The 288358-nt window shown below is 37.2% G+C and overlaps 13 protein-coding genes, 2 long non-coding RNA genes and 6 other non-coding genes across 32 annotated transcripts in view; 7 read left to right on the top strand and 14 right to left on the bottom strand.

Moving 5' to 3' along the window:
• Window positions 1-2035, bottom strand: part of LOC122043310 — a 5277-nt gene extending 3242 nt beyond the window's left edge. Inside the window, exon 1 of one of the 2 annotated variants that reach the window (XR_006129483.1) lies at window positions 1945-2035. This is a non-coding gene — a long non-coding RNA (uncharacterized LOC122043310). Of the gene's footprint in view, window positions 1-1940 lie in introns of both variants that reach the window. The other variant, XR_006129482.1, reaches the window with a different exon arrangement.
• A 30040-nt stretch (window positions 2036-32075) lies between these two features.
• LOC122043308 (transcription factor CSA-like) lies at window positions 32076-33663 on the bottom strand. The gene is made up of 3 exons (XM_042603879.1): window positions 33144-33663; window positions 32603-33043; window positions 32076-32531 (listed from the first exon to the last, which is right to left on the bottom strand). The coding sequence occupies exons 1-3, from the start codon at window positions 33403-33405 to the stop codon at window positions 32281-32283; spliced, it is 954 nt and encodes a 317-aa protein (XP_042459813.1). The 5' UTR covers window positions 33406-33663; the 3' UTR covers window positions 32076-32280.
• Window positions 33664-37157: 3494 nt separating this feature from the next.
• On the bottom strand, window positions 37158-47956 carry LOC122043307 (nardilysin-like). The gene is made up of 19 exons (XM_042603878.1): window positions 47508-47956; window positions 46799-46874; window positions 45479-45525; window positions 43968-44080; window positions 43800-43873; window positions 43580-43675; window positions 43381-43500; window positions 43013-43246; window positions 42366-42514; window positions 41281-41437; window positions 40909-41064; window positions 40088-40467; window positions 39530-39679; window positions 38900-39082; window positions 38568-38771; window positions 38282-38388; window positions 37979-38132; window positions 37748-37869; window positions 37158-37516 (listed from the first exon to the last, which is right to left on the bottom strand). Exons 1-19 carry the CDS (start codon window positions 47844-47846, stop codon window positions 37270-37272), a joined length of 3108 nt encoding a protein of 1035 aa, XP_042459812.1. The 5' UTR covers window positions 47847-47956; the 3' UTR covers window positions 37158-37269.
• Window positions 47957-54125: 6169 nt separating this feature from the next.
• TRNAI-AAU lies at window positions 54126-54199 on the top strand. The gene has a single exon. It is a non-coding gene; the product is annotated as a tRNA-Ile (tRNA).
• A 13798-nt stretch (window positions 54200-67997) lies between these two features.
• On the top strand, window positions 67998-68071 carry TRNAI-AAU. Its single transcript has one exon. It is a non-coding gene; the product is annotated as a tRNA-Ile (tRNA).
• Window positions 68072-75216: 7145 nt separating this feature from the next.
• TRNAI-AAU lies at window positions 75217-75290 on the top strand. The gene has a single exon. It is a non-coding gene; the product is annotated as a tRNA-Ile (tRNA).
• A 6622-nt stretch (window positions 75291-81912) lies between these two features.
• TRNAI-AAU lies at window positions 81913-81986 on the top strand. The gene has a single exon. It is a non-coding gene; the product is annotated as a tRNA-Ile (tRNA).
• An 11622-nt stretch (window positions 81987-93608) lies between these two features.
• TRNAI-AAU lies at window positions 93609-93682 on the top strand. Its single transcript has one exon. It is a non-coding gene; the product is annotated as a tRNA-Ile (tRNA).
• A 97-nt stretch (window positions 93683-93779) lies between these two features.
• On the top strand, window positions 93780-93853 carry TRNAI-AAU. The gene has a single exon. It is a non-coding gene; the product is annotated as a tRNA-Ile (tRNA).
• Window positions 93854-135742: 41889 nt separating this feature from the next.
• LOC122043306 lies at window positions 135743-139205 on the top strand. Of its 2 annotated transcripts, none has more exons than XM_042603876.1 (3): window positions 135743-135876; window positions 136727-136960; window positions 137054-139205. In XM_042603876.1, exons 2-3 carry the CDS (start codon window positions 136837-136839, stop codon window positions 139081-139083), a joined length of 2154 nt encoding a protein of 717 aa, XP_042459810.1. In that variant the 5' UTR covers window positions 135743-135876; window positions 136727-136836; the 3' UTR covers window positions 139084-139205. The 2 variants fall into 2 exon arrangements, with proteins under 2 accessions (XP_042459810.1, XP_042459811.1); XM_042603877.1 differs by lacking the exon at window positions 135743-135876 and having other exon boundaries at window positions 137054-138508; window positions 138642-139205.
• Window positions 139206-139938: 733 nt separating this feature from the next.
• On the bottom strand, window positions 139939-162793 carry LOC122043305 (transmembrane protein 87B-like). Its single transcript, XM_042603875.1, has 6 exons — window positions 162519-162793; window positions 160757-161690; window positions 159468-159563; window positions 154776-154912; window positions 153726-153950; window positions 139939-140176 (listed from the first exon to the last, which is right to left on the bottom strand). Exons 1-5 carry the CDS (start codon window positions 162731-162733, stop codon window positions 153779-153781), a joined length of 1554 nt encoding a protein of 517 aa, XP_042459809.1. The 5' UTR covers window positions 162734-162793; the 3' UTR covers window positions 139939-140176; window positions 153726-153778.
• A 7860-nt stretch (window positions 162794-170653) lies between these two features.
• On the bottom strand, window positions 170654-171187 carry LOC122040286. Its single transcript, XR_006128576.1, has 3 exons — window positions 171101-171187; window positions 170783-170846; window positions 170654-170705 (listed from the first exon to the last, which is right to left on the bottom strand). It is a non-coding gene; the product is annotated as an uncharacterized LOC122040286 (long non-coding RNA).
• A 2133-nt stretch (window positions 171188-173320) lies between these two features.
• Window positions 173321-177134, bottom strand: LOC122044279. Its single transcript, XM_042604793.1, has 6 exons — window positions 177068-177134; window positions 175803-176968; window positions 174766-175580; window positions 174572-174655; window positions 173933-174507; window positions 173321-173694 (listed from the first exon to the last, which is right to left on the bottom strand). The coding sequence occupies exons 1-6, from the start codon at window positions 177132-177134 to the stop codon at window positions 173321-173323; spliced, it is 3081 nt and encodes a 1026-aa protein (XP_042460727.1).
• Window positions 177135-183559: 6425 nt separating this feature from the next.
• LOC122040285 lies at window positions 183560-185442 on the bottom strand. Its single transcript, XM_042599612.1, has 3 exons — window positions 184914-185442; window positions 184713-184838; window positions 183560-184624 (listed from the first exon to the last, which is right to left on the bottom strand). Exons 1-3 carry the CDS (start codon window positions 185174-185176, stop codon window positions 183655-183657), a joined length of 1359 nt encoding a protein of 452 aa, XP_042455546.1. The 5' UTR covers window positions 185177-185442; the 3' UTR covers window positions 183560-183654.
• Window positions 185443-197686: 12244 nt separating this feature from the next.
• On the bottom strand, window positions 197687-242449 carry LOC122044277. The gene is made up of 26 exons (XM_042604792.1): window positions 242369-242449; window positions 240639-241702; window positions 237735-237945; window positions 237291-237366; window positions 237149-237218; window positions 236341-236917; window positions 234949-235444; window positions 234434-234759; window positions 233872-234202; window positions 233258-233360; window positions 231413-231520; window positions 229094-229275; window positions 222321-222531; window positions 216359-216616; window positions 215968-216114; window positions 214702-214780; window positions 212837-212950; window positions 212586-212755; window positions 201887-202005; window positions 201548-201668; window positions 201370-201441; window positions 199178-199304; window positions 198960-199074; window positions 198698-198888; window positions 198500-198612; window positions 197687-198040 (listed from the first exon to the last, which is right to left on the bottom strand). Exons 2-26 carry the CDS (start codon window positions 241668-241670, stop codon window positions 197774-197776), a joined length of 5616 nt encoding a protein of 1871 aa, XP_042460726.1. The 5' UTR covers window positions 241671-241702; window positions 242369-242449; the 3' UTR covers window positions 197687-197773.
• Window positions 236148-238183, bottom strand: LOC122043303 (myb-related protein 2-like). The gene is made up of 7 exons (XM_042603872.1): window positions 238041-238183; window positions 237735-237945; window positions 237589-237665; window positions 237440-237497; window positions 237291-237366; window positions 237149-237218; window positions 236148-236917 (listed from the first exon to the last, which is right to left on the bottom strand). The coding sequence occupies exons 2-7, from the start codon at window positions 237943-237945 to the stop codon at window positions 236288-236290; spliced, it is 1122 nt and encodes a 373-aa protein (XP_042459806.1). The 5' UTR covers window positions 238041-238183; the 3' UTR covers window positions 236148-236287.
• A 4477-nt stretch (window positions 242450-246926) lies between the features above and the next one.
• LOC122043302 (protein ETHYLENE-INSENSITIVE 3-like 1a) lies at window positions 246927-250428 on the bottom strand. 5 transcript variants are annotated; one of them, XR_006129480.1, is made up of 3 exons: window positions 250256-250422; window positions 247578-249388; window positions 246927-247287 (listed from the first exon to the last, which is right to left on the bottom strand). XR_006129480.1 is itself a non-coding variant. In XM_042603871.1 (2 exons), the coding sequence occupies exon 2, from the start codon at window positions 249380-249382 to the stop codon at window positions 247667-247669; it is 1716 nt and encodes a 571-aa protein (XP_042459805.1). In that variant the 5' UTR covers window positions 249383-249416; window positions 250256-250428; the 3' UTR covers window positions 247520-247666. The 5 variants fall into 5 exon arrangements, 2 of the variants coding, with proteins under 2 accessions (XP_042459805.1, XP_042459804.1); XR_006129481.1 differs by having other exon boundaries at window positions 247599-249388; XR_006129479.1 differs by having other exon boundaries at window positions 246927-247322; window positions 247599-249388; window positions 250256-250421.
• A 1607-nt stretch (window positions 250429-252035) lies between these two features.
• Window positions 252036-268441, bottom strand: LOC122043304 (peroxisome biogenesis protein 5-like). 2 transcript variants are annotated; one of them, XM_042603873.1, is made up of 8 exons: window positions 267935-268441; window positions 267434-267759; window positions 266875-267298; window positions 266263-266365; window positions 264415-264522; window positions 262077-262258; window positions 255395-255605; window positions 252036-252083 (listed from the first exon to the last, which is right to left on the bottom strand). In XM_042603873.1, exons 3-8 carry the CDS (start codon window positions 267207-267209, stop codon window positions 252051-252053), a joined length of 972 nt encoding a protein of 323 aa, XP_042459807.1. In that variant the 5' UTR covers window positions 267210-267298; window positions 267434-267759; window positions 267935-268441; the 3' UTR covers window positions 252036-252050. The 2 variants fall into 2 exon arrangements, with proteins under 2 accessions (XP_042459807.1, XP_042459808.1); XM_042603874.1 differs by lacking the exon at window positions 252036-252083 and adding an exon at window positions 259311-259427 and having other exon boundaries at window positions 255466-255605; window positions 262083-262258.
• A 647-nt stretch (window positions 268442-269088) lies between these two features.
• LOC122043300 (myb-related protein 2-like) lies at window positions 269089-271211 on the bottom strand. Its single transcript, XM_042603868.1, has 7 exons — window positions 271053-271211; window positions 270747-270957; window positions 270602-270678; window positions 270453-270510; window positions 270304-270379; window positions 270162-270231; window positions 269089-269930 (listed from the first exon to the last, which is right to left on the bottom strand). The coding sequence occupies exons 2-7, from the start codon at window positions 270955-270957 to the stop codon at window positions 269301-269303; spliced, it is 1122 nt and encodes a 373-aa protein (XP_042459802.1). The 5' UTR covers window positions 271053-271211; the 3' UTR covers window positions 269089-269300.
• A 217-nt stretch (window positions 271212-271428) lies between these two features.
• LOC122043301 (E3 ubiquitin-protein ligase SIRP1-like) lies at window positions 271429-275259 on the bottom strand. The gene is made up of 3 exons (XM_042603869.1): window positions 275174-275259; window positions 273675-274715; window positions 271429-271560 (listed from the first exon to the last, which is right to left on the bottom strand). The coding sequence occupies exons 2-3, from the start codon at window positions 274681-274683 to the stop codon at window positions 271529-271531; spliced, it is 1041 nt and encodes a 346-aa protein (XP_042459803.1). The 5' UTR covers window positions 274684-274715; window positions 275174-275259; the 3' UTR covers window positions 271429-271528.
• A 3730-nt stretch (window positions 275260-278989) lies between these two features.
• LOC122043299 (protein ETHYLENE-INSENSITIVE 3-like 1a) lies at window positions 278990-283174 on the bottom strand. Of its 5 annotated transcripts, XR_006129478.1 has the most exons (4): window positions 282998-283171; window positions 280340-282129; window positions 279330-279418; window positions 278990-279229 (listed from the first exon to the last, which is right to left on the bottom strand). XR_006129478.1 is itself a non-coding variant. In XM_042603867.1 (2 exons), the coding sequence occupies exon 2, from the start codon at window positions 282121-282123 to the stop codon at window positions 280393-280395; it is 1731 nt and encodes a 576-aa protein (XP_042459801.1). In that variant the 5' UTR covers window positions 282124-282157; window positions 282998-283174; the 3' UTR covers window positions 280199-280392. The 5 variants fall into 5 exon arrangements, 2 of the variants coding, with proteins under 2 accessions (XP_042459801.1, XP_042459800.1); XR_006129476.1 differs by lacking the exons at window positions 278990-279229; window positions 279330-279418 and adding an exon at window positions 279704-280054; XR_006129477.1 differs by lacking the exons at window positions 278990-279229; window positions 279330-279418 and adding an exon at window positions 279704-280019.
• Between the last annotated feature and the right edge of the window lie 5184 nt (window positions 283175-288358).

Raw genomic sequence — 288358 nt, 5'->3', positions numbered from 1 at the left:
AAACAATACAAACTGTAGAAGGTAATGACCACAAAGAAAATATTGAAACATCTAGAGAATATAAAAAATTCTACATTCTGGAATTCTATATAATTACACGTTTCCCTTTGTAGATCCAAGAGGCTAAGGCAATATCAGGTTTCGACCTTCTTAGTTCTCCTTTTATTCTCAGATTTCTTATCTTCTTTATCATTTCTAAATTGGCAGCTTGGACCATCTAGGTGGTTACCTACTCAGTCTGGACAAGGGGACCACTTTCCCTACCCATTGTGTAGTACCCTTTAGACAAGTCTTCTAAACAGAAACCTAGACGGTCCAACTAAGAAGGTTAGTAGGTGTGGTAGAGTAGCTAGACAGTTTACATGAGTTCCCTTGAAAAAAAAAATCATTTGTTGAACTGCTTTACTCTAGTAATTGAAAAAAATAAAGTGAGGAAGGCGATGACTGATGATGCAAATCTAATGAAGAGTTGAAGATTTCTTTTTAAAATATTTTTTTATCTAAGAGGACAAAACTAACTATTGTGTTTGCTGATTGCAAACTTAAACTAAGTTTTTGAATTTTGATATTGTACCGTGACACTAATTAAGAGTTACTTGATTGTTATGTAATATTGCTGCATTTTCTTACAGTGTGTTTTCTTTCAATTTACAATTTTAATGTTGTTGCTTGTTTACTTATCAATTACCACTTATTTGATTGTAAACTTGTTTTCATTGATTAATGTTCTTTATTAGGTATACATATGTTAGTCATTCTTAATGCTAATATCAATCTATTTTAGTTTAATATTATTTAATAACTACAGCTTAGCCTCCTGCTTACCGCAAATTCACTATGCAGTGGGCCAAATACCTACCACCTGAAATCTGCCTTCTAAATACTTGATCTTTAATCCATCCTTGATCTTTGGCAGGCTAAAAAAATAATTCCAGTTCCAACAGAGGATCTTGCAAAAATTTATATTTATCTCATCCAATCAAGTTACTGTAACAAACTCTCGTACAATTACAATTGGAAAGAATCATTTGCCTATATATATATATATCTTAGAGATCCATCTAATATTGGTTGCGCCAATCAAGATTAATGGTTTAAGAAGTAGAGGAAGTTTCTAAAGTTCGAGATGAAAAAAAATTCAATAGGATCTACTTCAATTAGTCAGATTGTTTTGAAAGGAAATCAAGGAGAAGCAATGCTCACACTAAATATCTTAATAGACGTGATCAACAGGGTGTAAATCCAAGCATTTAACACATCTGTTCCTAACTTGCTAATGATCAAGTTAAACAAAGACCTAAGAATTAGAGAAATCACAAACCCTTTAGACTTCTAGATAGAAACCAGGGAACCAGACTTACATAGGACCTCACTAACTGTGCAAATCTTCGTCAGTGAGTCACTTAAAACTAGACCAATGGGTGAACTGGAAGACAGTGTCTTCACCAGTTGAACTGGCCCAAAATTTAGTTCAACAGAATTCTTTTACCGAGTCATTGGACTGTTTGCCTACAATTCCAGGTTAACCAGTTCAACCAGCAGTCCGGTCCTATACAGTTTTAGAAACACTGCTCTTTGACACCGTAATCCAATGGACTGCTACATACTGAAGAACACTTGGATTCTTTTAGACTGAAGTCTAACACCATTCCAATTCTTACTTCATATGCGTTGCTAGGCACCAGAACACAATCTCATCTAAATTCTTAACAAAAGATGCTCTTTGAAAGGGAAAAAAAAAACAGACTCCACTTACAGAAACAGAAATGGAATAATAGAACAATGAATATGAGGAATGAGATTACAATCGTAGTAACTCAGAAATGCATCGTTCCCCTAATACGCTGCTACTCTCATTGAAAGTTGACATTTTTATCATCGAATCAAATAGAAACGGAAAAGAATAAGAATTGAATACTATTCCAAGTGCCAGAAGGTACCCACGAGGCGAGAAGACGAATGTAAATTCCGCAACCAAATTCTGAAACCCTAACAGCCGATCAAAGAGAGGAGCCCGGAGCAACCATCGAACTGCGAGTTTACCTGCTCGCTGAATCCTCAACTCCACCAGTTGGGCCGGGTAACCATCTGGCCCGGTCCGGTTCAGGCCCAACTTATTCAAAACCGACAATTTTCAAATGCTAAAAAAATAAAATAAAAAATAAATTGATAAGTTAACATAGTAGTACGTCAGTTATTAATAATAATTTAATAGAAAATAAATTTGTTAAGAATTCAACGTAATCATACAATTATAAATTTTTTACAATAAAACATAGTTGAGGGGGGTATTCGAAATTTGCATGTTTCGGATCCAAAAATTCGAAAATCGGTACCCGGAATTTCCTGCCCTATAAAAGGCAGTGCCGATACACACGCGACGACGCGGCGGCCCCAATCGGCGGGGCTTCCTTGTGCCGGCGCCCCCGGCGTCGAAGTGCGGCGCATACGCTCAACCTCGAGCTTCGATAAGTCTTATTTTGATCTTCGGAGAGCTGCTTCCGCCCTACTCGCGCCCTCGCGTTGGCGAATCTAGCTAGGTACTCGTCGTCATCTGTTTTTTTCTGTTCTGTGTCCTTCTGCCTAAGTAGGGTTTTCAGATTTTCGAAGAAAGATGTAATTGTGTGAATCCTTGATTTTGTCCATTTTGTGGAATTTTAGACACATGGAGCTTTTCAATGCTGCGGTAATTATTTCGTTCCAATTTCTGTTTGGTGCCACCGCCAATCTGGTGTTGAGTGTTCGAAATCAATGGTGCTTTAATACTCTATTGAGCTATAATTTACAAGGTTATTCAATATTAGATGTATTAATGAGAGCTATGCTAGATTTAGTTTGTCATGACACTTCTGTTGCTAAAACTAGGAGAGAGTAGCATGCATATAACTGGGCTTAGAGGAATTTATGTTAACTACGCCAACGAGGCATTTCATGTCAGTTGCGGTTTAGGCATCATAATGCCAAAGAGCATTGGCCGATATCTTTGTTTCTGTTGTATTATTTAAATCAAGTCATAATTAAGATAGAATATATCCGTATTTAATGGATATGCTTTGAATAAATGAAAGGCTAAGGCTAGATCTAGATGCATAATTTTAGGATCGGATTGTTTTTTCTTACTGCTATATAAAGACATATGTATAGCCTATGCTTTGTATGAACTTTTAATGAGAAACCAATAGTACATTAATTCTCTGCTATCTTTCTCTTATTCATCTAAGTGCTATCAGGTGTTTTCTTTGACTCTTCTTCATTTGAGTGTTATCAAAGTGGTATCAGAGCCGGTAACCTTCTAGCTCGTTTTTTTTTTGTAGTAAAATATGACAAACAATTTTAATGTTGTTTGGTCTGGTCCCAAATTAGATGGGAAGCTCGATTATAATTATTGGCAGATAATGATGTCTACACATTTAAAAGCTCAAAATCTTTGGAGCTCTATTGATTCAGGTCTTTCAGAAGGAGCCGATGCAAACTCTCAACGTCGAGATCAACTTGCGTTGGGACAAATTCATCAAGGAGTTGATTATTCAATTTTTGGTTTGATTGCAAATGCCAAGACGGCAAAGGAGGCGTGGGACACCTTAAAATTGTCATACAAAGGAGTTGATCGAGCACAAAAATCCAAGTTGCAGTCGCTACGAAGGTTATACGATCGATGCGAGATGTCATCTACAGAAACAGTTGAGCATTATTTTTCACGTCTTACTGATCTTGTCAATAAAATGAGATTATATGGTGATAAAATTGGAGATGATGCTGTTGTTGAGAAGATTCTTCGAACCATACCATTGAAGTATGATCATGTGGTGTCCTCAATTCAAGAATCACATGACATTGAACTGCTGACAATTGCAGAATTAAAAGGTATGATAGAAAGCCATATTGACAGGATCGAAGCAAAGACGGAAACACCAGCAAATGAAGAAGCTTTAAAGAGTCAGGTTACTCTTAACACGACTGACTCTAGTCAAAGAGGAGGAGGATTCAATAGAGGTCGAGGAAGAGCAAGAAGAGGATATAGAGGAAGAGGTCGAGGTAACTACTCAAATCAAGGAAGAAGTGGAGATAATGCCATGCAAGAGAGGTTTTCGGCTCACTGCTATAATTGTGGAAAATATGGGCACAAAATTGCAGATTGTAGATACAAGAAATTCAACAATCATGGCAACCAAGCAAACATTGCTGGAAATTATGGTGAGGACTCTAATGAATCTGAGACTTTACTTTTGGCTAGTAATAGTTTACCTGCAAATGAGAACGTATGGTTTTTGGATACTGGATGTAGTAACCATATGTGTGGAAGAAGAGAGTTATTCTCGGAATTAGATGAATCAATTCAATCAGAGGTTACTTTTGGAAATAAGACAAAAGTACCAATATTGGGAAAAGGTAAATTTTATATCCAGTTGAAGGATGGTTCTCAAAATTTTATATCTGATGTCTTTTATGTTCCAGAACTTCACCAAAACTTATTAAGTATGGGACAATTATCAGAAAAGGGTTATAAAATATACATTATTCAAGGGTATTGCATCATAACAGATGGAAATGGGAAGTTGATAGCAAAGGTAAAAATGTCTCAGAATGGATTATTTCCTTTGAAAATTCAGCATAAATTTCTTTCTTGCTTTAATTCTGAGATTTTGGATGATAATTGGTTGTGGCATATGCGCTTTGGGCATTTTCATTTTTCTGGATTAAATTATTTAGCAAGAAAGAAGCTTGTTTTTGAGTTGCCTGATATTGTGAAGTCTAATCATGTTTGTGAGACTTGTTTAATTGGCAAGAAGCATAGAGAACCTTTTCCTGTAGGCAAGTCATGGAGAGCCACAAAACAGTTAGAACTTATACATTCAGATTTGTGCACAGTGGAAGTACCATCACTTGGAGGTAATAAGTATTTTATTACTTTTATCGATGATTTGAGTCGAAAAACTTGGGTTTATCCTCTACATCACAAGTCAGAAGCATGTGATATTTTCAAGCAATTTAAATTATTTGTTGAAAAACAAAGTGGACTTGAAATTAAAATCTTAAGAACTGATAGAGGTACAGAATATATTGTGTGTGATGATTTTTTAAAGAAGCATGGTATTCAACATCAAATGACAGCTAGATATACTCCACAACAAAATGGAGTGGCTGAGAGAAAAAATAGAACTATTATGGATATGGTAAGATGTATGTTGAAATCAAAAAATTTGCCTAAGCATTTCTGGGCAGAAGCTGTATCTTGTGCTATTTATGTGTTGAACAGGTGTCCAACAAGAAGTGTTCATGATAAGACACCTGAGGAAGCTTGGAGTGGAAGAAAGCCGACTGTCAAACATCTCAAGATCTTTGGTTGTTTGGCATATGCACATGTACCAGATAAGTTGAGGAAGAAACTTGATGATAAAGGCGAGAAGTGTATTTTTATTGGTTACAGTGATACATCAAAGGCTTATAAGCTATATAACCCTGAAACTAAGAAAGTTATTATTAGTCGTGATGTGGTCTTTGATGAACATGGTAGTTGGAATTGGTGTATAGAAAAAGAAAAGTCTATTATTGTTCCTGATATTCCTGACGACTTTCTGGATGAACAGCCTACTCAAGATAATGTTCAAGTTTCTGTACAATCTGAAGCACCAACTAGAAGATCACAACGCGAGTGCCGATTACCAGCTCGCTTGCAAGATTATGTGTTAAGTAATGATAATGATCTGTCTGATGAAGAAATTGTTCAGTTTGCTCTTTTTTCAGATTGTGATCCTATATTTTTTGAAGATGCTGCTAAAAAGACTCATTGGTTGAAGGCAATGGACGAGGAAATTCAAGCCATTGAAACTAATGGTACTTGGGAATTGACTGAATTACCTCCAAGAAAAGAACCAGTTGGAGTAAAGTGGGTATACAAGACAAAGTATAAGCCAAATGGTGAAATTGATCGTTTTAAAGCGAGGTTGGTTGCAAAAGGTTACAAGCAAAAAGCAGGTATTGATTATTTTGAGGTCTTTGCTCCTGTAAGTAGACTTGATACAGTACGCATGCTTATTTCACTTTCTGCTCAAAATAATTGGAAACTGTATCAAATGGATGTAAAATCTGCTTTTCTGAATGGCTTCTTGGAAGAAGAAATATATGTCGAACAACCTGCAGGATATGTGAAGAAAGGGGAAGAGAATAAGGTGTATAGGTTGAAGAAAGCTCTATATGGTTTAAAACAAGCACCAAGGGCATGGTATAGTTGTATTGATTCTTATTTTATTGAAAATGGTTTTTTGAGATGTCCTTATGAGCATACTTTGTATGTTAAGCATATTGAATCTGGTGATACACTCATAGTCTGTCTTTATGTTGATGACTTGATTTTTACCGGAAATAACTTAAAGTTAATCATAGAATTCAGGGAAGCCTTGGTTAGTAAATTTGAAATGACAGATATGGGTCTAATGAGTTATTTCCTAGGGCTTGAAGTTATTCAGATGGATGATGGGTTTTTTGTCTCACAAAAGAAATATGCTTCTGATATTTTGAAAAGGTTTAGGATGGAATGCTCCAAACCAGTTCCTACTCCAGTGATTGAAAAGATAAAGTTGTCTAAAGATGAAACTGGTAAGAGTATGGATATTACTGCTTATAAAAGTTTGATTGGGAGTCTAAGATATTTGGTTGCTACAAGGCCAGATATTTCTTTTGGAGTTGGAGTACTTAGCAGGTTTATGGAGAAACCAAAGGATTCGCATTGGGCCGCAGCAAAGCGAATTCTTAGATATGTCAAAGGTACAATTAATGATGGAATTTTGTATTCTACTAATAAAACTGTGGGACTTATTGGATATACAGATAGTGATTGGGCTGGAGATGTTGAGACTAGAAAGAGTACATCGGGATATGCTTTTCATCTTGGTTCAGCTATATTTTCTTGGTCTTCTAAAAAGCAACCGGTGGTAGCACTTTCAACAACAGAAGCAGAATATATAGCGGCAACAAATTGTGCTATGCAAGCAATTTGGCTAAGAAAGATTTTAGATTTTCTACAACACAAACAAGATGGTCCTACGACAATTTTTTGTGATAACAAGTCAACAATTGCATTATCTAAGAATCCAGTATTTCATGGCCGCTGCAAGCATATAGATATCAAGTATCATAAAATCAGAGAATGGGTTGCGGAAAAACAAATCAACATCGAGTATTGTCCTAGTGAATGTCAAGTTGCAGATATCTTTACAAAACCAATGAAGACAGAGATTTTTCTCAAGTTGAAGAAGGCAATTGGGATGGCTAACATTTGTGACTTGGTTTAAGGGAGGCTATGTTGTATTATTTAAATCAAGTCATAATTAAGATAGAATATATCCGTATTTAATGGATATGCTTTGAATAAATGAAAGGCTAAGGCTAGATCTAGATGCATAATTTTAGGATCGGATTGTTTTTTCTTACTGCTATATAAAGACATATGTATAGCCTATGCTTTGTATGAACTTTTAATGAGAAACCAATAGTACATTAATTCTCTGCTATCTTTCTCTTATTCATCTAAGTGCTATCAGGTGTTTTCTTTGACTCTTCTTCATTTGAGTGTTATCAGTTTCCATGCATAAAAAGGGTCTTTCGCTTCACCTGATTGTATATGAAACTTGGAATTCCATCCATTCAGAAGAATTTTTCATTTAAGAGGTTGAATCCTCCAGTTATTGAGACAGAGGAATTGTTATCACTCCAATGACCACCCCCTGGATATTTTCACTAACAGTTATTGAGACAGAAGAATTTTCTCTTATGAGCCCATATTCTTTAGTATTACCAAACAGAAAATCCACCAACTTACATCCTGGATGTACCTACGCTAGTTTGCATCAATATACCTATTGCATATAACCTTTGCCCTTTAATTTTAGTTTACTTATTCAAACAAGGTAGACAACCTCTCCTTTTCCTCAAAAACATAAAAAAGGGTGTGCTAACATAAGTTTTTTTTGGTCAATAGGCTTCTCTTCATTGAGAGATAAAGATTACACTCCAATGCAGTGGAACACAGTGCCAGAAGATTTTTCGAATGGAGCCTAAAGCACATGTGGAGAAGATTTATACTTGACTCCCAATGAAGATGTTTGAGGTAATTGTTTCCTTAGTGTTTGTTAATTTTTTTTATTGTACTTATTCTATTTTCCTTCCTTATGGGTGCAAAGTAGCCAAATAGTATGTTCTGCCAACAAGCAATATACAAACCAACACATGGTTTGCTTTAAAGCAGTTCATGTTAGATGGATTGAAGCAGGCTGCTTCAGTGGCCAAGTTCTGCATATGTCATGAAAATAACAGTTTGGAAACACATTGGATGGTAATCCTATATATCAAAAGATCATGGATGTTGCATCTCAACAAAAGATGTTATATTTTGACAGCTAAAACGTAAATATCAAAATGTGAAAAACGTGACTTAACAACAACAACAATAACAATAATCAAGCTTTATCCCACTAGGTGGGGTCGACTATAAGGATCCTTTTGTCATTGAGCTCTCTCTCCTACTATATCATTATCTATACTTAAATAAATTTTATTTTATTTTATTGTTGCTAAACAAGTTTTTTTTGGATTTTCCTCTTCCTCATTTGATATGTGTGTTTGTCATAGTTTCATATCGCCTAACTGAAACATTTACATACTCGTACCATCTTAAACGTGTTTCTTGAATTTTTCCCTCAATAGATACAACTCCAACTTTCTCTCTAATGCTCTTATTTCTTATTCTATCCATCCTCGTATGTCCACACATCCACCTTAATATCCTCATCTCTGCAACTCTCATCTTTTGCTCATGTGCTCGAGTCATAGCATAACATTCAGTTCCATATAACATAGTAGGTCTAACTGCGATTTTGTAGAACTTTCCTTTAAGTTTTAGAAGTATCTTATGGTCACATAAATTTCCTGACACTCTCCTCTATTTTAACCATCCTACTTGTATTCTATATAAAACTTCTCTCTCAATCCCTCCATTATTTTGAAAAAATGATCCTAAATATTTAAATCTCTCGGTCCCGAACAACTCATCATCTCCTATCTTAACAATTGTCTCATTACGTCTAATATTGCTAAACTTAAATTTCATATATTCTGTCTTTATTCTATTAAGTCTAAAACCTTTCCCTTTTAGTGTTTCCCGCCAAGATTCTAGTTTAGTATTTACTCCTTCACATGTTTCATCTACTAAAACAATATCATCTGCAAACAACATGCAGCATGGTATTGTGTCTTGAATGTGTGTAGTGAGTTCGTCTATAATTAGTGTAAAAAGATAGAGACTTAGAGTTGATTCTTGATATAACTCTATCTTTATTGAAATGCTTCAGTTATTCCACCTAAAGTATTTACTCTGGTTGTTATATCTTCGTACATATCCTTAATTAGTTCAATATATGTTACGCTAACACCTCTCTTTTCTATAATTCTACATATAATTTCTCTTGGGACTTTATCATAAGTTTTTTTCTAAGTCAATGAATATCATATGTAAATCTTATTTTTGCTCCCGATATTTTTCAATTAGTTGTCTAAGAAGATGTATAGCTTATTGTCAACCTTACAGGCATGAACCCAAATTGATTTTCGATCACCATCTCCTTCCTTAATCTTTTTTCTATTACTTTTTCCCAAAGTTTCATGGTATGACTCGTTAGTTTAATACCCTTATAATTTGCATAATTTTGTACGTCTCCCTTATTCTTATATAAAGGAGCTAGAGTACTTATCCTCTATTAATCAAGCATTTTTTTTATTTTCAATATCATGTTAAATAATTTTATAAGTTATTTAATACCTTATTTCCTTAGACACTTCCATACCTCTATTGGAATATCATCTAGGGGGTGCTTGGTTCACATAAGGGAATGTGAATGAGAATGGGATTGATAGAAGTGGGGAATGGGAATGGGGGGGTTTCCCATTCCCCTCCTTTTGCTAGGGAATGGTTCATTCCCATGTTTGGGGTAATGAATCCGTGGGACCCACCACTAATCCTCCCAACCAAACATCCACTTTCAATCCCTTTCCCATTCCCCACTCTCATTCCCTTCAACCAAGCACCCCCCTAGTCTTTTTCCATTGTGCATCCCATTTAAAATTTGTTCTATTTTTAAAGTTTTAATTCTACGATAAAAAATTTAAATTTCTATACTCATTTGACCTACTTAAATTACCTAAGTTAAGTTGGTCACCTAAACATTCATTAAAAAGTTGATGAAAATACCTCCTCCATTGCTCTTTTATTTTTCTATCGTTTACTAGTACCCTATTACATTCATCTTTAATACATTTTATTTGGATAAGATCTCTTGTTTTCCTTTCTCTCACTTTAACTATTCTATAAATATCTCTTTTCCCTTCTTTTGTATCCAATTTTTGATATAATCGTTCAAAAGTTTTATTTTTTTACTTCATTCATTACTTTCTTAGCCTCTTTCTTGGCTATTGTATGTTTTTTAAAAATTTTCTCGTTCTTACAAATATATAATTCCTTATAAGCTGTTCATTTTTCCTTCACTTTCTTTTATATTTTTTCATCCCACTGCCAAGATTTCTTATTTAGTGGTATATGTCACTTTGACTCACCGAGTACACTCTTAGCTACTATTTTCAACTATGATATCATCTTATCCCATATCTATTAGAGTCGCTATATATTTCACCTAATACTTGTACCCCTATCTTTTTCTTAAATATATTTCGCTTTCCATCTTTTAACTTCCACCACTTAATTGTAAGAGTTGTATATATTTTCTTTCTATTGATATTATGCTTGAGGCATATATCCAACACTATTAATCTATAAGGGATGACCTTGCAATCTTTACAAATCTTTCTATCCTTCTTCCTAACCATAAGAAAGTCAATTTGTGATTATTCTCACTTTTGAACGTGACTAAGTGTTCTTTTTTTTTTCTTAAAAATGTATTAGCTATTATAAGGTCATATGCTATCACAAAATCTAATATAGTTTTTTCTTCTTCATTTCACGTTCCAAACCCATAACCCCCATAACCCTCTCATATTCCTCATTTTTCACATGCTCATTTATATCACCTCCTATTATAATCATTTCATTTAGTAGAATGTTTTGTAATACTTCATCTAAATCGTCACAAAACCTTGATTTGGTAGCTTTATCCAATCCTACTTGCGGTGCATATACGTTAATTATGTTCATAGTTTCTTTCACCACTATTATTTTAAGGGCTATAATTCTATCCCTTTTTCTAACTACTCCTACAACTTTATCCTTTAATGAACTATCTACCAACAATACCCACTCTATTTCTTTATTTACTCTTTCTTATGTACCATAACTTAAAACCTGAGTTCTCTATCATTTTTACCTTCTCACCTACCCATTTTGTCTTTTATACACACAAAATGTTAATTCTTCTCCTAATTATTGTATTTACTACCTTCATTTTAACGATTTCTATGTTCCATGTTTCAAATATTAAACTGTTAGTTTTCTTATCATATTTGTTCTTATTCAATCTATGGTGTGTAAGGGTGTAAATTCGGATGGGTCAGGTCGGGTTTAGGTCAGGTTAAATTTTTTTTTTTTACCCAACCCGAACCTAAACCCAACCTGAACTCGAATTCAACTCAAAACCCTTAAACCCGAACCCAAACTCGACCAACCCGAACCCAACCCGACCAACCCAAACCCAACCCGAATAACTCGAAAACCCGATTGAAAATGACTTTAATTTTTTTTTTGGCTATTTTCCATATAATTTTCACTTTTACCTCAATACTCCATCATTATCATACTGTTGTGCCCAAAGGATGTCCACATATCTCCACAATGGCATGATATTGTTCACTTTGGGTCTCGGCCCTCATGACTTTGCTCTTGGGCTCTCTCCAAAAGGCCTCATGCCAATGAAGATATCATGCATCCTTTTAACCCCATGATCTTTACCAAATCATTTCAATGCGGGACTTTGATTGAACCCCAACAATCCTCCCCTCAAACGAAGGACTACAATTACTCTCATGGTTCGGATCTCCCCGCGAGCATCTGGTCACGCTAACCTGCTTTGGGCCTCCCCGCAAGCATCCGCACTCGGTCACCTTGACCTACTCCAGGCCTCCCCGCGAGTATCCGGTCACCCTGACCTGCTTCGGGACCTTTCCCACAAGCATTCGATCATCCTGACCTGTTCCGGACCTCCTCATAAGCAGCTTGATCCTGTCAATCTTGACCTGCTTCGGGCCTATCAGTGAACATCTGGCCACCTTGACCTGCTTCGGGCTCACCCTCAACTTCGTTCAAGGCCACCCCACATGGCATCTGGCCCGGACCATGGCTCTGATACCATTTGTTGTGCCCAAAGGATGTCCACATATCTCCACAATGACATGATATTGTCCACTTTGGGCCTGGGCCCTCATGGCTTTGCTCTTGGGCTCTCCCCAAAAGGCCTCATGCCAATGAAGATATCATGCATCCTTTTAACCCCATGATCTTTATCAAATCTTTCCAATGTGAGACTTTGATTAAATCCCAACACATACTAACATTGATATTAATATATGTTGTAACGCCCCGGCCCGGGCGGGCCCCACCCGGACCGAATCAGGAACAACACCATAATTACCTATTGGTTTGATGACTAGCTCCACAGACCACCGGAGGTCCTTTCAGCGTGCTTTGTCCTCACTCGCATGCACCCTGGAAAACTTCCCAGGAGGTCACCCATCCTCAGATTTCTCCAAGCCAAGCACGCTTAACTTTGGAGTTCTTAAGTTTGGGCTTCCGAAAAGGAAGGTGCATCTTGGTGATATGGATAGTATCATCTAACCTTTTAAGTCATATTTAACCAGAATCTCAGAACCGGGGTATTACATATGTAAAAACATCGTAATTTTCAAAATAAAATTCGATTTTACCCCAAAAAAAACCCACTGAACCCTAAATTCGAGTCAACCCAAACCAGACCCGAACCCAACTCGAACCCGACCCGAAAATTTTCAAACTGAAACCCTCCAACCCGAACTCGACCCGAACCCGAAAATGCTCAACCCGAACCTGATTTTTTTCTGGTCGACTCGGGTTGGGTCGTCGGGTCAGGTTCATTTTTGACACCTTTAATGGTGTGAAAACTCTTGCCTATTTAACACCACACCCAAGTTCTCATGATCCTTTTCGATGCGTTACAGTGAGACTGTTGCGAACTCTTGCGTATTTAGCACTACACCCGAATTCTGAAGATGTAGCAGTCCTTGTCGAGACATTACAGTCGAACCCTACAACGCGTTCTTTTCGGGGAACAACATAACATTAGCATAATAGTTTAATGGATCTATTCATTAAACATTTGTCATAGTTTTAATGCTAACTAGCAACCTAACGCAATCCTTCTCCTTTATCCGAGCTTAAAGTCGACCATGACTGGTTCGTTATGGGCGGAGTTGAAAAAAAAGTGACTTAAAGACAACAAAAATTTGAAAACGTGTATAAAGGGAACAACCTCGAAAATCTTCTAAGCTTGTATTAAGTATAAAATATTATTCAATAAAAGATATGCTTATATTATCAAATTACTGGTAAGAGAAACTAATGAATATTTGAACTATGAATAAATTTTTTAATCTATGTTGTCAAACTTGAGTGATCAAGTTATTAGAGGAAAAGTCTCCTTGCCAAGTGATTATATGACATTATCTTGTTATTGCATTATTTGGGTTGGATGGCATGACCTTGTTTAATTTAGAGGGAATATCCCTATCATAACTTGAGTGTTATTTCATAAATGATTGCCATGGAAAGATGGTGTAAAAAGAGCATTGTATCTTAAAATTTCTTACTTGTTTGAGGATCGAACTGATTTAAGAGATCTTTATTCTCTAATTATATATTTTTACAAAAAATATATGATTTGAAATTAAAGAGGAAGATAGGTTGGGGAGCCATGCAACATATGGCTGGTTTGCATGTCATAACTGACCTATCCTGAGACGTGACATGCGGACTCAACCCAATTTGAGTTACCTATCCTGAGACATGATATGCGGACTTAACCCAATTTGAGTTTGGTTTTTGGCTATGCCTAGTGCACTTTTACATTTATAAAACCCAAAATGATTCTTCTTCTAATAAAATAAATAAAATCATGGGGATATTTTGGTCATTTTGTATTTTGATAATTATAACAATAACCAAGCCTCTATCTCCTACTATATCATCATTTATATTTAAATAAATTTTATCTTGTTTTATTGTTGCTAACCAAGTCTTTTTTGGTCTTCCTCTTTCTCATTTGATATGCATGTTTATCATAGTTTCACATTGCCTAATTGGAGCATTTATTGGTCGTCTAAGTACATATTCGTACCATCTTAAATGTGTCTCTCAGAGTTTTTCCTCAATAGATGCAATTCCGACTTTCTCTCTAATGCTCTCATTTCTTATTTTGTCCATCCTCGTATGCCCACACATCCACCTTAACATCCTCATCTCTGCAACTCTTATTTTCTGCTCATGTGCTCGAATCATAGCCCAACATTCAGCTCCATATAACATAGCAAGTCTAACTGCAGTTTTATAGAACTTACCTTTAAGTTTAAGAGGTACTTTACTGTCACATAAAACACTCGACACTCCCCTCCATTTCACCCACCCTTCTTGTATTCTATGTAAAACATCTCTCTCAATCCCTCCACCATTTTGCAAAAATGATCCTAAATATTTAAATCTCTCAGTTCCGGACAACTTGTCCTCTCCTATCTTAACAATTGTCTCATTACTTCTAATATTGCTAAACTTAAATTCCATATATTCTGTTTTTAATCTACTAAACTTGAAACCTTTCCCTTCTAGTGTTTCCCGCCAAGATTCTAGTTTAGCATTTACTCCTTCACGTGTTTCATCTACCAAAATAATATTATCTGCAAACAACATGCATCACGGTACTGTCTTAAATGTGCATAGTGAGTTCGTCCATAATTAGTGTGAAAAGATAGGGACTTAGAGTTGATCCTTGATGTAACTCTATCTTTATTAGAAATACTTTAGTTACTCCGCCTGAAGTCTTTACTCTATCGTTACATCCTCGTACATATCCTTAATTAGTTCAATATATGTTACGCTAACACCTCTCTTTTCTAGAATTCTCCATATAATTTCTCTTGGGATTCTATCATAAGCTTTTTCTAAGTCAATGAATACCATGTGTAGATATTGTTTTTGCTCCCGATATTTTTCAATTAATTGTCTAAAAAGATGTATAGCTTTTATTGTCGACCTTCCGAGCATGAACCCAAATTGATTTTCGGTCGGGTCTCCTTAATCTTTTTTCTATTACTTTTTCCCAAAGTTTTATTGTATGACTAATTAGTTTAATACCTCTATAGTTTGCACAATTTTGTACGTCTCCCTTATTCTTATATAAGAGAACTAGAGTACTTATCCTCCATTGATCAGACATTTTTTTTCGTTTTCAATATCATGTTAAATAATTTTGTAAGTTATTCAATACCTTATTTCCCTAGACACTTCCATATCTCTATCGGAATGTCATCTGATCCAACGGCTTTTCTATTGTACATCTCATTTAAAGTTTATTTTACTTCCGAAGTTTGAATTCTACGATAAAAATTAAAATTTCTATGCTCATTTGACCTACTTAAATTACCTAAGTTAAGTTCGTCATCTAAACCTTTATTAAAAAGTTAATGAAAATACCTCTTCCATCGCTCTTTTATTTCTCCATCGTTTACTAATACCTTATTATATTCATCTTTAATACATTTTATTTGGCTAAGATCTCTTGTTTTCCTTTCTCTCACTTTAGCTATTCTATAAATGTCTCTTTCCCCTTCTTTTGTATCCAATTTTTGATATAATCGTTCAAAAGTTTCATTTTTGTTTCACTCACTACTTTCTTAACTTCTTTCTTGGCTATTGTATATTTTTTTAAGTTTTCCTCGTTCTTACATATATATAATTCCTTATAAGCTATTCGATTTTGTTAGTGCGGGAAGCATTAGACGATCGAACCTGAGTTTTGATAATGGCAAAGGGTTCAAAGTTAAGGTTATTTGTGGTCTAACGAGTTTGAATGAGATTGCAGGAAAGTCCTAAGTGTACTTAGGCAAAAGTCCTAACTGCGGTTAGGCAGGTGGAAAACCTTAGGGGACGGTAACCCTAGATCCTAGGAGGTGGTAACTGTTGGTGCAGCGGGGACTGGCAAGAAGGGGGTGAATTGCCTGCGATAAATATTATACCCTCCTCAAAGATTTTCAACTCTTAAAATAAAGCAACAATAATAAAACTAATAGCAGAAATAAAATGAGACAGAAATTAACCTGGTTACAACCAAGAGGGTTGTTAATCCAGGGCAGTAAGAAAGGCGCAGTAAGAAAACTCCTTCTTTGAAGGCGGAGAAGCCTTTTACACTTTGACAGTACAGTAGTTGCTAAGAGAATGAGAGTACAAGAGTTGTTTTTTCGTTCGTATTCGTTGTGTCTTGAATAGCTACCCGAGACCTCCTTTATATAGGGGTTCTAGAGCTTATCACATAACCTGAACCTTCGGGATCAGGTTTGACTCGAGAGGGATTGGTCGACTGATCCCCAGGTTCGGTCGACCGAACCTGCTGTACCTGCCCAGTCTTCCGTCCAGGTGCAGTCTCTGAGGATCGAGCTTTGGTTCGTCCAACCGATCCTTCTGTTCGGTCGACCGATCGGCCAATGGTCTCCAGCTGAGTTGGCCCGATCAATTTGCTCGACTAAGTCTCTGGATTAACTTCGGTTTGGTCGACCGATCAAGAGGTTCGGTCGACTGATCAGCTTTACCAACGGTCAGCTTCTGACGTGGCATTGGCAGTTGGCTGCTGATTGAGAGGGGTTTGGTCGACCGATCAGGAAGTTCGGTCGACCGAACCATTGACAAGTCAACTTCAAGTTGACTTGCTCTGGTTCAGCTTTTTTGGGTGATTTCGACTATCCGGAATAGGGCTCACCCGAACCCAGTTCCCGGCCTTCTCCTCGAGCAGTCTTCCGTCCCGGCTCTCTCGTCCTTCGAACGCACTGAGCCCGTCGGCTCCCTTCCCGTGCCGTCCTTCTCGCTAGCTGTGTCTTCCGCTCGACTTCCTGCGCTCCTAAGTTACTGCACACTTAGACACAAGGATCAGACAAACAGGACTTAACCTAAACTTGGTTGATCACATCAAAACTACCACGGGGTTCAATAGTAACCCTAGGTGGAAAATCTTGGCGGGTCGAGCGTTTCGGGCAAAATCCTAGAGTCGGGGACTCTAGGTTGAAATTCTTATTGAACCCTTGGTAGTTTTGATGTGATCAACCAAGTTGGTTAGGTCCTGCGTTTTGTCTGATTCCTGTGTCTAAGTGTGCAGGAACTTAGGAGCACAGGAAGTCGAGCGGAAGACGCAGAGCTATGGAAGAGTACGTCGGTGGGCGAGAAGAACGGCATTCGAGGGAGAGAAGCCGGGAGGAAGCCCGCTCGAGGAGAAGGCCGGAGGGTTGGGTGAGCCCTATTCCGCACGTCAGCATCACATCAGCCAGCGGTGAAATGATTGGTTGATCGAACCTCCTGATTGGTCGACCGAACCCTTGATAACCCGACACCAGTTGAGCAAGATCGTCGGGCCAAGTCAGGGAAGCTGATCGGTCAACCGAACCTCCGATCGGTCGACCTAACCAAGTCTATCCAGAGACCAAGTCGAGCAACTGATCGGGCCAACTCAGCGAGAGACGTTGGAGGATCGGTCGACCGAACAAAGAGATCGGTCGACCGAACCCAAGCTCGATCCACAAAGATCGCACTTGGACAGAAGACTGGGCAGGTACAGCAGGTTCGGTCGACCGAACCTGGGGATTAGTCGACCGATCCTCTCGAGTCAAACTTGATCCCGAAGGATCAGGTGAACTGATAAGCTCGAGAACCCATATATAAAGGGGTCTCGGGTAGCTCTTGAAGACATCGAATTAGAACGAATACGAACTTTCAAATACAACTCCTGTACTCTCATTTCCTAAGCAACAGTTCTGTGCTCTTCAAGTGTAAAAGGCTACTCCGCCTTCAGAGAAGGAGACTTCTTTTAGTGCACTCTCTTACTGTCTTGGATTAACAACCTTCTTGGTTGTAACCAAGTAAATAGCTGAGTCTTATATTTCTGTTTATTTTAGTTCTGTTGAATTTCATAACTGTTGCTTTATTATTTAAGTTGAAAGCCTTGAGGAGGGTTTAGTTTTATTGCAGGCAATTCACCCCCCTCTTGCCGGTCTCCGCTGCACCAACAAGTGGTATCAGAGCCCAACAGCCTCAGAGAGACTAACCGCCATCTGAAGCACAAAGAATGGTCGGAGCAAACATCCATCCCCCGAAGTTCGACGGAGATTTCGCTACATGGAAGCGAAAAATGGAGGTATTCTTTAAAACAGATTTTGATATTTTAATTACTATGAAATATAGTTTTGCAGCTCCTAAAGACAAAGAAGAAAACACGTGGAGCAAGAAGGAGCAAGCCGACTTCGTTGCCAACGGAAAAGCGGAATTCCACCTCCTCAGTGTTCTACCACCTCAGGAGGTAAGCCGGATCGGAAGTTACGACTCCGCGAAAGATCTCTGGGAGAAATTCCTGGAACTTCACGAGGGTACATCCGAAGCGAAGCTAGCTAGGCGCGACATCCTTTGGAACCAGTTGACGAAACTCCGGATGAACCAAGGCGAGAAGGTAGCGCAGCTCCAAGCAAGGATCAAAGAACTGATCACGCAACTAACCAACCTTGGAGAAGAAGTAACGAATCGGGATTCCATCCGATACACGCTCAACGCCTTCCCGAGGACTCCAGAATGGGCATCCTTAGTAGATGCGTACTACATCTCTAAGGATCTTGAGGTAAGTAGTTTAGAAAATTTGTTTTCAACTTTCGAACTTCACGGATCTCAAATTACAGAAAATCAAGTAGAAAAGCCGAACCTCAACATTGCCCTACGAGCTGAAAAGGACGATCCCGACTCCGAAGCGACGATTGACGAAAACGAAGTTGCATTAATGGTAAAACGGTTTAATAAGTTTTTTAAATCTAACTAATTTAGATCGCAGTTAAGTAAACATCGTCAAAAGAGAAGGACAGTCCGTTGCTACAATTGCAACGAAGAAGGGCACATCAAGGAGGACTGCCCAAAATTGAAGTGCAAACAAAAGGAGAAGACAAAGACCAATTACAAAAAACCAAATTCCTCCAAGCACAAAAATTTGAAGGCGACATGGGACGACTCTTCATCCTCCGAGTCAGAAGTCGAAGAATTCTCAGGACTAGCATTGGTGGCCAACCACCTCTTTGAAGATAACTCAGACTCAGAGATGAGCATTGATCAAGGGGGAGAGACAGAAGAGGAAAGCTGCGATGAAGGGGGAGCTACCGACAAACAGGTAAGTAAGGTACGTGCCCTAAACCCTAAACAGTCTTTTGAGTTTATTAAAGCTTTGTCTAAAGATCTATTCAAATCAGAAAAAGAAATTGCCAATTTAAAAATAGGTTTAGAAAATTTAAATTTGGAAAATGAGATTTTGCAATTAGAAAATACAAAATTAAAAAATGAAATTGAAAAATTGAAAAGTGATGCATGCTTAAAGAAATTTCCAAATTCAAAAATTAGGATTTATGGAAAATTAAATTGGTACATTAGAAACCATCAGGGTCAACTTAGAAAAGTACCAAGAAACTATATACTCCCTAAGTATCTGACTAACCCAGTAGGAAGGAACCTCTATTGGGTTCTAAAATCCGTACTTAATTAATCCTTTAAAATTAAAGGCTTCAAAAGAGAAAATTAAACATTGATTTTCCTAATGCGGCTTTGACTAGAAAGTGGTTGTTGCTCCAATAACCAAGAAGGCCTAGTGCCTCGCCACTACCTGGAAGCCAAATTTAGAAATGAACTGTTTAATTAACGTTTTGATAAAAGCATTGAAAATAAAATTGAATAGTGCTTAGAAAAAGTGTTTGGGACTTAGAAATTTGTTTAGAATTTTTTTTTAACTTAGAAAATTTTTAGGTGCATTTTGAAAAACATTTTGACACTTAGAAAATGTTTAACGTTGAAAGTTTTTTTCTTGGATGTTGAACACTTAGGAAATTTTCATTGAAAATCTTTTTGTCCCCGTTTTTGCTGTGATCAAAGGGGGAGAATAAAAGATAAGTTCAGTTGGGGGGAATTTAAAATTTTTTTTGTATATATTTTAATGTTGCAATTTAGTTCAAAATTGCAAATTTATGCCTGAATTGTTAGTTTAGTAATTTTCTTTAAATTACTATTTGTTTGGTTTACCCCTAACTTGAACTTGGTTAATGCACATCAAAAAGGGGAGATTGTTAAATCCCGTGATAGTTTTAATGTGATCAACCAAGTTGGTTAGGTCCTGCGTTTTGTTTGATCCCTGTGTCTGAGTGTGCAGGAACTTAGGAGCACAGGAAGTCGAGCGGAAGATGCAGCTGGCGAGAAGGACGGCACGGGAAGGGAGCTGACGAGCTTGGTGCGTCCGAAGGACGGGAGAGCTGCGGAAGAGTACACCCGGTGGGCGAGAAGAACATGCGCGGCGTTCGAGGGACGTAAAGCCGGGGAGGAAGCCTGCTCGAGAAGGCCGGGAATTGGGTTCGGGTGAGCCCTATTCCGGTAGGCCGCAATCACCCAAGGAGCCGAATCGGAACAAGTCAACTGGAAGTTGACTTGTCAATGGTTCGGTCGACCAAACCCCTTGATCGATCGACCGAACCCTTCTGTATCCGAAGCCAGCTGTTGGTGACACGTCAGAAGCCACGTCAAGCAGCCAACCGTTGGGGAGCTGATCGGTCGACCGAACCTTCTGATCGGTCGACCGGACCGAACCTTCTGATCGGTCGACCGAACCGAAGTCTATCCAGAGACCAAGTCGAGCAATCTGATCGGGCCAACTCAGCAGAAGACCATTGGCAGATCGGTCGATCGAACAAAAGGATCGGTCAACCGAACCCAAGCTCGATCCACAGAGACTGCACCTGGACTTGAAGCTAGGCAGGTACAGCAGGTTCGGTCGACCGAACCTGGGGATCGGTCGACCGATCCCTCTCGAGTCAAACTTGATCCCGAAGGATCAGGTGAACTGATAAGCTCGAGAACCCCTATATAAAGAGGGTCTCGGGTAGCTCTTAGACATCGAAAACAGTGAACGAATACGAACGATTTCGAAATACAACTCCTGTACTCTCATTTCCTAAGCAACAGTTCTGTGCTCTTCAAGTGTAAAAGGCTACTCCGCCTTCAGAGAAGGAGACTTCTTTTAGTGCACTCTCTTACTGTCTTGGATTAACAACCTTCTTGGTTGTAACCAAGTAAATAGCTGAGTCTTATATTTCTGTTTATTTTAGTTCTGTTGAATTTCATAACTGTTGCTTTATTATTTAAGTTGAAAGCCTTGAGGAGGGTTTGGTTTTTATTGCAGGCAATTCACCCCCTCTTTCCGGTCTCCGCTGCACCAACAATTCTGGTGTCGCGAACCGGGTGGAAGTCTGGACGGGTCGTGGAGCGAACGTCCAGCATGAAGATCGGATGCTTCGGACGCTGAGAAAAAGTCCAGTTGGTCTAGAGGATTAATCTGGCAACAGGTAACTTCTCCTAAAAGGAATAGGTGAAGACGTGTTCCCCGAAGAGGGAACAGTAGGTGTCAGTTCGACCTAGGGTTTCCGAGAAACTCGAAATCAGAACCGGACAGTCTGGTGACTGTCAAATACTTGTATTTATCTTATATTATTGTGCTAACTTGGTTTTGCAGAGTATACTTTGTTTGTGGACTAATATGCCTTGCAGGTATGAAGTTGTCCAAGGGAAGCCGCGGATGAACAATACCCGAGGCGCCCTCCATGGAGCTTGGAGGAGCCTCGGGTGCCTTAGATGAAAGCCTCGCGCATCAAGGAGCGAAGGCGCCTTCTAAGGAGATAGAAGGTGCCTTGAACGGTGGATGGAGGGCGCCCTCCATGGAACTTGGAGGCGCCTTCGAGTAGATAAGCAACGCAGGCATCAGAGATTATCGACACCGCGGAAACAAGGATAAGCATCCTTGCTGAAGGCGCCTCCTATGGAGGTTGGAGGCGCCCTCAATGGCTTATTTAAGCCTGCTTCGAGCAAAGGCAAAAATACAAAGTAACTTGCAATACTTCTTCCGTGTGCGGCTAACAAATCGATCCGGCAAACTCCTAACACTACTCCGATGACCAGAAGTTCTCAATTTCAGATTTCTTTATTGTCGGTATAATATTTGGTAGCACTTTAATTGTTGTACTCTTTTTGTAATATTTCCGAAGCTATAGTGATTGTCCATCAAAAGTACTCTTACATGCAGGCCTTGGAGTAGGAGTCGTCACAGGGTCCGAACCAAGTAAATTCTTGGTGTTTGCGTTTGATCTTTATTTTCCGCTGTGATTACTCGATTATCTTAAAAACAAACAAATTAGCCACGAGCGGGGAGGAAGCCTCCTCGAGGAGAAGGCCGGGAATTGGGTTCGGGTGAGCCCTATTCCGGTAGGCCGCAATCACCCAAGGAGCCGAACCGGAACAAGTCAATTGGAAGTTGACTTGTCAATGGTTCGGTCGACCGAACCCCTTGATCGGTCGACCGAACCCTTCTGTATCCGAAGCCAGCTGTTGGTGACACGTCAGAAGCCACTTCAAGCAGCCAACCGTTGGGGAGCTGATCGGTCAACCGAACCTTCTGATCGGTCGACCGAACCGAAGTCTATCCAAAGACCAAGTCGAGCAATCTGATCGGGCCAACTCAGCAGAAGACCGTTGGCAGATCGGTCGACCGAACAAAAGGATCGGTCGACCGAACCCAAGCTCGATCCACAGAGACTGCACCTGGACGCGAAGCTAGGCAGGTACAGCAGGTTCGGTCGACCGAACCTGGGGATCGGTCGACCGATCCCTCTCGAGTCAAACTTGATCCCGAAGGATCAGGTGAACTGATAAGCTCGAGAACCCCTATATAAAGAGGGTCTCGGGTAGCTCTTAGACATCGAAAATAGTGAACGAATACGAACGATTTCGAAATACAACTCCTGTACTCTCATTTCCTAAGCAACAGTTCTGTGCTCTTCAAGTGTAAAAGGCTACTCCGCCTTCAGAGAAGGAGACTTCTTTTAGTGCACTCTCTTACTGTCTTGGATTAACAACCTTCTTGGTTGTAACCAAGTAAATAGCTGAGTCTTATATTTCTGTTTATTTTAGTTCTGTTGAATTTCATAACTATTGCTTTATTATTTAAGTTGAAAGTCTTGAGGAGGGTTTAGTTTTTATTGCAGGCAATTCACCCCCTCTTTCCGGTCTCCGCTGCACCAACAATTCTGGTGTCGCGAACCGGGTGGAAGTCTGGACGGGTCGTGGAGCGAACGTCCAGCATGAAGATCGGATGCTTCGGACGCTGAGAAAAAGTCCACTTGGTCTAGAGGATCAATCTGGCAACAGGTAACTTCTCCTAAAAAGAGTAGGTGAAGACGCGTTCCCCGAAGAGGGAACAGTAGGTGTCAGTTCGACCTAGGGTTTCCGAGAAACTCGAAATCAGAACCGGACAGTCTGGTGACTGTCAAATACTTGTATTTATCTTATATTATTGTGCTAACTTGGTTTTGCAGAGTATACTTTGTTTGTGGACTAATATGCCTTGCAGGAATGAAGTTGTCCAAGGGAAGCCGCGGATGAACAATACCCGAGGCGCCCTCCATGGAGCTTAGAGGCGCCTCGGGTGCCTTAGATGAAAGCCTCGCGCAGCAAGGAGCGAAGGCGCCTTCTAAGGAGATAAAAGGTGCCTTGAACGGTGGATGGAGGGCGCCCTCCATGGAACTTGGAGGTGTCTTCGGGTAGATAAGCAACGCAGGCATCAGAGATTATCGACACTGCGGAAACCGGGATAAGCATCCTTGCTGAAGGCGCCTCCTATGGAGGTTGGAGGCGCCCTCAATGGCTTATTTAAGCCTGCTTCGAGCAAAGGCAAAAATACAAAGTAACTTGCAATACTTCTTCCGTGTGCGGCTAACAAATCGATCCGGCAAACTCCTAACACTACTCCGACGACCAGAAGTTCTTAATTTCAGATTTCTTTATTGTCGGTATAATATTTGGTAGCACTTTAATTGTTGTACTCTTTTTGTAATATTTCCGAAGCTATAGTGATTGTCCATCAAAAGTACTCTTACATGCAGGCCTTGGAGTAGAAGTCGTCACAAGCTCCGAACCAAGTAAATTCTTGGTGTTTGCGTTTGATCTTTATTTTCCGCTGTGATTACTCGATTATCTTAAAAACAAACGAATTAGCCACGAGCGATATTCACTCCCCCCCCCCCCTCCCTCCTCCTCCTCCTCTAGCATTTTCGATCCTACAATTTTTCTTTCACTTTCTCATTCCACCACCAAGATCCCCCCCCCCCCCCTCCCCCCCCCTCCCCGAATGTAGACAAATGATGTCCTACTCAATTATTTAGATGGTCTCGTTGGGATTTTATAGGGGTGGCATATCTTCTCAACAGTCAAAGACATGTGTCTTACAAACTACTAGCTATAATCCAACGTAGGATATCTAGCTTTATATACTGATGTTGAGGTTCCACAACAATGATAGCATTTGGATCAAACTTGGGGCATGCAGATTGCATATCTACACTTTGTAATCTGTATTAGTATATGTCTATGCTCACTAAAGGTAATTATTTAGTATTATATAATTTTTAAACCATGTGATTGTAATGATAAGTGATAACCATGTATTATAATTTAAATTTAATAAAAATTGTTTATACATAATTTTTAGTTTTTTATCATATTTTTATTTTTTCTTTTAATATACTACCCAAGTCAGGCTTAGCCTATGCTATATTCATTGACAAGCATAGTGACAAGCATAGCTATTATGCAGTTTCTGAAATTCTTTTTTTGGAATTGAAATGTTTGTTCCTAGGTCGTTTCTATTGGATCATGAAAGAACGAGAGCGAGTAAATCTCGTAGTCTTAAAATTTCTTTTTTATCTTTTGTATTTATACTAGCAGCAGAATAAAGTAAAAATAAAAATAAAGAACACGTCTGTTTTTTACTTGGTTCGGAGGCCAGTTGACTCCTATTCTAAAGTCTGCAATCGTCGATCGCTTTCGTTAGACAATCCACTAAATGATAAACTGATATTACAAATAAGAGTACAATGTGCAAGTAAAAGTAAAGTATACCGACAACGATGTATATAAGAAGTAGCACGGGTTGTCAGAACCCTCTCAGCATCTTAGTAGTTGTAGTTTGCATGAGCAGAGAATGAGCACATTAGTAAATTGAAAAGCAGGAGGTTTTGTCTAGCTCGGAGCTCGAGGGCTTCTTTTATAGGGCTCATTCCGTCGGCTGACAAAGGGTTCCGTCGACTGAACCTATCCGTAAATTGATCCTTCTATCCGTCGACTGATCCTCTGTTCTTTCCTTATTTGCAATGATTCGATCAGTTTGATCGTCGAAATCTCGCTGTTCCGTGGACGGATCAAGATCTTTTTGTCTATTAATCATCTTTTTTCATTTGTACTCTAATTCGAATATTGTTTAATTCTAGAAATAAACTAATCCGTCGACTGATTAACTTTATCTGTTGACTGAATCGAAAATTCCTTTTGTATTCTAGATCGAATCTCATTGTTTCGATATTCCATGGATACGTTGACTGAACACCTTTAATCCGTCGATGGGAGATCTTTTTCTGTAAAATAGTGTTAGTAAATAAAAATAATATTTACCTTGTAAAACAGAGTTAGAATATAAATCTGCAGATCAAGATTAGTGTAAAAATAGTATGCATGAATAAGACAATAATGATTGTCTTGATCTCAATTTAGAAACCTCCATCGATTTTTTTAGTTGAATCAGTACCTAAGGTTTTTCCCTAATGGGGCATGACCTCACTTCACTACCTCCAGTAGTTTACCTCAACTCACTTGCCAAACATCAGGTCCTCCAAACCTGTTTGGATTTTCGCTGCTCAGTATTTGATCGTCTGCTCCACTAAGACTTTTCCTTTAATACTAAATTAGCACAATAGCAATAATAGTAATGCAAAATAGTGTTAATAAAACTATATTTAGGTTTACCAAAATCTGTTGGTCACACAAGCTTGGAGTTCACTCCTCCAAGGCTTTTCATTACCTAGGGTTATCTCCCCCTAGGATTTTCCATTGTCTGGGTTCACTCACTAGAACTTTCACCATCTATCTTCACTTATTAAGACTTTTACTCGGAGTTCACTCCTCCAAGACCTAGGGTTGCCTCCCCCTAGGTACTTAGGGTTACCTCCCCTAGGGTTTTCCTCTTTTCATAGGGTTACTTTCCCCTAGGATTTTCCTCTTTACCTAGGATTGCTTCCCCCTAGGGTTTTCCTCTTGCCAAGCATCAAGTCACTTTTGTTGGTGCAATTTCCTAGGTCAAGGTTGACCAAGTTGACTAAGCTTGAATTGACTCAAGCTTAAGTCTTACTGTTTAAGTTTTGATGTTTGACAATGTATGGAGATTGCAGGTGCAATCGTCCATTTGGGGAGATTGTTGGAGCAATTCTCCTCTGGTCAATGTTTGACAAGTTTAGTGTGAAGAAGAGTCAAGTAGATCAAGGTTGACCGGATACTTGATTGAGAAGTCTTAACTGGAAGTTAGGCAAGGGCAAGTCCAACGGGGAGGTTAGCAGATGATGAAAATCCAAGTGGGTCAGTGTTGACCGGACACTTGGTGTGGAAAGTCCTAATGAGTGAAGCCAGGTAGATGGAAAGTCTTAGTGAGTGAAGTTAGGCAATTGAAAAGTCTTGCTGAGTGAAGCCAGGCAGATAGAAAATCTTGGTGAGTGAAGAAAAGTGAAAGACCTAATGAATGAAGCTAGATAAATGGGAAATCTTAGTGGGTGAAGCCAGGTCAGTTGATTGAGTGAAGCCAGGTAAATGGGAAATCTGGCCAATCGATTGAACCAGAGCCCAATCGATCAGTTGATTGATTGGGAGAGCTTCGGGCTAGGCCAATCAATCAGGCGATCGATTGGAAGCCGCTCGCGAAGAGCACAGTGTGCTCCCCAATCGATCAGTCGATTGATTGGGATACTCCAATTGATCAGTCGATCGATTGGGGCTTGTTTTCTCGCAAGATCGCGAGGCAGATGGAATCAATCGGTCAATTCCAGATTTATCTGCGAGAGCACAGAAGCACTCTAGATTGATCAGTCGATTGATCAAAGTCTCCCCAATCGATTGGGATATGACCGTTGCGCAGGTTGCGAGCTTTGGATGGTTGGCATCGTTGGGATCTAACGTGACAATCGATTGGGAGCATGCCCAATCGATTGGGAGCCCTAGATTGCGAAGTATAAAGGCGATGATGAGGTTCAAATGCCACAACGAACACACAACACTTCTTCCATTTCTTCCACCAGTTCTTGAAGTTGCTTGGAACAAGGTGCTACTGCATTTTCAAGCATCAAGAGACAATCTTCATCAACAAGATCAAGCAAGAAGGTTTTTTCTGTATTCTTATGTATTTACTTCTTATTTGAGTTGTATCTTATTGTTGAGTCTTGTATGAGGTTTCTCCACCTCCGGTTGTTCCGAGAAAGAGAGTTTACATAGTGGAGAGTGTGCTCGGTGTGTGGATCCTTGGATTAGTCACCTCTTATTGAGGTGGATACCAAGTAAATCCTCGTGTTAGCATTAGGAGCTTGCTTCGAGTTTATTCCGATAAAAATCATCATCATCAAAGCGCGAGAAGCTATTCCCCCCCCCCCCCCCCCCCCCCTCTAGCTACTAAGTGACCCAATAACTTTGATCCATTTGGACTTGCTAGTCACTCGGTAGACTACTCACCACTTACCAGTCATCTAGTCAATATTGACCTGACTAGACTTTACACTTGACTAGATCATCCTTGACCAAGCTTTATGAAATATATTGTCAAATAAATATCAAAACCCCGAAGGTCGATTGCACCAACAGTTTCTGATTGCTAAATTCAATTCACAGTCTTTTGCATCAACTCTGATTCAGTTCCTAGGTTGATGGTGATTGAATTTGTCAGTTTCGATTTCTCTTGAACCTGATGTTAAGATTGATCTGGGTTCATATTGGTTGCTGCCTATGTTAAGGTTGGATGTGTTTGAATCTATGATTCAAGCACATGATGCAGGTGAGAAAATCGGAGTTGGATTAATTCTCTATTGAAGTTTATGGGGTTCCCTATTTACTAATATCTGGAATTTCTGTCTCAGATAAAGATTTGGTGCTGGGATAGCCGAAGATAAGCGAGAAATCGCAAAAAAGAACTGCACCTACTCGTAGCTGAATTAAAGCATTGTGCCAAAATGATATTTCTGGATTTCTGTCTGACACATGGTTTTTTGGTTTTCCGTTGATTAATCTCATGATCCTTGCTGAAGCTGGATTTCCTGTGAAGTTGATGAGAGATGGATTGAATGGGATCTCCAATAATTCATTGCTGCAACCCTGGATTCTTGGTTTAGTTTTCTTGATACATTGATCTTGGTTGCAGATACATGGAAGGCATGACCTAAGAAGAAGACAACGAAAACACTGCTCCTTGAAGGTGAAAACTTGAATGGCATTGCCAGTATTCCTTGCTCATTGAAAATGATGTTCGATTTAAAGATGCTCGTTTGAGGTTGAATGATACAGTTGAGAAATCAACAGCACTTGGTCTCCAGGGTTTTAGATGTAAGTTTTTTATTTTGAAGTAGTCGAGACAACGAATGAAAATTTATATTTTATTTTCATAGGAGAGTTGTTTGTTTCTAAATTTTATAGGATTATGAGATTGAGTCACAGTTGGGTCTTTAAGCACACACCCAGAAATACCACACCTAGAAATACCATCAAGATCCTCGTTTGTTCTCAAGCGTAGGGGAAAACTAATACTGCTTGTAGGACTGCCAATTCTATCGTCATTAGCAACTAATAGAATGAGGTTCTGACAAGGACCGGTAACTAAATGCACCTAGCTAGCATTGTTAGCATCTATGGTCAATTAAACTACTAGGTAATGGTTACACACCACCTAATCATGATTGCATTTTTTATGTTGAGTCGAGACTCTTCAACGAAATGCACTTATAATTCTTTTGACGTTCTTTTTAACCTATAACCTCTCGTTGCTGACCAAAAGTAGCCATGTGGTCGTCTAAATATACTGCAAGGTGAGTTATGATCTTCTTTTTGGCACTGAAAAGGAGGATTGTATGCATTCTAAACAGGAGAGATTCCTTTTCCAAGATTTATTAGTTCTGGCATATGCCTTGTCTTCAAAGTTGATTGTACTCTGCCTAAGATAATGTTTCTTTTTAGTTTAGCTATAGGGTGAGCTAATCAAGTCTTTTAATCTACTTTCTCCCCAGGTCAAAAATTGCTGCGCCTTCATCTAGGCTGTTTTCTTGCAATCTGATAAAGCAAACATCTTTAATAATAACAATTGTACTTTTAATATATTAGTTATGTCTTGCTAGCATATGGCTTACACAGTGGGTACCCTCTTTAGCTTTTTGCTGAGGGGAATAGGACTTAAAAAAATCACCACACTCAATTACTTTTATGCATCTGGGAGTGTCTTACATTTATTTTTAGAGCAAATTTTAAGGAAAAATTCAAAAATAAATACATAAATTCATGGTCCACCATTTCACTTTTGTGAGCTCCATCACTTTATGTGTCTATCCTTGAACTTTTCTTTAAGATTTTTTCCCTCTACATATCATTTTTCTTATTTTTATCACCTGTTTTGCTTCCTTGATAATTTTAATCAATGGTCGGCATTCAGTTCTTCAAAGCTGCTACACTTACTTTTCCTTGAAGTGGTTGGTGCACACAAAAGTTCAGTTTACTTGTTTCTGTGTTTCACTAGGTTTCAGAGACTTTCATGCTTTTATGATTTGAGATACTTTCTTTGTTTCTCTCAGACATTTTCTTGTAGCTTGATTTCTTTTTTCACAAGTTGATCATTCATGCACCCATAGACATGTGCTCATATCAAGGTTCAAAATTCCATTCGAAATGGAGTTTCAATGGCCAACTTGAACGAGATGGTTTCGGTGCTATCTCGGCTGATGCATGGTGCTAGCTAGTAGCAAATTAGAGGTAGTGGAGGAAGGAGCTATTTTATGGCTTCTTGATGTTCGAGGAATGCTACACTTTGTGAAAGAAAAAATGTGTTTTGTCTATCTTAACCTATGGTGTACTAATAGGCTTGCTAAACAAGATGTTTTAAATTTATTAAAATAGTTAATAATTTTTTTAAAAAAATTAAAAATGATACGATTATAGTAAAAAAAAATAATTACGCTCCCTCTAGGTAAAAAAAATGATATGATTAATTCTATGAAGTGGGTTGTGTTTGGCCAATGTATCATACTTGATTGTTAGACTGGATCGTCTAGACATGCTTTAAAATCTTGTCATAGTGTAGTTGATATATGTATAGTATTTGTTTTAATAGATTTTGGGATTAAATATACTGGGTAAAATAGTTTCTGTGATTTATCTATATCTTATTGTGGGAGGTTTGAGATTTTTTTTTTTCACCTACAAAACCTTGTCATAGTTAGCTTGGCCCCCGGTTCACGTACGTGTGGCTTGTATGCATGAAGACAGGTCATTTCAGATGATTCATTTTTTTGTCCACCCACTGGGCACTATCCCCTTGTCGTATATCTCAAGAAATTTAGTCATATTGTGTTATATTATAAGAATTATATATATATATATATATATATAGCTTGAAGGCAAAGCCATCGATTAACTGCAGTACGCTATAGTTTATAGGTCGAGACCGGATTTAGTTCGAACTAATTGACTGTAGCCTGGTGTTTAGAGTTCATCATTGCATAAACTATATTCATCATCAATCATTGACCCATAAATGGAAAAAAAATCTTCTGTGGCATCAGTCGTGGAGAAAATCTAACCAAGTATTCTCACCCTTTTGAGGAAACTAGGGCATGCACATTGGATTATCAAACTCAGTCGAAAGCTTTGTAGCAGACAGAACGCTTCACCAATGGAAATATTGTATTTATTTTTCTTCCTAGTAGTCCTCTCCCTCTCTACTTATCACTTTATTTTATTTAGGATGCCCGCTCAGGGTGGTTTAGTTAGCGCATGAGTTGTTGTCAACTTGAGGTCCGGAGTTTGAAATTCGATAAAGTCAAGATTAATGTCTTATTCATACGCCAATCATTATTTCAAGGATTAATAATCATTCATGATTTAATTTTTCTGTATTGATCTTATGATAAATTGGCGGGAGGTTGACATGAGCATAATCGGTCTTTTGCTGACTTTATTTTATCTAGGAGGGTAGATAATAGAGAGACCTTACCCTCCAATGATTCACCATTAGCACAAAGAGTGTAAGTCCTATTGGTGTGTGACCACTCACTTAATTGCAGGAAAAGATATACTTGCTATCTATATTAAGCTTGAAAGAGAATGTGTGCTCAGCATTGTCCTTGCCAGTACTGTTCTCTAAATGCTGTTTTAATGCTCTTACAGAACCTCAACAGAGCACTTTAAGGGAAGAAAGAGCATGTCCTTATGTCTCTTCAATGCAGAAATAAGTGTCTCATTGTTTCACAGGTTCAAATTTTTTGCTCTTTCAGCTAGGTTGATTGGTGAAGTGCATTAAAGATTTAGGTCCTCCCCTCTCTTCTCTCTCCCATGGACCTCACTGAGGGTAACTGTTCACCAACAATTGTGAGTTGGGAAGCTGGCACTGTCAGCTTTCAGTGCCTCTGAGCACTCAACAACCTTCCAAGTTGGGAGGGTGATAAGTGATAACCAACTACACTGGTTGCCTCTTGCTGAGGACATGGAACCACTATGGCCTGGCTTTGGCTGTTCCACACTGTGGCACCAGAGCTCCTGGTTTTGGTTCGAACAAAAGTAGTGGTTTTTTTTTTTTACTTTTTATTTTGAAAGACTTCTATTTGTTCAATCTTTAGCAGTCCGTTCGAGATGATGAGTTAGATTCATGGCACATGACAAGTAGATGAAAATATCCATTCTCCATCTAAGTTTCAATAAGGAAGAAGAGATACAGTTGCACTAAAACCTTAGTATCATAATCAGGCTCTTAGTTGTAGTCTTTGTCAACTGGTTTGCTCCACCCTTATCCCTGTAAACCTCTTCTTCTTCTTCTACCACCGCCCTCTAGGGTTTTACTTGTGCATTTAATACTCCTACCCTACCTTCTATGTTGCTCCAACACCTAGGAAATCAATGAAGGGCATCATTATTCTCTTCCTCCCATGTTGTGGTTCACCATGAGGCAAAGCATTGCTGACTTGGTGGGCCACTGGTTGATTGGCCGAAGCCTCAGGAGATGGCTGGTCAAAACCAAGGACCAACACCATTGGAGGGCCACTGGGGAGAAAACTATCATCAGATTCACCAAACTTGTTGAAGAACCTCTTCCTTGCAGTGGAGGCCTTTTCATCGAACCCTTCGTAAGAGTGTGAGAGTTGATCAGTTACAACTGCAAAGTAAACATGTGATGGAAGCCAAGAGACATACCGCTGGTCATGGAATAGATAGGGACAGTGCTGCTGGTGAAGGAACTGAGAGAGAGGTCTGTGCTAGTGGAGGCTGACTCATCTCTGGTGCTGGTGATGGCAGAGTCGGCACTGCATGCGTTGGTGTTGTTCCTGGTCCTGACACCTTTGCTGCTGGGGAGAAGGGCGTGAGAGAGGAGGGGAGAGGGAGAAGAAGAAGCCAGAAATGGCTTTCTTCTCCTATAAGCATTGCTCTGCTCCCTCTGCTTCCTGGCCATGATGACATGCCAATGGTTCTTGACAGCATTGTCTGTCCTCCCCGGGAAGAGCCTGGCAATCAATGCCCATTTGTTGCCATACATCCTGTGGGCAGCCAAAAGCCTCTCCTCTTCCTCCTCACTGAATGTCTTCCTGTTGATCCTTGGATCGAGCTGGTTGAACCATCTCAGCCTGCAACTCTTCCCTGCCATAAAAACAAGATGATCACACACACACACAAAAAAAAAACACTTTTTTTTGTTTAAATTTTTTGCTTGTGTTTGAACTGAAAAGCATGCAACTACCTGATCTTCCTTCTAGTTTCTCAGCAATCAAGTTCCAGTTCTGGGGACCATGCTTGGAGACAAGCTCTCTGAGCTTAGCATCCTCAGCTGGCCTCCAGTGCCCCCTAACACATAGCTTCGGCTGCCGATTCTGCTGCTCACTTTGATAGCTATCACTACCATCACCAACTTCTTCTTCATCCTCAGTGCCCTCATGGCCCCTTGTTCTCTCCCAGCCTTCTCTCCCTCCAGAGAAGAGCCCCATGTCATCTCTTGCAGCCATTCTAAGACCTGTTCCACAATGAGCCCCAAAATGACCAGCTGAGGGCTGCAAGGATGCGATCGAGAAGCAACCAAGATCAAGGAGCTTTAAAACTTTGTAAATGTGAATGTAAGAGAGAGAAAAAAAAAAAAGGAGGTCAAGAAGAAATCTTCTCCCTCCCTCTTTCTCTGTCTAGGTGGAGACAAATGGTTATGGCAAGCACAGGGTTCAATGGAGAACCACTCGTGTGGGTATTGGAGTTGGAGTCTCTCCTCTTCCCTACACACACTTTTATAGATGATACCTGCCTCTGTCTCTCTAACACTTAACAGAGCCATCAGAATTTTTTTTTGTCTTCTTCCGTCCCCCACCATTCTTGCTGTTCCTGAGCAAAGAAAAAAAGTTGCCAAACGAGGGGAAATACAAAGTTACAGTCACCATTTACCCTCTTCTTTTTGCTGCCATTTTATGCACAGTAGGTGGTTGGTGTACCATAGTTTTAGTGGAATAGGACTGCTCTTCTTTCGCCCATGTCCGAATCAGACTCCCATGCTTGTGCATTCTCTGCTCCTGTTGTTTCAGAATACATTGATGAACTTCACAGGCAAAGTTTTAATTTTTTTTTTTGAAAAAAAAAATAAATCAAAAGATTCAACTCTGACTCATTAGCTAAATGCCCTTGAACAAACCTGCAAAACTAGGAATTTTTTACATGCATGTGAACTGCCCAACTATTGGCTAAAGGTACTCATATGCCTCTTTTTTCTAACCAATCTGTTTGGTGGTCATATTCAATGTTTATATCTGATTCCTGTTAGTTCAATATTCTGTAGTCTCTCGCCATCAAGGCATCATTCTACCTGCTAAATTGCTTTCGCCAACTAGTTCACAAACAGTCCTGCTTAGATTATTCACTCAAATAAAGTATATTATGTTTTATATATTTCCTGATGTTGTTTAAGCTCAATATTTTTTTAATCACACTATAGCTGACAACCAAAGACTAGTGCCTGCATTTCATTAGTTTTTGTGGAATGGATCGGCCTACTTCTGCTTTTCTTCTCCACTCCAGATGTTTGTAAACTTGTGTGAAAGAATATATTTCATGTGTAGAGTGGACCCAATCAAACTATAAACATTGTTTTTTTTCCTTTTCCTAGTCAATATTGACTGCTTAAATCAATCACCTTTTTTCCTTTGGATACTACGTTCTCTTGTGTCACTTTGCCCTTCCATTTTGCTAAAAGACAAGTTACTTAACACATGCTCAGGCTTAAAGAAAAAGCTAACCTAGTCATTCCCTCATTTTTAATACTGAAATTAAGCATGATCAGTTTTCTTTTTGCCGCACTGTAGTTGAAGGAGAAGAATTATGATGATGCTCAAGGAAGGAATCATTGGACTTGCAAAGAAAAGAAATGACAAGGTTGCCCAATCCTTTTGGAAGCGTTCTTGCTCTCAAAGAATGAACAACAGGAAAGATTGTGATCTTTGGATACTTGGTTTTTTGTGATGCTCTGGGGGGGTCTGTTTTCCTCATGCCTTGTTCTTTTGCTCAACAGGAAGAACAGTAAACAGGGGCTCTCTCAAGGATCCATCACTAGTTGACATGGTGATGGAGGTTTCAGGTTCATGCACTTGCTCCCCTAATTGCAGGTTTGTGCTTGTCCTTTTGCATGTTGCACATTCAATCAATTGTCTTCTTTCTTTTTGCAATGAGGGATAAGGAAAGATTGAGTTTTGTCGTAGCCCCCCGCACGTATCTCTTTTTCTCCAAACGCCCCCCAAACTCCTCCTAGAGCAAAGTTTTCTAGCGATCCCTTTGTCCCCTTATCCCTCCCTCCCACCATTGAGACCTGTGATATGACAAACACATAGCATCATTCGCGTTAGATAGAGTGTCAAAGTGGATGATCTATCAACTCAACATTTTTAGATCAATCGTCTATTAAAAACATTATTCATTAATTCGACAAAATTGAAATTTAATCCTTAGGTACTTGAAAAAATAAGAAAATTTGCTATCACTATACCGTTGGCTCGGAGCAATAACATTCCTATTTGGATTCCTTGATCTTGTTGGACCATATTAATCATAGAATTTACTATATTTTCTTCTAAATCCAAGAAAGAGAAGAAAAAAAATATTATTCGATAGAAAAAGTGACGCAAGGGACAAGAGATATCTATCATGTTATTATTCTGTTAAATAAATTAATTAAATAATTTTAAAATTATATGGAGACTAATTTAATATGATTTGATCAAACTCAATTTAAAGACTAATTTTTGGTGAATTAGTTGACTTGATATTAATTTAGTACACTGTCGAAGTGTTATTGTTTTAAAGTTGTGGGCCTATGTGCAAATAACTATATTTTTTTTATATATAGATATATATATTCAAAACAGGACAAAAATTAAGGGGGGCAAGTTGAGAGATGGAAATGACATGAATGGATTCGGTGAATTTTGTTGATGAAAAGATCAATAAGTCGAACCTATCCGAAGATCCCTTCGGTATTGTTGTTCGTTGTCGTCATCTCTTTTGCGTGGAAAAGCATCAAATTCTTCGTGCGAGGTAAGAAATGTGCTAAAAAGATCATATTCCATTGCGAATGATAATCATTTAAAAAGGCAATCTACTTACCTATTCCTTGAACTTAATAGTCACAATTTATGGTGAATTTTTCTCGCTGCCTATCTATATTTATATTTACATGTGAAACATGTCGAGTGAAGAATGCAAAGTTCCGAGATTCCTAACTCCCGAGACCTCTATGGCCGCGAACAAAGTTAGGAGCTAAAATATTGTTTTTGTACATAACACACCGAACGAAGTCTAGGAATGTTGTCGTCTCATCTTTTATTAGCTTGGCAATAGGCATCTATCCATCTTGTTGAATAACTACTAGATTAACAATCGAAGAAATATCTATGTTAATATTTGGATTTAATAGTAAAGCATGCCCTATCCTTCTTAGGGTTAGGCCGTCCGGTTGCGACCGTGATGGATGCATAAAGTGCACTCATTCGATTGCTATTATTATTAATTATTAGTCTTCTTAATCTTGTTTGTTTGTAACACTTGATTGGACGGAGAGCTAAATGTCGGATTAGTAAAGTAGTTGAAGAATTAAGCACATGTGATTAGGAGTTTGTCCACTAATTGCCGACTTAATTTATTTGTTTATCACATGCTTTAAGTAATTGTTTCGGTTTTGGAATTGTGGTGTGCATGTGAGCGTCGGTGGTGAGGTTGGTGGGTGTCTAATTGACTCGCTTAGCCTTTTTGATGATAACAAATTTTTAGGAAATAGAAAAAGATGTATAAAATTTTCATCAATGTGGAATTCTAATCATGCCACATTGAATCTGATGTACGAAATCTCACTTAAGAAGCTTTTTTTCATAATTCAAATCTCTAACTTCAAGATCATATAGTAATAATTTTTTACTAGTTCGATTAGCTCCCCTTCTTTTATGGAATAGAAAAAGATTGAACCATCTTTTTTTCCAATTTGTATATAAATTAGTGCCATTTTTTTGACAATCCTTATTGTTGAAGAGCAAAGAAGGGGTTGAAATGTAGAGTAGTTATAGAGTAATTATACTTTAATTGTTCAACAAATATACAATTGGCCTATTAGCTCAGTTGGTTCCAAACTTCAATAGTTTTTATAACAAAATAATTAAATAAATATATATAAATGACTATTTTAATTATTTTTTTAGCGAAAGGAACCATTTTTTTTCGATATTCCATACCACTCTAAGGGAAGGGGATCAGTTTACAATAAAGAAAAGAATTGGCAATTTTACAAAATGGTATTAAAAGGAACGTTGAATGCCTTTTTTTTCACACTCTAGCTGTTTGAGGGTTATTCAACAGAGACTCGAATAGAAGTTCGATGTCGATTTGAATAGATCCACGTCTTCGATGACCTTACCCAATTTACCAAGCAAAAGTGCTTCTTCTTTATAGTTTGTTCTGGAGCCCCAGACGTGAACAGCGAGCCATCGGCATTTTGAGGACTCTGGCCTCAAATATTCATTGAACCAATCGATAACTTCGCTCTTTTTGACACTCTTCAGTTCTTCAGCTTCCAATTTCAATATGTCAAACAGATACCTAAAAAGGACAATTTGAATATTGTTAGTGACAAAACAATCTTGCTGAAATATTTCAGAATTATAGGACTCATTATCATCCAGTTATCTTTAACCAAATTAGTTGCATGAATCTTTTCCATCTATCGAGCTCGGTGCAAGATTATATTATCCATGAGCGATGGATATGAAGCCGATAAAATGTTGCTAGGCGACGAAGAAGAGCACAAAATGAAGGAAGTTATCAGAAAACCTTTTGTCCACAATTTGATCCCAATAATTTCCCGTCTCGTATGAAAGTGATGGATCCTTCTCCAACTTTTCTGCTATAAGTCCACTTCTATGGCTCTCAAAAGATTCGTCGTCAAGAGATTCCTATAGCAAAGCAATCAATATATGGTCATACATTGTTAGCATTTATATTAGGCTTAGAATCCAGTCTTATTTAAGAAACTCAGCGAGAGAAAATCAGGTATTGGAATACCAGTAAATCTTGAAGACCGTTGATGAAGTTGTCTATCCTGCCGTGCAAGTGTATCGGACTATATTCTGAGGATTGAACGCGAAAGCAATATCCCAAAACACGGTAGGTCATCCTCGGGCTACATTCAACGACATAACCGAGCTGCTCCTTTGTCCTGTGACCGGCACACAACAACTTTCCATTTTAACTCAAATCTCTACGCGACAAACTTTAAAGCATGGCATGCAAATTCATAGGCATTCAAGTAGTCAAGTGAATACATCAAGTTTTAGCATGGTGAAGTTTCCGTGCAACGGATATTACCTAAGCTGATTGAAGCACGGTTCTTCTATAATGTTGCTGAAAAGATCCGTGATGGCTCTTAATCTAGTGGCTTCGATCCCCACATCTTGTTCAATTTGAAAATAAAGCTGCCAACTCAAATCAAATACATGTAAGCAGAATAATACAGAAGGAGTTCAAGAAAATGAAATGAAATTTAGAAAGGCGACTGCAACTGCACATAGCAGCAAGCCTTAATCGCGGTTTTATGAATCCAACTAATGGAGGATTCGATCTGCAAGTGAAATAAAATGGAAGAACAAAATACCTCGGCCACAGAGTTCACTTCTTGGGCATTCTTTACAAGAACACTTCTGATCAGATTACTAGTAGACGGAAGGCAGAGAACACTCTCTTTATGTCGTAACTCTGCAGGTATAGGTTCTACGGAGAAGGTATCGGTAAAGATATTTGATATTTCAATTGCCTCCTTTTCAGATAAATTTCCATGGCAGAGGCCCTCAATATATAACTGAAAGGATATATTAGTCTTAGTTGTAAGAACTATTAGATAGTAAATTGAAATTTTTTCAATCACTCAGACTGCAGATTAATAAGAGAAAAAATCGACAGTAAGCTTCATACTACCGATCTGGTTACCTGAGATAGAAGTCTTGGAATAAACTCAATTAAGTCGGAAAGCGTAAGATGCAAGAGACAGGAAAGTTTGTCCTCCACACCCCAGAATTTACGACGCAATAACTGTATCCTCAGGTAGGAAGAATGGCTCAAAGGTTTCATATTGTAGTTTCTGAATTTTCTCTCCATGTCCTCCTTAATAACCTAAATAGTTCAAGAAAAAAGGAGGAAAAAAAACTCTTACTATCCAAAAAACAGAAAGTAGAACTAAAAAAGAATCAACATTAGAACCCATCTAAAATTTAATCGAAACTTTGATGAAGTAATCAAAGAAGCATCAAAATATTGGCCCCTTTATCAGCTAAAAGAAATAAAATAAAATAAAAAGTTGAGTGTTGAGACTCATTGCTAGAGTTGGTTCCAATCATAAACCAAAACTTTGATACGGTCGAAATTTTAAATCATGCATTGAAATAAACAGCTCCATACACAAGTTCTGCAAGATTCAACACATATCTCTATTGTTTTTTTTTACTTTTAGCACCACAGACAACAATATGAGGCGCACAACAAAAGAATGTAGTACTCACCGCTAGTTGCTCTTCTATCTACATTTATAATTGCTCAAAAATTTCAGAACAAATGGCATACCTTAAATCGATCATTTTTTGGCATAAATGTTTTGGACAAGTTCAATATCTTTGATAGCAAGATCGGTAGTTTGTCACTGAAACCAGACAACTTCAACTCGAGCTTATCACCAACAAATGACAAAGAAGTTTCCAGTTTAGCCACTCCAGCCTGCACAGTTAAAATTAGGATGATCACCAAAGAACAGTACCCAAAATTCTACACAAAAGGTCAATCTTTCTATAAATTGAAACCAAAAAGCAATTAAGAGAGTAAAACAGGGAATGAGACAGAAAAATAAACAGATAAAGACCTGTATGAGGTAAATATTCACAAAAGAATATTCACAATTTTAAGTGAATCATATGACAAGGTTACTAACCAAAAGGGAAAAAAAACAATTTAATACATTTTATATTGATGAAAACATATTTAAAATTAGAGTTTCCATCTTTGCCCTAGGATATAAATACATGACACAATATTGATTAAATGGTTAATGAAGTAACAAAATCACAAATTAAAGAATAAAACAAATAATTGAACAACTTAAAATCTTTCTTTGACTTTGAAGTATACCTGATATATGATTTCATTTAGCTCATCTTTGAGAAGATTTATGAAAAGCTCTGTCAACACACAATTTTTGATACTGCTATATCCATCCTTTACTGTGATCAAAAAGTACACATTTGCACGGGGGACATTAAACGTCGTGTCCATCTTATACCAGAGTTTCATTAGCGGATTGTCAATAATGCACTGAGGGAAACTAATATTTGATAGGTTTTTTGATATATTAGCATTTCGAAGTGAAAAGTCAGAAGGGATGAAGTCATTCCTCGAAGGCAAATGCAAAGATGATGCAATTTCAGGAGGATTTCCCCAAAGCTTGAGAAGAGATGGTGAAATGTCTTCTTCAATGTATTGGGACCCAAACCATGGCTCGTATTGGATGGCTGAAATAATGAAAGAATGTAGTTTCAATTTATAAATTTCATTGAAAATACATATGAACTCAGAGAAGATTAATGAATTGTATGTCACATCAAAATTTTGTTTAACAAATTGACATGAAAATTATAAGACAATTGTAATTTGCACAAAAATTCAAAGAGTATCACTTTATGGTGAATGACTCTAGATTGTAATTGAAAATTCAATCCAACAGTTAGTAATAATAGTTCAGTCAAGAACTCAGTGGAATAATTTGTTGCTCCATTGCATCAATGAACCATATTTGGGATTAACTTTGCTAGATACAATAGCAAGACAAACTTTGAGACATACAAACTCTCTGTAAAATCGTAAACTAACAAATTGCAATCTTTAGAAACTTAGAAACTGTATTCAGCCAACATCTAAAAGGTAAAGCAAGGGAAAGAAGCAAGCATAACTACCTTGTGACTGTTTATCAAATGATTTTGAGAGTACGACAACTCTCATATTTTCTGGTGAGAAAAGACTCAAAATGTTCTGCACCAACTCAGGATCCCATTGCTCAAAAGCATATTCTCCAGAAATAATATGCTCTTTTGAATAAAAAAAGAAATTTTCTGCAGAAGAAAGATCAAAACATCAAAACCTGTCCAGTAACAAAAGGTCATAGCAAAAATCATGGTATACATTCACGGAAGCACATTAACAAACGAGTAAGATGTAATTTACTGGAATAGCTAATCCATGTTTCTATAGAATAGCAAGTAAAGGTTCTTGTGATGAATAAATATAGTTGAAACTGAAAATATATGAAAAGGTTAATGTCCATTTACCTGCTAGATTTACTGCATAATCATCCTGTGGTTGCTCCTCAGCGAATCTAAAATCCATATTTCCTATATCCTGAAGTTCTTTAAAAACCCATTCTTGAGGGGAAGTTTGGCGCAACAACTTAATATACTGATATACAAACCCAATTACCTCATCAAACTGCAGAAGCATTACAGAGAAAGTTAAGCGATCCACCTTACATGTTAGTTTGTGGAAGGAGTAAATATCAGTAATGTTGTACAAAAAGTACAGAGCAAAGATCGTTCCTAGAAAATGGAAAAACTGAAGCCTTTATATAATGGAAACTATAACATTAACAAATAGAAATTATCTCCTTAATAAGGTTTAATTTTTATTTTGCTCGAAGAAGTACAAAGAGTGAAGGGGAGTTGTCGGTGTGTGACCTAAAGGTCACGGTTTGAGTCTTAGAAATAACCTGTTGTAAAGCAAGGTAAGGCTGCACACAATAAACCCTTCCTTATGACCCCGCATTGACGGGAGCTTTGTGCACCGGCCTACCCTTTTAAGTACAAAGAGTCTTACAAAATAGTGGAACAATTAAAATTTAATGAAATAAAGACTAAAAATTAAAAAAACAAAAAAAACAAAAATCCACCTCATCCACAATTTGATCAATCATAAGGAAAAGAATACTAAATTCAGCGGAAAAAGGTTCGTACTTTAGCAGAACATACAGAAACTAAGTTTATTCTATGAGCGTAATGCAAATACTAAAATGTAAAATATTGTGCTAAATAATAGACAGATATCATCATCTTTTATCATCGTGAATTTTGCATAATATGGAATGACTCACAGACAAAAAAGTTAAGACTGAAGACGGTGCTCAGACATGATAAAAGATAAATTTGAACTGATTGATATATTCAAAATATAGCCTATAGAATTTGAAACGGAAAGCTATTTTAATTTTTGAAGTTGTATCAGCAATGATATCAATAAAGGTCTATGAAATCACAGTGCATATAAGATTTATGATCTTTGTAATCCAACAATCACTTCATTAAATCCATTGGAAACTCAATGACAATACACTATATGCATTGCTTTATATAATTATGCATACCTTCTCTAGACCTGAATCAGTGAGGTAGATGGACATGACAAAAATGTAAGCAATGGAGGACCTGCTCATTCCTTCTTCACCAACACCAGCTGATAATGCACTTGCCAATCCTTTAGATTTCAGCAAATAGAGCAAGCTTCCCCTCCCCTCTGAATAATTTTCTCATTTGTCAGAAGCAAGCTCCAATTATTGAGCACAAAAGTATCGTCAATGGGAAAAAAAAAAAAGTAACAATATTTTAAGAATTTAACAAACCACTAGATACAAAATGATGAATTGATAGACATTTTAAAATTGGACTGAAAGAGAATAATGAAAGAAAGCCATGGGGTATAATACAGTTCAAGGAACTACAGATCCACTAACTCATGATTTGACCAATACTAGATAAAAGTGAATAGGGCCTTATAACTATACAAGTGAAATAATAAAATTAGAAAAAGAAATAAAACTATCTGATCATAACTTGAATGGAACCTGGTATAGTTTGTCATACACTCTGTTTGATGGAAGGAAATAATCTTTATATTTCAATGAACACATATTGTGATAGCATAGGTCGACAACAAGTTCATCTTTGTCAAGTAAAATAACAACTACTGAAATTGAATTTTAGGCATAAATAATTTTAGTATGAGAGTACTAACCATGGCCCAACAAATGTGCTAAATAGTCTTCTGGTTTCTTCAGATATTCATTGTGAAGACAAGGAAGTGTCCAAGCCAACTCCAGAACATGTACATCCTTAACTGCCTCTAATCTATACAGCTTCCCCACTTTCCAAATTGGCACATCTGTGTTATAGTTTGTCTTTAATGAAGGGCCTGCTTTCACATTACTGAAGAGCTCTATTACCCAATTCTCTAACACATCTAAGGGATCTGCAATATGATGGGGTGAACCCATAAATGAAAAGTTGAGAAAGTTTACTTCTCAGTCCAACAGCAGCAACTGTTATTGGTAACTGATGGACAATTTATATTGAATACCATGCATAATTCATCCAGCTCCTCACCTCCTCCTATTACAACTAGTTTCATGATTCCTGCATGATAATTTTCCATATATAGTTTTGAGATTTCTTCTTGCAAATTGACACCATGCTCCATGGCATCCATCAAACTCTTTTTATTTCCTACAATAATAGTGACTTAGAAATAATTGATAGCTAAAAAAATGGTGCAAAGAATTGAGTTAGATTTTGCATAGTGTACCCCAATAGAATCTGTTGAAAAGGTGACCTGGTGTAGATGCATGGCAATGAAGTTGTTGCAAACGTGCATTATCACTTTGTAGTACTTGGTTAAACTCTACAAAACAATAATTTTCTCATAGCACAACATAAAGAGAAGAATTTATAAATCAATAACCTCAGGATATTAAGTAATACTATATAAACTATTAGTAGTGAAATTAAAGCTAATATTAAGAAACCTGAATCAACAGCCAAGATTTCTCGTTCCATTGCCTCAATCTTCATCAATGGAGATATAAAAAACTGGCTAAATCTACAAGAGGCATTAAGAAAATGCACCATACCTATATAAGTTCGAGAGACAAAAAGGTATTGACTCCATGATACACAAAGCTAATCGTTATTACCTTTTCAAGGCGCCCTTCAAGTACTCACGACTAATTTCAAAGTGATAACAAGTGTATTCGGTTTCGGTGTAAGCATTTGTTGAGCCCCCATGCTTGGACACATAACTATCATACTAAGAAATACCACAATAGACAACAGGTCAATGACTTATGAGCCATAATAATGCATCGTAATTTATAGTTAAATAGTGTAAGGGAAAAGTAAATTATCTAAGCTAAAAAAAATTAAACACCATTTACTGATGATAATTGCAGTTGATTCTTATAACGATAAGAACAATAATTCTCAAAACCAAACAAAATAGCCAAAACATTCACTACATAGACAAAATCATCATTCTTCTAATAATATCAGTGTAGAGCAAAAACAAGTTTGGGAAGCAACCACAATAAATCCTATCCTAACTATTATTTGGCTTCCATAGAACCTATATATTAAAAATTGATTGATGCAGACCTACCAAAGGAAATGTCGGAAACCAAAGCAACAGTTTGAAATAATTATTTAGTTATATTTTAAAAAAAAAAATGAATAGACATATTCCCTGAATTCTATTAAAAGTATATGGGAATTCCTAATTGTCAAGGTGTTGCTGACAAAATCAAAAAGTGGGATTCAAGCTCTTGCTTCCCTCTACAGTCTGTTATTTACTTCTGAATTCATAACAAGGGCTTTTAGCAAGACAAAATCAATAACTGGAATTCAAACTCTGGCTGCCGTTTACAATCTCTTTGTTATCTACATCTGAATTCATAACAAGGGATTTTAGCCAGACTGCCTGTAACATTGGAGAATGTTATGTTGGTAATTTAGATTTAGGGTTTTAGATTAGGTCATCTATACCCATATAATTACCTTTCTGATGCAATAGATTAACTTCTTTATCTATGTTTAGGTCACAAGAGCTTTTCTGATTAATGTAAAAAAAAACATGATATCTTATTTATGCTTAACATGAGGGGGGGGAGTGTCATAGATAATTTGCGTTATATATATATATATATAGATGTTTTATGCATTTAATCCTGGTATTTTGGGTTTAGGGAATCATCCAACATTGATTAGTCTTTTCGCTTAATTTTAGGTAAAAGGGTTTTATCGTACTTTCTGTTATGACAAATCACTTATATTGTTGTATTTTAATTGTAAGGTCATGTAATTGACAAGTGATCTATATTTAGTTGGTTTAAAAATCCAACAGACACTACTTTCTCTGTCCCCAAGTTTAATTCGGTAAGTAAATATAAAGATGTTTAGACTATAATTGTTTGGCGCAAAGGTCCCATGGATATTGTTGGTCTTCCAACCTTCAACCTGGGCTTAGGAGAGTATAAAACGGCATCAGATTTTCTCATCTATTTGTCTCTTCTGTGCACCTTACAGCTTTCCCTTCTAATATAAATTCAGCAACTAGAATTTGTTACATATATGCATTTATGCCCCAATTTGGAAACAATCATGTGCACAAGAGAGAAAATTTAAGGTTCATAGTAATGTAAGATGTCCAGACCTCATTTTCATCTGGAAATTCTTTGCTCCCCATGAAAAGCATATGCTCTGCAAATCAAGCATCATCATCATTGTTCCAATAATTTATATTGATAAAAAAACTTAAACATTAGATCTCACATTCAATTTCAGAATAAATAACCATCCTAGTGGATTACAGCCTTAGCATTGAACCAAGAGAGACTAAAAACAGCCACAAAAGCATGAACCTCTAGAAAAGTGTATCATTGATGGGAAACAAGGTAAGATTCACACTAATTAGATCTGTTTTCATCGAAGACATATTTCCTTATATTCCTAGAGGGTTCCTTTCATAAAGGATCTTCCACTTAGTTAAATTGTAATTGTTATGGTTAAGAAACCTAGCATGATTATAAAGTACTATATTAGCTAGGTAGCATAGTATTATTTCACTTTAACAAAATAAGAATAAACAAAATTATGTGCACAATATATCAGATCAACAAATACTCTTAAAAATCAATAGCAATAAACATGTAACTCAGATGACAATTATCAAGAGATCAAGATGAAAAAATAACACAAAAAAAGTGTGAAAAAACAGAAAAAACTGTCAGGCACATCTGGAGCCAAGCCCGAATAGCAGTCTTAGCTACGCACCAGTCCATTATAGTTTCAAACTCCAAACTGTAAAAAAAATGGAGCTTCTGACAGTTAAAGTTAAAAAGGTTCAATGTCTCACTAGAGCATGTTTAGGCATGTCAAATCGCATACAGACATAAACCTAACTAAATACACTACATTTCAATGCGTATATGATATAGGTACTGCCCCCTTAAAAACTAAAACCAAGTAAGCTATTTAACAATTATAATTATTTAACTTAAAATCAAGGTAAATTAAAATTTTGAAAAAAATTACTTTGCAAGAGCATGCTTAGCCATGTCAAATCGCATACAGACATAAACCTAACTAAATACGCTACATTTCAATGCGAATATGATATAGGTACTGCCCCCTTAAAAACTAAAACCAAGGTAAGCTATTTAACAATTATAATTATTTAACTTAAAATCAAGGTAAAATAAAATTTTGAAAACCATTACTTTCCAAGTTGCAAACTATCATTTGTCCTCCTAATCAAAAGAGAATAGAATGAAAAGACAATACTTTTTCATACCATACCCATTTTGACAAGTGTGCCATCTTGACATGGTCATGGGAATATTGATAAGGCATACTTTAGCATTAACTCACGGGGAATTAAAACATAAAAATAAGTACCAAATGACATTTTTAAAAACATGAAATAAGAGAGCATTTCAATTTCTGTAAAATAGAAGAGGAAGAACAGCCAAACCTAAGAAATGGGCGAGTCCCTGAGCATTATATGGGTCAGAGAAGCTACCCATTCCTACACACATTGCTGCAGCAACCTAGAAATAGATAATTCATATAAACACAATTGACGATCAACAAAATTACCAAGAGAATAATACATCCATGCAATTAAATATATTTTAAGATATTTGATGAATGTATTTTATACCTATTTTAGAAGATAGAACTAGGTCTATAGGCTGTTGTATTTAAAAGGGTTATCTATAGTCTAAGGACCAAATTTTAAGGTCATTTTCAATTTCTAAACTTGTGGTTAACTGAGTAGGTATAATAATACAAAAAACATAACAATACAAGTTGAAAATGGTAAAGGGTGATAGTGTAATTTATGATATTAGTAAACATCATTGCTAATGTATTGTAGTATGAGTATCTCCAATTGAAACAAATAATTATCAAATAACCTAAACAAAGTTTTAATTAGATGTCAATTTTGATAATGAACCAAATTTAAAACCTCCAAATTGCACCAATGCAACGAACTGCAAAATCATATCTTTTATGCAGAATCTACTAGGGGGACCTCGTAAATTCGAAAAAAAACAGATTACAATGAGCCAATTTCAGATATTTAAGATAGCCAGACAAAATCACTAATCATAAGAGTTCAATTAACAGATTTCGTGTTGATACTAAATCCTCGTAAAAAAACAGATAAAAGCTCTCACCTTTTTGGTGTGTGAAAGTTTCCCCTTGCTCTTTATCATTGATTGGCCCTCGTCCCCTTCTCCCTCCCCGTCCTCTCCCTCATCCGACTCATCCTCCTCATCCGACTCGTACTCTTCATCATCATCAACCCCGTCGCAATCGTCATCATCATCTTCTTCATATTCATCCATGGAAGCATCCTCCTCCACGGCACCGTCATGGGGCGCATCAAGGCCTTCGGGGTAAATCTCGGGATCATGTACCAGCAGCGCGCAAAGTCCATTAGGAAGGTGAAGGATCCTATACAATCTACGGTCGGTGGGTGACTTAATGACCACATCGTCGAAGCGCTCCGCCATGTCCACCCTTCTCTCTGCCGCCCTTTGATTCTCGAGTGAGCTCTGAGCAAGAGCAATCGGAGGTTCGGTTTCCAGTTTTCTTGATTTAGGGTTTACGGCGGAAGATTGGAAATTTATATTGTCGTCCAGTAGCAGCGGTTATATAGGACGTGGACTAACAGCATTTATACTCGAATTTTTTATTGGTTCCTAAACTTACTTACATCCTTACCCGATCTCTTTATGTCTTTCTCTTGGTTAACTGGACGGGTATATTTTCTTTAAATTTTTTAGGATTTAAGATTTAAAATTTAAAATTTTAAAGATTTTTTAATCGATAATTTATCAAACAACGCACCTAAAAATTTAAATTTACTAAAAAAAATATATGTTATTTTACTATTTATCAAATGGCGCACCTTCTCAAGTACAATTCTCATTTTATCCTCTTGACAATCTGACTTTTCTATCGTTTTTCTTTGCTCTACTATTTCTCTCTCTTCTCTTTCTTCTCTTTTTTACAGGCATGCAGAACATATGAATAATATTTTATAAGATTTAGTCAATTTTATAATAACATTTTAATATATTTGAAGAAGTCAAAATAAATAATGGATAGCATATTTGAACTCCTTGCAATCTCAGAAATTCACTGAAACTTAAATGAGTGTAATCGGCAGTAGCGGACCGACGGGGGGCTGAGGGAGGCTTCAGCCCCCCCCCCCCCCCCTAGCGTGGCTGCCGTCCACTAAAGATCGTCGGACGGTAAGAAAATTTTCGAGTGACTCAAGAGGCTGAGGAGGCTTCAACCTCCCCCCACCTGGACGCCGCCCACGGGCCACGACGAGTCGACGCTTGCTGCCAGTGCCGGTGTAGGCGATGTGCCACTGCTCGCCTGTGCGGTGCCACTCGTCTGTGCGGTGTGTGCAGGTGCGGTGCCAAGACGAAGGAGGCGTTTTTTTTTTTCATAGTATTTTTAATTAAATAAGATATAACTTAGTAAGTGGGCCCAAGTGCGCAACGTTAAATAAATAAAATAATAATAAAAAAAGTAAAAACATTAAACACGTCCTCTACTTTTATTTTCTTTTTCTTTAATTCTTTGTCAATTGCCGATTTGCCCTCTTCACTGCTCCTTCGCAGAACGAGTGAACGACGGCGGAAAGAAACCCTAAATCCCTAACATCTTCCTCTCTCACTCCAACTCTCCTCCAAGGCTCCAATCCTCCAACCAAATCTCTAAGTGCGGTAGTTGGTGCCTCTGAGCCTCGGGCCCTCGGTGGAGTCACGGACCCGCGGTCTCGCTCGCGTACAACCAAGCGGCAAGTGACGGCAGTAGTCTCCCATCTCCAACCGGTAAGTCGGCAATCGAATTTCTAAGGCTCGAAGCTCCAACGTCATTTTTCCATAAGGTTTGAACTTAGATTTGTTGTGTTTTATTTTTTTTTTACAGTTTTTTTTTTTTTTTTGGAAATGTACATAATACCATTTTACTTACCATTGAAGTTTAGTTTTCTATTAGATTGGTAATTTTCCATTATTATTTGATTTTTTTTACAAAATGTACAGAATTGCATTTGTAGTTTAGTTTTCCATTACTATTTTATTATATTAGTACTTGGTAGTGGTAGTTTATTAAAGTTTTAGTTCAACTGTTCAACATATATTTTTTCATTACATAATTTATTTTTAGTTATTTATTTGTGTAGGATATGGAGAGATTTTTTAAACGGACTCGTAGTTCCGGCTCTAGCTCCTCTAATGAGCCGAATGTTATTGAACAAGTGGAAAGTCAATGCCGTGTAGAATTAAATTTGGATGATATTGTTAGTGATCCGGGATTACAAAAACCAATTGAAGAATTTGATATTGCTATTCGAGATCAAGCTCGAAGAGAGTATGTGCTCCGAGGGCCTTGTCAACCAAATGGTCATGTGTATCCGAAAACAACTTTTGGTAATCAAGAAAGAAGTTTTCAAGGAACTTGGTATAAAAAATATACATGGCTAAAGTATATCATATCAAAAGATGTTGCATTTTTTTTTATGTTATCTTTTCAAACCGTTAAATAAAGAAAATGTAGATAATGCTTTTATAAAAGATGGATACAACAATTAGAAAAGGGCATTAGAAAGATTCAATTGTCATATGGAGACTGTGAATAGCTGTCACAATGAAGCTAGAATACAGTTTGAGGCTTTTCAAGATCAAAGGCATAGTGTGGGGAATATTTTACGATTACATAGTCGCGATATGAAAATTGATTATCGCACTCGTTTAACAGCAATGTTGGATGTGACACGCTTTCTATTGAAGCAAGGGTTACCTTTTCGAGGACACGATAAGTCAACTAGTTCTTCAAATAGAGGTAATTTTCTTGAGTTACTTGAATGGTATAGTCAACGAAATGAAGAGGTTTCTAAAGTTATAAAACAAAATGCTCCTGCAAACAATCAATTGACTTCCCCAAAAATTCAAAAGGATTTAACACGTGGTTGTGCTTCAGAGATCACACTTGCTATAATCAATGATATTAGAGATAAATTCTTTTCTTTGATGGTTGATGAGACTCGGGACAGTTCAGTGAAGGAGCATATGGGAGTTGTTTTGAGGTATGTGAATAAAGAAGGATGTGTGATTGAACGATTTCTTGCGGTTGTGCATGTGCCTGACATCTTTGAAAATGGCTATTGATGTTTTATTTGTGCAACATGGTTTATCATTATCTAGATTGAGAGGCCAAGGATATGATGGAGCTTCAAATATGCGTGGCGAGTTTAATGGATTGAAATCCCTGATACTACAAGAAAATCCATTTGCAATGTATGTTCATTGTTTCTCTCATCAACTCCAATTAGTTCTTGTTGCTGTTGCCCATGACAATTTTACTGTGAGTGAATTTTTTGGGTATATAATCATGATTGTGAATATATCTAGAGCATCTTGTAAGAGGAGAGATCAACTTAGAAAGATTCAACATGATAAGATAATTGCTGAATTGGAAAGTGGAGAAATTACTAGTGGAAAAGGAAAAAATCAAGAAAACTAATTTAGCAAGACCTGGAGATACTCGTTGGGGATCACACTACTTAACATTACTTCGTTTATGCTCTATGTGGTCTTCGGTGATAAAAGTATTAGGAAATGTACATGATGATGCCTCTTATTCTGCGAATAAAGGTGTTGCTGCAGGTTTAATTGAGAAGATGGAGAGTTATCAATTTGTTTTTGTGTTACATTTGATGAAGTATATATTGGGAATTACAAATGAGTTATCACTTTCCCTACAACAAGGGGATCAAAATATTGTTCAAGCCATGTCCTTGGTTAGAAGTGTGAAATGTCGACTACAAGACTTCATAGAAGATGGATGGCAGATAATTTTGGAACAAGTAAACACATTTTGTGAATTGAATATGATTCCAATACTTGATATGGAGGACAACATGCTAACTCGTGGTCATGGCAGGCGTAGAGGGTAATCATCACCAATTTTCACCATTATTGTGTGGAGATTTTTTGTCAGGTATCATTTCTAAAAATCTATTTTTTTGTTAAAGAGATTTCATTGATTATTAATGTTATCATGGTTGCAAATTTGAATACTAGGTTGTTGATTTAATTATACAAGAGATGAATAATCATTTTTCAGAAGTTAGTATGGAATTGCTTGGTTGCATATCATGTCTTCATCCAAGAAATTCTTTCTCTCAATTTGATGTTCACAAACTCATCCATCTTGCCGATTTTTATCCCGAGGACTTCTGTGGTACTGATTATTTATTTTTAGAACAACAACTTATGAGTTACTTTTATAATCTGCGGGATGATCCTTACTTTTCTTCAATTGATGACTTGGGAATTCTTGCTCAGAAATTGGTTGAGACTGAAAAACATTAGGTGTTCCCATTAGTTTATCGTATGATAGAGTTGGCATTAGTTTTACCAGTCGCAAATTCGCAATTCCTTGGGTTGAACAAGTTTTTTCTGCAATGAAGACTGTGAAAACTGATTTACGCAATAGAATGGGAGATGAATGGATGAATGACAGTCTAGTTGTATATATTGAAAAGGATATTTTTTTTCTACAATTGAAAATGAGCAAATATTACAACATTTTTAACGAATGCAGTCTCATAGAATCCAATTATCTCCTTTTGTACCGACTCGTCGACCGTCGCAGACTTCTATGCCAACCCAAAAATGAAGCTCACCTATGGAAGAAAGGTAGACTAATCTTTCCTAAACTTCTAGTTTTTTTTCTTAAAAGTTAAATCAAATGTTCTCAATGTTAATTTATCAGGTTATGATCTTATGGAGATTCGGTCGAGTATTAAGTGGGACAAGGGAAAGGCTCTCAGGTTCTAGTCTCTTGGACTCTTGGTAAACTCTAATAATATTATTTCAATCACATATTATAAGTATTAGTATTGCAGTTTGTTATATGGTTTAAATGAGAATCCTAAGTATTCAACGAGATCAATTGGTTGCGATTAACTTAATAGGCTAATAGCTTTTGCATGGAGAGTGTTTCATATTGTTAGTTATCAAGTGGGTTGCAAAATGAGATGTACAACTATTTCTTATTGCTTCTATATTGGCAGAAATATTTGTTATTAAAGTGTCCTTTGTTTATCGTTGATTCCTCAAAATTGAACCTCTTTTTTTGCTATGTTCTACACTATTTGTTATGAGAATTTCATGCATATTATGATTTATGTAAGTGACGTTCATGTTTATTTGGCTGCAGTTTCTGCAGCAACGTATATTATGCAAAAGTTAGAGCCTTGGAGGGATCAACACACTGGAAATGAATAGGCTAGAGCTTAACTTCTTTGTCAGGTAGATTTCAAACTTCATGTGTATAGTTTCTGCAGCATCGTATATTATGGAAGAGTTGATGTAAAACTTTAATTATTAAATATTTTTATTTAGTCGCACAAAAAAATATCTATACAATTCAGCCCCCCTGAATTTTTTTTTCTGGTTCTGCCCCTGGTAATCAGAGCTCTCTAGGTCTATCAGTGAGTTTCGACCGAACCCCACTGATAGACCTAGAGAGCTCCGATTGCACGCATTTCATTTCCTATGGATTTTTGAGATTTCAAAGAGTTCAAATATGATATCCATTATTTATTTCGGCTTTTCATAGATGTTAATATGTAAAATGGAAGAATCATCAAAAAGGCCCACATTGGGCTTGATATGGAATCATATCAGGCTCACGTCCTGATATGAAATCATATCAGGCACGGCGTGGGTCTGATATGAAATGCTATCAGACCTACGTTAGGTCTGATATGATTCCATATCAGGCCCGATGTGAGTCTTTTTGACGATTTTTCCATTTTACATATTTACATCTATGAAAAATCAAAATAAATAATGGATACTATATTTGAACTCCTTCAAACCTCATAAATTCATATGAACTGAAATAGTTACAATCGGAGCTCTCTAGGTCCATCAGTGAGTTTTGACCGAAATCCACTAATGGACCTAGAGAGCTCTGATTGCACCCATTTCAGTTTCTATGAATTTCTGAGATTTCAAAAAGTTCAAATAGGGTATCTATTATTTATTTTAGTTTTTCAAATGTATTAAAATATTATTAAAAGTTAACTAAATTTATGTAATGTTATTCATATGTTATGTATGCTAGTAAAAAAGATAAGAGAGAGAAAAATGGCAGAAAAAAGAAAAACGATAGAAAAAATAAGATTATCAGAAGGGTAAAATAGAAATTGCATTTGAAAATGTACTCTTTTTGGTAAATAGTAAAGTAACGTATGTCCTTTAGTAAATTTAAAATTTTAGATACTCTGATTGGTAAATTGTCATTTTTTTAATTATTTAATTATTATTTTTATTTTAGATTTGAATAAATATGTTTGAATTTATTGATGCAGTAAAAGATGACAGTTATTTTTTACAGTTTATTCTATTTTGTGTAAAAGTATATAAATTATATGGTTAACTAATAATGATTGTCAAATTACTAAGGATAGAAGAATTTTATTTCCGAAAGATAGGTGTTAGTCCGGAAATGTTTGAATTTATTAATGAACCTAAGTAATTACAATTTATATAATCATAAACTCATAAATAACTACAATCTGTAATTGATTTACATCAAATTATAAAGTTAGAAACATATACTTTTAAAGAAAAGACCTATTAAAATGATCTTTGATTCGATGTGATTAAACTTTTTCCACTTCGATTGTGAAAAATAGTGGCAGCTTCCATCACAGCCAGGATTAATGTTTATTAGACTTATATTTTAATTAAAAATCAACTGGCCTATTAGCTCAGTTGGTTAGAGCGTCGTGCTAATAACGCGAAGGTCGCAGGTTCGAAACCTGCATAGGCCATATAAATTTTTTTTACGTTATAATTATTTATTATGGGCCTCTTTAATGGTCCTTTTTATGAAATGGGCTGGACTGAGATTCTTTTCTATTAATTAGTCGTGATGATTAATTTTTATAATTTATTGAAACTTGAATTCATAAGTCATTATCCCTCTCATAATCAAAATTGAAAGTTTTTAGATTAATTAAAATATTAATTAATTTTAGGTTTTCTCTTCAATGCACTATGATTAATTAATTATTAGTTATTAAAAAATTGATAATTAATTAATAAAAATAATTATCAATTGGTAAATATATCATATTAATTAATTATTAGTTATTTAAAAAATTTATAATTAATTAATAATACAAAATATTTAAGAATACGATAACGGGGAAAAAATGCAACTAATTTAATTTAAGAGTTCAATCTCATATTTATAATAGAATAACATCAATATTAATAAATTGATAATTAGTCGTGATGATTAATTTTAATAATTTTTAATTGAAACTTGAATTCATAAGTCATTATCCCTCTCATAATCAAAATTGAATGTTTTTAGATTAATTAAAATATTAATTAATTTTAGGTTTTCTCTTCAATGCACTATGATTAATTAATTATTAGTTATTAAAAAATTGATAATTAATTAATAAAAATAATTATCGATAGGTAAATATATCATATTAATTAATTGTTAGTTATTTAAAAAATTTATAATTAATTAATAATAATAATTATTTATCAATTGATAAATATATCATATTTATTAAAAATTATAGTTAAGACTGTAGGAGAATTATATAATTCTAATTAGATTATAATTTGAGAAATAAATTATTTTGATATGATAGGCATCGATAATTGTAATTAAAAGGAAATTAATTTGTTTTCTTTCAATTCAAATTTTAAAAAATAATTATCTAAAAAGAGACATTTTAGAAATATTTTGAACTAATTGATTCCATTCTAATTAAGTGTCATATATCAATAGAAATTTTAAATAATTTTTATCTGTAATTTGCGTCATTTATTAAAAAAAAATAAAGGAGAGAATTACTCTCCAAAATGTTAAATTTTAGTCTTCTAAAAGTTAAGTTAATTCAGTTGAAAATTGAATTACTTAATATTTTATTAGTTTAATTTATTATTTTTTATTAGTTGAAAATTTGTGACTTTGTAACAAAATTATATTGTTTGGGTTAAAAATGAACAAATCAATTTTTTTTTTTCAAATAGATTGAGCTGATAAATTTGATTTGCTATTGAATAAAAGTGAATACAAAACTATGAAATCCAACGTGCATTAGAGAAAAGGGTATTTTTAGCCGGGATAAATTTGAATTTTAGTAATGAGTAAATTAAAATTACTTTATAACTTGTGAATTTCTAAATATGACAAGAAAAAATCTCTTAATTTTCTTTGAATAACACAATTATTACCTAAATTCATAATAAATTATAATCGTAGTATTTAATTAATAATTTGGACTCTAAATAAGCAACTTTCAATTGATATGGTGAAACACAAAATTAAGTTACGTTAGTATTTAATTTTTTTTATACTGAAAATAATTTAAATTTATTAATAATTTCAACTTTTTATCATTCTCAAATCATATATGCATAACCTAACATATTTTTTTAATATTTACATTGCTTATTCTTGTTGCCTCAATCTTCATCGGTTCCCCTCTCTCTCCCCGTTTCTTCTCGCCGGCTTAATTCTTATTAATTTTTCATTGTTCTTACAGAGAAAAAAGGAATAATAACCTCATTTACGGGTATCAAAAATCAACTTATCTGTCAATCTTATCTGAATTGATTTAAAAAATATCAGATTAAATTTGAGAGGCGAGGTCTTCATCCAGTTAACGAAACCGTCACATTTTCAACTTTCCAACTTCACACTTTCAGACAGAATCAATATTTATTACATTTTGAATGTGATCATATCAACATTAATCCTCTTTTGATCTACCAAAACTTCTTACATGTCTACTAAATATCCAGCATACTTTTACTCATTTGAACTTTGTTGGACTTTCGCTTTGCTCTTGCAATGTATCGAGTAGAATTATTGCTGTGGGACTTAAAAGTCAAGAATTTAAGTATTAAAACCAATCTCTTAGGATCAACCTGTATACAATATGTTTTTTTCTTGAACCCCGTATCGATGAGAACTTTGTAAGAAAATTAATTTAATTCCTTGGTGCCTGCTTATTGCAAAATTTGTTCATGGAGAAAATTTTGAATTTAAATTTTATTTCTATTAACAATTTATGAATTTAAGTTTATTATAATTTTTAATTATATATAATAGTAGAATAGAAATATGAAAGAAATATATATAAAAAAGTGTAGAATGGGAAGGAATTGTTGAAATATTTTTTGATATGAAACATATGTAAGATTTTTAATTTTTGACATGGTATATATATAATTAAAGAGTTTATAGAGAGGTTTCACACCCATAAATATCCTAATGTACTTGAATCTAATTAAATTATAATTAACGGTAATTTTCAAAAAGGCACATTTAAAATTGTCAAAAAATTTAAAAAACGCATTTAAGTTTCTGATTTTCCAAATGAAGTATTTGATTTCCATTATATCCCTCCTATCAACAACAACCGATTTTATTTCTATTTTTAAAGCATACAAGTCAGATGGTATCCAGATCGAGCAGATGATCAAACCTCACGAGGAACACACTATGTTAAAAACAAACTGTTGAGGGGTAAATAAATCGAATATTCATGAATGTCGTACTGTTTAATTTTTTATACTAAGTATTAACATCTTACTTTCCGACTAATTTAGACCAATTCAGGAAACGAGTCGGCTTAGCACTCAGCAAACTAGGATTTCTATAGTTCAGTCTTCTATTGTAGTAAAAGGTATCATGTTCATCTCACCTCAAGTACTTTTCACGATTTGTTCCTAGATTATATGAATGAAAATAAATTACGAAGTTAGTTTATAGCCGACCGTTAATAATTAGGAGCAGAAGGAGTTTTTTCCCAAGAATATGTGTCCATTGAAAATTGATCCCTATCTTATAATAATAAATCGATAGCCACTAGATAACTAGGCACCCTATGAAAACTACAATTCAATCTTCTATGTGATAAAAAGGTAATTTGCTTACCTCCAGTACCCCCAACGTCTCTCAGCGCCCTTGCTAGTCCGTTCCTAGGTTAATACGGAGGAGGTAAATCACGAGTAATTACTAGCCATTAGTACAAGTGGCTAAGGCATGAAGAAAGATATACTCAGACGTGTCGAGTTTCAATCATAAAATCTCATATGATAACATCTCATACCTCAACTATCGCACCATCTCGGGAGACTAGACTTCAATCTTCTAGCACGTTCAAAATGTTGTCACGGGACTGGAGAATCGTTGTTATAATGAGCTATCGCTTAAAAAACAGGCATCACCCAATGTTTCCAATATACAGAGGAAATGTATTTAGTAGCCTTTGTAGAAATTAATAGGTAGAGAAAAGAAATAATATAAAGTTTTTTTGATAATTTTATTACTAAAGTCAATAGGCTTATTTATACAAATTGTCCAAAACAATAATGGAAAGATTAAATAAGGCATACAATCATAAAAATTATAAACATAGTAATATAATAGACTTGAAAATATTATTTTTCCTATTTCATTCATATCAATCTTGATTGTGTGTCAAATATTGTCTAAACGTTGAGTTTGAGTGCCAACTTGGTGAAACGTTGTCTAGATAATGACTTAGTAAATATATCAGCAATTTGATCTTCCGTAGATATATAAGAAATCGAATGTTGTCGAGTCGTCACACGCTCGCGAACAAAATGAAAATCAATCTCTACATGTTTAGTACGAGCATGAAAAATAGGATTTGCCGCAAGATAAGTCACTCCAATATTATCACACCATATTTTAGGCGTAGCAGTTAGGAAAAAGTGTAATTCTGAAAGAAGAGATTGTAGTCAAATAATTTCTGACGTTGCGTTAGCGATATCTTTATATTCAGCTTCAGTACTCGAGCGAGAGACTATAGGTTGCTTCTTTGAAAGCCAGGAAACAAGATTTCTCCCAAGAAATATAGCATATCTACTAATAGAATGTCTATTTTCGTGAGATCCAGCCCAATCTGCATCACTGTAGGCAATCAACTCTCGTGAAGACTGATGATATAAAAGAAGACCATGTAGAAATAGTGTTTTTGAAATATCGAAAAATTCTCTTAACACCTTCCCAATGATGTTCAGTAGGAGCATACATAAATTGACAGGCACGATTCACAGAGAAAACAATATTGGGTCGTGTAATTGTGACATATTGTAAGCACTAGGGCTGTAAATGAACCAAGCGTTCATGAACAAGCTTGGTGTTCGGCTTTGTAAGAGCTTGCTTATGTTCGTTCAATATACATAAGATTAATTAAACAAACAAGCTTGAACACATATGTGTTCAGGTCATTAACGTTCGTGAACAACGTTCGTGAACAATGTTCATGAACAACGTTCATGAATAATGTTCATGAACCATTTTCATTAATAAAACTCTTTTCAATATGCTAAATAAATAATAAAATAAATAAATTTAAATTATCAAGCTCAATAACCAATCAAACAACTAAAAATTTCAAACAATCAAACAAGCTTGAATTGAGAGCTTGATAACATCTAAATGAACCAAGCTCGAACCAAGCTCAAATCAAGCTTGAATTGAGAGCTTGATAACATCTAAACAAACTAAGCTCAAGCCAAGCTTCAAACAAGCTCAAGCTCATAAAAAATAAACCAAGCCAAGCTTGAACACTCATTTCAAAAGCTTAGTTCATTTTAAGCTCAGTTCGGCTCGGCTTGGTTACATTATCAAACAAGTTTGAATACCCCAAAACTCGGTTCGGCTTGGCTTGTTTACAGCCCTAGTAAGCACCAACAATACTACGGTAGATCTGGGGGGTCAAACATCGAAAAGGAGGATGAAGGTGTAGTAAAACCGCCATCAATGATTAGTATGGAGATAGGACGTACACCATCCATTTTAGCTCGTTGTAGGAGCCCAATAATGTATTTGCTCTGAGCGAGAATACAACCTTCAGAATATGAGAGAAACTCTATTCCAAAGAAAAAACAAGCATTGCCAAGATCTCGAATAGGAAACTCTTGACGGAGAAGATGTAGTAAAGTAGTAATGTCGTTTTGATCACTACCAATTATTAATATATCCTCCACATAAATTAGAACAAATATTGAAAATTTCTCATTACATTTGTAGAATAGGGAAGTGTCTGTTTTTGAGCTAGAAAATCCCTGAGTATGAAACCAGGTAGATAGACGATGAAACCATGCACAAGGTGCTTGTCGAAGACCATATATAGATTTCTGAAGTTAACACACATGCGTTGAAAGTTACGGGTGGATGAATCCAGGAGGTTACTCCATATAAACAGTTTCTTCAAGATGTCTATAAAAGAAAGCATTGGAAATATCTAATTGGCGTATTGGCCAATGGAGCTTACAACTATATATAGTAGCAATCTGATAGTTGTAATTTTGACGACTGGACTAAAAGTATTATTGAAGTCAATACTTAGCTGTTGATTAAAGCTTTTAGCAACAAGGCGAGCTTTGTAACGTTCAATATAACCATCTGCACGATACTTAATTCGGTAAACTCATTTAGAGTCCACAATATTCATAAAAGGGGTATGAGGGACTAAGCTCCAGGTTACATTACGAAGAAGAGCATCAAATTCTATAGTCATCGTAGCACGCCAATTTAGATCTTTGTCTACCTGTATAAAACTAGAAGGTTCAACAAAATTTGAAGAAACAATAAGAGCATGTGAAAGAGGATAACGAGTGGAAACTGGTGGACATTGTGCATAAATATCGCTTAGAGGAAGCATCCGCCGAGGAATATCATCATCAGAGCTACTCGGGGATGAGTGGTTAGACGGATGATAATCAAAACTAGAGAGTAGATCACCACTAGTTGCCGAGTCTACTGGAACTTGTGGGGATGGAGCAGGACCCAAGATACCATCCTCCCTTGTACTTTTAATATGTCCTAATGAATCAATATGTGAGCTTCTAGTATATTACTTGGTGATATTAGATAGTTGCCTTGATTATATGAAGGAGAATCTAAGGTAGCAACTGCAAACAGAAATAGAGATTCATCAAAAGTAATATGTCGAAAAATATATATATAACCGGTTGAAATATGGAGGCAATGGTACCCATGATGCAAATTACTATAATCAAGGAAAATACATTGTAAAGAGTGAGGGTTTAACTTGTGCTTATAGTAAGGTCGTAGACAAAGATAACATGCGCAACCAAAGATATGAAAGGAGTAATCTGGAAGATAATTATAAAGTCTTTCCAAGGGACACTTATTTTGAAGTAGTGGAGTGGGTAAACAATTGATAAGGTAAATTGTGGTTTGGACAACATCATCCCAAAATTTAAGTGGAACCGAGGCATGATTGAGCTAAGGCAATTTCAACCACATGACGATGTTTTCTCTCGACGGAACCATTTTGTTCAAAAGTGTGGGGACAAGAGACTTGATGGATGATGACAGAGAAAGTAAGATGACGATGAAGCGCTTGATACTATCCACCCCAATCAGAATGAAGGGAGAGGATTTTACCATCAAAATAGTGCTCAACTTATTTTTGAAAGTGAAAACAATATCAAAGAGATCAGACTTTCTTTTCATAGGAAAAATCTAAGTAAACTTGTTGAAATTGTCAATAAAAATAACATAATAAAGAAAACCTTGATTAGATAGAATAAGAGCAAAACCCCATACATTTGAGTAAATAATTTCTAAAGGAAAACTAGAAGTACGAGAAGAAAACACAAAAGATAATTTATGAGATTTTGCTTTCATGCAAGCTTATATAAATGAGAAAAGGAGACTAAAGAAATTGGTAAACCATACTGGTTAATAATATTTTGAACAACATATAGAGACGGATGATCAAGACGTGCGTGCCAAGAAAATTTATTAGTGCGTTCTCCAACAAACGCATTAGTATAGGCGAGCTGAAGATGATAAAGACCATCTTTAATATTTCCTCGAAATAGAATATTTCATGTTGTGGGATCTTTTACAAGACAATGATGAGGATGAAATTCAAAGAACACATTATTATCAAGAGCAAACTGATGGACAGAAAGTAAATTTTTAGTAATAGAAGGAACATGAAAAGTGTTGCCCATGCGAAAAGTACGACCATATGAATGAAATGATGTGTTTCCAATGTGAGCAATTTGTAAACCTGAGTCATTGCCTATTTGTATCATGTCAGGTCTATGATAAGGCGACGCTTCTGTGAGAATATTATATTCTGGTGTAACATGATGAGTTGCTCCAGAATCCGAATGACATCCTCAGGTTTTAGGAACTGATGACGTTGCATTAGGAGGGCTGAAGAGTGAAAATGCTCCAGAATTAGATGATTAAGTATTGGATTCCCATGATGAGGAAGAGGGTCGACTTGATGATACAAGTCCTCCTCGAAAATTTAAATCATATCTTTTATAACAATTTTGAGCATAATGATCATAATTAAAGCAAATTTGACATCGCCCTTGACCTCGACCTCTGAAACCTCCAAACTGATTTTGGTGACTATATTGGGGAGGAGGCTGATTATGTTGATCAGGTTGTGGAGACTTGCTAATCATGTGTGCCAATAAAAGATAGAGAATCTGACATCCTTTTAGATTGTATTTATAGAAGCCTTCATGAGAGGATAACATACCATGAAGCGTTTCAAGTGACACTTAATCCATGCAAGTCGTCACACTGGGAACAAAGCTATCATATTGAGGACCTAATCCTGTAAGAATATGCATTAATGGTTATGGATCAGAGACTGGATGTCCAATTGCAGCTAGGTTATTGGCAATGATCTTGACTGATTGCATATAATCATTGATGGAGGCATCTCCTTATTGTATTGACTGTAATTGTAGACGAAGTTGGAGAACTTGTGCTTGAGAGTGAGATGCAAAAGAATGATCAGAGCTTCCCAAACCTGGCTCGAAGTGTTGAGCCAAGCGAGTATAGGAAGTATAAACTCAATAATTGATGAAATTAACCAAGTCAAGACTAATTGATCCTTCTTAAACCAAATAGTATAGGATGAATCATCTTTTTGTGGTGGGGATAAACTACCATCAACATGACCAAGTAAATCGTGAACACAAAGTAAAGGAAGAAATTACAATTTTCATAGTAAATAATTATCATAGTCAAGTTTAATGGAGAAAGAATAAATCATAGGAATTAAAAAAGAGGTATTTTGTGATGATGAAGAGATTTCAGTAAACTCGAGAGAAGACATTTTTTTTCTCTCTCTCACTTTTTTTTCTTGATTATTTTCCTCACTTTTTTTTTTCTTGGTTTTTTTCCTCACTTTTTTTTAATCTAACCAAATAGAAATCTTAAGACTTTACATGAAAGTGAACAGATACGCTAATCAAAATCTTTTTTTTTTCTTTCAATGTAGAGAATCTAAAACTGAACTAGTAGAAGAAAAAAATTGTTATTGTAGTTGTCGAAGTTCCCGAGGTTGCCGCACAAAACTGACAAGAAAGGATGTTGGTGATGAGACTGCAAGATGTTACTGAAGCACATTGATCTTTAGGTTGCTCCAAGTTGTTGTTGTGTTCCAAGATGTTCACGTTGATGTTGACTAATGCTGTAGAAATCTAGTGCTCGAATTGAGGTGTTGGAAGAGGAATTAAAGAAGGAAGAAGCTAAATTTTGAGGGAAGATAAGCAAAAGGAAGGATCATGGATCTAATACCATATAGAAATTAATAGATAGAGGAAAGAAATAATATAAAGTTTTTTTTGATAATCTTATTACTAAAGCCAATAGGTTTATTTATACAAATTACCCAAAATAATAATGGAAAGATTAAATAAGGCATACAATCATAATATTATAAACATAGTAATATAATAGACTTGGAAATATTATTTTTCCTATTTGATTTATGTTGATCTTGATTGTGATATAATAAATCTCAATTGATTGAAATCAATTAGAGATTATTTCTATTATTGTCATTAGCATTAATGATGAGCTAAAAGTAACACATTAAATAGAAATTATTGTTCAAACCAAACATGTGAACATAAAATGAAATAAATATTAAATATTGTCCAAACTAAAATATTAATGTCACTTGATCATGTCCGAATGAAGGAATCTGGAAAGTCATGGATGAGGTGACTACCTACAGGATGAAAATCTTAATCCTACAAAATATAACCAAACTAGGAAAGAGATATTTGGTGTTGGCCTTCCGATGCTCAAGTTAGAATCAGGAAGAAAAAATAAGTATTTGAGAAATAGATGAATCTTGTCTTTCCTCATACCCGGCGTACCCTTTTATATCTTTGTGATCGTTCATCTGTCCTTATTTAATGATATTAATTACAGAGGAAGCCTTCTTTATCTTCACTTCTGTGCATTAATGATAAATGGAGTTTTCTTCTTGGTCTTGACTTTTTCATATTTAATGATGATAGACAGAGTGTTCTCTTTTATTTTCTCGTCTTTTCCTGTGTAGTGTCATTCTTGCGCAGGATGGGCGGTTCGAACGACTCGCTTTTCTGCCGGACGGGCGATCCGAGCGGCTTATTTTTCTGCCTACCAGAACAAATAACTGCCGGTTGGCCATTTGTCTGACCGACTCATGATGTCCATTTATCTTACCGGTCGGCTGATCCACTCATCCACTCCTTTACCCCACCGAGATTGGTTGAGGCTCTTTCCGCAAGTCCAGGTGTTGCCATATTGACTTTGATCGACACTGTGTCACCTGACCCAGATAAATTCTTATCATCACATCATAACTCTTTATAGACTCTATTGGTGGTATGATCGATTGGCGGGGCACTGAGTACGAATATTTCATCTTTTACACAATACCAATATCTCCACCATTTTGCATACTCCTATTGCTGCCTCACAATGTAGTTGATTCCGCTTCTAATCTCAAATTTTAATTGACATTTAACAAAACTTATAATTCTTAATTTTGAACTTTTAGTGGTTAAATTTTTGAAAGTTGAAACTTATAGATAATTTATGGTGAAATGTAAGAATGTGATTTAATTTGAGATAATTAATTTAGTTATTTTTGTGATATTCTAAATAATTTTCTGATATTTTATTGAGATAATTTAGTAAATGTACAACCAAATTAATTCTAATATAAAGGAGTTATTTTGATAATTTATCAACCACATGGAATCTCCTTCGATATAAAATCTATGAAACGTAACTACAATTTGATAATTTATTTACATCAAATTCTAGAGTTGGAACCATATATTTTTAAAGAAAAAAGGGAGTCTATTAAAATGATGGCAAAAGGTGAATACGTTCGTCTCCAGCGCCCCCATCTAGTGGCGGATCTAGGGGGGAGCTGGGGTGTGCTTGAGCACCCCTTTGCTCCTGGAAAATTCCACTAGTATGCTGTAGTACGAGGGGCAGCGAGAAGGAAGATGAGCTCGAGTTCCCTTCTTTGAGCACCCCTTACTTTTTTGTTTGGATCCGCTACTGCCCCCATCAATTCGTCTCAGGGTCAACACGGAGGAGGTAAATCACGGGTGACTACTAGCTTTTGGAATAATGACTAGCATATAAAGGAGACATTTACCTCAACTTTACCGAGATTCAAACCCCAGACCTTATGATGACAACACCTTATCCGCTAGCCACTAAACCAGGGGACAGTGGCTATTAAAATGATCTATGCTTCGATGGGATTAAACTTTTTTCCAATTTGATTGTGAACAACAGCGGTAGTATTTCATAATCTAAATATATAAAACTATTATTAATATTATTGCTCATTCAAAATTCAATCAGCCTATTAGCTCAGTTGGTTAGAGCTTCGTGCTAACAACGTGAAGGTCGTAGGTTTGAAATCTGCATGGGCCATTTATCTTTTTTTCAAACTAGCTATTTATTATAGGTCTTTTCATGAAATGGGCTGTACTGATATTAAACAATTATTTATTATGGGCCTTTATTAAGATCCTTTTATGAAATGGGCTGTTATTAAGATTCTTTGCTAAGAAAACAGTTAGTCAAAACAACAATTAGGTCAGTTGATCAATCGAGTTGATAACGATTTGTTGGTCGAATTGATCATGACAAAGTTAATGTTGAATCATATTATTAATATCTCTAAAATATCATTAAATAAAAGATTATGATTGAAAAATTTAAAATAAAAATTAAAAAATATATATAAATAAATTGATAATTAATCAGCCATTAACTAGCAATTGAACCGTCCCTGGTTCATTTGGGGTCAACCCTTGAGTGATCCATCGCTAGATGGGCCAATTGGGCAGGTTTATGCTCATTCTATTAGAGTTGTTGGTCAAATTGATCGTGCAATGGCAAAGCCAATCTTATCTTCTTGATCAAACAATGATTGCCTACAGGTCAAACCAGCCGGTCGATCGAGATAGATTTAGATGGTTGAATTGGGTGGATTAGTATTTAGGCCAATTGGACTAGGAAAATCAAGGAGTCTGGGCAAAAGTAAAGTCATGTACGTAATCAGGGTGGGATGATTGAAACGATGAGCCAAGCCACCCTATTTTATTAGTTAAATTAGACAAATTGATTGGACTAAGTAGGTTAGGTGGAGCCACATATTAAGTTAATCAAGTCAAATAGGGTTGACCAATAGGATTAGTGGGCCCCACCATTTCTATGTAAGAGGTGGGTTTCTATTATTAGAGTATGCGCTTTGGCAAAAGAAGGGGAAAAAACTTCACTTTGATCGATGACACTTACCAAGCCCTGCAACCCTAATCAATTAAGTGAAAGCCATATGAGTGGGCAAGCTCCTTAAAACTCTTTTCAAAAAACTTTTTTTTTTTAATTTTATCATTAGAGCACGTGCCTATATAGGTAAATGAAGCGAAAAAATTTCACTTTTATCGACAACACCGATTAAGCCGAGCAACTATAGTCAATCAAATAATTCAAGTCATATGGGGTGGGCAAGCTTCTCAAACTCTTGTCGGGTAATCTTTTATATCGTTAAGAGTATGTGCCTTGTGAAAACTCTTCATTTTTAGGATAACACCTAATATGGTTGAAAAGAAGGGAAGGAGATAAATGCAAGGTTGGAAGAGACCATGACTCAAATTCTATATAGGGAACACAAGAAACATCCCACTATAAGAAGGGCAGAATAGTTCATACGGATCAAGTTGGGTACAACTCATAAACCACACAACCATTTAGTATGAGACAAACCCTAATAGAATTGTTTAGTAGTACATGATGCTCTTGCAAATAGTGACTTTGTTATAATTTACATTGAAAAAATTCTTAATTAGGTAGGAATGAGCAACTATTCATTAATTGAATCAAAGAACTTATTTTCTCATTCAGGTTGAATTGAGATTACAATGAAAGTGTTGAGGTTTAATTAAAGTTCACATTGGAAAGATTTGGTAAAGATCATGCGACTAAAAGAATGTAAGATATTTCCATTGCTATGAGACATTTTGGGAAGAGCCGAAGAGTAAAACCATGAGGTCATGTGGGGCGGCCTTGAATGAAGTTGAGGATAAGCCCGGAATAGGTCAGGATGACTGTATGTTCGTGGGGAACCCGAAGTAGGTTAAGGTGATCAGATACTTACGAGGAGAGAAAATGAATATTTGACAAATAGATGAATCTTGCCTTTCCTCATACCCGGCGTACCTTTTTATACCTTTATGATCAAATGGAGTGTTCTTCTTGGTCTTGATTTCTTCATATTTAATGATGATAGACGGAGCGTTCTCTTTTATTTTCTCGTCTATTCCTGTGTAGTGTCATTCTTGCGTCGGATGGGCGGTTCGAACGGCTCGCTTTCCTGTCGGATGGCCGATCCGAGCGGCTTGTTTGTCTGCCTATTGGAGCAAATAACTGTTGGTTGGTCATTTGTCCAACCGGCCCATAATTTTCATTTATCTAACCAGTCAGATGATCCACTCGATCACTCTTTTATCGATCAGGATTGGCTAAGGCTCTTTCTGCAAGCCCAAGCGATGTCACATTAACTTTGACTAACATCGTATCAATTAACCCGTGACAGATGAACCTTTATCATCGCATCATAACTCTTTATAAACTCTATTGGCGGGACACTGAGTATGAATATTTCATATTTTACATAGTACCAATACCTCCACCACTTTATTGACTTTTACACAATTTCAATTATTGCCTCACAATGTAGTTGATTCCGCTTCAATGTAATTTAAGTAGAAGATTTTAATTGACACTTAACAAAATTTATAATTCTTAATTTTGAACTTTTAGTGGTTAAATTTTTGAAAGTTGAAACTTATAGATAATTTATGGTAAAATGTAAGAATGTGATTTCATTTGAGATAATTAATTTAGTTACTTTTGTGATATTTTAAATAATTTTATGATTTTTTATTGAGATAATTTAGTAAATGCACAACCAAATTAATTCTAATATAAAGGAGTTATTTTGATAATTTATCAACCACGTGTATGAATAAACAACGTAACTACAATTTGATAATTGATTCACATCAAATTCTAAAATTAGAAACATATATATATTTTTAAAAAGGGTATCTTTTAAAATGATCTATGCTTCGATGGGATTGAACTTTTCCCAATTTGATTGTGAAAAACAGGGGCAGTTTTTTATAATCCTAATTCAGAAATATTCCTCATCTTATATTAAATAATTATTAATATTATATGTGATTAAAAATCCAACCGGCCTATTAGCTCAGTTGGTTAGAGCGTCGTGCTAATAACGCGAAGGTCGCAGGTTCGAAACCTGCATGGGCCATTTGAATTTTTTTCAGATTAAGTATTTATTAAGTTCTTTTTATGAAATGGGCTGTAGACTCTTTTTATATGGAACAATCATTTATATATGGGCCTGTATACCGGTCCTTTTTATGAAATGGGCTGGACTGAGATTCCTTTTGAGTAATTGGTCCATCTGGGTGAAGAAACATAAAATATTTAAGGACACGTGTATTTTAGCACGACGGGGGAAAAAATGCAACTAATTTAATAGACAGACTCAAGATAGTCGTGTTAGGCAAACTAATCGAGCCGTATTAGAGATAATTGAGTGTTATATGTGAGCTTATTAGAGTTGTCTAGTTGGGCGTATAAAAAATAGTTAGAAAAAGAAAATGATGCAATCATAAGCGGAGCCACGTCATAGTCTACTCGGAGTGCTGAGTGCCATACTCTACCCGGACATAGCGCTGCCGTTTCGAATTTGGCCGTTGGTTCAAAATTTTATTTTTGCCTTGGAATAAAAATAGAAAAAGATTTTTTTTATATATTTTTTATATCTTTTTCTTAAAATGGAACAGAATTTGAGAAAATGATAATTTGCATTTAACATAAATAAAATATTATTTAGTTTTGTCAAAATAAATCAAATGGGAAAAGTGATTCGAAGAAATAATAGTTTAATTACTTCCTTGGTAACTGTCGTTTAAAATAGTAATATAAAAAAATACAATCAAGGAAAACGTAGAAGGGATTGATTTACTATTCATTACAGTAGAGTAAGGATGTCAAAAAAATAAATTCGACTTCATGATCTAATTCGAGTCGATTCGAAATAAATATGGTTTGGATTGGATATTTTTGGGTTCAGATTGAGTTCGGGTTGGAGAGTTAAAAATTTTCGGGTTGGGTCGGGTCGGATTCGGATTGATCCGGGTTGACTTAAATATAGGGGCTTGTGGGGTTTTTGGGGTTAAATCAAATTTTATTTTAAAAATTTAGATGTTTTTATGTATATTAATATCATGTTTGTATAATAATGATGGAGTATTGAGATAAAAGTGAAAAATTATAAGGAAAATAGTCCAGAAAAATCGTTTTGAATCGGATTTTCGGATTATATGAGTCGGGTTCGGATTGATCGGGTTGGTCGGATTCGAGTTTGAGTTTAGGTGTTTCGGATTAAACTCGGGTTTAGATTGGATTAAAAAAAAACTTAATCCGATCTAATTCATCCGAATTGACACCCCTATAGTAGAGGTTCGATTAATGTTTTGAAAATTGGATTTGACGCCTTGTTCGGCTGTTAAATCAGGAAGCAGAAGCAAACTCAACAATTAAACTAAGTTTACTCGAAAAGTATATAAGAAAGAAATAACAATGAGAAAAATAATAATTTGATTGCCCAGTTAGATAACGTCAAATTTTGGATGATTAATCTTGTTCTATGAAGTCATAATAAATTAGAAAGTACGATGGATGGTCCAGAAGTCCAATATTCCTTGGTCGTGAGTCTCAATTGACGAAAAAATTCTTATAAATATGTCTTAGTTGAGAATCAAACAATAAATATCTGGATGATAACATGATGTTCTTCGACTATATAAACCCCAAGGAGAGAAATGCTCTTAGTCAAAATGGAGTGTGTATTTTTCACTACAAACTACTTGATGCATAGTTTTCTTCAACTTTATATTAGGAAAAGTTATGGCCAACCTCTAAGATATTTAACAAATAAAGTACAAGTTTCCTTAGCTACTTTGTTAATTAGAGGACCATAGATTTATTATTATAATGAGATAGAGATTAAATTTCGATAGACCCATATTCTCAGGAAAAATCTTTTCTCACCCTTAACCATTTGCCGATCAATTATACATTGACCCTGTGATTATCTTTTTTTATATAATTTAGGGACGGACTATAAAAGAGTGTTTGGGGTGTACATAATTATTTTTTATTTTTACTACAAAAGAAATAAAGTACAAATAGAAATTTTGAAAAATAATAAGTTAATTTGAATGCAAATTACTAGCTAGATTGACCGATGGAGCAAAATTTAATCAAGTGGAAAAGGTTAAATATGGTAGCTAAACTACCACAAATTCATTTTAGAAGCACATTGTAGCATGTAGTAATTAATATATGCTTAGGATCATAGTAACAAAAGATAAATATTTTCATCACAGACACCTTACATATTTGATGTTTTAAGTTATATTAAAAGAGGTAAATTATAGAATTATCTTATAATTGTCTGTCAAATTAATTAGGAGATGAGAGAGATTACCTTTGAAAGTCTTAACTTGGGAAATCTCCTCAGGTATAAAATTTATGAATAAATAACTATAATTTGATAATGGATCATTTACATCAAATTCTAAAGTTAGAAATATATATTTTTAAAGAAAATAGTGTTAGTGTGTGTACTTATGTGCCAAGACACTCCTTATGTATTTTGTGGATAATTATTTAATAAAGGCAAGAATTTATCATTAATTATTTACTTTTCTGTACGTATATGATTAATGATAAAGTCCCACAGATTAATGGGTATATTAATCTGAAAACAGTCCTTGATCGGATAGATATTTAGAGGGGACATGGATATCTAGATCAACGCTGAGTATGACTAGGTCGAGATAGACCGGAGGGATGGATATCCAAGTTGTACTTGGGGGTGCCTTGAGTTTAGAGGTACACTGGACACGACCCGCTCAAAAGGAGACCACATATTAAGCATCATTAGTTATTCCTCTTATGAACGAGTGTAACTAATCTTTTGACTTGAGACCTTCATTTATTCTATGCGTGGAGTTATGTACTTTGACGCCGTTAAAAGCAGTCTTTAATCGGATTGTGATTAATACGGTAGTTGGGTGTATGACAAAACGTAGAGAGAATAGTGTTGAGTCAATAGAGGATTCATCGCTCTCTTGGATTAGGAGTTAACATCCTGACCGCTTGATAGAGATATTAGCGACTCAAAATTCATGACCATGGGAGGAATGATTTATCATTCAAGAGGAGTCTATTATATCTTGGAAATCAAGTAAAACAATTAATTTGATAATGATGCATAATGTATCGAATTAATTGGGATGTAGGCTTTAGATGAAAAGATTGAATTACACAGTAATCGGTTCATAGTGGTTTATAGTTTATGACTGATATTAATTTTATTGCGTTGGGTGGCTAAAAACTATTGCTAGACGGTTACCTTAGTCTGTGTATGGATTTACACTACATTCGTGTATAAAACCTAGAGGGTCGCACGCATAGCACATAGACATGAACAAGAGTATCGGAAGCTAGTCGAGATCAAGATCAAATATGGATTTATTTGATACAAAGAAGAGAGAATTCGAATAGTCATAATCATGATGATTAATGGAGAATTCGAAGAGTCATCATAATGATAATTAATGAAGAATTTGAAGAGTTATCATAATGAAAGTTATAAATGAAGAATTTATGGAGCCTATAACTCTTCATCTTCCTTATTAATGAAGATCATAAATGATGAATTAATTGAAAGCTTAACTCTTCGTATTCCTTGGAAGCTATAAATAGCCATCCTCGGAAAGAATCAAGGTAAGGATTTCATTCTCTCCGTTTCTCCTTCGTCAAATTCGTCTTCCACCGGAAGAGATCGGTAGTGCTTCCAAGACTTTGTCGATCCAAGTGGCTAGCACCTAACGGATCGTGTCAAGTTCGTGATCTAGTGCGCGTGGATACCGCTAGAGGAGTCACACGTGGGGCTCTTATCTGTTTTATTTGTCCGTGATATTATTCACACCTATCGAGGACTCGAGGTATGTTTTATATAATTTTGTGCAAAACTATATGTACCACGAAATATCCATGATTTATTATATGTCTTCCGCTGTGCTCCAAACCCAACAAATAGAACCTATTAAAATGAACTATGATTCGATGGGATTAAACTTGCTTTCCAATTTGATTGTCAAACAATAGTGGTAGCTTTTTATAATCCGAAAGGCTGATGAGAGAAATATGTCTCAGCCTACATTAAGTTAATAACATTACAAACGATTATTATTATTATAGGTCACTTTAATTCGACTGGCCTATTAGTTCAGTTGGTTAGAGTGTCGTGCTAATCAAGATAGTTAGGTTAGGCAAACTAATCGAGCCGTATTAGAGTTAATTGGGTGTCATAGGTGAGCTTATTAGAGTTGCCAGGTTGGGCATACCAATTGAGCTCAGAAAATCAATTGAGTTAGTCAATACAATAATTAGGTCAGTTGATAACTAGTTGTTGGCCGAATAATATTTAATATTATTAAAATATTATAAATATTATTAAATAAAAGATTATGATTAAAAAAATCTAAAATAAAAAATTTAAACTAAATATAAATGAATCGGTGATTAATCATTGATTAAGTATGTCATAGATGAACTTATTAGGTTTGATATTGAGAATGAGGTATTGATTACATTTTTAATTGACGACGATGAACCTCAATCCATTGAGGAAACATTGGGATCTAGAGTTAGAGAAAAATGAAAAACTGCAATGGTTGAAGAGATGAAATATTGGGAATAAGTGGATTCTCAAAATAAAGAGGAAAGCTGATGGATCGATTAATAGATACAAAACTCGTTTAGTTGCAAAAGGATATACCCAAATGGAGGGTATTGATTTTGAAAAGACATTTTCTCCTGTAGTGAAATTTGTGTCAATATGAGTTATTTTGGTCTTTGTGGCACATTATGACTTAGAATTATATCAAATGGATGTAAAAATTATTTTCCTTAACGGTGATCTTGACGAAGAAATCTATATGGTTAAGTCAGAAGGTTTCATTGTTGAATGCCAAGAGCAGAAAGTATATAGACTTAGAAAGTTTATATATGAGCTAAAGCAAGCGTCAAGACAATGAAATATAATATTTAACGAAGTCGTTTTATCTTATGGTTTCGAGATGATCAATGATGATCATTATGTTTTCCTGAAAAGGGAAAAAGGAAAGTATGTCATTTTATCATTATATATTGATGATATGCTGATAACTGGAAATGAAATAGGATATGTGAATGAAGTCAAGAAGTGATTGTCATCACAATTTGATACAACGGATATGGGAGAAACTGAATACATCTTAGGAGTGAAGATCATAAGAGATCGTCCTAAAAGACTTTTGGGTCTGTCACAAGAGTCTTATATAAATAAGATGTTACATCATTTCAGCATGTCAAATTGCAACGTAGAACATACACCTATTGTGAAAGGTACTATTTTGAGTAAGAGTACGTGTCCTAAAATTTTAGAGGAAATAGTTGAGATGAATAAAAAATCATATGACATTGCTATTAGTAGTTTGATGTACACTATGTTGTGTACATGTCCCGATATCAACTATGTTGTGGGCTTGGTCAGTTGCTTCCAGTCAAACCCAGGACCGAGACACTGGAATGCGGTAAAAATGATATTCAGATATCTGAAGGCGACAACAGATTATTGTCTCTATTTTCAAGGATCATATATGAGTCTAAAAGATTATTCAGATGCAGATTGGACTGAGGATCTGGATGATAGAAAATCCACATCAGGCTATGCATCCTTGCTGAATGGTGGCGTCATATCTTGGAACAACAAGACGACCACCACCAAGGAAAAGAAGAGAAGAATACTAGATGATATGTTCTATTTTTTTTTTGAGGTGAGACACCTCTACCCTCTTTTTTATATTCCTTGGTCTTGGCAAATAAGGAAAGTTTTAATAAAAACTTCCTTATTTTCTTTGCCTATGGTTAATAAAGAGGATTTAATTAAAAATTTCCTTTTAGCCCTTTAATGTGGCCGACCCCTACATGTCCTCCATACAAGGAAAGTTTTAAACACAAAATTAAAACTTCCTAATTTGTTTCCAACTCTAGTAGGACCGGATAATTTTTTATCTCAATAACCAGACCAACCCGATCCGCGATCATCCCTACTTGTCGCAACTACTGTCGCCAGTAGCTGCTACAACGTGTAATGAATAATGTCTATTATTATTTTAAAATATTTTATTTTATTTTTTTTTATATTTATATTTTATATTTAATTGGATATAGGGTCAGATATCAAATAACTGACAACCCATTGGATATCTAATACATAATAACCGCCAAATATATGATCGGATGTAGGTCCTGATATTGTATTATCTTATCTAGAAGGGTCGGATAGCTTTTTACCCTAATAACCGAACCAACCCGATTCACGATCACCCCTATTACAAACTACTTGATGCATGATTTTCTTCTACTTTATACCAAGAAAAGTTATGGTCAGCCTCTAAGGTATTTAACAAATAAAGTGCAAGTCTCCCTAGCTTAGTTAGAGGATGATACGTTTACTATAATGAGATAGAGATTAAATTTTGACATGCTCATGCTCTCCGGAAAAATCTTCTCTCACCCTTATCATTTGCCGATCAGCTATAGATTGACTTTGTGATTTATCTTCTTTCATATAATTTGGGAGCGAATTATAAAATAGTATTTGGGGTGAGTATAATTATATTTTTTTACCACAAAAGAAATAAAGTGCAAATAGAAATTCTAAAAAATAATAAGATAATTTGGATGCAAATTGCTAGCAAGATTGATCGATCGAGCAAAACAGTAAAATATTAATCAGGTGGAAGAGGTTAAATATCGTAGCTAAGCTACCACAGATTCATTTTAGAAGCACATCAATGTATGCAGTAACTAATATATACTTAGGATAATAGACAACAATGTTGTTGTAGCAAAGGATAAGTATCCTCATCACATACGCCCTACATATTTGACTTTTTAAATTATAAAAGGAAGGTAAATTATAGAATTATCTTATAATTATCTGTCAAATTAATTAGGAGATGAGAGAGATTACCTTGAAAGCCTTGGGAATCTCCTTATGTATAAAATCTATGAATAAATAACTACAATTTGATAATTGATCATTTACAACAAATTTTAAAGTTAGAAATATATATTTTTAAAGAAAATAGAACCTATTAAAATGAACTATGATTCGATGGGATTAAACTTGCTTTCCAATTTGATTGCCAAAAATAGTGGCAGTTTTTTATAATCCTAAAGGCTGATGAGAGAAATATGCCTCAGCCTACAAGTTAATGAAATTTAAAACCATTATTAATAATCTAGATCACAAAAAGTTTGACTGGCCTATTAGCTCAGTTGGTTAGAGCGTCGTGCTAATAACGCGAAGGTCGCAGGTTCGAAACCTGCATGGGCCACTTTTCCGTTTTTGACAATAATTCATTTATGTATGGGGATATATTACGGCCCTTTTACAAATGGAATGGGCTGTACTGAGATTCTTTATATATGGTAATAATTATTTATAAATTGGCCAGTTATTATGGGCCTCTATAACGGTCCTTTTTATGAAACGGGCTGGACTGGCATTCTTTTATGAAGAAACATAAATTATTTAAGAACACGTGTATTTAGCACAGCGGGAACAAAAATGCAACTAATTGAATAGACAGACTCATCAAGCTAGTTAGGTTAGGCCAACTAATTGAACCGTATTAGAGCTAATTAGGTGTCATAGGTGTCATAGCCGTATTAGAGCTAATTATTCTTTTCCTTTTTTTTGGTAAACAAAGAGAAATAATATAGTAAAATTAAAATAAAATAATACTAACAATTTTATTTTATTTGGTTCACAATCCATCATACTTGTTTAAGGTATGTACTTGTTAAGTACTTTTGTTAAGTAATTCATTAAGAGTTTGATAAATACAAGATATCTTATTACAAATAAGGAAATGAAATTTAATAGAAAAAACAATTATATAAAAGAGTATAGACTTGGAGATTATTGTCGGAGTAGCGTTTTAACGTTGTAGCAGAGTTTTAGAGTAGCACGAGCGTTGTTTGAGCATAGAAGAATGGTGTAAAAGGCTATTGGTTGAAGATGCTTTTATAGGCCATTCCAGGTACCTCCATTGAGGCTTATTCGATTTATCTTCGTCACCAACTTCTCTATTTTCAGGCCCTAGACTACTCCCGGGCACTTGGATTGCTAACGTGACAGCACCTCGTTGGAGCTCTATCATGGTCGAGTCTATGTCGTCCCAGGCCCCTAAATCCCTTCCAAGCGCCTGGATGCTATCGTGCACCGACCAATCAGAGACTGTCACCTCATCTTGCCGTAAGCCGAGGTGATTAGGGTGCCTGAATCCCTTCAGACACTTGTAATAGCTTAGAGAGCTTAGATCCCTTTCAGGTGCCTAGATCAGCTCTTCCAAACTTTTTGACTTCTGCATCACAGAGTTAACACAGAAAATATGATAATATGAAATAAAATGATTTGATAGTCTTTGGACTGTCCAGTTTTGACTTTCGAATTTTCGCTGAAATCTTAGATCAGATCGACACCTACTATTCCTTCAACGGAAAACATGTCTTCACATACTCATCTTCGAAGAGTTTACCTATTGCCAAATATCTGGTATTCCAGACCTGTTTGGACTTTTGCTCAGCGTTTAATCTTAACTTTTAGGAATTCTTGCTAGATATCCAGTCCTCAACTCACCTAGACTTCTGCTTGGTGTCCTTGACCCCCAAGGATTCTTGTCTAGTGTCCTCGACCCCTATGACTTCTGTCCGACGTCCTAGATTTACTAAGATTTCTGTTTAATCCACTTGACCAAGACTTCCTTGCCCAGTTCATGACCAGGATTTTCTTTCTCAATCCATTTGATCACGACTTCTTTATTGATTTAGCATCAACTAGTTAAATCACAAATAATTTTTAACTTTAAATCTTTGTCAACATTAAAAGTAAATTTGATTATATGATATTTCCAGCACCAACGACACTTTCCAATATCCCATCATCTTAAGTGGAGGAAGGGGGTAAGTTTAAGATACAAAAATAATGACAATTTTGTCACATCATATTGAAGCAAAATTAGCAATTTGGCCAAACAGTATCAAGGCAAATCTTGATTATTCTTTTTTTTCACTTTACCCGTATAAGGAGGATTCTTTAACAAAGACCTAGGTAAAGGCCGCAAGATGACAATCCTATTTTACTGAAGTTTTTTATCGGTCATCAGGATAAATTGAGAAGTGCACATGATGACCAATCCAAAAGCCTAACATTCTTTAATTACGCTCTCCTTTAGTTACACTTTAATTATCCATTTTAATTTAAAGTGATTGATTTAAGATCTCGGGAAAAGTTCATTGGAAAGAGAAATTATTGTCAAAGAGAAAATGTTATAATAATAATAATAATAAGGTATATTGCAATTGTATAGAGCTTAAATATACTTTTATTGACAACACTGATCAAGCGGAGCAACCATATTTAATTAAGTGATTAAATCATATGGAGTGAACAAACTTCTCAAATTCTGTCCAGGTAACTTTTTCTATCATTAGAGCATATACCTTGTAAAAAAGTGGAAAAAATTCACTTTTACCTACAACATTAATCAAGTAGAGCAATCTTAATTAGTCAATCAAGTTATTTAAGTCATATCTGTTAGAAATTTAAATCATCCTTTGTATTAAATAAATAAGATAACTACATGCGGAAAAATAAATCGATTATTATCTCCACAGTCATTAAATTTTGAAGAACGCTTGAACACGACCCCAGGGCTATCGTATAATGGAAAGACGTATAATTGTCACCTAAATACTCATGGTTCGATTCCCAGTTACGATACATTTATAGGGATTTTTTCTCCAAATGAGACTCACAATCAAGAGATGTTGGGCTTCTGGGCCGCCCGTCAAGCGCACTTCCTGATTTACCCAAATAACCTGTGGAAACTTCCATGGGGTCGAGCCAGTCGTCCCAGGTTCGACGTTACCTACCTAGTTAATCATTTTTTTTAGAACATTTGAGCACCATTTTTGTTGTTTAATACTTTAGAGTCTTCTGAACACTCCAAACCTTTTCTATATATGGTGTTATTATTCTTTAAAGGTGTGCATATTTAGGATCCTAAAGACCACTATTAATAAGAACTCATTACCATCATTGAGTCATCCCCAGGGCGTAGCACAGATGGGGAGTGCATGGTTCTGTGGCTGAAAGGTCCAGGGGTCGATCCCCGGGGTGTCACTGCCTGGGGTTAACGTCTCCGCTATGCACTTTCCACCTGTGTACCTGCATTTACCTCCCTCCATATCCGTGGGACCGGCTCTAGGGGGGCCGCTGATGTGGCGGTTCCACATTTTTTTCATTACCATCATTGAGTCAATTCTTAATATTGTGGCAAATCATAATAAGATAATCATATCATATAAAAAGATATGATATGCATATTAAGGTAAGATTAATTTCAATTAATTATGTACATTTAAATTTATAATATATGACCTTTTAATTAAGATAAAAAATTGTGTATAAATAAAATCTTAACCAATATGTGCCACTTAATAAAGAAAAATTTATAATCAAGATAAAATATTTCTAACGTTCTCCCACTTAGACATATATGTATCTCACCATTCACTAAATGAGTAAACGTTAGTATTATCTTCCATGTATTATATTGTATCATGCTTCTCAACTAATATATCTTAATGAATAAACCTTATATATTTAAGGTCAATTTTAGTGATATTTCTCAAATTAATTAATGTGCGCACAAATATTAGAAAAATATCATAATTGAATTTCATTAACAACCAAATTATTTTAACAACAAAAATTATATAAGGGAACTAAGTCTCATCCTCTTTACATGATCCTTAAATTTCAACAGTGACATACCTTTAGTTAAAGGATTAGTAATTATCAATTCTATGCTAATGTGTTTAATAACCACCGTCTTATCTCTAACACATTCTTTTATGTCTAGATACTTAATGCTTATATGCTTAATTCAACTCCCACTTTTATTATTATTAGTCATAAAGACAATAGTTGAATTATCATAATATATACTTAATGGTTTAGAAATAGAATCTCGAAATGAAACTCTTCATCCAAAAACCATGTGAGATCGCCTAAAAATAAGATACAAACTCAGCCTTCATAGTGGAAGTGACAGTCAACGTCTGCTTTGCACTTCTCCAAAATACAGCTCCACCAGCTAATATAAAACTATATCCGGAAGTTTATCGACAATACCGATTAAGCCGAGCAACCCTCGCCAATCAAATAATTCAAGTCATATGGGATGGGCAAACTTACGTGCCTTGTGAAAAATCTTCACTTTTATGACAACACTTAATAGGGTTGAAAAGAAGGGAAGGAGATAATTGCAAGATTAGAAGAGACCATGACTCAAAATTCTATATAGGAAACATACGAAACATCACACTATAGGAAGGGTAGAATAGTTCATACGGATTAAGTTGGCCATAACTCATAAACCACACAACCATTTAATATGAGATAAACCCTAATAGAGTTGCTTAGTAGTACATGATGCCCTTGCAAATAGTGACTTTATTATAATTTTTATTGAGAGAATTCTTAATTAGATAGGAACGAGCAACTATTCATTAATTGAATCAAAAGTTTTTACTATTAGGTATAACAAGAACTTATTTTCTCATTCTGGTTGAATTGAGATTACAATGAAGGAGATGAGGGTGAAATTGTCTTTAGAGGAGTTGATCCAAATCACATATATGTCTCAATCACTTAGAAAGAATATTGGTAAATTTGTGTCTTGAGTTTTATCTTGACTAATCAACTACTGTTTCATATAAAATGACTTCACAACATTATACAAAATTGAATTGGCATTACATGCAAACTGATTTATTTCATTCTCATTCTTCTATTCATGTCTTCTATATCACAATTTAGCTACTCACACATTTCCAAATCTAAGGAGATAAGAAAAAACAAGACAAAACTGAGAATCATGTCTTTTTCAGGCAGTTCGGATCTTCAAAGAACACGTTCGGAAATGAAGACAGGTCTTACAGACATGCTCCAACAAGAGAGCTACGAGACCAACACCTACCGTGAAGGAAGAAATTGAAGAAGGGGGAGCAGAAAAGGTGTCAACCAACAAATACAAAAAATAGTTAGAAAAAAAGAAGGATGTAGTCATAGGCGGAGCCACGTGATAGCCTACCCGGGCTGTAGCCCAGAGACCCAACGCCAATGACAAAGACGAGCTGTGGATTTTTTTATGGGAGAAAGAAAAAAATAATAGCTAAAGAGGAAGCTAGGTCGGTAAGAAATGGAAAGAAAACAAAGTAGATTTGAGAGCATTTGCCAACTTTACCGTTGGGTTCAAAATTTTATTTTCGCCTTTACATTGAAGGGAAAAACAATGGAAAAAGATTTTTTTTATTTCTTTTTCTTAAAATGGAACAGAATTTGAGAAAACAATAATTTGCATTTAACATAAATAAAATAGTATTTAGTTTTGTCAAAGTAAATAAAATGGGAAAAGTTGTTCGAAGAAATAATAGTTTAATTAGTTCCTTCCTAACTGTCTTTTAAAATAATAATATAAAAATACAAAAAAGGGCAATGCAGAAGGGATTGATTGTATTACTCATTACAGCAGAGGTTCGATTAATGTTTTGAAAATTGGATTTGACGCCTTGTTCGGCTGTTAAATCAGGAAGCAGAAGCAAACTCAATAATTAAACTAAGTTACTCGAAAAGTATATAAGAAAGAAATAGCAATGTGAAAAAAATTTGATTGCACAGTTAGATGACGTTGAATCTCGGATGATCAATTTGGCTCTATGAAAATTTTTCATCAGTTATCATGATAAATTAGAAAGTACTTGGGATGGATAGCCCAAAAGCTCTATATTTCTTGATCGTGAGTCTCATTTGGAGGAAAAATTCCTATAAATATACTATAGTGAATATCTGGATGATAACTGAATATTCTTCGATTATATTATAACCCTGAGGATAGCAAAGCTCTTAGACAAACTACTTGATGCATGATTTTCTTCTACTTTAGACCAAGATAAGGTATGGTTTCTAAGGTATGTAACAAATAAAGTGTAAGTCTCTCGGTCTACTCCGTTAGTTAGAGGATGACAAATTTATTATAATGAGATAGAGATTAAATTTCAATGGATCCATGCTCTCAGGAAAAATCGCTTCTCACCCCTAACCACTTGTCGGTCAGTTATAACCTAACCCTGTGATTTACTTTCCTTCATATAATTTAGGGACGAACTATAAGAGAACGTCTAGGGTAGCATAATTATATTTTATTTTTACTACAAAAGAAATAGTGTAAATAGAAATTCTAAAAAAATAATAAGATAATTTAGACACTAACCTTACATTGGCAAAAGGTGGAACCGTCACCCTAGCGGCCCCTTGGTCCCGGCCCCACAAGATTCCAGAGGGAGTAAATCACGGTTAATACTGGGCAGGAAAGGTGACTGGGGGCCGAAGGAATTTTTGGCACAGCAGACTAGGGTTTTATCCTTGTGTGCAACTGGTGACTTTCGACCCATGACTTCATTGGTAAGCTACAGACACCTAACCAGCTGATCCAGCCCGTGGGGATCAGACACTAACCTTACATGCATTCACGGTACGTGGCAAAGCTTCATATAAATATATAAATGATTGATAAAAACAAGATTTACCTTGAAAGCCTTAACTTGGGGAATCTCCTCAGAAATAAAATCTATGAATAAATAGTCATAATTTGATAATTGACATTTACATCAAAGTCTAAAGTTAGAAATATATATTTTTAAAGAAAATAGAACCTATTAAAATGAACTATGGTTCGATGGGATTAAACTTGCTTTCCAATTGGACTGTCAAAAATAGTGGTAGCTTTTTATAATCCTAAAGGCTGATGAGAGAAATATGTCTCAGCCTACATTAAGTTAATGAAATTATAAACCATTATTAATATATGGCTCATCGTAAATTCAACTGGCCTATTAGCTCAGTTGGTTAGAGCGTCGTGCTAATAACGCGAAGGTCGCAGGTTCGAAACCTGCATGGGCCACTTTCTCGTTTTTGACAATAATTCATTTATTGTCTCAGCCTACATTAAGTTAATGAAATTAAAAACCATTATTAATATTTTGTCTCACCTAAAATTCAACTGGCCTATTAGCTCAGTTGGTTAGAGCATCGTGTTAATAATGCGAAGATCGCAGGTTCAAAACCTGCATCGGCCATTTAGTCGTTTTTGACAATAATTGTTTATGTATGGGCCTATGTGACGGTCCTTTTATGAAATGGTCTGTACTGAAATTCTTTATATATGGGCCTCTATAAACGGGCTGGACTGACATTCTTTTATGAAGAAACGTGTATTTAGCACAGCGGGAAAAAAAATGCAACTAATTGAATAGACAGACTCAAGTTAGGTTAGGCAAACTGATCGAGCCGTATTAGAGTTAATTGTGTATCATAGGTGAACTTATTAGAGTTGTCAAGTTGGGCATACCAATTGAGCTTAGAAAATCAATTGAGTTAGACTAGACAATAATTAGGTCAGTTGATAACTAGTTGTTGGTCGAATAGTATGTAATTTTACTAAAATATTATAAATATTATTAAATAAAAGATTATAATTAAAAAAATCTAAAATATATTTTTTTAAATAAATATAAATGAATCGATGATTTAGTATAGTTCCTAAAAATGATATGTCCCCGTATCTCCTCATTGATCGGATGGTTATGACATTCTCATGATGTACAGTATCGCTGATTTATTTGAGTCTACCCGTTAGTGATCCATCTATAGATGAGTATAGAAGAATGATATAAAAGGCTATCGGTTGAAGATGCTTTTATAGGTCATTCCAGATATCTCTACTGAGGCCTATTCGATTCACCTTCGTCACCAACTTCTCTACTTCCAGGCACCTAGACTACTTCCAGACGCCTAGATCGCTAACGTGACAACACCTCGTTGAAGCTCTATCATGATCGAGTATATCTCGTCCCAGGCCCCTGAATCCCTTCTAAGCGCTGGATGTTGACGTGTGTCGACCAATCAAAGACTGTCACTTTATCCTACCGCAAGTCGAGGTGATTAGGGTGTCTGAATCCCCTCGGACACTTGTAATAGCTTAGAGCGCTTAGATCCCTTCCAGGTGCCTAGATCAGCTCTTCGAGACTTTTTGGCTTTTGCATCATAGAGTTAACACAGAAAACATGATAATATGAAATAAAATGATTTGATAGCCTTTGGACTGTCCAGTTTTGACTTTCGAATTTTACTAAAATATTAGATCGGATCGACACCTACTATTCTCTCAACGAGGAACACGTATTCACCTACTCCTCTCTGAAGAGTTTACCCATTACCAAATATCTGGTCTTCCAGACATGTTTGGATTTTTGCTCAACATTTAATCTTAACCTTTAGGATTTCCTGCTAGATGTCCAATCCTTAATCCACCTAGACTTCTGCTTGGTGTCCTCGACCCCCAAGACTTCTTGTCTAGTGTCATCGACCCATAGGATTTATGCCCAACGTCCTAGATTTGCTAAGATTTCTATCTAGTCCACTCGACCAAGACTTCCTTGCCTAGTCCATGACTAGGACTTTTTTTCTCAATCCATTTGATCAAGACTTCTTTATTTAACCTCAACTATGACTTGCACACTTAGTCAATCTCATTAGATCACAAATAGTTGTTAACTTTAAATCTTTATCAATATTAAAACTAAATTTGATTATCTAATATTTCCAACACCAACAACATTTTCCAATATCCCATCATCGTGAGTGGAGGAAGGGGGTCAGTTTATGATATAAAAAAAAATGACAATTTTGCCAAATCATATTGAAGTAAAATTGGCAATTTGGCCAAACAGTATCAAGGCAAATCTTGATCATTCTTTTTTCTCTTTCCCTATATAAGGAGGATTCTTTAACAAAGATCTAGGTAGAGGTCGCAAGATGATTTCAATATATTAATGTCTTCAATAATCATATCCAATTCACTACGTAAAGATTCTTGTTTTGCACAGTTTATCTTGCAACCCTAGACATAAATAGCAAGTCGTCGATATTATGGTGGTCTCAAATATTTATTGAACCAATCAATAACATTACACTTTCTATGCACTTTAGTTCTTTAGCCTCCAATTCCATTATGTCAAACAAATATTTCAAAAAGGACAACTTGATCGTATTAGTAGTAATGGATAGAAGAACATTAAAAAAAACTCTAATTATCCATTTTAATTTAAAATGATTGATTTAAGATCTCGGGAAAAGTTCATTGGAAAGAGAAATTCTTGTGAAAGAGAAAATGTTATAAAAATAATAATAAGGTATGCTGCAATTGTATAGAGCTTAAATCTCCACTTTTATTAACAACACCGATCAAGCCGAGCAACCATATTCAATTAAGTGATTCAACTCATAACTTCTCAAATTCTTTTCAGGTAACCTGTTCTATTGTTAGAGCATATACCTTGGTAAAAAAGTGAAAAAAAATTCACTTTTACCTACAACATTGATCAAGCAGAGCAATCTTAGTCAATCATCCTTTGTATTAAATAAATAAGATAACTAAATGCGAAAAAATAAATCGATTATTATCTCTACAATCATTGAATTTTGAAGAACGCTTGAACATACCCCCAGGGCTATGGTATAGTGAAAGGACGTCCAGTTGTCACCCAAACACTTATGGTTCAATTCCCAGTCACGACACATTTATAGGGATTTTTTCTCCAAATGAGACTCACAATCAAGAGATATTAGGTTTCTATGTTGCCCGTCAAGAGCGCTTCATGATTTACTCAAATAGCTGGTGAGAAACTTTCATGAGGTCGAACCAGCCATCCCAGATTCGATGTTACCTACCTAGTTAATCATTTTTTTAAGAACATTTAAACACCACTCTTGTTGTTTAATACTTTAGAGCCTTCTAAACACTCCAAACCTTTTCTATAGGTGGTGTTATTATTCTTTAAAGGTGTGTATATTTAGGATCCTAAAGACCACTATTTATAAGAACTCATTATCATTATTGAGTCAATTCTTAATATCGTGGCAAATCATAATAAGATAATCATATCATATAAAAAGATATGATATGCATATTAAGGTAAGATTAATTTCAATTAATTATGTACATTTAAATTTACAATATATGACCTTTTAATTAAGATAAAAGATTGTATATAAATAAAATTTTAACAAATATGTGTCATTTAATAAGGAAAGATTTGTAATCAAGATAAAATATTTCTAACATTCTCCCACTTGACATATGTATCTCACCATTCACTAAATGAGTGTACAAGATTTTTGAATCATGACAACATGCCCTCTAAACATTAATATTATCTTCCATGTATTATATTGTATCATGATTCTCAACTAATATATCTTAATGAATAAACCTTATATTTATTTAAGATCCAACTTTAGTGATAGTTTTCAAATTAATTAATGTGTACACAAATATTATAAAAAATATCATAATTGAGTTTCATTAATAACCAAATTATTTTAACAAAAAAATTATATAAGGAAATCAAGTCTCATCCTCTCTACATGATCCTTAAATTTCAACAGGCACATGCCTTTAGTTAAAGAATTAGTAATTATCAATTCAATGCTAATATGTTTAATAACCACCATCTTATCTCTAACACATTCTTTTATGTCTAGATACTTAATGCTTATATGCTTAATTCAACTCTCATTTTTATTATTATTAGTCATAAAGACAATAGCTGAATTATCACAATATATCCTTAATGACTTAGAAATAAAATCTCGAAATGAAACTCTTCATCCAAACACTATGTGAGATCGCCTAAAAATAAGATACAAACTCAGTCTCCATAGTGGAAGTGATAGTCAACGTCTGCTTTGCACTTCTCTAAGACACAGCTCCACCAACTAACATAAAACTATATCCGGAAGTTTATCGACAACACCAATTAAGCCGAGCAATCTTTGTCAATCAAATAATTCAAGTCATATGGGATCGACAAGCTTCACTTTTATATTGTTAGAGCACGTGCCTTGTGAAAAATCTTCACTTTTACGATAACACCTAATAGGGTTGAAAAGAAAGGAAGGAGATAATTGCAAGGTTGGAATAGACCATGACTCAGAATTTTATATAGGAAACATACGAAACATCACACTATAGGAAAGGCAGAATAGTTCATACGGATTAAATTGGCCATAACTCATAAACCACACAGCTATTTTTTTTTTTTGATGAAGTTCATTTTATTAACTGTCATTCATACAGAAATACAACAAAACATACATAAATAATCCTCCAAATTCACAGAAATTATACAACCCAAGGAGAATGTTCAATCCAGGAATGTAACAAATCAAAAAATCTAAAATGAATCAAATTTTGCACATGAAGGAAAATGTGCTTAGATCTAGGAGTTTGTCCCTTAAAAATAACATCATTGCGCTCTCTCCAAATCCAATATACAGTAGAGCAGAAAGCAGCTCGACGAATCTGAGAGCGTTTGGACTTAGAAGAAGCATGCCTGGAAAACCAACTGACTTCTCTATTCCAGCGTAAAGGGGCTCTTTGGATAGAACATGAATGTAGTATCTTAGTCCAAACCATAGCTGAAAGTGGACAATCGAAAAAAAGATGAGAAATAGTCTCCCTGTGAATACCACACAAACTGCAAAGATCAGAGGAGGTGACCCCCCATCTGAGCAGTCTAGAACGAGTAGCAAGTCTCCCCTTAATTGCAAGCCAAGCAATAAAACTACATTTAGGGACATGAGAAGAGCCCCAAATCAAGTTATACCAAGTCACAACAGGCTTTTTAGGCCAGAAATATTCATAAGCAGAAGCAATTGAGTATATACCAGAAGTGGTAAGCTTCCAAGAAATAATGTCTGAATCAATAAAACTAGTAAAATGGACAGTAATAAAGTCCCAAGCTTAAGCAGTAATAGAATCAATAGGATCAGGTAACTGCCGATGATTATCATGCCAAACATCTGCAACATAAGCCGATTTAGAAATATTAGCATCAACAATACAGATAGACGGGAATTTCTCAATTAATGAAATACCTCGAAGCCATGGATCAGTCCAAAATTTGAAATGCATACCAGAACCAAGGCAGTAAGAAAACAAACCTTTACACATAGAGCGAAGATCAAGAAGCTTCCTCCAACACCAACTGGCATCAGGGGGTTTGATTATCCCCCAATAACTCAAGGTTCGAAGCTTATTTGCCCTGATCCAAGCATCCCATAAACTTTCATAAGAGGTTAAAAGAAACCATATATTTTTACCTACTGTAGCACAGTTCCAGATTGACAGTGACTTAAGTCTCAAGCCACCTTCTTTTTTAGGTAGCCAAACATCATGCCAAGCAACAGGTCTAGATTTGGAATTGGAATTGCCATGCCAGAGAAAATCCCGACAAAGCCTATCAAAAGATTGAATAATCGATTTTGGAAGCATAAAAATAAAACACATATAGACATAGAGACTTTGTAAAACAGAAATCACCAATTGGATCCTACCCCCATAAGAGAGAAAATGAGAAGTCCAACAAGTAATTCTAGCAGTGATTTTATGAATAATTTTGTCACAATGCTCTTTTTTCAGACCTGAGGATATTAAAGGAATCCCCAAAAAAGTCACAGGGAGGGAACCTTCCTTGAAGTTTAACATGGTCATGATTTCAGCTTTGATATGATCAGTAACACTAGAAAAGAAAACAAGACTTTTGCCCTCATTGATATGGAGCCCAGAAACTTGTTCAAAATGTTTAAGAATGGACATAACTTGAGTGACTGAGTTAAAACTACCACGACAGAATACCAACAGATCATCGACAAAACAGAGATGAGTAATTCAAAGAGTACGACATCCAGGGTGAAACCCAAAGTCAGGTGGGATCAAATGGTGTAAACAATGAGAAAGGTATTCTATAGCAATAACAAACAGAAGAGGGGAAATAGGATCACCCTGTCTAACTCCTTTTTTCCCATGAAAGTAGCCCTCCAAACCCCCATTAATAACAATGGAAAAGGTGGCAGTTCTAGCACATGTCATAACCCAATCGATAAATTGAGAAGGAAAACCTAGATTCAAAAGAGCTTCTTCTAAAAAATCCTAAGACACTGAATCGAAGGCCTTCCATAGATCTACTTTCAGAGTAAGCCTTGAGTTACCATTATTTCTATGATAGTTGTGTACAAGTTCATGGGCCAATAAAATGTTGTCTGCTATTCTGCGACCTTTGACGAAAGCAGATTGGTTCAAAGCTATCATAGAGGGCATAACATGAGACATTCTAGTAGCAAGGATTTTAGTAATGAGTTTATATATGATAGTGCAACAAGCAATGTGCCTGTAATCAGTAAGGCTAGAAGGGTTGGGAGTTTTTGGAATAACCACAAGGGCAGTGGACTTGAATTACTTCAATAAACACCCAGTTCTGAAAAATTCATCAATTGCAGCAAAAACTGAAGGGCCAACAGTATCCCATTCTTTTTTGAAAAAGTAAGCGTTAAAACCATCCACACCAGGGGCTTTGTTACTTCCCATACCCATAAGAGTGGATTTGACCTCATCATAGCTTACTGGCCTACAAAGATAGGTAGCTTGCTCAGAAGAAAGAAGCTTACCAGCCTGCCAAATAGAAGAATCAGAATGTACTCGAGCATGAGACTCAACTCCCAATAAGTCCTCATAAAAGTCAATCATAGCACGAGAGATAGTAGAATGATCGGAACACATAGAGCCATCCTGAAGACGAAGAGATACAATGTTGTTTTTAGCATATCTAAGTTTAAGGGATTGATGAAAATATTTAGTGTTTTGGTCACCAACTTTAACCAATCAGCACGAGCTTTTTGTTTGAAATAGCTCTCTTCACAGAATTTTAGAGATCTATAATGAATAACCAAAGCTCGCTCTTGGTCTAAAAGATCTTGATCAAGAGGAGCTTGGTGAAGATTTGACTGCAAATGATCCAAAGAAGCTTTACAGTTAGCAACACGAACAGAGACATCCGAGAATTCTACTCTATTAAGAACAGGGAGCTCCTTAGCAAGCAACTTGAGTTTAGACCAAAGCACAAACATATGGAGCCAGAGATAGGGGATCTCCAAACCGCAGAAACAATCTGCTTGAAATGACGATGAGTGGTCCACATATTAAAAAATTTAAAAGGCGAGGCGCGTCAAGGAATCAAATTCCTAATATGAACAATAAAAGGGGAATGATCAGACAATCCTGGACTAATGACCTCATAATCAGACCCAGGAAACACATCTAGCCAATCAGAATTGATTAAACATCTATCCCCTGACATTCCAAAGGATACACCTATGATTGCTTAAGGGGATCATTCAATCCCCTGACATTCCAAGAGAAAATCATTGACCCCTATCAGGGGGCTTTACAATTCTCCGTGGCCTACCTTCCCCAATGACACCAGTAAAAGGAGGGATAATGACAGGAGTAGAACCAGTTAAACGAGCTGATACAATCACATCATTTTTAGAAGTGAGTGTCGATCCAGATTCACAATTACTAGACAAGGCTACAGTGGGTAAAGCAGCCTTACCCTTAACTGCAGCCATCTTAGCAGAAGAGATAGACATGGCAACAATCTCACAGGCAGAATTAGAGATAACAGAAGCAACAACATTTGTGGCAACAGGATTAGTAGCAGCAGCTATAACAGGATGTTTGACTTTCTCCTTCCAGACTTGCTTAGATTTAGACAATGCAGAAGGACAAAGGTGCTTATCATGGCCAAATTGTTTACAAACACTGCAAGGGATAGGCTTCCATTCATACATGACATTCTGGGTGAATTGGACACCAAACTCATCCTCAAGAATGATAGAATCAGGAAAGTTCCCAGCAATACGCATATCAACCAAAATACAAGCAAAACCAAGCTTATCTCGTCTCTAAGTGCAAAGATCATAGAAAAGAGGCTTGTCTAGAATACTACCAATTCGACTAAGAATGTCCTTTGTCCAAAATTCCCAAGGAAGCAAGGGTAATTGAATCCAGATAGGAAGCCCCTGAATGTCACAAAGATCAAGCTTCATTCGAGGAATCCAAGCTTTAAGAATGAGAGGCCTACTATTAAAAAAGAAAGGACCATCATTAAGAACCCTATCTTTACTAGCATCAGAGTCAAATTGAAATAGAAAAAGATTATCCTTAATCTGAATCACCGAGGAAAGACCATATTGCTTCTATTGATTAAGAGCAAAATTCTCAATTTGCTTATAATGAGGAGAATGCCCATGAACACTACCAATCAAAGCATGTTGCCACCGTTGAGTTTCCTCAAGAACTTTTGTAGAGCGAAATTTCACCACACGAACACTATTACTCACCGCAGACGAGATATAAGAAAGATCACAACCTGGAGCACGAGTACGATTCTGACGGAAAAGATCAACCCATTTGGAATTACCACCAGAAGAGACTCCATTTTTAGGTTCATTATTGATATGTGTAGGAACCCTAACCTCAGGGTCAGAAGTTCTAAGATCAGGGAAATTTTCCTATGAAGGGCCCCTAGGACTGAGAGAAGGCCCAGGATCATGAGGAGATTTCTCAAACCCTAGCGCGGACGGATCTGAGACTACATCAGGGACCGTCACAATAACATCGCAAGAAGATGAACTTAGAGAAAGAGAAATATCCTTCGAATATTACTTTTTCCTCCCCATAGAGAATAAGATTCAGCGTAAAAGCAAAGCTAAAAGGCGCTGAGAAAAAGCAAGTTAAGGTTTAGGTTTACCGACCTCCGTGGAGGCTTTTTCTTCCTCCCATCTCCGCTGCTTCCCCCCTTTCACCTTCTTGCTCTTGTCGGCCGCCATCGCAAACCTTGGAGACGAAGATCTTCAACCACACAGCTATTTAGTATGAGATAAACCCTAATAGAGTTGATGCCCTTGCAAATAATGACTTTATTATAATTTTCATTGAGAGAATTCTTAATTAGATAGGAACGAGCCAGTATTCATTAATTGAATCAAAAATTTTTACTATTAGATATAATATGGTTGAGCAATACCTTATCAAAGAACTTATTTTCTCATTCTAGTTGAATTGAGATTACAATGAAGGAGATGAGGGTGAAATTGTCTTTAGAGGAATTGATCCAAATTATTATGTATATGTCCCAATCACTTAGAAAGAATATTGACAGATTTGTGTCTTGAGTTTTATCTTAACTAATCAACTACTGTTTCATATAAAATGACATCTCAACATTATACAAAATTGAATTGGCAATTTAACATGGATATGTGCTCATTGGTGGTGAAGCTATTGGTATTACATGCAAACTGATTTATTTCATTCTCATTCTTCTATTCATGTCTTTTATATCACAATTTAGATACTCGTACATTTCTAAATCTAAGGAGATAAGAAAAAACAAGACCAAACTAAGGATCATACATTTTTCAAGGAATTCAGATAAAATAATAGCTAAAGAGGAAGCTAGCTCGGTAAGAAATGGAAAGAAAGCAAATTAGATTTGAGAGCATTTGCCAACTTTGCCGTTTATCGTTGCGGCCGTTTCAATTCAAATTTGACCGTTGGGTTCAAAATTTTATTTACATGGAAGGGAAAAGCAATGAAAAAAGTTTTTTTAATTTCTTTTTCTTAAAATGGAATGGAATTTGAGAAAATGATAACTTGCATTTAACATAAATAAAATATTATTTAGTTTTGTCAAAGTAAATAAAATGGGAAAAGTGGTTCGAAGAAATATATAATAGTTTAATTACTCCCTTCCTAACTGTCATTTAAAATAATAATATAAAAATACAATCAAGGAAAACGTAGAAGGGATTGATTATAATTTATATTACTCATTACAGTAGAGGTTGGATTAATGTTTTGAAAATTGGATTTGACGCCTTGTTCGGCTAAGCAGAAGCAAACTCAAAAATTAAACTAAGTTACTCGAAAAGTATACAAGAAAGGAATAGCAATGAGAAAAAAAATTGATTACCCAGTTAGATAACGGCAAATCTCGAGCAATCGATCTGACTTCATGAAAATTTTTCATCAATTGTCATGATAAATCAGAAAGTACTTATGACTGATGATTAAGAAACCTAATATTTCTTAGTCGCGAGTTTCATTTGAAGGAAAAATCCCTATAAATATATCGTAGTTGAGAATCAAGTAGTAAGTATCTAGATGATAACGGGATGTTCTTCAAACTATATCATAGCCCCGTGGACAATAAAAAAAAATGATGATAATCCTAATTAGCCTCATTGATTATCTCTGGGGTGACCGGCTCGATTCCATGAAAGTTTCTCACCGGCCACCAGGGTAAATCGCGCGGGAAGCACACGCGGCAGCTAACCCAGATGCCCAGTATCCTTTGATTGCGCTCCCCATTTGGAGGAAAATTCTTGCAAATACGTCGTATCTGGGGATTGAACTGTGGGTATCTGCGTGACAACCTGTATATCCTACCGCGATACCATACCCCGAGGACAACCCTGTGGACAACAAAGCTCCTAACTAAAGTGGAGTGTGTATTTTTCATTAGAGACTACGTGATGCATGATTTTCTTCTACTTTAGACCATGAAAAGTTATGGTCAGCCTCTAAGGTATTTAACAAATAAAGTGCAAGTCTCCTTGGCTACTCCATTAGTTAGAGGATGATAAATTTACTATAATTAGATAGAGATTAAATTTCGCCGGATCCGTGCTTTTAGGAAAAATCTCTTCTCACCCCTAATCATTTGTCGGTTAGTTATAAATTAATTTTTTGATTTATCTCACTTCATATAATTTAGGGACGAACTAAGAGAGTGTTTGGCGTAAGCATAATTATGTTTTATTTTTAATATAAAAGTAATAAAGTGTAAATATAAATTGTAAAAAAATAATAAGATAATTTAGATGTAAATTGCTAGCTAGATTGATTATCGATCGACCAAATCAGTATTTTAACCAAGTGGGAGAAGTAAAATATAGTCGCTACCATGGATCTATTTTAGAAGCACATTGTGGCGTGCAGTAATTAATATATGCTTAGGATCATAGGTAATAATATTGTGAAAGCAAAAGATAAATATCCTCGACACCCTTCATATTCCATCTTTTAAGTTATATGAAATTAAGGGAGGTAAATTATAGGATCATCTTATAATTATCAACCAAATTAATTAAGAGATGAGAGATATTCTTTTATTGTGGATATATATATATATATATATATATATATTTTGTAGTAGCAAAAGATAAATACCTTCATCGGAGACACCTTTCATATACATATACATACATGGTCTGTGACAAAGCTACGTATGAATGATTGACAAAACACAAGATTTACCTTGAAAGCCTTAACTCGGGGAATCTCCTCCGATATAAAATCTATGAATAAATAATTACAATTTGATAATTGATTATTTACATCAAATTCTAAAGTTAGAAATATATATATATTTTAAAAAATAGAACCTATTAAAATGAACTATGATTAGATGGGGTTAAACTTGCTTTCCAATTTGATTGTCAAAAATAGTGGTAGCTTTTTATAATCCTAAAGGCTGATGAGAGAAATATCTCTCAGCCTACATTAAGTTAATGAAATTAAAAACCATTCTTAAAATGATGGCTCACCTAAAATTCAACAGGCTTATTAGCTCAGTTGGTTAGAGCGTCGTGCTAATAACGCGAAGGTCGCAGGTTCGAAACCTGCATGGGCCATTTTCTCGTTTTTGACAATAATTCATTTATTATCTCTACATTAAGTTAATGAAATTAAAAACCATTATTAATATTATGGCTCAGTTAAAATTCAACTGGCCTATTAGCTCAGTTGGTTAGAGCGTCGTGCTAATAACGCGAAGGTCGCAGGTTCGAAACCTGCATGGGCCACTTTTTTATTTTTGACAATAATTCATTTATATATGGGCATATATTACGGTCCTTTTATAAATGGGCTGTACTGAGATTCTTTATATATGGGAATAATTATATTTATAAATTGCCCAGTTATTATGGGCCTCTATAAACGGGCTGGACTGACATTCTTTTATGAAGAAACACAAAATATATTTAAGAACACGTGTATTTAGCACAGCGGGAAAAAAAAATGCAACTAATTGAATAGACAGACACAGACTCATCAAGATAATTAGGTTAGGAAAACTAATCGAGCCGTATTAGAGCTAATTGGGTGTCATAGGTGAGCTTATTAGAGTTGTCAAGTTGGTCATACCAATTGAGCTAAGAAAATCAATTGGGTTATCAATTTAGTTGACAACTGGTTGTTGGTCGAACAATATTTAATATTATTAAAATATTATTAAATAAAAGATTATGATTGAAAAATCTAAAATAAAAAATTTAAAATAAATATAAATGAATAGATGCTTAAGTAGCTATTGGTTGAAGATGTTTTTATAGGTCATTCCAGGTACCTCCATTGACGCCTATTCGATTCATCTTCATCACCAACTTCTCTACTTCCAGGCGCCTAGTCTATTCCCGGGTGCTTGGATCGCTAACGTGACAACACCTCGTTGGAGCTCTATCATGGTCGAGTCTATCTCGTCCCAGACCCCTAAATCTCTTCCGAGCGCCTGGATGCTACCGTGCACTGACCAATCAGAGACTGTCACCTCATCCTGCCGTAAGCCGAGGTGATCAAGGCGCCTGAATCCCTTCAGACATTTGTAATAGCTTAGAGAGCTTAGATCCCTTCCAGATGCCTAAATCAACTCTTTAAGACTTTTTGACTTTTGCATCACAGAGTTAACACAGAAAACATGATAATATGAAATAAAATGATTTGACAATCTTTGGACTGTCCAGTTTTGGCTTTCGAATTTCGCTGAAACCTTAGATCGGATCGACACCTACTATTCCTTCAACGGGGAATACGTTTTTACTTCCTCCTCTTTGAAGAGTTTACCTATTGCCAAATATCTGGTATTTCAGATATGTTTAGACTTTTGCTCAGTATTTAATCTTAACATTTAGGAATTCCTGCTAGATCTCCGATCCTCAACTCACTTAGACTTCTGCTTGGTGTCCTTGACCCCCAAGACTTCCTGTCTAGTATCCTCGACCCTTAGGACTTTTGCCCGACGTCCTAGATTTGCTAAGATTTCTATCTAGCCCACTTGACCAAAACTTTCTTGCCCAGTCCATGACCAGGACTTTCTTTCTCAATCCATTTGATCACGACTTCTTTACTGATTTAGCCTCAACTATGACTTTCTTGCATCTTAGTTAGATCACAAATAGTTTTTAACTTTAAACCTTTGTCAACATTAAAACTAAGTTTGATTATATGATATTTCCAACACCAACGACACTTTCTAATATCCCATCATCTTAAGTGGAGAAAGGGGGTCAGTTTAGGATATGAAAATTATGACAATTTTGTCAAATCATATTGAAGCAAAATTAGCAATTTGGCCAAACAGTATCAAGGCAAATCTTGATTATTCTTTTTTCACTTTACTCGTACAAGGAGGATTCTTTACAAAGACCTAGGTAGAGGTCACAAGACGATTTCAATATATTAATGTCTTTAATAATCATATCCAATTCACTACATAAAGATTCTTGCTCTGCATAGTTTGTCTTGCAACCCTAGATGTAAACAGCATATTATGGTGGTCTCAAATATTTATTGAACCAATCAATAACTTTACACTTTCTATGCACTTTAGTTCTTTAGCCTCCAATTCCAATATGTCAAACAAATATTTCAAAAAGGACAACTTGATCGTATAAGTAGTAATGGATAGAAGAACATTACGAAAAACTCTAATTATCCATTTTAATTTAAAGTGATTGATTTAGATCTCGGGAAAAGTTCATTGGAAAGAGAAATTATTGTCAAAGAGAAAATGTTATAAAAATAATAATAAGGTATGATGCAATTGTATAGAGCGTAAATCTTCACTTTTATTGACAACACCGATCAAGCCGAACAACCATATTCAATTACGTGATTCAAATCATATGGAGTGAACAAACTTCTCAAATTCTTTTCAGGTAACCTTTTCTATCGTTAGAGCATATACCTTGGTAAAAAAAATGAAAAAAAAAATCACTTTTACATACGACATTGATCAAATAGAGTAATCTTAGTCAATCAAGTGATTTAAGTCGTATGTGTTAGAAATTTAAATCATCCTTTTACTAAATAAATAAGATAACTAAATGCAGAAAAATAAATCTATTGTTATCTCCACAATTATTTATATTTGAAGAACGCTTGAACACGTCCTCAGGACTATGTATTGGTTGGTCCTAAGAAGATCGTACCGGTTCCATTGTACAAAAATTTTGTACAAGTCCTGAATATTTCCTAACAACCTATTGTGTTCTTTAGAAATTAAATTTGAAATCGCAAACGGAACTTAACATTATTGATTCCAAATTTAACTTATCTGTTCTTAATGATTTAGACCTGGATCGCAAATGATGCTTAACATTATTGATCCAAATTCACCTATGTTATAAATTCAATTAAATATTAATTTCTAAAATTGACTTCCAGGACTGCATGGCAATGTACTAGGACTTCTTGGGTATGAGATCATCCACCACCGCCTAGACAAAGTCTTTTAAAGAAATCTAATATTTAATTTCCTTATATAACTCTAGGTTTGACCAAAAGGAACAATCAAATCACAATTTCGTAAAACAAAAAAAAACATAAACTCGAATCACAAATTCGAAATCTAGAATCATATGCCTCTTTTGTTTGGAATTCATACAAAGAAAACTAGTATGATGCGGAAAACAATTACTAGTTATATCTTTCTTTGTAAGTAACAACCTCTTGATCTTCTACCGTATTCCTCTTCTTATCTTGGACGTTGTGTGGGCACCGATTTACTAAGATGAGAATCCACCAAGCCTCCTTCTTCCTTCTTCCAAGTTTCGGCCAAGCTAATTTCTCCAAGAGAAAACAAGTCCCGACCACCTCCACCAAGCTCCAAGGGATGCTAGAAACAAAGCCTCCTTTTTCTCCTTCTTCTCCAAGCAAGATCCGGCCACCTTCTAAGCTCCAAGAGATGATGAGGTTCGGCCAAGGAGAAGAAAGAAAAAGGAGAAGAGAGAATAAGAAGGGCCGACCACCACAAAGAAAATAGAAGAGAGGAAAACTAGAACTCAAGTTATGAGGTGAGGCACCTCTATCCTCTCTTTTATATTCCTTGGTCTTGACAAATAAGGAAAGTTTTATAAAAACTTCCTTATTCTCTTAGCCAATGAAAGGAAAGTTTTAAAAAAAAAAAATCCCTTTCAAACTTAATGTGGCCACTTCTCAATCTCCAAGCAAGGAATGTTTTAAACACAAGATTAAAACTTTCTTATTTATTTCTGGAAATTTTTAAAATACAATTTCTCTATTAATTTTTCCCTTCATGGTTGATTATAAAAGGAAATTTTATAAATTAAAATCTCTCTATTAAAACATGTGGATAATTTCCAAAAAGGAAAGTTATATTTAAAATTAAAATCTTCCTCTCAATCTACAAACAAAGAAAGATATCAAATCTTTTCTTAATCTTTTGTAGAAACTATAATAGGAAAAATTTAATTTTAAAACTCTCTTTTAAAATCATGAATATAGTTTCATAAAAGGAAAGTTTTATCAAAAATTAAAATCTTCCTTTCAATCTACAAATAAGGAAAGATATCAAACCTTTCACTTAATCTTTTGTAGAAATCTATAAAAGGAAAGATTTAAATTTTAAACTCTCTTTTAAAACCATGATATTCACATAAGAAAAAATTTTTAAAAATAAAATCCCTTTTAATTTAATGTGGCCGGCCACACCAAGTTTGGATTCAAGCTAGGGTCGGCCACACAACTTGGCTCATTCTATTTGCTTGGCCGGCCCAAGCTTGGGTTCCAAGCTTGCTTGGCCGACCACCTTAGGAGCACCCTAGAAGTACTTTCTCATAAAAAATCCTTCTTTTATCTCCTGATCTTTTATTAATCTTCTTTTGGTTCTGTAGGTGACTCTTTTTGAGGGTTTTTGCCCTAATTTTAGATGCACATCGTTGATTGTTGTTTTTTTTTGTATGTTAGATGTGGGAAGGACTTTCAAAAAAAAGCTAAGGATGGAGGCTTGGATGTTATACAGACCTACATCTTCTGGAATAGCCATCAACCTTCACCTGGCAATGTATTTTCCTGTCTTTTCTTAATAATTTCTTATTTTTTCTTCTTGTGCTTTGATTTCATGGAGAAGTATATTTCTTAGATGGATCACCTTGAGTTAGTGCAATTTATTTTTCTTACTTTTTAGGCAGTATAATTTCAAAGGAAGGTATGATTGGGTGAGGTTTATCAAGACAGTCCAGAAGGTGGGATTGTACATCTCTGCGCTGAATGGAATTTTGGGTACTTCTCTCATAGATTCTTCATGTGGATAACTCATCCTAACTATTATGTTTCTCATTTTTGTCTTCTTCGTTAGTTTAGAGGATTTCCAGTTTGGTTGAAACATGTCCCTAGAATCAGCTTCAGAACAGACAATGAACCTTTCAAGGTAAATTCCTTAAACCACTCTTTTTATATTATATTCTTCTTGTGTTGGATTGTTGATGCAAGAACAATGTAGTCTTCCCTATTTATTTTAAGTTTTAAAGGGGGTTACTTGTTGGATTTGTTGCATGCCTTGCAAGTATATGCTTAAATGCTCTATACAGATGGCTATGCAAGGTTTCACTAAGAAAATTATTGATATGATGAAGACTGAATCACTTTTTGCTTTTCAAGGCGGTCCGATCATCCTTTCTCGGACATGTTTTTTCTCGTGTGTCCTCAATGTGGCAACTTAATGTCAAATTGTGTTCCTTAGTTTTATTTCATGGGTCTTGAATGTAGATTGAAAACGAATATGGGCCTGAAAGTAAGTCATTTGGCATTGCTGGTCATGCATATTTAAACTGGGTTGTACAAATGGCCCTCAGATTGGGAACTGGTAGGAATCGAATATTATTATTCTATGCTCAATTTTTTCTTTGTGTTTAGTGACTTCTTCATACAAACATTAAGATGGAATTAAGTCGAACGGATTACTAAGGATGAACCCATTGCTTTTATTCATTGCTAACTTGGAGTTGAAGCTAATTCAAGTGATTTACTTGTGCCTTAACTGGTCGCTAATGTGGCATAGAAGGGCATAACAAGAATCCTTTGTTTGAGAAGTATGCTTGATTCAGTTTGAATTCATCAGGAGCTTGACTTCCATACTGGAGGTCAATTAGTTAAACATGCTTAAGTATGAATACATGCAAATTCATCTTTTTGATATTTATCTTTTGACTTGATTGTTTTTTACCTATATGAACTTGAAGTCTTTTTTTTTTTTGGCGAGTAATGAGCTCCTATTTAATGAATATCTCATTTGTATATTATTTCCTTCTAAATCCTTATAACTGATTTATAGATTCGAAGACAATTTGAATAATGTATAGTTCATGGATGATGAGCTTCTATTTGATGAATATCTCATTATTGTATTGTTGCTTTTTAAATTTGCATAACTGATTTATACATTGGAAGTTGGATAATGCTTGATGTTAGATACTTTTACTAATAGATGTTGTCACAAACAGTTCAAGTTTTATGATGATGACTATGATTACCTTGTTGTTTAGGTCATTAATGTTGATGCCATAGTGCTTTGGTTATGTTCTAGTTTTACCTTGTATGTGTATCAGTGTAGTATTTTTTTAGTTACTCTTGCATTTTTTTTTGTGAATGGAATCAATCTAGTGCATTTTTACCTAGTGGGGTAGACACAATCCATCCGTTAATTAACCCTTTAGGGATTTGTCTTTGTTTGATAATAAAACTATCTATATTTAGCTGTTATTGCTTATTGGCCTTTCTCAGCTTTGTATATCTATTAATTTATGAATGGAAGAAATAAGCTAGTATTCACATTGTTTTGTTTGCATTAATCACATCTTAGATTTATGATTGATGTTGAGTGGGGATCTTGAACAATGGTGAAATCCTGATCTAAAAATATCCCATTAATGAAGAAGGCTAGTATTGACAATCATGACAAGACTGCAGAAAGAAGCCCCAGCTAATTTTGCACTAGCAACCACTGTTAGATTGGGGGAGGGATTTTTTGCAATGATTAGGTGTAAAGGGAACATAGATGATTCATCATGTTAGTGTTAGTTCAGAATTTCGTATAAAATAAATACAAATGATCTAAAACTACAACATCCAACAATAGACACATGAGTATTACAATCTATAACAGAGGGAAAGGAGGATTTCCGATGAGGGATATCAAAACATCTTTTTCTATGACACTTGTTCTAGCTATTCTATGGTATGCATCTTTGGCAGGTATATGGACATGGATTAATTGTTTTCATTATCCACTTTGGTTCTTGCTATCTTTTTTATATGAAAATTGACTTTAGCACTATCTATCTTTTAATACTTATAAGATGCAGCAGTATTGATGAACTCTAGTATTTTCAACATGCTTTGCTTTGTTCACAATATTTGTTCACATGGTTTGTTTTGTTTTACATGGGGTAAATTTAGATTTGACCTTAATTTTTCTTAAAGACAATTATTATAGAGAAGGATGATAATGCTTGATGTTAGATACTTTTGTAGGTGCAGCGGAGACCGGCAAGAGGGGGGTGAATTGCTGAAAACAAAAATAAAACTACCCTCCTCGAATTTTTCAACTCAATTAAAGCAATAGTAAATAAAATAAAGGCAGAAATAAAAGCAGAAACCGAATTTAACCTGGTTACAACCAAGAGGGTTGTTAATCTAGGGCAGTAAGAAAGCACACTAAGAAAATTCTCCTTTGCTGAAGGCGGAGAAACCTTTTACACTCTAATGGCTCAGAACTACTGCTAGGAAATGCTTACAGAGTTGAATGTGGAAGTTGTTTTGAATTCCTAGCTCCAGGGGCCTTTAAATAGCCTCTGAAAATCTGATCTCGAGGGTCTAAGGCACCTCCAATAGGGATCCAAGGCGCCTCCAAGGGGTGAGCGAATAAAACTTTATCCGTAGCTCGAAACGGTCAGTTTGACCTGTTGAAGGCGCCTTCAAGCTGGAGGCGCCTCCAAGCTGGCAGCTCGAATTCCAGCTTGCTTTCTTCAGCTTCCGATGTTCCGTTCTTTTGGGTGATTTCGGCCAACCGAAATAGGGCTCACCCAAACCTAATTCCCGGCCTTCTCCCCGAGCAGTCTTCCGTCCGGCTTCTCGTCCCTCGAACGCCGCGCACGTTCTTCTCGCTCCACCGGAGTACTCTTCCGCAGCTCTCTCATCCTTCGGACGCACTGAGCCCGTCGGCTCCCTTTCCGTGCCGTCCTTCTCGCTAGCTGCGTCTTCCGCTCGACTTCCTGTACTCCTAAGCTCCTGCACACTCAGACACAGGGACCAAATACAAAGCAGGACCTAACCAACTTGGTTGATCACATCAAAACTACCACGGGGTCCAACAACTTTTGCTAATAGATGTTGTTACAAACTAATGTAGGGTTATGAATATTCCTATACCCATCATCTATGGTATTTTTTTTTGTATGTTTACCTCATATCTTCAAGTTTTATGATGATGATTAGGGTTATCTTGTATGTTCTATCATTTGTTTTGCCAGTACCTTGCAATTACTTACCTTTACAAAATATATTTAGGCATCAATTAATAATTCTTATTATTTGTATTGTGACTAATTGCATTATATTTTCAATTTTATTAGGGTATAATCTAAAACAAATTGGTGGTGTTGAATGTAAATATTGTGTAATGCAGTATATAAAAGAGATAGTCTTAGATGAAGATCCACAATTGGAGAGGAAGGTGAATTTGTTCTTTATGAAATATCTTCTTTATGGAATATTGAGTTATTTTACATTAACCCTTAAACTTCTATTAATGCTTCAATTTGCAGCATCAAAAAATAAATAATATTACAATCAATCTCAGTATGATGAAGTCAAAAGTGAATGGAGTGAATTCGTCTAGTTCTATGTGGGTGCCTAAGTGTAGGCTGTGATATAAATTTTGGATTGTAATTAGAGATTTATGGATACAAAAGCTTTTGGGTGAAGTTGATCAAACTTATCTTTTGTGAATATATTTTTGGGTTATATTTAGAGATTTATGAATACAAAAGGCTTTGGGTGAAGTTGGTTACATGACTTTTATGAATACACTTTTGGATTGTATTTTATAAATATTTGTGATATATTTGTTCAATTTTGGTGGTGAACAATATTGTGTTGTAGTAAAATATTATGATATACACTTTTGTGAATTAAAATTGTATTATAGTAAAATATCGTCAATTACTTCGACACTATGAATAAATGGTGGAGTAATACAACACAAAAAACTTCAACAAATTTAAATAGTGGCATAGTTAAAGAAACTATTTACTTCGTCACTGATTAAATTTGTGAAGTCATTTGTATAAATTACTTCGCTAAATTAAAATTTTTGTTATAGTAAAATATGCTCTATTACGTATACACTATGATGAAGTAATACAACCCAAAATACTTCGATCAAGCCAAATTATGCAGAAGTAAAATTAAATATTTACTGCACTAGAATACAAAAATTGTGAAGTCGTATACATATTTTACTTCTTCAATCAATGTAACCTATGAAGTAATATATCATCAATCACTTCGGTACTTTTACTGATCTCGATGAAGTAATAGAGCTTTTTTACTTCAAAAACGGTCTGATTTTGAACCAATTTTGGACCGGTGATAGACTTCAGTAATTGTGTGGCGAAGTAATAAATTGACCCTTTTACTTCACGTGCGTCTACTTCGGTAATTATCTGTATATTACTTCGGATAATATTCGAAGTCTATTGCTGATTTTCACATAGTGGTTGATTGATTGACCTCCCTTGACTTGCTTAACTCAAGCTCAAAGGTTCCCAAATCCAACATCCAGTCAACCGTGACCTGTTGGAACTCCTCATGCCTAGCATCCGGTCAACCTTGATCTGCTGGAACTTCTTCACCAAGTGTCCGGTCAATCCTTTGACCCACTTGAACTTTTCTCCTCGTGCCAAGTGACATGTCAACCTTGACCCACCTGGATTTCCTCATGCATGGCTTCACTCACTAGGTCTTTCCTTCTGCCTAGCTTTACTCACTAGGACTTTCACCTGGCTTCACTCATTAGGATTTTCTTCTGTCTAGCTTCACTTACTAAGGCTTTCACCTAGCTTCACTCACCAGGACTTCCATCTACCTGACTTCACTCACCAGGACTTCCATCTATTTGACTTCACTCACCAGGACTTTCCATCTGTCTCACTTCACTCACTAGGACTTTCACCTGGCTTCACTCACTAGGTTTTCAACTGTCTGTCTTTACTCATCAGGACTTTCACCACCAAGTGTCTAGTCAATACTGACCCACTTAGATTTTCCTTTCTGTCAACCTTTCTGTTGGACTTGCCTTTGCCTAACCTCCAGTTAAGACTTTTTCAGTCAAGTAACATGTCAGCATTGACCTACTTGACTCTTCTTCACATTAAATTGGTCAAACCTTGATTAGAGGGGAATTGCACCAACAATCTCCCCAATCGAATGATTGCAAATGTAATCTCCATATATTGTCAAACATCGAAACTCACACATCAAGACTCAAGTTTGAGCCAACTCAAGTTTAGTCAACTTGGTCAACCCTAACCCAAGGATATTGCACCAATAGAACCAAAATCAATCCATCAAGTGTTATAAATCATATTAACCATATTAGATGAATAACAGACAAATGAGATAAAAATACAATTCTTTTCAAACAAATCCTTATATTTGATGCAATCCTTCTTTATGTGTTCTTATTTTTACAAAAGAAACACTTGGATTCCTTCTTGATGTCAGGTTAGGGTGTAATCTTCCCTTTCCCCTTTCTCTTGACTGTAACTTGTTTTTATGGCTTCCCTTATGAAGTATATGAGCATTACCACTTATTTCCATCAACAACCTTCTTCCTCTTGTACACACATGGTTATTAACTCATTGATTAACCATTTATCATTATATGTATTATAGGAGATTTTGAAAGGGCCATACTGATGAGGAAGAGTGCAAAAGATGTAATGCACAAGGAAAATTTTAGATATTTCCATCTAGAGTGTCTTTAATCAAGCCACTATATCCCTTATCTTCATGATCTCCTCTCGCACACCTTTCACGCCGGTGAGCCTTAATGATGAGAATTTTAGTATTAGGGTAGTAGCAAGGGTCTTGTCTGAAATTGTAAATTGTTCATTAATTGTCTTAAGTAGGTCCTTGACTTTTTCATGCTCCTCAATTGAACCACGAATAACAATAGATATTGATCCGGCGGTTAGAACACGGGACCCCATAGCGAGGGGTCAACGCCACGTGGAAGTCAAAGGGCCAAGTGGTCCATCGGAGAAGGGTGAGTCGATCGGATTCATGAGAAAAGGGCAGACCGACCGACCGACCGACCGGAGAAGGATGAGTCGGCCTCCCGACCGGCCGACCGATGAACATCCGATAATAAAAAGGCGCCCTGACAGGGATCGGGGTTCCGGCGCTTGATTGAACAGTAACGAAGGGCCGAGCGGACGTCATGATCGTCCGAAGGCAATGTAACATACTGCTAGTAGTCCCTATATAACATCTTACCGAAGATCTCCCCAGCAGGCCGATGAAGAGGAATGCTGGCAGGACGGACGCCTCGTCCCGCCGGCCAGACGGACACCCCGGCCTGTGGTCGGTAAAGAAGGACAAGAACATCTTATGACAGCTGTCAAGTCCTATGGCTAGGCCATACTCCAAGTCTGACAACGAGGTATTCTGTTGTCCCATCGAAGACGTGCTTGGACTGTAGCAGTATGGCGTCAGGTAAGTTTTCTGACAGACACATACCGAGGTATGGGTTGCGGACACGTATGCGCCTCGGTGGACGTGCAGGAGCTCTTTCACCGCTCTATATAAAGAGCCTTACACTTCGCCGGAGGTACGCGTTGGACACCTTTGGAGCCACTTTTTTCATTACCTGCTTGCCTGACTTGAGCGTCGGAGGGTCGCCGCCGGGAACCCCTTCCCGGCCCGACTTCTGTGCAGGTTCGCCGGAGGTTCGTGCAACCAGTCGAAGATCCACGTCAGTAGCCGGGGAGCGCCACGTGCCCAGCGTCCGTTGATTCAGCATTCAGACAGTATCAGATATTTTGGTCTTTCTTTACACAAAGACGATGAGATCGCTTCACTTTTCATAAAGGTCAATCTTATCAAGAATGCTAATTTCATTAATAGCAAATGGTTTGTCTTTCCTTATGACATAGTCAATGTCCAACCTCCCCAAATGAAGGAGAATTCTTTCCTTCTAGACTTTATAGTTATCACCCTTGAGTTCAGAGATATCACAATATATATTAGAGAAATTCAAAGATTGTGATGTATAAATTAAATGCGTGCTTATTAAAAAAAAGAGAGGAAAATGTCATATTTGCTAATGTAAATTATGTTTAGATAAAAATAACTATATATATATACTAGCTTCCGTGGGTAAATCAAGAAAATATAATTTGATATTTTATTCTAGGTAATTACATAAATATAACAAAGATCAATGTGAAGTAAAATTTATCATTTTTATATAATTAATTACAACTTATGTCTATTATATGATCTCAATCCATTTAATGTATAATTTTATATAATTAAAGGCGTTGTGATGAAACCTCAATTATTTAAAATTATACAGTTTATTAGACAAATTGTTTAGGGTTTTTCTTAATTTTTATATAGTAATTAATTAATAAAACAATTAACACTTTTGGTAAGACCTCTTTAAAAATCAGTCTCCTTAGACAAAATAACATTACTAGGTAGACTAGTGGCTCAGGCCTTAATCCAAGACGGGAGCATCAACAAGACTACTTTATGAATAACTCTCTTAGATCATGTCTTCTTATGTCACCTTATAATTGCTATTAAAATTAATTATTCAAATAATGAATCTTCATAAGCTAACATTTTTCTACTTAATGTACATGTAAAATTTACAACCATAGCATCAAATCACTCGTATAACAAGAAAAAATTTACAATAATTGACATATCACATGTACATTTATTCTAAGGAAATCAATATTCATAAATTTGTAAGGACAAATTTTTCCAAATTCCAAACTCCATACATGCAAATTATATATTTATATCAAGAAAAAATTCACAATAATTGATGCATCACATGTAAGTTTATTCCAAGAAAAATCAATATTCATAATTTTGGAAGTATAATTTTTTTTTTCAAATTCCAAATTAGAAAATTGCATAAGCAAATTGCTTGATTGAAAATTATATTAAGACAAACATAAAAGTTGCTCTGATATCAACTATTATAATTTTAAATCATGCTTTGTACTAAATAAATATTATTACATCTTATTTGAAGAATGCTTGAACATCACTTTTATTGCTTAATGTTTTTGAGTCTTCTAAATACTTCAAACCTCTGTGTATATTTAGGAATCCTAAATGTCACTATTTATAGGGATTTGTTACCATCATTGAGTTAATTATTAATATTGTGGCAAATCATGATTAGATAATCATTACATATAAAAAAAAATATGATATACATATTAAAGTAAGATTAAATTAATTATGCACATTTAAATCTTACCATAAATAACCTCTTAATTAAGATAAAATTGTGCATAAATAAAATCTTAATAAATATGTGATACGTAATAAAGAAAATTTTGTAATCAAAATAAAATATTTCCAACAATATAAGGTGGGCAAGCTTCTCAAACTATTTTCAGGTAAACTTTTCTATCATTGGAGCGTGTGCCTTGGTCAAAGTAGCAAAAAAATCTTCAATTTTACCTACAACATTGATCAAGCCAAGCATCCCTAGTTAATCAAGTGATTCAAGTCATATGGGATGGCCAAGTTCCTCAAACTCTTTCCGGATAATTTTGCCTAGGGTTGTAATTAAGTCAAGTCGAGCCCAGCTTTATGATATATGTTCAAATTTATTTGATAAGGTAATTGAGCTAAGTTGAACCTAGCCTAAAATAAACTAAGCCGCTAAAGTGATTGTTCAAGTTTGGTTTGGTTTTTTTTTTTATGAGCTTGAGTTTCGTTTGAGTTTGGTTCGTTTAGATGTTATTGAACTTTCAATTTAAGCTTGTTTGATTATTTGAAACTTTTACATTTTAAGCTTGTTTGATTAGTTATTAAGTTTTATAATACAAATTTATTTATTCATTTTGAAAGTTTCTTTATTTATTAAGTTGATGAGAATTTCATTGACAAACATGATTCATGAACATGTTCACGAATATTGTTCACAAACATTGTTTAAAAACGTTGTTCATGAACATATTCATAAATATTATTCATGAACATTAATCAACTGAACACATATGTGTTCAAACTTATTCGTTTAGTTAAACGAGTTGTTCACATTTACTCATTAATTGATCTTATATATATTAAACGAGCATAAACAAACTCTTACAAGTTGAATGGCAAATTTATTCATAAACGTTCAGTTCATTTATAATCCTAATTTTGCCAAATAGTATCAAAGCAAATCTTGATTGTCTTTTTTTTTCACTTTAGCTATATAAATAGGATTCTTCAACAAAGACTTAAATAAAGATTATAAGATATTAATGTCTTCATTGATCGTACCGAATTCACTATGTAACGGTACTAGCTTCTTCTGCATAGTTTGTATTGCAACCCTAGATTTTAGAGATGATGGTCTCAAATATTTATTGAACCAATCAATAACTGCACTCTCTTTTTGATGCTAATTAGTTCTTTAGCTTCGATTTTCAATATGTCAAACAAATAATTAAAAAATGACGATTTTCTCGCATTATTAGTAATGAATAGAAGGACAAGTAAATCTCTAATTAACTATTGTAATTTAAAGTGATTTAAGAGATTTGAATATTACTAATGGAATAATCTTGTAAAAAATTCATTGGAAAAACAGATTCTTGTCAAATAGAATATGTTGTAGACAAATAACAAGATATGCTGCAATAAGTACATAAAGATTAAACTGAGCAATCCTAGGCAATCAAGAAGGGCATAAACTCTTATTAACCATTGTAATTTAAAGTGATTTAAGAGATTTGAATATTCCTAATGGAATAATCTTGATAAAAGTTCATTGGAAAGAAAGATTCGTGTAGAAAATACTATAGAAAAATAATAAAGTGTGTTGTAAATGCATAGAACTTAACTCATTATTGTTGAGTTGGATTTGTCCAAATAAGAGTGCACCTTTATAACCTTATTTTATTTTTTTAAATCACTATAACTTGCATATTATAATCGTTTATTTGTTCGTAAATGAAAAAGATATAAGTATATGATATTTACTTAGATCCATTCTTAATGAATACCATGCACATACATCATCCAACAACTTTGCACCATGCTTCATGGCATCCATCAAACTCTTATTACTCCCTACAATAAAGTTAACTTAGAAATAATTAATAGCTATTAAAATGATACAAAGAGTTAATTGAAAATTTTGCAAAAAGTTTAACCTAAAAGAATATATTGAAAGGGCGACATAGTGTAGATATATAGCAGTGAAGCTGTTGTAAACTAGCACTATCACTTTGCAGTGCTTGATTAAAATCAACAAAACAGTAGTTTTTTTTTTTTTTCAAAACACAACATAAAGAGTAGAATTTTAAAAAATAATTAACATTAAGATATATATTTAATTTGTCTATAATACAAAAATATTGATGGTGAAATTAATAAATTTGCCATGACATTATGAAAATGCTCTAGATTGTATTAGTTTGAGAGAGAAAAATTATGTCAGCATAAATCAATGCATTATTAACTTTTTTAGGCACCCTTTGAGTACTCACAACTACTTTCCAAGTGATAACTATTGTATTGTGTAAGCATTTGTTGAGCAGCATGCTTGACACGATTATCATACTAAGGAATACCATAATAAATGTATGTAAATGACTTATGGGAGGGAGTCGTGATAATAGAAAAACATGTTAAGAGTAAATAACATATAGATTGATAATACATACTTACCATTAAATCATTAAATTGTGGTGAATTTAAACGTGTAAGATAAGCACACAACAAATAAATATGAAATAAAAAATAAATAATAATAAAAATAATCAGCATTTCAATATTAGTAAAGTAGAAGAGGAAGAACAACCAAATCTACTAAATGACTGAATCCTTAAGCATTATACAGGCAGGAGAAATTATTCATTCAAACAAACATATATTACTGCATCAACATTAAAGTAGATAATTCATACAAGAATTATTAACAATCATTAAAATAAAATTTCAATTCAATCGAAATGACCAACCAAAGTAAATTAATTCAAAAATCTAATTGAGTTTATATTATTTTTTAAATATTAATTATTTCAGTTAAATCAGTTTGGTTATAAATTTTTACAATCAATAGAACCGATTAAACTAATTTTTATTAATTAATAAAAATATTATTCTTTGAGCTTTTTATTATACTGATTATAATTTTCTAAAAAATTCTTAACATTTTTTTTTATAATAAGTTAATTCGGTTACCAATCAAATGAATCAATTATTAATTAGTTCGATTTGTTTGATTTTATTAGTAAAATCGATTGAGTTAGATTAATGGACAAAATTGATTAATTCTAAAAACTTAAGTAATAAAAATAATTATGAAACAAATAAAAGACTAAACATATCTGAACAATATAATTAATTATTAAATATATGATTAATTATAATGTATAGCAAGTAAAATTAGTTATAATATAATTAATAATTTATTTTAATTAAGTATTAAAATCTCATTGATGCACCGTAATATTGTATCGTAGTTTGACATTTTAAAACTTGAATAAAGATCGTATACATGAGTCAACTAATAAAAATGCTAAATTTAAGTTTTAACATACTAATAAAATAATTTAATAATTTAACGTTACCTGATATAGGATTTCATTTAGCTAGTTCTTTGAGAAGATTTATGAAAAGTTATGTCAATACATAATTTTTGACGCTGTTTTATCCATCCTTCAGTCATCAAAAGTATGCATGGTCGTGCCCAATCTTATATCAGAATTGATAAAAGGTGATTGCACTTGTTCAACATCCTCGCCAATCCGTCTATTTAACTGTATCCATTTTATATGAGAGTTTCATAAGTGGATTGTCAATAATACAATAAAGAATATTTTAGAGGATTTTTGGCATAGGCAACTGCAAGTATGAGGTAATTGTTAGGATTGTAAAGTTGTAAATATAGTTATATGTTGAAAATATATGAGAAAAATTATGAGTTTATAAGATAAAAATATCTCCATTGCTATAAGACTTTTTGGATAGAGTCTAAAAATAAAATAGGACTTAAGTCTAAAGTGAATAATATTATATCATTATGAATATATCTTAATTCTTTTGGTCATAACAATTAGTATCAGAGTCTGGACCGCCAGAAAGTTTGATCGTCGGAAAGTCCTATAATCTTTCGTTTGAGGGGAGATTATTAGGGTTACAATATTACAAATATAGTTCTACATAAAAAAAACGCATGAAAATCATAAATTAATAAGAGAAAGGTATTTCTATTATAGAAATATCATAAGTTTTTTTTAATTGTGGTCCAATCTTCTTCAATGGCTCGGAGTATAAACATTTTCATTAATAATTGATCCTGTTCGAACCAAGAGTCAACGAACGCTGGGGATGCGGCGCTCCCTGCTGGATCCTCGAGTGCTCCGGTGAACCTGCAGCAAAACCGAGCCGGGAGGGGTGTCCCGGCGACGGCCCTCCGACGCTCAAGTCAGGTAAGTTACGATGAACAAAGTGGCTTCCAAAATCTCAGAATACGTACCTCTCCGGCGAAACCTGAGGTTCTTTATATAGAGCTCTGAAGGGTCTGGGCACACGTACCTAGGTGCATAAGTGTCTTCTGTCTTTTCCTAGGTATGCGGCTGTCAGAAAGCTTACCTGACCCATATCGCTACAGTCAAAGCATGCCCTCGATGGGACAGCAGAATCCCCTATCACAAGATTTGGAGCATGACACACACGTGAAACCTACCGGTTGTCAGAGGAGAAATCCTCGGGTCTTTTTCCTTGCTCCAAACTTGTCGTCCGAGCGGACAGCTCCCTCAACATCCGACCGGACATACGCAGTGGTTTACCTGTGCTTTGTGGAGACTAATAAACAGGGGCGCTTTATGACTGTGGCCGGTCAAAAGGTCAGCTCGGTCCGTGACCTTTTTAACTGAGCGTCGGAACCCCGATTTGATAGGGTGTCTTCCAACCATAAGTGCGAGCCGGCCGGACCCATCCGGGTATTCGATTCCATCGGCCGGCTGGCAGTCCGGTCGGGCCGGCCGTCTACGGTCGTCCGTCCGGTCGGACCACACTCTCCTCGGATGGGCGGCTGCTCCGGTGACTTTCACTTGGCGTTGACTTTGCAAGAAAGGGGGGGCCGCTCTTACTACCGGATCACTTGCCTCCCCTTCAAGTCTAGTCGAAGGAGGCTAATAGTCCGACTGACTGGACTGTGAGTCTAGCCGAACGGCTCCTCAATGCTAATACTCTCCGCTCGGTCAGCCGTAGAAATATCCTTGCATGCATCAACGATGGCCTTCACCGGATCTCCTCGCGTTCTGCGCCAATCTTCGCCATCAAGGCCGATCATACCTTCATTAAATGCTCCGAATGATTGACTGCCACGTGGAGCAAGGCCACTAGAGTACGGAGGCGGTTGCATGATATTGTGATGTGATCGAAGCAATTCGAAATAAACGGCTAGATGTGTGCTTTGATTCCCGTGACCTGGATCCGACGGTGGAGGCCGCCCGGCCCTCACCCTATAAATTCTTCGTTTCCTTTTCACCTTCACACGCCTCCATTACCTCTACTGCTGCTCTCTGCACTTCGGAGCTCCGGCGATCTTGTTGCTGCCCTCTGACGCTCTCCGGCGCCTCTCCTCGATCCATCTCCCTCCAGTAAGGTTTTAGAGCTTTCCTCCTTCCTTTTCGGTATCGAATTCGCCTTTCTTCCCCTAGCTCCAGTCTTTGAAATTCCCTTTCTTCGTCTTTGAGACTTCCTTTTTGCTTTCTTCTGTCTGGATCATGGCCAGTTCTTCTCACCCCGAAGAACAATCCCTGGGCCCATGGTATACCACCATGCGGTCCCGTTTCGAACAACGGGATTTTGATATTTTGGCTGACAACTTCGAAATTCCCGAGGATTTTGAAGTTCGCCTAGCTAGTCCCGCCGCTCGGCCACACCGACCGCCGCGCAGCGGTTTCTGTGTCTTCCGCGACCAATTTACCGCCGGTCTGCGGTTCCCCGTGCATCCTTTCATAGTAGACGTTTGTAATTATTTTGGCGTGCCGCTCGGAAGTTTAGTACCAAATACCTTCCGTCTCCTTTGCGGTGTTGTCGTTTTGTTTAAGATTCATAACATTCCCCTCCGACCGGAGGTCTTCTTTTACTTCTATTACCCTAAGCAAGCCGAGCCGGGCACCTTTATGTTCCAAGCTCGGCCCGGTCTGGTCTTCTTCAATAAACTACCCACTTCCAATAAACATTGGAAGGACTATTATTTCTACATCCGCATGCCCAGTCAGCCAAACTTCCCGACCCAGTGGCAGGTCAGTCTACCTCCTACTCCCGAGTTGAAGAAATTCAAGACCCGACCGGATTATCTTCACGCCGCAAATGTACTAGCCGGTCTGCGGCTTGACATCAACAAACTTCTTCACGAGGGAGTGATGTACATTTTTGGGCTGAGTCCTATACGGACCCCACTTCCGACCGGCTTCGGTAAGAATTTTGCTTGGGCACTTGCTTTAATTGCTAACTGATTTCTTCTTATTTTCATGTAGCTGAAATCATCATGGACTCGGTGATGTCCGGCGTTCTAAAGAGAAAAACAGCGGCGCTGGAGGCCGCGGCGGCCAAGGAAATGGAGGCGCTGGGCATTCAGCCGGTCGGTTCACACGAAGGAGAGAGCGGCACTCAGGCTGAATTGGCCGTTCCGACCTCTCAACAGCAGGCGGCCAGCGGAGCTGCCCCCTCCAGGGAACCAACGGCCACCGAGGAAGGATCCGTTCGGGAGGAGGCCATGCCTAAGAGGCGCCGGTGGAGACTCCGCTCGGCTACCTCCGGTCCAACCCCGACCGGCCAGGATGCTAAAGGCAAGGCGCCGGTTCGAGACCATCTCGTCCGATCGGACGCCTTCCCAACGAGATGCTTGAGGCTACTCCGGCCGACACTCTCCCCGCCGCTGCTCACCCAACGCCGACCGTCCATTCGCGAACTGCTGCCGATCCGGCGATCCACGGTCACGGCCAAGACACGAGTTACTCTTCATCTTCCAACTGAAGAGTTGCTACCAGAAGCCGACCAGCCAACCGTGCCCGAGCACACCATTACTTTGAAGGGGCCCCTCGCCGAGATGTGGGCCGACGCTCGGGCGCGCGTAGCACTGATCCCCCTCCGGAACTTAGCCAACAGCCACATGCAAGCGGCTACGGGGGTAAGCTTGTTGAAGTTTTGTCATAATATTTCCGCTCGGCTTTTGACAACTGCGCCTTCTTGCTTCAGAGATGGGTGGAAGAGATAGCAGTTTCCAACCGCCTGGCCATGGCAGACGAAGAGATAAGGCAACTAAAGGCGGCAGGTGGTCCGAGCGGCTCCCAAGGCCCTTCCTACTCCGAGCTGCAAAAAGAGCTGAAGAAAGCTCAAACTCTGCTGGCTGCTGAGCAAAAGAAGACAGCCCACGCCCTAGCCGAGTCCGGCGACAAGTCAAGTCGCTTGACACGAAGATAACTCGGCCACCACTGAAGAACACGGCCATCTCCGATCCGGAGAAGAAAACGTAGAGGCGGGGCACGAGTTGAAGATAAAGGAGCCGGAGCACTCGACCGGAGAAGGCAGCTCGGCCGTCTGGAGAAGATTGGAAGTCTGAATGAGGCCCTCACAAGCTCCTGGCGACCTTCAAAGAATACCAAGATCGAGCCGAGCCGAGTCGCCGCTCTCCGACAAAGCCACATCCGATCGCCCGAGTTCTCGGAGAAAATTTGCGAGCGATGCTTTCGACTTGGCCATGACGGCTACTATGACCTATCTGAAGTCGAAGGGCCTTCTTCCGGCGTCCACCAATATTCCGGCCGGCGATCAAATGGAGCTCTTGAGCAACATTCCGAGGGACCTCTACGACTACATTGAATAATTCTTGTAATTTCGCCACTCGGCCTAAGGTTTTTAATTTTAATGAAATGTTTTCCTTTCGTGTACTCTATCTTATTGCACTGTCCACTTGCTAATACCCGTGCTGTCCGCTCGTCCGCTATCACCCCTTTGGCATTCGAGGTGCATTCTTGCAAGTGTTTTCCCCAGCCCTTCCGTGCGGCCGAATATCATTCTGTGTTGCTAGCAAGACTCGCTCGTTATAGGCCGACCATAACCTTTTATACCTCGAGTCTGAGCAGAACTTAGCGTCGGTCTAACTATCGGCTGCGGGTAATTGCCGTGTCGACGATATTCCTCTCGGATTATTTTTAGACGCCGACGCGTCTCTTGATGTTTAACATCGGAGCTCGTCGGCACGGATATTTATAGCCGGTTGGCGCGGCTCTCGATCTTTAACGACGGAGCTCGTCGGCCTTCCGCTCGGATGGTTTATAGACGCCGGCTCGTCTCTTGATCTTTAACGACGGAGCTCGTCGGCCTTCCGCTCGGATGGTTTATAGACGCCGGCTCGTCTCTTGATCTTTAACGACGGAGCTCGTCGGCGCGGATATTTATAGCCGGCCGGCGCGGCTCTCGATCTTTAACGACGGAGCTCGTCGGCCTTCCGCTCGGAGGGTTTATAGACGCCGGTTCGTCTCTTGATCTTTAACGACGGAGCTCGTCGGCGCAGATATTTATAGCCGGTCGGCGCGGCTCTCGATCTTTAACGACGGAGCTCGTCGGCCTTCCGCTCGGAGGGTTTATAGACGCCGGCTCGTCTCTTGATCTTTAACGATGGAGCTCGTAGGCGCGGATATTTATAGCCGGTCGGCGCGGCTCTCGATCTTTAACGACGGAGCTCATCGGCCTTCCGCTAGGAGGGTTTATAGACGCCGGCTCGTCTCTTGATCTTTAACGACGGAGCTCGTCGGCCTTCCGCTAGGATGGTTTATAGACGCCGGCTCGTCTCTTGATCTTTAACGACGGAGCTCGTCGGCGCGGATATTTATAGCCGGCCGGCGCGGCTCTCGATCTTTAACGACGGAGCTCGTCGGCCTTCCGCTCGGAGGGTTTATAGACGCCGGCTCGTCTCTTGATCTTTAACGACGGAGCTCGTCGGCGCGGATATTTATAGCCGGTCGGCGCGGCTCTCGATCTTTAACGACGGAGCTCGTCGGCCTTCCGCTCGGAGGGTTTATAGACGCCGGCTCGTCTCTTGATCTTTAACGACGGAGCTCGTCGGCGCGGATATTTATAGCCGGTCGGCGCGGCTCTCGATCTTTAACGACGGAGCTCGTCGGCGCGGATATTTATAGCCGGTCGGCGCGGCTCTCGATCTTTAACGACGGAGCTCGTCGGCGCGGATATTTATAGCCGGTCGGCGCGGCTCTACGGTTTAACGTCTGGGCTAGACGGCTTTAAGGCTAACTCCTTGCCAGGTCGAGCGACCTTGGCCTTCCTTTCAGCAGAGAATACTCAATGTGCTTTCCTCTTTCTACTTCCTGCATCGCAAGTACATAGGCGACCAAAAAGTATATAAATTTGTATTTAGCGCACCTTTCGCCCGACTTGGAGAACGTATGCTTAGCCGAACGGCTCAGGATCTGCTTCGTCGAGTACTTTGGCTCGGCTAATTTCCCTCCGTCCAGACGGTACGGGGCCTTCGATACTCGCGCGCTTGGTTCGACCCTTTTACCTCCGGCCGAGCGGCGCGGGGCCTTCTTTCCTTGATGACGATGCCTTATATTCGTTCTTTTGACTTTTCATTTCTGCATTTCAAGTATTCAGTCGGAAGACGTACACAGGATGATTTACATAGGCACACCTTTCACCCCGCCCGGTAAGGCTGGAGGTGGTTTGCGCTCCACGGCCTATCTACCTGCCGACCGTCCTCATCTTCCAAATAATACGCGCCCGAGCGGAGTTTTTCGATGATTTTGAAGGGACCCGCCCACGGAGCTTCAAGCTTGCCGACGTCGCCTACCGGCTTGACTTTCTTCCAGACAAGGTCGCCGACCTAGAATGATCGGGGAATGACGCGCCAGTTGTAGTTTTGCTTCATTCGTTGACGGTACGCCATCAGCCGAACGGATGCTTTGACACGCTCTTCGTCAACCATATCCAGCTCCATATTCCTCCGCTCGGCGTTGACTTCATCATAACACTGGACCCGGACGGACTCTACGCCGACTTCAACTGGAATGACCGCTTCACCACAGTACACCAGATGAAAAGGTGTAACGCCCGTTCCTTCTTTAGGAGTCGTCCGGATGGCCCATAAAACACCCGACACTTCATCCGGCCAACTTCCTCCCACGTGGTCGAGCCGAGCGCGCAGAATACGGAGAATTTCCCGGTTGGCTACTTCGGCTTGACCGTTGCTTTGGGGGTAAGCCACGGACGTGAAGTGTTGCTCGATGCCGTAGCTTTTGCACCAATCTTCCAGCACCTTCCCTGTGAATTGTCGCCCATTGTCGAAAACCAATCGGCGAGGGATACCGAACCTACAGATGATGTGTTGCCATATGAATTTTTTGACCATCTGTTCGGTGATCCTGGCTAGTGGCTCGGCTTCTACCCATTTGGAGAAATAATCGACCGCTACCAGCAAAAATTTCCTCTGCCCGGTCGTCATTGGAAATGGACCCACAATATCCATTCCCCATTGATCGAACGGACATGAAACGGTTGATGCTTTCATCTCCTCTGCCGGTCGGTGAGAGAAGTTGTGATACTTCTGGCATGAAAGGCACGTAGATACTGTCCGAGCGGCGTCCATTTGTAAGGTCGGCCAAAAGTAACCAGCTAGCAAAATCTTCTTGGCTAGTGATCGTCCGCCCGGATGTCCTCCGCACGATCCTTGATGTACCTCCTGGAGGATGTAAGCCGAATCTTCCGAGCTCACACATTTCAACAACGGGCGAGAGAAAGCCTTCTTGTAGAGCTGATCGCCGATAAGTGTGAACCGACCGGCCCTCCTCCTGAGCAGCTGGGCTTCATCCCGATCGGCCGGTGTGACTCCCGAGCGAAGGAACTCTATGATGGGTGTCCTCCAGTCGCTGGGAAACGTAAGGCTTTCCATCCGGTCGACGTGTGCTACCAGCAGTACTTTTTCAATAGGTTGTTGAATGGTGACCGGCACTATAGAACTTGCTAGCTTGGCCAAGTCATCTGCTGCCTGGTTCTCCGTTCGGGGAATTTTTTGAATAAGGACCTCTCGGAAAATGGCTTTGAGTTTTTCAAAGGCTTCGGCCAGAGCGCTGTTAATTTCAAAGGTACCAGAAAGTTGCTGAGCGGCCAACTGTGAATCCGAATAGAGAGTCACCCGACCGGCACCCACATGTCGGGCTGCCTGCAATCCGACTATGAGGGCCTCATATTCTGCTTCGTTGTTGGTAGCTTTGTAATCCAGCCGGACGGATAGGTGCATCTTCTCTTCTTGAGGTGAGAGCAGCAATATTCCAATCCCACTTCCGAGCCGAGTGGACCCATCCATATATTCTCCACATAGCTTCCGGCTCTGGCCTTTGCACTTCGGTCACAAAATCAGCCAAGGATTGGGCTTTGATCGCCGAGCGGGGCTGATACTGGATGTCAAATTCACTTAATTCTATCGTCCACTTGATGAGCCGTCCGGACGCTTCTGGATTTAACAGTACTCTTCCGAGTGGACTGTTCGTCCGGACGATGATGGTGTGAGCCAAGAAATACGGTCGAAGGCGCCGAGCGGCTAGAACCAAAGCAAAGGCCAACTTCTCGAGCCCGGTGTAACGAGATTCAGCATCTTTTAAAATGTGACTTAGAAAATACACCGGCTGCTCTTTGTTGAGCCTACAGCATGCTCAGTTGACGACAAATAAATATAAAGTGACTCACCCCCGATCGGCTTGGCTAACACTGGCAGAGAATTAAGATATGTCTTCAATTCTCCGAATGCTCGATCACAATCTTCATCCCACTGGAACTTAGTAGCCTTGCGCAGAATCTTGAAGAATGGAAGGCTCCGGTCGGCGGTTTTGGAGATGAATCTGGACAAAGCAGTTATCCGACCGGTCAACCTTTGCACTTCTCTTGTATTCCTTGGGGGCGGCATGTCTTGCAGAGCCTTCACCTTGCTGGGATTTGCTTCGATTCCCCGCTCGGTCACTATGTACCCCAAGAAACGCCCTCCTTTGGCTCCGAACAGGCACTTCTGGGGATTTAGCTTGATTCCATATTTGCGCAGCGTTCGGAAGGTTTCTTCCATATCCTTGAAAAGATCGGCCGCTCGGGCGGATTTAATAAGAATGTCGTCCACATAGACTTCCAGATTCCGCCCGATTTGCTCCCTGAACACTTTGTTCATCAAGCGTTGATAGGTGGCCCCAGCATTCTTTAATCCGAACGGCATCACATTGTAGCAGTACGTGTCGTCGGCAGTCACAAAGCTAACCTTTTCTTGATCTTCGCGAGCGAGCGACACCTGATGATAGCCTTGGTATGCGTCGAGCATGCAAATCAATTCACAACCGGCTGTAGAGTCCACCAGCTGATCTATCCGGGGCAAGGGATAAAAATCCTTGGGGCATGCTTTGTTTAAGTCCCGAAAGTCGATGCAGACTCTCCACTTGCCGCCCGGCTTGGAGACCAATACCACGTTGGCCAACCAGCTCGGGAACTACAACTCGCGTATGTGGCCGGCCTCCAGAAGTTTTTCTACTTCCGCCCGGATGATGGTATTCTGCTCGGCGCTGAAGTCCCTTTTTCTCTGCTTCACTGGCCGAGCGTCCGGTCGGACATGCAACTCATGCTGCGCTAGGCTCGGCGAAATTCCGGGCAACTCATGTGTCGACCAGACGAAAACATCATGATTTCGTTGGAGGCATTGGATCAGCTCCTCCTTCTGCTCCTCCTCCAGATCAGAAGCGATAAAAGTCGTGGCCTCCGATCGGGTCGGATGGATCTGAACTTCCTCCTTTTCATCGTAAATTAAAGCAGGAGGTTTCTCGGTTATGGCGTGTACCTCAATTCGGGGCGCCTTCCGAGCGGAACAAGCCTCTGCTCGGACCATCTCTATATAGCACCGCCGAGCTGCTAGCTGATCTCCACGTACTTCTCCTACTTTGTCCTCCACGGGGAACTTTATCTTCTGGTGGAAAGTTGAGACAACTGCTCGGAATTCGCCGAGCGCCGGTCGTCCCAAAATGACGTTGTAGGACGAGGGAGAGTCGACCACCACGAAGTTTATTGTCCTGGTCCTCCTGAGCGGCTCCTCTCCCAGTGAGGTAGCCAGCCGGATCTGTCCGACCGGCTGAACTTCGTTGCCCGTAAACCCGTAGAGCGGGGTCGTCATGGGCAGCAGCTCGGCACGATCAATTTGCAGCTGATCGAATGCCTTCTTGAATATGATGTTGACCGAGCTCCCTGTGTCAACAAATATGCGGTGAATAGTATAATTTGCTATTACCGCTTTAATGAGCAGAGCGTCGTCGTGGGGCACTTCTACTCCTTCCAAGTCTCCGGGACCGAAAGTGATTTCCGGTCCACTTGCCCGCTCTTGGCTACAGCCGACTGCGTGGATCTGTAGCTGCCGAACGCCCGCCTTTCTGGCTCGGTTGGAGTCTCCTCCGGTCGGCCCTCCAGCAATAACGTTGATCTCGCCCCGGGAAGTATTGCTCCTGTTTTCCTCTTCCTGAGTGGACGGTCGCGACCGTTCTCTGGACGCCCGGCGATTCTCCTGTCTCGGAGATCTGTGCCGATCGGGTGTCTGTTGATGTCGCCTTTCGGTGCTGGGCCGGTTGGCTTCATGGGTCCTTTGTCTCCTGTCGATGGGAGGAGACCGTCGTTCGGTTTTCCTGGGAACGGGATTGACCACGAAGGGAAGACTTCGACAATCCCTCGTGTTATGCGTATCCGTCTGGTGGAAGGTGCAGAACATAGGGGTCCACCTCTTCTTTGGCTTGGGCCGAGCGGCCGCCACTTCTTGTACGTGCGACCTGGTGTGGGGGGATCGGATTGCTTCAGCTCTCGGTCCTCTAGGTGGCTGCTGAGCGGCGTGTTGTTTCCGCTCGGTGGGAGTTTCCTTTTTCCGGGCGGCTTGTGCTTCTTCCACGTTTATGTATTCGTTGGCCCGATGTAGCATATGATCATAATCTCGGGGCGGCTTTCGGATGAGCGACCGGAAGAAGTCCCCATCCACAAGGCCCTGAGTGAAGGCATTCATCATCGTCTCCGATGTGGCCGTTGGGATATCCATCGCCACTTGGTTGAATCGCTGGATGTAGGCTCGAAGCGATTCTCTTGACTCTTGCTTGATGGCAAACAAGCTGACACTTGTCTTCTGATAACGCCGACTGCTAGCGAAGTGGTGGAGGAAGGCCGTTCGGAAGTCCTTGAAGCTAGTGATGGACCCGTCCGGCAGCCTCCGAAACCACCGTTGAGCCGATCCCGAGAGAGTTGTAAGGAAGACGCGGCATTTTACTCCATCTGTATATTGATGGAGTGTAGCTGTGTTATCAAACTTACCCAGATGATCATCCGGGTCCGTTGTTCCGTTGTACTCGCCGATCGTCGGAGCCACGTAGTGCTTGGGCAGAGGGTCTTGTAGAATAGCCTCCGAAAATTGGCGATTGATCCGCTCGGGAGATGAGTCCACCCGGGGGGATTTCCCTTTTCTGTCATCCCGCTTTGGCATTTCGTCTGAAGAAGAGCCTCTATCTCTTCGAGCTGGTGCGGCTTCAGGGGTGCAAAATAAGGCCCGGTGGAATGCGACGGTGGCTTGAGGTGCGTCCGTTCGGCCACCAGACGCAGATGTTGCTTGTTGCTCCGGTCGTTCGGCTGATGCTTTTTGTTTTTGCTCCATAAGTTTGGCGGCCCTCATCTCGACCAGAGCATCGAGTTCTTCTGTTGAAAGCGCCACTGTGTGTTGTCGTCCAGCCTCGTCCATTGTTCTTGTTCGAATGCAGGTGCGTTCCCACAGACGGCGCCAATTTGATCCTGTTCGAACCAAGAGTCAACGAACGCTGGGGATGCGGCGCTCCCTGCTGGATCCTCGAGTGCTCCGGTGAACCTGCAGCAAAACCGAGCCGGGAGGGGTGTCCCGGCGACGACCCTCCGACGCTCAAGTCAGGTAAGTTACGATGAACAAAGTGGCTTCCAAAATCTCAGAATACGTACCTCTCCGGCGAAACCTGAGGTTCTTTATATAGAGCTCTGAAGGGTCTGGGCACACGTACCTAGGTGCATAAGTGTCTTCTGTCTTTTCCTAGGTATGCGGTTGTCAGAAAGCTTACCTGACCCATATCGCTACAGTCAAAGCATGCCCTCGATGGGACAGCAGAATCCCCTGTCACAAGATTTGGAGCATGACACACACGTGAAACCTACCGGTTGTCAGAGGAGAAATCCTCGGGTCTTTTTCCTTGCTCCAAACTTGTCGTCCGAGCGGACAGCTCCCTCAACATCCGACCGGACATACGCAGTGGTTTACCTGTGCTTTGTGGAGACTAATAAACAGGGGCGCTTTATGACTGTGGCCGGTCAAAAGGTCAGCTCGGTCCGTGACCTTTTTAACTGAGCGTCGGAACCCCGATTTGATAGGGTGTCTTCCAACCATAAGTGCGAGCCGGCCGGACCCATCCGGGTATTCGATTCCATCGGCCGGCCGGCAGTCCGGTCGGGCCGGCCGTCTACGGTCGTCCGTCCGGTCGGACCACACTCTCCTCGGATGGGCGGCTGCTCCGGTAACTTTCACTTGGCGTTGACTTTGCAAGAAAGGGGGGGGCCGCTCTTACTACCGGATCAATAATATATATTAAACAAATAGAGGAATAAAGATTTCATCCATGCCCTAACATGGAAAAATAATCGATAAAATTAGGAACTTGTTAATTCAGAAATTTAATTTTTATAAATTTTTTTTTTGTTTTTTCAATTTATTTGATTTCAATTTAAAATATATAGATTGGTTAAATCGGTTAAATTAAATTATCATTAATTGCTATTCGAATACCTAATATTATTCGACCGATTGATTAATTTGATAATGGATCGAGTTAATTAATTTTATATTGATTTGGTTTGTTCGGTTTTGTGACAAAGTTCGGACCTTTGATTTGTATAAAAAATAAAAAAGATTATATGCTGATGCTACTAAAAGTAGGAAAACTAAAGTTTTTGCCTAGGTTATAAATACATACATGAAATTTGTTAAATAAACAGTACAAAATTAGAAAATGAAGCAAATAAATAATGTGAACTATATCAAATATGATTTCATTTATAGTTTATTCTTAGAGAAGATTTATGAAAAGTCATCAACACAATGTTATATTCATCCTTTACAGTGATCTAGAAGTATACATTGTCCATCATATAAGTTTCTTTAGTGGATTGCCAATAACTCATTAAGGGATATTTGATAGGATTTTTCGCATATTACCATTTCAACATGAGAAGTCAGAAGAGATGAAGTTGTTCGTCGAAGGCAAAGGCAATGATGATGGCAATTTCAAGAAGATTTCACCAAAGCTTGAGAAGAAATGATCTTCTTCAATGTTTTGGAACTCAAACCATAGCTAGAACGACTAAAATCATAAAAGGTCATAGTATAAACACTTTCACTAATAATATATATTAAATAAAGGGAAGATTAAAGATTTCATCCATGATATGAAAAAGTCTAACGGACGGAAGTAGATGTTCTGTTCTCAGTTAATTTAAATTTTTTTAAAAAAAATAAATAATTTTTTTTTTATTGGATTTAATTTCAATTTAAAATGTATAAATTAGTTAAATCGAACCATCATCAATTGATTATTTGAGTACATAATATTAGTCGACTCAATTAATTTAGTAAGCGATCAAATTAATTGATTTTACTTCGATCGATTGGTTTGATTTTACTGACAAAATTCGATCGATTTGTTTTACTTTAAAAAAGAATGTTGATGTACAAAGGAGGAAAACTAATTTAATCATATATTTGATTTTTGAAAATATATATGAACAAGCTGTAACACAAATTTTAGGCTATAGCCATCTATCTATCCTTCACATTACGGCAAGCGGCGAGCGACGAGCAGTAAGCGGCGAGTAACAAGCAGCGAGCGGCATCATCAGATCAGAGGTGGTAGCAGATTGCCGAATGGAAGAAGTGAGTAATGGCCAACTAGGGCGAGGTCGACGAGTAACAGTTGACAAAAGGCGGGCGGCTGTCGGCTGTCGGCGGAGAAAGGGATTGGGAGGAAGAAGAAAGATTTTTTTAAACTTTAGTATTTTAATTAAAGTTTTAGTAAATTAAATCAATCAATTTCTACCTATAGTTAAACTATAGATAAATTAAATAAACTTAATCTAGAATTTGGCAGGGCCAGCAAGGCTGGTGGATTTGGTGGGGCTAGCAGCTGGGCTGGTGGGGCAAGCGGAGCCAACGGCGTAGTACACGGAGCAATGGCGTATTCCACAGAGGTAGCGACATATTCAGCGGAAGTAACGCATGCCACATCCCGTAATCATGTCAACGGGTCAGGTCGCCGGACTGAACGTCGAGCTAATTTAATGGATCTTTAATCCATCGACGATTAAATCACCTATTCAAATCGGCAGTTTTAGTTTGGCAGATTTTTTTTAATGTTAAAAACGAGATTAATTTTTGAGATTCTAACTCTGAGTTCCAAAATAAACCTAGCTAGTATTCTATCCAATAAACTATAACTATTAATATTTGTATAGACTAAAATTTTTAAATAAATAAATTTTTATTATATTATCTAGGTTAAATTAATAAAACAAATATTAAGTTATATTTTATTTACTATAACTTTAGTTATATGATTATCATAATAAAAATTATATATGATAATTTGACCAAATCAAAACAACCTTAAGAGAAATTTCATATGATTTTTGGTATATATAAGAATTTCGGCAATTTCAAGAATATTTTTCAAAGCTCGATAAAAGATGATAAATGTCGTAATCAAATTAAGTTCCCTTCAGTTAATTTAAAAATTCATTTTTTTTCAAAAGGTTAAATTTTTAATTTATTCGGTTCAATTTTAATTTATAATTAGTTAAATCAATTAAACTGATGATCATCCATTAATAATTCAAATACCCAATATTAATTCATCAATTAATTTAATAACCAATTGAATTATTATATTTTATATCCATTTGATTTTATTGGTAAAATTTAGTAGGTTTGATTTATTTAAAAAAAAAAATCCTGCTGATGCTATTAAAAAGAGGAAAATAAATTTAATACATCTCATAAATTAAAGAGATTAACGAAAACATATTTTAAACCAAAGTTTTCATCCATGCCCTAGAATATAAATACACAAGAAATTTATTAAATAAACAGTATCACAAATTAGAAAATGAAACAAATAAATAATGTGAAGTATGCACCAACATGAGAACATTGGTGATCTAGAGGTATACACGGGGCACAGTGAACATTGTGTCCATCGTATACTAAAGTTTCACTAGTGGATTGTCAATAACGCACTAAGGGATATTTGATAAAATTTTTGGCATATTACCATTTCAACATGAGAAGTCAGAAGAGATGAAGTTGCTCAATGCAAAGATGTGGCAATTTCAGGTGGATTTCACCGAAGCTTGAGAAGAAATGATCTTTTTCAATGTATCAGAACCCAAACCATAGCTAGCTAGTATTGGACGACTGAAATAAAAAAAAGGACGTAGTATAAACACTTTCACTAATAATATATATTAAACAAAGGGAAGATTAAAGATTTCATCCTTAAATATATATATGATATGAAAAAAAACCGAAGCGGATGTTTTCAATTCAATTAATTCAGATTTTTTAAAATAAAATATTAATGTTTTCAATTTATTCGGTTTAATTTCAATTTAAAATACATAAATTAGTTAAACCAAACCATCATCAATTGATGATTGGAGTACAAAATTGATTAATTTAGTAATCTATCAAATTAACTGATTTTACTTCAATTCGATTTGTTTGATTTTACTGATAAAATCCGATCCATGTTATTTACTTTAAAAAATATATATTGATGTTCTCAAAGGAGGAAAACTAATTTAATCATATATTTGATTCTTGAAAAGTTTATTAGGCTATATCCATCTATCCATCGTTCACATTATGCGCTGCTCGCGGCGGTGGACATCGTCGGAGGTTGTAGTAGATTATTGAATGGCGGAAGTGAGTGGTGAACGACAGCGGGCGGCGATCGACGGGCAACAATCGGCAAAAGGCGGGCGACGAGCAACTATCGACGGAGCGAGGGATTGGAAGGAAGAAGAACGATTTTCTTTTTAAATCTTACTATTTTAATTAAATCTTTATTAAATCAAATCAATCAACTCTTAGCTACAGTTGAGATAAACTAAATAGATTTAATATAGAGTCCGACGGAGCCAACAAGGCTAGTGGGCCCGACGGGGCCAGCAGGACTGGTGGGCTAGAGGAGAGGGTGAGGCAAACGGGACCAACAACGTAGTTCGCGGAGCAACGATGTACTCCACGGAGGCAGCAACGTAGGCCACGACTACTGCTACGAAGATGACGAAGACGTAGTATCTGTTGGGAATAAACCCGTTACAATCTTTTTGTGATCGTCTCAGAAGCTCTGTTTCACGCTTCTGAGTCCATACCAAATGCACAAGTACTTACAATCAAGAAGGTTTGAGCAGATAATCTCAAACTGTCGACTCTATTGAGTCGATCCAAGCGCCGAGTAGGTGAGTCGTGGACATCGTGAGTTGTCGAGCAGCGCCAAGTTACTACCGAGAGTTGTTGACAGGATGTCAGGAACTGCAACACGAACTCAAAGTGGATATTGAGTCCAGCAGAGCGCTGTCTCCTTAAAACAGATTCGGCCCCTCCGCGGTGCTCAGAGGATTAGGTGGACGTCTGTCTCCCAGGATAAAATGGCAGGATCACGAGCATAACCGAGCACTGGTTGTCGTGACGATCTGAACTAGATCCGAACACTATCACTATTTCAGTTGAGCAAAAGAAGAGCACAACATAAGGGAAAGAAACAGGGGGATTCAATGAGGCATGGGAAGCACTCGCTCACTTGAGTTTTTTTCTCACAACATAAAGCTCACTTGTCTTCTTTCTCTCACACAAAGCTTTTGAACTTTGCTGTGCTCACTTCAGCTTCTGTTGTGTCCTCCCTTCATTCCTCTCCATGGTCTTTTATAGACCTTGCAAGCCATCACGAGCAAGCCTGTGGCTTGCCTGCTTGCTAACAAGCAAGCCACGTTGTGGCTTGCATGCTTATGGCAAGCTGCATGCTTGCCAACAAGCAAGGCACAGCTTGTGGCAAGCTTGCCAACAAGCCACACCACGTGGCACGATGCAAGCTTGCCACATGGCGAGCAGACAGGCTTGCCACGTGGCGTGTAGGTAAGTTGGCGATCTTCCTTGTCTTGTAGGCCAGCCAACAAGTTGCCTTTTCGCAAACATATCGTGTCCTGACTGATTTTTGGACTCCTCGGGTTGATGTCATCCGGGCCCTGGATTTCCAACCCCCTGTGTTCCGAATCAGTCGGAAAGCCTTGCTTTCAATCGTTGTGGGACTACAACCCACACATCGCATTTTCATTCAATTTTTTCCAACAATCCCCCACATGAATGAAAACAAGGAGTTGTGATAGTCTTCGACAGTTGAGTCGAGTATAGGATAGGTAGGTGTTACCCTTTGAACCTTCCCTTGTAAACTCTGTTTGCACACTGGCTGATTAGTAGACGTGATGTCTTTGAACTGTTCGGCCCTTGGTGTAAGCATGGACAGATCTTACCCAAGACTCTCCCTGATATAGCTCAGGTCTTATGAATGTGTTCGTTCTTGGCCATGAACACGCTTGGTTCTGTGAGAAGCTCTCAGAATTGTGCCTCCAATTCTCTTCGAAGCGGCCTCACTTCTTTCTCACATAGGTGATCCCTCAAGAGTTGCCATTTACTGTTTTTGATCATTAAAAGTCTATCGGCTTATCCTGGTCTCGCCACTGTTTCATGGGGCTTCTCCTACAGTGTGTCTAGTCAGTGCAAATTAGTTGTCCCTTTGAACCTAGTTCTTGGGATCTCCAGTCAGCATTGGTTGGGTGTCCTCTGTACTGATCGCTGACAACGACATCAAGCCCATTCCCTGTGATGAGCTTGCAACTAACTTTCGATTTAACCCCTTGGTTAGCGGATCCGCTAGGTTATCTTTTGACTTCACATAGTCAACATTGATAACTCCAGTTGAGAGTAGTTGTCTAATGGTATTATGTCTACGACGTATATGTCTAGATTTACCATTATACAGATGGCTCTGTGCCCGACCAATTGTTGATTGACTATCGCAATGTATGCAAATCGCCGGCACAGGTTTTGGCCATCGTGGAATATCTTCTAAGAATTGTCGTAGTCATTCAACCTCTTCACCACATTTATCAAGACCTACAAACTCAGATTCCATCGTGGATCTCGTTATTACGGTTTGCTTAGAAGATTTCCAGGAAATGACTGCACCAGCTAGAGTGAAGACATATCCACTAGTAGACTTAGAGTCTTTTATATCAGATATCCAACTTGCATCGCTGTATCCTTCTACTACAGCAGGATATCTTGTATAGTGCAGTCCATAGTCACGAGTATACCTTAAGTACCTCAGTACTCTTGTTATCCCTTTCTAGTGCTCGACACTGGGATTACTCGTGTATCTACTCAGTTTGCTTACTGCGTAGGCCAAGTCTGGTCGAGTACAACTCATCAAGTACATCAGACTTCCAATCACTCGAGAGTACTCTATCTGCGAGATACTTTCACTTCGATTTTTCGATAGATGTTGACTCGTATCTATCGGCGTTCGTGCCAACGCAGTATCACTCTTGGTGAATTTCTCAAGAATCTTGTCCACGTAATGGGACTGACTAAGAACAAGTCCTTCTGTCGTTCTAAGAATTTTGTTTCCTAGAATCACATCAGCTAGCCCCATGTCTTTCATGTCAAATCTTGAGTTCAACATATCTTTAGTGGATTTGATTATTTTATCATTACTCCCAATGATAAGTATGTCATCTACATAGAGGCACAAGATGACATAGTCATTTTCTGTGGCTCTCGTGTAGACACATTTATCACATTCATTGATCTTGAATCCACATTCCTTCATGGCATTATCAAATTTCTCATGCCACTGCTTTGGTGCTTATTTCAAGCCATATAATGACTTCACCAATCTACAGACCTTGTGTTTCTGTCCTGACACAGAAAACCCCTCAGGTTGATCCATATAGATTTCCTCTTCTAAATCCCCGTTTAGAAAGGCTGTCTTTACATCCATTTGATGTATTTCGAGATTCCATAGAGCAGCGATAGCCAACAATACTCTAATAGAAGTTATTCTAGATACCGGAGAGTATGTATCGAAATAATCAAGGTCTTCTTGTTGTCGGTATCCTTTGATTACCAATCTAGCCTTGTATTTATCGATTGTGCCATCTGACTTCATTTTCCTCTTGAAAATCCACTTGCACCCTAGTGGTTTACTTCCCGGAGGAAGATCCACGAGTTCCCAAGTGTGATTTTGCAAGATAGAATCTATCTCAGATGCAATTGCCCCTCTCCAGTGAGGCTAATCAGACAAGCTTACTGCTTCTGAGTAACTCCGGGGTTCACTTTCCAGTATGAAAGTGATAAAATCCGATCCGTAGGATTTTTCTACTCGAGCTCGTTTACTCCGTCTAAGTTCAACCTCAACTGGTTCCTCATCTTTTTCTTCGTCTTGTGTTTCATATGCCCGTTTTGAGGAGCTAGCATCCTCTCGGGTCTTAAAAGGAAATACATGCTCAAAGAACGAGGCATTTCTCGATTCGATTATCGAGTTCTTGTGTATCTCCGGTATGTGTGATTGATACACACAAAATCTATACGCAACGCTGTTTTGTGCATATCCAATAAATATGCAATCAACAGTCTTTGGTCCTATCTTAATCCTTTTCGGATCAGGTACCAACACTTTGGCAAGACACCCCCACATTCGTAAATATTTGTAGGACGGTTGTCTTCCATTCCACAACTCATAAGGGCTCTTATCTATTTTCTTCCGGGGCACCTTATTTAAAAGGTAATTAGCTGTTAACACAGCTTCCCCCCACATGGACTCTGGCAATCCAGAGCTTAATAGAAGAGCATTCATCATCTCCTTAAGCGTTCGGTTCTTTCGCTCAGCAACTCCATTTTGCTGAGGAGTATAAGGAGCTATTATTTCGTGTCTGATCCCATGTTCAGCACACAACTCAGCGAACGGTGACACATATTCACCGCCTCGGTCACTTCGAACCACCTTAATCTTTCTATTAAGCTGGTTTTCAACCTCGTTCTTATAGAGAGCAAATTTCTCTATAGCTTCATCCTTACTTTTGAGAAGATACACATAACAGTATTTTGTGTTATTATCTACAAAAGTGATGAAATATTTATTACCACCACGTGTTGACGTACCTTTTAGGTCGCACACATCAGTGTGGATTAGGTCAAGTGGTTTATTACTTCTTTCAATATGTTGAAAGGATGACCTTGTCATTTTTGCTTCAACACAAATCTCACACTTGTGTTTTGGGTCAAGGTGGAATGTAGGTATGCTTTGCATGTTTATTAATCTACGCAATACATCGTAGTTAACATGTCCTAGTCTACCATGCCACAAACACGAAGACTCAAGCATATAAGTGGAAGAGCTTTCACTTTTATTTATCTTGGGCCTAATGACCATTACATTGAGCTTAAACAGCCCATCAGATACATAGTCTCTTCCTATAAATACTCCATTTTTGGACAATACAACTCTGTCCAACTCAAAAACAATGCGAAAGCCATGCTTGCTCAACAGTGAGCCGGATACTAGATTCTTTCGAATCTCCGGAACGTATAGCACATTGTTTAGAGTGAGATCCTTGCCCGAGGTCATTTTCAGCACCACTTTTCCTTGGCCTATGACGTCCGAGGTTGCTGAGTTTCCCATGAACAGTTTATCTCCAGTGACTTCTTCGAAGTTGTGGAGCAGCTCTTTGTTGCAGCACACATGTCTGGTGGCTCCAGTATCAATCCACCATTGCCGAGGATTGGAACCTATTAGGTTCACTTCAGAGATCACGGCGCAGAGATCCATATCCTGTTCTCCTACCAGGTTGGTCTCGGGCTTTTTCTTCTTTGGCATTTTAGAGTCTGAAGCCTTGTGACCCATACGATCACAATTGTAGCATTTCCCTAAGAACTTCTTTTTCATGTTTTGTCCTTTGGGTTGCGTCGTGGAAGATTTTGGATGCTTCCGTTTTGAGCTTTGTCCGTGCTCAACAACATTGGCTTTTACAATAGCCTGAGAGAACAGTTTTCTCTCCGAATTCTTGTTGTCTTCTTCTATACGAAGGCGAACAACAAGTTCCTCCAGGTTCATTTCCTTCCGCTTGTGCTTCAGATAATTCTTAAAGTCCTTCCAGCCAGTTGGTAGCTTTTCGATGATAGCTACCACTTGGAAGGTTTCGCTCAGAGTCATACCTTCTGAGTGAATTTCTTGTAAGAGTACTTGAAGCTCCTGGACTTGACTGATTACAGACTTCGAGTCACTCATCTTATAGTCCAGGAAACAACCAACAATAAACTTTTTGGCCCCAGCATCCTCCGATTTATATTTCTTGTCCAGAGATTCCCACAGTTCCTTTGCCGTTTTTATCTCACAATACACAAGATAGAGTGAGTCGGCAAGATTGTTAAGGATGAAGTTTCGACAGAGGAACTCAGACTCATTCCATTTGTCGAGCAGAAGGAGGGTGTTCACCTCATCTACACCCTTAACAACCTTGGGAATTTCCTCGGTCAAGATACATGCCAGACCTAGCGTGGTTAAGTAGAAGAACATCTTCTGCTGCCACCGCTTGAAATTCACTCCTATGAATTTTTCTGGCTTTTCCCTGTGATTGATTGGCACATTCCCAATCGGGGCGGAGGAGGCCGACACATATTGAGCCTGTTGCATCTCAACATTTTCTACCGCCATGGTAACAGAATGAATTTGTTTTAAGTTTGTTGGGAATAAACCCGTTACAATCTTTTTGTGATCGTCTCAGAAGCTCTGTTTCACGCTTCTGAGTCCATACCAAATGCACAAGTACTTACAATCAAGAAGGTTTGAGCAGATAATCTCAAACTGTCGACTCTATTGAGTCGATCCAAGCGCCGAGTAGGTGAGTCGTGGACATCGTGAGTTGTCGAGCAGCGCCAAGTTGCTACCGAGAGTTGTTGACAGGATGTCAGGAACTGCAACACGAACTCAAAGTGGATGTCGAGTCCAGCAGAGCGCTGTCTCCTTAAAACAGATTCGGCCCCTCCGCGGTGCTCAGAGGATTAGGTGGACGTCTGTCTCCCAGGATAAAACGGCAGGATCACGAGCATAACCGAGCACTGGTTGTCGTGACGATCTGAACTAGATCCGAACACTATCACTATTTCTGTTGAGCAAAAGAAGAGCACAACAGAAGGGAAAGAAACAGGGGGATTCAATGAGGCATGGGAAGCACTCGCTCACTTGAGTTTTTTTCTCACAACATAAAGCTCACTTGTCTTCTTTCTCTCACACAAAGCTTTTGAACTTTGCTGTGCTCACTTCAGCTTCTGTTGTGTCCTCCCTTCATTCCTCTCCATGGTCTTTTATAGACCTTGCAAGCCATCACGAGCAAGCCTGTGGCTTGCTTGCTTGCTAACAAGCAAGCCACGTTGTGGCTTGCATGCTTATGGCAAGCTGCATGCTTGCCAACAAGCAAGGCACAGCTTGTGGCAAGCTTGCCAACAAGCCACACTACGTGGCACGATGCAAGCTTGCCACATGGCGAGCAGACAGGCTTGCCACATGGCGTGCAGGTAAGTTGGCGATTTTCCTTGTCTTGTAGGCCAGCCAACAAGTTGTCTTTTCGCAAACATATCGTGTCCTGACTGATTTTTGGACTCCTCGGGTTGATGTCATCCGGGCCCTGGATTTCCAACCCCCTGTGTTCCGAATCAGTCGGAAAGTCTTGCTTTCAATCGTTGTGGGACTACAGCCCACACGTCGCTTTTTCATTCAATTTTTTCCAACAGTATCGTCGATCCATGATAGTTGGTGGGTAGAAGGGGTGGGATTGAATAGTTAAATAATTAATTTGATTTTTTGAACGAGGGGCTATCTCCTGGACCAGACCTTGCCCAGGCTCATAATCGTATCTTGTAACTACGTCAAAGGGTTGGATTGTCGGGTTGTCAGGCCAATTTAATGGGTCTTTAACTCGTCGGCGGTTAAATCACCTATACAGTTTTGATTTGGCAGATTTTTTTTAATGTAAAAAACGAGATTAATTTGTTGAGATTCTAATTCTGATTTTCAAAATAAAATCCTACTATCCTATCCAATTAAACTATAACTATTAATATTTTTATATACTAAAACTTTTAAATAGATAAAATTTTGTTATATAATAAAAAATATTAAATTATATTTTATTTTTTATAACTTTAATTATATGATTATCATAATAAAAATTATATATGATAATTTGAACAAAACAAATCTAACAAAAATTTGATATGATTTTTAGCATAGGTTAGAATTTCACGTGAGTAGTATGCATTGGGATAATTTTAGAGTATTTTCACTGGGAAGACATGGTAAATGTCCTAATCAAATTCAATTTCCCTTCAATTAATTTAAAAAGTCATTTTTCAAAAAGTTAATTTTTAAATTTATTTGGTTCAATTTTAATTTATAATTAGTTTAACCGATTAAACTAAACCATTATTAATTAATGATTTGAATACCCAATATTAATTCATCGATTAATTTGATAACCAATTGAATTAACATATTTTATATCAGATTGATTTTAATGGTAAAATTTAGTAGATTTGATTTGTTTAAAATAAAAATTCGTGCTGCTGATGCTATTAAAAGGAGGAAATTAATTTAATACATCTCATAAATTAAAGAGATTAATGAAAACATATTTGAAACCAAAGTTTTATACGTCTAATGTTATTAAAAGAGGAAATTATACATCTCATAAATTAAAGAGATTAATGAAAACATATCTGAAACCGAAGTTTTCATCCATGCCCTAGAATATAAATACGACAATAAATTTATTAAATAAAATGAAACAAATAAATAATTTGAAGTATACTTGATATATGATTTTATTGGGCTCATCTTTGTGAAAGATTTATGAAAAGCTCCATCTACACATACTTTTTTGAAGTTGTTGTATCTATCCTTCACATTGATTAAGAAATATACATTTGCACAGGGCAAATTGAACGTGCTCATCTTACACGGAGTTTTATTTGGATTTCAGATGGATCCAATCAAATTTGAATTAGATTAAAAAATAAGTATAAAAATCTCAATTGAAATTCAATCCAAATCTGAATATAATCCAAAACTCTTAAATTCAAATCCGACCAACCCAAATAAATTTATTATTCTTTTATTATTTTTTTATAATTTTTTACTTTTATCTTAAATCTTAATACTATATCATTATCATACTGATACTAATATATAAAAATAATCTTAATTTCTAAAATAAAATTTAATTTAACTCTAAAAAATTAACTAAACTTTAAATTTGGATCAACCCAAATCTGACATAAAAATCTCCAATCCAAAATCCTCAAATTTGAATTTGATCCGATCTAGAAAATTTTCAATCTGAACCTGATATTTTTTAATTGACTTTAATCGGATTAACACGTCGGATTCATTTTTAACCTCCCTAAACACAAGACAAAGAAGGATTTACATTAGGCCCGTCTTGGGCTATACCCTAGTTTAAAAATTTTCTTTTTCATATCTAATCATGTATTTCAAATCACAAAAAGTATCATAGAAAACAAAAAAAAATTTAAAAAATCTTGCTTTCATTTACCCCTGTCAAATCATGCATGAGAAAGATTTTGCATTAATTATCCCTACCTCATATCTTATTTAAATTTAATCAAGTATTTTTATTATTATTATTTTTAATCTAAAACGTTACTAAAAAGGATTTTTTATAATTATATATTTTTATTATATTAATGAAAACATTTCTTTTCAGAAATCTTAATATATAAATAAATCAATCTTTAAGGCAATCCTATATTATTTATAATCCGATCCATCTCAATTAAATTTATCAAAAATAATTTTTTAATGAATATGAAATATAGGTAAAAAATACGAGTAGAATATAAAAGAATAATAAGAAGAATTTATTAAGTCAAATTAATCATATATATTAAAATAAATAAATCTCATTAAGTGAGAAATAAAATATATATATCTGTATATTAAAAAAAAAATATTGTCCTGTACTCTAATCCTATTCAAAAAATAAATTATATTTTATAGTCTATAATTTGACATTAAAAAATTTAATTTTTTTAAATTGTATTTGATACTTAATTCATTTTTCCGCACTCAAAGTTTATCCCGTCCTCCTCTTATTTCTGGATCCGTCCCGAACACGAGAGCATAAAAAGAAACAAAGAATTTGAAAAAACCTAGGTGGAGCCTTTGCAAAAATTTTAGTTAACTCTTTATATCATTCTAATAAGTATTAATTATTTGGAAGTTCTCTTTATTGTAGGGAGTGAGAAGAGATTATGGATCGGATGCCATGAACATTTTGCCAGTATTTGGATGATATGTGGATGATATTCATTTAGAATGAGTCTGAGTAGATTATCATATACTTATATCTTAATCATCTACAAACTAGTAAATAATTATAATAGTCAAGTTATAGTGATTAAGAAAATAAAATAAGATTATAAAGATGTACTCTTACTAATTTATTTCTACAGGTTTCTTAGTTAAGTCGTGTTACTCATTTCTTTAGTTTTTTTTTAAAATAGAAAATTGAATGGTTCAACCGAGTGAAATAATACGTTTGAATGGTTCAACAAAGTGAAATTGAATCCCACGACCCGAATCCGTCCCCGTCACGTGTTATTTCCCCGATCCGATGGGTCCCAGAGAGTAACTCATTGGGTGCATGGCAGCTGTCCAGGCAACGCGTGGACGCGGTCTTAATTATTATTTCACTATCATAATTACAATAATAATATTAAAAAAGAATTATACATATTATATTTGTAGGAGGTCAAAATTAAATTAATTATTCCTTTTTTCATAATTTTAATATTTATTATGGTTCTTTATTCACCAAAAGTCAACTTGACGTATTAATTAGGAGGGCAAGCCATAATAATATGTTAATATATATATATATATATATATATATATATATATATATTATTTAAAATTAATTAAGTAAAAGATTTGTGAAATCTATTTAAAAAAAATAATGACATTAATTGGCACTTTTAATAATTATTAGTATAATAAATAATGTATTGGCATTTAATTACATAAAATGGCGCCCAAGCACGGACCGATTTGTTGACTTTTACCTGGTCAAATTGTCCACGGAAGCGTGTAAGTGGTCAACTCCCCTGCTCCTATATAAACGCTAACCTTCCTCCGCTGCCTCGGCCAGTTTATCGTTCGCCGTCGCCTCTCCTTCTCCAGATCCCCACTCAAGTAGCAGACGCGGTTCGGGAGCCAAGGAACAAGAAGAATTAGGGATCAAGAACCTCGAAAAGCTTCCGATCTGAAAGGTGAGTGTGTAAAGTTTCCAGTTTTCGCGTGATTAGGGTTTGTGGTTTTTGATCTGTGAAGGTGTCGGTTTTAAGAATCGATTTCTGTGTTTTCTTCACTTTTATTGGTCGAAATAGTGCGTTCGGGTAGGTTTTCTAGGTCTGCAAGGTTCGTCGCTTGATGGACGGAGATGGAATTTGGGGGAACGGAAAATTGGTAGAAGGGAAATGAAGAAAGTCCTTCCTTTTTGTGTTGATTACTGATTGAAGTAGGCGTTTCGCACATTGCTCGTTTGATTGTTCTTCCCGTTTCCATGGACTTCTAGGCTTTTTGTTCTGTTCCATGTGAACGGAGTCGGTTTCTGGTGGTTGCCGTCCAATTTCGCCTTCGAATGTTTGGGAACTAAAAGTATCTTTATGTAGTTTGAAGGACTTGGTAGCTAATTCCTTAACCAATTTCTACTTCTACGACCTTAAGCTTGTGAAAATTTAGCTTTTTTGAGTTGCAATTTCTCGATACACTTTTATTTTTGTTCCCTTTGGCTCTTTAGGCATATGTTGACACTTTTCTATGTTCATGCTCATTTTTAGTTTTTTTTTAATCTTATACAAGTCTAGGGCTTTTTACATCCTTTACAACTGCACATTGAATTATAGCTAGTTCTCTTATTGAATTTGGTTAAACCAATTTGTTCTATTGATCATAAGCTAGTTCTCTTATTGACTTGTTCTGTGAACTGTGGTAACCTAATTTTCTTTGTGTTTCTTAATTCTGTTAATGCATTTCCACTGCTATATATCTTGCAACACAATTTGGCTCACTAATACTCTAGATTAATAAATTATAATTTACCTTCATTATACGCAATAGGTCAAGGATTGTCATTTTGCAAATCAAAGAAAGCTACACCATGATCGAGAGATTCTAGAGCTTGTGGGGATCCTGAAGTCTTTACTTCTAACCGGTTTACATTATTGGACATGGCTAGCAATAACACAATCCCTGGATTCCGGTTTGTAAGATGCCCGAGATGCATGGCTCTTCTTACTGAAATTGCTTGTGTTCCGGTATACCAGTGTGGTGAATGTGGTGTGACTCTTCGAGGTAAGATTCCATGTTGATCACATTGTTTACTTACATTTTTTTTTCTCATGTAGTTCTTCTCCTCATGGATTTTGTTTTCTTTATTCTTGGCAGCAAAACATTATAATTCTACCGATCAGAGTGCAGCATCTCTAGCTTCACAACCGTCTAAAGCAGAAGATGCTTCAAGCAGTGGTTTAAACAAAGGAGATGAAGAAAGCTGCCTGAAGGAGAGACAAATGGAGCTCGAAGCTAGTTCCTCCAATGTGAGAAGTATGGACTTGCAGAGTTCTAGTCCCAATAACAGAAATGATGCTTCACTGGACAACAAGGAGAACAACAACAATCATCATAGTGAATGCGGGAAAGTTTCAAAGATAGCCAGTGCAAATCCATTCGACGTCAACATCTCTTCCGTCATTGATACTGGCAACGCTGAGACTCCTCGTAAACGTGTACCTCTGTCCAGAAGAACTTTTAGAGGAATGTCGTGGGATTCAGCAGATACTAATGTACATAAAGAAGAGGGTGTTAAAGAGAAGCAAGTGGGAACACAAATTGTAGCTCAAGAAGTTTCACAAGAGTCGCCGAGAGAGAAGCCAGCTGCTCTTGAGACATTTGGTTTGCTCGGAAATGAGATTTCCCAAAATGAAAAAGATGATTTAGTGATAAATCCCTCTTTTGTTTCAGAGATAGATACCGGCAACGTTGAGACATCTCGTAAATGTGTGCCCTTGTCCAGGAGAACTTTTAGAAGAATTGTGCAAGATTCAGCAGATACTAATGTACATAAAGAAGAGGGTGTTAAAGAGATGCAAGTGGGAACACAAATTGTAGCTCATGAAGTTTCACAAGAGTCGCCGATAGAGAAGCCAGCTGCTCTTGATACATTTGGTTCGCACACAAATGAGGTTTCCCAAAAAGAAAAAGATGATTTAGTGACACATTCCTCTTTTGACTCTGACGACTTCCATTCGGTTCAGAACTTGATGGAATCAGAAAATCATGTGCATTCAAGATCGGCCTCGATAAATCTAGTGGAGGTCTCCAAAGGCTCAGCCGACAAACAAAATGATAGGGCAGTAGCTGATCTTGATTCATTTGAGATCTCGAGGGATTCAAAGGTTCCTATGGGCTTACTTAACATTCAAACGGAGATCCTAAGGAAGGTTGATGGATTGAAAGAGGAAATCAATGAAATCTTTGATAAATCTGATGAGAGCAGGGCACAGCCTCACCATGTGAAGCATCTTAAGCCAGGCCGATGTCAAACTCCTCCTAAAGTGACCCATCAAAGAAGGGCAATTCCTCGACCACCACCCAGGTCCAATGGCATTCCTTCAAAGCCGTTCGATGTTCCTTGCAAGCATTGTCATTATGAAGGCCGCCGAGCATCTCCAAGCCCTTGCCACAATGGAATTTGCAGAGCTTGCCACTGCAATCATACATGCCATGCTGGTTCTAGGCCCTCTCCATGTTCCCACAAGCCTCAGGTTGAGCGTCAGACCGAGAAACCAAACAACAATGATGGAAGACAGCAGAAGAAGCAACTTTGTCGCCCTGTTTTAGGTGGCTCTCCATTTGTCGTATGCTACAACTGCTTGGAGTTGCTTAGGCTTCCTATCGATTTCTTCATAGTGCAGAGAAGATTTTATAAGCTTCAATGTGGTGCTTGTTCTAAAGTTCTTACATTTTCTTTCAGAACTCCAAAATATGGGATTCCCCTTACACCCGATGAGGCTGAGACACCGACAACCGAGTTGGACAGCATGACAGATACTACTCCTGGGCACGAGGTCTCCATCTTTCCGTCCAATGATAGATCCCCATGGGAACCAGTTTCCTACTCAGACTATGGATACTCTCTTGCCTCTGATACTGAAATGCCAGTAAATTTTCCAAGTAGATCAACTCTGATGGATAAGAGAAAAAGTAGGCTTAGAACAGGTTCACAACTTTATCAGCTCATGGACTATGGTTCGGCAAGTGAGATCTTATATCGGCACAGTGATATCGATGAAGTATCTGAATTCACAGCGCCAAGCACGCCCCGCTGTAATACTCCCAAGGAAAGGCTGGTGGAAGATGGAATGATAAGAAAAGGCTCTTATGTTTCTGATCCTTCAACCAGTCAGCATTTCTGAAGGTTTTGTGTATGATGTTTAATTGTATAGTCCAATTGATCATAGAACTTTTTGTATTCATTGTAGCTTTTTTAGTTTCATTCATTATAATTAACGATATCATCTTAAGATTTTTAGTCGAATTCTCCTTCAGACGATATCTTCCGCCTAGATCATCTTCCTCGACAAAGACTAGATAGTAAAGGAATGAGTCTACCCTTGGGTGCTGTCGGGTTCGCACAGCCTACTACTTGCGCATGCTTGATGATCATTCCTAACGCAAGTCTGATGTTCGCACCTGCCAATTGTCTTCGTTGAGAATACAATCAAATTTTACATTAAAAATATATAAAAAAAATTATAAGTTTATAAAATGAAAATATCTTCATTGATATAAGATCATTTGGATAAAGTTTAAAAATAAATCTATAAAGACTTAAGTGCAAAGTTGTATCAAAGTGAGGACACTCTTCATCAGTCTAACTGTCAGAAGAAGTATGAACGAGCCAGAATCATTATCCAAGTCGAACCATATGAATAAAACCTTGAACGAAGTGAGACCCTAAACAAATCAAGAGTGATTTAATAATGGTAGTTTTTCATTTGAAAGAAAGATTGTTGGAATACAATTAAAGTCCACTTTAGAAAAATATAAAAAAGATCATGAATTTATAAAATAAAAATATCTCCATTAGGCCTTTTAGGTAGAGCTCAAATAAATACATAAAAACTTAGGTCTAAAATGAATAATATTATATTATTATGAAGATATCTGAAATTTTTTGGTCCTAACATAATAGGATGCTGCACCAAAACGGGCCACTATGTTTTGCACATGAACCCTAAACAAGTATATTTTGCAATGCACAAAATAGATGGACAAAGGATCAGACAATTATATTGATTTGAGTATTGAACCACAGATTCCACAGCCATTTGTACAACATTAACCAGATTTTGAAGTTTCAACAGATCATTCCACAAGAACTACAAACTTCATACAGGATTAACATAAGAATCCTGGCCTAGTTCAGACAATGAACATCGAGCAACATTGTCACCTATACCAACGGACGCTCCAGAGAGGTGCTCAGTGAACAAAGAACAATATGTCCTGTCAAAAGAAACCATATATCACATGAAGATCATTCCATGTATTCATAATCTCAATCATGCAACATGATACGACAAGGGGAGAACCATTTGTGAATTATATAGATACAAAAAAAGTTGGCATAAGAAAAATGGCAGACACCAGAAACCATTGTGGAAATTTATACTTCAGTGAGTTGCTTCACTCATATAATCGTTTTGGAAATTAACTGTATGAGCATTAATCAAGGCATGCACCCCATGCAGTGTTTAGTTGATCAGAGAATGCCAGATTTACAGTAGGGACGTCTGAGATAAACATAATTAATCAAGACATGCATATTGTTTTCTCGACTTGAGAAAAAAAAGTTATAGTCTGTAAATAATTATTTATAGCCTGTAAATAATTATTTTGGTTGATTTAAAAAAAAAATGACTCATAACTAGCCATCGTACACAAGCATTGGGTGTAATAAAATACATGAATACGTGTAAATCATATAAAATGAATATTGACGCAAGAGAAGGAACTCCGGATGCAACGTTTGAATTAGAGGTTTGTAAAGAAAGACATAACAAGAGGGGTTCGTCAACAAAGAGGAGCTGCCTCTAAATTTAAACGAAAATAATTTATTTATTCAAATCAAAATCAAACTCAACATTAACTTAAACGTCAACTACATTAATTTTACAAGAGCCCTAACTCTTGTTTAAATAACCTAAAAAATAAAAAAAAAGTCACAACAGAATAAGAGGAAGAAAAAGAAAACTAACTTTAAAAAAGAAAATTAATCTAAAAAAAGAAAGATAAAATCTATATAAAATTTTAGAAAAGAAAACCAATTCTAAAAATTCAAAACAAATAAAGGAAAAGTTAAAATACCAAATCTAGAGTTTTAATGATCTAGTTAGCCGATTCCATCTCCTCCGGACTCCGAATAGAGTGCAACCATGTCAAGAGGCCACGAACTCATCATCTTCCTTATAAATAGCCTCGATCATCCTTCTTCTAATCCAAAAGAGAGGTCGGTAGTCATATTTTCTGCTCGTAACAACTAGAACGGGAACATAGCCGTGTTGGATGATATGAGATGATTGTGTTATTATCAATTAAACAATATTATTCAATGCTAGTATGATTTATTCTATAAAAATCATAATTCAAAAATAAAGTAGAAATTAAGGTATTAATCATACTTCAAGTTATATAACAAGAATGTCTTATATCACCCGAAGAACCAATAAGATACAGAGATGGATAGATGCGGTTGTAATTTTTCCCAGAGAATCAATGAGATACAGATAGATTAATGCGGTTGTTTCGATATGCAGAAGAGCCGAAATAGATGATTGATGCATGGTGATATAAAAAAGATAAGAAGGAGAAAGCTGTAGCAAAACTTGGAGAGGGGGGGAGGAGAGAACGATGAAGAACCAATGAGGATTGAGACGACAAGAAAAGCGATGCAGTAATAGAAATTAAGTTATGCGTATGTGATCTGAGAAGGATAAGAAGTTGAAATTACTTATAAGTCTTGAAATTGTTTTCGGTGTGAAAAAAAAGGACATTAACATAATTTAATTTTAGACTTCACCAAAATCAATTGAGAGTTGGTTATTAGAAGGTCTGGATTCTTAATTAAATAGTAAGATTATATTAACGTAAAAAAGACAAATTCGAACATGTGGTTATTTGTGTTAAAACTATAAGAAACATGACATGATTTCCCTCTAATTGAAGTTTACGTCAAAGGTTAACTCTAATTGTATATTGTTTCAAAGCAATAATTGTTCTATTAGAACACCGGACAAAATAGCGATTATCCTACGAGCTAACAAGAAAGGAGATTTGAGGAAAGGGCAAGTGATGCAGGCTCGGCCCATATTAAAGCCCAATATGAGCCCTTAAACTTCAAACGGTCATAACTTTTGAGTCAGCACTTAGAATCAAGCTACATGTGCATAATTCGAAAGCCGACATATGTTATCAGTGAAACCTTAACCGTCAAATTCTAGCCCCAAATTCCACCGTTTAATCCCCTTTCAGGACCTTTTTGTTATTTTTGGTAATTTTCATATTTTGGTTATTTAGGGTAATTTTCGTATTCCTGGTATTTATTAGAGAGGATTTGTCTTGATCCACATCTTGATTTGAGTTAAAATCGTTCAGTTAATTACTTTCTTTTTCGAGTAAAAAATCTATTTCCTTTCTTTATAAGATTAGAATTAAGTTAATTTGTTTCTTTTTTGGTAAACGATTTATTTTCTTTCTTTATAAGATTAGAATTAAGATCTATTAATTGTAATTTTTTTCCTTATCTAGGTCTTAGGTTGTGATCTATATAAGAGTCATATTTAGATGTTGAGGGATTAATGCTATAATTTAATAAAAAGTTTTCTTTTTTTAGATTCCTCTTCTTGTTTTCTCCTCAATTCCCCTCGTCTCGTCAGCCCGCAGGATAATTGTTTTTCTGCTCGGCGTCAGTTGGTATCAGAGCACGTGAAGGTCATCGTTAGATCTAATGGCAGATCATCGTAGTTGTAGTCGCGATCGCAACAAGTAGGCTTCGGTGGAGGAAACTGAGCACTATGATCGTAACGTCCACGACATAATAATGATTGAGGATTTACAGAGACAAGTTGCATATTTAACCTAACGTATGACGGTGCGAGATCTTGAATATCGTGAGATTTTTTATCATGGATCAGAGTCTTCCTTCGAGAACCCATATCAACAGCTGGACACACCTCAGGAACGTCGTAGGTGAGAAGAGTCTGCTGGAGACTTCGAATTTTAAGATCTGCCTGAATTTTCTGTTTTGTTACGAGCAGAGGATTTCATTGACTACATCAACGAAGTAGAGCGGATATTCCACTACAAGCGAGTTCCAAATTGGATGAAGGTAAAGTTAATTCACATCGGACTCAAGGGCCAAGCATCAACATGGTGGGAGCAGATACGACGCTCTTCTACACCCAAACTCTGTTCCAGCTACATCACTCATTAAGACACAACGCGAGATCGGTCGACGAATATACAGAAGGGTTTTTCCAGCTAATGGCCCGAAACGACTTATCCGAAATCGAGTAGAAGGTGGCACGTTACTTAAGGGGTCTACGCTTGGCTTTGCAAGATGCCTTCAGTCTTCATTCACTTTTGATGGTGTCAGAGGCCTTTCAACGTGCACTGGCAGCTGAAAAATAACAAAATCGGAAACAAAGGAGAAGTGACCAGAATAGTCGGCCAGTTCGTCCTTAAAATTCTTGTCCTCCACAAAAACAACCATCGTAGTAGCCACCGTAGCAGTCGACATAGGTTTATTCTAAAGCCCCTTTCAGATATTATTAATGTGGTGAACAGGGACATATGACGCACCAATGTAGGAAAGACCTTTTCTATTGATCAGAAGGGCAAAAACTTATTGATCGAGGAAGATATGATAGAAAATACAACAACAATTGGTGATCCGATGTATAAAACATATGACGAAGTGATTTATGGTGATGGCCATGAGACTTTGGTTTTTCATAAGAGCCTACTGACTCCCAAGGACGATTTAAGGGATGATTGGTTGAAAACCAATATTTTTCATACTACCTGCACTATCGCGGATAAAGTCTGCAATATGATCATAGACAGCGACAATTGTGAGAACGAAATATCTACGGGGACTGCCCAAAAATTACAATTGAAGACAGACCGTCATCCTAAACACTACAAGTTACCCTGGTTGAATAAAGTGAGGTAATAGTTGGTGCAGGAAGTACTAGATGATCGAATCTAAGTTTCGATTATGACAAAAGATTCAAAGTTAAGATTTCTTATTGTATAACAAATTGAACTAAGTGTGCAGAAAAGTCCAAAGTGATCTTAAGCAAAGAAAAATCCTAGTTGAGACTAGGCAGGTGAAAAGTCTTAGCTACGGTTAGACAATGAAGTCCTGGTCCGGAGGATTGGATAAAGTCTTGACAGGTCGAAGACATTGGGCGAAATTCTAGAGTTGAGGACACTAGGTGAAAGTCCTGGAGGTCGCAGACACCAGGCGAAAAATTGGACGAGTCCAAATGTCCAGCATGAAGTCTTAATGTCTCAGACGCTGAGCAAAAGTCTAGACAGTCTGGAGGATCGGTTTGGCAAAATGTAATCTCTCATGAGAGGAGTAAGTGAGGATACGTTCCCTAAAAAGGGAACAGTAGGGATTGGTCCAACCTAGAGTTTCAGTGAAACTCAAAGTCAGGACCGGACAATCCATAGGCTTTCAAAACTTATTATGCTTCATATATTATTGCCTGCGCTAACTTTATTTCGTAGGAAGAAGAGGTTGCAAAAAAGTTAGTCCGAGCGCATGGAAAGTAGAGCTGTCAGACGGACCAACTCGTGGCGTGGCGTGGCAGGTCAGCCCATGGCGGGTAAACCATTTGGCGGGACGGGGTGGGCCAACCCGTCAACTTGGCGGGTTGGGAAAATTCCAACCCAACCCAATTCAAGGCGGGTTGCGGGTTTGACGGGCCAACCCGCAGGCTCATCAAAATTCTTTAAAAAAATTTAAAAAAATATTTCATATTTTCAACGTTTTATTTCGAAAAGATTTCATCCATAAACATATATTTTAGATATAAATGGACATAAATAAATACTTATGTTGGATGAAAAGTACTATTCTTATTTCAAAATTATAACAAAGAAAGATAATAAATTGGCATAAACTTAGCTTACATGTGTTTCTCAACCCGAGGGCCAATCCAAGCCCGTCGCGGGCCGATCCGCGCAGGTCAGGCCTAGGAGGGGTCGACCCGCGATGGGCTTGAGTTGATAAAATTCTAACCCAACTCCCTTAAATTGTTTGGCAGGGTGGGCCAACCCGACCGACCCAACCCAAATTGGTTGCTCTACAAGAACGAATTTGAGCGCCTGGAGTCTGGGGGTCGGAGCTGCTACGGGCACCCTGGCAAGTTTCATTGAGGGAGAGCCCCGAGAGGGTGCCTGGGTGGCACCCGGGCAGTCCGAGCGCCCAGAGTTGCTCCAAGCGCACGGATGGCCAAAATCTTATTGACACGCTAAGTTGGAGCACGACGACTTGCCGACCCATGTCAGCGGTCCAAGCACCCAGACGTGGATAAACTTCGAGAATGAAGTTTTGATGATAGATCACCATGTCAGCACAATGCAAGCGTCCGAGAGGAGATCTAGGTGCCCGAAAGGGGCTATAAAAGGAAGCTTCGACCAACAACTTCTACAGATCAATTGAAACTACTTCTATTATTGCGCGCTGCTCTGAAAGTCTTTACGACGCATAAAAGCTGTTCCGACAACAACTATGCTAAAGATTTCTTTCTCCAAAGTCGTCATAATTTTTATTGATCAAATTACTTGTAATAATTTGAAATTATACTTGTATTCTTCAATTGATTAGTGATTGTCCAACAAAAGCATTCACACGTGCGGACCTTGGAGTATGAGTTGTCACAGTCTCCGAACCAAGTAAATATTGGCTTGTTAGCATTGCTTTACTTTCCATCTCCTTATATTTCGCTGCGTTTTACTTGATCGTGTTTTAAACGAACGTGAAAACCACTAGCGCTATTCACCTCCCCCTCTAACGCTTTAGATCCTACAAATAATAGTAGACCGACGATGCCTCGTTTTCTTTTTAATTGGTAAATAATTTGATAGTGTTTAGTGTGATGTGGTGGTCATGGATACATGTCATATATTGTTGGGGCAATCGTCGTAGTATGATCACAGTGCTGTTCATAATGGGTGGAAGAATACCTATACCCTTAATGTCAAGGGAAACAAAATTGTGTTGGCACGACGAGAAGGAACTACTCCAATTCTAGTAGCTAAAAATACTAATTTGCTTTATGTATCCAAGATTTCAGATGGAGTTGTATATGCTTTGCTACTATGCCAAAGCATTGCTCTTACCATGGACACTGAGTTATCCGCCGAAGTACAGCAGCAGCTAGCGGATTTTGATGGGTTGATGCCAAAGGATCTTCCTTCTGGGCTACCGCCTATGCGAGATATCTAGCATCAGATTGACTTTGTTCCAGCGTCGAGTTTGTCAAATCAGCTAACTTATCACCTTAGCCCTAAGGAAGCCGAATAATTGCAGCATTAGGTGGTGTAGTTGTTGAAAACAGGACACATCTGAGAGAACATGAGCTCCTGTGCAATTCCTGCAAATTATATTTAAAAAAATATACAATAGCCAAGAAAGAAGCTAAGAAAGTAGTGAGTGAAGCAAAAAATGAAACTTTTAAACGGTTATATCAAAAATTGGATACAAAAGAAGGGGAAAAAGACATCTATAGAATAGCTAAAGGGAGAGAAAGAAAAACAAGAGATCTTAGTCAAATAAAATGTATTAAAGATGAATGTAATAGGGTATTAGTAAGCGATGGAGAAATAAAAGAGCGGTGGAAGAGGTATTTTCATCAACGTTTTAATGAAGGTTTAGGAGACCAACTTAACTTAGGTAATTTAATTAGGTCAAATGAGCATCGAAATTTTAATTTTTATCGTAGAATTCAAACTTCAGAAGTAAAACAAGCTTTAAATGAGATGCACAATGGAAAAGCTGTTGGACCAGATGATATTCCGATAGAGATATGGAAGTGCTTAGAGAAACAAGGTATTGAATGACTTACAAAATTATTTAACATGATATTGAAAACGAAAAAAATGTCTGATCAATGGAGGATAAGTACTCTAGTTTCTTTTTATAAGAATAAGGAGACGTATAAAATCGTGTGAACTATAGGGTATTAAACTAATGAGTCATACTATGAAACTTTGGAAAAAGTAATAGAAAAATAATTAAGGAGACCAAGGTGATGGAAAATCAATTTGGGTTAATGCTTGAAAGGTGACAATAAGCTATACATCTTCATTTTTTATAAAATAGGGATAAAACAAGATCTACTCTGAGACATATTTTTTGACATTAGTTATGATGAAGTCCCAAGAGAAATTATATGGAGAATTTTAGAAAAGAGGTGTTAGCGTAACGTATATTGAACTAATTAAGGATATGTATGAGGATGTAACGACCGAGTAAAGACTTGGGTGGAGTAACTCAAACATTTCCAATAAAGATAGGGTTACATGAGGATCACCTCTAAGTCCCTATCATTTTACATTAATGGATGAACTCACTAGACACATTCAAGACACGATACTATAGTGCATATTGTTTGCGGATGATATTATTTGGTAGATGAGACACGTGAAGGAGTAAATGTTAAGCTAGAATCTTGGAGGGAAACACTAGAAGGGAAAGAAGACTTAGTAGATTAAAGACAATATATGAAATTTAAGTTTAGCAATATTAGACATAGTAATGAAATTGTTAAGATAAAAGAGGACGAGTTACCTGAACCGGAGAGAGCTTTAAATATTTAGGATCATTTTAGCAAAACGGAGGAGGGATTGAGAGAGCTTCATATAGAATGAAGGGATGGGTGAAATGGAAGGGAGCGTCGAGTGTTTTATGTGACCGTAAAAGTACCTCTTAAATTTAAAGATAAGTTCTATAAAACCGTAGTTAGACCTTCTATGTTATATGGAGCTGAATGTTGGAATATAACTCGAGCACATGAGTAGAAGATAAGAGTTACAGAGACGAGGATATTAAGGTGGATGTGTGGACATACGAGGATGGACAAAATAAGAAATGAGAGCATTAGAGAGAAAGTAGGAGTTGCATCTATTGAGGAAAAACTCAGAGAGACACGTTTAAGATGGTATGGACATGTACTTAGACGACCAATAAATGCTCCAGTTAGGCGATGTGAAACTATGATAAACATGCATATAAAACGAGGAAGAGGAAGACCAAAAAAGACTTGGTTAGCAACAATAAAATAAGATAAAATTTATTTAAATATAGATGATGATATAATAGGAGATAGAGCTCAATGGCGTAAACGGATTCATACAGCCGACCCCACCTAGTAGGAAAAGGCTTGGTTGTTGTTGTTGTTGTTGTACATGTTTCCAATTCTCCGCTTAGACAACATGTTGGATCAACTATCTGATTCTAAGGTCTTCTCAAAAATTAATCTTAAAAGCAGATATCACCAAATCAGAATAAGACATGGGGATGAATAGAAGACATTCAAGACACAACATGGGTTATATGAGTAGATGCTGATGTCTTTTGGATTGTCGAATGCGCTCAACACCTTTATGAGGTTTATGCATTAGATCTTACGCCCCTTTATGAGAAAGTTTATGATGGTATACTTTGATGACATCCTCGTTTACAGTCTGATATAGACATCACACTTCGATCATCTCCATGTTGTCTTCGAAAAGTTAAAAACGAAGTGCTTATTTGTAAATAAGAAGAAGTGTTCTTTCTTTACTACATCAATAACTTTCCTCGACTTTATCGTGCCTACTAATATTGTACATGCAGATCAAACAAAGATAGATGCAGTCTTGGAGTTGCCTCAACCAAGAACCTTGCACGATGTCAGAAGTTTCCATGGCTTAAGAAGTTTCCATGGCTTAGCTTCTTTCTACCACAGGTTCATTAGAAATTTCAGCACTTTGATTGCTCCTATCACTGAGTATCTCAAGGGAAGGGATTTTAAGTGGTCTGAAAAAGCAGAAGCTAACTTTCAACTGGTTAAATAGAGGATGACCGAAGTACCAATTCTTCCTGATTTTGTTAGATTATTCGAGGTCAACTGTGATGCATCCAGCATAGGTATCGGGGTGTTTTGAGTCAATCTAGGCGACCAGTTGCTTTCTTAATTCTTAAGCGAGAAGCCCTCCCGGTCCAAGAAAAATTATTCTACCAACGACTTAGAGTTCTATGCCATTGTGCAGTCCTTGAAGCATTGGTGACACTACCTAGTACAGAAGGAATTCATCCTGTTTACTGATCATGAAGCATTAAAGTATATCCTGGTCAACACAAGCTGAGTAGACTGCATGCCAAGTGGGTGGCTTACTTACAAGAGTTCACCTTTACGCTAAGGCACCAAGCTAGGAGTTTGAGCCGTGTGCAGATGATCTAAGTCGACATTCTTCATTACTCACCACCATGAGTACCAACATTGCAGGCTTTGAGGTCTTTTCAAATATGTATACGGCTGACCTATCATTTGGAAGGATATTTCAGGAGGTAGATGATGGTCACCAACATGATTTTATTTCACATAATAGTTATCTATTTCGTGGATTGCAATTGCATTCCAGACTGCTCAAGATAGCAGATTATGAGCGAGTTTCATAATAAGGGTCACTTCGAAAGACGTTGACCGTCATCTCTGCCAATTTCTATTGACCTTAGTTGACCAGTGATATGACTCACTTTGTTGATTGATGTTCTGTATGCTAGCGGTCTAAGGGGGTTCTAACAAATGCAGGCTTGTACACTCCCCTACCCGTTCCTGAAGCTCCTTGGCTCGATGTCAGCATGAATTTCATATTGGGATTACCCCGCACCCAACGAATGTCAAACTCAGTTCTTGTTGTTGTTGACAGATTCTCAAAGATGACGCATGTTGTAGCTTACAGGAAGACTATGGATGTTGCTCGGATTGCCCATCAAACTCAAGGAGATCGTGCATTTACATGACATTCCTTGGTCCATGATTTCAAATCGAGATACTAAAATTATCAGTCACTTTTGGAAGAGCTTATGGGGAAAATTGGGCATGTAGTTGAACTTTAGCAAGCTTAGATGGACAAACCAAGGTGGTGAATCAGAGTCTGGGTAATCTTCTGAGATGCTTCACAGGAACTAAACCAAAACAGTGGGGTTTAGCGTTACTTCAAGCAGAGTTTGCCTACAATAGATCGAGAAACAAGACAATGGGATTAAGTCTTTTTGAGATTGTCTATAGCTAGAATTCATCAAGAGTTCTAGACTTAGCCCGTGTTCCATGTGTAGGGCAAATTAATCCTAAAGCAGATGAGATGATAAAGCATCTTCAAGGTATTCATGAGCAGGTGAAACTTGCAATTATAGAAAGTAATACCAAGTATAAGATTCGGGTCAATAGTCATCGTCGACAGATACTTTTTGAGATTAGAGATTTTGTCTGGGCTGAATTGACTCATGAAGCACCTAACTCCTTATTCAATGGATGTTAATGAACTTAATTTGAACTCGAGGGAGAGTTCTTTTCAACCCAGGGAGACTGATGCACTAAATCGGTAAAATCTACTAACAACTGCTAAACTTTAGGAATTTTCGTTGATCTGCCAACAAGCATGACATTATGGGCGTTGCTGTTGTCAAAGTTTTCACCACGAAGATATGTGTTGTCGAGAAGAAAGAAAAAACCACCATCCTCCATATTTAAAAAAAAAATTTATTTAATAACTGTGTATTAATTCCTTGTACAGCTAAACATATATTTATATAGACTTCACACCCTAATATACTAAGGAAAGAAATCTTATTCTTATGTTGTAAAGAAAGAAAAGAAATTTAAAAGAAAAGAAAAATTATTAACAGACTCACAATCCTAAAATTTCTAAATAGACTCAAAATTAAAAAATAATATAAAAAATAAAAATTACGAAAAATAACTTAAATACCAAAAGAATAAAATTTACCAAAAATAATAATAAAATTTTTCGGATCCTCCCGCATCATATTCTCTATGAATCATCATATAATAAAAATTTCAACATTTGATTACAAGAATGAACTCGAAATAAAAATTCCAATGGAAATTTATTCTTCCATTGTCATTCTTATAGCTACTCTTTACTCTATTCCAAGAAAAACCAAGCTCAGTTCCTACGCTATTTCAATCTGGAAATAACACCCATTCCTACTATTATTCAAATATCAATAATACTGTTTTGAATGGACCATGTGCATCAGGGGCCTAAACAAGCAAGGAACAGGTCGAGCAGGTTCTCTTACTTGATGTGATATTTCATCAATTGTGGAGGATTATTCCTTGTCTATTTCTTATTGCATTCTTGGCAACCAAAACAGTTATGAAATGAAACCGTTTATTTCACTCCATGAATTAAACTCAAGAACACATATTCTTGCTCATTCCCACTCAATTTCATTCCCTAAGAATAAAAATTCTGTTCCTATCAATTCCATTCCCTAGAAATAACTATTATATTCCTCATCAATTCCATTCCACGAACCAAACAAAGCATTAAGTCTCTTTTTTTTTTTTTCTGTATTAGATGTCTTCATCAGTCATATTGAGGATGATCTATGTTATCTGTGACACATACATAATTTCCTATAATGAAGGGTTAGCTCTGTCTAAATCTTTTAATATCAATATTAGATGTATTCACCAACTGTGGAGAAAAAGTAAAAAAAATAACTATGATCTTCATTGAGCCGAAAAAGGAAGCCAACTACAATTCTCAAATGGTTTTATCCGGAGATGGCAGATCTTGCATGTGATGCAATCTGGTGGTAGCCTCAGGGATCAGAAACTATTACAACTTGGAGAAGATGTTGAAGGAAAGAACATGATCTCACAGGGAAGCTACATAGTACTTCAATTCTTACCTGTTATTAACACGATAGCGAAGTAACTAGCAAAAAAAAAAACTAATTTCACTTTTTTTTTTCATTGCAGAGTTTCACAATTGTATCTCCACATTAGCAAATTTAGAATTACCATATCCTAGGTTAACGATGAACAGCATGCGCAATTCAGTATCGATAGCTACATCCAGGACATATCTTTCTCCCAACCTTTTGGTAATAGTCGATATCAATACATTAATTTTTGTTCTATCTCTTCCATTAAAAAAATGAAACCAAACGAATTCCATTTTAATTTAAATTATAGTTTTTCTTTATCCTTAACAATTACTTATCCTAGAACTTATTCACTACAAATAACAATTAAATTATAAAATAACATCAAATAAATCCAACAATTAAAATGTAAATTAACTCTATGCTTTCCTAATAATTCAATTTTTCTTATCACAATTGATCAGGGTTTGACATCTCGTGCCGAGCAAGCCGAAACATTTGGTTTCGTCCGTCAACCGACACTGGCATGAACCCGGCACCAATCCTGCTGCAGCCGCGGAGGCGTCGCTACGATCGTGGCCATGCAGGAAGGGCATTGCAACGCCCGCGACCGCGCAAGAGGGGAATCACGACACCCGCAGCCGAGCAGGAAGGGCGTTGCGACGCGAGCGGCCGCACAGGAACAGTCGCAGAACCCTCGCAGCAGTGCCGAAGGGGCCCCACGACCCTTGCGGCCGAGCCGGAGGGTCCGCATCGAAGGGGTCGCCCGGAGGGGCAGCACCGAAGGGGTTGGCCGGAGAGGCCACGCCGCCCCCGCAATCGCGACTGCATATGGGGTCGCGCTGGTTTTTTTAATTAAATGTTTTTTAAAATTAAAACAATTCCCAGAGTAGATGCAGATAATTCAAAGAATCTTAATTAAATCTTAATAAAATTATCTAATTAATTAAATATTTTATTTATTTTAATTTTAAAAATATATAATAGATATTTTATTTATTTATTTATTAGTTATGTTACAATTATTTTTTAATGATCTAATTATCTCTAATTTAAATAAATAAGAAAAAAATTAAAAATCTAATTAAATTATTCTATTAAAATATATAAAAAATAATTTAAAACTCTAAATATTTCTAATAAAATATTATATATTCCTAAAACCCTCCGTAGATATCACACAGTAGGGACCACGACTTTTTTAGTCGTTTTGATTTAGTTAATTTTTTATTTTTTAAATATCTAATTTTTATAAATAAACTACTATTAATAATAATTATAAAATATTAAAAATTATTTAAATAATTTAAAATTTTAATATATATTTTACAAAATAATTTTAAAAAATTAAAATAATTTTAAAATTAAACATAAATTTAAAATAATCTAAAAAATTAAAAATATATATATAATTCTTAAACATTTCAAATAAAATTTTTAAAATTAAAAATTTATAAATACATTAAAAAATAATTTAAAATTTTCAAATAATTTTATAATTTTAAATTTAGTTTTGAATTTTAAGAATTACTTAATTTTTAAAATATATTTTTATAAAAAGTTTAATAGGCATCATCTTATGAGAAAATATTAAAATATAAATTCAACATCTCAAAATATAAACATCTTTAATAATCAAAGATTAATGTACATTTATATTTATATTTTAAAAATAGCGAAATTATATCGACATGACACGATAGGATACTGAAATCGTATTATTCCGATCGGGGATCAAAACCTTGACACAGGTCGAGATTTCAAACCTCGCAATTGATAACATGATCAATTTTATAGTTCATAATAATATAATTAATTAATTGATTCATTGATTTTTAAAAGAATGATCAAAAATAACAAGATATAGAAAATATACATATAATGTCTATATACATATTTTCTATATGTATATAGAAAATATACATATAAATAATGTTGTATACATTGAAGTCTGCCAATCTCAAAGGATAGACATAACATGCTTGTAGGTAAAATTAAATTGTAAGGACTAAGAAAAACATTTATAAGTAATTATATTTGTTATCAAGATCAGCAAGGAGAAATGATTGAATAGCATACCAGAATAAGGAAAAGCAAATTAATTTGAAACCCGGTGAAGGGGTGACCATCTGCTACTCTCTTTTATCCTCCTCACGGTCAACTGCCAACCCAAATACATGATCAATGTTCTTCCTTTCCTTTCTCTCCAGTTTGGTGACAGTATCGCCAATCCCTCTTGCGCCACTTCCAGAAAGAGGACCATCATCTTCAAAGTCATCATTTGTATCCTCCGAATATGCATATCTGCAAGTAACATAACTAAGTAAACATCTAGCAAAGTCTACAGCCTGTTTATTCCTTTGATCGAATAAAGTTATTATCATAAACGGAAGATTTTCCTGAAAAACAGTGACAATGCTAATGAAACCAACCTCCGTGCAGGATTGAAGAACACTATCATTAAAGAAAACATGATTTGCAGATAAGAGCAATGGATGTTTGATGTTTCTCAATCAAACAGGTCCACTACCACACATTTCTATTAAAAGAGGAATAAACATTCTGTAAGCAGACTTTAATAAGCCAAAGGCCCACACCGATCTAGATATATGATAGGAGTCAATGCAGCAATTTCACGTGTATTCTATCATAGTATTATTCTGCAAAGAAATTCAACAAACACCACAAATACCACCATAAAATTCAGTATCAGAACAAGTACTCTCAATTTCTCAACTCTGAGGTTAAGAAACGTGCAAATTGAAAGAAAGAAAATCTTCATTATAAGTTGATATACAATCAATCCTGAAACCAGAGGAAACAAGAGCAGAATACAAAAAATACTAAATGTGAAGGTATACTTATTAGCAAAATATATTTTTTTCATTTAAATTGGATTTTCAAAGTAGTCACATCCATAAAAAAGGAAATGGAATTAGAAAGAGAGAAGAAACATGATATTCGAGGTATGATAAAATGCACCTAGGCTTCTTTTCCAAGCAAGACTAACTTATTCAGCATAATTTTATATAACATAAAAGTAAAACCATCAATAACAAATCAGTGAAAAAGAAAAGAGCATCAAGAACCTGTTGTGTGACAAAAGTACAGAACCAACCAAGATAGTACCTTGTCGGATTTTGAGATGGAGCCCACAGGATGCAGATAACTATGAGCAGTAAATAAGAGAGGACACTCCAAAATGCAGAGATAATCCAAGCCCTTTGCCAAAGTTCACTCAATGGATCGGTTGCATTGAAATAAAGCTGTATTCAAATTAGGTTCTATATCTCAAATTAACTAGAAAATTACAAAAGGAACGGATTGCTTTTACAGAGAATAAGAACAGGTGCAGACAATCAGCAATTTGCAACTCAAAACGACATGCAACAAATTAAGGAAGTCATTTTCCTATTGCATGTAGAGGACAATACTACAAAGGGAAGCACAGTTCCTTTATTCACAAAAAAGGGTTCATTTAAAGTTAGGTTTTGGCTTGAATCTAACTTCCTTTTTCAATTATTAATGTTGTCGAATCAGAGAGGGGAGTTAGATATGTGAAAAGGAACCTTATCTGATGAAGCATAACATGGATGGGCGAGATGGTTATTTAGTGGGAAAGAAAGCAAAGAAATGAAAGACGCAAAGCCATGAAAGATAAAACAAATGCAATCCTTGGGTTTCTATAAACTGACAGAGAACTATTCAATCTGTCTCAAGACTATTATCTCTCAATAACATTATCAGTTTTGTGATGTGTGTTGGACCCCGTAGTGTTTTGATGTGATCAACCAAGTTTGTTAGGTCCTGCTTTGTGTTTGACCCCTGTGTCTGAGTGTGCAGGAGCTTAGGAGCGCAGGAAGTCGAGCGAAAAACGCATCTAGCGAGAAGGACGGCACGGGAAGGGAGCCGACGGACTCGGTGCGTCCGAAGGACGAGAGAGCTGCGGAAGAGTACACCGGTGGACGAGAAGAACGTGCACGGCGTTCGAGGGACGTTAAGCCGGGAGGAAGACTGCTCGAGGAGAAGGCCGGAAATTGAGTTCGGGTGAGCCCTATTTCGGTTGGCCGGAATCACCCAAAAGAACGGGACTTTGGAAGACGAAGCAAAGAAGCAAGCAAGTTGGAAAAAGCTGCCAGCCAACTTGGAGGCGCCTCCAGCTTGAAGGCGCCTCGGACCTGGCAGAAGTGAACGTTGAGTTTCCGGATAAAGTTTTATCCACTCTCTCGATGGAGGTGCCTTGGACCTCTATTGGAGGCGCCTCGGACATCCGAGATAGAATTTCCAGAGGCTATATAAAGGCCTCTGGAACTAGGAATTAGAAACCAATTGTTCCCTCAACTCTGTAATCAATTCCTAGCAATAGTTCTGAACTGTTAGAGTGTAAAAGGCTTCTCCGCCTTCAGAGAAGGAGATTTTTCTAGTGCGCGCTTTTCATCGTCCTGGATTAACAACCTTCTTGGTTGTAACCAGGTTAACTCCCGGTCTTCTCTGTCCTTCTGCTTTGTTTTATTGTTTTAGTTATTTTATTATTATTGCTATTGCACTTTTGCCGGCCTCCGCTGCACCTACAATTGGTATCAGAGCCAGACCGTCTCAGAAGGACTAACCGCCGACTGAAGCACAACGATCAAGACGATAGCCGGAGCGAATATTTATCCCCCGAAGTTCGACGGAGACTTCGCGACGTGGAAACACCGGATGGAGGTATTTTTCAAGACAGAATTTGACATTTGCTTAATTATGAAATATGACTATGCAGTTCCAAAAGATAAAGAAGAAAACACGTGGAGCAAGAAGGAGCAAGCCGATTTTGTCGCCAACGGAAAGGCAGAATTCCACCTGCTTAGCGTGCTGCCACCACAAGAGGTAAGTCGAATCGGAAGCTACGACTCCGCGAAAGACCTCTAGAAAAAATTCCTGGAGCTTCACGAAGGTACCTCGGAAGCAAAGCTAGCGAGGCGCGACATCCTCCAGACTCAACTTACGAACCTCCGGATGAACCAAGGCGAGAAGGTAGCGCAACTCCAAGCAAAGATCAAAGAGTTGATCACGCAACTAACCAATCTTGGAGAAAAAGTAATGAACCGGGACTCGATCCGGTACGCGCTCAACGCCTTCCCCAGAACTCCAGAATGGGCGTCCTTAGTAGATGCATATTACATCTCTAAGGACTTCGAGGTAATTACTTTAGAAAATCTGTTTTCTACTTTTGAACTTCACGAATCTCGAGTTGCAGAGCCTAATGGAGTAGAGAAGACTAGTCAGAACATTGCCTTAAAGGCAAAAACAAATGCTTCTGACTCTGACGCATCGATTGACGAAAACGAAGCTGCGTTAATGGTAAGACGTTTTAATAAGTTTTTTAAATCTAACAAATTCAGATCGCAGTCAAGTAAACGTTATCAAAAGACAAGGACAGACCGTTGCTACAATTGCAACGAAGAAGGGCACATCAAGGATGATTGCTCGAAATTAAAGAGCAAACAGAAAGAGAAAGAAAAGGTAAAATCCAAGAAGTCAGAATCCTCCAAATACAAGAACCTAAAAGCGACATGGTCAAACTCATCCTTCGAATCAGACCTCGAAGAATTCTCGGGGTTAGCGCTAGTGGCAAGCCATCAGCTGGAAGAAGAGTCAAGCTCAGAGATGAGCATAGATGAAGGGGGAGGAATATTAGAAGAAGAAAGCTGCAGTGAGGGGGAAGCATCACCAAATCAGGTAAGTAAGGTACGTGCAATAACCCCTACTCAGTCGTTTAAATTTATCAAATCTCTTTCTAAAGATTTGTTTAAATTAGAAAAAGAAAATACTGAATTGAAAATAAAATTAGCAAAAGCATGCCCACTTGAGATGTACGATAATCTAAAATCAGAAAATTAAAAATTAAAAATTGAAGTTGAAAAATTAAAAAATAATGCATGTTTAAATAAATTTCCAAAATCAAAAATTAGAATTTATGGGAAATTGAATTGGTACGTTAAAAACCATCAGGGTCAACTTAGAAGAGTGCCCAAGAAATATGTACCTCCTAAATTTTTGAATAATCCTGTAAGAAGGAACCTCTATTGGGTTTCGAAATCTGTGCTAAATTAATTTGTTTAATTAAGACTTTCAAGAGAGAAAATTAAACAAAGAATTTCTTTATCAAGCTTTGTCTAAGGAAGTGGTTGTTGCTCCAATAACCAAGAAGGTCTAGTGCCTCGCCACGACCTGGAAGCTGAAATATTGAAATAAAATATTTAATCAATTTTCTGAAAAAACATTAAACTAGAATTAAATAATGTTTTGAAAGTTTTTTTAACATATTTTGAAAAATTCTAAAAAATTCAATTTACTTAGAATTTTTTTTTGAAAATTCTAAAAATTAATTTTGACTTAGAAATCATTTTGAAAAATTCCATTCTGTTTAGAAAATTTTGGAAAATTCATCTTACTCAAAATTTTTCTAACTTAAATATCATACTCTTACCCCGTTTTGTTGTGATCAAAGGGGGAGAGATTGTACAAGTCTAGGGGGAGATAATTTTTTTTCAAAAAAACATTTCTTAAATTTTTAGTAGTTGCAATTTTATTTATTGCAAACTGATGCTTAACATGTTAGTTTAGTAATTTTCTTCTAAAATTATTGTCTATTTTTAACCCTAACTTGAACTTAGGTTGATACACATCAAAAAGGGGGAGATTGTTGGACCTCGTGGTGTTTTGATGTGATCAACCAAGTTGGTTAGGTCCTGCTTTGTGTTTGACCCCTGTGTCTGAGTGTGCAGGAGCTTAGGAGCTCAGGAAGTCGAGTGGAAGACGTAGCTAGCGAGAAGGACGACACGGGAAGGGAGCCGACGGACTCGGTGCGTCCGAAGGACGAGAGAGATGCGGAAGAGTACACCGGTGGGTGAGAAGAACGTGCGCGGCGTTCGAGGGACGTTAAGCCGGGAGGAAGACTGCTCGAGGAGAAGGCCGGAAATTGGGTTCGGGTGAGCCCTATTTCGGTTGGCCGGAATCACCCAAAAGAACGGGACTTTGGAAGACGAAGCAAAGAAGCAAGCAAGCTGGAAAAAGCTGCCAGCCAGCTTGGAGGCGCCTTCAATGCCTATTGGAGGCGCCTCGGACCTGGCAGAAGTGAACGTTGAGTTTCCGGATAAAGTTTTATCCACTCTCTCGATGGAGGCGCCTTGGACCTCTATTGGAGGCGCCTCGGACATCCGAGATAGAATTTCCAGAGGTTATATAAAGGCCTCAGGAACTAGGAATTAGAAATCAATTGTTCTCTCAACTCTGTAATCAATTCCTAGCAATAGTTCTGAGCTGTTAGAGTGTAAAAGGCTTCTCCGCCTTCAGAGAAGGAGATTTTTCTAGTGCGCGTTTTTCATCGCCCTGAATTAACAACCTTCTTGGTTGTAACCCGGTTAACTCCCGGTCTTCTCTGCCCTTCTGTTTTGTTTTATTGTTTTAGTTATTTTATTATTATTGCTATTGCACTTTCGAGTTGAAAAGATCCGAGGAGGGTAGTTTTAATTTGTGCAGGCAATTCCCCCCCCCCCCCCCCCTCTTGCCGACCTCCGCTGCACCTACAATGTGGTTCACTCATGATAAGCTGGGCCCTTTCAAGCATTTTTGTAAACATATATCTAAGTCAAGGAAAAATCTTCAGCCAAGAAGAACACAATGGAAGAAAGGGAAATAAGGTTCAAACTTAGTTCAGCTTTGAAACAAATCATTGCCTTAAGATCTTGTGCATTCAATAATATTGTTGATATCTGAAAAACAATCTTGAATTACTTATAATATTTTACTCATTTTCTATTGGATGAAAAAACATACCTCATATCCAATCCAGACAACTGATAAAAGAACAGTAAGAGCAAGACTATTAGTAAACCTGCGATATAGTTCCAGCTTTGCTGTGTTTCTCCTGAGCTGAAGCAACATACCAGTACCAAAATAAGCTCAACAGTTACAGGTAATAGCTAAAACACTAAATCAATGCTGTAGCATAATATGCATGTTCTTTCAATTTGGATATCCAATGAAACTGTTAGTTATATTGAATGCTAGAACAAAAGCAAATACCATTTGATCTGGTTAAGTAGTTTCGCAAGAATCCATCATGTCTTAATTCTTTTTAGTGTAAGAGTGTGATTTTAGAATTTGCATTGCAAATGAATACTGACATTTGTGTCATAGGTTGCTCGTGTGACAAATGATTACCAAACACTTGAGGTGGTGTGGTGACCCTCGTCATTTGACATTTGCCTATAAGTTCAATATAAAATATAATAAAACTGTGAAAATAAAGCATAAACAGCAAACAGATCTTAAGAACGTCTCATAGTCCTGACCCATCAACAACCATGTAATGATATTTTTGTGATTCAGCTTCTATCTAAATGCCAAATTTATAGAGCAAAGGCAGTTAAAACTTTATAACATTTGAAATTTCATTTGTTATTTGCACCTTCTTCCTCTCGACTTTATTTATTACCAAACTTGAGGATTTTCTCCCAGTGATTATGTGAGAACCCGCAGTTTAATTTGTTGCAAATGCAGATTTTCCAGTTAATTAAACTCTGCACCAAAATTTTTAGCACATTAATCAATTCTAAATCTACACTAAGCACCTGAGATTCTAGTACATTAATCAAGTCTACCTTCCAAAACTAAAACAGCTATTTCCAGATCTTGTGCACCATCCAAGTTTTCCACTTGGTTTCTTCACTAAACCTCAAACCAAAGAATCCAATGGAAATATAGAACACCACTTCTATGATAAACAAGTCAAATGCGAAGATAATCCTACAGGTTGGTATATAACTGGTATGGGCAATAATACACCAACAAAGATAACTACTAGCATTTTCAAAAAACAAAACAAAAGGAATACATCCTAGCATGCATAACATGATGTACTGGTCCTGCCAACTGCCAATGCTGTACTGGCATACAATATGCAACAAAAAAACAATCCTTGTCAAAGGTTACACAGATTCTTTCATAGGTTGCACATTTGTCTTCCACCAAGATGCAGAAGATGTAGAAGTCATGACAAAGACATGCAAAAGGAAACAATCAAGTCAAACAAGGATGTGGCATGATGACCACATATAGTTTACCTGAAGCTTTTCTAGAGTTTTTGATAAGGATGAAAATATCCAGACAATGAAGGTAGCATCTAAAAGAGCAACAGGTAGCACCAGAAACAGTCTTGCTTTTCCAGCAAAGTCGTTGATGTTTCCCAAATGCTCAACGAGTTCCAGGGCTTCTGAGGCAATGAAATATACAATCCCGAGAAGAGCAACTTTTGTTGTTATGCCACCCAATGTTGGCCGGACAACACCATATCCCATTGAAACAACAAGAAGGAGAAGTCGAGAAACAGTCTTTTTGATGGCTGTGAAAGTGACTGCCCAAATGGTTATACCCAAGGGTCTAGTTCCGGTAGAATTCAAGTTTCCATACTCATAATACCAAAAAGCCATTTCACACATGCCTAAAGCAATAACAGCTGTGATATGATAGTGAAGTTGCAGAGTATGCTTCCAGTGCCGCACAAATTGGAGAAACCAAAAGAGACCGAGCAAAAGATATGCCAATGACATGAATCCATAGAATGTCATTAAAGGTGCCATTTTCCCAGGAAGATAACCATGTGGATTCCTCCAAACAGTTCTACCGTTAATTACAGTACCCTGAAGTTGTGGATCACAAAACATGAAATAAAGATAGTACATTCCAGTTTTTTTAATTGGAATAGCTTCAGTCGACATGGATGCCTCTTCAAGATCGCCTTCAAAAAAGGTCTGTATGCGTATTGGTTTAACTGAGTTATCCTCACTTGGGCGAATGATAACTTCTCCTACTTTGCAATGATTCTGATCGTGCAACTCACGTGTGCAACATATATCATCAGTGTTTAAGTATCGGCCACCAATCTTATCCCTCTGTTGAATTTCAACTATTATAGCTTCAACTAATCCAGTATTTTGTTGCATATTACCGTGCTTGGATGCCGACTCCTTTGTCCGTTTGAATGTGATAGGATCAAACCTGGAGAAGAATATACCAACACTTGATGTAGTGATTTGTGTTTGGGGGAAACAACAGTCATTTAGCCAAAAAGATTTTCATAAATCTCTGAAGAATTCATAGATCTAACGTTCCTAGCTGTACAACTTCAAAATATTGCTCTCCTTTCTTGTTTGTGTATACTTTGTCTTATCTTTGAAATGCTCTAGGTCATTTCAATGTAGATGTTTCAAAAATGCATATGGTATTGTACAAAAAAAGCAAAACATAAAAAGCCCGAATAAGCCAAACGAGAAGATCACGCTTCAAGCTACATAAAAAAGATTGCCATTCACAACTTGTCAGAAAGTCAAACATTTCATAAAACAAAACAAAGAGTTATTTTAAATAAAAAATAAATAAATGTGTATTCTTGTTCTTAAATGCTATACATTCTTGCAGAGCACACATAACACTTTCAAGTGAAAACATAGCCTTTTCCCAGCACCGTGCACACTTGTTTCTCTCAAGCAGATAAGTGAAACCATGAAACTAATAATCTCAAAAGTCACTGAAGCTCACAAAGTGATTATCCTAGTTCCTCAGAAACTAGTGTGCGCCTATATCTGTAACAAACGGATCTACCGCCCTGTTGATCCTCGTAATAAGAAAGATAAAAAAAAAAGGGCAAAACACTAGTGCTCTACGTTTAAACAACAAACCAACCATTTTTTTAATGCAAACGATCGAAATTAAGAACGCGAGAACAACCAAAGTTAATCGAGAAGAGTGCAGACGGCAAAACCGCACACTACTCAGATCAAAGGCCTGAAGGAGAATATCGGAGGAGGTAGAGGAGGGGGAGCTCACTGGATGGAGGAATTGCCTTCGTACGCCGGCGCGGTGAGGTTGAGCACCGCGGAGGCGTAGAGGCCCTCGCTGCCGCCATGGAAGAAGAAGGAGTTGGACCGAGGCGTGAAAGCGCCGTTGTGGTACTCGTGGATCGAAGCTACGGAGCGATCGCAGAGGAAGAGAATCCCATGAAGAAGCCCCAGAAGAAGCGCATGGCCGGTACGCGTAAGCATTGCCTTCGCCTCCTCCTCCGCCTTCGAGGGTATCGATCCGATGGGAAAAAAAGGCTGGCGAGCAGTAGGAATTTTAAAAAGAAGATTAAGGTGTGCAAAAGGCCCTGGCCCATCACCTTACGGGGCCGCCCGTCCTGTCCCATTTTATTAGATCGGTTCTAATAATAATAATAATAATAATAATAATAATATTTATTATTATAATTTTCGTATTAAAGTCTAAAGGTGTCAATTTTAAATCAAGAAACTTTGTATGACAGAGCTCTCTATCCTTTGTTTTCTCGCTAATGAAAAATCATTTGATAGAGAGGTGGTGGCACTGGCTCATCTATGGTTGTGCAGAAGGCTTCTTTCATGGGTATGATATTGGGAAAAAAATAAACTTCAACAATTAGATCTTCTCAGGGAAAAGTTGGCGAGAATATGAATATGATAATATTATCCTCTTAAACCAATGGTGCACATCGGAAAATCTGTGTTTGAGGATTTATGCGCACCTGGCAGGATGCCTTAGGAGTTAAAATGTTAGGGAGGAATATTGATTATCATGTGTTGAGTTAAAATGTTAGGGAGGAATATTGATTATCATGTGTTGAAAGATAGGTTACAAAAGGTTTGAAAACTTATTGTAGGTGATACGGATATAGGTGAATGGACGAGGAGAAATTAAGAGTGGAAGGAGGGGCATTTTTTATCTTTTTGCTGAATAGGACTTTACGGAGGAGGAGGCATTGTTGAGAGAGGGGTTCCTTCGTTTTTTGCTCGGTCACCACAAGGAAGAAGGGCTCGTGGCTGCCCATGTCGCCTCCGACGTCTTCCCTTGCAGTCGCCTCCCCTCATAACGGCCGACTCGTCTCTTCTCCATGTCGACGACTCCGAGGCCGCTGATCTTCCTCTTCTCTCTCGTTAGACGTCGTCGCTCCCAGCGTCGCTGCCATCGCCGGCCAATCGATGGCCACCCACAAGTCGCTCCAGTGTCGAGGGTGTTACAATCGTATTCCATGACCCTCATCTTCGCGCCACAACCAGTTGTTGCCTCATTTTCTCCCTCTCAACCTCTGTCGACCACAGTGCCCACAAGAGCGATCGCTCCACAGCCCCTGACGAGCGGCCTTTGATCATCGACGCCACTCCAGTGAGCCACTTCGTTGCATTCGTCGTCCACCGACGACCGACGATACCAACCAGACCGCCCCTCTCTTCTCTTCCTCTCTCATCCGGCGACCACCGCTGCATCCGGCGACCACCGGTGCGTCCAGCGGCTGCCATCGCAACCGTCCACCAGGACGCACCTCGTCGTCATCTACCATCATGCGAGTAGCAGCTCCCTTTTCCCTCACGCGCACCACTGACTCCCGTTCGTCGGCTTCCTCGCTCCACAGTCGACAACCGCCTCCCAGCCGTCGAGCCCTCCCTCTTTCTTCCTCTCCACGCGTCGCAGTCACCCTCTCCAGCTGCCGTCGGCGCGATAGCGAGCTATTGTGTTAGTCATTCCATGTGCAGGCGGCCATTGCTGACATAGTGCTGTTGTAGTAGCCGTCTCTGCCATGTGCCGCTCCCGGCAGTGGTCGCTGCCCCATACCAATTATTGTCGCAGGCCCTGTTGACTCCGACTTGATCATATTCTACTCCCGTTGTGTTCTGGTCTTCGCACCAATTTAGTCAGTGTGCCATGTTCTAGCTTTTGCGCCGCTATTATATTTCGGCCATCGAGCTACAGTTGAATGCTGATCTGTGTGTCGTCGTCATTGTGTTTCGGCCTATGAACCTCGGTGGTATTCCAGACTGTCTGCCTTGTGTCTAGCTTTTGTGTTGTATTTCGGCCTGCATGTCGTTATTATCTCCAAGCCTGTGTGCCGCTATTATCTCTCGGCTTGTGTGCCGATATCATATCTTGACCTGTGTACTGTAGTCATATCTCAGTTTGTGTGTTGTCTTTCGGATCCAGGTCACATTCGGCTTTGCGCCGCCAGACCCAGCTCCACATTCCGACTCTTATTCATCTACTATTTCGGGTCACGACAACTCGAGCAACATCCCAACCAACTCACCGATCCATCCGAGGGTGCCCCCTGAGCCAGGGTGCGTTCTCTATTCTTATTCTATACACACTTCCTTACTCTACTATTGGTTTTGTTCCTTATATATTCATTGGATCTGCCTCGAGCATCGGAGTACCAGAGACCGGGGCAACTCGATCGTTGGCTGTAGGTAGCATTACCAGAGGACTTTTGATGACTTGGTCAACATAGAAGTCATCTCAACATACCTCCCTCCGGACTATAGTAATTCGGTCAACATTCTATCCACCTCATCCGGCTACCCTTTTGACTCAACTTCCGGACAATATTAGTAGATTTGGAGATTATGGGCGTTGGCAATGATTTTTTTATGGTGAAGTTTGAGGAACAAGTGGATCGAACTAAAGTTATTGACGAAGATCCATAGATGATTTTTTAATCATTACTTAATCGTGCGGTGCTAGTTTCCAAAATTTCTATCTCCCATCGCAACAATAGATAAGACTTTGGTTTGGATCTGTTTTTTAGGGTTGAATCTATTTTCTATGATGAGAGTATTCTTCTAACTCTTATTGCAGTAGTTGGGAAGTCTATCAAAGTTGACACAAATACTATTGACGTTTGATGTGGTCGTTTTGCTCGTGGTTGTGTTGAAGTTAATTAACAATGTTGTTGGTAAAGTTTTCTGAGGGTCATTGGTATCATGTGGAGTATGAAGGTATACATAGCATTGGTGGTACATGCGGTTTCTAAGGGACATTCATTCCAACCGTTGTCTTCATTGGAATCATCTCCGAAGCCTCAAAAGTTCCCTTGGTGGACTGTTGGTTATTTATGGGGGATTTTAATGAAGTGTTATTATCAACTGAAGTTTCAAGAGGTTACTTTGACACTTCTCGCACTTGTATTTTTGCTAATATATTATCTGATTGCAATCTTTTAAACCTCCATACTACTAGTGATCTCTATACATTGCGCAAAAATATGCAGCTAGGTGGTCATGTTAAAAAGAGATGGGATGATGTATTGTGGATGCAAATTGACAATTATTGTTCCCTCATGCAATGGTGGAAATTCTTCCTCAACATAGCTCATATATAATCCTTTGTTGTTGTATTATAATAAATCAAGGAGCACGAGAGCGAGACTTTTCATTTTTTAGTTGCTTGGATGTCTCATCCTAATTATGAAACTTTGGATTCTAATAGGATTTGTTCTCAGGGTAATGCAGTTTAGAAGCTTGTTAAAATTAGAGAGCAATCAATCTCCTTTAATAAAGAGGTTTTGGGAAATATTTTCAAAAGAAAGTGTCATATTGAGGGTTGTATTAGAGGAGTCCAACGTTAGATAGATCTTTATCTTTCTTCTGATCTCATTAAATTGGAAAGAGACCTGCAACAACAATATAATGAAAGTTTTGCCTCGAGGAACTCATTTGGTTTCCAAAATCAAGAGAGAAATGGGTTTGGCAACAAAAATACAAAAATATTTCATACCCAAATTGTGATTCACAGAAGATGAAATAAAATTATTGGTTTGAATATTGATGGTGTTTGGTGTAATGATGAAGATAATTTGAAAAATGCGGCCTTGGTTTCCTTTAGAAGATTGTTCCAATCAAATGATCAATGTAATCTCAACAGTCTTGCTCTTCATTGTATTCCTAAAATTGATCAAGAACTCTATAATTTACTTCTTAGTCCGGTTTCTTTCAATGAGGTCAAGGATGCTATTTTTAATATGGCTCCATATAAAGGACCAAGTCCGGATGATTTTCAACCAGTGTTTTTTTAGGAATTATTAGCATACAGTTGCTAAAGATGTTTGAGACTTTATCGCCAAAGCAATTTCTAATGGTTGTATTGAGCACATCTTTCGGAAATACTTATTGTCCCAATTCCAAAAGTTGTTGATCCAATGAGTTTAAAGGATTTTAGAACAATTAGTCTTTGCAAGGTCTTACTCAAACTAATTTCTAAAAGCTTTGTTTGTTATATTCGTCTTTATTTAGATGATTTAATTAGTCATCTTTAGAGTAGTTTCATTCTCAATAGAGGTACAATAGATAATACCTTTGTGGCATAAGAACTTGTTCATCAAATTCATAAAAAAGGGCAAAACTAGTTTTCTCATGTTTAAAATTGATTCTGAAAAAGTTTATGATTGAGTGGATTGGAATTTTTTCAAGCTTGTTTTGAGTGACTTCGGCTTCCCTCAACATATTATCAACCTTGTTATGAGTTGTACAACCTTGTCTACTTTGTCTTTAAAGTGGAATAGTGAGAAATTAGAGAGCTTTGCATCAACTAGAGGCTAAGGCAAGGTAACCCCATAAGTCCTTACCTTTTTGTTCTATGTATGGAAAAATTGGCTATTTTGATTCAAGAAAAGATTAAGGCTAATATGTAGCAACCTTTAAAATCTTCACAAATGGCTCTACAATCTCTCATCTATTATTTGTTGATGATTGTCTTCTTTTCACAAAGATCAAAGCTTCTCTTGTCAGATTAGTTCAAGAAGTGATCCATTCCTTTTGCCTAACTTCAAGTATGAAGTTGATATTCAGAAGTCTAGATTCCTCCCTTCTAAAAATATATCTTGGGCTACAGTGGCTAAATTTGAAAGTATACTTGATTTCCATCATGCGTATAATATAGGGCAGTATCTTGGTTTCCCTTTACTTTTAGGAAGGGTTACTAAGATTGATTTTCCTATATATTGGACAAGATTAACAGTCAACTTGCTGGCTAGAAGGGTAGGTTATTAAGCAAAGCAAGTTGGGTTACTCTTAGTAAATCTATGCTTCGTTCTATGCCTACTATACTATGCAAAATATTTAGTTACCTAAAGGGTATAAGTACCCGTGATGGTTTTAATGTGATCAATCAAGTCAAGTTATGTTCTATTATTATTTTGATGTCTTGTGTCTAAGTGTGCATGAACTTAGGAAGTCGAGCGAAAAACGCAATTAGCAAGAAGGACGACATAGGAGAGGGGTCGATGAGCTCAGTGTGTCCGAGGGATGAGGCGTTGCGGAAGAGTGCGCTGGTAGACGAGAAGGAGACGCGCAGCGTTTCCAAGGGACGAGAAGCCAAAGCAGAAGACTGCTCGAGAAGGTCGGAAAATGGATTCTGGTGAGCTCTATTCTGGATGGTCGAAATCACCCAAGCGAGCGGAGCCGGAGCAGAAGACCCGGAAGAAAAGTCAACTTGAAGTTGACCGTTGTCTGGTTCAGCCGGGGTGCCTCACCAAGGCACCCCTGTACGAAGGCAGTTCGGGTGCCCGGAACCCTTCCAGACGCCCAGACCATAAATTTTATCTAGACTTGTCCTGTCACGATCCATTGTGACATGGATAAAATTTTATTCACACTCAGGCGCTCGGAACTCTTCCAGGCGCCTGGATCAAACCTATAAATGTAGTTCTGATTTCTCTAATCAAAACATCACTTGAAAAACGACTTCTATTCTTGTTCTACTACTTTTGTGAGCTGTCAACGTTATAAAGAGACTACTTAACCAAAACATCACTTGTCTTGATTTCTGTAATCAAAACATCACTTGTAAAACGACTTCTATTCTTGTTCTACTACTTTTGTGAGTTGTCAACGTTGTAAAGAGGCTACTTAACCAAAAGGAGACTTGAGTGAACTTCATTTCTCTAGGATTAGCAATCCTCTGATTGCAAATCTAGTAAATTCTCTTGTCTCTGCTTTTTAATTTATGCATTTACGTTTTGTTATTATACAAGTGTTTTCTTAATTTAGTTTGAAACATCGAGAAAGGTTGATTTTGATTTTCAGGATAATTCACCTCCCTCTTGTCGGTCGTCAAAAGATCATCAATTTGTATCAGAGCAAAGACGTTTTAGAAGGACTAACCGCCGATCGAAGTAAAATCAATGGTCAGACTAAGGCTCATCCCACCAAAGTTCAAGGGGGAGTTCGCACACTGGAAATGCCGAATGGAGGCATTCCTAAAAACCAACTTTGAAATTCTTTTAATAATTAAGTACGATTTTGCAATTCCAAAAGATCAATAAGGCGCATAGAAAGAAGAATACCCACTATGTGAAAATGGCTTTTTACTTCGTTGATTACCTGAAGTAAAAGACCTGTTTTTACCGAAGTAGACACGCGTGTAGTAAAAAGATTCATTTTACTTCGGATAAACTCCAAAGTCGTAGGCCCAGAAAAAACGAAGTCGTATTGGGTGTCGGGTTCGGACATATTACGAAGTAAAAAGTGCATATAACTTCGTCGGTTTTTAAAAACACCGAAGTAATTAATCCTTTTCGACTTCATCGTTTAGTATTTGTTGTGAAGTAATATACCTACTTTAACTTCGATTAAAAATGAAGTAAATGGATTACTTTTACTTCGTCATATATCGTTAATTCCTGAAGTAATTATCGATTAAATTACATTTAGCTTCGTTCTGGATCGAAGTAATAGATAGATACTACTTCGAAATTTTTGGTAATAACCGAAGTAGTTGATACTATTTTACAACAACAAATTATATTGCTTCGAAGTTATAAGTAGATTTTACTTCGGATTTTATGAATAAAGTGAAGTATTTTTTCTCTTTTTACTTCATTATTTTTAGACTTCAGTAATTTTGAGCATCACAAAAGGTAACTTCATAAACCTTGATCAAAATAAGACATGATTTCAGCATATGTTTATACAAAACAAATCTCCCTAAATATGATCAAAATAAGCTATAAAAAACCAAAAACATGTACTCGTTCATTCACACAACTTGCAATTCACTTCAAATACGAGTACACAAATTCACTCCATTCGATTCTCACGTCATCATATTGTGTCTGCGTATAGTACTGGTTCTTCACACAACCTGCAAACTGTAATTTAGAAAGAACCATCATGTTATGTTTTGTAACTAAAAACACTAAATCAAAACACAGTAAGTTGACAAAAAAATCATGAATTAAATTAACAAAAGCATGATAAGACAAATAAATATGTATTGTTATATGCACTCTTATAGTAACAATAACATTTCATCAAATGTGCAATAAAAATGATCCAACAGTTTTTTGAACCTTAAGTTTTAGTAGTTCCAATCGCATGGTGATTAGATGCTCAGTTAAATTAATGTATTGCATTCTCAATTTCACATGCACTATGACAAAAAAGCAAAAACTTGTACAATGAGACTTGCTCAATAATCACACAACACGAAAGTACTGAATTAGCGGTGTGGACAGATAACTGGATCTTTCAGGTAGCCTAGCTGATATGCTGAACATTTTATTATGGTAGCTTGGGCATGGTTCTCGTGGAGATGTCAGTATTCTACCCACCTTGGTCATAAATAATGTTCAATATCGAGGTATGACTTATGATCCTTTGTCTCTCATCTTAAAACATCTAAATTTCAACTCATAATACAGTTTATATTTTGATGCCTAAGGTTCTATTGGATTTGATTTAAACTAAGCACGTGTCTAGAAAGGTTTTGTCATTGTTATTAGCAAATGACTAGTATTAATTAAAAGCATTTTATAACATTAGTGCTAATAGCAAGACTATTATAGTTGTTCCTTGACAGCCTTCTATATTCTCAATCATCGGCAAGCAGAAATTTAATAGTTTATTAGGTCTATAAGGTAACCATGCCCAAATCAGTTACTAATTTCCCCCAGCTACTAATAGAACTATGCATAACACAGTTTTGTATAAAACCATAAACAGGGTGTCATCTAAGGGCGAGGAAAAAAAAGAAGGAAAGAAGCCATATCAAAGCATGAGAAGAAAGCAATAGCAGGGCGTGAACGATTTGATTCAGTATGTGCATTCCTGTTCAAAATGGAAGAAATTCACACACCTTCCTCTCCAACTGTAGATCCTCACATTCAACAATCTCCTTCATGTACCGCATGACACAGTATCCACATTCAACACAACCTTGTTGTTTGAGATTACCCTAATGAATCAAAGTTAATGCAAAGTGAAAAACCAAATATCTAAGAACCAGGAATGCATGTTTTCAATAAGACATACCGTCAACTGTTTGAAAGTTGGTCGTTTTGGATTACCCCTCATACAAAGGTACGTCCTCACTCCACTACATTATAAAAATAGAACTTATTTCATTTCATATTTGCTAATCAATTTATTCATAATCTACATAATCTAAAACATATTTGCACACTGTAGTTTTCCAAGCGTTATCTCGGTTCCTATTACCCATTGAGTCCAACAAATAAATCGTATCTTTATCCTCGTTTATAACGGTCAAGATCCAGTGGTTCCTGCACGATTATCAATATATAGCTAAGCTACTATGTATTAGGAATTGAGCAGGGATTAAAAATATACCCAGTGTTGTATGGGATAAGGCATATGCTGTCTCCGTTTGATGCTTTCAACTGATTAGCAATGTGTTGTGAAGAGGTACTGCCATCTCGAGCGGCTGGTATTTTGTTGGGATCCACAAACGACACATACTCAGCCCTGTTTGTTTCCTTCAAGTACTTGTACAAATAACTGCATTCAAGTAATAAAAAACATGGTTACTTAAGACATGAACTCATGCAAAGAGAAGAATTGTATATAAGACATAACTTACCCCATGTAAAACAAAATTTGCCTGGACCCTATCTCTCTCATTTCCATACAGCGCATGATATCCTCTCTCAACAACGATGTACTCACATTACGTCCAAACATGGCTTCATCAAATTCGATAGGAATGGTCTCCTCCTCAGTCATCAGTTTAACAACAAAAGAATACAAAAACTTGCATGGCATTGGTAGAGCACTTTCAACTTCCTTGAATTTATTTTTCTCATCAGGAACCTCCAAAATAGCAAATGGTGGTGTAGGTTTCTCCTTTTTCTGTAATTTTAAATAATTGTAGCAAAATATATAACTATAGCAACAGAAAAGTGAACTGAAAATACCTTTGTCGTCGGAAATATCACCAATTCTTTTGGCCAGCCAACCACAGTTCCAACAGCATCTACCATTACTGTTGGTCCCGACTTAAGTGGAATTGGAAGCTCTGCTTCCTCCTGTAAAACAACATCAACAGACACCTTTAAGTTGCCTTCCCCAAGTGGAGCATTGTGCAGCATTACATTTGGGCCTCCGTCGGATACTATCGTGCCATATGCCACCACATTCCCCTTATTCTTCAAAGCCAAATGACATTTTTCCCCTGAACAATAAGATATTATCTTTTAATATCTGAAGCTAGGAAACAAATTTAATGTACCAAATATAATACAAAACCTGATTGAATGAATTGTCGCATTCAAAAACTTCCACATCATCTTCCAATATTTGAACTGCCATGTGCGATGACTTGTTAGATGCTACACATTCAGAAACTCGATCACTTGTTTCTGGCATAAATCGAGCAAGAATAGCCTTCAGTTTTTCAACTTCAGCTTTCAAAATCTTTGTTTCCTCCGCTTGCTCTTTGAAGTTTTCAGCCAAAGCCTTTGACACCAACTCCCTCTTCTTCCTTGGAGTTTTGAAGTAGACTTGGGGCTTCACAAATCCCCCTACACCTCTAACCCTTCCGTAAGGTTCTTGGCTCCCTAATGCAGTAGTTAATACGTCATTGCTTCCAGAAGATATGAACTCTCTCCTCTTTTTTTTGTCCAACAAATCGTCCTACAAATATGGAGGTAACATTAAATATCCAATGAAGACACTTTTTTTCACTTATTATGAATGAACTTGAAATAAAACTAAAATAATACAATTTTTTCAGCAACTTCAGCAGTCTCTGTATTTGTGATGTTTCTGGATTTGTCTTCGCGGGCCTTACGCCAAAGGAATGACCTATCAACTTCCTCATCCTCCCTGAATATTTTTCTCTGCCTCTACAATTCCAAAAAATGATCATTTAAAACATGACATACTACATGAAAAGGATAATATAATGTTTCATGGATTACCAATTCAGTCTCCAATCCAATGTATCCCTTGCGAGACATTTTGTGATGATACTTGCAATTGCTCACCCGTTCCTTTTGTTTTTCATAAGTGACCTATGTCACGTAAAAAAAAAGTAAATTTTTAGAAGAATGGCTAGAATTTAAAAACAATAGGATGAAGTATAATGAACTTATTATATATATTCCTGTTGTACATGAAATTATTATATACAGAACTTCATTTTGTTAATTAAATGCCCTAAATGTTTTAAATCTTGGTGCATATAATAATTTAAATATAACATGATAATATCATCAAGTACCTCCCAAGATGGATGTAGCCTCTCATCAACAAAAGCTTTCCAAATTGTAGATGGGATCTGATACTGCTCCGGTGGTGACCTCAGTTTTTCAGGATTATCTCTATATGGCCAGACAAATCTACTGTTGAGTTTGTTTTTGAAGTCTCTCCATTTCTGGCCTGCTGAACTCATCACTGCCGCCTCGCTTTGAGGTGCTAAGTCGAAGACATTCTGTAACACACAGCAGTAATTGCTATCAGTTTGTATATTGAAAAAATCACAATGAAAAAAAAACATAAGCAATCTCATAAGGAAGTGTATTATTGGATTATACTCACCGATATTTCTTCCTACACTTTCTGTTTCATGTTCTCTGGAACAGTGGGCCATGACTTTATGTTAATAGGCACCATGGATCTAACAACAGAGCCTATGAAAGATTGTAGTGCCTTCCCATTTTCATTGTACACAGGTCGTCCTATGTCATCATATTCAATCGTCGACTTTTTTCCCCATCTTGCAGCAGCAATAAGTCTGCACATTGATGTAGGCCCCCGAGTCTTCTTCTGCCCAGTAATAGGAGGTTCTTCTATTTCAGTCTCTCCTCGTAGCTCTGCAGCTGCTAACCCATCAGCATCTTGGTGTAGTTCGGTGTCCTCAACTACACGTGGCTCATCATATTTTGCTATTTTTCGCTGTTTTTTAGGACGCATTGTTCTTTTCCCTGCATATAGGAAAATAAATGATGAGATAACGGTATATAAAGTCTGCAGTGACAATATAATAAAAGAAGACGTGATACAAATAATAACATTAACACATACGAACAAGTAAAAATAATACTAGTAAAAACAATAAATATTAATGCAGATGACATAAAAGTGGAAAACATCATTTTTTCTTGTTTGTTACAAAGAAACCCTCTTTAGAAGATCTAAATTATCCTTCATGTGTAGGAATACAATGAATATCAACATTATCAATTGGTCGAGCTTCGGGAATTATGGTCCAAAGATCCTCTTCTCCCTCGTAACATCTATTTGGAACTTGAAGCACTATTGACCACCCTTTGTTCAGTGGGTCAGCAACATAAAATACTTGTCTAACTTGACTTGCAAGCACAAATTCATCCTTCTGGTGGCCTCGTTTATTCAGATTAACTAAGGTGAAGCCACATTCATCATTGTATTGTATTCCTTTGTCATTTGATACCCATGCGCACTTGAAAAGAGGAACTTGAAATTGATGATAGTCTAGTTCCCATATCTCTTCAATAACTCCATAAAAAGTTACATTCTCTAACACGGGATTCTTATCTTTGGCACTACAAACAAGCATCGTGTTGGCAAGTAGAGAAACACCACTGTTTTGACAAACTTTCTCATCATCCCGCTCTTTTGTTTGGTATAAATTGCCATTTATGACATAGCTATCACACTTTAAGACTCGCACACGTGGTCCATGGGTCAGCCATCTCAATGACGATGTCATTCCACCATTGCAACTATCGATTTCAGCAGCCACCTGACATGCATTCCTATTAATTAGTGTGATCAAAACAATGATTAACAAATATTGTATGTTAGCATCTTCTACATCACCTTTGCACGAAACCAGTCAATGAACCTCTTATTATGAGCATCTTGTATCCACCTTGCATCTTTCTGTTTCTTGGGAAACATTGTCTTCAAGAAGGATTTGTGTTCATTGAAGAATTTTACTTCTAAAGTTTTATTTTCATGAATACATATGGACTGCCAAGTACATATAATTATTAGTTATGCAGTACACTTACATAATGTATGGAGATATTTCTTCTGTATTTTCTAGAACAGTCAAGTGTGCTTGTTGGAGATCAATTTGTTGGACGATGATTGATGAATTGCTTGCTGAGAATCCAGGAATGCTTGCGTTTGGGTCACGTAGTGATTTAGGGACCCCAACAAGATCAAGGTCATTGAGATATTCTGAACAAAATTCAACTGCTTCTTCTGCTGCATATCTCCGAACAATGCAACCTTCTGGATATTTTCGACTGCCTACGTAACTTTTCAACACCTTCATGCATCTTTCAAATGGGTACATCCATCTGAAGTAGACTGGTCCACATAATTGGACTTCACGAACAAGATGAACTATTAAGTGAAGCATGATATCGAAGAAAGAAGGGGGGAAATACTGCTCCAATAAGCAGAGTGTAACAATCAAGTCAGATTGCAGCTTATCTAACTTGGCTACATCGATAATCTTGCAACAAATATCTTTGAAGAAGAAGCATAATCTTATGACAGCATATCTAACATATTTTGGCAGAGAATTACGTATGACTATTGGCAGGAAGTGCTGCATTATAACATGAGAATCATGTGATTTCAAGCTACTCAGCTTCATCTCATCCATGCAGACAAGATTCTTCATGTTTGATGAGAAACCTTCCGGAACTTTTATATCCATTAATGACCTACATACTTGTAATCTCTCATTTTTTGTGAATGAGCATGCTGCATGAGATAGATATGTTCTTTTCTCACCAATTTTAGGAGCCAATTGAGGCCTAATTCCCATCTGAACCATGTCCAACCTAGCTGCCACATTGTCCTTGGTTTTTCCCTTGATGTTCATCAAAGTATTAATCAGAGACTCGAAAACGTTTTTCTCAATGTGCATAACATCGAGACAATGCCTAACATGTAGGTATTTCCAGTATGGAAGATTGAAAAAAATTGACTTCTTCTTCCAACATTTACTGAAATTTGTAGCTCCAACATACTTTTCTTCTTCAATGTCTTCCACAATATTCTCCTTTGCTTTTTTCCTTATTTTCCCCTTCACACTTGTTTTCTTTCCAAACTCACATGTTATGTCTGAAAGCTTGTCAAACAACTTAATTCCAGATAATGGCCTACCTGCTTTACCAAGTTCCTCCATGCCATTAAACTCCTTTATTTGCCTCCGATATGGATGAAATCGTGGTAGGAATCGTCTATGCTCAGCAAATGATATTTTCTTCCCATTTGGTAAGTGCTTTGCATAAGTATCCTCATCACATATTGGGCATGCGTAATAACCATGTGTAGTACATCCACTAAGGTTACCATATGCAGGAAAGTCGTTGATGGTCCATAAAAGAACTGCTTTAAGAGTGAAAACCTCCCTTCGATAAGCATCATAAACTCCATCAACTCCTTCCCACAAGAGCTGCAAATCATCAACCAGAACCTCAAGGTAGACGTCGATATCGTTTCCAGGCTGTTTTGGCCCTGAAATGAGCATCGTTAGCATGATGAATTTCCTTTTCATGCACATGTCTGGAGGCAAATTATATGTGGCCAGCATGATTGTCCAGCAACTGTAGCGACTACTAAGATTGTTGTGAGGATTAATTCCATCGGCTGCAAGTGCCAGGCGAATATTTCTTGCCTCACTTCCAAAGTCGGGCCACATATGATCCACCAATTTCCATGACGGTGAATCAACTGGATGGCGTAACTGACCAACAACTCTTGTGCTATCTGCATGCCATGTTAAATTTCTGGAAGTTTCTAAAGATTTAAACATGCGCTTAAATCTTGGTATGGGAGGGAAATACCAAACCACTTTGGCAGGAACACCTTTCTTCTCAACATTTTTCTTGGTTAGCTTCCATCTTGAAAAGCCACATTTCGGGCAGCTTACGCAGTCTTTATATTGTTTCCTATAAAGGATGCAATCATTGGAACAAGCATGAATCTTTTCATGACTCAAAGCCAAACAACTCAACGTCTTCTTTGCTTCATAAATTGATGATGGCAGATTGTGGTTATCTGGCAGCATGTCCCCAAAATCTGCTAGTAGGTCTGAAAATAGAGCATCACTCATCTCATGCCTTGCTTTGGTATTGTATAGTTTTACAAGTGCACTCAACTTTGTGTAACGTTTGCATCCCTTATACAGTGGCTTCTCTGCTTCCTCCAAAAACTTCATAAATGCTTCTGGATTTTCTGTATGGTTATCATACGCTATCTCACACAAATTAACAGTTTCAAAATCATCATAACAATTATCAGTTGGCTCTTAGTTGACACTCGAATTTAATCTATCCTTCTGCGCAGCCTCACCATGCCAAATCCAATTCAAATAATTTTTACTGAAACCATTGAAGTAAAGATGCTCCCGAATCCACATAAGCGCTCCCTTTTTAAGATTCATACATTTGCAACAAGGACAATGAATTAAATTGGGGTCGATATGTGGATTCTGCAAACAACTTCTAATGAATTGTTCCACACCCTCCTCATACTCTTTGGACCTCCTATCTAAGTAAATCCAGAATTTATCCATTATAGTACAACAGAATCCCAAGAAACTTCTTCAGAATTATCGTGCTAAAATTATTTACCGCTAGCTCAATGTGTTCTTTGATCAAAACCTAAAGATACTACATATATGTTAAGCAAACGTTAGAGTAAGACTGCAAAAAGGTAGTCAAATTCATATCGAGCACAATTCCATATTTTATACTCATTCCAACAGCTGTCAATATTTTCTACTCATCATGAAGAAAAATAATGCGTATTTTGTACAATATGTGGATATATAAAGAACGAAAGCATGACACCAGTTGAATTTCCAAACACTTGTCTTTTTTCGAACATGCACACTCAATCATTTGACATATGAACGCTCTTAAATAGATTGAATCTATTGGGTTGTCAGCAATCCAGTGTCGGAGACCATTCAGCCTGATAGTAGTAAAAGAAAACCCCTCTAATTTCTGATTTTAAAGTTAGTTTTTCATAATCATGCTGTTGTGATTGTTGAAATTTGTGATGGAAGCAGTTTTGAGTTCGTTTAATCCAATTGTAACCAAATTTCTTGAAATTTATGGTGGTTATAAATTGTTCATGGATGGAGCATTTCAGAATGTAGGAGATATGTTGGGTTGCATTTGTACAAGTTGTGTGATACATTTTCAGAGAGCTTACACAAGTTTTTTTATTAGAACTTTTTTTGTCATCCTGAGGAGTTAGGAAAGGTTTGAGATGTAACTATAGAAAGTGTGAATAGTAATTTTATTTAATTTTATTGTATTTTTACTCTCATATATTTTTTAGCCAAAGATTTACTTTGAATTTTATTAAATTATTTATCTTAAGTGGTATCATAGTTAGAAATTGTTAAATTAAATTGTTGTATTTGTGCTGGATGAAGCAGTTACACATTTAATCTCAATAAGTGATAGCATAGTTGAGATTGTCTGATTCTGAAATGCTGTATTTGGGATCTTCATAGTGGATGAAACAGGTAGCACAAAGACAAATTATGTTAGGATGGTGAGAATTTACTATAACTATTAGTGAATGTTGTATTTAAAAGTTATTATCATCATCTACCTAGTGGAGAAAATGCTAAGCTATCTTATGCCAAAGAGAGTAGCAAATAATAGAGAGATGTAATCACTCTTTATCAAATTATACCTAGTGTGGATCGAGTATACAACACAAGGCATTAGATAGAAATTGGATGCATCTCTGTTTTATTTCAATCCATTTCAAGAGGATAAAGATAAAGTATATGATCACATTTATATAAAGAAAGGAGGCATTCATCATCAAGATTTGAATAGGAGTGTAGTGGTCACCGAGAGAGCAAGGACAAAATAGAAATTATAAAGGTGAGTGTTCTAGCAATATTGATTTGTATATGAATGTTGATGGTTGCTTAGCAAATTGTCTGAACAAGGAAACAAAAACACACATTAGTTACATTAGTTTTTGCTATCTCATGGGAAAACAATCCATCTTCTATAGTTGATATTTAAATTCAACTGGTGCTATGCTTGCTTGCATTAGGAGGCAGGTATTTTTTTTAAGAAAAATTAATACATGTGGAACTGAGATTTTGAGGGACAACTTGAAGGAGTAAGAGTACAACACATGTCTTACTCTAACTTGAAAGCATGCGTATTTTTAGGTAATGACCTCGTAAACATAGAGAATGAAAAAAAAAGCAAAAAAATTTTCCAAACACTTGTCTTTGTTGGAAGAATAGCACCAAACCTACAACAAATTGGAGACCGTCTAAAACATGATTTTGCAAAATAAAGGAGGAGAAAAAGAAGAAGAATAAGAAAAAGAAATCGAAGGAAAGAAAACATACGGTATATCTCAAACACTTGCAACCTAAACCCTGCGTAAGAAAGTTCAAGTTGCCAAACCTTATTTCGGAAGCCCTAACGAGGAAACCTTCGTCTCTGTTGCCTAAGACTCCAAATCGGAAGCCCTAACGAGAGGGAACGGAGAGGACTGAAATGAAGGGGAAGGAAGAGGAGGTCCAACCTTATTTCGGCAGAGGGAAGCCCTAACGAGAGGGAACGGAGAGGACTGAAATGAAGGGGAAGGAAGAGGAGGTCCAACCTTATTTCGGCAGAGGGAAGTTAACGAAAAAGTGGGGGGAAATAAAAGTGGTCTCAAAATAAAAGTTAACTCTTGTACTATTACTTCGGAGTAAACACTAAAAATTCTATTCACGACGTTACTACTTCGGTATTTAACAACTTTCTGAAGTAATAGCTTATTTCAGTTTAAAGCGAAGCTCGCGTTTTTAAATATGCGAAGTCTATATTTGTATATACTTCGTCAGTTTTTTCAGCGAAGTTGCTTATACACTTTTACCTCGTATATTTAAATTGATGAAGTAAATCGTGGCGAAGTAAAACGTCATTTTTCACATAGTGACCTCTGGATGAAGAAGGAGCAAAGCGATTTTGTAGCCAACAATAGAGCGGAATATCACTTATTAAGTGTATTATTGCCTCAAGAAGTAAATCACATCGGAAGCTACACATCGGCAAAAGACATTTGGGAGAAGTTTCTGGAACTCCACGAAGGAAAATCAGAAGCAAAACTAGCACGACGGGACATTCTTTGGAATAAGCTAACGAACATTCATCTAGAAAAAGGTGAGAATGTAGCTGAACTACACGTAAAGATCAAGGAGCTGATCATCGGACTGGTCAACCTTGACAAAACGGTAACCAACCGGGACTCGATACGTTATGCACTCAACGCTTTTCCCAGGACTCCAGAATTGACCTCGATAATCGATGCCTACTACATCTTGAAGAACCTGGAGGTAAGTACCATAGAGAAACTCTTTTCGACTTTAGAATTACATGAAACTAGATGTGCAAGTACAACAAAAAAATCAAGCCAAAATTTGGCACTAAAAGCCACCAAAAAGGATGAACCTGAGTCAGACTCAGATCTGGAAGGAGACCAAGAAGCTTATATGATAAGGAAATTTATAAAAAAATTTAGATCTAACAAATTTAAAGAAATGCAGAACAGAAAAAGTCTAAGAAATAGAAAAAAAGATTCGATGCTACCAATGTAAAAAAAAATGACTTATAAAGGAGGATTGTCCGAAACTCAAAAAGGAAAAAGACAAGAGACCCAAGCAAAACAAGCATAAGAATCTCAAGGTCACTTGGGACAAAAGCTCATCATCTGAGTCAGAAATAAAACCATATGCTAGTCTAGCACTGATGGCTAGCAATGAAGAACAAAACACCTCAGAAGTTAGCATTGATGAAGGGGGAACGACTTCAGTTGAATGCAACGAAGCAGGGGGAGAATCAAGCTTCAAATCTTATATAGTAAGTGAGGTATGCCTCTTACCACCTGATCAACTGTATTTCGACATTAAATCAATGACAAAATTAATATGCAAATTGCAAACTAAAAATGACAAATTAAAAAATAAAAATTTAGAGATAAAAGAACCTTAGCAAAATTATGCTTAATAGAGGATCTAGATAAGTTAAAAATTGAAAATGCCAATTTGAAAGAACAAATAGAAAATTTAAAATGTTCAAATTTTTCTGCTTCAAATGTTAGGAACTATAAATGATTAAATTGATATTATAAATTTCATAAGAGACAAATTAGAAGAGTAACAAAAACATACATCCGAATAAAATATATGATTAACTCAGTTGGAATGAACCTATATTGGATTCTAAAATCATACTTAGTTTAAATTATGCATATTTCTAATTTTAAATTGATTTAATATTTTCCTTTTAATTGCCCAATATACCAAAATAAATTCCTTTGTGCAAATTTTGTTCAAAATTAAATAGCTATTATTTTTTCTAAAAAATAGGATTTTATTTTGTATTTGTAGAAAAATTTTCAAAATTGTTTGATCATTGTATTATTTTTTCATTCAAATATTATATCTTGTAAATTAAAAATATCTCACAGAGTTATTTTTACAAAATTAATTTTGCTATGAAAATTTATCACATTCTCTGTCCAAGAAAAGTTTTATGAATTTCTTATTTGTTATTGAATTTTTTGTGAATTTTCTATTAAAATACTAATTTTTAATGTTAAAAATTCTCTAATACTCAATTTTTAAAAATTTATTTTTTTATTTTTTGTAAAAATATTTACTCTATTATTTCCTCAAAAAAATCTCTACTTTTGATGTGTATAATTAACCTTTATAAAAAAATTTCATAAATTTTCAATAAATAAAGTAATTTTTAAAATTATTTTTGTTTTAAATTACTTTTTTAATCATAAAAATTAGAATTTTTAGTATTAATTTTTAAAATTTTTGCTAAGTATACAATCCTAGACTCTAATTTCAACTTATTATAGTAAACCCCTATTTTTAATGTGATCAAAGGGAGAGAGTTAGAAGTTAAGTTTAAGAGGGAAGTATATTTTTTTTAAATATTGCATACCTACTATTCTACTTCAAAACTTGCAATTTCATTTAATGTCTTTAATTTAATATCTTATTTTACCCTAACTTAACTTGGGTTGATCCACATCAAAAAAGGAGAGATTGTAAGTACCCCGTGATGGTTTTGATGTGATCAACCAAGTCAAGTTAGGTCTTATTGTTATTTTGATGTCTTGTGTCTAAGTGTGCAGAAACTTAGGAGCACAAGAAGTCGAGCGAAAGACGCAGCTAGTGAGAACTGAGAAGGACAACATAGGAGAGAGTCGACGGGCTCGGTGCGTCTGAGGGAAGAGGTGCTGCGGAAGAGCACACTGGCGACGAGAAGGAAACACACGACGTTTCCGAGGGATGAGAAATTGGAGCAAAAAACTGCTCGAGAAGACCGAAAAATGGGTTCAGGTGAGCCTTATTCTGGATCGTCAAAATCACCCAAGCGAACAGAGCCAGAGCGAAAGACCCGAACGAAAAGTCAACTTGAAGTTGACTGTGTGGTCCCGGAGCTTGGACTGGCTTGGTTCAGCCGGGGCGCCTCACCAAGGCGCCCTTGTGCAAAGGTGGTCCGGGCGCCCGGGACACTTCCAGGCGCCCGTACCAAAAATTTTATCCAGACCTATCCTGTCGCGATCTGTTGTGACGTGAATAAAATTTTATCCATACTCAGACGCCCAGAACCCTTCCAAGCGTCCGGATTAGGCCTATAAATACAATCATGATTTCTGTAGTTAGAACATCACTTGTAAAACAACTTCTATTCTTGTTCTACTATTTTTGTAAGTTGTCAACCTTGTAAATAAGCTATTCTGTCCAAAGGAGACTTGAGTGAACTTCATTTGTCTAGGATTAGCAATTCTCTTATTGTAAACCTAATAAATTCTTTTGCCTCTACTTTTTAATTTATGTATTTACGTTTTATTATTTACAAGTATTTTTTTAATTTAATTTGAAACGTTGAGAAAAATTAATTTTGATTTTCAGAATAATTCATCCCTTCTTATCAGTCGTGAGGGGAGGGGACCAACAAAGGGCTCTATGATAATATTGATTCTTACATCAACCAATTTATTTGGGATAGTAAGTTTAATTATTGAGTTAAATGGAGCAGAGTAATACAACCCCTCTCATAGAGGTGACAATCATGGGACTAGAATTACTGATATCTCATTGTTATGAAAATATGTGTGAGATATTATTAATTAGCTTGATAAACTCTGTGAAATTATTGGTATCCAAATATTTCACTGGTTATTATATTATGCAGGACTCTTCTTGTAATGGTGTTAGTTATATTTAGAGGTTAATTGTTAAAAATGTCGAGTCTTTGCATGATGGTTTCATCAGCGAAGTACAACGACGCTAATCGTAATTCTGTGTGGAAACAAAAAGGTGGGCGACAGTGACAGAGACATATAAAAGATTTTGAGGATAAAATTAAGTTTACAGAAAAAAAATAATAAAAAATAGAAGGTTTTTAACTGGATTTTTTTTTGAAAAAGTCTAGAAAGTTTAAAGTTTATAACTTGATCCTTTTAATGTTTTTTTTGTTGTGTATCAAATTTATAACCGTTTTAGAATGATTTTGACTAAAATAATTTTAATTAAATTTAAATAATTGAATTGGGATGAGAATTTTAATATGATAATATATAACGTTAAAATAAGAATATTTTTAGAATAAAAATATATTTTAGGATACTATTTTTAATATATATTTTAAAAAAATATCCTTTCATGAAAAAGAAAATAAGAGGTTCTATTTTATTTTAATAATAATAATAATAATAATTTGTCTTTCAATCAATTTCAACTTCTACAAAAGACATTAGAATATCAAAGAGTTTTGACGGTGTTTTTTATGAGACAAATTTGAGAAGAATTAATTCTAATTGCCAATTTTGAGATCAATTCTACTCAAATTCAACCCTTTTTTTTTTTTTGGCAGATTATTCGATTAATTTCCTCTCTTCGGCGGGAAGATGGCGTCCATGCTGCTGCTTCCGCTGCTCCCCGGATTATTAAACATCGCGTCGGCGAGCTCCGCCACCGAGACATCCACGTCTCTGCCGCCGCCCTGCCTCGCCGTCGCTGCCTGTCCGCTGCCAACGCCGCCCATCCAACTGAGGACTTGCGGTTGCGAAGACGACGTCCCCGCCATGGCCTGGAGTTGCAACTGGGCCGAAGGGTCCTCGCCGCCGCCGGGGCCTCTGTTCTCGCCGCCCAGCCAACTTTGAAATTGCGGTTGCGACGACGACGGCCCCGCCATGGCTTGGAGCTGAAACTGGGCCGAAGGGTCCTCGCCGCCGCCGGGGCCTCTGTTCTCGCCGCCCAGCCAACTTTGAAATTGCGGTTGCGACGACGACGGCCCCGCCATGGCTTGGAGCTGCAACTGGGCCGAAGGGTCCTCGCCGTCTCCGGGGCCTCTGTTCTCGCCGCCCAGCCAACTTTGAAATTGCGGTTGTGACGACGACGGCCCCGCCATGGCTTGGAGCTGAAACTGGGCCGAAGGGTCCTCGCCGTCGCCGGGGCCTCTGATCTCGCCGCCCAGCCAACTTTGAAATTGCGGTTGCGACGACGACGGCCCCGCCGTGGCTTGGAGCTGCAACTGGCCCGAAAGGCCCTCGCCGTCGCCGGGGCCTCTGTTTTCGCCTCCCAGCCAACTGTGGATTTGCGGTTGCGAAGACGACGACGGCCCCGCCATGGCTTGGAGATGCAACTGGACCGTAGAGCCCTCGCCGTCGACGGGGCCTCTGTTCTCAACGTCGACGGGGATGGAGGGGATGAAGAGCGGCGTGGTGGAGGTCTGGCAGGTGTGTTCCCCGCGGTAGGTGACCTCGAAGGTGGAGGGGTCGTCGTCGAGCATCTGCACTTGCTTCTTCGCCCCGCAGCCGTAGAAGCTCTTGTGGGTGCACCGGTAGTAGCTCCTGCCATTAATCGATCGATTCAAGCTTTCAAGAACCGAATTTTGCAGTGGGATCGAAGAAGGAGGAGGAGAAGAAGAAGAACCACCACCTGGGGAATTTGGAATTGTGAATGTCCTTTTGGCCGTACTTCCTCCAGGTGTATCCATCGTCGAGAGGAACGACGGCATCGCCGATCCTCACCGCCGGAACCGTCCTCGTCACCGCCCCCTTCTTCCTGGAAACCACGATCGAGTCAATTTCCGGGAAGATCATGGAAGTTTACCGCATTGACCAAACGAAATCTACAAACCTCTTCTTCGACAGCCGTCTCTCCGACGGAGACTCCCGGCGCAGGGGGGAGAGTTGCGCCCCCTGCTGCTCCACTCGGGGCGGCTCGAACGGGAGCACCCGGGCGCGAAGCGCGGCGGCGGCCTGATGGAAGGCGGCGGCGAGGTCTTCGCAGGTGGCGAGGAGGAAGTCGGGGTCGAGGGCGACGTCGGAGAGGCGGAGCGAGCGGTCAAGGTCCTGAGCCTGCCGGCAGGCGTCGAGGATCTGGGTGAGGATTTGATCCATACCAGGAATTCAGCCGGTCGTCGACGGTTGCCGGAAAAGCTTGCCGGAAATTAAGGGACATGGAAGCATTATTTATATTATCGAACAAATTCAACGACAATTCTCCAACGGAAAAGTTTGCAGTGGAACAAAGAACAGGAGTATTCAAGATTCATGGTCGCTGAAAATTCCTCCTTCCTCCTTCCTCCTTCGATTCAACTGCAACCCTTTCTTTATGCAAGATTGACTTCGAGAGGAACTGCTTGGTCAACAAGAACTTCCCGACTAAATGGGAAACAGAACATTGACTGATGATCCCATGAGATGAAGGAAGGAAGGAAACTGCGAGAAAGGGAAAAAAGGTTCCTTCAGACTTGTGCCATGAACTTTTCTTCAGTCTTCTTGCATGGAAATAATTTTCTTGGCGTCGACTTGGATTTCTTAGAACGTTGCTTGGTAAAGGTCAGGATCATGATCACATTTAGGTGTAGTTATATGTTGTACGTCTATATATATATATATATATATATATATATATATATATATATATATATATATATATATATATGATTTCCCTTAGAGTTCATAATTCCATTTTGAATTATAGTGTTTAAAATTAAAAATTTTAAATAGTCACAAGGTATATTATATGTATTTAGAGTTTACGATATTATGATTTAGGTGTTGGATTATAATAGAGTTAAGTTAATAAGATTTTTTCCTTTAGAGTTTAGTCTTCCCTCTTGGGTTGCCCCAAAGGTAACGTGGGATCGATGGTCAAGATGGTGTGGTAGTCAAAATCAAGGTAAGGTAGCTATATACACAGTCCATAATAAGTCACCCCAAAGGTAACGTGGGATCAACCATCAAGATGATATGGTAGTCAAAGTAAAGGTGAAATGACGGTTAAAGTCAATAAGGGGTTAGCCCTCGAAACTAGCACGGTCGCATGTCTAGGCCGATTGGGTTGGCCGGTTGGACCGTTGGTCCGATCGAATCCCGAATCCTTTAGAGTTAACGAAACCTCGGATTATATCAGTGTCATGTAGAGATGAGCCAAGGGTCCCCGCCAAGTGCTCTAGTCGATCGGACCAAAGGTCCGATCGAACACGCTAGACACATCGCGCGACTGAACCAGACTCTCTATCCAAGCATAGCGGCTGAGTGCAAGTCGAATCCTCAACATAAACCCGGGCATACTTAGCACCGATTGGACTTACGGTTCCTAGTTCTCTACTTCTCCAATGCAGAGCTCCCAACATACATCTGATCGACTTTAGAACCGGTCGGATCCCCTCTAGAAGACAACATTGTTAGAGAATCGTAATCACCTGTCAAATAATCAAGAGAATATTTCTTATGCCAGTTGTATGGCGGAAATATGAAAACTTCTATCCTCCCAAACATAGAAATTGCAAGTCTATTTTAAGAAATGTGTTAGAGCATCATAATGGTTTGTCCATTTTTGGAAAGGCATTGATATTCATGCATACATGAATCATAACATTATAAAAGGGGGTATTCATTTACAGGTGCAAGTATGTGAGGTCTCACTAAATAGTTCATCACTCATTATTATGGTTCTCCATCTTCTCCACTTGCTATCTGACTTGAGTATTGGAGTGCCTGTGTCGGGGACCACCTCCCTGGACCGGTGACTAACTCTCTTTTCTCCCAGTTCCCGTCTTTGCCACGCAGGTTCTTCTATGCCACTAGGATTTTAGTCTTCTCGTGGTTAATAATAGAGCCACTTAGCCAATGTGTCATCTCCCTCGCTTTCAGACAAGATCAAATTTGACGTCGTCTGTAAAAACTTTGCTTGAATCTGAAACGCAAAAATGGAAGAGGTTGGATGCTCATCACAGTTTGTCTTAAGAAGATTTGGAGTTGCTAATAACTGTTCGAGCACACAAGTCAGTGCAGCAACAACAAGCAGCAGTCGGGGGTCCTCTATCGTACAACTCGACTGCATCAACGACATGCCCTCACACCAAGCGAGGGACCTGAGTGGAAGGCTCGACTGGGTTCCAACCAGTTCCTCTTCCTCCGGCTAGATTTGTGCAAGCACCTATACAACCGATCATCCTTCCGCCCATGCCCTCATCCCCGGTCGCATATCACAAGGCATTGTTCCACACACCATTTGATGATATGGGCTGAGCAGAAAGGCTCCAAGGATCATCTTCTGGGATGCACTCGCTCGAGATTCGCGAAAGGGAAAGGCTCAGGTCCCTAGTGGTTCTCTTGAGCGAATAAGCATGTTGTTCTCTCAAGAAATTTTAGAGGGCAAACTGTTGAGCCACTTTCAACCATTATCGATCGGAGAGTATGGAAGAGCAATCGACTCGAAAAGATCATCTACCTAAATTTGAAAACGCAGCCATCCTTCATCAATACACGGATGACGTTAAGTGTCAAGTGTTTCTTACCACTCTTTCTGGCTCTACATAATGATGGTGCAATCGACTTCCTGCCGAGTCTATTTGCTGCTTTAAAAATCTTCGCAAAGCCTTCCTGCATCACTTTGCCAACAGTAGGAGGTATCAAAAGACTAGCCTGAGTCTATTCACGCTCAAGCAAGGGCCAAGGAGCCGAGCAATCCCTATGAGCATACATCAAGCGATTCAATCAAGTGGCGCTAGATGTTTTGTCTGCCACTTCCGAAATATTAATAAGTGTCTTCTCTTAAGGCTTTTAGAAGGAGAGTTTTTCTAATCCCTCATCAGAAAGCCTGCAAAGGACTTTGACGACCTACTGGGGAAAGTGGTCAAATACATCAATATATATGAAGCCTAGACCACATGAAAAAGGAGGTGAATGTCTCAACTATGATCAGTCAAGTCGATCGAAAACCACCATCATCTCCAGAATGCCCCAAAAATTCTCGCCTGGATCTTCCACCAGTCCTGGAAGAGAAAGCAGTGCAAGGAGGGGATCAATCACCGCTTGAAAGTCATTGACATTTTTGTGACTACCATCAATCTCCTCATCATGCTACCAATGAATGTTATCAGTATGCCAAGAGCCTCCGTCGAATAACCAAGTCATGAGAAATGAATAAAGGATCATCCTCAATCCCCTCTCAAGGATCTCCTTTAAGAATATAGTAGAAAGAGCCTAGCAGACACTCAAACCAAATGTCCGATCAACATCTTCACATAAAGTCTGATCGACGTTCACAAGTAAAAACCGATTGACAATAATCAAAATGGACAACATCTAACTGACAAGTCAAGTCCGACCAACAAAAGTCAAAATGGGCATCCTATCGAAAATCCCAAAGGACCATAATTTCAAGCCTATCGATAGCTCTGAAATGGTTCCAGTTGTAGGAATTGTAAATTACACCAATTCCATTAGGCAAATCCAATCAGTAATAGACGATCGACAATTAACTATAGTACTACTTGATGGCAACCATCCTTGAGTGTCCCCATCTTCTCCATCTGTTATCTGACTTGGTATTAACAATGGATCTTAAATGATATTATGGTTCTCCATCTTCTCTACTCGTTATCTGACTTGATCGTCGGAGTACCTATGCCGGGGACCCCCTCCCTTGCCCGGTAACTAACGCTCTCTTCTCCCAGTTCATTTCTTTGTCACGCGGGTTCTTCCATGCCGTCATGATTTTAGTCTTCTCAAGGTCAACAGTAGAGTCACTTAGTCAACGTGCCATCTCCCCTGCTATATATATAATATGATACCCTGCACAACATACCTTGCACACCGATGGGGGACAACATACATGGATGATCTGACGCAGTCAAAACTTTTTTTTTATTTTTATCTCTCATCTGTATGCAATATTTTCTCTCTCCTACATGTAAGTCTCTTTCTTGCATGCAAGTCTCTCTCCTTCATGCAGCGTTAATGCTAATATTTAAAGACAAAAAATAATGCTGGTTTGAAATCAGCATCAGCCAGCACCACGTTGGTGCTAGTCTTTAAAGATCAACACCATGTTAGTTTGAAACCAGCATCAACTAGCACCACATTAGTGTTAGTCTTTAAAGACTAGCACCAACATTGGTTTCAAACCAGCACCACGTTGGCCTGGTCTTTAGAGACCACCACCAACGATGGTTTGAAACCAGCACTAGCCAGCACCATGTTGGTGTTGGTCTTTAAAGACTAATACCATCTAGTACTAGTTTTCAAGCCAGCACCATCTAGTGCTGGTTTCATGCTAGCACCACGTTGCTGTTGGTCTTGAAAGACTAGCACCAACGTTGGTTTGAAACTAGTGCCAGCTAGTGCTGGTCTTTAAAAAATATAGATCCGCTACATTAATAGCCCTTCTAGTGACGCCCCCGAAGATATAAAGGGAGGTAAATGCAGGTACATAGGTGTTAATTGCACGATGGGGTAAACCCCATATCATCAGTTCTTGAGATTCGATCTCTGGCCATTACCCTAGAAATTTTATGCGCCCACTATCTGGCTATGCCCTGTGGGGTGGTGCTGATCTCTAAAAACCAGCACAAACGTGGTGTTGGCTGGTGCTGGTTTCAAACCAGTGTTGATGTTGGTCTTTAAAAACCAATACCAATGTATTAGATTTTGAGAGATGTCAATCACCTTATGATTTTACTATTTATTTGATAAATATAGATTCATTATTTGAGCATATATTATATATTTAAATAATTTTAAATTCATTTACTGAATGTCCGCAATACTATTCATAGCATCAGAGAATTTGTGATTGGATCACAACTTGTGATTGGATCACAACTTGTGATTATCTCTACTTGTGTAATTATGAATGTATTGAAATTTTCCTAGTTGTCGAATTGATACATTTAGACATCATCAATTCTGTAAGAATAACATGGATTATATTGGAACCCCAAGATGTTATCAACAAGTTAAGTTAGGTCCTGTGTGTTTTTAACCTTGTGTCTAAGTGTGCAGTAGATTAGGAGCACAAGTAGTCAAGCGGAAGACGCAGCTAGCGAGAAGGACGGTACGCGGTGCGTCCGAGGGACGAGGCACTGCGGAAGAGTACATCGGTAGATGAGAAAGAAGCGTGCGGTGGTTCCAAGAGATGAGAAGCCGGAGCGGAAGACTGCTCGGGGAGCAAGAGACGCAGCTAGCGAGAAGGTCGGCACAGGGTGCAACCGAGAGGCGAAGACTACGGATGAGTACACTGGCTGACGAGAAGGAAGCACGCGACGATTCCGAGGGACGAAAAGCCGGAGCGGAAGCCTGCTCGAGAAGACCGAAAGTTGGGTTCGGGTGATCCCTATCCCGGATGGTAGAGATCACCCAAGCAAGCGAAGCCGGAGCAGAAGACCCGGACCGAGGCGAGCAGCACCGGAGCAGAAGGCCCGGACCAGAAAGTCAACTTGGTTGACTTAGTGGTCCGGGCGCTCGGAGGTTGATTTTTGACCGGATCGCGTCAAGCGCGATCCGTTGGGTTGGGGATAAAGTTTTATCCTCACAGGGTGCCCGGAACCCCTTCGAGGCGTCCCGACTAAGGCTATAAATACAGCATTGGTTCAGAAGCTTTTCATCAACTCAAGCGATTCATTTCCAACACTTGTAAGCTTTCATTTAGAGTTTAGCTTCTTTCTTTATGCACTTTATTGTTGTAAGATGCTTTTTCGCCTGAAGGAGATAGTTAGTGTAATACTCTCCTTGGATTAACAATCTCCCCAGTTGTAACCAAGTAAATCCCTGTGTGCCTCTTTCTTTTCTGTTTTATTTGTTCAATTATTTTATGTAAGTGTTATTCTGTTGAAAAGTCGAAAAGGGTTGTCTTTTTAATTTTGCAGGCTATTCAACCCCCCTTCTAGCCGGCCCCAACGGTCGAACAAGTGGTATCCGAGCCAAGGCGCTACAGGAGGACTAACCGCCAATCGAAGCAAAGACGATGACCAGACCGAGTATCTACTCGCCGAAGTTCGAAGGGGAATTCGCTAGCTGGAAAAAGCGAATGCAGGTATTTTTTAAGACTAATTTCGATTTAATGTTAATTATGGAATTCGGTTTTACAGCACTAGAAGGTAAGGAAAAATACCACTGGACGAAAAAGGAGCAGACCAACTACGTGATAAACGACAAAGCTGAGTACCATCTACTAACTGTTCTTCCACCATAAGAAGTCAACTGGATCGGCAACTACGACTCCGCGAAGGAACTCTGGGAGAAGTTCCTCGAGCTGCACGAAGGAACGTCCGAAGCCAAGCTCGCAAAATGAGATTTACTTCGCAACCAGCTCACCAGCCTGCGACTTGGGGAAGACGAGACAATTGCGCATCTGCACTCAAGAATAAAGAAAATCATCACCAGATTTTCGAATCTCGGAGAGACACTAAGTAATCGAGATTCGCTAAGGTACACATTAAATTCCTTTGCTAGAAATTCAAAATGAGCATCGCTAGTAGATGTATTTTATATTTCAAAAGATTTAGAAAAAATTACATTAGAAGAATTATTTTTTACATTTGAAGTGCATGAATCAGATGTGCAGGTACAAAGGAGCCCAAGAACAACGTCGCCCTCAAAGCATCGAGAGACGAACCTGAGTCAGATTCTTCTCTCGATGACGAGGAAATGATAATGATAGTAAGACGATTCAAGAATCTTTGTAAGTCTAAAAAAAATAACCATCCGCAGGGTAAAAAGAAAAGGACCATCCACTACTACCGCTGTGACGAAGAAGGGCACGTCAAGGACAACTGCTCCAAGCTAAAGAACAAGGACAAGGATAAAAGCAAGAAGCCTGTCCAAAAGCGCAAGACATTAAAAGCGATGTGGGATGATATATCGTCCGAATCGGAAGTCGAAGCTTTCTCCGGGCTTGCATTGATGGCGAGTCATCAAGATGACGACTGCGATTCAAGCTCTTCCGAAATGAGCATCGAGAGCATCGATGAAGGGGGAGCTACGTCGGAAGAAAGCAACAGTTCAGGGGGAGACACGGACAACGAGATCGACAAAGTAAGTCAGGTACGATCTCTTCCTCCTGATAAACTCTTTAAGTTTGTTAAATTGTTAACTAAAGACTGTTGTAAATTATAAAAAGAAATTAAGAATTTAAAAATAATATTAGCTAAATCTTGTCCTATAAAAGAAGTCGACAAGATTAAATTAGAAAATGAAAAATTAAAAATAGAAAATGATAATTTGAAAAACCACACATGCTCATCTAATACCAATGTTAGAAAATTTAACAATTTAAATTGGTATTTTAAATATCATAAGGGACAAATTAGGAACATTTCAAAAAGATATGTCCCTAAAAATTTTTTAGTTAATCCAGTTAACTGTAACCTATATTAGATTCTTAAGTCTTGCTTAATCTAAATTTTAATCGGATTTAGAGCTTTCAGTGAGAAAATTAAACACAGTGAGTTTCTTTATAAAGCTTTGTCTAAGGAAGTGGTTGTTGCTCTAATAACCAAGAAGACCTAGTGCCTCGCCACGACCTGGAAGCCAAAATATTGAAATAAAATATTTAATTAACTTTCTGATAAAGTATTAAAGTTAAAATTTAATAATGCTTTAAAAAGTCTTTTAAACATTTTTTTTACTTAGAATTTTTTTACGTAAAAGTTACTTAGAAAAATTTTCAAAAATATATTTGCAAAGTTGTTTAAGTCAGAATTTTTTTCCCTTTCTTAAAAGTTTCACTTAGAAAATTTTCTTACTTAGAGTTTTCTTAGAAAAATTTTCTTACTTAAAATTTATTTAGAAAATTATTACAATTTTTTTTTCAAATTTACAAAAAAAAATTCCCTTAGAGTTTTTCTTTGAACCGTATTTTTTTATGTGATCAAAGGGGGAGAAGGAAAAGTATAAGTCTAGGGGGAGGTAGACCAAAATTTAAATTTTCTATCTTTTTGCACTTTATTGTAAAATTAGTTAGTTTATTTTTATGTCTATTTACCCTAGCTTAACTTGGGTTGCTCACATCAAAAAGGGAGAGATTGTTGGAACCCCAAGGTTGTTTTGGTGTAATCAACAAGTTAAGTTAGGTCCTGTGTATTTTTAACCTTGTGTCTAAGTGTGCAGGAGCTTAGGAGCACAGGTAGTCGAGCGGAAGACGCAGCTAGCGAGAAGGACGGCACGCGGTGCGTCCGAGAGACGAGACACTGTGGAAGAGTACACCGGCAGACGAGAAGGAAGCGTGCAATGGTTCCGAGGGACGAGAAGCCGGAGCGGAAGACTGCTCGGGGAGCAAGAGACGCAGCTAGAGAGAAGGTCGGCACGGGGTGCGACCGAGGGACGAAGACTGCGGATGAGTACGCTGGCGGACGAGAAGGAAGCACGCGACGATTTCGAGGGACGAGAAGCCGGAGCGGAAGCCTGCTCAAGAAGACCGGAAGTTGGGTTCGGGTGAGCCCTATTCCGGATGGCAGAGATCATCCAAGCAAGCGGAGCCGGAGCAGAAGACCCGGATCGAGGTGAGCAGCACTGGAGCAAAAGGTCCGAATCAGAAAGTCAACTTGATTAACTTAGTGGTCCGGGCGCCCAGAACCATTTCGGACGCCCGGAGGTTGATTTTTGACCGGATCACGTCAAGCGCAATCCGTTGCGTTGGGGATAAAGTTTTATCCCCCCAGGATTGCCGGAACCCCTTCGGGGTGCCCCGACCAAGACTATAAATACAGCCTTGGTCCAGAAGCTTTTCATCAACTCAAACAATTCATTTCCAACACTTGTAAGTTTTCATTTAGAGTTTGGCTTCTTTCTTTGTGCGCTTCATTGCTGTAAGAGTCTTCTCCACCTGAAGGAGATAGTTAGTGCGATATTCTCCTTGAATTAACAATCTCCCCGGTTGTAACCAAGTAAATCCTTGTGCGCCTCTTTCTTTTCTGTTTTATTTGTTCAATTATTTTATGCAAGTGTTATTCTGTTGAAAAGTCGAGAAGGGTTGTCTTTTTAATTTTGCAAGCTATTCAACCCCCCTTCTAGCTGGCCCCAGCGGTCCAACAGATTATACTCCTTGGTTCGACCAAGCAACTATTTCTCACTAGTTGGAGATATTGGGATGTCGAGAGTTAAACATGGATGCTAGTTATGATAACTAGTTCATTGGAGTGACTTGCTATAAGACTTCATATGGTTCTCTACATATATAGATATATCTGTGAAGTTCATACTGCAGCTCGAGTGCAAGTTTCCTTCGGCTTGAGGTATACAAGTCATTTTGGTCATGGAGATTTATACTTTGATATCCTAAGCAAACATCTCTTAGAGTTGTAGATCCAAGATGATTAAGTATAAGTTGAAGTGCTCGAAGATGTTTGGATAGCTTATAGAGGATTCACCGCTCCGTATGAGGAGATATATACTCTGTGGTCACTCCTTAGGATTATTACTCAAAGTCTTTGGTCAAAATATCACATGTTAAGAGTATGAGACTCTTGTACACATGTACGAGTAATTTGAATCTGTAGAATAAGGAAGTATTACTTGGGCTAGGTATGACATAGTCAACCTAGTGAGGGAAGACATATAGATCATGTCCTAAACCAAGTGGGTATAAGACGAGTGAAAGGAACAAGACACGACTCACTGTAGTTGCTGAAGAGTTCAGAATTAGTTCTGAGATCAACTATATTTTTTCGGTTAATTGAGGATCATGATATACTACTAGGTATCATTCATGATCGTTCTATAATTAAGTAGTTAATTATCGATGACCAAGATAAAATAGGAACCTATTGGGTCACACACACTACGAGTCTTTAAAAGACATAAAACAAGTTAGAGAATAGGATTCTCAGATCAAGAGATAAATGTTTGGTTGGACTATACATAAGACAAATATAAAAATATTTATCAGAATAGAAGTACAGATGGGTCACATCTCTTATGAAAGAGTTTGATCCTATTTGATTTAGTCATAAATCAATTTGGTTTAACCATGAGCCAACTTAATTTAGTTGTGAACAAAACTAAGTGGTTAATGAACTAATTTTTGGTTAAGGTATAATGGGTTAAATTTGAGCTTTCTAATCTAACTCATTAAAGAGGACTATATATTAATATGGTTAAGAGAGAATTAATAGACAATTCATTAATGGCTTGATTAGGTTTTGAAAATCTAAACCCAATACCTTTCTCTCTCTCCCTCTCCCTCTCTATTGCCATCGACCACAACAAGAGAAGAACCTCTTGTTGCGGTGAGCCACCCAAAGGAAGAAGATCTTCCTTTTGCTTTTTCATACTCTTCTTGATCCTTCTCCTTCACTCATGGCTAGTATCTTCTGAAGGCAAAACTTGTTTTCTTAGAGTTATTTTGAAGAGCTCGACGTGGATACAAATAAAGACAAGGTTCGATAATGTCGCAAAAGGTTAATATCCTTCTCGTTATAGGTCATCCGTAAATTATACCTAAAATAATTGTTATTCGATTTCGTTTTGTTTTATGATCTTGTCTGCGAGATTGTATCTTGCATGCATATGGTATGTGTGATGCAATAAATTATTTTATTTTTTATTAAGTTTTCCGCTCTACATGCTTATGAAATATGTTTTTAGCACACCGCATCGGACATATCCCAACACAATGATGGTGTTAGTCTTTAAAGATCAACACCAACGTTGCATGTAGGAGTGAGAAAAGTACTGCATGCAAATAAGAGAAGCAAATAAAAAAAAAAGAGTTTTGATTGCATCAGATCATGCGTTATCGCCCACCGTTGTGCAGGGTAAGTTGTGCAAGATATAATTATATAGAGAGAGAGGAGGGGGGGGGAGAGAGAGAAAGAGAAGAGAGAGTGATAATTGTTACCCTGCATACTCGTTCAGTAAGCGACGCATGGGTGACTCAGTGATTCTGGGCGCCTGGACCACTCTTGGGCACCCTGAGCAGATTTCGACTACTTGGGCTGCCCGAGAGTGGTCCGGGTGCATGAAATCACTCTACGTCATCCAGTGTCACTCACCGAATGGTTGTGTGTATATATACACAGATATTTTGATGTGCAACGTAGCTTTATCTTATATATATACAAGGTTGATGTGTTGCACCCCTCAGGCTGTGTATGACAACATCTGCGCTAGGGGAGGGGAGGCGGCCACGTGACCGTCTATATATATATATATGACATCCTATACACTTGTGAGCACCTTGTGTATTTTTTTTAAAATTTCTTTAGCTTAAATACTAGAATCAAAACCCTAAATTTGAAACCTTAAGTTTAAAAAAAATAAATATATAGTGCACATAAGGTGAAGACCATAAGATGAGTAGGGTAACAATGAAGAATGAAACTCTGTTCACTCGTTTATATTCATGAATAGAAATTATCAACTGTTCATATATAATATTTACTAATAATATTTAAATCATGTTCATTAATAAAACTCTTATCAACATGATAAATAAACAAAATTATTTTTAAAATGAACTAACAAACTTATATTATCAAACTTAATAACCAATGGATTCACTCGATTACCCTAAAAATAAACTTCAACACTAACAAAATTCGACACAACTTAACTAATTTACAGCCCTACTTGGACGATACAAAAATCAAAATCACCACCCTAATTATTAGAATCCTTAAACAGGTGCTTTTTCAAAAAAATAAAAATAAAAATAAAAATAAAAAGGTAGTTCATGTAAAAATAATTTTATTTTAAGTGTTATACACTGAGTGAAAATAAAATCAATTTATTTCGATCAAAAAATTTATACATAAACACTTTTATATCCTAACTTATTCAAAATTATTTAAATTTAATAAAATACCTACAATGTTTTCGAAATTTTACTACAATAGTATAACAACCATTTACAATAGTACCGTAACCATTAATTGACTACTACAATCAATGACGAAACAGTGACTTGTTTTTATATTCTAATCATTAAGGGTTTCCCTTACAAAATACTTTGAATCGCATGTTGTTGAGTGTTAGTTTGTCCATTTCTGTGCATATTTTTCAGGTCTCTTGGTGCAAGGTCAAAACTAAGGAAGTTGGGAGGAAAAGAACAAATATGAAAGCATGGTTTGAGAATGCTTTACAAAGGTCTCATTTTTTCAGCAACTGGCAACAAGAAACTTCCGTTGTTTTACTTCCTTCAAGAACAAAAATTGAATGTAGCAGGTGACTGACCATCGTGCTGGTGCAACTAGTCAGCTCTGAATTAAATGCCGTTGCCTCTGTCAGCTGAGAAAAGTAGTGTTTTTGTCTACTTTGCTAGGAGAATAAAAATGAAAGAGGAAGAAAGGCTTTGTATTGGAGTTAGTCTACCTGACTCATGCTTGGAGTATCGACTGGTCCATTCGCAGAGAAAGCATGACCCCGGTGGAGCCATGTATGACATAAATCTAATAAGCAATGATGTGGCGACATCGACACCAATCTATAAGATGAATTACTTGGCACGAACACCGCACATATGATATTACAATGATCAGTGTTGTAGGTACCACGATAACAAGAAGAAATACTCAGCAAGAACATCAGATAGTCAGATAGGTACATAATACTGAGGAGGAATGGCACCTACAAGATAGATTATGCAGAATATAACCGAAAGACAGAACGAAACTGGTGCAATTTACAAGCATGAAATAAATATTAGCCAAAACAATACATAAGACGACTAATAAACTATACCTCTATTCATCTCGATACATCTATTTGTCAAAGTGTGCAATAACGTTTTAGGACCTGTCGAGCAAGATCCTTAGCCCCGCTCTTCTTGTAAAGCAAATGCAAATTATAGGCTGCTTCTCTGTGAAGATTGCAATGGCCTGGCTTCTTATTTGCTGCAAGGTTTGAATCTTCGTATGGAAGTTTAGGGAAGGGATAATCTTTCACATGCATTGCAAGCACCTTTTCATAATATGAAGCAGCCAGTGTGACAAGGCCAACATGGTGATATGCTCGAGCTACGTTATACAAGGCTTCCTGAAACGTTAACCAAAGTGTCATGTTTCCTGCTTTGCCTAACCATATATATAGAAAGAATGCATTGCAGTCGCTTAACTCAAGAACATACGATAATTTAGTATCGACTTATAAGGGCCAAACATTAATGAATATCTATATTAGTTTGATGAGTTGAATTACCAATATGTAGGAAATATGAACACCTAAAAGTTTAGTATTGACTTACAGAGGTCATATGTTAATGAAATATTTATATCGGTTTGATGAGCTGGATCGATGAAAGACAGTTAATTGAAATGCATTGGGTCGGTGTAAATGAAATTTATCTTCTAAAAGCAGAATGCATGAAAGTTGCCTTCCAGTATTACAATCATTTTCTTATCGATAATGCTAGATTTTGATGGTCATCTTCTGTTTGGCATAATCATTATATAAAAATATTACTTGGCAAAAACACATTAATTTTTTAAACAAAACCTGGCTATCGTTGCTGATATCCAGATAGTTGTAAAGGAATGCAAAGCCTTGAGCTATACAATCATGTTTTTTCTGGAGCCTAAAACCCAGTGCTAAGTTAATCAAAGCTGTGCCTGCAGAAAAATAAACAATAAGATGGCATAGAACAATCTGAGTGTTGATATGGGAAAATAAATAAATCAGCCAACAGATACCTACCGGCACATAAATTGATCAAAGGACTTTCTGGCTGAACTTTATAAGCTTCCAAATATTCTGCAGCAGCTGCCTGGTGTTGGCTGATCATAGTAAATTGATTGCCATGGATAACCATTGGCATTACACAATCCTTTTGTTCCACTCTCATATGGAGAAGAAATTTAGTATGTCTTGCGAAATGAGAATCAAATCTAGAAAAGCAAGGGAAAACTTTAGTTTACCAGCAGAACACATTATCTTAATGCATAGACCAAATAGTTACCTTGAAATAACCTTATTATAGCAATTCCAAGCAGCTACACTGTGGGGATGCTGTTGAACTATGTACCTTACATAATCATACCCATGTTTTGGATCTCTTGTGCTATATGCTATGTCTGGATACGAGAGAGAAATAAACACAGAATGATTTAAGCAAGTCTAAACTTACAAATCATGAAAGAACAAAACTAAATATGGCAATACAAATGTAATTATTACGTGCACCCAATGATCGAAATTCCTCTCTTTTTTCATCAGAAATTGTGTTGTACTCTAATTTCAAAGTGTAATTGATAAGCTCTAATGCTTCTGAATATCGTCGCACAGAAACCAATGCTTTGCAGAGCTACAAATGTTGACAAAGAATAAAGCAAATCAAGTTGCAGTTGAAAATAACTGTTAGAAAAGTCAAAAGAACTCTCAACCGAATAAAAAAATATTCCATTAGTCGTATTGGTTAAGCTTACAAATATTTATAGTTGAATTGTACATGAAAACATAGTATATGTAGGAAACAAAGAGTCACACGGGTGAAGGAGCAGCAATCAACAAGAGAACAATTGTGATCTTGCATGTTCTTTTCCATCACTTTTATGTAAACCAGAACAGTTTACTGACATAATATCCTACAATGCGTCCCTCAATCTAGTGTTGCAGCTTTGCCTAATACAGGAAAATCATTTTAAACTAAACAATTGATGATGTAAAATTTAATGAATTTAATACAGAGGATGAAAATATCAAGGTCAAAATCCATGATGTTATTTGGCATGGCCCAAGAGATGAAAAGGATCACCAACTATATGACAGTAATGAGGCAAGTCTACAGAAGACACAAAATAGTGTATATAGGAAACAAGATGAAATTTGGAAGTATGAATAAAACAAAGTGGATGGGTGGGTAAAACCCAGCGGGGCTGTTAGCAATAAATGATAGCAATCTGTGTACATGTCTTAATCTGCACGCTATGATTTTCTATGGGAATTTACTGAATAAATTTTATATAAAATAGGCATATTGACTAATTGTTGTCTTCTGGCCCATCTCTATTTATCCATAATATGCAATACATACGTCTCTGTATAATAAAAATTTATCGAAAGATCAAGAATATTGCTCAAACTTTTTTGGTATTTCAAACCACCCATTGCCACGAGCGAATTATTTAGTTTGCCTGCTTGCTTCAAGTAGTTTGCCTGCTTGCTTCAAATGATCTAATCAATCGAGTGGCATCAACAACATTGCCAATTGACCAATAATAGCAGAGCTTAATTTTGAACCAGTGTCAACCAAGCTAGAATACTGGACAAAATGTATTATTCGATGGGTATGGCCTACAGATTAGCCACCACATAAACCATTTCTTATTTCAACAAACTACGAAGAAATTTGAAGCAATCATCGCATGCCCCAAAGAAAGAATACAGTATTTAGATAAGGCGAGAATAACTTGGTTAAATTACTTTTGCTGAAGTTAATGATTGTAAACATCCAGTCTTGCAAACTATTGGAATGTTCCAATAAATTTGGAGGTCGTGAATTAATGCATTTAAAAAGGCCTGGATCAGTCTACGGCCATTAACTTGGATTTTGATAATTGGAGTCTGTCTGAGGTGTCCTCACCATTCTTAGTGATCGTGTGTTTAACAATTTTGGATCAGTAGCAAGTAGTTAGTCAGTTCTATCCTTAAATCCGGTCATCCTCTATTAGACCACACATCATAAATTAGGAAATTTGAGCCTAGATGAGTGCATAAATCTTAAGTGGAACATCAATCTTAAGTAAAAGAGATGCATCACACAAATTTAATTTCATAGTGGAGACTATTGGGTGATGGACGGAGGTTAAAAGGCCTGATGAATATACTGTGATCAACTTGGGGTTAAGTATGTTTAGCAAGTAGTTGATGTCAATTAAGTAGATGTGTAAAAATTCACTACTCAGGATAGGGTTGTGATAAAAACTAATAACTTTGCCACACGAACTCTTAAGATATCTTAATTTGTTACCAAAGTTGAAGAAAGTTTTTCCACCTTTGGACACAACGTGGATGTCATGAAATAAAGAGATTGTGGCATGGTGAAATAGATTCTACACATACAGTATACTACAACTATCGTAGCTCATAATTTCCTTAAAAATATCAGTAATATTCACCAAATGAGGTTTAAAGGCGAGTCTATGTGCCTAAGAGATGTAAAATATGAGATAACATTAGAATATGCCAACATTTCACCACCATCAAACTTAGAACTTGTATGCGGAAAATAATCTATAGCCCATAGAAATAGGGAATTTGGCCATCCTATGTTGTAGACTGCACATTTATATATTTTTCCAGTATAATGATGTGCATATAAAATATACCATGAAGAAAAGGCAAAGAACATTGGGAATAAAAGTACTAACATGTAAAGTAAACTGAAGATGATCTTGCTCATTTAGAAAGTCTGGCAGCGGTGGTTCTTGTTTTACCTTCGGCTACAAAACAATGTCATTCAATTTGATCACTAAAGTAGCAAAACTCCTTAAATGGAAGACACAAGATCATGTGACGAAAATAGAGTGACATGTATAACCAATTTACCAGAGTTTCATCCTCTGAATCACTTTGCCAATCCAATCCAGCAGCCAGTGCTGCTGCTTTCTTTTCTTCTTTCAAAATTGCTCTTCGTTGAAGAGACTTTTTTGCTCTATGTGCTTTTTCCCTAAATTGAAGACAATAGAAATTTCACATAATATTCTTAAGGCAAAGCAAAATGAAAAAAAAAAGGCATAGCATATTTTACTAAGACTGAAAATATATAGTTTTCTGAAAATATTTATAGTTCATTGTTAGATGTAAAAATAATGTGTATTGTGTAAATGGTTTCAGGCAATACATGAGGGAAGAAATCAGTAAATACGAACAAAGATATAAACTTACAATTCTGACGCCTTTGCCACTGGCCTGAAACCGCCAAACACATTATGTCCCTCTTGTTCATCTAACAACTTGACTCTTTCAAATAGAACACTTTTTGGAAGCTTTTTTCTTGGTCTCACCTACTTACATACATTAAATTAGTTCATAACAAACTACTAGGACTACACAAGAACAGGGAGCTGCAAGGTGCATCAAGTTGAGGTAAACTATTGTTAGAACAACACATGTAGATATTAAGGCAAAAGAGCACTAGGTCCTTGGAACATTACCAAAACTGATTTTCATGAAAAAAATGTCAGGAGAGAAAAAAGAAACATGATAAAATATCATTGCACTTAAGCTACCCTAACTGTATTTCATATTATTGAGCCCCCACGGGATGCTCAGTTGGTTAAAGGGTGGCAGACTTGCTACAACAGAGCAAGAGATCAATTCCCGATAGACGCGTGCCCTCGGGAAAAAAACCTCGCCCACCTCTAGCGAACTTGGCGGTCGGCTATAAGCTGCCCCCGTGATTTACATCCCTTTACATAACCTGAAGATGGGGGGCGCCTAGAGTGAACGTAATCGCCATTGCTACAATGTATTTCATATTATTGATCAGTATGCAGTGAAGGATACCTAATGCCTCCTGTGATCGAGGTTAAGCCGAGTGGTGGAGGGTAGGTCTTTTGTAGTATAGGCTTCAGCGCACTTCGATCTAGTGAATTGGTAAACTAGTATGGGTTTCAAATGATCCATGTTATGAAGCCAAGACAAAGTCCAACATGCCTATAAATAGCAAGCAAGCCGAGGATGGATATTGCTGATATTATTGGAAGATTTGAGAGATTGGAGTGTTGACACACACACATCAAGCTTGGTACTTATATTTATGAATAGGCCATCAATACTTCCGCTCAATTGGTTCAAAAGCATCATAAAACCGCAAAATTTATCACAAACATATTCAAATTTAGAATCTGTTGAAGACTTGGTAAATATGCTAACAATGTGATATGCGATCTCTGTACTTTGTCTTCTTGTGAAAGATTGAATTTGAAGCAATGTGCATGGCAGTTTGATTATCAGCAATACTTCATTGATTCAGTAGGAGCATTACTCAATTTAGCCATCAACTGTTTGTGCACGAGACGCTCACATGTCATGAGCAGCATAGCCGCATATTCTACCTTGTTGGGATTTGACTTGGTTACTACGGTTTGTTTTTTGCTTTCATAAGATATTATATTTCCTCCTGGAAGAGCACAATATTTCAATGTGGTTTGCCTATACAGGAGAACTTGCCAAACTACATCTATGTATCCTAGAATTAGAAGATGGTCATGATCATATGCTAGGAACCTCTTTATGAGCACTTTCTTGAGGTATTGCAGAATCCTTATACCTGCCTCATAATGACAGATCATGAAGAAACTGACAAATCACATTCACAACAAATGTAGGTGAACTTGGTCAGCAATTGTTTGAGCTAAAGAAGCTCACATGTCATAAGAGAGATAGCCATGTATTCTGCTTTGTTGGCATTTTCTTTTTTGCTCTTCCACATTACCTCCTAGAAGACCATAATAGTTTAAGTAGATTACTTATGTAGGAGAACTAAACTAAACTATATCTGTGCATTATAGAATCTGAATATACGATCACGATGTAGAAGACTTTTATAGCACTTTGTTCAGGTAGAGTAGAATTCTTAAAGCTGCCTCCCGGTGATCATGATTGAAAACTAAACTGTCTCCCAATGATCATGATACAGATCATGAAGAAACCAACTAATCACACTCTGCAACAAATCATCAGTGTAGATGAGGTAAGGAGATTGCAAAATAGAACTCATCGAAATTCATCTCTACATTATTTATCACAACGGAAACATGTCAAGTATTGTCATGGTCTGTTACAATAAATTTGAATTCAACTGCCAATCTGATGCAGGATCAATCCAACATGATCCCTTAAACTTCAAATAATCATAACTTTTGACTCGGAATTCGGAATCAGGCTATGGTGGTCATGTGTGTAGAATTTGAAAATCTACCTCTAATATCGGGGTATCCGTAACCGTCAATTTTCGGGCCCAAATTTCACCATTTAAGCCCTCATCCGAGTCGTCGAAGATTTTATTACTAATTTTAGTAATTTTCGTTTTTATGGTATTTAGGATATTTTTGGTATTCCCGATAATTATGGGTCATAGTTAGTCTATAACAACATCATGCTTTATTAATTTTAATTTCTATCAAAATATTTCCTTTTCTGGAAAAATCTCTTTTCAGTTTCTACAAGATTAAAATTCAAGTCTATATATTGTGATTTCTTTCCTTTCTTTCTCCTAGGGTCTAGAGTTTATATAAACACCTATCTAGTTGTATGAGGGACCATCCCTCAATTATTAATAAATATTCCTTTTTTTAACAAACAACATATTTTATCCTTGTTTTCTTCAAGTTCTCTTTTTGTCTTCTTCTCAATTCCCCCTTCTTGTCAACCCGCAGGATAATCATTATCATGTCCGGCGTCAATTGGTATCAGAGCAAAGGTCATCATTAGATCCAATGAAAAGTCATCGTGGTCATGCTCGCGGTTGCAACAACATATAGTTTTTGGCTAAGGAAACCTCACATCGTGATTGTAGCATTCATGACATAATGGCGATGGAGAATTCACATAGGCAAGTCGCAGACTTAACCCAGCGTTTTGCTGAGGAGGCACAAATTATTGAGGCTCATGGGCTCTCGGATTATGGATTTGAGTCTTCCTTCCAGAATCCTTATCACGAACAAGCTACATACAATGAGTGTCATGGTCAGGAGGAGCCCTATGGAGACCTCGATTTTCAAGTTGAAGTACCCAATATTCTGGTATGTTGCAAGTAGAGGGCTTCGTCGATTAGATAAACGAAGTGGAGCGGATCTTCGACTATAAACAAGTTCTAGATCGGATGAAGGTGAAGTTAATTGAGCATCGCCGTGGTGGGAACAAATGCGGCGCTCACGAGACAAATAGGAAAAATCCCAAATTATTGACGGGGAGAAGATGAAGAAGATGAGGGAACACTTCCTTTCGGCTACACCCAAACTCTGTTCTAGCGACTCCACTCGATAAGACAGGGCGTGAGATAGGTCGATGAATATACAGACGATTTTTTTTTAGTTGATTGCCCGAAACAACTTGTCTGAGACATAGGAGAAGGTGACACGGTACTTAAGGGGATTGTGTCGGGCCTTGCAAGATATCCTTAGCCTTCATTCGTTCTTGACGGTTTCAGAGGCCTACCAATGTGCACTTACGGCCGAAAAGCAGCAGAATCGAAACCAGTGGGGAGAAGCGACCAAAATAATCGGACAATTCACTCTCAAAATTCTTGCCCTTCACAAAAACAGCCACGACAGCAACCAAGTTTACTCTAAGACCCCTATCAAATGTTATCAATGTGGCGAACAAGGACATAGGGTGAACCAATACAGGAAATCTGCTCCTGCTAATTCGAAGGGCAAAACTTTACTAATCGAGGAAGACATGATAGTATATCAGCCAATGTATGAAACTGACGACATGCTATACAGTGATGGCCATGAGACTTTGGTCGTGAGCAAGAGTCAGCCGACTCCCAAAGACGAATCGGGGGATAAATGGTTGAGAACCAATATTTTTTATACCAAGGTTTAAAATCTTGATTCGTGCCAAGGTTTTGGTTCTAGACCGGAACGCTACGATTTCAACATCGTATAGTGTCGTACCGATAGGGTTTCGATATATATATATAGAGAGAGAGGGGGGGAGGGGGGGCTGGGTTGTTGTTGTATTAATTTTATGTAACTTGACAATATACATTCCTTAAAACTTCTAAAATAAAGAATAAATAATCTAAAGTATTTTCTAGACATATTATACATATCAACAAATATGTATTACAATCAAGAACCAAGAATCTAAAATGCAGTGCTGAATATGCTAATATTCATGGTTCCAAATCTTACTTATAAGATCAAAAAATTATTATCCATAATAATTATATAATTATAGTTCATAAATATTCTAAAATATATATATATATAGCTTATATTGAATTCTAAAATCAAATTTATTTAAAAAGAAATTATATATTTATTTAAAAAATTAACAATTATTTTTTTAGAATTATTTATACAATTTTAAAATTATTTTAAATATTTTTATAAAATTTAATCTATTTTTAATTTATTAAAAAATTTAAAGTTTATTTTTAAAATTATTTTAAATGATATAACTATATATTATATAAATTATCTATTTTTTATTTTAATTTTTTTATATTTTTAATAAAAATATACATTATAATTATATTAATTAATTAACAGTTTATTTAATTAATTATTAATTTAGATAATATATAACTATAATAATTAATTAGAAATTATATAGTTTATATATAATATAATGATTTTAATTAAAATATTTTATTAAACATAACTTTTCCTCATTCTCGTGATTTTGCCGCCTCTGCCTTGCCACCTCGCCACTGCCGCAGGGCTCGCACGATAACTCCACTGCGGCTGCAGGGCTCACGTGACAAGTCTGCTGCCGCGGTGCTTGCGTGACAAGTCTGCCACGACCGAGGGGCTCATGCAATGAGTTCGCTATAGCTGCGGGGCTCAAGCGACACCTCCTCCGTGGCCGAAGAGCTCGCGCGACACCTCTGAGGTCGGTCGTGGACATCGAAACCTTCTGAATGTTGATGCTGATTTCGGTGTGCAGGCGGAACGGTAAGTTTCGCCGGTCCGTCCGACATGGAATGAAATTTATATCCTTGTTTTATACCACCTGCCCCTTCACGGATAAAATCTACAAGATGATCATTGATAACGACAGTTGTAAGAACATAGTATCGAAGAAGGTTGTTCAAAAATTACAACTGAAGATGGACCGTCACCCTAAAGTTGTCTTGGCTGAATAAAGACAACGAGGTAACAGTAGATAGGCAATGTTTCGTATATTTTTCAATTGGTAGCAAATAGTATGATAGTTATTGGTGTTATGTGGTAGCCATGGACGCATATCATGTACTGTTGGCCGACCTCGACAGTCAGGTCACAACGTCATCCACGATGGACGGAAGAATACTTATACTCTTTACATCAAGGGACCAATGTTGCAGATTTCGGCCTAGGCGGCCACCTAGGCGCTAAGCGGCCCCTAACCGAAACAAAAACCATCTATTTGGCCAAAGTAGGCGGTATTGTTTATGTGCAGTCCTAGTCGTTAAATAGGCGACCTATTCGATCTAGGTGATTTTTTTTATTTTAAATAAAAATATAAATTTTATATGATAATTACATTAGTTAATTAATAGTTAATTTATAAAATAAATAATTATAATTTATATATAATTTATAAAAAAATTATATCACTCATATAATCCATATAACACTGTTTATAATTATAATTTTTTATTTTATTTTAATATAACGGTTTTAATTAAAACTGTTATATTGAATTTTAATAAAACCCTAAAAATTCCTCTTCCTGTCGCGATTCCATTTCTTTCGTGATTTCGCCACCGCCTTTCCTTCCGCCACGATTTTTCATTGATTCGATCTTAGTGGTCGCTTCCCTTTCACGTTGCTGCCTCTCGGTCGCTTCGTTGCCTCCCCACCGCCCCCTGCTACTATTCTCTCGCCAATTGCCTTCATTTCTATGTAAGTCTTGATGACGCACACGTGTTTCCTACTTCTGACGCACACGAAATCGCCCCGCTTGTTGTGCCGGTGCCGCTTGTTAATTGATGCGAAGAACTTGGACAAAGTCAAATGTACTTTGTGTGGGAAAGTTATGTCCGGAGGAATTTACAAACACATAATGGGAAATGTGTCTGCATATCCAAAATCTTTAAAAGATGATCAAGTGTAGGAATGCAATTAATGAGGGAAAGATGAAGAAGAGAAACAAGAAAATTGAAGAGGAATTTTTAAGATCGGATGTGAAAATTCAAAAAGACATTGATGATCAATCTATTGATGTGGATGAATTTCAAGAGTCTTTCGAGACCATGAAACCATCACATACCCTTGGTCCTATGGATAAATTTGCAAATGTCATTAGCCCCGAGACTTCTTTGAACTTAGTAAAGAGCAAGCCGGAACAAAACATCAATGATGCTCTATTCAAAGAAAGAACAAGTTTGGTTAAAGAATATGTCTACAAATGGGTGTATGAAGCTGGTGTTTCTTTTAATGCTATCGATAAAGATAGCTTTAAGGTGATGATGGAGGCGGTTGGTCAATTTGGGCCCAGGTTTAAACCTCCTACTAGATATGACATGAGTGAGCCATATTTGAATAAAGAGGTTGACAGGATCAAAGGCTTATTGAAGACAAATGGAGAAAATGGAAATTGAATGGGTGCTCAATTATGATAGATGCTTGGAGTGACAAAAAAGGAGGTTGATTATGAACTTGTTTGTCAATTATAGATTAGGCACCATTTTTCTTTCTTCTAAAGAATCTTCAGATGAAGCCCATACAAATCAACTAATTTATGAGTATGTACAGCAATGCATTCAACAAATTGGTCCAGAAAATGTTGTTCAAATAGTAATTGATAATGCCTCAAATAACATGGGAGCTGCAAAGTTGTTGAAGGAGGAGAGGCCAACAATCTTTTGGACTACTCATTCTACAAATCTTATGCTTGAAAGCATTGCAAGTATACCAACATTCAAGAAAGTCATTGATCAAGCTAAGGCATTGACTATATTTATTTATGCTCATCATAAGATCTTGGCATTGATGAGATCATATACAAAGAAGAGAGATATTGTGAAACCAGGGGTGACTAGATTTGCTTCAGCATTTCTAACTTTGCAATGTTTGTTTGAGAAAAAGAATCAATTAAAGGCAATGTTTACTAGCACTAATTGGGAAGAATGCAAATCTTCTAAGAGTGTTAAAGAGAAAACATCTTACACAACAGTGTTGAGTATTGGATTTTGGACTGGTGTGTCATTGTGCTTGAAGGTTTTTGCACCTTTGGCGAAGGTGCTTCGAATTGTTGATGTTGATAAGAAACCATCTATGAGTTTTGTGTATAGTGAGCTTTTGCAATCTAGGAAAGATATTAAGAATGCTCTAAGTAATGTTCCAAAAAACTATCAACCTATTATTGATATTATTGATGCAAAGATGAAAGATAAGCTAGATAGTCCACTGCATCTGATAGCTTATTTGTTGAATCCTTTTTATCATTATAAGGATCCGCTTCTTCATTTGAATCAAACTGTCACAATTAGGATCATTGATTGCATGGATGTTATCTTTTTTGGGGATATTGATATGCAAAATATCATTTTAAGTGAGGAGTTACCCATGGATAAGAAAAAGGAGTATCTTTGGGAAACCCATTGCAGTAAAAGCATGTTCATTGAATGATGACAAGTTTGATCCGGATAATTAAATAATTATCCATAATATTATTATTGTTTGAGGTTATTAATATTATTTATGTAATTAACTTACTTTTTTTATAATTGCACAGCAAATTGGTGGTTGAATTTTGGTGCATTTACTCCTTTCAGAAAATTGCTATGAAGAACCTCTCTGTAACTATGAGTTCATCGGGGTGTGAGAAATTGGAGTACATTTAAAGCGGTTAATAGCTTAAAGTCTTAAACTATTTTTTAATACTAATAGAAAAATAGTTCATTATGCTCTCATAAATATTAATTGTATTTGTAGGTACATACAAAGAAAAAGAATAAACTAGATACACATCGATTAAATAATCTAGTTTTTGTTCAATTCAATGCAAAATTGATGAACAAGAAAAATAAGGAGAAAGAGAGGAAAATTGAGGTGCTTCTAGCAAGTGATGCAAGTTCCACACAAGATTGGATTGTTGATGGGGTTGATGATGAAGTTGAACTGAAACGGGCATGACTTGGAAAGTTGTTAGTGATGTTGTGGGAACAGATGAAGCGCTTAGGCCTAGAAGAAGTAGTAGACTTAGAGAACTGGATGAGGATGACTTTCAATTTGAGTGAGGAGGAAGTAAATGTGGATGAGTTGATTTTGAATAAGACGAAGAGCGTTTCATAGAAGAATATGGAGGAGAGCAATTTCCTAAGGATTTATGGTTTGTACCGATGTTATCTTTGAAGTTTAGATAAAGTGATATGTGGATTTTATATCCTAGTTCCTATTGTGTTATGTACTAGACTACTAGTTTGTTTCCATGTTTTTTTTAACTTTGAAGTTTGAACTTTGAATACTTTGATGCTATTTGTTATTTGGCTTAGGCTACTTCGTGTTCATTTGGTATGTACTTACTTGATATTCATTTTGGTATTTATTATTTTCCATTACTTGCCATTGTGCCAATTTGATGTTCATTTTGATATGTCTATTTAAAGGTACTAGAGCGCGCGCTAGGTGGCAGTTGAGCGCCCGACTGGCGCCTAACGCTCTACATTACAAGGGACAGGAGATTGTGTTGACACTGCGGCGAAAATAAATCATTCCAATTCCGGCAGTCAAAACTACTAATCTACTTTCTATGTCCAGGTTTTTAGATGAGATAGAGCATGACAACGTTGTCTATGCTTTGCTGCCATGTCAGAGTGATGTCCAAGCCACAAACATGGAGCTACCAGCGCATTGTCTCAGTCCTAAGGAAGCTGAGGAATTACAACACCAGGTGGCATTGCTGGAAAAGGGTCACATCTGTGAGAGCACGAGCCCATGTACAATTCCAACCCAACTAGTGTGAAAGAAAGATGATTCGTAGTGTATGTACGTTGACAGACGAGCCATCAACAAGATCACGGTGAAGTACAAATTCCAATTCCCCGCTTAGACGACATGCTGGATTAACTATCTAATTCTAAGGTCTTCTCAAAAATTGAACTTAAAAGTGGATACCACCAAATCAGAATAAGTCCTAGGGATGAATCGAAAACATCATTCAAGACAACATGGGCTACATAAGTGATAGTCATGCCTTTTGGATTGTCCAATGCGTCCAACACCTTGATGAGTTTTATGCATCATATTATATGACCTTTTATGGGAAAGTTTGTAGTGGTTTACTTCGATGACATTCTCGTCTACAGTTCAACATGGGTATCACACTTCGATCACCTCCACGCTGTTTTTGAAAAATTGAAGATGGAGTGCTTATTTGTCAACGAGAAGAAGTGTTTTTTTACTACATCTGGCAATTCTGAATAGTAATACCAAGTATAAAACTCGGGTTGACAATCATCGTCGTCGAGTGTTTTTTGAGGTCGGTGATTTTGTCTAGCTATTTTAACTCATAATCGTTTCCTTGTTGGCAAATACAATAAGCTGAAGGATCGAAAGATTAGACCATATAAGATACTGCAAAAAATCAATGACAATGTCTACAAGTCGCGCCTTCCTAGTCATATGAAGACACAGACGTCTTCAATGTGAAGCACTTGACTACTTATTGGATGGATGTTGATTTGGCTACTATGTCTTCATATTGGATGTTAGATTGATGATCTGTTACTATAAATATAATTAAATTGCCGAAAAATGTCAAGGATTGAAACCCCAGGACACCTTAGCACAAAGATATTTTAAACCTTGACTGTACTTCATGTCTCTTATTTGAGTTGAAAATTCATACTGAATAATCTTGATGGTGTTTATAAATTCAGCCAGTGCAGCCAGAAATATATAAATGTTATGAATTTCATTTTGGTAAACTTCATTCTTTAATTTGCTAGACTTGCTTCATTATATCATGATTCTTGTCTCTGCATTTAACTAACTCCAATTTCAGTGACCACGATTTTTTTTTTATGTCTTGCTGCATAAATACTACCGAAGCTATGGAAGAGCGTTACATTATTAAGCCAAACTATGTCGCCCGCGTATTCTAATTGATAATATGGCATAAAAGTTGGTTAATTTTGTACTAATAATAAGTATTCTAAATGGATCTCTATCATCTTTAAATTTTCATTAATATCTCTAATTAACAAGTCAGAGTGGTGCCTACTCAGAAAAACTTCGAAAAATACGTTTAAGATAATATTGTGGCAAAAAGCGAATACGCTCGCCCCCAGCGCCCCCGCCAACCCGTCCCAAGGTCAACACGGAGGAGGTAAATCACGGGCGGCTACTAGCCTTTGGAATAGTGACTAGCACATAAGGGAGGTATTTATCTCGGCTTTGCCGAGATTCGAACCCCAGACCTCATTGTGGCAACACCTCATGCGCTAGCCACTAGACCCATCCAAGGGACATTTAAGATAATATGAACTTTACTTGGGTGACTAATAAATGTATCATTTAGGTGATGGTTGACCATTATAAATATGCATATTAATCGAGGAAGTGGGAGATAAGAAAACTTGATTAGCAATGATAAAATAGGATAAAGTTCACTTAAATATAGATGAGGATATCATAGAGGACAAAGCCCAATAGTGTAGGAGGATCCTATAGTGGGATAAAGGCTTGATTGTTTTTATTGCTGCAACTCTAATTGGCTTAATTTTTCTTTAATGGCATGTAGGTTAGTCTTTGACTAATCTTTCTTTTCCATCCTACCTAGTAATCAACTTAGAAGCCTATTCCTTTCCTTCCCTACATCTGCTCTTTCCATTCCCTTCTTTCCTTTAGTAAGGACAAGGCAATAAAAAGAATATTTCTTCATCCATTACCAACCAAAATGGGAAAAATATTAATATTACCTTTTGATTCACAAGCTCGATCACCAAGGTTTCACGAACGCACGTGTAGATTGTATCAACAAATTCTTCAAGCATCCCTTTTGAATGATAAATTTTAGCAAGTTGCATCTTTATCTTCCCACTTTCCCACCAAGGTATTGGTTGTGTAGAATTTTTGATAGGTGTTTGCTCTGAAGGATAATTTGACATCATGATAAATAACAAACCACCAACTTGTACACAATAGCAAGATGAAAAGATATTTCATGTACTTGATTTTTGTGGAGGGGAAAGCAGATTGATTGTTTCTTGAACTTTTCCTTCTTCAAGCAGAATGGAAGATAAGATGATACGGGCATCAATACTATCCTCCATTCTAGATAAACCTGATACAGATGGGAAAAATTGTAGAGGGGTAGGAGTACTATGAAAATCTTAAGCAAGCGTAAGCACCAATGCACATGCATGCAGAGATAAGTCTAAAACACTTCAAATTTACAGCATCAGGCAACCCTCACAAAGAAACAGAAAATTTCAGAACTGTAAGTTAGCATCTAGATTTTTAAGTATTCTGGCTGATCAACACTGAAATCAGGAATAGTTAATGGGAAATCTCCATTGCAAAATGAAAGAAGGTTCTACCTCTCATCATATAACTGTGCACCACCTACATTTTACAATACAAAAGCAAATCCTGTTTGTAATTTAATTACATAAAAAAAAATCTAAATTATGGAAAACATAGCATATCTGAAATCCAGGGGAGGGGTTACGTATCCAGCCAAATTCCAGTACAATATATCACAAAACTTGTAGAAAAAAAATGCAAAATGCACTCTGACAAGCACTGAATAAAAATAATGAAAAACATCAATTAGCAAGAAATCAAAAAAAAAAAAAAAAAGAAAACAAACTTCAGATAGATTATTTCTTCAGCCATATGAAAACACCCAATATTAAGTAACATAACGAAGAAGTCAAGAATCTCATTCTAAATTTAAGAAATCCAGCCCAAGATTGAAGCATCCACCGGTCATAAGGGCAGAATAAGAAATTAGCACCTATTTTTATCTCCCATCCTCAGGTCATCTTCCATTATCAGTTTATCACAATTCAATTCTTCTAGTTACATATGAGAACAGCAGATCCTTGAGAAACAAGCTTATCCAATTACTCGTACTAACAATGATTGCATATGAGACCAGCAGAGAGACAAAAAGGGACCATGCACCCTTGAGTCCCCACTCCTCAGGAGCTAAGTCAGACATTTTAGACAACGCCTACACGCCTCAACTAGTCTTCGGACAATGCCTATACACCTCAACTAGAATGCACTCATGTTATCAAGATAGCCACCTCAGCATAGTCACACACCACCTCAGGCAAACTATATTTTCCCTTCGTGGAATCTCAATTGAGCACAAATTGCACTCGTTTAGGCATGACCAGTTCGAGCCATAATAGTAATTAAAAACGCATTTATCCAACCAATTCTTATTTGTAATTAATATGACCCTAACAATTGAGTAGCTCAATTGTCATGTGAATGACTGCATAAAAGTAGATAGTTGCAAAAAATATGGATCACACTGAAACAATCAGTTATATTCTAAGTAAATATAGTAGACTTGGCAAAATACATTTCAACCAAAACCAATAAAGTCCAAAACACGATATTACTCCTCAGACTCGTAAGTCGTTTCTGTCCTACCTTGTTATTCTATTGAGCTTCATTTCATCAACTGAGAGCTCCTTCATCTCTCAGTCCAAATACCTCTCTAGCTTATACCAGCATTTCCAGCAAGGCATAACCAGGCATCACATATAGTGCATTTGCAATGGTTTATGACACTTCATCATTCCCCCATATGGAGCATTGAGAAAGCTATGTATACATAATAATCTATTCTCGCATAAAAGAAAACTAACCTTCAGATGGAATGAAAATAGAATATGTACAATGCATGAAGCATCTGAGGCACACAACTGATAAAAAAAAATAGATTAATGCTCTTTCTATTAGATCATCTTAAAATAGAAAAATCTGATTAGAAACCAATACATATGAAAATAGATGGTTATTAGTAAGAATGATTAAGATAACTATACTTGCAAGTTCAACTAATTTTAAAAAGACCTTCATAATAGAATGTAATAGCTTTTCCTCGCTCCTCCATGGATAAGAAACATTCGGCGATTTTTAGATGTATGTTTCCCTGCCAAGAATCAAACACAAGAATACCTTGAAGCAAGAGACACTAGGGAAATCACAGATAGATTATAGAAAATATTGAAATATAAAATAACTTTTATGAATGGAGCTTAAACTGACAATTAAATGACCTAATAATGTAAAACGAACATGATATGGACCATTTTATCTAATTAAGACTACTTCCAAGTTCTAATACTGCAGATTGCTAAAGAATGAAGGTAGTTTAATCTCAATTCCCCTTCCTCCATGTTAAAACTATGTTGTAACCCTTCCCCCTCTACACAATGCGACCTAGTCTTGGTACCTCGTATCTTCATTAACCAAATAAATAGTCCTTAAAAAAAAGACTCAGGACATGCTAGAATAGAAAGGTCATGGTGTACTTTGCATGAAATGCACAAAACTTTAAGCTATCAATCCGTGAAGATAGCAGTAGCGTATTCTCAGGAAGTGGCATTCTGTATCAGTCCTGATGTCAAAGTCACTAATAGCATTGGCTTCCATTCTGCATCTATAGACTATTGATTATCAAGCAAGGCCTCAAGGTAGTTCATTTATTGATGTTGATAATTTGAGATTTCAATGAATTGCGACTAGAAGAAAATTCAAAAACGGGAATCCTTGAAATCCTTATGGGCAGAATCCAGCTACAAGTCAAGAAGCGATGTTGCTTAAAACAATGTTCCAGTACATGTTGCTTACATGTAATCTTGATGACATATTTCAGTAATCTAGACTTCAGAGATCAAGACTCCATTGTCATCAGAAATCTAGATGCAATGCTTGTTTCAGTAATCTAGACTTCAGAGAGCTAACATATTTCAGCTTTTTCAATAAGCAAATAGTAGTTCCACAGTTGTGGCAAACGAATACTAGCTACAAATGTAACAAAACAACCATAATAATTCACGTGGCCAGAAATGATGCACTCAAGTTAAAGTCACTATATGTCATAAACTTTTGAAAGCCTAGTTGTAGAGTACTGTCCAGTCTCCACCAACTCAGAGTAGAGTCAATTCAATGAGCAATTACACCAATTCATACTAAATGTAACTCAATGGGTGGTATCATGTTATAAAAAATGTTGTCCTCTTTCGTTAAGATAAGGAACTGAACATAAAAGATCTCCTAGCTTCATGAAATGTTTAAGAGGAATTAGATTGATAGACATGATATAGTTTATCTTACATTGGCATGATTAGGTATGTCTTCAAGCATTAAGTAAAACTTCAATGCACAATGATATTGCCTGAGATTCAAAAATGCATCTGCAACTTCAGAGATCAAGACTCCATTGTCATCAGAACATTCAGTTTGTATACCTTTAAGCAGACCCTGAAACAATATTCTACAAGTTAATACCAAGAGAAGAGAGTATCTCATATTGTACAAGTATCTGGAAGCACAACAAATTGATTATGGAGGTCTGAATGCAAACCCACAAGTGGAATTTTAGTCCTTGTGAAATGGAAGATAACCGAAAATCATGTTTGGAGTTTTCAATGAGGGAACAAAATAATACACAGCATACAAATTGACTTTTATATTAGAAAAATGTTGAGAAGTGTCAAAAGCAAACCTCAGTTTGTTGCATATTTCCAAGTCGAGCATGACAGACTACCTCTTTCACCTTAAGATATAAGGTATTTTCGCTCTCCATATCACACATTGAGTAAGCACGCTCAATAAGCTTAAGTGCTTCTTTATGTGACCCATTTTGCATATAATATTCAATAAGCAAGTTAACAACATTCTTATTGCATATAGACTGATGATCTTTAACATAATCCTCCAAGACTCGTATAGCCTGGTCAATCATACCACACATCCGGTACGTCTGAAATAAAGTAAATATTTGATAGGAGACTGAGTATCGATATGAGTGATAAAATCAGAATAATATTACCAAATAAAACACTAGCAAACAGAACTGAGAAAATTTTCATCACAATGGTTCAAACAAGGAGAGCAAGTCCTTTATGGAGGGGGATAACAATGCAATTACTAAGTCTAACATTTTTGTTTTATTTTAATTAGATACTAGCCAATTAGTAAATGTTTTACAAACGGATTGAACTTCCATATTTCCTTTTCATTTCTTAATATAAAATAAAGGCTTATGTTATAATATACTGTTTATGCTTGTAGATCATAATTAATTCCTTTTTCAGAATTCTTCCCCTTCTGGCTCTCCCCTTTTTTTCCTCTTTTCCTAGTTCTGCATAGAGCTGGCAGTATCAAGCACGACCCAACTAAACCTAAAACACAATTAATCCATATTAGAACTTATAAAATCACTTTTTAAATATATAATTAGTTTTATATTATTTCTTATATTTTGATATTGATCAGAATGATATGATCCCTTTATGACACGATTAACATGAGTCTATAGCAATGCACAACACTAGAGCACTAAAGATTGAATAGGTAACCACTTCTTAAAAAGCTTAGGAAGCAAGGAAAAGATTCAGTTCATGAATCTATTTTCGCAACAAGTATCATAGGAATTAAATCACAACAAATGTCCGAGGTCATCCACACAACTAAATGAACAATCTATCTAATGGACGATACAAACTCTAGTGCCAAACTGAGCATTACAAGTGCTGGCAATATGTACTAATCCAATCCATGCAAAGATCAGCACAGGAAGTATTCAATTATAAATGAACTGGTGCCTAACTAAGTATTATAAGTGTTGGCAATATGTACTAATCCAATCAGTATAGCACGGACACCCCAAAAAATATTTTTTAGGAGGTGTCGGACACGGACACAACACGCAAATATGAGTGTCGAACACGGCAAAAACCGTGTCGTTGACTTTTTACAAGTTTGACCAGTCAGACACGACTAGACACGGATGAGACACGTTTCCGAACACGTTTGGGCACAATTGCAAAAAAATTAAAAATTTCGAGGGTAAAATTGAAAAATAATAAAATTACAAGGACTACTTATTCAAATGAAAAAACCCTAAATTACTCTCACCACTCCTGATTCCTTTTTTCCATCGTGACAAAACATTTTCACGCAACCATCTCCTGCGCTTTCGCCGCCAACGCTCTCCACTGTTCGCCAGCATCTTCGTCGCCTACCGCTGCTCGCAGAAGTCCGCCATAGCGCCACTGCTCGCAGAACCCAGCAGCAGCTCGCCGCTGCTCGCAGAAGCCCAGCGTCGCCAGCGCTCTCTGCTCAACAGAAGCCCAGCGTCGCCGCCGCTGCTCGCAGAAGCCCGACGTCGCCTGCTCAACAACAACCCTCGCAGCAGCCCAGCGCTGCTCGCAGAAGCCTGTCGCTGCTCGCAACAGCCTGGCGTCGCCTGTGCTCTCTGCTCAACAGAAGCCCAGCGTCGCCGCCGCTGCTCGCAGAAGCCCGGCGTCGCCTGCTCAATAGCAACCCTCACAGAAGCCAGTAGCAGCCCGGCGCTGCTCGCAGAAGCCTGTCGCTGCTCGCAACAGCCTGCAGTCGCTCGCAACAGCCCGCCGTCGCTTCCCGTCGCTGCCCTCTTTCTGGTAAGTTTGCTTTTTTGTTTTTTCTTCAGAGATCACGAATTTATTTTTGCTTTTGGTAAGTTTCTGGTAAGTTTAACAATAAGCTCCCCTCCATTGCTTCTTAATTGTTATTTTCAGCCTATTTTCCATGGAGAGTTTTCAAAATGAGAGTGCACAGGAGGATGTTGATGATTCTTCTCCTTTGTGGAAATTTGTAACCAAGGTGGAAAAGGCAATTGGAGGAGAAAATGTCACTTGGTCATGCAATATATGTAGTAAAGTGTGCAAAGGATCATATTCAAGGGTGAAAACACACCTGTTAAAACAAAAAGGTGCTGGAATTGCAGGTTGTATGGCTATTACAATGGATCAAATGAAGCGTATGCAACAACTTATTGATGATACGGAATTGAGAAAGAAGAATTCTAAACAGAAAGAAGTTCCGCTACCTTCGTCATCTGCATCATCAAATATGGCTTCAAAATTCTCATTTTGTTCTAGTGGTTTTTTGCAAAATGATGATCAAACAAAGAAGAGGAAAGGACCACTTGGCCCGCTTGAAAAATCTTTTAACTTGAATGCCAGAGATGAGCTCCACCCTGAAATTCAAAGGTTGTTTTACACTGGGGATTATCTTTCAATATTGCTAGGAATCCTCATTATGTTTGTGCTTTCAGTTTGGCTACTCAACGAACAATTCCAGGTTATCTTCCACCTAGATACAATTTATTAAGAACTTCACTTCTTCGAAAAGAAAAAGCTCATATCAGAAAGCTTTTAGAGCCAACAAAAGCTGCTTGGAAACAAAAGAGAGTTAGTATTTATAGTGATATGTGGTCGGATGTGCAAAAAAGACCGCTAATTAATATCATGGCCGTGTGTGAAAGTGGTCCTATGTTTTTGAAGGCGATAAATTGTTAAGGTGAGTACAAGGATAAAACTTTCATCTCTAAGTTGCTCATTAATGCCATAAATGAAGTGGGACATCAGAATGTTATCCAAGTGGTCACCGATAATGCTCCTATTTGCAAAGCTGCTGGGCTACTCGTTGAGGCAAAGTACCCACACATATTTTGGACTCCTTGCGTTGTGCACACATTGAATCTTGCTTTGAAGAATATTTGTACACCGACTGACTCTTTACAAAACAAAGAAGCCTTTGATGAATGCAAATGGATAGCAGAAGTAGCAAATGATGCTTCAATGATCAAATATTTTATCATGAATCACAATATGAGATTATCCATGTTCAACGATAACTCAAACTTGAAGATGCTATCACTTGCGGATACTCGATTTGCTTCCACGATCATTATGCTTAAAAGGTTCAGACAAATCAAGAAATGTCTTGAAAACATGGTGATTAGTGAAAGATGGGATTTGTACAAGGAGGATGATGTAGTGAAGGCCAGAGTAGTGAAGTACAAGATATTGGATGATCAATTTTAGGAAAAAAATGATTATATACTTGCTTTCACAAGTCCAATTTATGAGATGCTAAGGAAAGCAGACACTGATCAACCTTCATTTAGTTTATGAGTGGTGGGATGAAATGATAGAAAAAATGAGAGTTGCTATCTCAAAGGGGCCTCATGGTGGAGATTCAAAGTTTTATGAGGTTGTTCATAATATTCTAGTGGAGCGATGGAATAAAAACAATACACCTCTTCATTGTTTGACGCATTCTTTGAATTCAAGGTAAATCTCTAAAAAAATTTAACTTTCTAAGTTTTAGCAAATTAGAAATATTAGTTTATGAATGATGTTAAACTATCAATCTTTTTATGTAGGTATTATAGCCATGAGTGACTCCAAGAATCTCCCAATTGTCTTCCTCCTCATAGGGACATCGAAGTTTCAAGAGAAAGGAAAAAGTGCATTGAAAGATATTACTCCAATTCATCCGAACAAAGAAGTGTTAATGAGGAGTTTGCCTCTTTTTCAGCTGTCATTGATGATTTTTCTGATAATGATTCAATGCGTGATCGAGGTTTGATGTCTCCAACTAAGTGGTGGGTTATCCATGGTGCTTCTACACCAACTCTTCAAAGTTTAGCTTTAAGCTACTTGGGCACCCATCTTCTTCTTCTTGTTGTGAGAGAAATTGGAGCACCTACAATTTCATACACTCATTGAAGAGGAACAAGATAACACCACAAAGAGCGGAAGATTTGGTATATGTTCAGTATAATCTTCGTCTTTTATCTAGAAGGAGTCCACATTATAATGATGGAGAAAGTAAGATGTGAGATGTTGGAGCAGATGGATTTGATTCCATGGACATAGAGGGTGCTGCTATCCTTGAAATTGTCAATCTGTCTATTGATGAACCTGAATTGGAGTCGGTCTTATTTACTGACGAAGGCGGTGTTGGCGATGAGACTGATATGGATGTTTGATTTTTTTTACTTGTTTATTTAAGATGTATTTGGTGTGTTGCATTTAGTTATGTTTACTTTTTTTTTTTAATGGATATTATGGTTGATCTAATATGAACATGGTTTTCTATTCTAAGATTTTTAATTTTTAATACAATATATATATATATATATATATAATATTTTTATTTATTAATAATCGTCATATCCTAGCCGTATCGTGTCTTATATTTTTAAAATTTTTCAAATTGCCGTATCCGTAGCGTATCCAATACGATACCCGTATCCGTATCTGTGCAACATAGAATCCAATTCATGCAAAGATCAGCACAGGAACCACTCAGTTTTAATTGATCTGGGTTATAGACCAGCCAAAACTGAACCAGGCCAATTCAAAACTTCACCTTCCTTCTCTGTACTAGAATCTTGTTGCTCCTCCTTTTATATACTTACACTTGCACAGCTACTTGAGACCTTGCCTCCCTAAGCATCATAGACATTGCCTAGTGTCCTCACCTACCTCAACATACAACCCTCTCATCTCCTTCAACTCTCCTCCCACTTCCCCATATGACTCCCTCATCTCCCTCCTCTATCATGACAGCTTGACATTGCATGCAACTACGGTCGACTCCCTTCTTCCTCCATTAATATAATCCACAATAGTTGCAAACCTGCAAACCACTCCAATCACCGTCTTATCAGGCAAGCCTCGCAATCGTGTCGCCCCATACCACCATTGGTATCATCTTCTTCTTGAGCCAACCTCTTCCTCCTCCTTGACACCACTGTTGGAAACCTTGCAGCAACTCTTGGCCACGAAATGTTGTCTTGTACCTTTGAGTCTAAGCAACCAGCACCAACCTACAACAACCTTGCTGTCTCTTTCTTCCTATGCGACTACACTAACAGCTTGTTACTAGTGTTACAATTAGTGACCCTTTCTTCAATGAACATCATTGACACCTCCTTCAGCCCACCTTCTTCACCATAGCTGATGGTGGTATGGTGCACATACGAGTAGACATAATAGCATAATGACCTAATTTCTGGATGCAGGCTTTGACCCTTGTAAGGATATGTTAGTTGGCCCACCTGTATTGCCTAAAACCACATACTATCCTTCTAGTAAAATGGACTTTGGAATGGGGCAAAGACGTGAGGCCTTATATGAAAGGTTACAAGGACAAAAGATATGGTGTTGAAATTTGATTACCCGGTGAAGACCATAATATAGTATAATCAAGTTAAAGTATAATATGGTGTGTACAAATTTTAAGCTCAATATTAGACTATTCAATGTCTATTGTGTCAGCAAAGGAGCATACAATGCATGATATATACTGGTCTCATCAAGGCCAATTTTGTACTGAACTGCGATTTTAAACCTTGATCTCATGTATTATCATGCCAATAAACTGCACATTATTCATGGTAGCAGTCTTGCATGATGTAGACATGTTCATAATTAAGTAAAGTATATATGCCCAAGACAAAGGCATGAAATATCAAGTTGGCACCATATGCTTTATACAAATCAGCAAAAAGACGATAGTTAAACAGACCAATACGCTGACTTCTTAGATTAATGCTATAAACAAAGAATAACAGAATCAAAAGTTCCAGTTGAAAAGGTACAAATAACTGAATAACACAAATATCAGACCTTTGCAGCCATTTGGCATGCTAGAGTCTGGTATGCTAGAGTGCTGGCAGGATTTATACCACATATCCGATCATAAGTTTCTGCAGCTTCCTGGTATTCTCCAAGCTCATAGTAAAACCAAGCAAGCTCAAACCTAGGGTAGACATCTTTTGGGTCTGCAGTTATTGCCTTCTTAAGAAAATACCTAAGTTGACCAGTACTGTTCTGCTCACTGCACCAATAAAAAATCTATTATACATATCAGATAAAAAAAAGGTTATTAACTACATCATAGTTTGTCATATGCAACAATGGATTCCCAACCACACCAACCATGATATTTTGAGGATCACAATTTTACAGAAAGCATGTTTTCTTTTCCTCATCGTCATTGTCAAGCTAGGCTAGTCTCAAGTACATAGGGTCAGCCTATATAGTTTTTTATCACTTCATTGAATTTTATGCAAATCTGTATCACTAAAAATATTTTAAATCAATAAAATAGTTTTTTTGTTACATTAACTAAAATGTCCTTTAGTTACCCTCTACTTCCTACACCTGGCAATCTTATCTATGTAATCTTCTAACTATAAAATTAATTGATTAGCCTAAAACATGTTCATAGAATTTTAACCTCTTTTGTCAGTTGTCATCTATTAGAGCTACACCTAATATTTCTAAAATATTAGAATTTTTCCATCCTTTCTAGTAATGTTGCATTGGAGCTACACTTAATTTCTCTCATATATTAGTATTTTTTATCCTTTCCAATAATGCCACACTCTACTACCTTAATTTTGTAGACATTGCTTTATATCGTCCCAACACACTTATTATAAAGTGTTGTTTGTCATATCATAATCTTACATATTTTCCTTGTATCTAAGAAGCACATAAGGATTATGCAAGACTCCAAAAGCTCCTCTTCATTTTGATTGTTCCCATTATTATCCTATTAATGATGTCTTTGATATGTTAATAGATTGAAGATAACTAAACTCATTACAATAATTCCATGATTATCCATCTTAACTTCCCCATCTATTTGTTACTTATAACTAAAACTAAATTTTACATTTAAATTTTAGCTTAACTCAAAACTATTGGTAATACATTAAATATGTTTTTCCCCATTCTTATTTCCTGGATTATCCTAGAACTTACCATACGCTTTAAACACCAATATGCAAAATTCAGCAATGTTCGACCGATTCAAGTCATCTTAGATTATGTAATTTTGTCAACTTCTAAATATTATTTTCTTTAAACTACGAGACTCAGGACTGCCTCGTTCCAATCAATAACTTTCGTTGCTACAATTCTACTTTAGACTCTCTAATAATTGATCTTGGCACATCTTGATTTTATTTACCATTGGAATCCACATAACAAAATATCATACAAATCCTCAATCCTCATTCCAGATTACTTTCTTCATTCTATCAATGAAAAGTTCTATACTAGAGACCATTGCTGTATAACCTTTGTCAACTCACACACTCTTTAGAAGTGTTGTCAAAATGTAGCTTCACCATTGTCATTTTACCCACCACACTGACACAAGTGTTGTTGATTCAATGTTGTGTTTTTCCTCTTACATTTTCTTAGAACTATATATATCATCAGTCAATTTTGATTGCTCGAGCATTCCCCAAGTATTACATTATAATCTCTAAACACAATTCCTAGTCTGGAAAAAAATGTATGCACCATCATAAGTGTTGGAACTCCAAGGTTCTTTTGATGTGATCAAACAAGTTAAGTTAGGTCCTGTGGTGTTTTAACCTTGTGTCAAAGTGTGCAAGAACTTAGGAGCACAGAAAGTCGAGCAAAAGACACAGCTAGCGAGAAGGACGGCACGAGAGAGAGCCGACGGGCTCAGTGCGTCCGAGGTACGATGTGTTGCGGACTGTGTTGTTAAAAGTGTGCCTGAGGCGCGCCCGAGGCGCTAGGCGCACAAGGCGCGGGGAAAAACGCCTCTTCCAACGCGAGGCGGGCGCTATTCGCCAGGCGCGTGCCTTGTGCGCCTTTACACCTCAACAAAGGCGCGAGCGAGGCGCGAGCGAGGCGCGATCCAGGCGCCGCGATCGATCGTGAATAAATCTGGATTTTAAACCAAAAAAAACATTCCAAATCAACATTGTTTGGAATTAGGGCACGGGAAACAGGAGCAGAAAATGCAGGGAGGAAGAGAACGCAGGAAGGGAGGAAGAAACCTAAACTCATTTTCGTCCGCCGCCGCCATCGCTGAGTCGCGCCATCGCTGAGTTGCGTCGTCGCCCAAGTATGTTTTCCTTCTTTTTTCTGTTTTTACTGTTCTTCACTTCTTCTTCTTCTTCTTCTTCTTCTTCTTCTTTTTCGTCTGTTATCATCTTCTTCTTCTCTTCTTCTCTTCGCTTCTTCTCTTCGTTTCTTTTTCTTCTTCTTTTCTGTATCTTTTTTTCTTCTGCAGTTCTGTATCTTCTTTTCTTTGTTGTGCTGCTGTCTGGTTCGTGTTCTTGCTATGCTGCTGTCCGGTTTTGTTTTGTTTTGGTTTCCTGTTTTTAAATTTTTGCAGGTTGTGTTTTTGTTTCCTACTGCTATCCGGTTTTCGATTTTTTGGTACTATTTTTCCGTTTTTATTGGTTCGTATTGGTGCTGCTGTCCAATATTTCATTTTTTTACTATTTTTTCATTTTTGTTTGTCTTATTTTGCTTTTTGTTTTTTACTATTTTGTTATTGCTAGTACAGACTGTACAGTGCTTTTTTATTGCTGGTACCGTATTGATTTTATTTTATTTTTAATTTTTCAGACTATTTTCTTGTTCAACTATCATGGAAGGTAGTAGTGATACTCCAACATATATATCAAAAGATCCGGGATGGAATTATTTTCAAAGAGTTAATCCGGATAATAAAAATAATTTAATTTGTAACTTTTGCCAAAAAAAATTACAAAAGGGGGTATCTATCGTGCAAAACAACATCTTGTGGGGGGGGTTTCGAAATACTACGGCTTACAAAAAAAAATGTCCGCCTCATGTACATGAAGAAATTAAAATTTTCATGGAGAAAAAGACGAAGAAAAGTAATCTTTCTAAACTTGCGACATTGGACTTTGAGGATGTAGACCCTCTTGGTAATGATATTGATATGGATGATATTGGAGCTAAAGTTGTGTCGTCTATAAGTACAAGTTCTAGATCAGTGAATATTCAAAAAAGGCCCAAACAAATAAGTCCAATGGATACGTATTTTGCTCCTAATGTAAAAAAAAGTTGAAAGTAGAAAGGGTAAAGAAAGACAAACTACAATAAATGAGACATACAAGAAAGAATTGAGGAAAAAAGCTTGTATGGCCATAACTGAGTGGATGTATGATGCGGCAATTCCTTTTAATGTCGTTAACTATTCAAGCTTCAAAAGAAAGTTGGACTTGGTTGGCCAATATGGTATAGGTCTAAAAGGACCTAGTTATCATGAGGTGCAGGTTCATTTTCTAAAAAAAGGTTGTTGATAGTGCGACAAATGATTACATTAAGTCATGTGAAACAGAATGGGCCAAGTATGGTTGTAGTTTGATGGCAGATGGATGGACAGACAAAAGGCAGAGAACATTGATTAATTTTTTAGTGAATTCTCCTAAAGGTTCAGTTTTCATCGAATCGGTTGATGCTTCTGATTATGCAAAGACTGGAGAGAAAATATTTCAGTTGCTTGATCGATTTGTGGAGCGTGTAGGAGAAGTAAATGTTGTTCAAGTTGTTACGGATAGTGCAAGTAACAATGTGCTTGCTGGTAAGAATTTATTTAATTCTTTCTTATCAATATGCCTTTTCTTATATATGTTAAACTTATCTACTTTTCTAACTTCTTTTGTAGGAAAATTATTAGAAGCAAAAAGGCAACACTTGTATTGGACTCCTTGTGCTGCTCACTGCGTCGACTTGATCTTATAAGATATTGGGAAATTGCCTGATTTTAAAGCAACATTGAAGAAGGCAATGAGTGTGAATGCTTACATTTATGTTCGCCCCGGCATGATAAATATGTTGAGGCAATTCACAAGACAAAAAGAGTTTTGTCGGGCGGGTGTCGCAAGATTTGCTACTGCTTTTCTCACTCTTGAAATGATGCACCTACAGAAGCAAAATTTAAGAAAAATGTTCATTTCAAAGGATTGGACAGAGAGTAAATGGGAAAAAGAAGCGGCAGGGAAGAAGGTAGCTAAAATCATCATGACACTTAGATTTTGAAACAGTATTGTGCATATTTTAAAGATATAAGGCCCTTTAGTCCGTGTTCTGAGACTGGTTGATGGCGAAAGAAAACCTGCAATGGGCTATATTTATGAGGCTATGGATAGGGCAAAAGAAACAATTATGAAGGTCTTTAAGGAGAAAGCAGAGAAATACAAAGAAGTGTTTGAGATCATTGATGCGAGATGAGAATGTCAACTTCATCGACCTCTGCATGCTGCAGGACATTATTTGAATCCAGAATATTTTTATTCATACACAGATTCAAATATCTGCGGAGAAGTGGTGAATGGTTTGTTTGAAACTATGGAGAGATTGGTTTCAAGCGCTGCCGAGCAAGATAAAATCACTACCCAACTCTCTACATATCGAAAGGCAGAAGGGTTATTTGGGAGGAATGTGGCAATTAGACATAGAAGAGCATTATCTCCAGCAGAATGGTGGGAATGCTATGGAGCAAATACCCCAAAATTGCAAAAGTTTGCTATTAAAGTGCTAGCCTCACTTGTAGTGTTTCCGATTGTGAGCGCAATTGGAGTGTATTTGAGCAGGTATGTAATAAATATAAATGTTTAATACTATTAGTATGTTACTTTTATAAGTAGAAAATATTCTTTGCTATTTTATTATACTTATTGTGATTTTTGACATTTTGTAGATTCACAGCAAAAAAAAGAATAGGCTAGCTCAGCAACGCTTAAATGATTTGGTATTTGTGAAATATAATCGTGCCTTAAAACTTCGGTATGATGCACGTGATAAGATTGACCCCATCTCTTTGACAAATATTGATGATAGTAATGAATGGTTAATGTGTAGAATGGATGAAGAAAGTGATAATGAAGAAGATAAGTTGATTTTTGAAGGTGATGACTTAACATGGGATGTCGTTGCTAGGGCTAGTGGAGCTGAAGAGCCTGAATATTGTACTAAAGGAAAAAATATTGCATCCATGACCTCTAGTTCACATGCTAGGCATAAACAAGTTAAGAAGGGAAATACATCTTCCTCTATGAGGCACTCATCTCTAAGACTTAGAGATGAAGATGAAGAAGAAGAAGAAATTGAATTTGAAGAAAATGAAGATAAAGAAGAAGAAGAAGAATACAATGAGGATGATCTTGAGCTTGATGATTAATTTGACTTATTATGCTTGTTTTGATGAACTTTGTTAGTTTAAATTAGAAAGTTGAAACTTGAAAGTTTGAAACTTTTATTAATTTTATTAGGGTGTTGCTTTGCTTGTCATATTTGATATTGATGTGTATGGAATATTAATAGTTATCATATTTGACATATTATATGAGTGTGTCAATAGTTTAGTAGTCATCAACCTCATGTTCAAGAGGCGCGCCCCTCGGGCTCTAGTAGCCCCTTTGCGGCTCGATGCGCCTCGCGCCTCTAACAACACTAGCTGCGGAAGAGTACGCGGGCGAACGAGAAGGAGACGCGCGGTATTCTCCGAGGGGCATAATAACTTACAACATTTAGTATCTAATTTCTTAAAATCATCTTTAACACAATATTTCATCTCTAATTCTGTTTACTTTGACAGTCTTTTCTTTATCATCCTCATGTAACATAATACCTACTCCATTATTATTTTCAACTATTCCAGTATACTAAATTTTAAAGCCTGTGTTCCTACTTCTCTATCCTTTCCAACTTATTTTGTTTCCTATAAAAATATTACATTTATATTTTCCTAATCAACGCCCTCCAATTTTATTCCTTTCCCTGAAATTATTCCTAATTCCATGTTGCTAACCTAATCCTATAAAAATAGATTGGCTTCCTTACATGTATGGATCCATTATCCCTTCATGCCTCATTATTGCTATAAAAAGGATAGGCCGGTGCACGAAGTTACTGCCAATGCGGGTCCTGGGAAGGGTCTATTGTACGTTTTCTTACCCTGTTTTGCAAAAGGTTGTTTACAAGACATGTATGGATCCACAACGATGAAAAGAAGCCTGGCTTATTCGTATTGCTTTTTTAAAAATCTGTAACCTATGAAATGGTCCGCTTATGGGCAACCTCCTGGTTCACTCTTTATTCTTTACCTACTCAAACAGCTTTGTGAAGAAGGCCGCTGCTTATGGGAGTTTAAACATTTTAATGTTGGCAATTTAGGCATAATATAATGCTCAACCTTTTCGTCAAAGCCTATGACTGTCAACAGTCGTTTAAAAATATTTCATATATTAACATATAATATCGTTGAATTTTCTCCAATAAAGATAAAGTTGTTTTAAACAAAGATTGCTTAATGTAGCTTTAATGCTAGATTTGGAAACGCTAACTGCACAGATTTACTAGATATGAATGAGAATTGTGACATATTATGATTCATCTATAGAAAAAAAATGATAACACAAGTGTTTCCCCAAAGGATAAACAACAAGAGTGATTGTTTGTGTAATTGAAAGTAGTAATGATTTTCTGCATCAATTACTCAAATGCTGACCTACCAGCATTTAGTTGTCAATTAAACTTCAGCAAAAAAACTACAACAAAAGAGAATTAATGAATGGAATAAAGTAGAAGTAGCTCACACTGACCGAGCAGCAAGTTTTTTCCATATAGCTGAATCCTTGGGAGAAGAATGTGCAGCTATCATGTGAAAGGTTAAAGCTTTCTCCCTGTCATCTTTGGCATCATATATTACACCAAGCAAATAATAAGCTTCAGAAAGATTAGGTGCAAGCAACATAATCTTTTTCAACAAAGGTAATGCCTGTAACGAGAAGAAACACCATCTTTTCAGGCTCATAAATAAGTCAATTGAATCATGCTGAAAAAATAAGTTTTATATCAAGATTAAGCAGCTATTCAGTTTGGAGTAGTTAGATAGCTTTTAGAAACCCATAATGGGGTTAGCCGGTTAGGTAGCAAATTTGCTCACAGAAAATTGCAAGATGATCCTGCTTATATAAGCATATGATCTAATTCATGAAGTCCTAATGCCCATGAAGTAACGGTTTCTCCCCTCTCCCAAAAGGATACACAATTTGAGTTGAATAAAAAGTGTAGGCCCCTTTAGCAAGGTATTTAAGCATATGGACTGGAGGATTGTTGCATACCAACATGCAAGTATTATAGTATTGTTCCTTATAATCCAACATCCCCTAGTTTAAGAAGACCCTGGCCTTTTAAATGATAGTTGCACTCCACTCCCAATCAGACACTGATTAATCTATATTATGACAGATGAAAGGGTGCAATTTATCAAATCAAGCGAAGTCGGGTAGTTGGACAACCGTTTCATGAACCATCTATATCAGTCCAGCGCATACTGGTAGTATGAACAGTATAGGTAGGATCATGATTTAAAATCTCAAGTCATGCCAAGGTTACAGTCCCGGACCAGAATAATATAGTTTCGGTACCATATCGTCCCATGGATATATAGTTCGGTATTTTTAAAAATATAAAACATATTAACTAAAAAAATAATCTAAATATTTAAAAATTATATATATATATATATTAATATATATATTAATGAGATAATTTTATTAGGCTTTAATTAAGTCTCTTTAAATTATCGCAATCATAAGAGTCAATTAAATTTATCAACATAAGTATTTAATTAAACAGTTCCTATTCTTGTTCCTCACAACGACAGTGGGCATGTGTGGCTCGCACGATGCCTCCGAAGGAGTCGTCGGGCTCGCAAGATGCCTCCGGAGGGGTCGTCGGGCTCGCAAGATGCCTCCGGAGGGGTCGTCGGGCTCACAAGACGCCTCCATACGAGTCACTGGGCTCGCATGACAACTCCGGACACATCGTGGGGCTCGGGCGACGCCTCCGAACGTGTCGCCAAGCTCACGTGACGCTTCCAAACGCATTGCTGGGCACGGCAAACGGTGCCAGTCCGCAAGCAGAGCAAGATGAATTGCCTGTATCGGGCAAAACGGGTAAAGATTTTAATCCATGGGTAGGATACCACCTTGTATCATCAGGTACAGCCTACAGGAACTTTGCGCTTTAGTTCATTAATTTTTTAAATTTATGTTGTCAGTATAGTGAAACAAGTAGGTAAGATGTACAGTTTTGATGCATCACTCACATCAACATCAGTATTATTTACATGTTGCTACTAATTTTCTATTGAATGGGTGCTACAAGCCCCTTAACAATGGGGAAAAAGAATCCAAAAGGTCCATTAATGAGTTATGTTTATCCATGTACTAATTAAGAGAGATAATATAATCTTGTATTTGAGAAAACAATACACCCTATCTATAGGACTTTGCTATTAGATCCAATGAATAAGTACTCCGTGGAACTAAATATATACTCCTATAACTATTTATTAGATTAGTGTATGATATCCTATATGCTTTATCCAAAAAAACATATCTTTTTCCATGTCCTTTCGAGAAAGAAAGGTCTGATCCAGTGTGAAGAGCACTCAATGACCCCTTGGCTACATGTTCCAGATATGAGTCAATTTTTTATCCTTTTAGTGTTCTGCGAAGATATGTTTGTTGTACAATCTTTGTGGGGCAGAACATGGAGTATGGGTCATTTCAGTTTGTCTTTTCTTCAGACTAAAACACAATATTAGATAAGATTGTACAAATTAAAAAAGGACTAACGGAGACAAATCATAGTAATCAGCAAAATGTTAACCACAAAACTACTGTTAGCTGTATTCTACAAACAATTAGACATGGAGAATATCCACAAATTTAAATAAATGCATGTTGGCCAATGACAATAAGGCTTACGCTGAATTAAATGAGGAAAAGATATCTAAAGGTCACCCTCACTTATGTTTGGTGACAATAGACACGATATGCTAACATTTTTTTTTTTTTGCAATATTAACAGAAATAATAAACAAAATGACTGACTTACAATCTTACCTCATCATAGACCTTAGATCCGATATGAAAGATGGCATCCATCATTTTTCTATCAACTTCAGGGCAAACTTTATTTTTTGACCCCTGCTTTCTGCCCCTTTTCTTTGGCTGCAAATTAAAATACATATAAAGAGGCAACCATGGAGAGGTAGTTACTTAGTAATGTCAGGAGCGTTCAAATGCCAAATCAAATTATGTCATGAAAATTTGACTATTTCCAAAAGTAGAAATGTAAAAAATCCACGATTCATTGAGAACAGTCCTCTGTTTTTATTTCCATTTTTCTAATTTTTCATTTTTTATTTTCCATTTATAGCAAACTTTATAAGATCAGTGAAGATCTTTTGTGTAAAAAAAAAACATTATTCGATGGTGCCAAAAAGTTGATGACAAATATTTGTTTTTATTTCAATTTATAATTTCCTAATTCTTTCTTCAGGAAAACAAAAAATTAAAAACAGTAAATTTTCAAAAACCAAACAATAACAAATCCAACTGAAAACAATCTCATTGTTTCACCTTCATGAAGTGATACAGTCTGAAAGGTTCACTTAGACCTAGATTTCAGAAAGAATGACTTGATAAACAAATCACCAGAAGAACAACACTCATTCGAAGACATGAATGTTATCATGAACTTTGATAATTACCTAAACCAATGTGCTAACTGCTATTACTAATTGGCTAAACACTAGTATTGAAATATATGGCATCCACAAGGCACGCCATTCATTTTATCTTCTTTTTATTTTATTTGACAACATAGGGAGGTTTCGTATGGCAATGGTAATCCGACTGCCAGACTGATTGACTAGGTTTTCAACACCAGCAAAATCAAGATAAGTAAATTAATTCTAGAGATATTTAATTGAGTACTAAAAATCCCACTTCTGAATGATTTCTGTTGTAATAAATCCGTCACAAGAATGTTCAACACCTATCTTAAACAATAAGTCATTTAGGTTTAGAAAGCTACAACCTCAAACTTGAACAATAGAAGATAAACACATCTCACCAGTTAGGTCAATTGCAAACTCAAGTAATCCAATATCAATTTGTGCACTTTGTAAGTTAATTGCACCATGGGTCAAAATGTTGAGAATTGAGAAACAGTGCATGCACTATAATGTGTAGCAGAGATAGAAACACTAGGGGATGCAGATCATAAAGCTATACGAGTTAATTTTAAGTGTTAGTAGTATGAGAAAATTAAAAGACCAACAAAACTCTACATCGTTAAAGGAGATCTGAACAGCTTGGATACTCCTGCTGATATAGCTTTACATTGAGCAGCAGGAAAAGATAAATGTAGCAAATTTCAAATAGTTGGATATGGGACTCAATAGTTTAAAATTGGAGCCTACTTTACATGAAGTACATGGATACATCAGCAAGAAAATGAGGAATATTAATCCTGTGCGACAAAAGATAGAAAAAAAAATTAAGAAAATTGTGCTAAAACCATAGGAAAATCATTTAATTGGTGGGTGATAGAACTCACATCATCGATCCAGGATTAATATTAGTTGCTGATTTTCTTGCATATCACTAATCTTCGAATTCAGGTCAACTAGAATTCAGGGCATCGGCAACTATAATTCAGGTCTACTACTTATTTTATTAGTTGCTGATTTTCTTGCATATCACTAATCTTTTATTAATATGTTCAAGGAAGAAACTCTTGTCATATACTTCATGTATGCATCAAATAGAAAATAAACCAAATCATTTAACTTGCTGTAGTCTACCCCTTAAAATATAACCTTAAGGTAATAGAAGCATGAACCAAGAATGTCATGGAAAAGAAATGAAGCACAAATTCATAGAATCTAGAAAACAACATACAGCTCTACGTCTTCTTCGGCGACCAAAATTCATTAGTTCATTGATCTCCTCCGTAGTGATGCCCAAAACTTCCTCCCGCCTAGATTTCTTGATAGTCTCAGCACTAAAAAAATAATTAACTGGTAGTTAATATTAAATAAGTGACCGTCATTAAGCTGATATGAAATAATTTGTGAAAACCCTTTCATTTTGTCCTTTCCACTTACTTTAGGTCAAGAAAGTGTTCAACAGCAAAATAAATTAGTTTTCAAATGTTTGGAGGGTAAAATGAGGTGATTTTCAAAGTCTATGGGCATAAAGTGAAATCATTTCTGAAAATAATCTAGGATACTTCTCATATGATTTGTGCATGGGACAGAGTTGCAGTTGGCCATTACAAGATGAAGTTAAGCAGAGAGGGAAAGTGGAATTGTTTTCATAAGTCTTAAGAGGTAAATGTAATTTATTAAATTTTAAGCTACGACAAGAAAATTTGGAATCACGAGGATCGAGTAAAATTTCCTCCAACAATAAAGAAAAGTACAGTCGTTTCACTATAAATAAAAAAGAAAGTTTTATCTTTCTGAGATGCACTATGAATCAAGGAAAAAAAAAGTGATTGATTGGTTTCTTACGGTCGTTCTTGTAGAGCCTTGCGTTTCCTCTCGGCTAGGGCTTCATACTCGCGCCTTTCAAACTTCTGGTACAGTTCGATCCCGTGGTTTTCGTCTTGGGCAAAGCCGATGGGGTCCATGTCGCCGTCAAAAAGCAACGTGTAGCCCTCCTCCTCTTCTTCTCCATCATCTTCTTCCCATTCCTCCTCCTCTCCTCCATCATCTTCTTCCCTTTCTTCCTCCCCTCTGTCACCGCCGTCTCCTTCGAACCTCTCATCCAGTTCCGAGTCTCCATTCTCCAGCGGCGCGCCATCCTCCAAGCTCCTCATATCCATATCGCCTTCCATCTCGCCTTCCATTCACACAGTGTTCAGTAAGAAAATATGAGAAAGAAATATTAGATGAATTAGGAAACAAGTTCCGCCCAGTCCCAGCGTCCACGCCCAACCTACAAAGCGCCACCCGACGCTAAAAATCGCAAGACTAGTAATGTTATCTATAGATGTAGGGAAGGAAGAATAATAACAGTGAGACTAATGGCAAGCCGTCCGAATTCACACGGTGGAGAAGGTCGTCCACTCACGGCTTTCTGCTCCAGTCAGCTCAATTCTGGGTACGCGAGAAGAAATCGCTGCTTGCGTGAAGGAGATGATTTGAGATGCCGATGATCGTCGCCGGGAAACAAGAAGGATGAAGGGCAGGGGGGTCGCTGGCGGAAAGGGGAAATGCCAAGCCTCTCTCGCTCGGCTCGAAGAGATGGCGTTCAGGCGGTGGCTTTGCAGATCGCACCTTCCGGATGGGAAGAAAGCGGAGATCTCGTCGACTCGACAAAACGCGAGAGCGGGTGGCGCCAAATTGCTGTTCGCCGCGATATTGATTGCTGCGAGATCGAACTTGTCTGGCAGCCGCCTGAGGAAGAAACCCGCAATTTGTTAATTACTCAAACTACGCAATTACCATAACCTTATCAATTAGTAAAATCAATTAATAGTTAATTAATCAACATTAACCAACTGTTAATAAAACTAATTAGTCATCTAATTAAACTAATTAAATCATTAAACTGATTAATACTGAATTAATTAATCCTATCCTTACCTTCCTCTTCTTCTCCAGTCGCGCGACGGAAGGATCTCTCGGGGGCGGCAATGGTTCCGGCGGCAGCAAGAGGGGAGGCGACGGCGAGGCTTCCGGAACGGCGGCGTACGGGTGGGAAAACAGGGACGACCAGCAGCGGCCGAAGGGGTTGGAGCTGCTCGTGGCAACGTCTCGCGGCGGATGCTCGAGCGAGGGAACAGGGAACGGGCGGTGGGACGGTGGCGCTGGCGATCTGCTAGCGGTGGGGGGGAAAAGGAAGGCAGCGCGCGTCGCTGGTTCGCTGGCTGCTCGCGGCGGCAGCGAGCACGGCAGCGTGCAGGCTGCTTGGATTGGGCGAAGGCCGCCGGCGGCGTCGGGGAAGGAGAGGGATGCAGCGTAGGATGCTTGCGTGGACGGTGGACGGTGGACGGCGGAGCGGCGGCAGCGGTCGGGCGTGTAGAGGGAGAGGGAGGGCGCGGCTGTCGCGCGCAGGGAGGGAGAGAAAATAGATTTATCCCTTAACCTAAAAAATTTCTTAATAAAAATTATTTTAAAATTTTATAAATAATTATATTTATTTATTTTGTCTATTATCAACTTCTTCTTCTTCTTCTTATTATTATTATTATTATTATTATTAATTTAATTATTAAATTTCTAAATAAAATTTAATCAAATATCTTATTAATTTAATCAAAAGGAGCCTTGCGCAACTATTGTCACATGACAAAAGATCAATTGATTATCCTACCAATAAATTAATTTTAAATAACAATTATATATATATATATATATATATATAATTTATTTTTTTTTAATTTAGAACTTTTGTATAGTATAATCCTAAATGATGTGTTTAGCTACGTAGGGGAATACTAACTTGCATAGTATAATAATCTTGAGTAAAGCCTTCGATTGAGGGATTGCTTGTTCCAAGACCGAATGAACGAGGAACCATTTAAACACATTAGAATTTTCATGTTCAGGCAACAGTCAATTGGATACACTTGCTTAGAAGTATTTTCAATAAACTAAAGGCATGAGCAATTGATTGGACGGAATTTCCAATTGAGTGCCTAGAGAGTTGTTGGTTGCTTGACGACTATATGTGTTCGATCAATCGACTAGAGTATGACAACTTAGAGTCATTGAAACTTTTTTTTTTTGTATATATATCAGCACTAGAGAGCTTTGAGTTAGTTATGAGTTGCACGAAAACATCCTAAATTTCTCTCTGATCTTGTGTAGCTGTGCTTAAAGTTTTCAAGAGTTCAGAAAAGTTAAAGGTTCAAATCAAGCACCTCATTCCTACCACACACATCTACACAATGTTTTATTTCAATTTCCTAAGTCTCTCTTTCTATAAGCTCCAACTGAAGCCATTCAGGTCAAGTTCTCTACAACTTGAAGTACCTTCTTCACCGCCATGATGGATATTAAGTTCTAGCTCAGTTTTAAGGCATGGCAACCCAAACTCTTCTAGTCGCTTTCTACTCGCTTGCCCCAGTGCTGTGCTCTTTCTTTGCGAGTGTTCCTCATCCCTTTCCTCTTTCTTTACCTCAGCAAGAAATGCACCATCCCTCTCAGCATATTGAGGTTTAGCATTAGATTGTTTGACGTCTGAATCTCTTAAAATTGATGCAGCAAAAGGCTTCTTCTGCTCATGCATATCACTATACCAGGATGATAGGAGAAAATCCTGATGGCATGAACTTATTGCTGTTCTAGTTTCGAACGCCTCTTTTTCATTTTGTAGTCCCTTGGATGAGGCTAAGCAAGTATATACTCGATAATCATTTTCCTGAGCTTGAAATGAGTTGCTGAAATATCCATTTGCGACTGAGGAGGCCAGGTCAGAGAGATGAATCTTAGCACCTTCAAGTCCTGCAGAACTCGAGCTTTGCTTGGTAATTGTCTCTTGAGCCTTCTCCAACACTGACTGCAAATACTTTCCCTGAGTCTCGATCTGCTGTTGCAAATGTCTTTGTACCTTTACAGAAATGTCAATCAATCAATAGCTGGTGTTTCTTTAGTGCCTTTTCGGTAAAGGATAAAGATTTCTACAAATATTCAGAACTTAAAATGTTAACATATAGAGTTGCTTAGGGATTCATGTGACGGTTCCTTTGTTTCAGTTAACTACAAAAAGCATGAAGGTCTAAACCAAAAAAGTCAAAAGAAAAAGAACAAGTTGTTTGATATGTTTAAATTTGCAAATTACCTCAAGTTGTTCGTGTAACTGTCTCTGCACTTCAATTTGCATTTTAAGTGCCTCATTTATCTGCATGGTTCTGTAATTGATGAACTGTCAGCAAATGATCCTTATGTGTTGAAATAACTCAAGTAATATTCATTTTCCATACTTATTCGATGGCCCGATGTTCATTAATGATTCATTACAATCTGGTGCCCTCTCTTGTGCCAGTGAACTACCAAACACTGTGTATTAAAACAAATCACCAATTAGCAACATTAAGTTAAAAAAATAAACCATTGTGCTCTAAGACCTAACCATTTTTGTTGCTTCCATTACTTATTTGAGCCTGCACGTTTTTGCCAAGTCTGTATTTCTAGAGGACCAACAAAAGTAGGTCAGTAAATGCAATAATCACAAATAGAGTAAAATGGCGAGGCGAAAAGAAACACACAGAGAGTTCGAACCTGAAGATGACTTTTTAGATGATACAAAGTTAATCCTGGAATGCCCATTAGTCTCATGATTGTTTTTGGGGTAGCCTCTGCAAGGTATAGTCTTCTTATATTACTCGTCAAGATTGATCACTTAGAGATAACTGTTTTATACTCACTGTCAGGTCCTCCAAGTTGGTTCACTGCCTCTGTAAATCTCTTGTGGAGCTCTGCGTTCCATTTAAGTCGAGGCTTGGCATCAGTTGAAAGAACTAGCCCAGAATCTTTGGAAGCACTTCCTCTTTGCAGAAACAATTGCCTTTCTGGGGAAAATGTGGACTTCGGAGATAGGAGGTTGTTGTGTCCTTGATGAAGCTGATGCTGATACATCTGCGTCAGAAAATCATACAGACATGGTGAATTAGAATAGGCCATTCAAAGACAGACAAATACAAGCTTCTTTTTGTTGTTTTTGTCTTCCGTACCTTATTGCAAACTGGTTAGCTTCTTGTGCTGTCAATGTACTGGAAAAGCCGGGTGATGCACAGCTAGAACATCATGTATGCTCTTCTTGTTTAGGAAGGGACTCAAATTACCTTCAGCTCACTTGACGATGAGGAATGACCCCGAGGGTCTCCTTATAAGCCAAATGGAAGGGGAATTTTGAGTTGTTTGGGCAGGAACAGTCAACTGCAATCTAATCGCATAGCTTGAAAAGTGGGTGTGCATCCTTGCTTTAAGTAGATTGTTTCCAATAGTTATTAGCTAAAGCTTCTATCTCAAGGTTTAAAAATACCATTCCCCGGTCATTCTACTTAATTTATTTGCTTTAAAAATATGACTATAATAATTAAAATTTGAAGAGACAAGCTATAAGAATATCACATATATTAGTTAAATTGTCATTAGTTTTGGACTTCATCTTAGACTACTACTACTCACAGATGGGAGATTATCCATCTTCAAAAATTTATCAGAATGCTAAATTTCAGCCCTGCAAGGAGGCACAACATGAAATTTCAAACCATGGCCTCGATTCATATGACAAAGGAACTAATCTTATTTGTAAAGAATCTCCATAAAAGAAAGGTAGGAACCTGTACTGTTAATCATATCTTTTACTTGGACTTATGATTCCTGATATCTTGAGAACTTGGGAACTTTCTTTATTCTCAGGCAATTAATAGCTCATCAGGAGTTCCAAAAGGACATCTTATGTGGTTGGATATGACTTTATCATTATTTTTATTATTATTTCTTTAATCTCATAGAAGCCTTAACACTAATTCAATACTGTGATCGGCATATATATTCATGTTTTATACAGTTTGAAGAATTTTATTGGTTATGACAAGAGAAGGTCGAGAGCTTTATTTTGACTGTTGCATCCAGAAACAGAACTGGATTCTTACTTTCTATAAAGAACAGAAGACTCTACTGTACACAATTCCCTTGTGTGCCTTTCATGAGTGACTAGGAGAATCTGGCATAAGAATTTGATTCCCTTCTATCTCCACTTAGTTTGGTACTTATTCAGTTATCCGAAAAGAAAGAAAAGACCGGGAATCCTGAAGCTGTAAATTAGCAGTTAACCATAATAGACTCCTGTTTTGGAATCCCAACAACTGAACTTGAGACATTAGCTCAAGGTTATTCAAGCAGGTCTATGTGCATGAGTTGTATTTGGTTGAAGTATTTTGATATGGATTTATAATTTACCATTAAAATCATAATTTTGTACCTCTGAATTGTAAATCTTTTAGCTTTATCATACTTTCTTACTTTGCATATTCCGCATCACTTCTTTTTGAAAAGATGGCCAGGTTTACTTTCAAGGAATTTTGGTTCTTTTTTCGCCTCTTGTTGTCTCCTTTGGCACAAGCTTATGGTAGTGTATATATGTGTTGCTCTATCCCTAGCTTGTAACAAATTAAAGGTTTTTCAAGGATGGTGTCTGAATTTGTAAGACTAGAGAGACACAGGCCATGAATGCAGGGTGGAAGACTAGAGAGGCATGCAACAATTGATTTGTTGAACTCAATCAGCTAATGATGAAGCAAAAGGAGTTAGCTTGGTTGGTGCTGAACAAAAGGAGACAAACTTGACTGCACGAGCCAGACTGCCAGTTCCATCACTGTTTTAACGCTGTGACATCCCTTCTCTCGTGCAAGTGATTCAACATAAGACATTGTTCACATCCAGAAATTTTCCACTTTTCAATTGATTCTTTTTTCTTTGAAATTAGAATGAAAGTGGGCATAAAGTTCAGTTTATCATGAGAAGCGCCACTTGTGAGTTTGTGATCATGGAAGAACATATTCTTTTTCTCTACAATTTTTCAAATATCTAGTGGTGCCTGAAAATGTTCAATGATCTATCACTCTCCATTAATGCATATAAAGAATGATAAGATTGAAGAAATATGATACGATCTCTCTCTTTTTTAACTGAAGGAATATGTGTTATTTCTCATGCTCATGATCATATTCTGACTATGACAAGGAAAATGCTTTAAGTAGGGAGATAGGTTTAGTCTATTAATGATAAATGAAACATGGAAAATACTATTCAAATTTGAGGAAAAAATGATAGTAAAATAATTTACAGTAGTTTATTTTTTGCCTTATGATCCTTGTAGATCATGTATAGAAATCGAATTTATATATTTTGCTATTTAGCTTTGGGCCAAGAATGCATATTTGTTGGGGTTCGGTCTTAATATCATGCTATTTGTTCAAGCCCATCCAATAAAATTTATCAACCACTGGAAGACATCCACTTCATATACAGTTTTAAATTTTTTATCTTGCCAACAAGAACTACAATGTTTAATGGCCTAAATCCTTACAAAGCTGAATTAATTCTCCATTTGCAACACTTTTTTTTCTTGGTTTGGATAAGCTGCTAAAGTGAAAGGAAGCCTTGCAATCGTTGCAGTGATATTAGTTTGCATTGAACACTTAAAAGAAAAGCAAGATAGGACCAAATTTATTTTTCCATCATTCAAATATTGAACAAAATGATATTTACAGCAAACTGGCATGGCACTCATGAAAGATAAACAGAACGAAACAACATTTTTAGTTTGCATCAGGCTGAGAGTTACCTCTGGTGGGTGATGTTGAAGAAGACGGCTGCGTTGAGGATGAAGTTCCACTCCGGTGAGACCCCAGCAAAGAGAACAAGCCATTAAAAGGCCAAGGAACTGGCAGCCAGGAGCCCCTCTCGCTCCCTCCATTGCCGTTGTCGCTACTACCGGTGCTACCACCACCAGCAGCATGAAGCTCCTCCCTATTAGCAGCATCCGAGACCTTTGACTCCTCCGAAGGCATCTGAAATCGGCAAACTGGGCATGAACTATGGAGTTCAAGCCACGGCAGGATGCAATTGCCGTGGAACTTATGCTTGCAAGGCATCTCCCTGGCCTGGGTGCCAATTTCGAAATCATCCAAGCAGATTGAACAGCTCATGTTCTCCGTAATCTTCACAGTGGGCATTGCCTCCACTGCTGATTTTTGAGCAGGTGGAGTGCCATAGAAATTTGGATCACTCTCTGCCAAATGCTGTAGGAGAAGCTCTAGGCTCGATCCGAGGAAGTAATCTCTCAACAAGTCGCCATTGTTGCTGTTGTTTGAGCTCTGTCCTCGTGGATGGTTTGCGTCTAGAGAGCCATCTATGGCATTGTTGATGAGATCCATAAGTACGTGTACCCTGTCTCTTTCCCTCGCCCTATCATTATCATCTCCATCAGAACCCAACACATTGCCCTCCCTGAGGTCATTGAGGATTCGAAGAATGGCTGAGCTCCGTTGCTGCCACCGGAGAAGGGCTGCTTCAGAGTCATGGTACCGGTCAGAGTTGCCCTCTTCTTCTTCGCGGTAGATACGGCGATGCCTCATGGAGCCACCACTGAGCATTCTGTGCAAGATGGGAGCCCAAAGAGAGAGGTCTCTGTTCGATTCTAGGTCAGGAGTCGTGGCTGCTTCTCCTCCCCAATTCATCTCTTCAACAAATCCACCATTGCAGATTGGGCACTCGATCTCAGCTCCCATTATCGGATTCACCATTGTTGAGCACATGTGGCACCAATATCTTGCAGCTAAATGTTCATCCATTGATCCTGCCTTCCTCTTTCACCCTGTTGATTCTACACAATCACAATCAAAAAATTCTATGAGCATTACTTCACAAGGATTGCATGCCATGTGCTTCTCCCGCATACCAAGAAATATGAGGAAAATGAGATGATTAAGCGGTTTTAGGGTTAAAAAAACAATTTTGGATGGAGAAGAAAAGGGAATGCTCAATGCCCAATCTTATCACGAAAAAATAGAGAGAGAGAAAAAAGGTTCGAAAATTGTTTTGAAGTAGCGAATATCAGAAAATTTTCCCACAAGACGAAGAACAAATCAGAGAGAAAGAAGAGATATTCTATCAAATCTATCACAAATCTCCTTTAAAAAAGAGAAGAGAGATACAAGAAGAAGAAACAAAGGTTTTAATTTCCATGGCAGATATCAACCATTGCAGCCGGGGAAAAAAGACAATCTCATCGCATAAACACAATCATCAAGAACAAGGACGACAAGAACCAAAGAGATTTACCAACGTTTCCATAAATTTCTCAGAAAAAAAAAAAAAAACTGGATTTGGAAGATATTTAAAGCTGAAAACAGATAGATTGTATCAAAAAAAAAGGAGAAAAAGTTGGCAGCCAAGGAATCTAGATGATTCATACAGGGCAAATCGAGGGCACTTAAATCTGATTAGATCGGATCGGTCAAACTTGGAAATTTAAGCGAAGAAAATCTACCTCGGTGAAGGAAGACGAGCAGGTTGCGGAATCGATAGATAGATTGCGAATGAAGAAGAGGGGAGGAGGAATGGAAGTCTGGCAATTATAATGTATATATATATACACACACAATTTATATATCAATTTTTTTTATAAAAAAAATTATGAGTGCTTTTTATTATAATAAAATTACTCCAATCTAATTAAAATTATTATATATAAAATAATATTATAAGAAAATACTTTTTATTAATTTAATTAAAATTACTCAAACTTATCAAAATCAAAATAAGTTTTAAATTTGTATCAAGTTAAAATAATGAAATTTGAAACAGCCAAAGTAAAGAGGCTCCCAAGTAGAGGAAAACATGTCACCATTCTTGTTCTCTGGAACAAGGTATCAGGACCCCACTGTCGATATATACAAAGATATCAAACAATATTCGAAGTTTAAAAAATTACATAAATGGTGATACAAACTATAAGTTTGTCTTAAAGAAAACCATAACGAATGACCTGTTCTAACATGTATGGCTAATAAGATCTAGACTCTAGGATATAGGGTTTAGGGAACAAATCCACCCTTAGTCGCTTTCCATGACCTTGCCGTCGTCAATCTTCCAAGCGAGACAGCGGTTCAAAGACTTGTTCACCTTGAGTCAATGAAAAAATCAATCTCAAATCCAGATTAAGAAAGAGAGTTGTATTAGGTTGCTAGTCTGCATAAAATATAAGTAAATGTTATATATATATATATATATATATATATAAAAGAGATGTGAGTCTTGGATATAAGTGATGTGAATGGATAAGAAATGAAAAAGAAAAGAGATTATGAATGAGACTTTAGTCCTATATTGAAAATTTATAACATGTTGATTGGTTTATATTGATTGACATACATTAAAGATATGAACAAATACATGAAGAGAAACTCTCTTTCATGACCATTAATCTGAGTTCATATATAAGGAGGTTGCGACTACAGGCAAAAGGTTATGCACATAGAAAAGCAACAGAAACTATCCACCTACGCTCCCTCCTCTTTTGTCGTGCAACTTTTACTCGGCGGAGTATCCATGATAGTTCGGGTACCACTCAGTTCGCCGTAACCATTAGTGCTTGGTCGGAATTACGGATTATCGTTGTATACTGGAAAACGGACGACCTGAGGAAACCTCAAAGCACAGCCGGAAGTAGGGTGAATCTGTTTCAAGGAAATTGTGTATCGCATGCCTCGGTTCACAAGTCCGACTGCTCGCATCGCTCGCTCGGTTGCAGCACCCGCTTGACCTCATCGCTCGTCTGGTCATTTTGCTCGGCGAAATTCGCTTAGCAGATAACTTGGTCGGCCTTTCCGTTCGGTCGGCTGCACGTGCGGTCAGCTTGCCCGGCCTCTCCACTCACCTGGTCGACCTCTCTGGCAGCTCGTTTGATCGCCTTGTCTGCTTCGCTCGACCAGTCTATCGATCGGTTTGTCTGATTGCCTAACCGGCCTCTAGCTCGGCCTGTCTTATTTCCCCACCAGCCTATAGCTCGGCATGTTTGCTCTCCAACCGGCCTCTAACTCGGTCGGCTTCTTTGTCAGGTCGAACTTGCTCCGCCTTACTACTCAGTCGACCTCTTTGCTGTGCGACTCGAACGTGGGATTGGTTGCTCACCCGCTCGCCCTAATTACTTGGTCGGCTGCTCTGCACTCTTTCCGATCGGCCAATCTACTGTTTGCCTGCCCGGCTATTAAGTCCGTTTAGATTTTGCTACTCGGACTCGATGCACTCAGCAATTAGTAAAAATCATCTTATGCTGATAGTGTGAGATTATAAATCTAGATCATTTCAATATTTAAATTTAATTAATACCCTATAAATACCTGACATAGATTGTGTACGCCAACAGCGAGAGGATTCATATAAGCAGAGAAAAATTATGGCCTTTCCTCTAAACACTATAATTTGAATATAAAAAAAAAATGTAACAACTAAAAAGATATAAGCACGTACGTAACAGATTTATTGAATTTTAAATTATTAGAAATTCTTATTTTAACTGTATTTATTAAAGGGAAAATTTACATGCAGTCTCTACATTTATAAAAATCTGTATTTCCACTTCCTAGTCAAATATATTTACCTAATTGTTCATGATACCTTTAGATATAAAAAATCTAAAAATCAGTATAATTCCTCTTAAATTCAGTATATTAAATCAGAATCTAGTATATTTTCTATCAAATTGAGTACGATTCTTTTTTCACCTGATGGAAAATATATTAGATTTTTTTTTAAATAGTACTCAATTGGATAAAAAATATACTAGATTTTCATCCTTAGTTAAATATATTTACCTAATTAACCATGATACTTTTAGGTATAAAAAGTCAAAAAATCAGTATAATTCCTCTTAAATTCAGTACATTAAATTAGAATCTAATATATATTTTTATCAAATTGAGTACGATTCTTTTCACCTCAATTGGATGGAAAATATACTAGATTTTCTTTAAATGATATTCAATTGGATACAAATATACTAGATTTTCTTTAAATAGTAAATGATGCTGAATTTATAAGGAATTATATTAAGCAAGAAAAAAGTCGTGCTCAATTTAATAGAAAATATATTCAATTCTAATTTAATGTGTTGAATTTAATAGAAATTATACTCATTTTTAGACTATTTATATCGAAAAAAATGAGAATTAATTTTGATAGAAAATATATTTGATTCTAGCATAAAGTATTGGATTATAGTATAAAGTGCTGAATTTAATCAGAAATATACTCGTTTTTAGATTTTTTATATCTAAAAAATCTGAGGGGCAATTTAGGTAACAATATTTAAATGAGGAAGTTGAAACAAGTAATACTTTACATACAGGGAGTGAAAACAAAATTTTTTATGATTGAGAACTATATGCAAAATTATGATTATGATTAGAAAATTTTTCTGTACTTTACCCTTATTACAAACTTTAAGATCCAGATTACTTTTAGCAATTGACCTTCTGTTCCCAATATAATGTTACAGAATACTATGTGTAACAGTTGGAGATGGATGAACAATGAACATAACCATAAAATGGAGGAATCACACGCAAGGAATAGGATGCCTCACTGATTACCACCAGATAGAAGGAAACAAACTCAAGCCAACTGCTGCTACTTTACCGAAATCTAATCTGACAAGTGTCCTCCACCATGTTTAGTGAGCCCTACACCACATGAATTTTAGTACTTGGCCAGCATATTCCTTAATCATAATCATAAAAAGTTTAAAATATCCATTATGATCAAAGAGATTTGAAATCATTATGAAAGGGACTCCTATCGAAAATATCATTGCTTGCAAATGAGAACATCATGCAAAGACTGAAATTGAATGACGCAGAGAAATTATGGTATACTTTTAGTGACACAGAATACACTTTTAGTGGCACTTGTTAAACAAGTTGCAATAAGGTAATATATTTGCCAATTTGAAGATCCATATGCTGTGTATCATTTCCAATTCATTTTCCAGAACCATCATTAATCTTGTCAAGCAATCATGTCACAGTTTAACTACATAGAACACAAAGAAGTAAGCAAAAACAATCTGATTTTCAAACTTTATTAAGGTTCTGATAACTATAGACATGTAGATAGTAGAACTTAAGTTCATTCACTTGGTCAATTGAGAAGAAACAAACAAAGCAAACACAATCAGATTTCCCAAAAACTGTAGTGGTGAATACAATAACCTATACATATTAGATCTCACAAACTTTTCCACAGCTACAAAAGGTGTTTGCATGTTCAACTTTATGAAGGTTCCTTTAAGTCTGTAGACATGTAGATGGAAGAGCTTCAGTTCTAACACTTGGTCAGTTGGGAAGAAACAAATCCCAAAAAAATCTAATCTTTGAGTAATTGATGCAAAACCTGATAAGGCTCACTCCAAGCTCGAGGGTTATCGAACAACTGCTTAAATAGTGGAGATGTGAGCCGTCCGATTAAGAACAAAACTAAATCTGCAGCGATGACTCAATCCATAATTGAATTGAGATCGAAATTAAATTTATTTATATTTACATAAAAATAAGGAGTATAGTAGTTATTGATATAATAAAGTTTTAATTCACGGAATGGAATAATATATAGAATAATTTTTTTTTGTGTTTAATTAGTCAAAAGTATTTTTAAAATATTGAAGAAACAATTTTCTTTAATATATATAATTGATTTAAATAGTGCTTTTGGGATTTGAAAAATGTATAGAGTATTTTGGAATGAAATTTTGATCAAAATGGGTATTAATTCTAATGTTAAATTTTACCATAAAGTTTGGTAGATTAGACAAAAATTTTAGGTATATCAGTTGACTAATATATTGATGTTTCAATTTAACATATTTGTAAAATTTAAAATAAACCAAAAAAATCTCATATTTTTTTTTAAAAAAAAATTGAATTAACCAAATTGAAAGTTTAAATTTGATTGTTTACTCATCCCTAACCAATAATACAAGTGGTATGGTCGAGATGAAAATAAACAAACATTAATATTAACATAAGGCCGAACAAGCAAAAAAAAAAAAATAATAATAATAATGTCTAGAATGAATTAGGAAGCTCTAACGGTAGAAAGTCCAGTATCCTATAGTTATAAGTAAAAAAAAAATCCTTATAAATACACCGTAACTAATCTGAAATAGGCCAAGCCGAACAAGCAAGGAACAACTTATCGCGAGTCGCAAGCAAGTCTTCTCAACTACCACCACTTCTTCCTCGTACTACTACAGCACATGCCAGCAAGCCTCCATGACACTGACACAGACTCAGTTCAACCAACCATGAAAAGGGCGAAAAACATCAAAATCCATCCTCTTAGTCGTTTCCTTCATTCAATGTATCTTGAGTGTTAGGACATTTCCCTATCACATTGAAGATCATGCCATGTCTGATGAAAACATGTGAATGTGTTTAGGAAAGTACCTACAAAGTGAAGTGGAATAAGATAGACAGCACTGGAAGATAGAAAAGAATGATCAGATGTTCGAGATCATGATAGAAAACTAGGAATCTAAGAAAGCTGTCATTTGAGCATTGCTAGGTACTGTATGAATGAGTCGGTATCATGTTCTTAGTTCATCAACCAACTCTAAACTGAATGACTCAGCACTAGCCACAGGTAACACAAACACTGTTAATCATAGTCCTAATGAAGTCTTACAGAGAAGAAAAGGATACAGGTACATAGGGGAAGATCACCTTAAGCAAAATTCGTTGGTTATTTATGCTCAGCTTCTGCCAAGATGATCCTGTCATTTATCATCTAACTAGAACCAGTTGAATCCATGCACAGCATCGGCGTAGTCCATTCCGGGTGCGAGTTTGATGCATCCGGTAACTTCGATTGGCTGGTCACTGAGTTTTGGCTGAAAATGCACCATGCTTTGTTGCACGTACTGTGATTGCTCCACCAAGCTATCAATTTCGTCGAAGAGGTCGCTGCCAACTCCCGGGCTGTATTCAAATAAGTTGCACTCCATCCGGTTTCGACCATTTGACTCTTCTAACATGGCCAAACCTCCCAAGTTGAAGGTCTTGCAACTGTTGACATTGTTTTCATAGAAGTCCATTAGCTCGTTGATTGATTTTTGCCCATCAGAAGGAATACCTAAGTCAGACATTTCAATTGGATTGTGATTTGAACCAATCGAAGGAGGATTGGGCTGGGTATTCGATGGCAAAGTAAAAACTGAAGGTTTATTCTCAGCTGACTGAACTTGGTTGTTCACCTTTCCGACACCGGGAGGAATACCGTTCTGATACTTACAGAAGTACTGGTGACTGTTTCTAGCATTCCTATCAAGAAATCCATGGTAAACATTACTATGTGGGCATGCCACATTTTCGCATGTATATATCCTCTGATTCATCTCCAGTTCAGGATCCATCATTATGTGACTTTCTTCCGACTTAACGAAATTTGCAGTACACGAATTAGCCCCTAGTTTGAATGTGTTAGTCTCAACAGCCACCTTGTAATCCATATCCCCGTTATGGCCTTCTTCAACACCTCCGACGACTCCTGAGGATGGGGCTGGGCATGCATCCGGATGCAACTTCATATACATTTCCTCTTCTTGTTTAAGAACCGCAAGCCATGTTGCACTCTCCTTGGCAGTCATCTTGTCTTGCAAGCATTTGGACTGCCTAACAAGCCTGCGTATCTTCTCAATGTCGGGGGACATATGCTTGATCACAGCCGTCAAGACACCGACCTTCCAAGCCTTCTTAAGGTCGTGTGGCTTCTTGTAGGGGGGTGTCACTTGTTCATTCGGGATCACTAGTTGAGCTGACCATTCCTCTCTCCCAGTAGGCCACCATGGCGGTGGGATTCCTTTTTCTAAAGGAAACCTTCGCTGCGGCGGATCACAGTGCTGCATAAGAGCTGACAGAAGAGAACCCAGTGTTGTGTCTTGAAGCTCTTGCAATGAGTGAGAGCTAGCAGTTCCAGAGCTGAAATCTCTGCCAGACCCAGGGATGGCATTCTCAGCTTGATATTTATCAATCGCAGCTGGCCCGTTCCAATCAAACCTGACCTTTTCTTTCCACCAAGCCCTGAGATTATCAGAAGCACCGCTGACCAGCTTGCCTTTATCAGGAATTATACCATAGACAAAGCCCTGAGCTTTGCAAACTTCCATCATCTTCAGCATGTATTTGAGAATTCCATCCTGTGCCCGCGACATCTTCTTCCGGCATTGACTTTCCTTAACCGCATCCCCCAGATGCTTGTTTTTGCCCTGTTGCTGCTCCTTTAAACGCTTCAACAGCATACGGTCCCTCCACATACGCCTTTCAAGTTCTTCTATGTCAATATCCTCATCACTCTCTTCACCGCCAACCTCGGTAAATTTTTCAGATGCTGTGTCAACCAGGTCTGCTTCTCCCATTATGCATTCACTGATTGAAGGCTGAAGGGAGCTGCCGAAACTAATACTCCTTTCATTGTTGTAGGTATGTGCCATGCCTTCAACTAATAACATACGAACCTAGAGAACGGCGAATGATTCTTCAACACTAAAGATGGAGACATATGTACCAAAACTGACTGATTTCTATTCAAATGAAATGAAAGCATAACAAAAGATATATTCAAAAGCATGGATACTGTAAAAACATATTCTTTTTATGTAATTAGAAAAGATTGAAGTAATCTCCATCCTAGATCTACACATAGAAGCAAAATCCTCTAAACAACAATGAAATAACAAATGACTTCTGTTTACATGTTCAAACATTAAACCAGTCTGAATTGGATTGCTAAACAAGAAAAGGTTTAAAGAGAATTGATCAAACTACATCAAACCAAGAGGAAGGGCCAGATATATTCATGATTTATGATTGCCCAATATGGAAGATAAGTAAATAGATCTCCATGGAAAAAAACTGAATTCTTCCATGAAAGCATTAATAGTTTCAAATCTGACAAAATATTACTCGGCCAAGAAAAGAATGAAACAAAACGCCACCAAATCCTCCCCTGGTTGGTTGTAGCAAAAGGAACTTTCTTACCAAAAATAGATCTTGCATCTTAATCCAGAAATGAAGTCTTCAATTGGAAATGAACGAGAATTCGTGCAAAAAAGAACAAAAATAATATTACAAAAATTAACACATCGGAAGCAAACTGTTTTCCTCAACTTCAGTGGCATTCAAGCAGTCGGAAAGACCAAACTGACTACCTAGACTCCCAGCCACAACAAAGCAACAAAAAAACACCAATCAACAAACACCAATAAGCCAAAGCGCGACAGCCAAGAACAAAAAGGGCGCGCAGAGATCCACCAGAGAAGGAGCACAGTGAAGATCATAAAAAAGTAGCACCTTTAACCAAAAAATCCGAGCAAAAATCGCACCTTTTTTCAGTTTACCACCCACGGCCTCAAGATCAAACTCCGCTTCCCCGCGACGCTGATCGATCCCTCGGCTTTCACCTGGAGCGGCAACTCCACGGAAATTGGATACGAGGTCTCATGGAGGTCAGAATGAGATTAAAATAATAGAAAAGGAACGGAAAGCGAAGTTGGTGGTGGTGGTGGTATTCCCTGCTCACCCAGCTGTAGCTGTAGCTGTAGCTGTAGCTGCTGCTGCTGTGGGCCTGCGGCTTCGTCCTCCCTCTGTCTGTCGTTATTTCCCTCAATATCGTCGTTATTTTCCTCAATATATCGTTGCTGCCACGCGTCCGGATGAGATGCAACAAGTCACGTGACCGTGTCCCCTGTGGATTGTCAAACCATCTTTTTTACAATTTATAAATTAAAAAATAACCTTAAAGAAAAAAAAAATTCGAGGACGCCCCAAATTTTAATTTTACTTATCATTATACGGAATCTTTTTTTAATAAATAAATTAATTAAATAGAATTTTATCCCCAGTATAACAATTATCGAATAATTTTTATACCATATAGAAAGTACTATCGAATAGGCTGAAGCGGCTACCGTATAACTTCTATAGGACTATCGGGCAGATCGAAGTTATTCTACTATAATTATAACATGTTTAAATTGAATTTAAAAATATTTAAACTTCATTAAAAGTCATTTTAAACCGTTGTAGAAACTTTTATATAGCTATTACAACCCTAAATTTAAGTTGTAGTAATTATTTGATAATTTAAATTTTAAATTCTAAACTCATTTTAACACGTTGGGTATGGATAGTTTGTTGAGATATTTTTAACATAAAATTATAAAAGATGCACATTAAGGTTTTTTTAAAAAAAGAAAAAGAAAAAGGGGCACTTGTTTTCTTAATTTGAGAGGTGTATATTTGTCCAAATACATTTGAAAATTCAAATAAAAAGTGATAATTAAACTATATGATATTTTAAATTATAAAGAGGAATAATTATCTTCTTTTGGAATATGCCAACTATCAAGCTCATAAAAATAACAAAAAATGTATATATAACAATAAAATAAATAAAAACCAAGTGGGTTGATGGATATGGTTGAATAGCTTAAGTGATTGGCATTTTTCAGAGGTTAAAAGACGAAAAGAAAAGAAAAGAAAAGAGGAGTCCAGTTGTGTACGTAGTTAAAAAGACAAAAAGCAAAGAAAGAGAAGGAAGATTATCTGAACATCATTATCTTGAATTTAACTGAACAGTCGCCAAACTCAAGTAATTGGAGTGAGGTCTTTCTTCATGTCTGTCATTCATTTACTGAAGTATAGACAACTAACAAAGGGGAAGGGATACAAGAGCAATAGCTCATCTTGGATATAGTTCAGATTCTAGTATTCGACCTGAGTTTCCTGCAAATTTTCTGAAGGAAAATCTCTCTTTGTCCCTCCCGGCGCGTGCAACGGATCGTTCGCGATTCCTTTCCTCTGCGTAACAAAAATAGACTATTTTGAGCTTATTGTTGCATGTCCAACTTTGTCAGCCTCTTCAGTTGCCTTCATCTCCAACAATTCCTGCTGCTCCTCATCTTTGTTTTCAGTCTCGGTCTCAGCTTCTGGTTTCTGGGGCCTGGTAGTTGAGCGTTGGTATAGAACGCCTCCGAACATGCAGATTAGTAGGCCGATTGTACCGATCAAGGTTGAATGTTTATCCCATATGACCAAATTTATCAAAGGTTGTTTTACACTGGGGATTATCTTTCAATATTGCTAGGAATCCTCATTATGTTTGTGCTTTCAGTTTGGCTACTCAACGAACAATTCCAGGTTATCTTCCACCTAGATACAATTTATTAAGAACTTCACTTCTTCGAAAAGAAAAAGCTCATATCAGAAAGCTTTTAGAGCCAACAAAAGCTGCTTGGAAACAAAAGAGAGTTAGTATTTATAGTGATATGTGGTCGGATGTGCAAAAAAGACCGCTAATTAATATCATGGCCGTGTGTGAAAGTGGTCCTATGTTTTTGAAGGCGATAAATTGTTAAGGTGAGTACAAGGATAAAACTTTCATCTCTAAGTTGCTCATTAATGCCATAAATGAAGTGGGACATCAGAATGTTATCCAAGTGGTCACCGATAATGCTCCTATTTGCAAAGCTGCTGGGCTACTCGTTGAGGCAAAGTACCCACACATATTTTGGACTCCTTGCGTTGTGCACACATTGAATCTTGCTTTGAAGAATATTTGTACACCGACTGACTCTTTACAAAACAAAGAAGCCTTTGATGAATGCAAATGGATAGCAGAAGTAGCAAATGATGCTTCAATGATCAAATATTTTATCATGAATCACAATATGAGATTATCCATGTTCAACGATAACTCAAACTTGAAGATGCTATCACTTGCGGATACTCAATTTGCTTCCACGATCATTATGCTTAAAAGGTTCAGACAAATCAAGAAATGTCTTGAAAACATGGTGATTAGTGAAAGATGGGATTTGTACAAGGAGGATGATGTAGTGAAGGCCAGAGTAGTGAAGTACAAGATATTGGATGATCAATTTTGGGAAAAAAATGATTATATACTTGCTTTCACAAGTCCAATTTATGAGATGCTAAGGAAAGCAGACACCGATCAACCTTCATTTAGTTTATGCGTGGTGGGATGAAATGATAGAAAAAATGAGAGTTGCTATCTCAAAGGGGCCTCATAGTGGAGATTCAAAGTTTTATGAGGTTGTTCATAATATTCTAGTGGAGCGATGGAATAAAAACAATACACCTCTTCATTGTTTGACGCATTCTTTGAATTCAAGGTAAATCTCTAAAAAATTTTAACTTTCTAAGTTTTAGCAAATTAGAAATATTAGTTTATGAATGATGTTAAACTATCAATCTTTTTATGTAGGTATTATAGCCATGAGTGGCTCCAAGAATCTCCCAATTGTCTTCCTCCTCATAGGGACATCGAAGTTTCAAGAGAAAGGAAAAAGTGCATTGAAAGATATTACTCCAATTCATCCGAACGAAGAAGTGTTAATGAGGAGTTTGCCTCTTTTTCAGCTGTCATTGATGATTTTTCTGATAATGATTCAATGCGTGATCGAGGTTTGATGTCTCCAACTAAGTGGTGGGTTATCCATGGTGCTTCTACACCAACTCTTCAAAGTTTAGCTTTAAGCTACTTGGGCACCCATCTTCTTCTTCTTGTTGTGAGAGAAATTGGAGCACCTACAATTTCATACACTCATTGAAGAGGAACAAGATAACACCACAAAGAGCGGAAGATTTGGTATATGTTCAGTATAATCTTCGTCTTTTATCTAGGAGTCCACATTATAATGATGGAGAAAGTAAGATGTGAGATGTTGGAGCAAATGGATTTGATTCCATGGACATAGAGGGTGCTGCTATCCTTGAAATTGTCAATCTGTCTATTGATGAACCTGAATTGGAGTCGGTCTTATTTACTGACGAAGGCGGTGTTGGCGATGAGACTGATATGGATGTTTGATTTTTTTTTTACTTGTTTATTTAAGATGTATTTGGTGTGTTGCATTTAGTTATGTTTACTTTTTTTTTTTAATGGATATTATGGTTGATCTAATATGAACATGGTTTTCTATTCTAAGATTTTTAATTTTTAATACAATATATATATATATAATATTTTTATTTATTAATAATCGTCATATCCTAGCCGTATCGTGTCTTATATTTTTAAAATTTTTCATATTGCCGTATCCGTAGCGTATCCAATACGATACCCGTATCCGTATCTGTGCAACATAGAATCCAATTCATGCAAAGATCAGCACAGGAACCACTCAGTTTTAATTGATCTGGGTTATAGACCAGCCAAAACTGAACCAGGCCAATTCAAAACTTCACCTTCCTTCTCTGTACTAGAATCTTGTTGCTCCTCCTTTTATATACTTACACTTGCACAGCTACTTGAGACCTTGCCTCCCTAAGCATCATAGACATTGCCTAGCGTCCTCACCTACCTCAACATACAACCCTCTCATCTCCTTCAACTCTCCTCCCACTTCCCCATATGACTCCCTCATCTCCCTCCTCTATCATGACAGCTTGACATTGCATGCAACTATGGTCGACTCCCTTCTTCCTCCATTAATATAATCCACAATAGTTGCAAACCTGCAAACCACTCCAATCACCGTCTTATCAGGCAAGCCTCGCAATCGTGTCGCCCCATACCACCATTGGTATCATCTTCTTCTTGAGCCAACCTCTTCCTCCTCCTTGACACCACTGTTGGAAACCTTGCAGCAACTCTTGGCCACGAAATGTTGTCTTGTACCTTTGAGTCTAAGCAACCAGCACCAACCTACAACAACCTTGCTGTCTCTTTCTTCCTATGCGACTACACTAACAGCTTGTTACTAGTGTTACAATTAGTGACCCTTTCTTCAATGAACATCATTGACACCTCCTTCAGCCCACCTTCACCATAGCTGATGGTGGTATGGTGCACATACGAGTAGACATAATAGCATAATGACCTAATTTCTGGATGCAGGCTTTGACCCTTGTAAGGATATGTTAGTTGGCCCACCTGTATTGCCTAAAACCACATACTATCCTTCTAGTAAAATGGACTTTGGAGTGGGGCAAAGACGTGAGGCCTTATATGAAAGGTTACAAGGACAAAAGATATGGTGTTGAAATTTGATTACCCGGTGAAGACCATAATATAGTATAATCAAGTTAAAGTATAATATGGTGTGTACAAATTTTAAGCTCAATATATTCAATGTCTATTGTGTCAGCAAAGGAGCATACAATGCATGATATATACTGGTCTCATCAAGGCCAATTTTGTACTGAACTGCGATTTTAAACCTTGATCTCATGTATTATCATGCCAATAAACTGCACATTATTCATGGTAGCAGTCTTGCATGATGTAGACATGTTCATAATTAAGTAAAGTATATATGCCCAAGACAAAGGCATGAAATATCAAGTTGGCACCATATGCTTTATACAAATCAGCAAAAAGACGATAGTTAAACAGACCAATACGCTGACTTCTTAGATTAATGCTATAAACAAAGAATAACAGAATCAAAAGTTCCAGTTGAAAAGGTACAAATAACTGAATAACACAAATATCAGACCTTTGCAGCCATTTGGCATGCTAGAGTCTGGCATGCTAGAGTGCTGGCAGGATTTATACCACATATCCGATCATAAGTTTCTGCAGCTTCCTGGTATTCTCCAAGCTCATAGTAAAACCAAGCAAGCTCAAACCTAGGGTAGACATCTTTTGGGTCTGCAGTTATTGCCTTCTTAAGAAAATACCTAAGTTGACCAGTACTGTTCTGCTCACTGCACCAATAAAAAATCTATTATACATATCAGATAAAAAAAAGGTCATTAACTACATCATAGTTTGTCATATGCAACAATGGATTCCCAACCACACCAACCATGATATTTTGAGGATCACAATTTTACAGAAAGCATGTTTTCTTTTCCTCATCGTCATTGTCAAGCTAGGCTAGTCTCAAGTACATAGGGTCAGCCTATATAGTTTTTTATCACTTCATTGAATTTTATGCAAATCTGTATCACTAAAAATATTTTAAATCAATAAAATAGTTTTTTTGTTACATTAACTAAAATGTCCTTTAGTTACCCTCTACTTCCTACACCTGGCAATCTTATCTATGTAATCTTCTAACTATAAAATTAATTGATTAGCCTAAAACATGTTCATAGAATTTTAACCTCTTTTGTCAGTTGTCATCTATTAGAGCTACACCTAATATTTCTAAAATATTAGAATTTTTCCATCCTTTCTAGTAATGTTGCATTGGAGCTACACTTAATTTCTCTCATATATTAGTATTTTTTATCCTTTCCAATAATGCCACACTCTACTACCTTAATTTTGTAGACATTGCTTTATATCGTCCCAACACACTTATTATAAAGTGTTGTTTGTCATATCATAATCTTACATATTTTCCTTGTATCTAAGAAGCACATAAGGATTATGCAAGACTCCAAAAGCTCCTCTTCATTTTGATTGTTCCCATTATTATCCTATTAATGATGTCTTTGATATGTTAATAGATTGAAGATAACTAAACTCATTACAATAATTCCATGATTATCCATCTTAACTTCCCCATCTATTTGTTACTTATAACTAAAACTAAATTTTACATTTAAATTTTAGTTTAACTCGAAACTATTGGTAATACATTAAATATGTTTTTCCCCATTCTTATTTCCTGGATTATCCTAGAACTTACCATACGCTTTAAACACCAATATGCAAAATTCAGCAATGTTCGACCGATTCAAGTCATCTTAGATTATGTAATTTTGTCAACTTCTAAATATTATTTTCTTTAAACTACGAGACTCAGGACTGCCTCGTTCCAATCAATAACTTTCGTTGCTACAATTCTACTTTAGACTCTCTAATAATTGATCTTGGCACATCTTGATTTTATTTACCATTGGAATCCACATAACAAAATATCATACAAATCCTCAATCCTCATTCCAGATTACTTTCTTCATTCTATCAATGAAAAGTTCTATACTAGAGACCATTGCTGTATAACCTTTGTCAACTCACACACTCTTTAGAACTGTTGTCAAAATGTAGCTTCACCATTGTCATTTTACCCACCACACTGACACAAGTGTTGTTGATTCAATGTTGTGTTTTTCCTCTTACATTTTCTTAGAACTATATATATCATCAGTCAATTTTGATTGCTCGAGCATTCCCCAAGTATTACATTATAATCTCTAAACACAATTCCTAGTCTGGAAAAAAATGTATGCACCATCATAAGTGTTGGAACTCCAAGGTTCTTTTGATGTGATCAAACAAGTTAAGTTAGGTCCTGTGGTGTTTTAACCTTGTGTCTAAGTGTGCAGGAACTTAGGAGTACAGAAAGTCGAGCAAAAGACACAGCTAGCGAGAAGGACGGCACGAGAGAGAGCCGACGGGCTCAGTGCCTGAGGCGCGCCTGAGGCGTTAGGCGCGCCCAAGGCGCTGGGAAAAACGCCTCTTCCAACGCGAGGCGGGCGCTATCCGCCAGGCGCGTGCCTTGTGCGCCTTTACACCTCAACAAAGGCACGAGCGAGGCGCGATCGAGGCGCCGCGATCGATCGTGAATAAATCTGGATTTTAAACAAAAAAAAAAACATTCCAAATCAACATTGTTTGGAATTAGGGCACGGGAAACAGGAGCAGAAAATGCAGGGAGGAAGAGAACGCAGGAAGGGAGGAAGAAACCTAAACCCATTTTCGTCCGCCGCCGCCATCGCTGAGTTGCGTCGTCGCCCAAGTATGTTTTCCTTCTTTTTTCTGTTTTTACTGTTCTTCACTTCTTCTTCTTCTTCTTCTTCTCTTCTTCTTCTTTTTCGTCTGTTATCATCTTCTTCTTCTCTTCTTCTCTTCGCTTCTTCTCTTCGTTTCTTTTTCTTCTTCTTTTCTGTATCTTTCTTTCTTCTGCAGTTCTGCATCTTCTTTTCTTTGTTGTGCTGCTGTCTGGTTCGTGTTCTTGCTATGCTGCTGTCCGGTTTTGTTTTGTTTTGGTTTCCTGTTTTTAAATTTTTGCAGGTTGTGTTTTTGTTTCCTACTGCTATCCGGTTTTCGATTTTTTGGTACTATTTTTTCGTTTTTATTGGTTCGTATTGGTGCTGCTGTCCAATATTTCATTTTTTTACTATTTTTTCATTTTTGTTTGTCTTATTTTGCTTTTTGTTTTTTGCTATTTTGTTATTGCTAGTACAGACTGTACAGTGCTTTTTTATTGCTGGTACCGTATTGATTTTATTTTATTTTTAATTTTTCAGACTATTTTCTTGTTCAACTATCATGGAAGGTAGTAGTGATACTCCAACATATATATCAAAAGATCCGGGATGGAATTATTTTCAAAGAGTTAATCCGGATAATAAAAATAATTTAATTTGTAACTTTTGCCAAAAAATTACAAAAGGGGGTATCTATCGTGCAAAACAACATCTTGTTGGGGGGGTTTCGAAATACTACGGCTTACAAAAAAATGTCCGCCTCATGTACATGAAGAAATTAAAATTTTCATGGAGAAAAAGACGGAGAAAAGTAATCTTTCTAAACTTGCGACATTGGACTTTGAGGATGTAGACCCTCTTGGTAATGATATTGATATGGATGATATTGGAGCTAAAGTTGTGTCGTCTATAAGTACAAGTACAAGTTCTAGATCAGTGAATATTCAAAAAAGGCCCAAACAAATAAGTCCAATGGATACGTATTTTGCTCCTAATGTAAAAAAAATGTTGAAAGTAGAAAGGGTAAAGAAAGACAAACTACAATAAATGAGACATACAAGAAAGAATTGAGGAAAAAAGCTTGTATGGCCATAACTGAGTGGATATATGATGCGGCAATTCCTTTTAATGCCGTTAACTATTCAAGCTTCAAAAGAAAGTTGGACTTGGTTGGCCAATATGGTATAGGTCTAAAAGGACCTAGTTATCATGAGGTGCAGGTTCATTTCTAAAAAAAGTTGTTGATAGTGCGACAAATGATTACATTAAGTCATGTGAAACAGAATGGGCCAAGTATGGTTGTAGTTTGATGGCAGATGGGTGGACAGACAAAAGGCAGAGAACATTGATTAATTTTTTAGTGAATTCTCCTAAAGGTTCAGTTTTCATCGAATCGGTTGATGTTTCTGATTATGCAAAGACTGGAGAGAAAATATTTAGTTGCTTGATCGATTTGTGGAGCGTGTAGGAGAAGTAAATGTTGTTCAAGTTGTTACGGATAGTGCAAGTAACAATGTGCTTGCTGGTAAGAATTTATTTAATTCTTTCTTATCAATATGTCTTTTCTTATATATGTTAAACTTATCTACTTTTCTAACTTCTTTTGTAGGAAAATTATTAGAAGCAAAAAGGCAACACTTGTATTGGACTCCTTGTGCTGCTCACTGCGTCGACTTGATCTTATAAGATATTGGGAAATTGCCTGATTTTAAAGCAACATTGAAGAAGGCAATGAGTGTGAATGCTTACATTTATGTTCGCCCCGGCATGATAAATATGTTGAGGCAATTCACAAGACAAAAAGAGCTTTGTCGGGCGGGTGTCACAAGATTTGCTACTGCTTTTCTCACTCTTGAAATGATGCACCTACAGAAGCAAAATTTAAGAAAAATGTTCATTTCAAAGGATTGGACAGAGAGTAAATGGGAAAAAGAAGCGGCAGGGAAGAAGGTAGCTAAAATCATCATGACACTTAGATTTTGGAGCAGTATTGTGCATATTTTAAAGATATAAGGCCCTTTAGTCCGTGTTCTGAGACTGGTTGATGGCGAAAGAAAACCTGCAATGGGCTATATTTATGAGGCTATGGATAGGGCAAAAGAAACAATTATGAAGGTCTTTAAGGAGAAAGCAGAGAAATACAAAGAAGTGTTTGAGATCATTGATGCGAGATGAGAATGTCAACTTCATCGGCCTCTGCATGCTGCAGGACATTATTTGAATCCAGAATATTTTTATTCATACACAGATTCAAATATCTGTGGAGAAGTGATGAATGGTTTGTTTGAAACTATGGAGAGATTGGTTTCAAGCGCTGCCGAGCAAGATAAAATCACTATCCAGCTCTCTACATATCGAAAGGCAGAAGGGCTATTTGGGAGGAATGTGGCAATTAGACATAGAAGAGCATTATCTCCAGCAGAATGGTGGGAATGCTATGGAGCAAATACCCCAAAATTGCAAAAGTTTGCTATTAAAGTGCTAGCCTCACTTGTAGTGTTTCCGGTTGTGAGCGCAATCGGAGTGTATTTGAGCATGTATGTAATAAATATAAATGTTTAATACTATTAGTATGTTACTTTTATAAGTAGAAAATATTCTTTGCTATTTTATTATACTTATTGTGATTTTTGACATTTTGTAGATTCACAGCAAAAAAAAAAGAATAGGCTAGCTCAGCAACGCTTAAATGATTTGGTATTTGTGAAATATAATCGTGCCTTAAAACTTCGGTATACGTGATAAGATTGACCCCATCTCTTTGACAAATATTGATGATAGTAATGAATGGTTAATGTGTAGAATGGATGAAGAAAGTGATAATGAAGAAGATAAGTTGATTTTTGAAGGTGATGACTTAACATGAGATGTCGTTGCTAGGGCTAGTGGAGCTGAAGAGCCTGAATATTGTACTAAAGGAAAAAATATTGCATCCATGACCTCTAGTTCACATGCTAGGCATAAACAAGTTAAGAAGGGAAATTCATCTTCCTCTATGAGGCACTCATCTCTAAGACTTAGAGATGAAGATGAAGAAGAAGAAGAAATTGAATTTGAAGAAGATGAAGATAAAGAAGAAGAAGAAGAAGAAGAATACAATGAGGATGATCTTGAGCTTGATGATTAATTTGACTTATTTTGCTTGTTTTGATGAACTTTGTTAGTTTAAATTAGAAAGTTGAAACTTGAAAGTTTGAAACTTTTATTAATTTTATTAGGGTGTTGCTTTGCTTGTCATATTTGATATTGATGTCAATAGTTATCATATTTGACATATTATATGAGTGTGTCAATAGTTTAGTAGTCATCAACCTCATGTTCAAGAGGCGCGCCCCTCGGGCTCTAGTAGCCCCTTTGCGGCTCGATGCGCCTCGCGCCTCGCGCCTCTAACAACACTAGCTGCGGAAGAGTACGCGGGCGAACGAGAAGGAGACGCGCGGTATTCTCCGAGGGGCATAATAACTTACAACATTTAGTATCTAATTTCTTAAAATCATCTTTAACACAATATTTCATCTCTAATTCTGTTTACTTTGACAGTCTTTTCTTTATCATCCTCATGTAACATAATACCTACTCCATTATTATTTTCAACTATTCCAGTATACTAAATTTTAAAGCCTGTGTTCCTACTTCTCTATCCTTTCCAACTTATTTTGTTTCCTATAAAAATATTACATTTATATTTTCCTAATCAACGCCCTCCAATTTTATTCCTTTCCCTGAAATTATTCCTAATTCCATGTTGCTAACCTAATCCTATAAAAATAGATTGGCTTCCTTACATGTATGGATCCATTATCCCTTCATGCCTCATTATTGCTATAAAAAGGATAGGCCGGTGCACGAAGTTACTGCCAATGCGGGTCCTGGGAAGGGTCTATTGTACGTTTTCTTACCCTGTTTTGCAAAAGGTTGTTTCCAAGACATGTATGGATCCACAACGATGAAAAGAAGCCTGGCTTATTCGTATTGCTTTTTTAAAAATCTGTAACCTATGAAATGGTCCGCTTATGGGCAACCTCCTGGTTCACTCTTTATTCTTTACCTACTCAAACAGCTTTGTGAAGAAGGCCGCTGCTTATGGGAGTTTAAACATTTTAATGTTGGCAATTTAGGCATAATATAATGCTCAACCTTTTCGTCAAAGCCTATGACTGTCAACAGTCGTTTAAAAATATTTCATATATTAACATATAATATCGTTGAATTTTCTCCAATAAAGATAAAGTTGTTTTAAACAAAGATTGCTTAATGTAGCTTTAATGCTAGATTTGGAAACGCTAACTGCACAGATTTATATTATGATTCATCTATAGAAAAAAAATGATAACACAAGTGTTTCCCCAAAGGATAAACAACAAGAGTGATTGTTTGTGTAATTGAAAGTAGTAATGATTTTCTGCATCAATTACTCAAATGCTGACCTACCAGCATTTAGTTGTCAATTAAACTTCAGCAAAAAAACTACAACAAAAGAGAATTAATGAATGGAATAAAGTAGAAGTAGCTCACACTGACCGAGCAGCAAGTTTTTTCCATATAGCTGAATCCTTGGGAGAAGAATGTGCAGCTATCATGTGAAAGGTTAAAGCTTTCTCCCTGTCATCTTTGGCATCATATATTACACCAAGCAAATAATAAGCTTCAGAAAGATTAGGTGCAAGCAACATAATCTTTTTCAACAAAGGTAATGCCTGTAACGAGAAGAAACACCATCTTTTCAGGCTCATAAATAAGTCAATTGAATCATGCTGAAAAAATAAGTTTTATATCAAGATTAAGCAGCTATTCAGTTTGGAGTAGTTAGATAGCTTTTAGAAACCCATAATGGGGTTAGCCGGTTAGGTAGCAAATTTGCTCACAGAAAATTGCAAGATGATCCTGCTTATATAAGCATATGATCTAATTCATGAAGTCCTAATGCCCATGAAGTAACGGTTTCTCCCCTCTCCCAAAAGGATACACAATTTGAGTTGAATAAAAAGTGTAGGCCCCTTTAGCAAGGTATTTAAGCATATGGACTGGAGGATTGTTGCATACCAACATGCAAGTATTATAGTATTGTTCCTTATAATCCAACATCCCCTAGTTTAAGAAGACCCTGGCCTTTTAAATGATAGTTGCACTCCACTCCCAATCAGACACTGATTAATCTATATTATGACAGATGAAAGGGTGCAATTTATCAAATCAAGCGAAGTCGGGTAGTTGGACAACCGTTTCATGAACCATCTATATCAGTCCAGCGCATACTGGTAGTATGAACAGTATAGGTAGGATCATGATTTAAAATCTCAAGTCATGCCAAGGTTACAGTCCCGGACCAGAATAATATAGTTTCGGTACCATATCGTGATCGTCCCATGGATACATAGTTCGGTATTTTTAAAAATATAAAACATATTAACTAAAAAAATAATCTAAATATTTAAAAATTATATATATATATATATATATATATATATATATATATATATATTAATGAGATAATTTTATTAGGCTTTAATTAAGTCTCTTTAAATTATTGCAATCATAAGAGTCAATTAAATTTATCAACATAAGTATTTAATTAAACAGTTCCTATTCTTGTTCCTCACAACGACAGTGGGCATCTGTGGCTCGCACGATGCCTCCGAAGGAGTCGTCGGGCTCGCAAGATGCCTCCGGAGGGGTCGTCGGGCTCGCAAGATGCCTCCGGAGGGGTCGTCGGGCTCACAAGACGCCTCCATACGGGTCGCTGGGCTCGCATGACAACTCCAGACACATCGTGGGGCTCCGGCGACGCCTCCGAACGTGTCGCCAAGCTCACGTGACGCTTCCAAACGCATTGCTGGGCATGACAAACGGTGCCAGTCCGTAGGCAGAGCAAGATGAATTGCCTGTATCGGGCAAAACGGGTAAAGATTTTAATCCATGGGTAGGATACCACCTTGTATCATCAGGTACAGCCTACAGGAACTTTGCGCTTTAGTTCATTAATTTTTTAAATTTATGTTGTCAGTATAGTGAAACAAGTAGGTAAGATGTACAGTTTTGATGCATCACTCACATCAACATCAGTATTATTTACATGTTGCTACTAATTTTCTATTGAATGGGTGCTACAAGCCCCTTAACAATGGGGAAAAAGAATCCAAAAGGTCCATTAATGAGTTATGTTTATCCATGTACTAATTAAGAGAGATAATATAATCTTGTATTTGAGAAAACAATACACCCTATCTATAGGACTTTGCTATTAGATCCAATGAATAAGTACTCCGTGGAACTAAATATATACTCCTATAACTATTTATTAGATTAGTGTATGATATCCTATATGCTTTATCCAAAAAAACATATCTTTTTCCATGTCCTTTCGAGAAAGAAAGGTCTGATCCAGTGTGAAGAGCACTCAATGACCCCCTGGCTACATGTTCCAGATATGAGTCAATTTTTTATCCTTTTAGTGTTCTGCGAAGATATGTTTGTTGTACAATCTTTGTGGGGCAGAACATGGAGTATGGGTCATTTCAGTTTGTCTTTTCTTCAGACTAAAACACAATATTAGATAAGATTGTACAAATTAAAAAAGGACTAACGGAGACAAATCATAGTAATCAGCAAAATGTTAACCACAAAACTACTGTTAGCTGTATTCTACAAACAATTAGACATGGAGAATATCCACAAATTTAAATAAATGCATGTTGGCCAATGACAATAAGGCTTACGCTGAATTAAATGAAGAAAAGATATCTAAAGGTCACCCTCACTTATGTTTGGTGACAATAGACACGATATGCTAACATTTTTTTTTTTTGCAATATTAACAGAAATAATAAACAAAATGACTGACTTACAATCTTACCTCATCATAGACCTTAGATCCGATATGAAAGATGGCATCCATCATTTTTCTATCAACTTCAGGGCAAACTTTATTTTTTGACCCCTGCTTTCTGCCCCTTTTCTTTGGCTGCAAATTAAAATACATATAAAGAGGCAACCATGGAGAGGTAGTTACTTAGCAATGTCACGAGCGTTCAAATGCCAAATCAAATTATGTCATGAAAATTTGACTATTTCCAAAAGTAGAAATGTAAAAAATCCACGATTCATTGAGAACAGTCCTCTGTTTTTATTTCCATTTTTCTAATTTTTCATTTTTTATTTTCCATTTATAGCAAACTTTATAAGATCAGTGAAGATCTTTTGTGTAAAAAATAAACATTATTCGATGGTGCCAAAAAGTTGATGACAAATATTTGTTTTTATTTCAATTTATAATTTCCTAATTCTTTCTTCAGGAAAACAAAAAATTAAAAACAGTAAATTTTCAAAAACCAAACAATAACAAATCCAACTGAAAACAATCTCATTGTTTCACCTTCATGAAGTGATACAGTCTGAAAGGTTCACTTAGACCTAGATTTCAGAAAGAATGATTTGATAAACAAATCACCAGAAGAACAACACTCATTCGAAGACATGAATGTTATCATGAACTTTGATAATTACCTAAACCAATGTGCTAACTGCTATTACTAATTGGCTAAACACTAGTATTGAAATATATGGCATCCACAAGGCACGCCATTCATTTTATCTTCTTTTTATTTTATTTGACAACATAGGGAGGTTTCGTATGGCAATGGTAATCCGACTGCCAGACTGATTGACTAGGTTTTCAACACCAGCAAAATCAAGATAAGTAAATTAATTCTAGAGATATTTAATTGAGTACTAAAAATCCCACTTCTGAATGATTTCTGTTGTAATAAATCTGTCACAAGAATGTTCAACACCTATCTTAAACAATAAGTCATTTAGGTTTAGAAAGCTACAACCTCAAACTTGAACAATAGAAGATAAACACATCTCACCAGTTAGGTCAATTGCAAACTCAAGTAATCCAATATCAATTTGTGCACTTTGTGAGTTAATTGCACCATGGATCAAAATGTTGAGAATTGAGAAACAGTGCATGCACTATAATGTGTAGCAGAGATAGAAACACTAGGGGATGCAGATCATAAAGCTATACGAGTTAATTTTAAGTGTTAGTAGTATGAGAAAATTAAAAGACCAACAAAACTCTACATCGTTAAAGGAGATCTGAACAGCTTGGATACTCCTGCTGATATAGCTTTACATTGAGCAGCAGGAAAAGATAAATGTAGCGAATTTCAAATAGTTGGATATGGGACTCAATAGTTTAAAATTGGAGCCTACTTTACATGAAGTACATGGATACATCAGCAAGAAAATGAGGAATAGTAATCCTGTGCGACAAAAGATAGAAAAAAAAAATTTAAAGAAAATTGTGCTAAAACCATAGGAAAATCATTTAATTGGTGGGTGATAGAACTCACATCATCGATCCAGGATTAATATTAGTTGCTGATTTTCTTGCATATCACTAATCTTTGAATTCAGGTCAACTAGAATTCAGGGCATCGGCAACTATAATTCAGGTCTACTACTTATTTTATTAGTTGCTGATTTTCTTGCATATCACTAATCTTTTATTAATATGTTCAAGGAAGAAACTCTTGTCATATACTTCATGTATGTATCAAATAGAAAATAAACCAAATCATTTAACTTGCTGTAGTCTACCCCTTAAAATATAACCTTAAGGTAATAGAAGGATGAACCAAGAATGTCATGGAAAAGAAATGAAGCACAAATTCATAGAATCTAGAAAACAACATACAGCTCTAAGTCTTCTTCGGCGACCAAAATTCATTAGTTCATTGATCTCCTCCGTAGTGACGCCCAAAAGTTCCTCCCGCCTAGATTTCTTGATAGTCTCAGCACTAAAAAAATAATTAACTGGTAGTTAATATTAAATAAGTGACCGTCATTAAGCTGATATGAAATAATTTGTGAAAACCCTTTCATTTTGTCCTTTCCACTTACTTTAGGTCAAGAAAGTGTTCAACAGCGAAATAAATTAGTTTTCAAATGTTTGGAGGGTAAATGAAGTGATTTTCAAAGTCTATGAGTATAAAGTGAAATCATTTCTGAAAATAATCTAGGATACTTCTCATATGATTTGTGCATGGGACAGAGTTGCAGTTGGCCATTACAAGATGAAGTTAAGCAGAGGGAAAGTGGAATTGTTTTCATAAGTCTTAAGAGGTAAATGTAATTTATTAAATTTTAAGCTACGACAAGAAAATTTGGAATCACGAGGATCGAGTAAAATTTCCTCCAACAATAAAGAAAAGTACAGTCGTTTCACTATAAATAAAAAAGAAAGTTTGATCTTTCTGAGATGCACTATGAATCAAGGGAAAAAAAAAGTGATTGATTTGTTTCTTACGGTCGTTCTTGTAGAGCCTTGCGTTTCCTCTCGGCTAGGGCTTCATACTCGCGCCTTTCAAACTTCTGGTACAGTTCGATCCCGTGGTTTTCGTCTTGGGCAAAGCCGATGGGGTCCATGTCGCCGTCAAAAAGCAACCTGTAGCCCTCCTCGTCTTCTCCATCATCTTCTTCCCATTCCTCCTCCTCTCCTCCATCATCTTCTTCCATTTCTTCCTCCCCTCTGTCACCGCCGTCTCCTTCGAACCTCTCATCCAGTTCCGAGTCTCCATTCTCCAGCGGCGCGCCATCCTCCAAGCTCCTCATAGCCATATCGCCTTCCATCTCGCCTTCCATTCACACAGTGCTCAGTAAGAAAAGATGAGAAAGAAATATAAGATGATTTAGGAAACAAGTTCCGCCCAGTCCCAGCGTCCACGCCCAACCTGCAAAGCGCCACCCGACGCTAAAAATCGCAAGACTAGTAATGTTATCTATAGATGTAGGGAAGGAAGAAGAATAACAGTGAGACTAATGGCAAGCCGTCCGAATTCACACGGTGGAGAAGGTCGTCCACTCACGGCTTTCTGCTCCAGTCAGCTCAATTCTGGGTACGCGAGAAGAAATCGCTGCTTGCGTAAAGGAGATGATTTGAGATGCCGATAATCGTCGCCGGGAAACAAGAAGGATGAAGGGCAGGGGGGTCGCTGGCAGAAAGGGGAAATGCCGAGCCTCTCTCGCTCGGCTCGAAGAGATGGCGTTCAGGCGGTGGCTTTGCAGATCGCACCTTCCGGATGGGAAGAAAGCGGAGATCTCGTCGACTCGACAAAACGCGAGAGCGGGTGGCGCCAAATTGCTGCTCGCCGCGATATTGATTGCTGCGAGATCGAACTTGTCTGGCAGCCGCCTGAGGAAGAAACCCGCAATTTGTTAATTACTCAATTAACTACGCAATTACCATAACCTTATCAATTAGTAAAATCAATTAATAGTTAATTAATCAACATTAACCAACTGTTAATAAAACTAATTAGTCATCTAATTAAACTGATTAATACTTAATTAATTAATCCTATCCTTACCTTCCTCTTCTTCTCCAGTCGCGCGACGGAAGGATCTCTCGGAGGCGGCAATGGTTCCGGCGGCAGCAAGAGGGGAGGCGACGGCGAGGCTTCCGGAACGGCGGCGTACGGGTGGGAAAACAGGGACGACCAGCGGCGGCCGACGGGGTTGGAGCTGCTCGTGGCAACGTCTCGCGGCGGATGCTCGAGCGAGGGAACAGGGAACGGGCGGTGGGACGGTGGGGCTGGCGATCTGCTAGCGGTGGGGGAAAAAGGAAGGCAGCGCGCGTCGCTGGTTCGCTGGCTGCTCGCGGCGGCAGCGAGCACGGCAGCGTGCAGGCTGCTTGGATTGGGCGAAGGCCGCCGGCGGCGGCGGCGGCGGCGTCGGGGAAGGAGAGGGACGCAGCGTAGGATGCTTGCGTGGACGGTGGACGGTGGACGGCGGAGCGGCGGCAGCGGTCGGGCGTGTAGAGGGAGAGGGAGGGCGCGGCTGTTGCGCGCAGGGAGGGAGAGAAAACAGATTTATCCCTTAACCTAAAAAATTTCTTAATAAAAATTATTTTAAAATTTTATAAATAATTATATTTATTTATTTTGTCTATTATCAACTTCTTATTCTTATTATTATTATTATTATTATTATTATTATTAATTTAATTATTAAATTTTCTAAATAAAATTTAATCAAATATCATATTAATTTAATCAAAAGGAGCCTTGCGCGTAAAACTATTGTCACTTGACCAAAAGATCAATTGATTATCCTACCAATAAATTAATTTTAAATAACAATTATATATATATATATATATATATATATATATATATAATTTATTTTTTTTTAAATTTAGAACTTTTGTATAGTATAATCCTAAATGATGTGTTTAGCTACGTAGGGGAATACTAACTTGCATAGTATAATAATCTTGAGTAAAGCCTTCGATTGAGGGATTGCTTGTTCCAAGACCGAATGAATGAGGAACCATTTAAACACATTAGAATTTTCATGTTCAGGCAACAGTCAATTGGATACGCTTGCTTAGAAGTATTTTCAATAAACTAAAGGCATGAGCAATTGATTGGACGGAATTTCCAATTGAGTGCCTAGAGAGTTGTTGGTTGCTTGACGACTATATGTGTTCGATCAATCGACTAGAGTATGACAACTTAGAGTCATTGAAACTTTTTTTTTTGTATATATATCAGCACTAGAGAGCTTTGAGTTAGTTATGAGTTGCACGAAAACATCCTAAATTTCTCTCTGATCTTGTGTAGATGTGCTTAAAGTTTTCAAGAGTTCAGGATAGTTAAAGGTTCAAATCAAGCACCTCATTCCTACCACACACATCTACACAATGTTTTATTTAAATTTCCTAAGTCTCTCTTTCTATAAGCTCCAACTGAAGCCATTCAGGTCAAGTTCTCTACAACTTGAAGTACCTTCTTCACCGTCATGATGGGTGTTTAGTTCTAGCTCAGTTTTAAGGCATGGCAACCCAAACTCTTCTAGTCGCTTTCTACTCGCTTGCCCCAGTGCTGTGCTCTTTCTTTGCGAGTGTTCGTCATCCCTTTCCTCTTTCTTTACCTCAGGAAGAAATGCACCATCCCTCTCAGCATATTGAGGTTTAGCATTTGATTGTTTGATGTCTGAATCTCTTAAAATTGATGCAGCAAAAGGCTTCTTCTGCTCATGCATATCACTATACCAGGATGATAGGAGAAAATCCTGATGGCATGAACTTATTGCCGTTCTAGTTTCGAATGCCTCTTTTTCATTTTGTAGTCCCTTGGAAGAGGCTAAGCAAGTATATACTCGATAATCATTTTCCTGAGCTTGAAATGAGTTGCTGAAATATCCATTTGCGACTGAGAAGGCCAGGTCAGAGAGATGAATCTTAGCACCTTCAAGTCCTGCAGAACTCAAGCTTTGCTTGGTAATTGTCTCTTGAGCCTTCTCCAACACTGACTGCAAATACTTTCCCTGAGTCTCGATCTGCTGTTGCAAATGTCTTTGTACCTTTACAGAAATGTCAATCAATCAATAGCTGGTGTTTCTTTAGTGCCTTTTCGGTAAAGGATAAAGATTTCTACAAATATTCAGAACTTAAAATGTTAACATATAGAGTTGCTTAGGGATTCATGTGACGGTTCCTTTGTTTCAGTTAACTACAAAAAGCATGAAGGTCTAAACCAAAAATGTCGAAAGAAAAAGAACAAGTTGTTTGATATGTTTAAATTTGCAAATTACCTCAAGTTGTTCGTGTAACTGTCTCTGCACTTCAATTTGCATTTTAAGTGCCTCATTTATCTGCATGGTTCTGTAATTGATGAACTGTCAGCAAATGATCCTTATGTGTTGAAATAACTCAAGTAATATTCATTTTCCATACTTATTCGATGGCCCGATGTTCATTAATGATTCATTACAATCTGGTGCCCTCTCTTGTACCAGTGAACTACCAAACACTGTATATTAAAACAAATCACCAATTAGCAACATTAAGTTAAAAAAATAAACCATTGTGCTCTAAGACCTTACCATTTTTGTTGCTTCCATTACTTATTTGAGCCTGCACGTTTTTGCCGAGTCTGTATTTCTAGAGGACCAACAAAAGTAGGTCAGTAAATGCAATAATCACAAATAGAGTAAAATGGTGAGGCGAAAAGAAACACAAAGAGAGTTCGAACCTGAAGATGACTTTTTAGATGATACAAAGTTAATCCTGGAATGCCCATTAGTCTCATGATTGTTTTTGGGGTAGCCTCTGCAAGGTATAGTCTTCTTATATTACTTGTCAAGATTGATCACTTAGAGATAACTGTTTATACTCACTGTCAGGTCCTCCAAGTTGGTTCACTGCCTCTGTAAATCTCTTGTGGAGCTCTGCGTTCCATTTAAGTCGAGGCTTGGCATCAGTTGAAAGAACTAGCCCAGAATCTTTGGAAGCACTTCCTCTTTGCAGAAACAATTGCCTTTCTGGGGAAAATGTTGACTTCGGAGATAGGAGGTTGTTGTGTCCTTGATGAAGCTGATGCTGATACATCTGCGTCAGAAAATCATACAGGCATGGTGAATTAGAATAGGCCATTCAAAGACAGACAAATACAAGCTTCTTTTTGTTGTTTTTGTCTTCCGTACCTTATTGCAAACTGGTTAGCTTCTTGTGCTGTCAATGTACTGGAAAAGCTGGGTGATGCACAGCTAGAACATCATGTATGCTCTTCTTGTTTAGGAAGGGACTCAAATTACCTTCAGCTCACTTGACGATGAGGAATGACCCCGAGGGTCTCCTTATAAGCCAAATGGAAGGGGAATTTTGAGTTGTTTGGGCAGAACAGTCAACTGCAATCTAATCGCATAGCTTGAAAAGTGCGTGTGCATCCTTGCTTTAAGTAGATTGTTTCCAATACTTATTAGCTAAAGCTTCTATCTCAAGGTTTAAAAATACCATTCCCCGGTCATTCTACTTAATTTATTTGCTTTAAAAATATGACTATAATAATTAAAATTTGAAGAGACAAGCTATAAGAATATCACATATATTAGTTAAATTGTCATTAGTTTTGGACTTCATCTTAGACTACTACTACTCACAGATGGGAGATTATCCATCTTCAGAAATTTATCAGAATGGTAAATTTCAGCCCTGCAAGGAGGCACAACATGAAATTTCAAACCATGGCCTCGATTCATATGACAAAGGAACTAATCTTATTTGTAAAGAATCTCCATAAAAGAAAGGTAGGAACCTGTACTGTTAATCATATCTTTTACTTGGACTTATGATTCCTGATATCTTGAGAACTTGGGAACTTTCTTTATTCTCAGGCAATTAATAGCTCATCAGGAGTTCCAAAAGGACATCTTATGTGGTTGGATATGACTTTATCTTTATTTTTATTATTATTTCTTTAATCTCATAGAAGCCTTAACACTAATTCAATACTGTGATCGGCATACATATTCATGTTTTATACAGTTTGAAGAATTTTATTGGTTATGACAAGAGAAGGTCGAGAGCTTTATTTTGACTGTTGCATCCAGAAACAGAACTGGATTCTTACTTTCTATAAAGAACAGAAGACTCTACTGTACATAATTCCCTTGTGTGCCTTTCATGAGTGACTAGGAGAATCTGGCATAAGAATTTGATTCCCTTCTATCTCCACTTAGTTTGGTACTTATTCAGTTATCCGAAAAGAAAGAAAAGACCGGGAATCCTGAAGCTGTAAATTAGCAGTTAACCATAATAGACTCCTGTTTTGGAATCCCAACAACTGAACTTGAGACATTAGCTCAAGGTTATTCAAGCAGGTCTATGTGCATGAGTTGTATTTGGTTGAAGTATTTTGATATGGATTTATAATTTACCATTAAAATCATAATTTTGTACCTCTGAATTGTAAATCTTTTAGCTTTATCATACTTTCTTACTTTGCATATTCCGCATCACTTCTTTTTGAAAAGATGGCCAGGTTTACTTTCAAGGAATTTTGGTTCTTTTTTCGCCTCTTGTTGTCTCCTTTGGCACAAGCTTATGGTAGTGTATATATGTGTTGCTCTATCCCTAGCTTGTAACAAATTAAAGGTTTTTCAAGGATGGTGTCTGAATTTGTAAGACTAGAGAGACACAGGCCATGAATGCAGGGTGGAAGACTAGAGAGGCATGCAACAATTGATTTGCTGAACTCAATCAGCTAATGATGAAGCAAAAGGAGTTAGCTTGGTTGGTGCTGAACAAAAGGAGACAAACTTGACTGCACGAGCCAGACTGCCAGTTCCATCACTGTTTTAACGCTGTGACATCCCTTCTCTCGTGCAAGTGATTCAACATAAGACATTGTTCACATCCAGAAATTTTCCACTTTTCAATTGATTCTTTTTTCTTTGAAATTAAAATGAAAGTGGGCATAAAGTTCAGTTTATCATGAGAAGCGCCACTTGTGAGTTTGTGATCATGGAAGAACATATTCTTTTTTCTCTACAATTTTTCAAATATCTAGTGGTGCCTGAAAATGTTCAATGATCTATCACTCTCCATTAATGCATATAAAGAATGATAAGATTGAAGAAATATGATACGATCTCTCTCTTTTTTAACTGAAGGAATATGTGTTATTTCTCAGGCTCATGATCATATTCTGACTATGACAAGGAAAATGCTTTAAGTAGGGAGATAGGTTTAGTCTATTAATGATAAATGAAACATGGAAAATACTATTCAAATTTGAGGAAAAAATGATAGTAAAATAATTTACAGTAGTTTATTTTTTGCCTTATGATCCTTGTAGATCATGTATAGAAATCGAATTTATATATTTTGCTATTTAGCTTTGGGCCAAGAATGCATATTTGTTGGGGTTCGGTCTTAATATCATGCTATTTGTTCAAGCCCATCCAATAAAATTTATCAACCACTGGAAGACATCCACTTCATATACAGTTTTAAATTTTCAATCTTGCCAACAAGAACTACAATGTTTAATGGCCTAAATCCTTACAAAGCTGAATTAATTCTCCATTTGCAACACTTGTTTTTCTTGGTTTGGATAAGCTGCTAAAGTGAAAGGAAGCCTTGCAATCGTTGCAGTGATATTAGTTTGCATTGAACACTTGAACAGAAAAGCAAGATAGGACCAAATTTATTTTTCCATCATTCAAATATTGAACAAAATGATATTTACAGCAAACTGGCATGGCACTCATGAAAGATAAACAGAACGAAACAACATTTTTAGTTTGCATCAGGCTGAGAGTTACCTCTGGTGGGTGATGTTGAAGAAGACGGCTGCGTTGAGGATGAAGTTCCACTCCGGTGAGACCCCAGCAAAGAGAACAAGCCATTAAAAGGCCAAGGAACTGGCAGCCAGGAGCCCCTCTCGCTCCCTCCATTGCCGTTGTCGCTACTACCGGTGCTACCACCACCAGCAGCATGAAGCTCCTCCCTATTAGCAGCATCCGAGACCTTTGACTCCTCCGAAGGCATCTGAAATCGGCAAACTGGGCATGAACTATGGAGTTCAAGCCACGGCAGGATGCAATTGCCGTGGAACTTATGCTTGCAAGGCATCTCCCTGGCCTGGGTGCCGATTTCGAAATCATCCAAGCAGATTGAACAGCTCATGTTCTCCGTAATCTTCACAGTGGGCATTGCCTCCACTGCTGATTTTTGAGCAGGTGGAGTGCCATAGAAATTTGGATCACTCTCTGCCAAATGCTGTAGGAGAAGCTCTAGGCTCGATCCGAGGAAGTAATCTCTCAACAAGTCGCCATTGTTGCTGTTGTTTGAGCTCTGTCCTCGTGGAAGGTTTGCGTCTAGAGAGCCATCTATGGCATTGTTGATGAGATCCATAAGTATGTGTACCCTGTCTCTTTCCCTCGCCCTATCATTATCATCTCCATCAGAACCCAACACATTGCCCTCCCTGAGGTCATTGAGGATTCGAAGAATGGCTGAGCTCCGTTGCTGCCACCGGATAAGGGCTGCTTCAGTGTCATGGTCCCGGTCAGAGTTGCCCTCTTCTTCTTCGCGGTGGATGCGGCGATGCCTCATGGAGCCACCACTGAGCATTCTGTGCAAGATGGGAGCCCAAAGAGAGAGGTCTCTGTTCGATTCTAGGTCAGGAGGCGTGGCTGCTTCTCCTCCCCAATTCATCTCTTCAACAAATCCACCATTGCAGATTGGGCACTCGATCTCAGCTCCCATTATCGGATTCACCATTGTTGAGCACATGTGGCACCAATATCTTGCAGCTAAATGTTCATCCATTGATCCTGCCTTCCTCTTTCACCCTGTTGATTCTACACAATCACAATCAAAAAATTCTATGAGCATTACTTCACAAGGATTGCATGCCATGTGCTTCTCTCGCATACCAAGAAATATGAGGAAAATGAGATGATTAAGCGGTTTTAGGGTTAAAAAAACAATTTTGGATGGAGAAGAAAAGGGAATGCTCAATGCCCAACCTTATCACGAAAAAATAGAGAGAGAGAAAAAAGGTTCAAAAATTGTCTTGAAGTAGCAAATATCGGAAATTTTTCCCACAAGACGAAGAACAAATCAGAGAGAAAGAAGAGATATTCTATCAAATCTATCACAAATCTCCTTTAAAAAAGAGAAGAGAGATACAAGAAGAAGAACAAAGGTTTTAATTTCCATGGCAGATATCAACCATTGCAGCCGGGGAAAAAAGACAAATCTCATCGCATAAACACAATCATCAAGAACAAGGACGACAAGAACCAAAGAGATTTACCAACGTTTCCATAAATTTCTCAGAAAAAAAGAACTGGATTTGGAAGATATTTAAAGCTGAAAACAGATAGATTGTATCAAAAAAAAAGGAGAAAAAGTTGGCAGCCAAGGAATCTAGATGATTCATACAGGGCAAATCGAGGGCACTTAAATCTGATTAGATCGGATCGGTCAAACTTGGAAATTTAAGCGAAGAAAATCTACCTCGGTGAAGGAAGACGAGCAGGTTGCGGAATCGATAGATAGATTGCGAATGAAGAAGAGGGGAGGAGGAATGGAAGTCTGCCAATTATAATGTATATATAAACATATACCCACACAATTTATATATTCGATTTTTTAAAAAAAAAAATTTATGAGTGCTTTTTATTATAATAAAATTACTCCAATCTAATTAAAATTATTATATATAAAATAATATTATAATAAAATATTTTTTATTAATTTAAGTAAAATTACTCAAACTTAATCAAATCAAAATAAGTTCTAAATTTGTATTAAGTTAAAATAATGAAATTTGAAACAGGCAAAGTAAAGAAGCTCCCAAGTAGAGGAAAACATGTCACCATTCTTGTTCTCTAGAACAAGGTATCAGGACCCCACTGTCGATATATACAAAGATATCAAACAATATTCGAAGTTTAAAAAATTGCATAAATGGTGACACAAACTATAAGTTTGTCTTAAAGAAAACCATAATGAATGGCATGTTCTATTTTCTAACATGTATAGCTAATGAGATATAGACTCTAGGATACGGGTTTAGGGAACAAATCCATCCTTATTCGCTTTCCATGACCTTGCCGTCGTCAACCTTCCAAGTGAGACAGCGGTTCAAAGAAAGTGTTCACCTTGAGTCAATGAAAAAATCAATCTCAAATCCAGATTAAGAAAGAGAGTTATATTAGGTTGTTAGTCTGCATAAAATTTGTATAATGTTATATATATATATATATATATATATATATATATATATATATATATATATGTGTGTGTGTGTGTGTGTGTGTGATGTGAGTGTTAGATATAAGTGATGTGAATGGATAAGAAATGAAAAAAGGAAGAGACTATGAATGAGGAGTCCTATATTGAAAGTTTCATAATATGTTGGTTGGTTTATATTGATTGACATACATTAAAAATATGAACAAATACATGAGGAGAGACTCTCTTTCATGTTCATTGATCTGAGTTCCTATATAAGGAGGTTGCGACCACAAGTAAAAGGTTACGCACATAGAAAAGCAACAAAAGCTATCCACCTACGTTCCCTCCTCTTTTGTCGTGCAACTTTTACTCGGCGGAGTATCCATGATAGTTCGGGTACCACTCAGTTCGCCGTAACCATCAATGCTTGGTCGGAATCACGGTTTATCGTTGTATCCTGGAAAACGGACGACCTGAGGAAACCTCGAAGCACAGCCGGAAGTAGGGTGAATCTGTTTCAAGGAAATTGTGTATCGCATGCCTCGGTTCACAAGTCCGACTGCTCGCATCGCTCGCTCGGTTGCAGCACCCCGCTTGACCTCATCGCTCGTCTGGTCATTTTGCTCGGCGAAATTCGCTTAGCAGATAACTCGGTCGGCCTTCGGTTCGGTCGGCTGCACGTGCGGTCAGCTCGCCCGACCTCTCCACTCGCCCGGTCGACCTCTCTGGCCGCTCGTTTGATTGCCCTGTCTGCTTCGCTCGACCGGTCTATCGATCATTGCTCGACCGGCCTCTAGTTTGGCCTGTCTTATTTCCCCACCAGCCTATAGCTCGACATGTTTGCTCTCCGACCGGCCTCTAACTTGGTCGGCTTCTTTGTCAGGTCGAATTTGCTCGACCTTACTACCCGGTCGGCCTCTTTGCTGTGCAACTTGGACGCGGGGTTGGTCGCTCACCCGCTCGCCCTAACTACCTGGTCGGTTGCTCTGCACTCTTTCCAATCGACCAATCTACTGTTGCCCGCCCAGCCATTAAGTCTACTTAGACTTTGCTACTCGAACTCGATGCACTCAGCAATTAGTAGATATCATCCTCTGCTGATAGTGTGAGATTATCAATCCAGATCATTTCAATATTTAAATTTAAATAATACCCTATAAATACCTGACAGTAGATTGTGTACACCAACAGCGAGAGGATTCATATAAGCCGAGAAAAATTATGGTCTTTCCTCTAAACACTATAAATTGAATATAAAAAAAAATGTGACAACTAAACACATAACAGATTTATTGAATTTTAAATTATTAGAAATTCTTATTTTTAGTATTTATTATTAGAAAAAATTTGCATGCAATCCCTATTGTCAAATAAATCTTTATATACAATTCTCATCCATAAAAATCTCTGTTTCCACTTCCTAGACAAATATATTACCTAATTGCCCATAATATTTTTAGGTATAAAAAATCTAAAAATCAGTATAATTCCTCTTAAATTCAGTATATTAAATTAGAGTCTAGTATATTTCTATCAAATTAAGTACGATTCTTTTTTCACCTCAATTGGATGGAAAATATACTAGATTTTCTTTAAATAGTACTCAATTGTATAAAAAATATATTAGATTTTCATCCCTAATTAAACATATTTACCTAATTGCCCATGATACTTTTAGGTATAAAAAGTTCAAAAATCAATATAATTCCTCTTAAATTTAGTATATTAAATTAGAATCTAGTATATTTTCTATCAAATTGAGTACGATTCTTTTTACCTTAATTTGATGAAAAATATACTAGATTTTCTTTAAATGGTACTCAATTGGATAAAAATATACTAGATTTTCTTTAAATAGTAAATGATGCTGAATTTATAAGGAATTATATTAAGTAAGAAAAAAGTCGTGCTCAATTTAATAGAAAATATATTAAATTTTAGTTTAATGTGCTGAATTTAATAAGAATTATACTCATTTTTAGACTATTTGTACCCAAAAAAATATGAGAGTTAATTTTGATAAAAAATATATTCGATTCTAGCATAAAATACTGAATTCTAGTATAAAGTGCTGAATTTAATCAGAAATATACTCGTTTTTAGATTTTTTATACCTAAAAAATCTAAGGGACAATTTAGGTAACAATATTTGAATGAGGGAGTTGAAACAAGTAATATTTTACATGTAGGAAATGGAAATAAAATTTATTATAATTGAGGACTACATATAAAATTATGATTATGATTAGAGATTTTTATCTACTTTATCCTTATTACAAACTTTAAGATCCAGATTACTTTTAGCAATTGACCTTCTCTTCCCAATATAATGTTACATAATAGTATGTGTAACAGTTGGAGATGGATGAACAATGAACATAACCATAAAATGGAGGAATCACACGGAAGGAATAGGATGCCTCACTGATTACCACCAAATAGAAGGAAACAAACTCAGGCCAACTGCTGCTACTTTACCGAAATCTAATCTGACAAGTGTCCTCCACCATGTTTAGTGAGCCCACACCACATGAATTTTAGTACTTGGCCAGCATATTCCTTAATCATAATCATAAAAAGTTTAAAATATCCATTATGATCAAAGAGATTTGATATCATTATGAAAGGGACTCCTATCGAAAATATCATTGCTTGCAAATGAGAACATCATGCAAAGACTGAAATTGAATGACGCAGAGAAATTATGGTATACTTTTAGTGACACAGAATGCACTTCTAGTGACACTTGTTAAACAAGTTGCAATAAGGTAATATATTTGCCAATTTGAAGATCCATATGCTGTGTATCATTTCCAATTCATTTTCCAGAACCATCATTAATCCTATCAAGCAATCATGTCACAGTTTAACTACATAGAACACAAAGAAGTAAGCAAAAACAATCTGATTTTCAAACTTTATTAAGGTTCTGATAACTATAGACATGTAGATAGTAGAACTTAAGTTCATTCACTTGGTCAATTGAGAAGAAACAAACAAAGCAAACACAATCAGATTTCCCCAAAACTGTAGTTGTGAATACAATAACCTATACATATTAGATCTCACAAACTTTTCCACAGCTACAAAAGGTGTTTGCATGTTCAACTTTATGAAGGTTCCTTTAAGTCTGTAGACATGTAGATAGAAGAGCTTCAGTTATAACACTTGGTCAGTTGGGAAGAAACAAATCCCAAAAAAATATAATCTTTGAGTAATTGATGCAAAACCTGATAAGGCTCACTCCAAGCTCGAGGGTTATCGAACAACTGCTTAAATAGTGGAGATGTGAGCCGTCCGATTAAGAACAAAACTAAATCTGCAGCGATGACTCAATCCATAATTGAATTGAGATCGAAATTAAATTTATTTAGATTTACATAAAAATAAGGAGTATAGTAGTTATTGATATAATAAAGTTTTAATTCACGGAATGGAATAATATATAGAATAATTTTTTATGTTTAATTAGTCAAACAAAAATTTAACTTTAATACATATAATTTATTACTAGCTTTTGGAATTTGAAAAATGTATAGAGTATTTGGAAATGAATTTTTGATCAAAATGGGTATTACTAGTGATAGAAGGTCGAGAAGTCCAGTATCCTATAATTAAGTCTCATTTGAAGAAAAAAAAAATCTTTACAAATACACCGTAACTAATCTGAAATAGGTCAAGCCGAACAAGCAAGGAACAACTTAACGCGAGTCGCAAGCAAGTCTTCTCAACTACCACCACTTCTTCCTCGTACTACTACAGCACATGCCAGCAAGCCTCCATGACACTGACACAGACTCAGTTCAACCAACCATGAAAAGGGCGAAAAACATCAAAATCCATCCTCTTAGTCGTTTCCTTCATTCAATGTATCTTGAGTGTTAGGACAGTTCCCTATCACATTGAAGATCATGCCATGTCTGATGAAAACATGTGAATGTGTTTAGGAAAGTACCTACAAAGTGAAGTGGAATAAGATAGACAGCACTGGAAGATAGAAAAGGCTGATCAGATGTCCGAGATCATGATAGAAAACTAGGTATCTAAGAAAGTTGTCATTTGAGCATTGCTAGGTACTTGTATGAATGAGTCGGTATCATGTTCTTAGTTCATCACCCAACTCTAAACTGAATGACTCAGCACTAACAACAGGTAGCACAACTACACAAGCATTGTTAATCATAGTCCTAATGAAGTCTTACAGAGAAGAAAAGGATACAGGTACATAGGGGAAGATCACCTTAAGCAAAATTCGTTGGTTATTTATGCTCAGCTTCTGCCAAGATGATCCTGTCATTTATCATCTAACCAGAACCAGTTGAATCCATGCCCAGCATCGGCGTAGTCCATTCCGGGTGCGAGTTTGATGCATCCAGTAACTTCGATTGGCTGGTCACTGAGTTTTGGCTGAAACTGCACCATGCTTTGTTGCACGTACTGTGATTGCTCCACCAAGCTATCAATTTCGTCGAAGAGGTCGCTGCCAACTCCCGGGCTGTATTCAAATAAGTTGCACTCCATCCGGTTTCGACCATTTGACTCTTCTAACATGGCCAAACCTCCCAAGTTGAAGGTCTTGCTACTGTTGACATTGTTTTCATAGAAGTCCATTAGCTCGTTGATTGATTTTTGGCCATCAGAAGGAATACCTAAGTCAGACATTTCAATTGGATTGTGATTTGAACCAATCGAAGGAGGATTGGGCTGGGTATTCGATGGCAAGGTAAAAACTGAAGGTTCATTCTCAGCTGACTGAACTTGGTTGTTCACCTTTCCGACACCGGGAGGAATACTGTTCTGATACTTACAGAAGTACTGGTGAGTGTTTCTAGCATTCCTATCAAGAAATCCATGGTAAACATTACTATGTGGGCATGCCACATTTTCGCATGTATATATCCTCCGATTCATCTCCAGTTCAGGATCCATCATTATGTGACTTTCTTCCGACTTAACGAAATTTGCAGTACACGAACTAGCCCCTAGTTTGAATGTGTTAGTCTCAACAGCCACCTTGTAATCCATATCCCCGTTATGGCCTTCTTCAGCACCTCCGACGACTCCTGAGGATGGGGCTAGGCAAGCATCCGGATGCAACTTCATATACATTTCCTCTTCTTGTTTAAGAACCGCAAGCCATGTTGCACTCTCCTTGGCAGTCATCTTGTCTTGCAAGCATTTGGACTGCCTAACAAGCCTGCGTATCTTCTCAATGTCGGGGGACATATGCTTGATCACAGCCATCAAGACACCAACCTTCCAAGCCTTCTTAAGGTCGTGTGGCTTCTTGTAGGGGGGTGTCACTTGTTCATTCGGGATCACTAGTTGAGCTGACCATTCCTCTCTCCCAGTAGGCCACCATGGCGGTGGGATTCCTTTTTCTAAAGGAAACCTTCGCTGCGGCGGATCACAGTGCTGCATAAGAGCTGACAGAAGAGAATCCAGTGTCGTGTCTTGAAGCTCTTGCAATGAGTGAGAGCTAGCAGTTCCAGAGCTGAAATCTCTGCCAGACCCAGGGAGGGCATTCTCAGCTCGATATTTAACAATCGCAGCTGGCCCGTTCCAATCAAACCTGACCTTTTCTTTCCACCAAGCCCTGAGATTATCAGAAGCACCGCTGACCGGCTTGCCTTTATCAGGAATTATACCATAGACAAAGCCCTGAGCTTTGCAAACTTCCATCATCTTCAGCATGTATTTGAGAATTCCATCCTGTGCCCGCGACATCTTCTTCCGGCATTGACTATCCTTGACCGCATCCCCCAGATGCTTGTTTTTGCTCTGTTGCTGCTCCTTTAAGCGCTTCAACAGCATACGGTCCCTCCACATACGCCTTTCAAGTTCTTCTATGTCAATATCCTCATCACTCTCTTCACCACCAACCTCCGTAAATTTTTCAGATGCTGTGTCAACCAGGTCTCCTTCTCCCATTATGCATTCACCGATTGAAGGCTGAAGGGAGCTGCCGAAACTAATACTCCTCTCATTGTTGCAGGTATGTGCCATGCCTTCAACTAATAACATACGAACCTAGAGAACGGCGAATGATTCTTCAACACTAAAGATGGAGACATGTGTACCAAGACTGACTGATTTCTATTCAAATGAAATGAAAGCATACCAAAAGATATATTCAAAAGCATGGATACTGTAAAAACATATCCTTTTTATGTAATTAGAAAAGATTGAAGTAATCTCCATCCTAGATCTACACATAGAAGCAAAATCCTCTAAACAACAATGAAATAACAAATGACTTCTGTTTACATGTTCAAACATTAAACCAGTCTAAATTGGATTGCTAAAAAAGAAAAGGTTTAAAGAGAATTGATCAAACTACATCAAACCAAGAGGAAGGGCCAGATATATTCATGATTTATGATTGCCCAATATGGAAGATAAGTAAATAGATCTCCATGGAAAAAACTGAATTCTTCCATGAAAGCATTAATAGTTTCAAATCTGACAAAATATTACTCGGCCAAGAAAAGAAAGAAACAAAACAACACCAAATCCTCCCCTGGTTGGTTGTAGCAAAAGGAACTTCCTTACAAAAAATAGATCTTGCATCATCTTAATCTAGAGATGAAGTCTTCAATTGGAAATGAACGAGAATTCATGCAAAAAGAAGAAAATAATATTAAAAAAATTAACATATCGGAAGCAAACTGTTTTCCTCAACTTCAGTGGCATTCAAGCAGTCGGAAAGACCAAACTGACTACCTAGACTCCCACCCGCAACAAAGCAACAAAAAAACACCAATCAACAAACACCAATAAGCCAAAGCGCGACAGCCAAGAACAAAAAGGGCGCGCAGAGATCCACCAGAGAAGGAGCACAGTGAAGATCATAAAAAAGGTAGCACTTTTAACCAAAAAATCCGAGCAAAAATCGCACCTTTTTTCAGTTTACCACCCACGGCCTCAAGATCAAACTCCGCTTCCCCGCGACGCTGATCGATCCCTCGGCTTTCACCTGGAGCGGCAACTCCACGGAAATTGGATACGAGGTCTCATGGAGGAGGTCACAATGAGATTAAAATAATAGAAAAGGAACGGAAAGCGAAGTTGGTGGTGGTGGTATTCCCTGCTCACCAAGCTGTAGCTGTGCTGTAGCTGCTGCTGCTGCTGTGGGCCTGCGGCTTCGTCCTCCCTCTGTCGTTATTTCCCTCAATATCGTCGCTATTTTCCTCACTATATCGTTGCTGCCACGCGTCCGGATGAGATGCAACAAGCACGTAACCGTGTTCCCTGTCGATTGTCAGACCATCTTTTTTTACCATTTATAAATTAAAAAATAACCTTAACGAAAAAAAAATCGAGGACTCCCCCAATTTTAATTTTACTTATCATTATAAGGAGTCCTTTTAAAAAAAATAAATTAATTAATTAAATAGAATTTTAACAGTAAAATACCTTTCGCTCCCAGTATATCTATTATCGAATAATTTTTAAACCATATAAGGTACTGTCAAATAGACTGAAGCGGCTGAGCACGGATTTTCTAGATCATTTTTTTTTATGATTTAGAAATGTACCACTTATATTTATGATTGGATTGTGATCATAATTTGATCGTAAATTATTGTGATTTTTTCTTGGATTCATTGTCCCCATCAAGTTATAATTTTTATTCGGAGCAGACGGCCGGAGGTCGTCCGGAGGCCTCCGGTGGTGGATAAGTGGTCAGGTTATTGGGCGCCGAGTGAAGATGTCCTCCAGGCGACCTCTGACAGTCCGCTCCGAACAAAAACTATAACCTGATGGGGGCAATGAATCCAAGAAGGGATCGTAACTATTTGTGGCCGGATCGCTATCACGATCCGACCGCAAATACGAGTGACACATCTCCTAGACCATAAAAAATGATCCAAGAGATCCTACTTCGAAGTGGTTACCGTATAACTTCTATAGAACTATCGGGCAGATAAGAGTTATTCTACTGTTGGGGACCGAAAAGTAGCTAGAGGGGGGGTGAATAGCTCTTCGCGTGCTCGTCGTTGGCGGTGCTCGTTTCTTCAGAGATATGCAGCGGAAATATAAGAAACAAAAACATACAACGCTAACAAGATTGGTTTACTTGGTATCCACCTCACAAGAGGTGACTAGTCCAAAGATCCACACCTACTCACGCACCTCCACTAATAAAACCCTCCTTTTCGGTAACTACCGAAGGCGGAGAAGTCCTACAAGTTCACACTACAAGAAGAAGGGGAAAGGATACAAAATACAAGCACAAAGCTTACAATGAGTACAAGAAAACCTTAACCCTAGCTTTCTTCCTCTTGCAATAGATCCGCCTCTTGACTTGGAAGAACCTCCAAGAACTTCAAGAACTGGCGTGGAGAGCTCTGTGGAGTCGCTGGTGAAAATCTGAGCTCTGTCGTGGAAGCAATGCCGAAGGAAATGAACGTCTGTGGCTTAAATCGACGCTAACGGTCGAATCCCGATCGATTGGAATGCTCCCAATCGATCGGGGAGGCTTTGGATCGATCCACGGATCGATCCAGAGCGCCTCTGTGCTTTGGAAAAACGCTTGGATCGATCCACGGATCGATCCAGCGCTTATCGCGCGAAACAGCAGCGTTCTAATCGATCCACTGATCGATTGGGACCTCTGGATCGATCCACCGATCAATCCAGAGAGGTTCTGTTCGTGGGGACTCACCAGATCGATCGGTCGATCGATCTAGATCTGCTGGATCGATCCACTGATCGATCCAGATCTGTTGGATCAATCGACTGATCAATCCAGATCTGCTGGATCAATCGGCTGATCAATCCAGATCTTGGTTTTTGCCCAAAACCAAGTCCAAAGCCCCCTAAACCAACATCTAGTCAACCATGACTTATTGGTACATAAGACCTAGCATCCGGTCACCCTTGACCAGCTAGGACTTTCTCACCAAGTGTCTGGTCAATCCCTTTGACCCTCTTGGACTTTTCTCTTCTTGCCAAGTATCCGGTCAATTCCTTTGACCTACTTGGACTTTTCTCCTCTTGCCAAGTATCCGGTCAATCCCTCTGACCTACTTGGACTTTTCTTCCTCGTGCCAAGTATCCGGTCAATCCCTTTGACCTATTTGGACTCTCACCAGATGTCTGGTCAACCTTGACCCATCTGGATTTCTCCTGCCTGGCTTCACTCACCAGGACTTTCCCAATTGCCTAGCTTCACTCACTAGGTCTTTCACCTGGCTTCACTCACCAGGATTTTCTTCCTGCCTAGCTTCACTCACTAGGACTTCCCAATTGCCTAGCTTCACTCACTAGGTCTTTCACCTGGCTTCACTCACCAGGATTTTCCTCCTGCCTAGCTTCACTCACTAGGACTTCCTTCTGCCTGGCTTCACTCACCAGGACTTCCTTCTGCCTGGTTTCACTCACCAGGACTTTCAGTCAAGTATCCAGTCAACCTTGACCTACTTGACTTTCCTTCACAATCTTAACTGGTCACCTTTGACCAAACGGGAATTGTATCAACAATCTCCCCAAATGAACAACTGCACCTGCATTGTCCATATTATCTAAACCCAATATATTGTCAAACATCGAAACTCAAACCAAGACTCAGGTTTGGTTAACCAGGTCAACCTTGACCTAGGGAATATTGCACCAACAATCTCCCCCTTTTTGATGTTTGACAATACTTCTTGTTAAGTTAGGAAATTAGGCTACTCCCATAGCCTCAACTCCCTTCATGCCAATATATGAATGATGGTTCCCTTCATTCTCCTCCTTTCCTAGAGGGCAAACTCCCCCTTTAGGTACTGAAGGTCTAACTTAACCATGCATTCTCCCCCTATTGACACACATCAACAACATGCCCTCATCTTTGGGCACACATCAAGAACAAACTCTCTCCCTGAAGAGTTACCCAATGTTGTTTACAACTTCACTCGTTGCTCATAACACAATAATGAAGGTCTCATACCCTTCATTATCATCAATTTGCTCATCCGTGAGCAATAACCACTTGAATTACCACTTGAAATAATAAGGATATTCACTCCCCATTTCAAGTTCAAATGCTTATTCATGAGCATTTTCTCTAAAGAAGGTTAACCACCCTCCAAGGTTCATGAAAAATAATTTTTCATGTCTTTAAAGAGTCACTCCCCCTAAAGACATGGTGGTAACTTCTGTCATTGCACCAACAATGACTTGGAATCCCTAAACCTTTAGAAAACCCAAATTTAGAAGTTTTGAGGTTCAAATGTTCAAAATTTGAAACAAACCTCAACCTAAACTTCAATTTAGTCTTCCTTAACCAATCCATCCTTGTTTTCAACATGAAAACACCCTTTTTATATATACAAATGTATTTTGAGGGATTTGGAATGATTATATTGACTAAACAAGGTTCAAAATGCTGAAATAAGGCTTTCTCAGCCAAAATCAGCATCCTGGATCGATTGGAGTTGGGTTCCAATCGATTGAACCTAGCTGAATCGATCCACTGATCTATTCAAGATGTGTAGATCGATCGGCTAATCGATCCAGCGAGCTTCTGCTCGCGAGAATTGCCTTCTGAATCGATCCACTGATCGATTCAGACACTCCAATCGATCCATGGATCGATCGGAGCTCTGATAGTTGCTGAATTTCAAATTCAGCTAACTTCAGAAACCCCTAGAAAATTCTACAAAAATTTAAAAATCATGAAATTTCGTGTAGACATTATTTAGGGCATACTTTATCATGGAAAAATAGTTTTCTACGAAAATACATCATATTTTCAAAGATTGATATAAACTTGAGAACTTGCAAAAACTTTAGTGTTTTCTTCAAGTTTGTGTCTAACTATTCAATGGTGATTACTATCAAAAGATAGCCTTCACCAAGGTTTTCCAAAATTATTTTAAAAACATTTTCAAAACCAATATCCCACCATGTTCCTTGGGCTTAATGCACATGACTTGTATATTAGCTTTCCCAATAATGGGAAAACACATAACTATGTGTTTTGATGAACTTAAAACTCAAAGAAATGCACTAAATCAACATGTTGAGTTTTGTTCATCATCCTAACATCTCACTTGTATCTATTGTGGATAACACACATACAAGTCATCTTATAGGTCTTTGTGAGATGTAAAATTTAGTTTTGCTCTAATCTAGGGATCATGCATATCTATCTAGGCATTTTGTGGATATTGAACATCCACCTAGGATGTCACTTGTTGACTTGTTGATAAATGTCATTTGTCCTCAATTTTAAGGAAATAAGCATAATGCATGATAATTTTATGACATACATCAAAAAGAAATAATTTTCAAAAGAAAATTTTCTTATAACTACATGATGTATGTATAGCATGACATGGTATTTTTGTATTTTCATGATAAGGCATGAGTGCAAAAATAAAACATGATGTCATGACATATAATGAGCAAACAATCATGACAAAGTCTAGCATAAATAAAATACCTAGATTACCTATCTAAGTATCGTTAATCTTAGTTAATCCTAAAACTTAAACCCTAGATTGCCCAAAGTGCTTCAAGAGAGTGCCAAAACCTAAATGGGCATTTCTAATTCTCTTGATTAATTTATGCCAATTGAAATTAAGCTTATTCCATAAATGTTGGCATATTTCATTTTTCCACAAGAGTAGCACTTTAAATTAAGGCTCAAATTACCTTTAATTTCCTAAGAACATACCAAAATCTCAACTTGGTAGGTCTTATGATTTTCCAATATGTGCCATTTTAAAATAAAACCAAAACTTCTCAAATTTGGCACATTTTACTCTTACAAGGAGTAAATCATAAATCCATTTCATTTTCAAAAGTTTATAATAACTTTGAAAATGCTCCTTGAGTGTCAATTTCTTCAAAGTTGGGTTAACTACCCTTCTTCTTAGAGTTGACACTCTCTAACCCATCTATGGGGTAGAGAAGATGCTCCTAGGAACCCAAAATCTATTGGTGCTCCTCGGATGCTCTAGGTATTCACTAGGGATAACTTCCCTAGATACCTTCCTAGTGACCTTGTTTAGCTTCTTAGAAGCCTTGGTCACTTTTTCTAGGTCAACCCTAGGGATTGCTTCCCTTGTGACCTTGTTAGTGACTTTCTTAGACTTGTTAGAAGTCTTAGTCACATTTATTACAAAAATACTCTTAGGAATAACCTTCCTAGTATTTTTGACTTGACCACTAGACCTAGGGTTGGTTCCATAACTATATGGAACCCTATGGTAAGAGGGCACATCCTTCTTAGCCTTGGGTTTGTATCCCAAACCTCTATGGCCATTAG

The sequence above is a fragment of the Zingiber officinale genome, chromosome 2A (assembly GCF_018446385.1).
Source record: "Zingiber officinale cultivar Zhangliang chromosome 2A, Zo_v1.1, whole genome shotgun sequence".
Lineage (NCBI taxonomy): Eukaryota > Viridiplantae > Streptophyta > Magnoliopsida > Zingiberales > Zingiberaceae > Zingiber > Zingiber officinale.
Note: the sequence above shows the minus strand (reverse complement) of the source record. Positions and strands in the feature narration are given on the sequence as shown.

Excerpts from the sequence above, each read along its gene's own strand:
- LOC122040285 (XM_042599612.1), bottom strand. The coding sequence starts at position 185,176 with ATGGATCAAATCCTCACCCAGATCCTCGACGCCTGCCGGCAGGCTCAG. Across the intron at positions 184,839-184,913 it reads AGACGGCTGTCGAAGAAGAG|GAAGAAGGGGGCGGTGACGA; the intron begins GTTTGTAGATTT and ends CGTGGTTTCCAG. Across the intron at positions 184,625-184,712 it reads CACAATTCCAAATTCCCCAG|GAGCTACTACCGGTGCACCC; the intron begins GTGGTGGTTCTT and ends GATTAATGGCAG.
- LOC122043301 (XM_042603869.1), bottom strand. The coding sequence starts at position 274,683 with ATGGATGAACATTTAGCTGCAAGATATTGGTGCCACATGTGCTCAACA. Across the intron at positions 271,561-273,674 it reads TTCAACATCACCCACCAGAG|GGCTGAAATTTACCATTCTG; the intron begins GTAACTCTCAGC and ends GCCTCCTTGCAG.
- LOC122044277 (XM_042604792.1), bottom strand. The coding sequence starts at position 241,670 with ATGGATGAACATTTAGCTGCAAGATATTGGTGCCACATGTGCTCAACA. Across the intron at positions 222,532-229,093 it reads AAACTTGCTGCTCGGTCAGT|TGAGCAGAACAGTACTGGTC; the intron begins GTGAGCTACTTC and ends TTATTGGTGCAG. Across the intron at positions 212,756-212,836 it reads TTCCCCTCCACAAAAATCAA|AGCAAACACCTATCAAAAAT; the intron begins GTACATGAAATA and ends ATTATCCTTCAG.
- LOC122043299 (XM_042603867.1), bottom strand. The coding sequence starts at position 282,123 with ATGTTATTAGTTGAAGGCATGGCACATACCTGCAACAATGAGAGGAGT.
- LOC122043306 (XM_042603876.1), top strand. The coding sequence starts at position 136,837 with ATGGCTAGCAATAACACAATCCCTGGATTCCGGTTTGTAAGATGCCCG. Across the intron at positions 136,961-137,053 it reads ATGTGGTGTGACTCTTCGAG|CAAAACATTATAATTCTACC; the intron begins GTAAGATTCCAT and ends TATTCTTGGCAG.
- LOC122043307 (XM_042603878.1), bottom strand. The coding sequence starts at position 47,846 with ATGGCGGAGCGCTTCGACGATGTGGTCATTAAGTCACCCACCGACCGT. Across the intron at positions 45,526-46,798 it reads GGGACTCGCCCATTTCTTAG|AGCATATGCTTTTCATGGGG; the intron begins GTTTGGCTGTTC and ends CTTGATTTGCAG. Across the intron at positions 37,517-37,747 it reads GATCAAATTGTGGACAAAAG|GTATCTGTTTGACATATTGA; the intron begins GTTTTCTGATAA and ends TGTCCTTTTTAG.
- LOC122043303 (XM_042603872.1), bottom strand. The coding sequence starts at position 237,945 with ATGTATCAGCATCAGCTTCATCAAGGACACAACAACCTCCTATCTCCG. Across the intron at positions 237,666-237,734 it reads CCAACTTGGAGGACCTGACA|AGGCTACCCCAAAAACAATC; the intron begins GTGAGTATAAAA and ends TATACCTTGCAG. Across the intron at positions 236,918-237,148 it reads AGTTACACGAACAACTTGAG|GTACAAAGACATTTGCAACA; the intron begins GTAATTTGCAAA and ends ATTTCTGTAAAG.
- LOC122043300 (XM_042603868.1), bottom strand. The coding sequence starts at position 270,957 with ATGTATCAGCATCAGCTTCATCAAGGACACAACAACCTCCTATCTCCG. Across the intron at positions 270,679-270,746 it reads CCAACTTGGAGGACCTGACA|AGGCTACCCCAAAAACAATC; the intron begins GTGAGTATAAAC and ends TATACCTTGCAG. Across the intron at positions 270,511-270,601 it reads ATCTAAAAAGTCATCTTCAG|AAATACAGACTCGGCAAAAA; the intron begins GTTCGAACTCTC and ends TTGGTCCTCTAG.
- LOC122044279 (XM_042604793.1), bottom strand. The coding sequence starts at position 177,134 with ATGTGGATTCGGGAGCATCTTTACTTCAATGGTTTCAGTAAAAATTAT. Across the intron at positions 176,969-177,067 it reads TTTGAATTGGATTTGGCATG|CGTATGATAACCATACAGAA; the intron begins GTGAGGCTGCGC and ends TGTGTGAGATAG. Across the intron at positions 173,695-173,932 it reads TGATAATGTTGATATTCATT|GGAAAAGAACAATGCGTCCT; the intron begins GTATTCCTACAC and ends TCCTATATGCAG.
- LOC122043302 (XM_042603871.1), bottom strand. The coding sequence starts at position 249,382 with ATGTTATTAGTTGAAGGCATGGCACATACCTACAACAATGAAAGGAGT.
- LOC122043308 (XM_042603879.1), bottom strand. The coding sequence starts at position 33,405 with ATGGCTGCAAGAGATGACATGGGGCTCTTCTCTGGAGGGAGAGAAGGC. Across the intron at positions 33,044-33,143 it reads GAAACTAGAAGGAAGATCAG|GGAAGAGTTGCAGGCTGAGA; the intron begins GTAGTTGCATGC and ends TTTTTATGGCAG. Across the intron at positions 32,532-32,602 it reads TATCTATTCCATGACCAGCG|GGTTCGATGAAAAGGCCTCC; the intron begins GTATGTCTCTTG and ends ACTCTTACGAAG.
- LOC122043304 (XM_042603873.1), bottom strand. The coding sequence starts at position 267,209 with ATGGAAGGCGAGATGGAAGGCGATATGGCTATGAGGAGCTTGGAGGAT. Across the intron at positions 255,606-262,076 it reads AAACTTGCTGCTCGGTCAGT|TGAGCAGAACAGTACTGGTC; the intron begins GTGAGCTACTTC and ends TTATTGGTGCAG. Across the intron at positions 252,084-255,394 it reads CATGCCAAATGGCTGCAAAG|GTGGAAGATAACCTGGAATT; the intron begins GTCTGATATTTG and ends AATTGTATCTAG.
- LOC122043305 (XM_042603875.1), bottom strand. The coding sequence starts at position 162,733 with ATGCTTACGCGTACCGGCCATGCGCTTCTTCTGGGGCTTCTTCATGGG. Across the intron at positions 161,691-162,518 it reads GAAGGCAATTCCTCCATCCA|GTTTGATCCTATCACATTCA; the intron begins GTGAGCTCCCCC and ends ATTCTTCTCCAG. Across the intron at positions 153,951-154,775 it reads CCATCTCAAAATCCGACAAG|ATATGCATATTCGGAGGATA; the intron begins GTACTATCTTGG and ends TGTTACTTGCAG.